General features: G+C 40.4%; 8 protein-coding genes and 1 long non-coding RNA gene across 14 annotated transcripts; 4 read left to right on the top strand and 5 right to left on the bottom strand.

Moving 5' to 3' along the window:
* Positions 1-26,705: 26,705 nt before the first annotated feature.
* LOC311260846 (uncharacterized protein) lies at positions 26,706-33,846 on the bottom strand. Of its 4 annotated transcripts, XM_084359105.1 has the most exons (8): positions 33,723-33,846; positions 33,393-33,419; positions 33,195-33,253; positions 31,157-31,314; positions 31,021-31,068; positions 28,326-28,507; positions 27,562-27,667; positions 26,706-27,285 (listed from the first exon to the last, which is right to left on the bottom strand). In XM_084359105.1, the coding sequence occupies exons 4-8, from the start codon at positions 31,237-31,239 to the stop codon at positions 27,249-27,251; spliced, it is 456 nt and encodes a 151-aa protein (XP_084215231.1). In that variant the 5' UTR covers positions 31,240-31,314; positions 33,195-33,253; positions 33,393-33,419; positions 33,723-33,846; the 3' UTR covers positions 26,706-27,248. The 4 variants fall into 4 exon arrangements, 3 of the variants coding, with proteins under 3 accessions (XP_084215231.1, XP_084215229.1, XP_084215230.1); XR_014623058.1 differs by lacking the exons at positions 26,706-27,285; positions 27,562-27,667; positions 28,326-28,507 and adding an exon at positions 30,692-30,757; XM_084359103.1 differs by lacking the exons at positions 31,021-31,068; positions 31,157-31,314; positions 33,195-33,253; positions 33,393-33,419; positions 33,723-33,846 and having other exon boundaries at positions 28,326-28,907.
* A 14,435-nt stretch (positions 33,847-48,281) lies between these two features.
* On the bottom strand, positions 48,282-51,732 carry LOC311261919 (uncharacterized protein; the record flags this gene model as incomplete). The annotated part of the gene is made up of 5 exons (XM_084360933.1): positions 48,282-48,363; positions 48,458-48,535; positions 51,097-51,186; positions 51,296-51,371; positions 51,588-51,732. The coding sequence occupies 5 exons, from the start codon at positions 51,730-51,732 to the stop codon at positions 48,282-48,284; spliced, it is 471 nt and encodes a 156-aa protein (XP_084217059.1).
* Positions 51,733-54,884: 3,152 nt separating this feature from the next.
* Positions 54,885-62,120, top strand: LOC311261092 (uncharacterized protein). Its single transcript, XM_084359486.1, has 8 exons — positions 54,885-54,951; positions 56,434-56,771; positions 57,309-57,457; positions 57,621-57,717; positions 57,923-58,264; positions 58,686-58,839; positions 58,929-59,056; positions 59,154-62,120. Exons 2-8 carry the CDS (start codon positions 56,439-56,441, stop codon positions 59,484-59,486), a joined length of 1,536 nt encoding a protein of 511 aa, XP_084215612.1. The 5' UTR covers positions 54,885-54,951; positions 56,434-56,438; the 3' UTR covers positions 59,487-62,120.
* Positions 62,121-68,453: 6,333 nt separating this feature from the next.
* On the top strand, positions 68,454-76,932 carry sub1b (SUB1 regulator of transcription b). The gene is made up of 5 exons (XM_084360455.1): positions 68,454-68,559; positions 71,368-71,437; positions 75,180-75,299; positions 76,108-76,216; positions 76,370-76,932. Exons 2-5 carry the CDS (start codon positions 71,369-71,371, stop codon positions 76,447-76,449), a joined length of 378 nt encoding a protein of 125 aa, XP_084216581.1. The 5' UTR covers positions 68,454-68,559; position 71,368; the 3' UTR covers positions 76,450-76,932.
* Positions 76,933-117,376: 40,444 nt separating this feature from the next.
* Positions 117,377-149,613, bottom strand: npr3 (natriuretic peptide receptor 3). Its single transcript, XM_084359872.1, has 8 exons — positions 148,684-149,613; positions 127,255-127,377; positions 126,034-126,209; positions 124,119-124,254; positions 118,655-118,749; positions 118,426-118,543; positions 118,240-118,324; positions 117,377-117,725 (listed from the first exon to the last, which is right to left on the bottom strand). Exons 1-8 carry the CDS (start codon positions 149,345-149,347, stop codon positions 117,614-117,616), a joined length of 1,509 nt encoding a protein of 502 aa, XP_084215998.1. The 5' UTR covers positions 149,348-149,613; the 3' UTR covers positions 117,377-117,613.
* Positions 149,614-155,998: 6,385 nt separating this feature from the next.
* On the bottom strand, positions 155,999-239,772 carry pdzd2 (PDZ domain containing 2). 2 transcript variants are annotated; one of them, XM_084360483.1, is made up of 26 exons: positions 239,342-239,772; positions 208,017-208,245; positions 199,716-200,188; positions 195,326-195,830; positions 185,823-185,968; positions 184,630-184,762; positions 183,872-184,024; positions 183,133-183,232; positions 180,380-180,525; positions 178,242-178,361; positions 177,501-177,615; positions 177,291-177,364; positions 176,708-176,930; positions 175,737-175,854; positions 175,365-175,497; positions 173,472-173,541; positions 173,177-173,280; positions 171,158-171,323; positions 169,989-170,884; positions 169,527-169,683; positions 164,296-166,987; positions 162,727-162,844; positions 161,912-162,013; positions 159,162-159,426; positions 158,654-158,788; positions 155,999-157,424 (listed from the first exon to the last, which is right to left on the bottom strand). In XM_084360483.1, exons 2-26 carry the CDS (start codon positions 208,134-208,136, stop codon positions 157,264-157,266), a joined length of 7,425 nt encoding a protein of 2,474 aa, XP_084216609.1. In that variant the 5' UTR covers positions 208,137-208,245; positions 239,342-239,772; the 3' UTR covers positions 155,999-157,263. The 2 variants fall into 2 exon arrangements, with proteins under 2 accessions (XP_084216609.1, XP_084216610.1); XM_084360484.1 differs by having other exon boundaries at positions 171,158-171,320.
* A 91-nt stretch (positions 239,773-239,863) lies between these two features.
* Positions 239,864-251,304, top strand: golph3a (golgi phosphoprotein 3a). Its single transcript, XM_084360485.1, has 4 exons — positions 239,864-240,616; positions 245,479-245,610; positions 246,350-246,464; positions 247,974-251,304. Exons 1-4 carry the CDS (start codon positions 240,407-240,409, stop codon positions 248,396-248,398), a joined length of 882 nt encoding a protein of 293 aa, XP_084216611.1. The 5' UTR covers positions 239,864-240,406; the 3' UTR covers positions 248,399-251,304.
* Positions 251,305-257,992: 6,688 nt separating this feature from the next.
* Positions 257,993-266,502, bottom strand: LOC311261256 (E3 ubiquitin-protein ligase DTX3L). Its single transcript, XM_084359746.1, has 4 exons — positions 266,483-266,502; positions 262,420-263,412; positions 260,154-260,371; positions 257,993-259,907 (listed from the first exon to the last, which is right to left on the bottom strand). Exons 1-4 carry the CDS (start codon positions 266,486-266,488, stop codon positions 259,838-259,840), a joined length of 1,287 nt encoding a protein of 428 aa, XP_084215872.1. The 5' UTR covers positions 266,489-266,502; the 3' UTR covers positions 257,993-259,837.
* Positions 266,503-267,981: 1,479 nt separating this feature from the next.
* Positions 267,982-272,203, top strand: LOC311260874. 2 transcript variants are annotated; one of them, XR_014623066.1, is made up of 4 exons: positions 267,982-268,024; positions 268,293-268,362; positions 270,146-270,216; positions 270,389-272,203. It is a non-coding gene; the product is annotated as an uncharacterized lncRNA (long non-coding RNA). The 2 variants fall into 2 exon arrangements; XR_014623067.1 differs by having other exon boundaries at positions 267,996-268,077.
* Positions 272,204-288,358: the final 16,155 nt, after the last annotated feature.

The following is a 288,358-nucleotide window of genomic DNA, read 5'->3' as shown; positions in this document are numbered from 1 at the left end:
TGACCATACGGGTGAGGCAATAGCAGAAGGATTAAAGGACGTAAGTAATTAATAAGTACGTAAGTAATTAATAAGTAATGTTATTTAGAATATCTTTTTTATTTTTGTGTTCTTTAAAATGTGGAAAATTTAATGTTTGGTAACTTTTGCCTTATTTTGGATTACAGAACCTTTTCACTGTTTTTGCCATTTGCCTTATAGAAAATCTCTCTTACTTGAAGTACTGTTTGCAATATCCACTTTATTTTTATACATTTTTGCTTTTTTTTGTTGTTTTTTAAAATCAACTTAGCTTTGCTAAGGGACTTCAAAACCCATTCAGGAACACTTATGTTATAATTTTTACACTTAAATATATACCGCTATATATACCGTTACCGTGAAGGGATTCAATTTATACCGTGATATGATTTTAAGGTCATACCGCCCAGCCTTATGCTCAAGTAACTTTCCACAAGAAAGTCTTGATTGAACAGTCACTGTTTTCCTCAGAGCCCTACTCGCATAAGAAACGCAGATTTGATAGTGCTGTGGAATTCAAAAGTGGAGCATTTGGAGTGGGTCAACTGTCCACTGACCTTGATAATCCTCTACACAAACCTGAGAAAAAACTCAAGCATTCCACACAAACTTCAAGCTGAGGTGCTCACCAGCTGGAGTTGTAATGAGGTTAAACTTGAAGCTGGACTAAAAGCTACATATGCCAGCTCTCTAAGATGAAAGTGTGTGCTTGTTACAGTGGTCGCTGTGCAGTATATTGTGCCAACTGTCAACACTGTGGAATCTGATTGAACTAGTCAGCTGAGACAGTTACAGTATAGGCTCTGCATAACTGTAGTCCACCACTCTTTCACAAATGTTCAAATTCATCCAGAATTCTTATGTAACTTCAAAGTAAGTATATACAGTAAGTAACTCAATTTATTATGTTGTGAAATGTAGTTGATGTGTGTTCCCTGTTATAGCCATAGAAACCAGAAGTCAGTGGACGACAGTTGTACACAGAGCCAATTGTCATACCACCAAACTCTGGTGCCCATTTTACGCAACAGTTTATGCCTTTGAATAGGATTTTCATAGATACTTTTTAACATTAATTCTATTTTGTATATATTGTACATGGCACTGTACATAACTTTCATAAATCTGCATTTCATGGCATGGTTTCATCCCTGTCCTTCCTCTAGGGCAGCCATTCTCAACCTTGGGGTCCCGACCCCAATTGGGGTTGCGAGATGATTTCTGGGGGTCGCCAAATCATTTTGGAAAAATATAAATGTGCAAAATTAATGTAGCGTCCAACCGGACATTAGAAGGACGATGAGCGGTTGGTCTCAAACAGGCATTTTATTACTCAAAACCAGTTACTGTCAGCCGTAACTACACCAAAACAACAACAACAACGAACCTGTCCACTAGTCTCATGTCTGCCCTTCTCATTCACACATACAGACACAGCCAGCACCGTAACGTAAACGTGCAGCCAGGAGCACTGAAGCTTCAAGGCGCACGGTGCTCTCTCCCTGACTTGATGGTGAATCCGCGGGCCTGCGCTCTCCCTGTCCTGGCGCTGAAGCTTCAAGGCGCACGGTGGACTCCTCACCTGACGTAACACTGGGGTGTCTCCCTCATCTACAATGTACCCTGTCTGTTGATCACTGTCTTTGCAATCAGGCTGCCCTGTTTCATCCCCGTCAACCTCGCTGTTGCTTTCTACATCCTGGCTGTGTGTGGCTGTCTGGTGGCTATAACATTTCAGAAAAAAGTTGTTAACTATCATGACGGTTAATATTTTTTATTATAGCTTGTATTTTTATTTATGAAACCTATGAGACTACTCACCTGTCATACTGCATCCTTCACGTCTGACGAGATTTACCTTCCAAATAAAGCTGTTATTTTCGGAAGCTTGGGAGTAAATTCATCACATTTTTGTTTATTGTGCCGTTTTTGGGCACCGCTTTGACATCTGTGTTTCATTTTCGTGTCGCTGTCTGTAGTGCTGAAGCTGTCACTGAGCTGTCACTGAGCTGTACTGATTTGAATTTCCCGCCTAAGGTATCAATTGGACCAAAAGTCTCTGATGTATCAAATAAAACTATGGACCTGTAAAGTTTTTATTTTATTTTAAATATTTATTTTATTTTTATGCTCAAAATATAGACAATATCATGACGTGAACCCTACATTGCGGTTAAAAAAAAAACAAAGAAAAAGGAAAAAGAGGGAAAAAAAGGCGCATTGTTGTTTTAGCCACAGCTGCAGCAAGTTTGCTAGCTGGAAAAATGGAGCGATGGCTTAAAAGAAAAAGTGTTCCAGCACAAGACAGTCAGCAGCAGCAGCAGGGGTCCCAAGATCAGCCACCAGAACCACCACCTGAGAAACGTATGGCACTGGGGCCGACACTGGCGGCTGATAAAGGTTCGAGGCTCCGTAAATATCAGCCCGACTTTTTGAAGTATAGCTTTTCCTGCACAACAAAAAACAGCATTGACTACCCACAGTGTGTCATTTGCTCTGAGGTGCTGGCACAAGTGAGCTTGAAGCCAGCAAAACTTAAAAGACATTTAGAGACAAAACACAGCAGCTTAATTGATAAGCCAATTGATTTTTTTCAGCGCAGGGAGCAAGAACTAAAAAGGCAAAAAACAGTGGTGAGTGAATATTCTACAGTCCCTGCTAAGGCCCTGGCAGCTTCATATGAGGTCGCATATCTGGTGGCTCAATCGAAAAAGGCTCACACGATTGCAGAGAGTCTCATCCGTCCCGCAGCTGTAGCAATGACAAGAGCAATGCATGGGGAGAAAATATCTAACACTCTTTTAACCAATCCCCTGTCAAATGACACCGTGGGGCGCCGCATTCAGGACATAGCAAATGACATTAAAGATCAACTCATTGACAGAGTGAGGAAGAGTGGAAGATTTTCCCTGCAAATTGATGAGTGCACAGATGTGTCAGGAGATGCGCAGCTGCTGGCCTTTGTGAGGTACAGCTATGAAGGGAAAATGCACGAGGATATGTTGTTTTGCTCATCAATGGAGGGAACATGCACTGGACGGGACATTTTCAACAAGCTCAACAGTAACATACAAAAAGAGGGACTGAGATGGGAGAGCTGTGTATCTGTGTGCACAGATGGAGCTGGAGCTATGCAGGGGGCAAGAAAAGGTTTGAGGGCCTGCGTGTTGGAGGTAGCCCCCCATGTGAAATTTCTGCACTGTATGATCCACAGGGAAGCACTTGCTGGCAGGTGTCTCGAGCCAGAGCTTCGTGATGTTCTCCAAACATCAGTTAAGATTGTTAATTTCATTAAATCACGGCCACTGCACAGCAGACTCTTTGCCACACTCTGTCATGAAATGGGATCAGAACACGAAGCACTTCTCTTTCACACAGAGGTCAGGTGGCTTTCTCATGGCAAAGTTTAAACGAGGCTCTTTGAACTGCGTGAGGAGGTCCGCATATTTTTATCTGACTGTAGTTCTCCCCTTGCTGACTATCTGACTGACCCAAAGTGGGTCGCAGGCCTCGCATATTTAGCCAGCATTTTTGACAAACTTAACAGCTTAAACTTGTCCCTACAAGGCCCAAACACAAATGTCCTCATTCTCTCTGACAAGGTCACAGCATTTAAGAGAAAGCTGGAGCGGTGGGCTGTGCGAGTGGAAGGGGGAAGTGTTGAAATGTTCCCTGAGCTTGATGACTTCATGGAGAGTTACGACATAACCATTCAAACTATGAAAGGAATTATTGCCTCTCACCTCAGGAGCCTCCTTGAAAGTTTCAAAAAGTACTTCCCAAATGATGACACGCCGGAAAAGTACGACTGGATACGCCAGCCTTTCACCACCTCCACCGCGCATCACCTGCCATCAGAGCTGCAGGACGCCCTGCTAGATCTCTCCTCTGACCGCACATTACAGACTGCTTTCTCGGCATGCGCACTGGAAGAGTTCTGGTTGTCAGGAGCAACAGAGTACGCAGCACTGTCAAAAGCTGCAACCGATGTACTGTTTCCATTTGCATCCACATATCTGTGTGAATAGACCTTTTCTGCGCTGACACACATGAAAAACAAATACAGATCACGACTCCTCAGAGTTGAGAGTGATCTTTGCGTGGCCGTGTCTAACATAAAGCCAAGAATGCAGCTGCTCTGTTCAAACAAGCAGGCCCAGCCATCACATTAAATAGTGGTTGCAGCTATTTGGCTTTGTGAAGAAAAAAAAAAAAGCATTTATAGAGTTAGGAGTTTTTGTTAACAAAAAACATCTCTGCTTTGAAAAGGAAAGGGGCCGAATGAGCAGACTGAGAGTCTTAAGTTGTTTATGACAAAATGTTATGATGTTCTTTTTCATGTTTAAGCTCTCAGCAACATAGGCCTAGATGTTTAAAATGAAACACTGGCTGTTTTTCTCCCCAGTGTGTTTTGTTAAGTCTTCCTAATTAGCACGCGCTGGTTATTGTTTTATTTCATTAAAAAGAAAAATAAAGTTTGCGTTATTTGTTTACATTTTAACCGGCTCAACTACCAGCAATATGATGGGATGTAGCGATCATTGTCGGTCTGTTACTAGCCTCTTGATGCTGCTTTATGTTGTTCAAAAAATCCAAAAGTGTTTCAAAATAAAATGATAAATAAACTAATAGCTGAAGTGTGATCATAAGTGCTTGTCTGATTTGTAAATGCGACGTAGCCTACGGTGTATTGATCCGACGTTGTTTCAGCACCGCGGACAGCGCTTTATCCATCATGCGTTATCCAGCATGATGAAATTATTGCCCGAGAAAATAATAATAAAGCGCGAAAAACAACGTGATTTTCATTGTGTTGCTGCTGTCTGAGTTGCATGTTAGTGATTGAGAGTAAAATATTTTTCAGGTGGATTTTGGTGGATCAGTCATAGAGAAAAAAAAAAAACATCCAATGGCATGATGAATGCTGGTGTGATAAACTCGTGGATCATACACAAGGAGAATGCCATGAAGAGAGGAGACAACCAAATGAAGAGTAGGCAGTATATGCAGGCTTTGGCACTGGCACTCATCAAGCCGTGGGCAGAGCAGAGGCTCCCCTCTTCAAGTCTGTCACGTCAGCTCAGAATCCTCATCTATAGCGCGTGCGACATCCCTGCCTCTGGCACTCCTGCAGGTCCCTTGCCCAAAGATTCCACTGGATGCATGTCCACTGCGTTACGGCTCCGGTACGGTTTTGCTCCGTCATCCGTTGTCCAGCAACCCCCACCAGCTGCGTTTTGAGTCCACCACAGCGCAGCACTGCCGAGCGGCTGGAGTTACGAGGCTGAGGAGTTCCTGCGATAATTACTGCTATAAACACAACAATGTGGGATTTATAAAAGGAAATTGTGCATTGTTGGGTGTACGCCAGGTTTTATAAATCAGAATTTTTTTGACACATGCCTTTTTTGCCTTTTGGGCTCACGTACACTTTTAGTATGGATCCTATGCAATGTTTTATAAATGAGACCCCAGGTCGACATAGAAAACCACTTTACGTAGACACAGTTTCATAATTGTGAAACCTTCATTCTATTTGTGAGAACACGATAGAGGCAGATTTAGATGCTTAAGGGTTCACTCACACTACACAATCTGTACCAAGCCCACGCACGTTTGACCCCCAAAGTCCAGTTTGTTTGACTAGTGTGAGTAATCCGTACCATGCTCAAGCACGGTACACTTTCTTGGCCCTGGCATGTTTGGATGGCTACGCAACACGGTAATGAGTTATAATCAATGTGTGACCATTCCTTTCTATAATCATATAACAACAATGGCGGGAAAGGGTTTGGGTTGGTCCGATGCAGGGGACAAGTGTTTACTGGAAATCTGGGCAGACATGAGTTCTCAGAGTCAACTGGATAAAAATACTCAAAACAAGCCAGAAAGTCTCTAAAGCTACAGTCGTGTTCTCTGTGTTGTTCACCAATGTGCTGCGACCACCCTTCATGTGAAATAAATGACATTTTATGATGACGTAAAGTCGTGTGTGTTGTATTACAACATGATGACGTACATACGAGAGGTAACCGTGCTCAGGCTCTGTTGCGGCTGGAGCAATGTGAGTGCAGGGGGACTGGGGAGGAGGGACAACTGTGCTTCGTTACGGTACGGATCACCTGAGCCAAGTGTGAGTGCGTCCTAAATCCCCCTTTTTCAAATTCACAAATTCAGCACTGACAATAGTCTACGTAAACCGTAGCTGAGGCCCAATCACTTTATATGAATGTAGAATGGAGGCAGATATGTTATGTAAAAAATGATTTCACTTTCTTCTTCTCTCAATTTTTTGGGGGTTACATTTGATAACAGTTTTGCAAACAATAACAATATTAAACATACAACCAAACAACAATAACCAAAATTTAAATATATGATGTTGATTATTAATTACTCATCGAACACAACAGATTATAAGATGTGAAACAAAAAATCAACCCCGCTTACTTGGTTGCTCTTTTTTTCTGGTAAGAGGATAAAGTAAAGATAAGGGGATATAATTTTTTTTATGTTAGCCTATGTAACAATAACTCTTAAGTGATAAAATTACATAAATTAACTCTTCTCTACATCTTCCTTGCCGGCTGTGTGTGGCTGTAGCATTTCAGAAAAACAGTTGTTAACTTACATGCCGGTTAATATTTTTATTATATCTTGTATTTTTATTATTTTATTTAAAAATAATTTTTAAATAAAATGTATGACTCTTGTGTGGCAGGCAGTATGTCTGTAGGCTATAGCGGTTTTTGTACCTAATTATAAAGACAAATTATCCGTAGGTTAGGCTGTATGAAGGCCATGACGTTATATTATTCTGATTATGAAAAAAAACTCGGCATAACTAACTAACTTCACACAATTAGGCTGTTTATCTTGCTAACACTGTCGGTAACTTTAACTGTCTAACAGAAAAAAGACTTTAGCCAGCTTTTTCAAAAGGCAGAGCACCACCACCACCACCAGCAGCAGCAGCAGCACGCTGTCAGAAGAGGAAAGGATCCGAATGGAGCTGACAGTCTACTTACAGACCACAGAGGCTGACAGTGATGCAGACCCTTTAGACTGGTGGAGATGCCATCAGACAAATTTCCCTTGCATAGCCAAGCTAGCTCGGCAGTATTTATGCATCCCTGCCACCAGTGCTCCATCTGAGAGAGACCAGATGCTGTGGACCATCTGGTTTTCCTGGCTCAAAATTTGTAAATGTTGAAATGTGTGATTATTGTTTCTATTATACAGGATAATCCTGTGAGCCAAGTTGCACTTTATATTTCTTTTATATGTTCACTACTGGTTTCGAAGCAATACTTTTGAAGGAAGTAATAACTAATGCAAGTTGCATAATTTTGTTTTACTATTTTATTTGTTTGAATGTGTATAAAGACCTCAAAGCAATGCAAGTTTTCTTTTTAGATTTACTTAAATACATGTGTAATGTACCTATAACTTGAACTAATGCAAGTTGCACACATTTTTGTATTTATTATGTAAGTTGCCTTTGCATGCTGTTCAGTTCTTTGTCTTACTATTTATTTAAATGTGAATATACCTCAAAGCCCATATTAATGCAAATTGTCTCTTCACTAAGTCACACTTGTTTTATATTTCCTTTTTAGATTTACTTGAATACTGTGTAATGTACCTGGGCTTGAACTTGAAGCAAAAGTATAACTATTGCAAGTTGCACTACTTTTTGTATTGGTTTTATAAAAGATGTTTGTGAAATTTGCACAGTAAAAGTTCTGTATTTTGACTGCAGTTGTCTTTGCATTCTGATTCCTCACTTCATTAGAATCATGAGTGGCTCTTCTTTGTAAACAGCATCATTTTCTGGGGCCATGCAAACCTGTATTACTACTAGTGTGGAATTATTCTACAATATTCACTCATCATGACAGTAAAATAGATCATCCTAGTGTAAAGTGTACCCCCCGCAGCCCAGCCCCTACCTGTTCATGAACTCCGACCTATGTCTGAACTGACACAGCATCAGTTCCTTTCGATTTCTCTGTGGGAACAAGACGAAGCACATCCTGCCAGCATGTCCATGTGGGGCCCACCCTAGGCCTCTGGCTTAGGCCTCTGCTCGAAAATGACATGCCCATAATGAATGAATAATTATTTTTATTAAATTATAATTATTAATTATGAATAATCTTGGTATCATAATAAAGGTAACACTTGTGAGATTTCTGAAAAGTTGTAAGCATTCGTATAGATGTTACTGGGTCAGAGTAAATGAAGATGAAACACAGCATAAATGAAAGATTTCATTTCCGCCTAACAAAATTGTACACTTTTAGAGTGAATATCCCCTTTGAATCATGCAGTTGCAGCCCAAAACCTCCAGCAAATAATAGCAAAAAATCTGAACATTACCTGTGCCAAGACTGATGCTAATAAAGTAAAGCAGAGCAAAGTTAGAGAGGTTTTAGTAGAGACATTTTTCAGGCGGAAATTAGCCATTTGGGCACACCCATCTAAAAACTGTTCTAAAAACTGTTTTGGCTTTGTTCTGAAAAATCAACCAGACCTATAAACACTTTCCCATTCAAAGAAAACCATACAAAGGAACTGAAGTTTGACTCCAACTGGAGCAGATTTAATAATATTATTTATATATATATATATATATATATATATAGAACAATAACAGTAACAGTGAAACCAAACTGTAAAAACACAAGTAAAAACAAGAATCACTTTTTAGAAAAACACGCTGCAAGAAACTCTGAACATCAACTATATTTACACTAATAAAACAGGAATCACTTCTAGCTGGCAAGAACTTTGAACATCAAATATATTGACACAAATGTGCGTCATGCCACTGCTGGAAGCAGTTCTTTGATGTGAAGCACAGAGGGACCTGGCATTGCCTGCAGTAAACAGGTGTCTTCACCCTTGGCAAGCCAGCATCCTGGCACAACCTGCAGTACCTCCTGGACTGTGTAGCATTGCTCCAATAGTACATAGGCATGCAGGTGGGTTGTGGTGGTGGTGGTGCTGAGCCTTCAGCAAACTCAAACATCTCTGCGGCAAGCTGCTCCCTGAAAGTCTTCTGGGTGTGTGGCTTCGTCATGTCGGGCTCATTCCTGATCTTGAACAGCTCCTTGTGGAGAAGGAAACTGTTCACCACGGCAGTGTCCACAAAATGGTAAAAGAAAGTCTTGTACCATTTCATGGTTTTGTGGTGGACGCTGTAGTATCCAATCAAAACATCGGACAAATCCACACTGCACATGTTTTGATTGTAGTCGGCTACAGCGTCTGGAACAGGTATGGCCTTGGTCTGCCACACACCAGCCTCTTCACTTTCCGTTTCACCGTCCATCCACTGAAGGCTTCATGCACTGTAGAGCACATGCTCACTTCCCGGGTGTCCATCCACTTCACAAACAGGAGTTTGTCATTCCTAATCCACCGCAGATCTCCCCTCTCAGCCTTTTTGGGTAAGTCATTATCCTCAGCCTGTGGAAAACCAAGACGATTCTTCCTTATGGTCCCACAACAGCCAATGTTTTTTTTGGACAAGGCCCGAAAGAGGGCAGGGCTAGTGTAGAAATTGTCCACATACAGTGTGTAGCCCCCACCGAGCAGACGAAATGGCAGAAGGTCCATCACTGAGGAGTAGCTCAGACCCTGGCCTGTTGTGAACACACTCTTACTCGTACACAAAAAAGTTCCAGGTATAGGCTGTTGCGGAGTCTGCAAGCACAAACAGTTTGTACCCCCACTTTGTCGGCTTGTCTTTCATATACTGCTTCATACTGATGCGGGCCTTGGATGTCACCATCCTTTCATCAATGGAGATGTTCTGGTAAGGCTGGAAATGTGCTTGGCAGGCAGTCGTGATTTCAGTGCACAGGGGTTTAATTTTGAAGAGCCTGTCATATTCAGCCGTGTTCCTCTTCCGCTCATTCTCTTCATCCTCTCTTGGGTTGCTCAGGTGCAGCGACCACAAGATGGCTTCAAAGCGGTCCCGTGTCATTTTCTCCCTGGGGAAGGCAAAGTTATATGGCCATTGCCTTCTCCAGTAGTCCACTCTGTGTATTTTCACAAGCCCCGAGAAAATAATAATGGCCATGAAAACATAAAAATCGCTCATGGTCAGTGCTCTCCAAAGAAACTTTTTTCCAGCCTATAATCTCTTGACAGCGTTGGCATTAGTGTTGTCAATGATGGTACGGACTACAGTGGCGCTAAAAAAAGATCGAAGAGAGGGCGGGACCATGAGGCATTGGTGTGTCAAATGTGGGGCCAGGGATCCTGGCTGGCATGAATCTGAGTGGGTCCGGTCTTTTGTCTTTCTCCTCTCTGTTGTGCCAGCTAATTTCTTTCTCTCTCACTCTTGAAGTGGCAGACCAAACTCGACCACGCTTTGGATTTGCCGATTTGTCTGACAATTTTCCTTTTCTTTTAGGTTGCATTTGTTCAGGTGAGTCCGAGTCGGATGAGGATGGCAATGGCTGAGAAAGGGGAGCTGAAGCACATCGAGTGGAGCGGCCTCGCAGTGGCTGAGAGATGGGTGTAGATGCTGATGGCCCTGGCTGAGGCTGTGGCTGAGGGCCTGGTGCAGATGCCGGTGCAGAAGCACCTGGTGGCTCATAATCATCATCATCATCACTGTGGAAGAAAAACAAATATATTCATTCACTGGCCTAAAATGTAACTCCAAACAGACAACAATATGTTGCGGTAAACAAGCCCTGTACTGTGGATTTCAACAAGCAAGTTTGAACGAGTTTGAGTGTGTGTATTTACTAAATTCATTGCAGGATAATAAGGTAGATAGATCAGTAATTTGACACCAAATCAATAAGTAATCAATAACAAATCAGAGATTACATACCTTTGGGGTGATGGAATTTGGTAATCTGAGTCACTGCTGTGGTCCGGATCCAGTTCTTGCTGCAGTAGGTCCGCCAGGCGCCGCTGTCATTATGGAGTATGCCCAGTACCTACGAAATTGTATACTTTTTTTTGTAATTCCTGTCTGCCATTATTCCGTGTGACGGTGTGTGGAAGAAAACAGAAAAAAACTATATCTAAATAGTTAAATTCGATGTAGAAAGTGAAGTGAAGTGTAGAAACTGTGAGCTCTGTGTTTTGGTGCGTAATGCCGGCGGAGCTGTCAATCACTCACGACAGGTTAGATGTTAGACATTTTGGAAATCCATTGGTCAATTTGGATGATTGACACCTCTATCGAACCGTCAGAGCCAATAGAATCGAGGTGCATTCTCCAAAACCATGACAACAAAAACTATCCGTCAACTGATGGCCCTGGCTGAGGCTGTGGCTGAGGGGGTGGGGCAGATGCCGGTGCAGAGGCAAATGCGCGAAGACAAGGGTCCTACCTACTCCACACTATACCTGTCCTCCTGGAACCAAAACCTTTCCTGAACTGTCAGGAATCATTTCAAAGTGACATAGACACATTGGATTAGTAAAGGAAAAACTGCCCCTTCAGGTGGTTCCAGCACTGGTCCTCATCACAAGACTCTGCTTCGTCCTCACTTGAAAAAACTTGGGTTCTTTTGGATGGCCTACATTCAGGTAAAACATACTTTAGCAAACAATAAAAAACTTGAACATGTAAAGGTTATATACATGTTACTTACACATAGCAATGTCTTGGTAAATACACAGGGACAATATTTGTATTGATTATCAATTACGCATTATTGAAGGAGTGGTCTCATTTTGGATAGTTAATACAGCTTGTAAACATTAGAATTTGGTGGACCCTAAAATGTGTCAGTATTGTCTGTTGGTCCAAGTACTACAGGCATACACATACACGTTTAATAAGCCCTGGCCATATTTTCAGAAAAAATGCCTAAAAAGAGATACCCAAAGTAAATGAAGAATTACTCCACTATAAAAACGTTCATATGCATGTTCTTGGTGTCCTTGGACATCTAGGGACTTCAGAGAATGTATTCCCAGTGTAAAAAATGTTTTGTCTGCCACTATGCCTGAGTAAATTGGAATAAACCAGTGGCGAAATGTGAAATTTCTATCCTCGCTTGATTTTTCCCCCCTATTTGACAGAGGATAAAACTATGCCAACAATGATTCCATGCAGACAGATGCCATTGATTGCCTTCAGCAAATCCTTGACTACATATTTATCAAATTTGATAGAATTTGAGCAAAGGGCTAAGCCTCCACAAAGGTTTTAGTAAGGATACAACCAGGCGGACAATCATTTTGGCACAATTTGGCACACTTTGTGCCAAACTGTGCCAAATGGATTACTTTCCACTTCCCATGGAAACTGGCTGGAAAATACAACTTATGTCCATTAGACTAGTGTAATGCCATCTACTGGAGCTTTTGGATATAACATTTACCTTGTGCTTCATCAATTTGTACCATTGTGCACAATGTATGTATAATTAAAATCAATGAACAACAACAAAATGTATCATTTTGTCTCCACATGGAGTAGTTTTATGAAAACAGTAACAGATATTAGCAGCAATAACCTAATAAAACAACTGTAACAACAATTAGAACAAGAGCAGAGTAAAAAGAAAGTGCAACAAATGCTACTATTTACATGGCCAAGAATGTCAATGTGCAAGAACGTCGATGTGCAAGTAAACAAAACAACAAACAACAATCACAATTAGAGAAAATAATGTACTCTTGAAAACAACAATTGTAACAGCAATTATAACAAACAGCAAGCAACAAACAGAGTAGAAAAGTGCAACAAATGCAACTATTTACAGTGGGCTATAAGGGGGTGGGAGGGATGGCTTGCCAGCAGCAGGCTCATTTTTGAAGTCCCATGACATGGTACTCGAGGAAGCAGTTTCTGTCAGGAACAAGGCAAAGTGACACATTGCACCTTGAGCAGTACATGGGTGTCTTCATGTCCCTGATTTTGTAGCCCGGCATCTGCTTGGCCTTCACCTTCTCCTTGGCTGCACAGACCACACACTTCCTGCGGTCCTGAGTGCCAGTGCTCCCTCTGAACACAGGCATGCAGGTGTTGGTGAGCCTCGGGCAGGGGGTGGCTTCAGCAACCAAAGCTTTAGCCTGCTCAACCATCTCCCCCATCAGAACTTCTTTGAATTGTTTGTGGGACATGGGGTCTGGTTGTGACTGCTGGCCACAGCTTTGTGCAGGATGTAGCTGTTGACTACAGCAATGTCGATGAAATGATAAAAAAACGTCTCGTACCACCGCATTGTCTTGCCATGCACCGAGTAGTAGTGGATGAGGGCGTCTGAGAGGTCCACCCCACCCATGTTGATGTTGTAGTCCCTGCACGCATCAGGCACATCCACAGGAGCCCTGTGCCAGTGTCCATCTGGCCTCTTCACCCTCTTCAGTACAGTGGCTCCGCTGTACGCCTTGTGAAAGGTGCTGCAGGGATTGACCACTTTAGTGTCCATCCACCGTGCAAAGAGAAGGTTGCCCTCATGGATCCACCTCATGTCTCCCCTCTCAGGCTTCTTTGGGAGGTCGTTGTTTGTCGTCCTTGGAAATCCCTCTCTATTTGTCCTAATGATGCCACAAGCTGCCGTGTGATTTTTTAAAAGTTTATTGAAAAGGAGTGGACTGGTGTAAAAGTTATCAACATAAAGATGATATCCTTTTCCAAGGAGGTCAAACCTCATCAGGTCCATGACGGATGTGACACTGAGGCCATCATCCTTCTGTCCCCTCAGTTTGACCTTACGCTTATCTTTACCCTGATAAACAAAAAAATTGGAGGTGTAGCCAGTTTTAGAGTCTGCCAATATAAACAATTTGTAGCCGAATTTTGTTGGCTTATCTTTCATGTACTGCCTGAATCCAATGCGGGCTTTGCTTGCTACCATCCTTTCATCGATTGTGATGTTCTGGTACGGCTGGAAAAGGGAGTTACAGGCATTCACAATCTTGCCATAGAGTGGCTTGATTTTGAATAGCCTGTCGAACTGAGGTGTCCCTTTCTTTCTTTCATTCTCTTCAGCTTCTGTAACATCAGACAGATAATGAGACCAAAATATGGCCTCAAACCAGTCCCTGGACATGCTGCTCTTGGGGAAAAGGTTGAATACATGGCTGGTGTGGCCATCCAGCAGCAGCACATGTTGTCTGAGGTCATCCTTAGGGAGCATTTCCACAAACTGCTTCCCCCACTCCAAAAACCGATCAGTTGTGATCCAACCATTGTCCGACACCTTCAACAATGTGTTGGGGGTAACATTATAAAGCCACTCCAGCTTAAGCCTCTTGGCTTTGAAGATGACCATGAGTGGACCGTAGTCCCCTGCAGCATTAAAGCTGGCCAAAGCTGCGGTTGTCTCCCCTTTCTCACCTGATGTGACCTCATAGCAGGCACTCCCCACCTCTGAAATTACACTGGAAGACAGAAAATGGTCCTGCACACCAGTCTCATCGCAATTCCAAATATGGGAAGGCACATCCTTTATTTCCAACTTGGAGAGTAGGTCTTTATACTCCTGGAACCACTTCTTTATAACAGTAGGGTTAATCGGGCCTCCGGTTTTCTCTGACTGAGGTCAGGATTTCGGCGCATAAAATTTTCAAACCAGACCTGCTCAGCTCTCCTTTTTTTCCACAGAAAATCCGTGCAGGTTGTTTGCCTCTGCATACTGGTATGCAAGCGACTGAATATCCTTCCTGCGTAGAGGGAAACCTCTCCTGGCTAGGGTTTTGATAACATTGGCCAAGTCTGCCTCACTCTCTTCGGAAGGTATAGGTTTGCGACCCGAAGCGTGTTTGTAGCCTTGTACATGACCCTGGACTCGCCGCTGGAGGGTGCTTTTAGGAACATTCCAAGCCCGCGCAAGCATGCGCGGACGAGGAGTCTGTCCTGCATCTACCTGCTCCTGATACTCTAAAATGGCACCTTTCATTCTGTCCTCACTCCATTTATTTATCTGCTTTCCTGCCTTCAGACCTGACCTCTTCTTCTTTCCCTTCTTAACTTTGCTTCTCCCTGATCTGCTCTTTGCTGCCATTGGATTCTGAAATAAGATTAGGCGAGTCATCATTAGCCTACTAGCTAGGCAGCATAGGCTAGCTAAGCATCACGATCATCATTTTCATTGTAGCTAGCTTTTTTTATGCAATTTAAGTAAATTTGTTTGTATATCTAGCTAGCTAGATAACTAAATTTATGAGGGATGAATAAAAGGGAACTTATTTCTACCTTTAGAATGACTTAAATAATTGTCCCAGTTTGCCAATAACACACTGTCCCACTTTACCGGTAAAGTGGGACAGTAGCAAAATACCACTTTAAAAAAAAAGTAAGACTCACATGGATGTGATATTTAAAAATGATGAATCACCATTACACCCCTTAACAAAATATATCACAATTACAAACTATCCACCAATTTTCTTTTTTCTAGAACACTAACATCTTTTACCTAAAAACGCTATGTCATTTTACCTACCATCTTGATACACCACAGAGGTAGTTGAATATGGTTAGCCACGCCTCCGGAAGTGATGTCATCAACACAGAACCAATCTTTTTTAATCTCATACTGTCCTATGATGAGCTCAATGATGATTTTTAGTAATTGAAGTATACTATGTAAAGATAAACATCATTAAGCTTAACTGTCCCAGTTTACCCATTGTCCCACTTTACCCATATTCACCCTATGTGTATATATTTTTGTATACAGTATTTGGGACGACGCACATAATCCAATGTGTGCAAACCACGACCAAAAGAGACAAACGCAGTGAAACATCTACAAAAAAAATAGTATTGAATTGAATTGCCCTGCTTTATACTGTACTGTGTTTACATATAACTGTCACACGGCGGTGAGGAGTGTCCTGTCTTGGGTTTTTTGTCTTGTGAAATTCATGTTTTATTTTGAAAAGTAAACTCTCCTCTCGTTTCAGGTCACTTGCCCTTCCTCTTGTGTCACCGGTCTGGCGTCTCCCCTGATCCCTGATTGTTTCCCCCTGTGTCATCCCTCCTCATGTGTATATAGTCTTTGGCTGTGTCCAAATTCAGGGGCTGCAGCCTTCAGTGGCCTAGCCTTCGCGGTCCACGAGGGCCGGGTCCTTCGGACATGTCTTTGAAGGCCTCGTCCACCGTTGTTAAATGGGACGGTCTAGCCTTCGGAGTATTTCCTGGTTGCCTCACCATATGTTCCCGACCCTTACCCTTACGTCACGATTGTGAATGAAGAGATGCATTAAAGTCTGTTTTGGTTCAAATCTATCAAACGTGTACATTTATTTGTGTGTGTATAAAAATTAACAACAAAATGTGTCAAATCTAAATTGAATTATCAACATTACAAAATAAACATTAACCCATTAGTGAATAACAACTATATTTACCATAGCATCACCAGCGTCACATATTTTAACTGAAAGTTGAAATTTGGAGTTTTTGAAGTTTAACATATCTGGCGTTGGATGTTCAAATGAGTAAAAACCGAGTATAAACCCATTACTTAAATTTAAATGTCATGTCTGCGCCACTTGATGTCGCCATTTTCTCTTGCTTCCTCTTCTGTTTCGGGACTGAGCAGCGGTGCGCAAAGGATCTTGGGATATGGCAGGCCGCGAAGGATAGTTGCGGTGCGTCCTCCGAAAAGAGGGAAGGCCAGGCTGCATTTGTGGGCTGCGTTTGAAGGAGCCTCTGAATTTGGACAGCCTTCGCGCAGTGTTGTGACGTAATTGGCCTTCAAATGCGCACTTCGTGGGCTGCAGCCCCTGAATTTGGACACAGCCTTTGTCTTCCCCTGTCTGCGTTGCCAGAGTATTTTGTTCGTCTCGTCGAGTACATCCAGCCTTGTTCACAGCCTTGATCGTTGCCAAGTTAAGTGTTGCCAAGCTTTGTTTTTTGTTTAGTATTCCTCTGAAGAAGAGTGATTTTTTGTTAATAATAATTTTGGTCAGTCTTTTGTTTCAGTCAGTTAATTTCATAGCGTTTGTTTCTCCCTCCGTTTGGAGCACTTTTCTTTCATAAAGTTTGTAACTCAGAGTAGTTTTATTTTTACAGCCTGTGAGCTTTCCTCGTTGAGTGATTTTCTGTTTGTTAAATTTTCATAGAAATAGATTTTGAGATCAGTGTAGTTGTCCTTTGTGTTGTCATTTTGTGTTGTCTGTTGTTCTGCGCAGGGGCGTCACTAGGTTTTAAGGACAGGGGGGGCTTAGCCCCCAGGAGATGCACAGAATGTCAGCGAACGTTTAATTTCACAAACAGCTAACTTATTGTTACTATCAGCAGTGATGAATACTTACTCTCTTGAAAAAATTTCGTATATCAATTCTTGTTCATGTTCTTCTCCTAATGCTGCTCTAGTCGGTTCTGTGTGCTCCGCTCCCGGTACACACACTGCAGGTACCCAGGTACCGAGTGCAACCTAGGTTGCAGGGAAAACGTGGACTGGATTTCAGTGATGTGGGCGTGCTCTATATGAACAAGTGGAATGGACTGGATAACGACGCACTGACTCTGACTCTCTACCGCTTCCACTATGAAGTGAAGGGAAACTAAGATTTATGATCACATTTAAGTTAATAATAACTGGTTTATTTATTTAAACTCATAGTCTGGCCACATTATATTGAATTTGTCTGCACTTTTTTGTAAAAAAAATAAATTAAAAAAATAAAAAAATGTAATAAATGAACATAAAATTATTTAGGGGGGCTTAAGACCTAATGACGCCACTGGTTCTGCGTCTTGTCCCCTGGACACGTAGATTTTCATAGTCGATTATTTTGTCATTCTGTCTGAAGAGTTGCTAAGCAGAAAAAAAAACCTGTCATTACTGCTACCTATCTGCATCTGAGTCCTCTTTCTCTGCCAAGCCTGACAATAACCTCTTCAGCGTATTCTGTACAGTACAGAGCACAGCCTGTCCAAAAATGACTCTCACTCACTAACATTTTTTTATAATAATAAAATAAAAAAATAAAATATAATATATTTTATAACTTTTGACCACAAAACAGCAAAGGTAAGATGCATTTTACGATTTTGTGAAGTTTATTTTCACTACCCTTTGGCTGCTAGTTCGCCAAGTTTACGTCGCACAGTGAAGGGGGAGAAATCTTTGTCGTTTGTTTGTTTCAGCAATGTCACTGTAATATCTCTTGCCATTGTGGCAAGAAACACTAAATACTAAAAAAAACAACAAAAAAAACGCTTACTACCGACAGAGTTTACACTACAACAACAACAACAGGTGGTGACGCTGGTGACAGAGAGCTGGCGCCACCTTACGTGCACTGTTCGTAATGGCGCACTGCAAGGCATTTTAGCTGTTACCTTTACGCGGGGTTTCAATCTCTGCTGGGTATTGTAGTCCATAGAAGGCTTGGTCTCATTCAATTCAGGTGCTCCTCCCCTTTCTAAGGACTCCAAACATGGTCGCACCACATTGTGTTCTACGATGATGCAAGGCATTTATTTCCTCGGATCACACTTCGTAAATGTCGCAGATTTCACACCAACAAGGTTTGAAATCATCTCTAAATACTAATGTTTTCACTAAAATGCACGTCCGACCTTGTTTTGTGAACATTAGAGTATAAAATTTGATCAACAATTGAAAGTAAACACCGTTGTCCTGTCTTACTACATTTTTTTTACTGTGTTTATTACTGTTGTTTTTTTTCCCGCCCACGGGCCGAGCGGGCTTAAGATGTTAAGGAAGCACAATAAAATTTGAGCCTATAATGGCCTATCACCAGGGCCTGAAATTAATTTTCCAAAAGTGGGGGGAATTCCCCCCCTAAGGGCTTCACAGGGTGGGGGGGGGGGATTTTACATTGTTGGGGGGACTACAGGTAGGGCTGTCAAAATTGCTCGAAAATGACATTCGAATATTCCCTCTAAAAAAAACCATAGGTTCGAACCATTCGAATATCTATATTAGCGCATTATGGGCCGGATCTACTTAGATCCCAAATTGCTTGTACTAATCTGCGTGCGCAATCTAGAAATGTGCGTGTAGGGTTGAACCGCGGTTTGCAGGCGATTTACTGAGAGTGATTGCGTTAATGACAACAGGTGCAAACGTGTTGGAGACACGCCTATTTAAATGAGGGTTTAGCGTGTTTCATGGTTTTCAGCATGGCGAGTTTGAGAGAGTGAAATTCTGAATGCAGACACGCTATTTTGCACCTTTGACAGACCCAACTCTTTTTGCGCACTGTTAGTAAATCAGTTTGTACATTTTTTTGTGTGTGCAAGGAGTTTGCACATGTTTTAATACATGCAAACCTTTAGTAGATCCAGCCCTCAGTCAATAACAGGAGGACAAACTAATACAACGAGACATAACTACTTGTATAGCTATTTTTATTTCAGTTTTAACATGTCTTTAAAAACATACCTACACATTACAAAATAAGTTAATGAGCTAATGGCCTATATGTAACACTTTAAAGACTGAAGACCTCTCTCTCGCTCACCCCCCTCTCTCTCTATGTGCATACTGATTTAAATAAACAATTTGATACCATGTTTCCATCTTTGCTGAGTAAGTGCTGAGCAAGACTTGTGCGAGCAATTAAAGGTCCCGACTCTTCCCGAACTTCTCAAACAGAAGTCTCAAAATAAGATCTAGTAGTCTGTACGGGTAGCATAGAACTAACGTTAGCAAGCTAAGCCATCTACAGAACGTTAGTCCAATTACATCTTAATAAGCTTGCATTTACGTGTAGGACTAGTCTATATCTCGGTTCTAACTTTAAGCATAGGTGGATGTCAGCTAGCATCGGATGGCTAAGCCAGCTTTCGAGTGGCTTGATTAGGTTTACTTTACTGATATTACAACACGATCATTTCAGGGAGGCTCCATGGTAGCTAAATCAAATGAGAATGTTGGGGTTGTGCAGTACATGTTCATTATCTTCTATGAGGTGTTGAGGACACAACTCTCTCCATTGCTCTGCCCTAGATATAAGTGAGTTGCTTCAAATAAAGGAACTCTTGGAGATCCAGTCCAGTAATACAGTTGTCTGAGAATATGCCTAAATTGAATAATGAATAGATTAAAATAACACTTGGGACATTGTGTAGTTCCAATCCAGTTACCAGACACACTTTATGAAGGCTTGAACAGTAGGCTATTTGACTCCAATGGTTCACTTACTTTTCCCACTGGCACTTTGGATGTTTTCAATAAAGACACAAAATACAGTAATTTCTCTTGAACAATTTACTTTTGAACATTGTAGGCACAGTATGTTCAGTGTAAAACAAGCAAACAGATTTATTGGCATGCAAAGGCGTAGTGCAAGGCCACTGCCACAGCCTGCAGTCTTACAAATTTTTCGAACAGTTATATGTATCAGACTGTCTTTCTTAAGTTTGAGGTCCCCTGCCAAACTATCATTAATATAAACGGAGGAGCAGAATGGCTTTGCAAGTTCCTGGAAAGTTTTCGAAATTCTGTTGAACACGCCAAGCATAGCCATGTCCATACTCAGCGTCTCTTCAATAATACCCTGAAGGACTTCAGGTGGTAAGAATGGGGGTCCGCCCGCTATTCCAACATCCCGCTATTCCGACATGTCTCTATTTAGACATGCCGCTATTCCGACATGTCTCCGACAATGACAAAAAACAATGTCGAAATAGTGGGACGCTTGAAAAATAACTTTAATGCCGCTATTCCGACAATTAGAGGTCACTGTCTAAATAGCGGCATGTTGGAATAGCAGCATGTAACCGTAAGAATGGCCGGTCCTCTGTTGTGATGGGTGTGCCTGCTGGTCCTGCTGGACAGCTTCGAGATTGGAAGGTGTGGCTGAGATGGGGAGATGGAGAGAGTGAGATGGGTGTGCCAGCTAGTCCTGCAGGGCTAGAGAGAGAGAGAGCGAGAAAGAAATAAAGAAAGAGAGATCAGTATATTTGCTAACATCTTCATGAGCACCAAATATAAGCAAATAGCAAAATATGGACGCAGTATGTAACACCTTTCAAGCGTAAAGATCTCCAGCAGCTGCCCACACCACCACCTCCTGATAGAGAGCAAGTCCAACTGAAAAGTAAAGTTATGCTTAAAATGTCTTCATAGCCTGATACAAATCCATGTTACAGTACTGTTTACTCATTGATAAGAACTATGGCAGTGTACATTTTTACAGATGTAGCCATCTCCTCCGGTAAGTACAGTACCTGCAGATAAAGTTAGGTGTATGGCCTATTGGTGCATGTTAACTGTAGCCTAGGATGACTAAATTATTAAAAGCCTTATATTTCACGCTACACATCTGATTGAGATTTGAAAGAAGTCACCTCACTGAAAACATGTGGCTTTTGGAGGGTAGCATACATTGCGTGCTGAAATGAACATACAAATGTGTTAGTTGTTCTGCAAACTAGTCATCAATCATCATTTCTGAAAATATTGCATCTCATCATCAGCATAAACACCCCACAGCTGTTGCTCTGATGCTGGTGAGATGCGCCCTGTGGTGGTTAAAGGGGAGTGTGATTTATTATCAATGATTCTTATTATATGATGCCTACTGATATCCACCCTCATTTTGTAGCTTTAATCATACAAAAAGTGCAACACAATGCGCTTTAAACAAGCATTTAGCAGCAACCAGGGTCCATCAGCGTCACATAGGATCTCTTCATCAAATCATAAGGCCTGTCTATGTACCAGTGTATGCTACTCTACTAAATGCAATGAATTGCGCTGCAGCCACACGTTTTACCTCGTCAGCCAAGTAAAATGCCTTCCATGGTCCATTGGACACAGCATGTGCCAGGTTACTGAAAAGATTTGGAAGACATGCAAGTTGCAATTCGTGTCTTTCAAATTTAACATTGAACCCTGTTTAGGAATTGCTGAATCTCTACCATAACTACACATACCCACCTTGAGCCCTAAGAGCATGGTCTAAAAATGGGGCTTAACTACACCTACCTGTGCTAAAAAGTGACCTGGGAGTAGCAGCAACTCCTAGTAGGGACTAATAGAATGTATGGAACACATGAACAGGAGGAACAATAAATGCAGAACAAAACAAGAAAGAAAAAACAAAACAAAAAGGAAGTATTGTCCAAAACAGAACTACCATACTTCCAAAAAACCCAAAACATGATCATATCTAAGTTCTTGTTTCTAGTGAACCAATGAAGAACTTAATTTTAAACAAAACTACTTTAAGGGTGTAAACATAGAAATTGCTTTGAATAGAAAAATAGACTGTTACTGCTGCAAGACCCAGAGTTAGATATGAACATAGGTAACCAGTAATCAGCTTTCTATGAAAAACCTGAAGATTTCTAGGTAGCGGCCATCTCCAAAGGTGTCTTGAATCAAAATATTGCATAATCCTCAGTCTTGGATTGAGAACCTGTTAACAGTTTAATTTCATGGAATGGCAAGATAAGGGTTGGTTAAAGACTTAAAGACAAAATTACAGCTATAGTAAATAGTGCATTTATAAGGCTATATAATATATATAATAATGAATATAACTTTATCCAAAGTGCTTTACAAGTGATTGCTCTCATTCACCCATTCTTTGAGGCTGAAACAAATCAACATTCAAATTCATGTTGAGCATGGCCAAAAACGTTAGTTTCATTGGGAGCTGGGGGTGCATGGTAAGACCCTTCAGCACACAACCCAAAATAGGGGGTAAGGAGAGGTTGGAATTGATCCAGAAAAGGTTGGGTTAGATTCTTAGACCTGAAATCGTAATGCATATCAAAAATGTTGTGATGTACTGCATGAAATGTACCAACAAAGCATGGATGAGGGTTCAATAATAACAGCACAGTATTTCAGATAAAAAAGCCACGTCAAAGTGGGTTTACTCACACACAATGTCCAGTGCCCAGGCTGCCAGGCAGGGAGAAGCACCACGTCTTTAGATGCAAAGTCACACTGAGCAAAACAAAAAGAGTTCAAAGAGGAACTTGAACATGAGGTTAAAGCTGAGACACAAGTTCTGTTACATTACTACTCACAATCATTTTAGCAATGGGAGAAGCCTCATATGGAGGAAGCCAGGTGACCACCACATAGGCATCCACAGCCACGGTTGCAATGCCCTTTATTTGAAAACAGATGCATAACACACACTTTGTGTAGGCAACATAAAAGTATACAGTCAGGAAACATGAATGCACAGATTATGTAAAACGTAATAAATGTAACTTACATTTGCATTTGCAGTCTTGACAATAATGTTGAAACAACAATTTACAATCTAAAAGGAAACAATGATTAGACAATTAATAATCCCATACCATGAGGAAATACAGTTAGAAAACACACTTGGTTCAGATTTACTGTTGCTTCAACATCTTGTTCTAGGCCCAGAGTCCAAAAGTCAGACCTTGTGAGGATCGAGTTGTGGGCTTGGACAATTTCTTCTTCAGGGTCACCCTTACTATCCAGTACATAGTCCAGCTATGGGGAAAGATACAGAACATTATAAATGCATGCATATTTCAAATTTCTAATTCAGGAAAACTAATCTCAAACTTACTAATTCACAGAGTCTTGCGTTTGGTTCTCGTTTCCAATCAGCAACTGTAAAGTTGGGATTAGTACGGTCAACAGCTGAGGAGAGCAACTGTAACCTTGAGCCTAATTCAAAATGAAGAGATGAGACAAAAATGAGAGGAAATGTGTTATTGGACACATATACACAATCAGTAATACAATGCATAAAATATAGAAAATTTCCTTACGTTTAGGAGGTGGTGAAAGATCTGGGTCTGAGCTAAACTCCATTTCTGCTGGCTGAGAGGAGGAGGCAACAACTGGATCTGGGCTAAGCTCTGCTGGCTGAGAGGAGGAGGCAACAACTGGGTCGGGGCTAAGCTCTGTTGGCTGAGAGGCACAGAATTCTGCCTGACCATGCTCATTGAGACACAGCAGAATTTCAAGGGGTCACAAGCTTCTTTAATTCCTCCTTGATCTTCGTGTTCTTCCACTTATTGTAATTGTGAATAACATTACGCATCATGAAAACATGAGCAGATGGCGAGAGCATATTCATGTAATAGTTGTTTTTTTTCATGGTTGAGAAGAGTTGTTCTGCAACCTGGCTGTTAATTCTCCCTGCCAGTTCAGGTACCATCTTTATCCTCCGGAGGATATCTTTCAGGTCTTAAGTGTTTCCCTCATGGAATGTGTCATAGGCTACGTTCACACCGCAGTTACAAGTGACCTGAATCTGATTTTTTCGCTCATATGTGACCCATATCTGATTTGCTTTTGACAGTGTGAACAGCACAAGTCGCATTGAATCTGACATTTTCTAATCAGATTCAGGCCACATTTAAATGTGGTACTGAATCGGATACGTATCGGATTTTTTTGAATGCGACCGCAATCTGAACAGCCAGGTCGCATTTAATGCGACTTTGACGTCATTCTGACCCGCGCTGCACTGTTTTGTAAATGAATGACAAATAAAGTTGATTGAAAAGCGGGCGGGAGCCACGAACATAATCAAAACAAACACGGAGGACAGCAGTGAAGCAGGCGGCCAGTGGAGGGACAGTGAGGTTTTAGACCTCGGTCGGATTACGTGTCCGTTTTATGAAGAGCTGGACCGTATATTAGGCGACAGGCCAAGCGTTCAGCCATTAGAGCTGCTGGATAGCTCTGTGGCTGTAGCTGAAGAAGAGCCTCAAACTCCGGAGAGTGAAACAAGTTCAGCTGGCAGTCATGACACAGACGTCGACACAGGTAAGCTAACAATCTGACACTGACTCACCTAATTATAGACCCAATAATAAATACTGTACTCAGATTGTTGTCAGAAAAGTCTCCTAAATCCTTGTAGCAGACACTGCGCTATGCAAACTTCACGTGACTGTTGTATTTCTGTACTGTTGTGGTATTTCGTCCACTTGAGTTTGATTTCTCATCCACGAGATGATACAGATTTTTAAGTGGGGTTGATGATAATACTTGTGTATGATTGGTAATTTAGAAAATTGTTGTACTGCGCCCATTTCAGTCAAACATTTAACACATTGCAGTATATAGCTATGCACACAGTAGGTATCAAGAGTAAAACAACTACAGAGTTGAAATGACTTAATTTATGTCTGAGCATTTAACTCCCAGCGTATTTGCCCCCAAAATATGTGTGTGAAAATGTTGTATAGGTCTGGAAAAAAAAGATCAATCTCTGACACTGTGGCATTGTAATCTGATCTGTTTTTTGCCCTAGGAGATAACTCTGAATCACTCCCCTCTACATCACGTATGTCTGATGACTTGTCATCACCTCAGCAGAGTGCAGAGGCCTGTGAGAAGACCACAGCAGCCACCAGGTCATCTGGAAGTAAGTAACAATAATAACAGTAATAATGGTTGTGATCAGGTGCTTGTGCTGCGTTTAACACAGTTTGCTACAGGGCTGAAACAAGTTGATAGTAATAGATTATCAGTTGGTGAGTCAGTAATCAAATAGATACTAATTAAATAAATAGAATTGAATTCAGTAATGTGGGTACTGTATTATTTTTTATGGATTGGATCTCTCTCCACCATTGATTTTGTCCTAGAAGCTATGCAGTTAAATGTGTCACAGAAATCTTAACTTTTATCATGCATGTCCTCTACTACTTACCTTTAATTTTTCATTCTACCACAGAAACTAATACAAAACAATTGTTTCTGTTTCTTGCAGCTACATCTTCCAAGAGCAGAAAAAGAAAGACTAAAATGGAGACAGCACTTGAAGTCTTTGCTGAAAAGATTGGGAGTACTTTCAACAACGATGACACTGAGCTTCAGTTGAAGATGCAAGCAGCACAGCATGCACATGAAATCAAGATGTTCACCTTGTTCAGTCAGTTTATGGAAAGGTCACAACACTATCCACATCCACCTAATTACCAGGCACCAGTACAGCCTCCAACAGCACAACCACCACCAGTACAGCCTCCTTCAATGCAGCCACCACACCTCTACAACCAAAGACAACCACCACCTCAACACTCCCACAGCAGTTTTACTCAGGCCCCTCCATTCCACATGGCTTCACCTCAGTCTTTGCCATTTAGCCATGAGACACCAAACCAATCCTTTTCCTTCTTGCAAGAGCTGTCTCAGCCTCTGCCATTCAACCACTCTCCTGCACACACTCCAGATCCTGCTCCACCCTTCACCTCCACCCATCAGGCTTCAGCACACCCACCATTCAGTAGACCTCTAGATGATGAGGTAAACTAAATCACTGGATTTAAACAGATGAGAATGTTGTACAATGTTATAATATTGAAGCCATTAATGTTGATGTTTATGTTTTAATAACATCAACATTTTTTGACAAACTGGGTTCCTTACTTATCTGTATTATTGTTTTGAAGTTGCTATGTCATGTGTTAAATCTCCAGGACTGATTCAGCTAAAGAAAAAAAACAGTCAGCCAGTTTACATTTAGAATTGTACAGACAGCATGTTTATTTTTATGGAAGACTATTTTTGTAGTGTGTAGTGTAGTAGTCAGGATTTTTATTTAATTCTTGCACAGGATAAACCTGACGTGTTATGTTTTGCACTACTCCATATTTGGAGAATTATATTATCAACATTAAACCTCCAGGACTGATTCAGTTACTAATGTCAGTCAATTTTCATTTAGAATTGTACACACAGCATGTTTATTTTTATGGAAGACTGTTGATCCCTTCTAGTGACTTGAGAAATGGACAATTTAAGCAAGTGTAGTATCCAGGTTTTTATTTCATTCTTGCACTTTATGAAACTCAAGGACATTGTCAACAGGAAAATAAAGTTATTATTTTTGACAAAGAGAAGTCACCTGGTTCTTATGTTTTTCAAAAACCATTTAAATGTAAGGCTGAATAGTAAGTGCCGTTATAGTTCAACGCTGGCTGTAGAAGAGTTCTGTCAAGGCCTCCCTGACTCTTGCTGGGTGAGCAGCATCTTGTGCCCCTCCATCTGCTGTTCTTTCATCCTGCGGTGCAGCTTGAGCAGGTTCTTCATATGCTTCACCATGTTTCTCACACATGTTGTGGAGTGTACAGCATGCGCTTATGATGGTGGGGACAGAAGAAATGTCCACATCCAGGCGCTTACCCAGGCACCTCCATCGCCCCTTGAGTCGCCCAAAGGCACATTCAACTGTCATTCTAGCCCTGATGTGTCGCTCGTTAAAATGTCTTTGCTGGTCTGTCAGAGTCCCGGTGTCTGTGTATCCTTTGAGCAGCCAGGTTCGCAGGGGGTATGCAGGATCACCCAGCAGCATTATTGGCACTTGGACGCCATTGATCTCTTCAGTGTCCTAAGATAAGGGAAACATGATATTTATGGAAAAAACTTATTTTGACATTAAAGTTTTAACCTCTCTTTATCTTTTCATCAGCCATAATATTTTGACCAACTGCTTGATTAAATGCAATTCAACAGGATACCCCTTAATAAAATGTAAGTTTAATATATGGTGACAGGAATTCATATTTTTATGGCCCATTATTTGTGATAACAAACTGCAATATTACAATAACATTGTGTCTTGTAACAAAAGGAACAAGTGATGGTGACTGAGGTAAAAACCTACCGCTGAAAAAAGCTCCCCTCTCTCTGCCATTCCATAGATCCTGGAGTTCTTGAGAACCCTGGCGTCGTGAACGCTCCCAGGCCAACCAGTGTAGATGTTAGTGAAACTGATGAGAGAACATGTGATGAGTTGAGCATCCCTTACTTTTTACCATGCAAAAACAATGAAAAGAATTGCCAGGTGGTAGTTACAATGCTAGTGCACTGTAATTAGGGTTAGTTACTGATAGCCTAACCTTTACTCAGGTTACTGTATTTGCATAGCTTTTATATGTATTTACTTGTACATTTCAATTAACTTATAAAAATGTGATTTCACTGGTGATTAGGCTAGATATATTTTCCTGCAGAAAAAAAGTTGTTGAGAGATACATCTAGCAGATGTGCTTGGACACATCTTCAGTGATGTGACCTCACTGAAGATGTGTCCCAGCACATCTGCTAGATGTATCTCTTTTTGAAGTTAATATTACAATGACTTGTTAAGTCATTTTTTCATAATTTATAGTGGTTTTACTTGAACAGAGTGGTGGATTTACTTCCCTTCTTAATGTCCACAATCTGGAGAGATAGTCATCAGCTACATGTGTGAAATGTGTGTGAAACACTTAAGTGCAGTACTTGTGTAAATATAAATTGATATTTTTTCACTGTACACATCCCTTCCATGTAGGTCTCATGATTACAACAACAATGTCTAATGAATATCAATAGTGGGATAAAGACAGGATAAAAAAAACAGACTTTTTTCCAATATTTACTTACCAGAACTGGTGATCAACAACACCCTGTAGAAGCACAGAGTGCCAACCTTTACGGTTGAAATAGTCAACATGACTTTCTTCGGGTGCAATGATGGGGATGTGACTTCCGTCGATCGCCCCAGCACACTGGGGGAAACCCCACCTCTGTCTGAAGCCTTGCAGGACCTCCTGGAGATCGTCTCCCTGGGGTAGTTTAATGTAGTCAGGCATGAGGACATGATGCACAGCTTTGCAGAAGTCATGGACAAAAGCGCAAACGGAGGACTGGTTGGCCAAGGTGCGGTAACCCGCCCCCGTTGCTAACCAGTATAGCCCCACTCCGACTCGCTTTCTCAAGGAGATGGATCTCCTGAACGCCGTGTCTTGTCTCGAAAGTCTCGGGGGGAGTATTGCAAGGAATTTAACTATTTTGAGTTAAATTCAAAATAGGCGTAAAAATATATATTTTTTTTTAGTTACCCTTCTACATTTTCGTTATAGTGTAAGTATTCTTTAATTATCCATTATAATAATTATGGATATGCAATATTGGTTGATGTTTTTCCATAAATCCAGCAATGAACATGTAACAAGGAATGTCATTGAAAAGAAAATAACATAACAGCCATTACCTCATCCATGGTTAAACCAACAACTAATAAAATATCATTGTGAACATTATGAACCCCACCACCACCCGTCCTTGTTGGAGGACGTTGAACAGACAGAATAAAAACAAATAATACTTAAAAGAACTGTTCTTTCTAATGCACAGAGCTCCAAGAACTAAACTTGATCTGTAAATAATATGACATAGTAGCCCATAGCTAACGGTCATTATGCTTCTGGCCTCTACCTGGTCTTTTTACTAAATGTAATGTGTGTCCCCCGGTCTGCTGTCAGCAGGGTCGCCGGCTGCAGCAGCCTCGCGCCCGTGAAGTGGGCTCAAGCCGCGTTCATCCGCGCTCGAGCGGAGTGGGGGAGAGAAACAATGTGTATTTCTTTTACTCTGTGGAAGATCTCCCAACGGAGTGAGGGACAAAGCAAGTGGGACAGATCTGCCCAGTCCCTGAGCAGCGCGCGTTTCAGACAAGCCACAACGCAGCGTGTAAACAACGTCACCTGGTTCAGCAGCACCATGGACAGCTGCGGGGGCGGGGGGGTCGGAACAGCGTTTTTTTGACGCCCCCACCCCGACTCCTGAACGTCACTCACTCACTCATCCGTGCATGTACTGCGGTCTCATGAGGAAACGTAGCTTTTTGATATGATGTTTATCTTGTTCCCGAATACAAATATTTTTTAAAGTATTTGTTCGAAATAAGTATTTGTGAAAAACACGTTATTTGTGCCTTTCCGAATACCGTATTCGGGTTCGGCTCCACCCCTAATATTTACACTTACATTACAATTTCAAAAGAGAGGACCTTGGAAATTAGTTAAAAGGGCACAAACGGTCCACAGTTGGTTAACGGAGTCCACCAGTGTCATGGGTAAGACTTTATCAAAAATATGGTACTCTTTAATCTGCCTAATAGCGCGTTCAAATTGAATTCAAGTCTTGCTATTGCTTGTGTCTTTTGAACTTCGTCTGCACTGAAATGTCCACTTGGGCCTAAAAAAGAGGGATCACAAGGGAGAGAGATGGTCCTTGATGAGAAAACCTTTATCGGCCATGACCTCATCTCCTTCCTCAAGCAGAGAAAGGATACCTGATTTTTTTGTTATCTCTTTGTCAGATATTGAACGTGTATACAAGTCACTGACAAAAGTAACTTCACCTGAGGGCGCAATGCCAATTAGGCCCTTAAATGTGGTGTTACCTTTGTAGTGTGAGTAAATCGCTGAGTTAAGGACCTTGAAGCTAGGTTTCTGTACATGAATTTCTGTACAGTCCAATATAACTCTAGTGCCCAGGTAAGTGCTTTGAAAACAAGCAGGCATGAGCTCATTCACAGTTGTTCTTGAAGGCCAAATTGGAAGTGATCCTAACATGAAGTATAGGAAGTTAGCCCAGGTAACACAGATCCTGCTTACTGTCAACTGTGATATATGAAAATGTGTTGCAAGGTCCTGCTCAGGAAGTCCCTGCCTCAATCTACAAAGTAAGAGGAAAAACTGGTCCATAGTAGACAATTTAGAAGTGCTAAAGCCTTGCCGAATGACCTCTCCACTTGTATGTTTTAGTCGCTGAGCCTGACTCCATCCCACCATAGTGTCTGCAGTAGGTTGCAGGGCCATAAACACAGCTTTAAATGTTGCGTAATCTGGGAACCCTGTATAAAAGGATACCGTCTTATCATCACCATGAAAATTGGAAACCACAAACTGTTTTTTTGTAAGCTCTGCAATCAACATTTCTTGCTCGTTTTTCGGGCTTCCTCAAGTTGATATTCGATTGGGGGAGGAAGTGCAGCATATTCATGGTCTGTGTGCGGAGGGGGCGTCTGTTCACTGGACGTATAAGAGAAACATATTGATGGCCACATTAGGTATTTTACAAGGAAACAAGGGTTTTTATTTGTCACATACATAGAAATACTACTGTAAATCATGTAGTGAAAAAGCATTTGGATGTTCATTTTTTCTGTGCAAGGATCAAAGAAAGAACGATCAAGAAAGAATTTAATAAATAGCATGAGAGAGGAGTAAAAGTGCAATTTTTTCACAGTCCATGAAGTGCTCAATGCATGTAAGCAATGACAGCTTTTACTTACCTCAACACATTCACACCATGTTGATCATCGAGGTCCATAGAAACATTACTGGAAATCATCAACAGAGAAATAATTTCACCACACAGTTAATAAATGCATCATGAACTGTAGCTTCACTCATCTAACTAAATACTACCTTGCAGTTCTCACAACCATCCTCCTCGCTGGCATTGAAGAACTCCATGCAAACACAGTTGGCACAGCACCCTTTTTCAGCATAGTGATGCCAGCCTGGGTTTTCACAAAGCAGTCTGGGAGGAAATGTTCTGAGCATACTTTTGTGTATGCGTGTATCTGCAACAGTAAAGATAATGTAATCATATAACCATTTTTACATTCATAATTTAATATATCAGACTCGATGTGATTCCTATACATGCTAGCGCTAGCTAAGAAGGCAAGTCAACACTGACGTGTGGTAGCTAGGCTAACTGGTGACTAGAAGCTAATGCAACAAGGTCACTCAGAATATACTTATACGAGTGAATCTGTGGAGGTAGATTTAAATAACATACTACTAACATATTAGTCACATCTCTGTTACATACGTTCCACTACTATTATCGTACTGCATTGCTACATACCATCCTTGCCATTGATCATTACTACTGTTATCACTAGTAATCACATTTCCATGTGCATTTCATCATTATTGCTGTAATACATCTTTGTGTACTTTCACTCCTGTCAACCATCGCTTATAATTGAATACATTGTGATCTCGTTGATCTGCTCTGTACATGCGACATCTATTGCACGTCTGTCCGTCCTGGGAGAGGGATCCCTCCTCTGTGGCTCTCCCTGAGGTTTCTTCCGCATTTTTTCCCTGTTAAAAGGGCTTTTTTTGGGGCAAGTTTTTCCTCACTCGAATCGAGGGTCGAAGGACAGAGGGTGTCGTCTCTGTACAGATTGTAAAGCCCTCTGAGGCAAACTGTGATTTGTGAATTTGGGCTATACAAATAAAATTTGATTTGATTTGATTTGATTTAACATTGGTCGGACAAGGCAGTAAATGTCAACAACCTGGCTCTCTGCCTTCATCTACTAAAGCTTGATACAAGCTAGTTATGGAGACGAGCTCACAGCACCACCAGACATATCGGGGAAATTACCTTAAAATGACTCACCTGGCCCATGTATATTCCCTATAGGACCAATGTAGTTAGCCGACATGGGCTCCCCATATGGCACCCATGTGGGGCCCATGTAAATGAAACCACATGGGACCTGCAAAATTTGCCCAGTTCAGGCCCATGCCCACTCAGTACCCACATAGCCCATATTTAACCCTTGTGGGCCCCACATGGATATGCTGACTGGGATCCTGCATACAGTTTCGATATGGGTCAGACCAGTGGCAGCTGTTACCACTGGAGCAGACCTGGGATGGCTGTCCATATCCAGCTAGTAGGACCTCTTTTAGATGGTCAGAGCACCTTACTCCTACTCAGCACCGATAGCGAAGGCCTTTCAAGCATTGCTCTCTGACACCACTCTCTAATAACTAATATTGCCACTTCTAATGGAAAATATTTCTGATAAAAAGTTGCAAATGGCACTGGTGAAGAAGTAGAGACTACATTAAATGGGTGAAATTATGGATAGTGCAACTGCAGTGACAGTCTGTGAAAGGCCAAAAACAAAACAAAACAAGGACCTAATCAGATTAAAAATGGCAAACAAAAAAATGTTCAACAAAAAAGGCTTGGCAGTGGATCTATACCCTCCCTGTCAACCCTCCACAGCAACAAACAAAACACAACCAAACTTCACCAACCAAACCTCAACAAACCTAACACAACCAAACATCAACAAACCAAACACAACAAACAACAAACCAAACACAACCAAACATCAACAAACAAAACACAACCAAACAAAACACAACCAAACATCAACAAACCAAACACAACCAAACATAAACAAACAAAACACAACCAAACATAAACAAACAAAACACAACCGAACATCAACAAACCAAACACAACCAATCTTCAACAAACAAAACACAACCAAACATCAACAAACCAAACACAACCAAACATAAACAAACAAAACACAACCAAACATCAACAAACCAAACACAACCAAACATAAACAAACAAGTTTAAGTTTTGCAGCTATGCTTGCAGTGGCAATGTATACATATACTGTAAACAGGACAAATATTTTACCTTGTCTCCTTTTGGAGTTGCAGATGGTTCCACCGCATTGTCACTGCCAGACTCTGCAACTATATAGCGCATAATGTAAACATACCCACTTACATCAGGGCCTAAACTTTCACAATTTAACTTATAACAGTAAATGGTAAATACGGGCCTATATAGTTATTTTCAAGAATCTGTGAGTAACATTTTTGTTGCACTTACTTTGTAAGTTCTTCTCTGGTACAGGATCTTTGACCATTACAAAGAGAAGAAGTATATCACAAATATGATCAGAAACTTTGTTCAAAGATCACAGCTGAAGCACTCCCCAACCACCTATCCAAAGCAGTTCGCAGAAATTTTAATTAGAGCATTAGCTGCTACTATGGGCAATGACAAGAAGGGGCAGTATCATACTGAGGCAATATTACCTTTGAGCCTAATGGAGTTGCTGAACTCCTCACACAAAGCAAATTAACCATGACAAATTCTTTGTGTGAATGGCATTGTCAGAGGTCAGGGAAAATGAGGGGGGAAAAAATCTGTCTTCACCACTGCACTTTGCTGTTGGTGTAGAGTTGAGTGTCTTGAGCAGATGTTGCTGCAGCTCTATGTTTAGAGCATGCAGTGTTCTATTTTAAGCCTCAACTGCTGCTCTTATCTTCTCCTGCTCCTCCAACCTATAACAGAAGGAATGTGGCATGACTAACTGACATTATAACAAACAAAATTTAGTGAAATATATTAGGGGAAGTTCTAACTACATATAATGGAGACAGGTAGTAGTGCACCTGCACACAGTTTGTCAATATTCAGAAATCATTGAAAAAACAAATCTGGATTGTATGTGGTACTCATGGAACTTAAAGGGGAACTACCGTTTTTTACAACCTGGACCTTATTTCTAGCATAAAATACTCTGATTTACTCACCCAGATAACTTTGGTGTCATTTGGCGTCGTTCGGATGAAATTAGATCCAGTGGAGCGCCGCGTATATCCATATAATGCGAGTGATCCGGGCACCGAAACGCAGCCTCTATGAGCATTATCTGCCACGAAACTAGTTCATTTCACCAATATTTTGTTATGATACGCTAGTGCTATTCCCCTCCGAGTCCGGGCTTGTCTGTTATCAACATCCGGGGTCTGTAGGTTGACCTACTACCTCTGACCTGGAAGATGTCATCTCTGAGCTGCGCGCGCACCTGCGACAGCTGGCTTGTTTACCTGTAGCTGCTACTGCTAGTTTGACCCCGGATGTTGATAACAGACGAGCCCGGACTCAGAGGGGAATAGCACTAGCATATCATGACAAAATATTGGTGAAATGAACTAGTTTCGTGGCAGATAATGAGTTATATAGAGGCTGTGTTTCAGTGCCCTGTCACTCCCATTATATGGATATAGCGGCGCTCAACTGGATCTAATTTCGTCCGAACGCCTCCAAATGACACCAAAGTTATCTGGGTGAGTAAATGATCATATTTTATGCTTGAAAAAAGGTCCAGGTTGTAAAAAACGGTAGTTCCCCTTTAAACAAGTTCTACCCCCGACCGATGCTATTTTAGCATGCAATGTACAAAATATCACACAATGAACTGAAGAACAGTATAAACACAATTACTTTGGAACCATAATGATTCCATGGCCCAATAATCTTTCAGAGGCTAGAATTTTTTTCAGTGGTAACCTGTCATGATACACTACATATCCATCTAGTTTTGCTATGGTGGTATGACAAGCAGGTTAAATCAAACATTGGGCTCAAGATCCATTTTCATTTCAGAACACATTGACAGAAAAGCATAAATCTTGCTTAAGGCTTTTCAAAAATCCCTTACTTTCCTTTTAGTTCTCTGCAGTTGCAGAGACATGTCCATATATTTTTTGTGGTAGAAGCGTTGTTTCCGATTTGCCTACTCAAAAACTGTATGTGGAACAACCCCGCCATCATCATCATCGTCCTCTTCTGAGAAGAGAAGACGACTATCTGTGGGGGCTTTCTTGCAGAAGGGCCAAGAGGTTGACTTTCTTGGCTTCTTCTTCAGCTTTTTTCTGATTTGACTGGAAAAATGGATAAAAGCACAATTAGGAAAAGGCATCACAGTGTAATATAAGACTCACATACATACAAACAAACCAAACAGAGTAATGTCAAATCATTATATGGTTATTTGATAGATTAATACCATGATTGGAGCCTGATATTATCACCTGATAAAGACATTGCAGTACACAAATGGTTTATAGACTACATGTTTTTTCTATATTTGAGCCTTCTGTGTATTGTATGTATGTAGGTGTTGTGATTTGTACAGAGTCTGGACCCAAATGCACGACTCAGACAACAGGTTTAACAATAAATAACAAGTCTTTAATGTTCAATGTGCAAAAACAAGTGCAAGGGGGAGGGGTGGTGCATAGTCCCAGGATCCAAAACGTGGCTCGTGAAGTCACCTGTGAGGGTGAGAGTGAAAGAGTCTTGATGTGGTGTCTGCCATGAGGTAATGGCGGCGCAGTGAGGTCTGTCTCTCGAGCGTACTCACACAGAGGGGAAACACAGGAGAGCAGGCAACAGGCAGGCAGGTCCACAGGCAGGCAGGGCAGAAGCAAATGGGGAAAACACAAGGCAAGCACAGCAATCTGAGGCGAGGTGGGAAGAACACAGAGGTATTAGCTACACAAGCTAACAGCAGGACACAAAGGTAAAAACCACAGAGAAGCCAGGATGCAAACAACCACGTAGACTGATGAAACGATCTGGCGATGAGCAGGAGGGAATCCAGAGGCTTTATAGAAGGGTTGATTACAGAAGTGGATTCACCTGGCGCTGCCTGTGGAAGGAGACCACGCCCACATGCACACACACAGAACGGACAGGGGGAGAGACACAGGAGGATTAACACAGACAGGGAATGACAACACACACATAAAGGGAGAAGGGAGGGCTGCCATGATGAGGATCATGACAGTATGTATGTATGTACAGTACAGACCAAAAGTTTGGACACACCTTCTCATTCAAAGAGTTTTCTTTATTTTCATGACTATGAAAATTGTAGATTCACACTGAAGGCATCAAAACTATGAATTAACACATGTGGAATTATATACTTAACAAAAAAGTGTGAAACAACTGAAAATATGTCTTATATTCTAGGTTCTTCAAAGTAGCCACCTTTTGCTTTGATTACTGCTTCGCACACTCTTGGCATTCTCTTGATGAGCTTCAAGAGGTAGTCACCTGAAATGGTCTTCCAACAGTCTTGAAGGAGTTCCCAGAGATGCTTAGCACTTGTTGGCCCTTTTGCCTTCACTCTGCGGTCCAGCTCACCCCAAACCATCTCGATTGGGTTCAGGTCCGGTGACTGTGGAGGCCAGGTCATCTGGCGCAGCACCCCATCACTCTCCTTCTTGGCCAAATAGCCCTTACACAGCCTGGAGGTGTGTTTGGGGTCATTGTCCTGTTGAAAAATAAATGATGGTCCAACTAAACGCAAACCGGATGGAATAGCATGCCGCTGCAAGATGCTGTGGTAGCCGTGCTGGTTCAGTATGCCTTCAATTTTGAATAAATCCCCAACAGTGTCACCAGCAAAGCACCCCCACACCATCACACCTCCTCCTCCATGCTTCACGGTGGGAACCAGGCATGTAGAGTCCATCCGTTCACCTTTTCTGCGTCGCACAAAGACACGGTGGTTGGAACCAAAGATCTCAAATTTGGACTCATCAGACCAAAGCACAGATTTCCACTGGTCTAATGTCCATTCCTTGTGTTCTTTAGCCCAAACAAGTCTCTTCTGCTTGTTGCCTGTCCTTAGCAGTGGTTTCCTAGCAGCTAGTCTACCATGAAGGCCTGATTCACACAGTCTCCTCTTAACAGTTGTTCTAGAGATGTGTCTGCTGCTAGAACTCTGTGTGGCATTGACCTGGTCTCTAATCTGAGCTGCTGTTAACCTGCGATTTCTGAGGCTGGTGACTCGGATGAACTTATCCTCCGCAGCAGAGGTGACTCTTGGTCTTCCTTTCCTGGGGCGGTCCTCATGTGAGCCAGTTTCTTTGTAGCGCTTGATGGTTTTTGCGACTGCACTTGGGGACACTTTCAAAGTTTTCCCAATTTTTCGGACTGACTGACCTTAATTTCTTAAAGTAATGATGGCCACTCATTTTTCCTTACTTAGCTGCTTTTTTCTTGCCATAATACAAATTCTAACAGTCTATTCAGTAGGACTATCAGCTGTGTATCCACCTGACTTCTGCACAACACAACTGATGGTCCCAACCCCATTTATAAGGCAAGAAATCCCACTTATTAAACCTGACAGGGCACACCTGTGAAGTGAAAACCATTTCAGGTGACTACCTCTTGAAGCTCATCAAGAGAATGCAGAGTGTGTGCAAAGCAGTAATCAGAGCAAAAGGTGGCTACTTTGAAGAAACTAGAATATAAAGCGTATTTTCAGTTGTTTTACACTTTTTTGTTAAGTACATATTTCCACATGTGTTAATTCATAGTTTTGATGCCTTCAGTGTGAATCTACAATGTCAATAGTCATGAAAAGAAAGGAAACTCATTGAATGAGAAGGTGTGTCCAAACTTTTGGTCTGTACTGTATGTATGCTATATTGTAGCCTATATTCTCTATAGCAAAGGTTTTCATAGTGTGAGGCGGGCCTCTCTAGGCGGGCTCCAAACTGGTTCAGGGGAGGCTCAGTGAATGGAAGTGAAAAAATTTTATATTAGTTATTACATTGGTTATCAAAAGGAGATCACATAGAATAGCCTAAATGTGTGTGATTTGGTTAAAGAGATAGTTCAGATACAGTAGCTTTGGGTAATTTTACTGTTATTCCCACTTTCCCAGAGTCAGAAAGTAATAGATGCCTTAGGATAGACCTTTTTTTAAAGTATTTGGTGTAGTCTAAAGTTTCATCAAACAGAAATATTAAGCTAGTGACAAGTAGCAACGTGTAGTCAGGGCTGGCTCTAGCCTGGATTAACTATACCCTCTACAAAGAAAAGTGCTTTTATGGATACTGTACGTACCACTACAAAATTGAGAGCTTGATGTGGTCCTTGATGTTCCTTCACCTTCACCTGTATTCATGCATATTTTATAGCCATACAAGTGGTGTTTAATATAATAAGTGAAATGATCATGAATGTGGTTGAACGTCTTTAAGAAAACAAGCTATTGTATTTTAATACTTGCTAACCTTTTTCTATTGTACTTTAAAGTATGGATGTGGCTTGAATAAATACTGTTAAATAGACTCACCTGATGTGGGCTGTGTGTTCCTGGCCTGTGTGTAACTGGTGCCTGGATTACTACTACTGGATGTCCCTTCTCCTGCAGCTGTATTTAAACACAGAGTTCATCCATGCTGTTTGTTACACAATTGCATTTGGTCATTTCTATCATCCTATCACATAGTTGCATTGTACATATACATTTTATATGACCATGTAACTTGTAGTAGATAAATTACAATTACTACCACCACTACTATTATTACTATTAGGCTGTTAAAAGGTGAAATAATACTACTGATTACAATTAGTAGTGTTAATGTGATTATAAAAGTTATAATTGCTAATAATAATACTAAACAATAACAAAAACAGCAACAATAGTACTAGTTGTACTTACATGAAGGATCAGGTATAAATAAAAAAAATAAATAAAAAATAAACATATATTATATATTAATATATATACATATATATTAGTTTATTCCTGGAGGGAAACTTTACAGAAGTGTGAACAAACACCACTATCACCAAAATGGTTACACCAGATACTGGTCTTATGACATTTACATCTAATGTAGGTCAACAGTGAAGTTATGTTTGCTATGCTAGTAATACGTAGCAAGCTAGCAAAGTAGCAGTAGCTAGCTAGCTATAGCTTAGTGACAGCAATGAAACGTCCAATATTAGGTGAAGCACAATACTACATTTATTTCGTTTGACACTTTAATGGCTGAGAAGAGAAGACTTACCTCTACACTTGGCTTTCTTTTCATCTTCTTCCTTTCTCCGTTTACGACCCTGTGCGCCAGAGGGTTTAGACAGCTTCATCTTCGGACGCAACGTTACGCAACTAGAGCGCATGCGTGTGAACCCCACCCTCACCCCCCGTAATGACTGACGATAATTATCATTTTAATCTAATAACCCGATTGACAAGTAAACGTGTGGCTGAGGGGGCTCCCTTGGATGATGATGTTTAATAAACATAATTCTGATTAATGGGTAAGGGCGACAAAAAGTAAGGGCAACACTAGAGGGCGGCTGCGCCCCCCAGCACATTTGTCGCCCTAGGCAACCGCCTAGTTCGCCTATAGCAATCGCCAGCCCTGCATGTAGTCGCAGAAGAGCGCGAGGTTCCTAGAGACACACTGCTGCCTGTATCATTAATGTTCCTACAATATTATCTGAAGGGGGTGCTCCCACTGGGCCAGCCCACCAGGTGAAAATGAACAAATTGCCTACTGTATGTATATATACTGTAGGCTGTAGTCTGAATGAGCCAATAGGTGTCACAGTTGCGTTGTCTATTGCACAGAGAATTCAGCAATTCCTAACGTTTAGTAGTAGTTTTGAGATATGTTCTGTGTAGGACACCTTGTTGTTCAAACTTTACTTTGCAAGGCCCCATACAGTGGCGAAGATAGCAGCCAACAACAATTTACCAATTTTACTGGTAACGATAGTGGGGGGCAGTGTAGAGTGATTAGTGTGAGCAAGTCACTTATAGCTTTCCCAGTTAATTTGTGTTTGTTGGCAAATGTCATTATGAGAAGAAGGCTCTCTGCAACTGAAATTGGTGCGTCTCTGTAAAGTGGCTGATCTCCATTGTTTGCCGAGTTTTTGAGTCCTGTTCCCTCCTTCAAGTTTACCTCTACACTGTCATCAATTGGTAGGTCATCATCAAAAAATTTGTCATCATTAAATGACAGGTTATCATATAAAGTCTCCTCTACAAATTCAGGTAGGCAATTAACAAATGGATCTGTGTGCTGTTCACTCTGATTCTGCATTATCGTCTGTGTGATGCATCTCTTGCATGTTCATAACATTGGGATAATGTACACAAACTTTTGATTGGAGGATCTTCCTGGTTGGCAGAAACATCAGTTTCCATTGCACAACTGGGTACTTGCTCGGTGCTGCAGTCATTTTGGATAGTTGATCCTAGAAACACAAGACATAATATATGTGCTTAGGCATGGGCCGGTATGAGATTCTGACGGTATGATAACCTTAGGCAAAAATATCACGGTTTCACGGTATTATGATTACAGCTCTAAAATGTGTATTTTGAATGTCTATTTAAAAACAAAAAAAGGAAAAAACATTACATATGTGCTTCTGTTCTTTACCTCATGTTAGCGAAACCAGCTGGTGTTATCCATGTTAGCAATAAAGATTGATGAAAGAAAAAAAGTTATGGATAACTTTTTTGTTTTTTACTGAGGCAGATATGGTAACTAGCATGCTAAGATGGATCTATCTTAGCATGCTAGTTAGCATATCTGCCTGAACACCTGAACGCCTTTGTAGACCAGACTGGGTAATCAGCAGGGAACCACCAGTCGTAGGTCTTTCGCCCCTTTAATCCCTGAACACTGACCAGTGGCTAGGCAGCAGCTGGGAACTTTGACAGTGAGAGACAGACAGACAGTGACAGACAAGAAGCCTTAGGTGTTACTCGGCCCCCAGTCAGTGGACCTAGAGGTCCTGGTTTAGAGATGTGATAAGACACTGCTGTACCTGAAGATCTGTACCTGAACTGTCATTTTCTTTTCAGAGCATGATCGACCCGTTGTCACCAGTGTCCTCTCCCAGAACTCAGGAAGAAAGCACAAAGGTAATTTATATTTATACAGTGATAAATTTAGATGATCCTGGTATGATGATGGTGGGGTGGGTGTGTATCATAGAATAGTCATGTGTGTAACATGTGTATCCATCTTATCTATCTATCTGTCTATCTGTCTATCTATCTATCTCAGAATACTTTAGAAGAGGCCAGCACATCAACAGCCCCAAGCCCTGCCACTTCAAATGCCTCAAACACTGCAGCATCAGCTGGAAGTGCCTCCGACCCACCAACAAGTGGAGCTATTTCAAAGCGGGCATCAGGTCCGCTTCCATCCCCATCTCCCAAAAAAAAGAGAAGAAACCCTGTGCTGGACTACCTAAAGGAGGAGTCTGCAAAGGAACAGCAACGGCATGAGGAGAGTGAGGCAAAAACAGACAGGTTTTAAGCTTATTTGTCAACAAAATTCCTGATAAGCAGTAATCAATACATTCACAAATTCGCCAAGCACAGGCTTCATGCCTGCAGTTTTGTTTAATATGCAGGCTGTTTTTTGTTTTTTTAAACATTGTTTGTTCTAAGTTATTCCTGCTCATATGTGCAAGTACATATTTTTGATAATTTATTTCTAATGTGCACATATTTTTTATTTTTATGTTATATTTGTAGTATCGTATTTCAGGGAATACAGTTGTATATAATTGCACTTTACACTTTCCTGTTCTTGTTTTGTGTGCAATGTTTACATTTAATTTATTTTTAAAAAATGTTAAAAAACAAATTGTGTTTTAAGCCATTTACTGCAGATTTTCTCACTCTCCTCATTTTACTACTGATCTCATTGTACAGTTAATAATTTGTGACATTACCTTACTTTGAGAAACTCCAGGAGAAAAAAACTGTTGTGTAACAAGTTTTATTATAGACATTTTAAAAAGTATTTCAAAGTGAGTAAAACCACACAAGTACAAAACTATTTACAGATATGTGTCAACTCTTCATGCCTAATGGGCTTCCTTCCACAGGACGGAGTGGTGGTGCACTGGAGTGTGTTATATTGAAAAGTGTGCCTAATATAAAACAATAATAAATAATAATAAAATTCTAATAATAAATATTAGAAACAGTTTTCTATATAATGCAGCCCAGTGCACCACCAAAATAATAAAAATAAAGTAGATAGTAGTTAGATTACACGTTAGTTTGTAACATTAGCCAGCTAGCCACGCTAGCTAACGTTAGGCTAAAATACTGACGAAAAAACATTAACATTAGATACCTCCAAAAAATTCACAAGACAACAGTCGTCGATGGCGACTTCTTCTCCGTGTAGTTCTTCGTTTATTCATCAACCGAAGCATGATGAATGATAAAAAACCGATCGCAACCGTTAACTCCATTGCTGCCGGGTTTGTTGTTATGGTGGGACGTATGTGCAAACGTAACTACGTAGTCGCTTACGTGCCCGAACGTAAACCATGCAGTGACGTAGCAAGTGGTGTCCCAATTCCTAGGGAAGATTACAAAGCTCTACCCCTTGTTGCTTCATTTCCAGGGTGTAGTGGTAGTGGGTGAGGGCTAGTGGTAGTGAGTGAGGGGTAGTCGTAGTGAGTAGGGTGAACATTGGGATTCACCCTAACCTGCAGATTCCACTGGATACGGTACGGCTGCGTTACGGCTCCGCCACGGCGGCGGAGCTGATCCGTAGCACTTTAGTCTATGTGTTAACTTCCACCAGGTCCGCTGCGCTGCGTGTCTGCTGCGTGCAAGCTCCGGCAGTCCGCAGCCCTGCGGAGCAGATACGCAGGACTTCTATTCTGGCGGACGCCGCAACACAACGCAGCAATTCAGCCGAATTTAGCACAGAGCAGACAGGAAGTCAGACATGAAACAACAACAAGAAATCCTCAAAAAAGAGACAAATACAAGCTCTTCTTCTAATCCGTCGGTTGGGAACACTTCGTGTTGTTGTGTTCATAACACATACATATAACTGCGTTCGTGTGTGATAATGTAATTATCGCGGGAATTCCTCGGTTTCGTTTCTCCAGCTGATCGGCGGAGCTGCGCCGTAGCGGACTCAAAACGCAACTGGTGGGGGTTGCCAGACGAGGACGACGGAGCACAATCGAACCGGAGCCGTAACGTAGCCATACCGCAGCTGTACCATATCCAGTGGAATCTGCGGGTAACTCTCTCTGCTGTTTCCTCCTCCTCCTTCTTTCCTTTCGCCTTCTACTTAGTTGGTTTATTTATGCCATACAAACATGGCGGCACAAGATGGCGTCACTCTCTAAAACAAGACCCTTGCTATCCACCTTATTCCTGGGGTCGTTGCTGTAGAAACGATTATGGGTGCAACTTCCGGTTCTCACCGGAAGTAGCAGTGAGCGATTGTTTGCTAGCGGTTTTCGTTTCCCGTAGCGGTTTATTTGAAAGTTGTCTCTTACTGTTTTCTTTTCTAAACGATAATCAGCTCCGGTGGCATTTAAAAATGTCCTTGCGCACCTCGGGTTGCGTAGGAGAGTTCATGGCTGTGCCTACCACACAGGACTGGAGGACTATCGCGAAGGAGTTTGAGGAGCGGTGGAACTTCCCTCTTTGCTGTGGTGCGATAGACGGCAAACATGTGGTCATCAAAGCCCCGGAGAACACAGGATCACAGTTTTTCAACTATAAGGGAACGTTTTCAGTCGTTCTCTTGGCTGTTGTTGATGCACGGTATCGCTTCAGGGTGATTGATGTCGGGGGGTTTGGCAGATCCAATGATGCTGGGGTTCTGGCCAACTCTCTTTTTGGTCAGGCACTCTCAACTGGCACCCTCCAACTGCCCGCTGACCAGCTACTACCAGGAGCAGACCACCGAGGACCCCAGCCTCATGTGTTCGTCGCAGACGAGGCCTTTCCACTGCAGCGACACCTGATGAGGCCATTCTCCAGGGAAAGCCTGACCACAGCTGAGCGCCGGACTTTCAACTACTGTTTGTCTCGGGCTCGGCTGGTTTTGGAGAATGCATTTGGCATCCTCTCTTCTCAATGGAGAATCTACAGGCGTGTCATTGAGATTCGTCCAGAGGTTCCTGACATCTGTGTGAAGGCTACTTGTCTCCTCCACAATTACATACAGAGCACAACCCCAACCCAGGCTGGAAGCATCATGCTTGGAGAGGTGGACCCCCTACCAGATTTGAGAAGAGTCGGTGCCAACAACGCTGGGATGGATGCCCTCAGGGTCAGGGAGGCCTTCACAGCCTACTTCTCTGAAGAAGGAAAAGTCCCCTGGCAACACACAGTGTAGCATATATGTGCACACCCTCTAAACGGCTCTTTTAAGAGCCACCCACACAAACCTAACGAGTATAATTCCTACAATATTGTGTGCAGTGCAAATGTACACCAAGATGGCTCTTTTACAACTCCATCCTTATATTTAGTAGGCTATAACTCCAGCAATAATACTATCATGCAACAGCAAAATCAATATATTAATTAACACAATACATACACACAATAAAATCCATACGTAATAAATGCAATACATTAATTAACTTTTTTCTTTTTTTTGTCTCTTTCAGTTGTGATGGCCCTCAGGCTTTACTCTACTGCTGCCTGCCCTGCCTGTGCTCCTCCCTTGCAGGTGCTACTGATTGGTTCCTTCCACCTCGTTGGGGGATTCTCTTCACCTGCGGCCCACCTAGCTTGGTGGTTCCAAAATGGCGCTCTCTCCCTCCTGGATGGCTAGTGCTGTTCAGCCATTTCCCATGGCTTTGTTTGATTTTGGTTGTGTTTGTTTATCTGTTTTGGTCCCTTTCTGACTATACACACACATACCCTGAGCATCCAGCACCCTCGCCTCACTACTGATTACTGATGTACACACAAAGTTGGTCTTCTTTGTTTAACCTTTGTCAAGTGTATTCTAACGCCTGGCTTCCCACACTTGAAAAAGGAAGGACTCTGACACAGGATTTCACTCTCCCTGGTTTATTTAGCCAGTGACAAGCACGTTGGTAATGAAGAAGGTGAAAAACCTTTAAACACAAAAAGAATAATTAGTGTGAATAAATTCAGCATGACTTTAACAAGGTAAGAACATTTTAACACATTTCCAGGTAAGTAAGGTAAGTAAGTGTGAATTTAAACAGAACTTAGTTCTACTTTTTAGAACATTTACTTCTTAAATAAACTCATTTTTAAATACATAAATTAAATCTTTTTACATGGTAATTTAATAAAGCAAAATTTTCTATACTTAAATACCAGTCGATTTATCCTTTAATTTATCAGTTTTCAAATAAGGGTTTAAACAAACTAATTGGCTCTTTATTTTCTTTACAAATTACGTAGACCATTTCATGTTACATAATGAATGATAAAAAACTGAAATAAGCACAAATTAAATGTCAAAATAATACTTTGCCAATGATGATTGAAACACATTCAACACATGAGACATTCAAACTTATACCAAACAATCAATGTTAAATTAAATTTAACATTGACAGGCACTATACTTAATTTGCTCAAATACAGACATCAATGAGCTGTGAGCTTACCGGTAGCCTTTTTTTTGAGCCTTTTTTCCAATGCGTTTGGCGGTGTTGCTGTGATCTTTTTACTTTTCTCTGATGTGAATGTGTCTGCTGCCTCAGCTCCGTTGCATCACACAGAGAGTACTGCCTATTCTTACAAATTTTGGTAAGAGTTTACTTTATGAAAGGCAAAGCTGTACAAGTCAAATTTAAAATGTTCGATTTGTTCAGGCGGTACTCTCTGCAGGAGAGGTTCGAGGGATTGCAGGAAGATCTAAATCTCTGTTGGCTTTGGAGGTGGAGATGGTGCTGCATTGGCCTGACTCTTCAGATCATGGCATCATCATCAGTGGCCTTTCTCTTCTTCCTACCTGTATGAATTGAAAACACCATATGATAGTGAAACTACAACAATATTTAAAGCTATGGTCTACGATTTGAAAGATTTGTCATTATTATTAACATCATTTAGATGGTGGTTATGACCCAATAGTACCACCCACACAATGTGGAGAGTAAAAGGAACCAAAAAAATCCATTCTCTCTAGTGTCTGTAAAACTGAAAAGAAATTGACCAATAGGAACCATCCGGCCCGGATGGCTCCTATTGGATCAATTTTCCGATCCAATCCTCGCTCACTCTCCTGCTCCTGCTCACATCTGGTCCCGACCCGCTTCCGCATTTGAAACTACAAGCGGACAAGAGGTTTGTTTTGCCCTGAGCAGTTCAGCTGCCTCTGCTCGCCCCACCGACAAAGAGTCAAAGAAAGAAAGTCTGTCACTGAAAAGACACAAAGCGAGATGTGAAACAAAGAGGGCTCAAACAGAATAAATATCGGGTCATCATTTGAATGGTGGCGAAAGGTCCGTGAAGATATGGACCCGGTGCTGATACAGCGGCGTTTCTGTTGAGCAGGTAACCTTCGTCTTTATTGTGGATGTTGTGACACAGATAACTTTCATGCTGATGCTGCTTATGACTGTGAAAGCTGCCGTTAGTTTGTTTCTGTGTTATTAGACGGTGTCCGTCTCTGCAGTGTTGTCAACACTTGTTTACTTGTTCGACAGAGACGTTAGCCTCTATGCTAGCATTGTAAGCTAACAACAAGCTAACATTGCTAACATGTTTACACCAGATCAGCCTATTTATTTGCTCGTGGCAGCTAAATGAAGCAGCGAGTAAGATGAATGAAGGGATGGATGGTTTCGGATTTATTTCCGTTTTTTTATCTTATTTGTCCGGATTTATTTCTCCATAACAACCTCTCGCCCGGTCACTGCTCAGCTGTTTTGCTAACCCTCCTCCCGGTCTTGTCCGTTTGTTTTCAACGAAGCCTTTGCTAAATCAATATGATGGATTATCATAAACGCGTTACGATGTGTGTATTTGTGTGTCTTATCTGTCATAAACAAGAGATTACGGTTTACGGACACGTTTGTGTCGCGGTCTGTGTGAGTCTCGGAGCAGCTGTGTGTGTCCCAGCTGCTGTCTGGTGCTACTCAGACAGCAGCTGGGACACACACAGCTGCTCCGAGACTCACACAGGTTTGTTTTTCATCCACAACGTGGAAGCGATCGTTGTGATGAAAGCTGACGGCAGCATCTGTTAGTCTCTTGGCCCTCAATAACTTTTAGAAGTGGCTAACTTAGCTGTTGCAACTTATTACGTAGCTGTAAGGTAACGTAGCTGTAGCATGCTAATGACGTTACGCTAGCTTGGCTGTGGAGCTTAGCTGTGGACATTGTAATGACTTACAAGATTTACGTTAGTTTCAACGTGCATTGTAATAACTTTACCTGTGAATCCGACATCGTTACTCTGCATTCAAAGCTGGGCTGTATTTGGTTTCTGCCGGCTTGTTGCTCTTGGTGCTTGTTGCGGGAGGTATAAAGTTCGTTGAAGAGAAAAAAAGAAAAAAAAAAGCTTGTTGCAGGAGATATAAAGTTCGTTGAAGAGAAAAAAAAAAAAAAGCTTGTAGCCGGAGGGGGTGTGTCGCGGGACTCTGAGGGGAGAGCGATACGAGCTCGGAGGGGAGGGGTTAAGGAGCACAGAGGGGAGGGGTGTGTGGGGGGGGGGATGCTTTTTTCAAACCTTTCTCAGATTGTAGACCAGAGCTTTAAACATCTTGTAGTTGTCCAGTTTGTTCCACATTAATTTGTTTTCTACACAATTGCTGTAGCCCAGTGTGCATACCGGGAGGGTGGAGTGGTCTGCCTGTTGAAGTACTTTCTACTTCCACTGTGTTGTTGCACTTCATCAGTCTCTTTCTCCCTGTATGTAAAGTAAACACCATATTTATACCCGGTGAGTTAGGTTGACAATGTTTGCATTGTTGACAAGAAGACCACAGTTTGTAAGCTATGCTGTGCGTGTGTATTTATTTTGCTTTGTTCCTTTGTGTTGTTATTTCTCTTTTATTGCATGAGTAGTGTGCATGCTGTTACCAAAGACAGTCACTAGATGGCAGGCACCTCAGTGGACTGGTAAAGCAAGTTGTTGTTTTACCTATTGTTTACCTTAAAAATAAATAATTTGAATTTGACAATTTGTGCTTATTGTGGTACATAAAAATCAAATATCGGAGATTACATCAAAATGAACTGAGGATTTGGAAAACTGTGACACCCCTAGACACATACAGTATGTTTTGGCCATCGCTATGTTATAGCTATTGCTGGAACATCATAGGAATACTGGAACACGATAGCTACTGTATGTACTGTATGTAAAAGCTTCTTTTCAAGATTCAACATCTGTGTGTGTGTGATGTGGGGGGTCTCACTGTGGGACTGGCGGTGCTTCGCCCACTGCCGTCGCTAAAGGTATCACTGTGTGAAATTGACAGCACTTTTGTAAAACTTCAGCTACATACTAAACATGTTAACACACATGTATATACACACAAATTAAGCAGGCACATACCTTGAGGGTGGAGGGGTGGGCTGAGGTGGGTAAAAAGCAGTGAGAGAGCTGGAGTACTGGCTCCCACTGTCAGCCATGCTGTTTGAAATGAGCACAGTACTTTTGTGACACATGTATGGGAAGCCATATATATACAGTACGTACATACCAGTGGCGAGCGGTGACCTTTTACTGTGGTCACGCTGAAGTGTCAATACCATGCGCGCCCGTAAGGGGGGTATTTATTTATTACTAAAAAATATAATATGTTTTTTAACTACTACAGTGGAAACCGCTTATAGTGATCACGTTGGTCCAGAGTACATTTGATCACTATAAGCGGTTGATTACTAAAACCGAATTGTTATTATTTCACTTGTTTTTTTATGCAGAACATCATCTAAATGCCAGTTGTATAGTTTTTCAATGAGAAAAATGTAACGAAACGGTCGTCAGCGCAATCCTCTCGTCAGCTCCAAACTCACCCGTCTGCACCTCAACCACAGACCACAGCTGGATTTCCACACAGCATTTACAGTAACTCACGTGACACGTCTCAGATCAGTAGGCGCTGCTGCCGGTGTGTTTTTAAAATGAGCAAACTAGGCTAGTAGCGCCGCAGATTTCTCATTCCCTACCTTGTTTGACTGAGAGTGTTTCGAGATGGTTTTCATGAATAAACAGGCAATATGTCACTGTCAGACCGGATCGTTTGACGGGAGGGGGGGTCGGGCCGTATGAGTTTCACTTCTACCGCGCCGTCCACTTGAAATTATAGTTTTCTTTTCCTCAAAAGTTCTCCGCGAAAACGGCACTGAACGCAAAGACTGAATAGAATTAATATTTTCACTCATTTTGACCAGGCTACACGATGAAATGAACCACTGACAGTTTCCCGCTGAACAATTCAAACAAGTCAGTTTTGCGCATGCGCGTTGGCAGATAAGCTGCTTCACTGACAGCTTTTTTGCCATTCAAAATGCTCATCTACAGTAAACTCAGCCTTTAGCAGTACCTGTACTACTCAGTGTCACAGTGCGCATGCGCGAAACAAGCTGTCAGCTTTCCAGCTTTTCGCAAGCAAAACGGGACAGATTAGGCACGGATCTAAGACCAAAACAGTAGAACTAAGGTATTGTATAATTGAACACTAGGGCTGGGCAAAACGATTATTTTTGTAATCGATTAATCTAGCAATTTTTTTTTCGATGCATCGATTAATCTAACGATTAATTTTTCAATTCGATTCTATTCCGATTCGATTCGATTAGCGATTATTTCCCCATAATTTGACCTATATAGCAATTTACATATGCTAATTTATGTATCTCAATGAAAAAACACAAATTTCTTCATTCCAATACATTTTTATTGCTCTTAATTACCAAATTCCAAAATAAAATTCAAGTAATGAATAGCAAGCGGCCTCATGTCTTTCAGCACTTTGAGGTGCTGGTGCATAGCCATCGTGCTTTTATGATAGGCCATTTCCATTTTACAAAGCTGACAAACAACAGAATTGCTCCCTTTTACTGTAAAATAGTCCCATACCTTCGAAATACGTGTTCTTTTTTTAGCCCCATTCACACTGCCATTTGCATGCGGGGATCCTGCGCCAATTCTCGGCATCCGCCTCTGTGTGAAAGTTTCAGATGCGGCGAGGGGTGAAATTTCCCTCCGCATTAATGGCGAACCGAACCAGTGTGAACAGATAAGCCGGCGGCACGGAGTGAGGGCGTGTCGGTCTGATGGTGTTCACTGTGTGATAACTAAACAGGTCCAATAATACCGCAGTTATTCATGGATAAGTGTCTGTCAGCCTGTCGGTCCGACCGACTCTTCGTCACATTTCTGGCCGAAAAACAGCATCTGTCCCCGGCAAAAAACTTTTAACTCACCAAGTGTGTGTCACAGTGAAAAAAATCACCGGGACGGTCAGCCCTCCACCGAGACTTCAGTGAACTTTCCCCCAGAAAACAGCCTCCCTCCCCGGGAGTGAAAGAGTCAGACAGCGTCCTGTTTACTGATGGTGATTATTTAATTATGTAATTTAGAGAAAAACGTAACTTTGTCACTTTCCAGGATGTTTGGTGGGTCAGGATCTCATCACAGCACATTATAACAGCATCCATATGATGATAAACAGTCAGCAGGTACATGTTTAGATTAACAGGTGGACACCGGGGAAACACGTTGAAAAAAACCACACGTCATCACCATGACGTGTACCGTCACGCCTCTTTTGGAGCCGCGGCGCCGGCTTTCTGTGTGAATTACACTCTGGTTCGTCTTTTACGTCGGAGCTGCTCGGCTCTGTGTAAACAACCAATGGCGGAGAATTGGCGAACCGCCGCTGTGGCGATAATACGGCGTCTGTGTGAAAAGGGCTACTGGCGTTGCTGCTACTCGCTGCCACCATTTTTTGTTTTGGTCGGTTGACGCGTCGACGTACAGTTTTTGCGTCGACGTATTTTTTGCGTCGACGTAATCGATGACGTCGACGCGTCGCCCCAGCCCTATTGAACACACTGCCAGATTAATATTTTCAATTATTTTCATTGAAGGGCTTGGGCATGCACTGCATTTATAGCTTATTATGACTGCTCGCCCATGGTACATACACATACCTATGCACAAACACAAATTATGCATGTACGTACCATGAGGATGGAAGCGTGGTTGGGGGTGGCATCTCTCCATGCACCAGCGAAAAAGAGCCGGAGAAGAGATTTCTTGTTGTTTCCATTATGCTGTATGAAATGGGCACAGTGTTTTTGTGACACTACAGCAATATATAAGGTCTACGCAGTATATGTATGTACACACATCTGTGCACACACTAATTAAGCATTTATGTACCTTGGAGTTGGAGACAGGTTGTGAAATGAGGCAGCAGCAGCAACATCGCCCCTGCTCTCAGACAGTTCTAGCATTTCTGAAAAGAACAGCAAAAAAAATCATATATCTTTATTTTATTTTATTTATTTTTTTTCATTCTATTGGTAATTGATCATTTCACTGTTGCTGCAATATTGGATGCTGTGCTTGCTATAAAAGCTATGCTTTGGATGAGACCACATTATAATACACATTGTGAACACATAAACAACCATTGTCCCAACACAAAACTTTTCCATTGTGTTCAACCAACCAATGTCAACTTCGTTGGTTGCTGCTGCTGCTGCTGCCTCTGGACTCCCGACAGATTCCTCGGCCCTGTCTTCCTCAACCTCCAGCCCCATGTTCCCTGAGGTCTGTCGGGGGTAGTAAAGGGGTCTCAGGAAAGACAGGACCATGGCTTTACTTTTCTCTGCCCTGAGCCACTCTTCCCCTCCTCCTGTCTTTCAGGTTTTTCCATTTTGCTTGAAGTATTTTGACTGTCAAGAAAAAAAACAGCACACATTTCATACTTGTAAAAAAATATTTAGATTGCTATTGTTGCACAATATCTTATATATGAATGGTGTATATTGTTTGTTTGTATATTCTTATTTAAATGACTATTTTTGCTTATTGTGTGTTTCTTTTGAATGTCTAACGTTATCATTAACTGACGTTACTCAACATTAACTGGCGCTAACGTTAACTAACGTTAAAAAAAACAACTTACCATTAACCCCCATCTGTAAGCTGATGTCCCTCCACACAAGTTCCTGTGTGTGAGTTTTTTTGAAGTCATTGATTGTGTGGTCCCACAGGATTCACAGGACCACACAAGGACAATGAGTCTGTCCACGTCCACTGTCATGTCTCTATCCAGTCTTTATCCACAAGTCAGCACGTAAAGCCGGCTTTGCTCTTCCGGACCGGTGGAGTTGTAGTACGTTTCCATGGTTTCAGTAGTTGTCATAGTTACACATAGATTACGGCAGCCAATCAGCGCTGAGCGACAAGCAACTGACGGCCAGAGACTTGGGGTTTCTCATCTCGAGCGACAGAGCGATTGAGTGTTTTTTCGCTCCGTCGCTCGGACGCTGTCGCTCAGAGCCCCAGCGACATTTCGCCTGAGCGATTAACCGCTCAGTCGCTCGTTTGCATTGACTTAATATGTAAACTTGTTGCCAGCGACAAAAATAAAAGGTCCGGTGAACGCACCTTTAGTGAGCATGTTAAGGAGTTCTGTTCTGAATTGACAAATGAGTAAAGAGTTTCACAAAATGTCAAGACACAACTGTTATGGATAATGGCAGGGTGACAGAGACTACTGATGATGAAAAAAGAGCCTTTATTTCTGCAAAAAAACATGCACCAAATGAAATAGTAGTGCACAGGAGAATGGTGCATAAGGGACTGGTTTATACCAGCAAAAGCTATAGACTCCAGAGACGCAGGGAGTGTTTTGCAAAGCTGAGTGATGGTGTTTATGGGGAAATTCAGAATATCATATCCTTTCCTTCAGAAGGGGGTACAGAAATTGCTGTACTTTCAAAATACACATGCCTCCTTTCCTTTATCACAAGGTTATGGGTTTGTGTCACATATTAGACTTGTAAGTGGAAGCATTTCCTCTCCAGTGTGTCTGATTTCAGTAGACAGGTTAGAGCAGAAATGCATTGTTTTTAAAAACAGGTGATCAGACGTACATTTGTGACTTTCCAAATGCACATGAGAGAGATTAGTCTCCACCAGACTCCACTGACAAAAACAGTCATTTTACCTCAGTGGGATTATTGTGACCAATGTTCGGTGATTCGGACTGAAAGCTTGTGTTTATAAGATTGTGGCATCTAACAGAATTGTTTCGGCTGTTAATTTGACTAAGAAGTAGTAGGAGGTATAGCTCCAGAGTTATGAGTAGAAACTTGTGGAAAGTAGAGGACTCGCTGCTCACACACACTCCCAGCTGGAGCTGCAGCATGTAATTTGTTCCACTCTTTTATTGGCTCTATTGCACCTGTGTCAGTCAGGGACATGTTAAACAGCCTGTACACATCCACACCTGGGAGTTCTGAGATGAAGTTTACTCAGTCAAAACAATTTAAGTCACATGTGTGGGTTTGCCATGGGTGTGCAGGACCTTGTATGAAGACAGTGAAATGCTGTTAAAAGCTCAGGAAAGCTAGTAAGTGGACCTATACCTTTTGATTATTCTGTGACAAATACTGATCCCTAAGGTCAAAAGTGAACTTTAATGTTAAAAATATAACCACTTGTTGCTGCCTGAACACCAGCATACTCAGGTGTGAGAAGATTTCTTACTGGGCTACTGGGAAATTAATCCAATTGCTGTCAAACATGCCTCCACAATGTTGGACAGGTTGGGGAGTCTTTCACGGCTCATAAACCTTTTCTTATTTTTCTCCAGTTTGATGATGACTGATGTTATGAGATGCTGATGTGGTTGAATAACGAATAGAGTTGCAAAATGGGAGGAGACACTGGTTCTGGAAGTATTATTATATTTTAAGTATAGGTTTTAAGTTTAAGTATTTTGAAGTTTTTATGCTCACATGGTTGATGTTTAAATTTGTATTAAATATCAGTTTTTCATCTTTTGTACGGATGATTCAGGCAGAAAGGTTCATTCCCCAACTGCCAGTCAGTTAATGTGAACGAATATACTGTAATGCAAGTAATTCCTATGACTGTCGGAAATATATTGTTGTGATGAAACTAATTCCAATGAGATGTTAATGTTCAAGAATATCTTGTTTTTGAGTTTAGTTTCAGTATTTTATATATTGTAAATGCATTTGTATGAAAGTGGAGACAGTGTTATGAGTTTATTATTTCACACCAAGTATTGACGATACATTTATTTACTTCCCTTAAAGAACTCCTTGACATTGCTAGCCTAATTTTTATTTCAGGTCTCTTGTACTGTATTTCAGTTATTTTATACTTACAAGGTTAATTTAATTTACTGGTCATTTACAACACAGGGTTGCACAATGACATTTAAGATATAGTCCTAAAAACAGCTTTTTAGGAAAGAAAACGAAAACTATTATTTATGGTGGGAGTTCAGAAGTCTCACAGCCTGGGGAAAGAAGCTGCTCTGTAGTCTGTGGTACGACAGTGGATGCTTCTGTATCTCCTTCCAGACGGCAGCAGGGTGAACAGACTGTTAATATCCTGTGGGCTCTGCAGACACCTCACCTCACCAATATCACTGATGCTCAGCCCAGCATCATTAATGAGACCTTGCTGGTGGACCAGCATCATTAATGTGACCTTGCTGGTGGACCAGCATCATTAATGAGACCTTGCTGGTGGACCAGCATCATTGATGAGACCTTGCTGGTGCACTCTTAAAAAGAATGTGTTGTTTTCTTACACAATTAATGTGTAGAAAGCCAAATAACACATGTTGCGTCAATTTCTGCAAATAATGTGTTGTATGCTGTAACCTCAACAACACAAAGACATGTGTTAACATCATTGGCCAATCACAACACGGCTACGTCATCGGCCCAGTTACCCCCCCCCGCTCTTCCACCACCATCAACGACATTTCACGTGCAGCAGGCAGCAACGGGCCAACGGCAGGACTGACAGGCGCAGCCGAAGGACAGGTAAATTGAATGATTTTCTGTGTTTTCTATGTTTCAATTATAGGTGTATGAGGCTAGAATTTGCACAATAAAGACTTTCCCCGACTTTTAACGTTAGTTTGCGGTTTGCACCGAGGTTTGCACCGCTTTGTCACGGGTGACGTTAAGCTACCTCAGCCGTTAATTTCTCCAACCGAATGCTTGGATGGCGATAACACGTCTAGTTCACATTCACGGTCGCTTCGAACCGTTGACCAACCATCATAATGACGACGTGACTTAACTGCTGTAACGTTAGTTAGGTAAAATGGTTGGCTGACGAGATGTTTTCATTCAAATTCGAGCTAAGCAGGGAGTGTAACGTTAGGGTTCAAGCGGTCTAATTAACGTCGAAGTCACGTCAGGCGCCAGAAAGCCACAAAGCTAAAGTGGCTAAATGCTAATGTATTAGCGTTAGCTGTGTGAGCACGCCTAATAATTGACTTTAATATAGACTCTATAGACGGGCATGTGGGAGTGAGGCTCTCTTTTTTGGCTAACGTTAATGTACACGTTAACTTAATTAATGTTGGCACCAGCCAGTTTAAGGCCTTTACATAGCTAGCGAAGCTATCAAGCTAATTTTAGCCAAGTCATGGCCAGACATAATGCTACTCAACGTTAATGCACTGGTTATGTTTGCTGCTCCCTGAAGAGCTAGCTAATGTTTAAAATGCTAGTAAAACCAGTAAAGTCTATTACAAAGTCACTGTAATGAATTAAAGCATTTTATTGTCGATTTGTCTTTGGTTTAAGCTAAATAGGACGGCAACGTCTTTTTTTCCCTCATTTTTCTTTTTACGCTGTGCTGGGCCGGTTTGAGCCGGTTTTGAAAAATGAACTTTTTTTTTCCGCCAGAAGTTTCCCCCCCCTAATGTTACAAGAATGATTTTCCACATTACTCGATATGATAACTTCTGTGTTAAATTTAGTAAGTGAGTCACAGAAATTATTCATGTTGTAAAATTTTAATTTGAAAAAAGGCCAGGCGCTTTTGACAATTATTTTATTAGTACAAAGAGGAACATTTTTACTAATTTTTTGGCCAAAACTTTCACTGTATGAGCTCAAATTGCATGATTTTTGGCCAGGAAGTTTAATTTTATGTAAACTTTAATTTGGTTTTGAAATTTCTCAAGTCAACAATACACTATGGGCCAAAAAGGCACCCATTTAGGCACTTGGGGACATAAATGTCTTCTACAAACAACTGCTCTTAATATGTATCTGTTAAAATTTTTTTTTTTTTTTCAGATTTTCTTTGTACAGATCTTTCAGTCAACCTCAGTTTTTTTTTATTTTTTTTTTATCAAAACTACCAAATGTTGTATTTTTTCTGTAGTGTTTAATACTTTTATTTGCAATGTAATTAAGCTTGTGCTGGATTTCTTAATGTTACTATTAAGTTTGTCCTTACATTTGCACTAACCCCCCTCTGTCTTTCTCTTTCTTTCTTCTCTCCAGTCAAAATGGAGCTGCTAGAAAAAGAACCTAGCCAGCCGCCGGACCCTGGACCAACAGTCAAGAAAGTGCTCGTTTCAGTATACAAAGATGGCACTGAAAAATACAAAAAAGTTTTTTCTGTTTACAGTGCGTCACAGCTTTTACAGGCCTGTCACTCAGAGTTTTCTCACCCGGTGGAATTACAAAGATTTCTACACTACAACAGTGACTTCAAAGACTACATTGACTGTGACAGTAGCATAGATATTAAGGATTATGACAGATTCCAAGTATGGGTATCCACAGTGATCCATTTGGAGTTGGTGGAGTGTGCAGCACCACATGCTGACAGTGAAAATGTGAGTATTTTGAGGGATCTCATATGATGGCAAATTTTAGAACATTCCTGTTGACACAACATTCCAGATGAATAGATAGACTTTTTTTTGATGGATATATTTATATAACATGGGGTTAACACAGGTTCAACCAGTGAATATAGTGATGCCAGTAAGCTATCATGCACAATAGCAGCAGTGTTTGGCATGAATGGAACAGAATCTTAATCAGCATCATTAACACTGGTGTTTTATTGTCCAAACAGTATATTGTATAGTATATTGTTGCCCATGTTTGTCACCAATTAGGCCTGTCACAATTAAGTAATTGCCTGATTGTGATTATTTTGCTTGATTGTCAAAATTGTTTACATTCATCTTTTTAAAAGCAGTTGAGTGAAACTAACAGAAATGTCATGTTTTCATCACTTTTTACACATTGTTTCCTACAGTTTGAGGTTTGACTGGTGGCCTTTTAATGACAGCATAACTCCCCATCCCCCCCCAACCACACCCCACCAACTTGCTAAGGGGCATATTTCTTCTTGTGTTTTATAGAAGGACCTGGCTGAACAGCTCAAATCTCTTATCGAAAAGAAGGCTCAAGACATCCTCAAAGAATATGAGCAGACAGGGATGCTGTCCACCAGCACCAGAAGAAAGCTCGTAAACATAAGTGTCAGTGACCTTGTCGAGAAGCATGGATTGTAAGTTATAGATATTCATTCTTTTGATGTAGATTAGTTTCCTGTTTTGTTCTTCTGATTCAGGTGGACGTAAAAACTCCATTGGATCATCTGTACATGAAATATGTAAGTAAATGTCCAGTGGTGATGGGCTTGTCGTTTAATCATTTGTTTTGCTCTACAGTTATCCCTCTGGACCAGAGAAACTGCTTTTGGCAAAATTGTTGACGACACTCTTCCCTTCGCTGAAAGTGATGGTCTTTGGAGAAGGTGAAGGATTTGTAAGTATTGATTTAAAAGTGACAAAGTATAATCTCTCATTTGTTTCCTTTATGGTGGCTTAGGTCAGTCAGTATTAATTTTCTGCTTTGTAACTTCACTACATGACAAACACTTTGGATTTCTTGTTTGTATGAGGGAATAATGAAATCTCACCATAGATGGCCCTGAGTACTCATTCATATTGAAACATACACTTTTTTATAGGAACATTTCTATGACCCTTTGTCACATACGGGATTCATAGAAATGAGGCTACGAAATATCAGACGGAGCCTAGAAGAGGGCCAGCGACGCTACCACAGGAGAAAATGGGCTTGTAGTGCAGCGTTGGCGCAGCCATCCACAGCGCAGCCATTAGACGATAAAGACCTAAGTGAATGGTTGTTCGTCATCAAAAGGATGAAGCCATCACCAGAGAACATGGGGCCAATAAAGACTGCGATGGAAAAAACTTTCAGCCATCGCAGAAATTGGATCAGCACCCAGTCTCCAACTGTTGCAGACATTATCCAAGAGTACCCTCGTTTCATAGACATCCCGAGTCTGGTGAGACATTTTTATTTTTTTTTCCCCTTATCCCGGGTATTCACTGATATGTGCTTGTTTTTTTGTTTTTTCTAAAGTTCTTTCCTTTTCTTGTAAATCAAGCTTGAAAGCAGAATTTTAAGGTGTAACTAACACAGTTCTTGCGATTGGTGCATCAATATTATTCCATGTTGTAAACTGTGTTGTGTGTAAACAACATCTATGTCAAATCTGCCTTTTCTGGGTGAGGGATCTCTCCTCTGTTGCCCACTCTGAGGTTTTTCCTGGTTTTTCCCTGTTAATGGTTTCCTTGGGAGATTTTCCACAGTTGATGTGAGTGTAAGGACAGAGGATGTAATGATACTGTCGAAGACCTCTGAGACAAACTGTTTGAAAAATGCACTATACAATTAAACATGCCTTCTCTTGTTTCCTCTATCAGCTGGATGCAGAGTTTGTTAAAATGTTTGAGGGGAAGGCAGAGCTGTTCATAAGGAGGTGGGAGTCATCATTCATCCCCAAACTGAGGAAGATTGCTGCTCTGGAGAAGGGAGTCGTGTCCTCCTTACTTGATCAGGCTGGAGACCAGAATGATGGTAAACAATTTACATTTTATGAATGCTTTGCTCCTAGTTTTTGTGTAAGCATAATTTGACAAAACCATTTGCTTATGTCCTTCAAATAGATCAAGTATGCTACAGTACATTACAGATTCTGACCCACCTGCTTCCACCAACTGCGTCAGGAAGGGGATCAGCCTCAACCCGTTGCAGTGTGAAGTCGGCCATTTCCTTCCTCATCAACTTCGTGCCGGTATGTTGTATATGTGTGCAACATGAAAGCACATAACAAATAGGCTCCAGCTCAGGATGATGTCTATAATAAATTTGTACATTTTCCTTTTTTACAGCATGGGACCAGCATCTCCTCCCTTTGCAGTTTTGATGAGGGATCTTCAAGGACACAGCCAGAGCTTGTCTGCATCAGCCATCTGACGAACACAGCACGACAGTATGTCATCGTTGCCAGAAACGACAGAGTCACAGTTCCACTGCATGATGACAGCTTAACCTGTGCGTTGGACAAGCTCTTCAAGTTTTACTGGGTATGCAACGTTGCCTATCCTGCTCAGCTTGCATCAGTTTTTCTCTTTTTCGAACACATTTATGACTTACAAGTGTCAAAGACTGTGAGACGGCCCAAAGTGTTGGAGCTCCTGGGAAAACTCCAGACTTTGGCTTAAAAACGTCAGTGTGTATCTTTGCCCTGTATGCAAAAAGCCAGTTCTTGGTGAGACCAGGAAACTTCGCTGGCATCTCCGTGTAGTGCATTCTTTTTCTGACGGTCAGAACTGTACCCTTGTCTGCAGTCAAAATGGCTGCCAGCGTACTTATCATAATCTTAATTCATTCTCAAAGCATCTTTCAAGAGAGCATTCATCTGGGGACACGAGCAGTTTGTCTGACCACACTTCAGATCACAATACAGCCACCAACACTGAAGAAACTGTTCTAATACCAGACACTGCAGTATCTGATGGGGCTACTGATGAAGAGTCAGACATGTCTTCATCTGAGTACAACGGTCCTCCACTAAGTAGCTATGCAGCTACCTTTGTGGCGCAAATGTACTCTGCTTCAAATGCAACTTTAAGTGATGTTCACAGGAGTGTTACTTGCACTAAAGAACTATTGGACAGAACAATAGATAGCCTTCAACAATCTACAACTTCATTGCTGAGAACTTTGTCAGTACCACAAGACAATGAGCATGTTGTCTCATTAATGAAAGACTTTGAAAGTGCTCGAAATGTTTTTGATGATTTGGATAACCCCTATAAAATGACTAAATATTTTGAAAGTGAATTATCACTTGTGAAGCCAACAGAGCTCTTCCTAGGCCATAGAGCTGACACCACTAGAAGAGGTGGGTTAGTCAAACAATCACTAACGGCTAATACTTTTCAGTATATTTCCATATTTGAGACACTGAAATTTATCTTCTGTAATGAGAAAATGCAGACCTTATATTTGGACTCTCATAAGAGTACAGATGGAAAGATGCGTGACTACTGTGATGGTGCTCATTTTGCCGGACATGACTTCTACAAAAAGCATCCAAGTGCCCTTCAGATTCAGCTATATTTTGACGATCTGGAAACCACAAATCCTCTGGGTTCAAAAACCAAAATTCATAAAATGGGTGCCGTTTATTTCTCTTTAAGAAACTTACCACCCAAATTCAATTCAGGCCTGGCTAATATCCATCTCTGCCTTCTTTTCAATTCCATTGACAGAGAAACATATGGTTTTGGGAAGATATTTGAACCACTGTTGGATGATATAAGATTGTTGGAATGTCATGGGATCGAGATTGAGATGAAAGGAGAATTGCATTTGTTGTATGGAACGGTGTGCCTGTTTACAGGTGACAACCTAGCATGTCATTCATTGTGTGGCTATTTGGAAAGCTTTTCTGCTAACAAGTTCTGCCATCTTTGCCTTGTTGATAAAAATATGTCACAAATGGTTTTTGATGAAGGTGAGTTTGAAAGGCGAAACAGAGAGAATTACCAGCAGCATGTTACTTTAAACGATGGATCTATGACAGGAATAAAAGGGGATTCATGTTTGAATACTTTGAAGTATTTTCATGTCACAGAAAATGTGGGTGTTGACATAATGCACGATGTTCTTGAGGGAGTTGCACCTTTAGAGGTAAAACTTTTACTCAGACACTACATTTATGATGAAAAACTGTTGTGCCTGGAACAGTTAAATGAAAGAATAACGAACTTTGACTATGGGTATTTAAACGAAAAAAACAAACCCAGCATCATCCTAAATTTGAGGACATCTGAGACTGCTGTCAGACAGACTGCAGCACAAATGTGGTGTCTGATACAGAACTTGCCTTTTCTTCTTGGAGACTTGGTTAATCCAGAGAGTCTACACTGGCAACTGTTTATATTGTTACGTGAAATATGCAGCATAATTTTTGCTCCTGTTGTAAGCACTGGCCTTGCTGTATATTTAAAACAGCTCATCACAGACCACCATAGGCTGTTCAAAGAACTCTATCCAGGAAAAAAACTCATCCCTAAACACCATTTTATGGTCCACTACCCTAGTATGATGGTCCAATTTGGGCCATTGTCCAGACTTTGGTGCATGAGGTTCGAGGCGAAGCACAACCCACTCAAGAGACAGGCACATGTTGTGTGCAATTTTAAAAATGTGTCGAAGACTCTGGCGTACAAAAACCAGGTTCAACAAATGCATTGGTGGAGGTTTGGCCAACCACTTGGCAACAAAATGTGTGTTCCAAATGCATTTCCAGTTTTTCTGAGATCTTTACCCAAAGGTGAACAACTGATTGATAACCTGAGGTCAGTTCTTGATTGTGACTTTTCAGAGAGTATGTGTGTTTCTCATAGCGTTAGTGTGTGGGGACAGACATACAGGACAGGGACTGTTGTTATAACAGAAAAATATGATGACCCAGTCTTTGGAGAAATTGTTCATCTGTTCCCTCAGGCAGACAAAGGCACACTTCTAGCGTTTGTGAATGTTGTGCATGTTGATTTTTTTGATGACCATTTCTATGCATTTTCTGTGGAAAAAAGTGAGGAGTTCAAAGTGGTGCGAATTCCAGATGATTTGTTGGACTTTCGACCACTTGACTTTCAGAAACCTTTCAAAGGAAACAAAGTCTATGTTAGTCCTCGATACAAAGTTATTTAAGGTTCTCCTGTTAATGAGTGACTAACCATATTTAAAAAAACAAAGTTTGATATTAAGCCTTGATTAAGGTATTTTTTTTACTTTTTTCCAATGCTTTTCCTGTAAATGAGTAACTGACCATATTTTTAACCCACCTGTTGTCCTCCTTTGGGTCGGGGAGGAGGGAGGGAGAGAGAAGGGGGGGAGAGAGGGAGGTGGGAGGGATTGAGGGAAGGATGGAGGAAAGGAGTGAGGAGGGAGAAAGGAAGGATGAACTCAAGAGGTTTAAAAATGTTAATGTTTAAGTTCTGATTAAGGCAACATAAAATGTCAGCATGTTGATACATGTGATGTTGAAAAAATAAAACATGTAAAAGTAAACATCAACTTTGTATTTTCATCTTTTCATATTTAATAACACATGCTTGTGTTGGATAACTGTGTAATTTTGAGCAACACACTAATGTGTAAATACATTTTTTATAATAACACATAACTGTGTTAAAAGTGACACATTAATACACATCCTTGTGTCAATATATTGACACAATTGATGTGTCAATATATTGACACATCAATTGTGTCAAAATTAACACATCTTGTGTTGTCCCAAATAGAACTCATTGATGTGTTAAAATTCAACACAGGTTGTGTTGGTTTTAACACATTCATGTTTAGAGTGTGGACCAGCATCATTAATGTGACCTTGCTGGTGGACCAGCATCATTAATGAGACCTTGCTGGTGGACCAGCATCATTGATGAGACCTTGCTGGTGGACCAGCATCATTAATGAGACCTTGCTGGTGGACCAGCATCATTAATGTGACCTTGCTGGTGGACCAGCATCATTGATGAGACCTTGCTGGTGGACCAGCTTCATCAGCTGCAGCATGATGAAGCTGGTCCACCAGCATAGACCAGCATGGAAATTATGCTGGTCTATGCTGGTTTTTCCAGCAGGGAAACACAACCAAACACAGTTTAGAGTAGGGTGACCAGATGTCCCGCTTTGTGCGGGACTGCACAGCATTTTCATCACTTTTTCCGCGTCCCGCATATTGAGATGATGTCCCGCAATTTGATTGGCAGCTGTAGTTTTTTTATTTACGTCTGGCTTTTATCCAATGGCTGCGTAGAAAACAGAGAAGGCTGTCATTACCGTCATTACGGGGCTGTTTGTTTGATGCTGATGCTGTCAATCAAACTGGGCACACGTTGGGTCAAGTGGAGTTAGCGTGTTGTTGCTACGCACGCGCAACGTTGCTATGCTAAAAACAGTCTCGACTCACTACTCGATCGGAGCACAAACAGGCATGGATTTTGGCGGAAAATGATGGAAACTACAACAAAAAAGAGGAGATGCAGCTACAACAAAGACTGGGAAACTATATATCACTGGGTGAAACCGGTGCAAGGCGATTCACAGCGAGTTTTCTGCGAACTTTGCCAGAGTTATTTTTCTGTTTCACATGGCGGGGAATACGATGTCAAGCGACACAGTATATGTGACACTCACAAGAAACGTGTGGCTCAGAAAGAGAAAACCCGATCTATGGATGTATTCCTGCTGAAACACAAAGACGACTGCTGCCAGACAGATAAGGTAACAGCAGCGGAAATAAGCAACGTTTACCACACCGTGCAGCACTCTCAGTCATACAGATCAGAAGACTGTGGTAATAAGCTAGCACCGGTCATTTTTCCAGACTCAGAGATCGCAAAAAAAATGTCCTGTGGTCGCACAAAAGCGGCGTCCATAGTTACAGATGTGCTTGCACCTGCCTCTGTAGAGACTTGTTTGAGAGAATTAAAAACACCAATAGTTCAGCTCCAAAGTGACAAAAACACACACACGCCATTTTTTTCAGTGGCCTCAGATGCTTCTAATCACGGCACTACGAAACTTTTCCCGCTGTCCCTCAGATATTGGACCCCAGAGTTGGGTTTGAAAAGCAAGATCCTTGACTTTTATGAGGACAGCGATGAGTCATCTGCTACCATACACCGCCAGATTATAAACAAGTTAAAAGAAAACGACCTGCGACTGGACATGATTTCAGCATACACTGCCGATAATGCAAGTGTAAATTACGGCAAAAACAATTCCGTTTACCAGAAGCTGAAAGCAGACAACAGTGGCATCATAAAGGCAAACTGTATGGCTCATGTAGTACACAACTGTGCAAAACATGCTGGAGACAGATTGGACATTGACATTGAGTCCATAGTGAACAAAATATTCAGTCACTTTTCGGTATCCTCAAAACGCACAGAAGAATTAAAGGCAGTGTTTGCATTTGTGGAAGAAGATTATCAGGTTGTACTGAGACACGTACCTACAAGATGGTTAAGTTTGTGGCCTGCTGTCAAGAGGCTACATGACAACTGGGCTGCTATCAAGAGCTATTTCTTGTCACTGGGAGAGGATCAGTGCCCAAAGTCACTGTGGCAGCTATTTAAGAAGGATCAGGATGGTGAAGGGCAACCCCTTGAGCTACAGGTCTACCTGTCCTTCCTCAATAATGTGCTGAAGATCTTCCATGATGCTGTGCTGCTGTTGGAGGCGGAGGATGGGACTGTCTGTGAGCTATATGAGCTCATGTCCACTCTCAAGACAAAGCTCCAACAACGACAGAGGGATTCCTTCTTTGGCATGGAGACCAGTGCTATCCTCCAACAGCTTCCAGACCAAAAGGCAGCAGCAATCAAAGATGATCTTTCCAGTTTCTACCAGGCTGCACTCAACTACCTTGAGAAGTGGTATGACTTCTCAGACAACAACTACCAAAAGAATGTTGCAAGCTTGGCACTGAAGAGCAAGTTCACATTCTCCCATCTCTGTGATGCAGTGGAGGTCCTCCAGATAAGGGAGAAACTGGACATGGATGAACTGTATGAAGAGTACTGTGTGACTTTGCCACGCCAGCAGGAAATTATGGAGAGAAGAGCTTCTGTTCTGGAGAAGTGGTCGATCTTGCTCCAAGGCACAAAGACCCCAAATATGACTGCTGTTGCATCCTTTCTCTTCAGCATCCCCATAACTAATGCTTCTGTAGAAAGAGTATTTTCACTCATGACAGCAGCCTGGACTGACCAACGCAACAGGTGCTCTGTGGAGCTTATCAAGTCTGAAATTCAAGTCAAGAACAACTTTGGATACAGTTGTAAGGACTTTTATGCCTATGCACTCAAGGAGAAGGCCATGTTGGAAGCTGCGCGCTCAAGCAAAAAGTATAAAGTCAAGAAGAGCAAGTAAGGTAAGATGAACTTTCTTTAGAATGTAGAATAGAATATTGTGGGCCTCAAATGTGGAGCTAGATTTTAATAAGGTGCTATTGTTGTGTTCCAGCCGTGCAGCTGTTCTCCGTGGTGCTGAAAGTGCAGTGGGCCTCCCTGCAGTTGTTGCTGTGATGGACAAAACTGAAAAGATTTACTGAAATGTATTTTTGTTCCCTCCTGGCTGGTTTTGATTTGTATTAATATGATTTTATTTTATCAGATATGTTTCATTGTGCCTAATTTTAAGTGAAATGCAGTTGTTGTGTTAGGAGGATGAATTGAAAGGCTTGAAGTAAGCAATGCCTGCTGCTTTGGTTAAGTTTAAGGTTTACCTTAGTATATGGTTCTACTAGAAAAGTCTGAATAAATAGTATGTTGTTTGGAAAGCACAGTCACAGCCATGTGTTCATATTTGTTGTTGAGTAAATATAGGCAGGGTTGCTTTAAGTGTAAGAGCAGATAAAACACTGAGTGAAAACTGTTTATGGATGGACAAAGTGTATATGAACACTTTAAATGCTCCATTAAAGTTCCTTGAACTAAATGTACTGTACCTTTCTTTTTTGGCTGTACTAAGAGCTAAGGGATGTAATAGAAATGTTCATTTTTTAAGTTAGATATACATTATATCAAAATGTTAGACTCCCTCTCAGCATGAGAAGGTAATGGCTGCAGCCTGCGGGAAGGTGGACGGTCCAGCCCCGCCCAGAAGGTCCAGGCCCCCCGAGCACGGAGCATTAGCCCCAGTTAGCACAACAATAGAAGCTGGCTTTTCTCGCTTGTTGTGTCCTTCTGAGCTGGGTCTGCTCCCCGAGCTCTGTACCACCATACCGCTGTACACGCATACAGAGACCGGACAATAAAGAAGAGTGCTTGGAGGAAAGTCAGAGAGGAAGTTGGACTACCTGCTAAATTATGAAAATATGAGTCTCTTACTTGATTACAGCGGTCTGTTGTACTTTGTTAATAGGTATTCCTCATGGTTTGCCCTCTCAAGGGCTGAGTGGAAGTTCTCTGTGTACTAGTAAACAATACCTGTTACTGGACCTGTGTGTGCTTTTATTACCTCCATGACGTCCACTTGAAGATGAAAAGGAGTCATTGTAGTAATAGTGATATAGAGAGCAAGTAGAGAGGCAAATAATGATGTAGGCCTATGTATATTACAAAATGTAAATGCATTTGTCTTTTTTTGGCTGATCTAATTATAGATTTTCCATTTAGTTTTATAGATGACCAGGGGCGGTCCTAGACCATTTGGTGCCCTCGGCAAGCTTTACTGATAGCACCCCATCCCCAGGAGAAAAGACCTCATGTCCATAGAATTGCACATTTATTTAAACAATGATAATCCAAACAATATAACAATATGTGCAAATGAATAAACCTGTTCAATAATAAATACACAAAAAATAAACATATTTTTAACAGTAGTTCAACATCTGAGAACAAAAAGTGCACACTAAAGAATCTAAACAAAAAATAGTGTATGCTGGAAGTGTAAAGAAAAGGCATTTATCATTTTCAAGACTTTATTCAAACAAGTTAGAGATAATGCAAAACAAGGAGTAAATACAGAACAGCAAATAAATAGGTGTTAGGCAGAGTTCAGCACTTGATGTGATTTCTCCAAACATAGTCCTTGATTTCTGGCCTGTAAAGCAACAGATGAGCAACATGATTAGATATTTTTATGGAACAGAGCTCGACTGTCCTCAGCATACTGTGAACATATACACTTTCAATGGTCAATACTTTAGACATTCCTGGACAAAACTTTACAGATGTCCCAGTTGTTATAATATTAAGTACCAGCCCTTTATCTTTCTTTACATGTTACTACTTACTGTGTTTATTGTTATGCACCAAAACACAAATTCAAATGCTGAAAAGCTACTTGGCAAAAAATGTGATTCTGATTATTGTGTGTCCAAGTTACATGCCTGGTCAATATACTGTACAAACACAAATAGTTGTAGGTGGTGTTTATCAGGAAAAAATTATGATGTAGCAGGCCCACCACTAATCTTGATGTTTTGGCTTTGCCACATCTAATGTTACCATAGCCAGCTGCTGCTAGCTAACCAGCACTGAGTTACAACATCAAAACACACTTTAAAAACGATGTCTGAATGCTAACAAAGCTTGCTTGACAGCTATCAGTGATAGCAATGGCTATGTTGGTTGTTTCCGTTTAATATGATAATATTAGGTGTTTACTTACAGGTGAATGAGACATGAGGTAGCTACTTGTCATTAGATGTTGTGATGAAAACGATGCACTGGTACTCTCCTCCTCACTGCTTGTGAGGACTCGAACTCCGTCAGTGGTATTCGGCAGTTGTCGGACGTGCGCGTTCATGGTTTGCGGGGAGCGGATTTGGAGAGAGGCCTGAGCTGAGTTTACTGGCTGGATACTTTCAAATCTGGCCTGGGCTTGACAGTTTTTCCAACTTACAGACCCCAGCTTTAAGTTAAATTTATTTTTTATGTCAAAGTATTGTTGTAGATATAGGGATGGCAAAAACTGTTGAAAAATAAATAGACATTATAATTTATTTTTTCTAAAATTACGAAGTCCTACAGTTCGCAGGTGTCGTAAATGCAGCAAGTTTCATACAAGTCCGAAATCCCCACTGTCCTGAACGAAGCACGATTAAGATACTGGATGTGGGCGGGGCTGGACCCAATGTGGGCGGGGCTGGACCGTCCAACCCGTGTCGCAGCCGTTAGTACTTGCTCAGCATAGGTAATGTGTCCCACATTGTCCCACACAAACATACTCTTTGTCCCACATTTGGTTTGTTGGGATCTGGTCACCCTAGTTTAGAGGTCTGCTAACTAAAAGGAGTAAATCTGAATTATCTAAACAGTCCAATTGTTTTGCCAATTTCTGTTTTTATTTTTTAATTAAAATTTTCAATGGAACTCATTGAGCCTAATGCAACGAAATGTCGTTCTGATCTGCACTGTGAGGTGTACTTCTGAATGACAATAAAGAAAAGTCTAAGTCTAAGTTATGATTTCAAATCTGAAACCTGAAAAGTGTGACAGGAGGGCAATCTTTCAAGCCTTTTCAATTTAATGGATGTAATATTTTGCTAATATAATAATTCAATGAATTACAAACATTTCATCTGGGAGGAAGTTGGACCCACAGCCACAAGCACTTGAATGTGTCCGGAGTGGGAGTGTTTAAGGAGCGGTTTGGAACCGGTCCAGTGTAGTCGGCAGGGAGGAGGCAGAACACACACCGGAAACACCGCTACATTCCGCTTCCTGTCAAGAGATCCGCTCTACTACATCATATCATGTAAGCATTAACAGATCGAAAAGAACATGCCAGAACGTCTTTGTGAAGAATTTTGGTTTAATAGAACAGATCGGTGTTTTACTGCGCAGCTGTGTTCTGAGAATGAACTGGCTACACGAGTTAATTCTTTATGTTAACGAGCCAGTATACATGTGCGACGGGGCTCCATCCCTGCTAATGTTAGCTACTGTGGCTAACTACCCAGATAGCATTAAACAAAGCCAGCTAGCTAACATCTGTGCTTGTATACAAACACAATCTTATATCATTACAGTGCAACAACAACGCGTCCTTTGGTCCTTCACCTCTATGACAGCGTCTTGAATTTCAGGGTGACACTTCCTGAAGTCGTACGCAGTATGTGGTGCAGTCTGAAGCGCTGAACGCCCCAACACATTAGGCTCGTTTAAAAAGAGCTGCTGCTCGTGTGGAAGACCAGCACCGACTGTGCGAGTGTCTCCACCGAGTCCAGTAGTAGGTCGAGCCCGAGTAAGCCGTTGTGTTGCGCACATGGTCCCCCCATTAAGTGTTGTGTAGTGAGACACTGTGACAGCAGCTTGGCTCACAGTTTTTATTCCTTGTGACGACTAAAAATTGATTTTTTTCCAAGCTAATAGGTGTCTGTAGCAGCTAATAGCGACAATCTGCTACTTTTATAAACTACTAGAATGACTGCCCCCGCCCCCCCAAACACACACACACACACACACACACACCAGCACACAACAACCCCTCACTGTAACAGCATAATAGGGAGACTGAATTAGTAGGATGCATATACAATTTTAATATAGCTAGTATAATACAACTTTATTAAGCTAGTTGATGATGACAGTGATGTTTTGATTTTTTCACAGAACATCATTGTCTGTTACTGAACCAGCGCCTGTAATTTGCCAGTGGCTTGATCCTCTGTACAGAACTGGCACATTTTATTGCAGAAGCATGACAGTTGTGTGACCTACCTGCTGTCCTGTCCAAATTATATATTTTTCTGGTCTATCTTAATTGGTCGCTGTAATCATTCCTCCTTCCATACTAACTGTGAAAAGATCCATTCAGAGAACAGCTGTATATCTTTTATCACATTTGTTGTGTGCACACAAGCATTTTGTAATGTTTTCTGTTACAGGTCTTGTTGAGTACTATTGCATAAGTGAAAAAAGTATTTTGTGGCTCAAGTTGAAGCTTCATGTAATCTGATGATTAGCAGTGATGTCACACAGTGACTGAGATGCATTGTGGATAATTCTCCTACGGCCCAATGTCGTGTGAGGTCAGCGTTTTACTGCTCGCTTCATCTGGCGTGAAAAAACGACTCATAGCAACCTAATGTTAGCATGTGGCTAGCTAACCTCACTACGAGTAACCTGTCTATCCAAAGTACAGGTCTATAGTGATCTTGGTGTTTTTTCATCCCTAACTTCGTTGAAATACTTTTTTCACAGTTCACTTTGTATTTGATGTTAATGCTTTACAAATTGTTTTTCTATATAGTGTTTTTAAAACTTTGGATCCACGCTATATACAAAAACAAATGGAAAACTATTAACAATATATACAAAGCAAATTGTGAAAAGTAGGGATGTAACAGTCGGCCGAATTCCACAACATCGCTTTGATAAAGCCGCAATATCGTGGTGCTGTGACAACATCTAGCAAAACATACCACATGGTTATTTTGCTCGTAAAGTTCGGGGGTCTAACAAGGGAAACAGTATAAATGCATTCTACTGTCCTTCCTTGTCATAGTGTTGTTCTGTTTGAACAGCAGAGGGCACAATCATACTGCTCAAGAAGACAGACTCCCTGTATAATGGGTCCCAGTGAGTTCTCATAAGACACGCCCTACTCCACCTCTGATTGGTTGGCTTCGTTGGTTGTGTTCTTTTAGTTTTATCAAACTGTCAGCCTACACGCCTTGGTAATGTCTGTTATCAGCGGTGTTTGAGCTGTGGTAACTCTGTGACCTCGTCACAGACACACCAACCTCATCGGCCTCTGCCCTGATCTTCTGCTGCTCGTGTCAGGGTCACTCCTCTTCCAGAGCCACTCTTCGCTGCAAGATTGTCTCGAGGCTCATTAGGTGGAGCTAGCAGGACGGCCCTGCAACTGCTTTGCCACCCGGGTTGTCTGCTTCACCCACTGAGCCCAGAGACACTGCAGCTGTAACAGTCAAAGTGTCTGTGTGTTTGCTGGTGGGGAAACTACGGCTCACAATCTGGTGCATCAGCTCCACTGCTGGCTGTTTGTTTTGATAAACCAACCGCTAGAAAAACACAAGCACAACCCATTAACGCTAGACAACCTCTGAACATACAGTTAGGGAATAAAAACGTGTCAGTTACACTGACAGAGATTTTTGTAGCCCTGGTAGTCTGCTGGACAACAACTCGGCTGTCCCAAAGACATGTCCTGTAGAGTTGACACCCAAAGAAAAAGGGCATGCAGTTCATAAAGTGAATATACGTCACACTACATTGTGCAAGTGGAGAATGTAGGTCAGGTTTTGAAAAGCACTCGATCCTATAGCACTGTTGGACTCTTAATGGACAGTTTAAAAACAAATGATTGAAATCAATCCAGCAGAACCAGAGATATCGGCATTTTTATTCCGCGCTTTCCTCTTCCTAATCAAAACGTATAGCCTGCATTAACAACATGCAGCTTAGCTACTGAATAACATCACTGGAGGTAATTTATCGGATCACCGCCTGCCCATGTGCATGTCTCTCTGAATGTTTTTTTTAAATGATCTCTGATTTTGCAGTAAAGTAAAGGTCTGACATTTGATCCCTGTCTCAACAGAATGCCAAAATCAAAGGAAGTGCTGTCTTCCACATCCGGAAGTGACTCCGACAGTGAAGTGGAGACCAAGGTTTGTGCTCTGATGCCAACTTCTGATTTGACATTACCCATGTTATATATATGTATATGTATATATATGTGTGTGTGTGTATATATATATATATATATATATATATATATATATATAGGTCAGCCTAATACCTGCACTCTATTACTATGAAGTCACACTGTTGTAACGCGCAGAATGTGGCTCGGCATTGTCTTGCTGGAATAAGCAGGGACGTCTCTGAAAAGCACAGTAAAATGGCAGTAAATGTTGCTCAAAATCCTGTATGTCCCTTTCCACCTTCCAGTGGCCAGATAGCATTTTTCACAGCGTTGGCGGTGCACTTGGGAGTGTTGGTATGAAGCTCTTGTGTGATGAGAGAAAAAATGCTGCAAGTTGGTTTTGGTTGACAAACATCTGCTAATGCTGTGGTAACAGAGGGCTGACCACATAGCAAGCTTACAGTGGGTAGGGTGATAAAAGCACAACACTCACCAGCAACATTCAGTTAATTAATCAATCAATCATTCAATTATTTATTTGTATATTGCCAATTAACGATAAAAGTCATCTCATGACACTTTACAAATTGAGCAGGTCTTGACCATACTCCTTGATTAATTCAGTGTGCAATGTGCTCCCACAAATGGCTTTTGTGTCTCTGTAAATGATTATTGCTATCTGATAAAGATAGAATAAAGATAGACAGACACAGCCAGAACAAGCTTGTCCTAGAATTTCTGAATTACCAGGGCACTGGGTGACGAGGCCTGATCAATGCATTATATTATTTGTGGGCTGAGAGAGCGACGGTAACGACCCCAGCGCCTTTCTGAAAAGTTGAGATTTTTCAACTAAAAGCTCTTTGAGTGGCTGCACAAAAAAGAGCCCTCTGAAAAAAGACACTGGGAGCAGTGCTTTTTCTCTAGGCGGCAGCTTACAGCTCCTCATTAGAAACCACTGGAAAAAAGACGCTGGCCCTCAACTGTTATGTGAACACAGGCTCTAATGGTGCCTTCACAGATGCAAGGTTTCCACAAGAAAAGTTGTTGGGCCCGGCAGCCAAGTGATGACAATAAGTGGGTCCAGTGTATAGCTTTTGGAGTATTAAGCAGCATCTAGCGGTGAGGTTCTAGATTGAAACACAGCTACGGTGGCCCTCATGGACGAGAAACTAATTTTCTAAGGACTTGTCCACAACAGCATAGAATATTTCTACTAATTAAAGTGATGAGATGAAGATGTATTCAGCTATTTAGTCAGTAAAACTATAGATTATAACTAAAAACAAAAAACTGGGATCATACAAAGAAATGATGGTGCACTGAAAAATCTTCACAGAATTTATTGACTGGGCGGACTTCTCCTCAGTTTATCTGTCACAGCCCTTAATATCTTATTTAGTTATCACTCCATGTGTTGTCTCACTGCTGCAGATAAGGAATATATCTAAATAAATCTTGCTAACACTATGTTACCACCAGCTCTCTAAGAGGCACAAACTGAGGCTACGGTGTGCTAATATTTAACATTCAGCGTTATACGTGGCGGCATGCACTGGCGGCATGCACTGGCGGCGTGCCGTCGATGGACCTGCTCCAGAGTAGGGCCAGGCTGGGCCCGTACCGCCTGCGAGTGGGCCGCAGTGACGACTCGTGACTGTGACCATCTCGTAACAAGCACCTGTCTCCCCCTCAAATCTGTATTCTATGTTTTTTCCATACCTATACCCCAAAAGCCCAGTCTGCTCTGATTGGTTAGCTCACACACGCCTTCTTCAGCCGGCACCGCTAACAGTGTCTCTTGTCAGCTCTTAGCTCCCAGTTAGCTTCATGTCTATCATGAATATCACCACAAGAACCACTTCTAAACCAAACACTTCATCACCGCACCACAGTGGAAAAATCTGCTCATCTTTGAGCTGGTAAAATACCTGAGCCGTTCACAAATATAACACACACACACACACACACAATTAAATGTTTTTCCAGCCATCGTGAGGCCATGTCTGACATAATTCCATCCAAAATAGAGTTAATCCACTCGGCCCTGACATCCTCAGATTGGAGTAGGTGTAGATGTTTGTGCTGATTCTTGCAGCCAACAACAGAGCAGCTCCCGTGCTTGGCCTTGTACTGGCCCTGGACCTATGAAAAATACAGTGTGGCTTCACGCTTAAAAATGTTGAAACACTATGGTACCCCATTTAAAATATGCTGAATTAATTCTTACATGCCAAACTATCCTTAGACATCAATGTGGTGTTATGTGACTTTGGTGGCGTAGTGTGATGTCACATAATTAAAGGCAGGACTACTATATTGACGAGGCGTTTCAGGCACTTCAGGAGCCGTGTTTTCTGTTGGAGAGAAGAGCTTGGCTCGGACTATGGCCTTTTTAGCTTTTAAGACCTTTTCCATGCACGAGAACTTGTATAACAAACTGAGGGAAAGGAGAAAAATAAAAAGCATAATATGTCTCCTTTTTATATAACATCTTCAACTACATTTTAAAAACTAACACAATGGCCTGGCAGGGAATCAGCATTGGACCAGCTGCCGGTCTTGCAATACACTGACGGAAACACTGCAGATGTGCAAGTTATCTATGTCATGAACCCTCATGCACCCCGATTCCATCACAGATGCTGGCTTTGGAAACTTGGCACTGCTCACAACCTGGATGGTCCTTTTCCTCTTTAGCATGGAGGACACGATGTCCAAAATTTGAAATGCAGTGATATCCCTGCATCTCTGACGCATTAAAATCCAAAAGGACACAGTGAACACAACCTTCCATGCATCCAGGGGATGCTCCATATTTTATCCCTGATAATACTACATTGTGAACAACAAATCCGTAATAAAATAATAACAGGAAACATGCTATCAAGACAAAAAAATAAATGTTCAATAAAAAGATTAAACCATTTGTCTTTTTAAGTTTAGCTCCACACTAAAATGTTAACCAGCCTACATGAGTATGTTTTACCTGCAGCTTTGGACTCGCGTTTAAACGCCTTTCTTCCTCATCTGTGATGTGAAAACATCACACAAGAGAGAAAGTAAAAGTGTGCATCCTGCCCATAGTTCAGCTATAAAATCACACCTCACCACGGAGCGCCTCGCTTGCCAGCTGCTGATAGCGCTGTGGGAGCAGGGCCGGCACTACACATTTTGGGGCTCAAGGGGAGATTAGGTTTTGGTGCCTCTAAATTGCAGCTTCTCTCATCTGTTAAAGGTTTTTTTTTTAACTAAAGCAGCAGCTAATATAAAAGTATATTTATAGTTCCTTTTATGTATTATTCCTCAGTGAGATGTAAGACCTGTGCATTTTTGTAAACTTCTGTGTTTTATCCTGTTTTTGTAATCTACACCGACTGACTGGCTCATCAACTTTCAGGGGGCAGCCCTAGATGTGCCAGTGTTTTGTTTTTTCAGATTAGGGATTTTATTTGTTTATGTTTTCATCAAACATATAACCATGATTAGATCCATATAATATCAACACAACAATTTGTCAGAAATCGCAAATTATATTTGACACCCACTAAATTTCCCTGGGTCAAAGTCTGTGGCCTTTCTGGATATTGTTTATGTGTGGTTTTCACGTTGCATGTAGAGTCTTAACTTGCATTTGTAGATGCAGGCCAAACATTTTTAAGGTCCTGGGTTTGAATCCCAGCTATCTGGAGTCAGGGTTGTGCCATCTCTTTTAAGGACATGATGAGGAGCCAGAATTTGAAAAGTAGCTGTCTGTTTTTTAGGCAAAGAGAAAGAAGTCAAGTGCACCAGAGAAACCAGCCAAGAAACCAAAGAGTGGAGAGAGTTCCAAGCCAGGTGGCTCATCCAAGGCCAGCGGTAATGGTGACGACAACATGTTCCAGGTAGGTATCACAGCTATAATGTAGTTTCACTTCAGAAAAAATAAACTCCACAGAAATAGCATTATGTTTCAAGTCTTTGCAGCCATTTTGCACTTCTAACAATTTTTTATTTAACAGATACATTTTATATGTAAGTGCTAGGTATGAGTATGTTTTTTTGTTTTTTTTCAAATTTGTTAAAAAATGGGACCATCAGTACAAGCTGGAGGTTGACAAGTAGTTACATCTGCTAACACTGTTTGGAAAGTAAATGAAAGAGAAAAACACATTGTTCAAAGACAGTGGATCATTTTGTCCAGAAAACAAACTAGATTTGATTAAAGTAGTATGTTAAGTATGTCTTTGCTTTGTCTATGTATATGTGCTTTCACACATATTTAGTCTTAAGACTACAAAGGCAATTCATCTTCTGACACCTTGGCACAACTGGCACTGTTTGATACATAAGAGCTAGGATAAATACCAGTGGATGATGATTATTCGATTTTCAAACTAGTAGTAGCTGTTCTAGTGTCTTATTATTGGTGAGCCTAATTTATCTAGCAGCTCAGCTGCAGGGTGCTGTGTCTACTTTTTGTGTTGCATGTTATCAGTTTTAAATTTGTGTAATGAAATAATAGAATAATACTAATAAAGACTAGAAGGATATTTCAGTTCTGTTTTAATTCACTATTCCACAAACTCCTCATATAAATATGCACAGCACAATGTGCACAGTGTTAGTTAGGCTAGTGCAGTATTTAACCATTGCAAAGACATTTTTTGGTTGATACCTTCAGTGTATTGACAGTGAGTTTGCTTCCCACAGATTGGGAAGATGAGATACGTCAGCGTCAGGGACTTCAAAGGTAAAGTCCTCATTGACATCAGAGAGTACTGGATGAACCAAGATGGAGAGATGAAACCGGGGAAAAAAGGTAATCACATCTGAAGTTGTGGTGATGTACATATGGAACACATTTATCTGCAAAACTACAGCAGGACCTGGAGAAAGGAATGTTTGATGTTTTGGATAGTTTGCAGCTGTGCTGTAAGACGCACTTCAATGGTCTGTCTCAAATTTCTTGTAGGCATCTCCCTGAATCCTGAACAATGGAACCAACTGAAGGACCAGATTTCAGAAATCGATGATGCCATTAAAAGAATATAAGCATTCCTTTAATGTTATTTGTTGAACTCATTGAACATGTTGGCTTATCATTTTGTAAAAAGCCTGGGATTGTTTTCTAATGGACTTTAGTTTGTAGTTGTATCGATCTAGTATTGTCTGCATTCTCTGGGTTTCGGTGTAACTTGTTTTTGAGCTGTTGTAGTAATGGTATGGGGATGAATAGGTGGTTGATAATTATGGTTGGTGGGTGGGGTGCATCAATACAGGGATGTTTGTATTGAATAATAAAAATGAGGCACTAGCTTAATATTGTTGTTCAGTTGCGGTGTAAGTTCATGTTCACAGTTTGACTAGCATGTAAATATAGCTCATAAGTCTTTGTTTCATCTGACCTTTGTAATACTGTATGTAGCACCAACATCAGTGCTGGGCCCAGTCCTTCATGTACCTGCAGGTGGTTATATTCATTGGTAGAACCATGACAAAGGGTTTGAGAATAAATGATACTATTAACCAAATTGATACACATATTACATTAATGAAAGCATTGTATTAGATTTGCATCACCTAACTAGGTAGTGGTGGTAACCATGAACCAGTTCTGTCAGTCATGAAGAATGTGAGTTGTGAACCAGTGAACATGAGGCTTGTGTGGTGTGTAAGGCCAAAAGCTGTTGACCTTTCATGCAATTTTCACAAAACTTGGCGGATAGATATTAGTGGAGTATACCAAAGTCCCTCAGTCCTGACTCAATATAAGTCCTGCCCATGTATAAATACAGTACATATTGTTCAGGCCTATGTATGTTTTATTTTTTTTATTTTTTTAACTAGATATGCCCCATTGAGGTCAGACACCTCTATTACAATGGAGACCTGATGAATAAACCTGCAGATAAAACTACAGAATCAGTTAAAGTGTTGCACAAAGCAAGGCTAGAGCACCCATCAATGCAAAGACCCTATTGTGACGCAAAGGCCCTATTGTAATGCAAGGGATTTGTATTTTTCTCTCAAATGAATCACATTTTTGAGGCCCTGAAGGTGCTGGAAAACTCAAAACTTTGCACAGGCATCAGAAGTGATGGAAAATAGATTCTGTGAACAAGTGTGTCAAAATGACTCAACACTCCCTAAAGAGCAGCCTAGTGGCAAGTTTCACATAAATGGGTCATTCCATACCAACTCACCTAGGGCTTTCCAGTTCACATCATGGATTGTCTTGATAGAAATTCTTGTTCAAATGTCTAACATTCATTGGACCTTGCAAAATCCTATAGCTGTACTCTAAATACTTCTTAAATTAGGAATTTTTGAAGTTTGGGCATTGAGCATTTTTGTGATTCTTTGAATGTGTATTCTGAACCTCACCAATCACGTATTTTTCACTGGATTGGGTTGAAATTTGTCCTGAACCTCCAGGAGACCCTGAGGATACTTGGCAACAATCATTCATATAAGTAGTTGTTGCTGAATCGTTACAGTAATCAAAATAATAACAGGAAGTCATTTCATCCATTTTATCTTTGCTTGTTTTTACTTTCTTGCAACCAAATGTTGGTTCTATGTAGTACATATATAGTTCTATCACATCTAAACGTTATTTGGTCCACAGATCTTGCTAAATATCTTTGGAGCTTTACGGGGGGGGGGGGTTATTTTGACTGTAGATTTCCCCAAGAAGGATTATTTGAAAGTGTTAATATTCATTGCATATATATAAAAAGTTAAAAAATGTTACATTACCAGCTTACCTGCTTAGCTTAGCCAGGTAGCTTCCTGCCTGTGCCAAGTCGCCAACCCCGATTTCCACCTTCCCTGTATCCTTAAAGCTGACAAACTGTGAGGAGCTACTCTAACATCCAGCTGTCACTTTTTGAGGGAAGTCACCTGGCCATTTTAATGAGGTCCCATGGAGATCACAGAAGATGATGTGGTCGTCATGGCTACTGACACCATTGACATTCTGAGCTGTCCAGCTCACTGATGCCAAACATCTCAGGTCCTGCTGCCTCGCACCGAGGGGGTCCAGCACTCCCAGTTAATCTCCCCAGTGCCCGAGTGGGATAGAGATGTAAATAAGCCTATAGTTAATTGGTACAGCTAAGAAACTGTGCCTGATCCCTGACAAATAAATATTAAGAGACAATCTAAGAATATGTCATGAAGCCATCTACAAAAAATGGTTTTGTAACTGATAAATGACGATTTTAAAAATGCTTAAAAGTTTGACACAGATAACTCGCAGTGAAAATATGATTTGGATTTTTGTTTTAGTTTTGGGATGTGAACAAGTTTGTTAATGATTTGCATATACATAGATCCTTATAATAATGTGAAGGTGGTTATAGATATTTATGTATGATGAATAGTACACTTCAGTTTAAGTGTGTGCAAAATTGTCAAGTGTTCAGTAATACATTTACATCACATATCATTTATAAAAGGTGATCTTCACTGATAATTGCCCTTAAAAATTATGAGTAGTTTACTTTCAGAATAGCTGCTGTATAAAGCTCAGTTGTGTCAGTAAACATCAATATTTATTACTCTAGGTGAAACTATGCAAGTTTTTAAATCATTGTGTACAAATTGGCATTTTGTGCTATTTGGCCCACCACTGTCAGACAAATACAAATCCCAGGTCTGTAACTGTTTGTCAGACGTAATGTAGGTGCTTACTACAAACAAAACTCATAACAATGTTATGTGTTGAAAACTCATATGTTGAAGTAAACATGAATGCAACGCTGTGATCCTCCCCTCTCACTGAAGCTAATGGTGCAGAAACAAGTGATGGGGGGAGCAGTGGCCGAGACAGAAGCCCTTTTTTCAGACTGAGATTCTGCGATATCGCCACAACGGAGGCTCGCCTCTACACCACCTTTGTTTGTTCACACTGAACCAAGCAGCGCAGGCATGAAGCCGCTCCAGTGTGTCATTTCATGCAGCATGCCTGTGCTGCAAGAGCATAAGGTGTGTAGGTACATGTCATCACGTTGAGATCTATGTGGTTTTTTTAACGTGTTTCTGCCTGTAAATGTATGTATCCACTGTCTGTTTATAATCTCATGGATGCTGTTATAATGTGATGTTATGCAGATCGTGATGCACAATGCACCTTGGAAAGTGACGTACATTTTTTGCTCTAAATTACATAATTACATAACCACCATCAGTCAATAGCGGACCCTGTCTGGCTCTCACTCATGGAGAGGGAGCTGCTTTCTGGGAGAATGTTCACGCAAGACTTGGTCAGGAGGGCTGATCGTGGCAGTGACAACAACGAAGTGAGTGTTGAAGTATTTTGCTCGAAATCCATCACATAATCACTGCCAGTCAACTTACCCTTACACACAGACGTCGTCTAGCCTCTGTTGCGGCTCTGTTACTACCTCCAAAACTGTCCCCCCATTCCGCCTCTGTAACGTTCATACAGGGGGCGAGGCGGAATATAGCCGACCTGAAAAGGCAGTGTGAATGTGGCTGGAGTATGGGGCACCGATTGTAAAGTTGCACATGCTAAAATAAACAGCAACTTTTTGCCACATTTAGCAACAAACCACGCTTAAAAAATGAATGTGATTTTTTATTTGTGAAATGTTACTTTTGACCAGTTTTACAGCAATATTTGTGAACTTTGTGATATTTACTAAATGTTAAATCTAAATGTTAAATCTAATGATCAAATTAGATTAGATTTAACATTTAGATTTAGATTTTTTATTTAGATTAAACATTGACATATCTTTACAAAAGAAGTAAATATTACAAAGTTCACAAATATTGCTGTAAATCTGGTCAAAAGTAATCTAAAAAAATTCACATATGTTTTTTAAATGTGGTTTGTTGCTAAATGTGGTGAAAAGTTGCTGTTTATTTTAGCATGCGCAACTTTACGATTAGCGCCCCATACTACTACATTCACCCAATAACAAGACACTGTACCATCAAAATTATTTAAAAGCTGTTACTTTAAGGTAAAAAGTTACATAATGTTACTGTAAGTATAAACCTCTTCTAAGATGAGTTTACTGGCCAATGCATGTTGCCCATTTAAGAATCAGAAAAAATTTATTGCAAGCAATAGAAATTTGATGGGACTCATGTAGGCACACATGAAGGTAAAGTGTATAATAACATGTAGCAGAAATAGCAGAATATACATAGTGCTAAATAATATGCATTTATACACAGTTAAGGTCAGTCTGGATGTCAAGTGCAAATATGTGCATGTGTTAGAGTAGGATTTCCTTCATAGCTTTATTATTTGTCAATGGCAGTTGCTATGAATGAATTTCTTTTTTAATATACTGTATTTGTCCTAGTCAGAGGGATTTCTATGGGAGGAATGAGTTGTGGAGGGAGTGTGAATCGTCCTGTGTAATGAGGGTTGCTTTTCATCTCACTGCCTGAGGTAGATATCTAATAGCAAGGATTGTGAGGAGCCTGTTATTGGTCCCAGAAAGTTTAGATTTTTTTTTAATCAGAAAGTAAGTTGTACTGAGATGTGGCACTGAAAGTGAGGACTGACATAATGATTAATTTGTAGACTGTTGTTCTGCTGCTCTTGAGTTCCCTCAACAGAAGGAGGCACTGATGTGCTTTCTTTAACAAGGAGTCACTGTGCTCAGAAAAGGACATGGTTCTGTTCATTTCTGTGCTTAAAAATTGTGGACCCAGGTGCAGCTGAAAGACTTGGGTCGTGACATCCCACAATTGAGTGGCACATTCATTTATTTATTTTTATAATACTGATTTCTTTTCTTGATTTTTTATTACAGAAGAAGTACATACACACCAAAGTTTAAAAAAAACAAAAACAAACCGAAACAGTCAGTTGCTGTGACATATTCAGTGGTTCATTCTCTTATCATGATGTTGACGTGCAACCATCATCCATTCCTCCAACATTGTTCCTCTATGAGTTAACTGTTCCATATCCATATATTTCAGTCACAATTGTAAGCCATTAATATTGTGGTGGTGTTTCAGCCTTGTACTATCTCTTTGTAATGACCTTTTTGCAGGCTGCCAACAAGATTTTCAACAAATGTGTCTTCTTTTAACATAGTATATCCTGTAAAATAACCTATGTACAGTACTACACATGAGTTAGTCATATCATAGCCCAGAATCTTTACAACAGCCATATGAACATCTCCCCAAAACTGCACAATTTCAGGACAAAGACAAAATATACATGGATGGTCTAGATTTATTGCCCCACATTTTCTCCAACATGGTCATGCTATAGAGAATTATCTGCTTTAATGTTGGGTGTAATAAAGAATCTTATCACATTCTTCCAACAGTGTTCTCTACAGGCACGTGAGGACGTCGTGGACTGCTGTGTTCTTCGGATATGCATCCATTCATCTTCTGAAATGTTCACACCTACCTACCTCTTTTTCTCATTTCTGCTTTACATATAATGTTGTATTCCCTCTTCTCGCCATTAGGTGTTGATATAATATGGAGATTTTATATATTTATATATATTTGAATTGTAAACACCAATTGTGGTTCTAATTATTCATTTATTATCTAAATCTACATTGTGCTTTATTTCTGTTAAAAAAGTCCTTTAATTGCAAATATCTGAAGTGGTCCTGGTTGTTTAATTTATAATTTTGTTCAGTTCTTGAAAACTCATGACCTTTCCATCCTTTATTACTGTGCATTATGCTGTTATACTTTGTTTGAACCTCAGTGGTCAAGAATGCCAGGGAGTAGATGGTCTTTGCTTTATTTTACATTACAGTTTTCTTGTAACATGTCACTAATAAACCTCTAAGAATGTCTAATAATATGCTAACAATCTTATAATTAGCTATGAATTATCCTATAATAAAGTGAAACTATGTTAATGAAGCCCAAATAAATGCATCATCCTGTGAGCTCTGTTCTTTCACCATTATTAATATGGCACTACATTCATCAAATTACAGCCTGTGTGGTCTAATTAAGCCATCTTAGGTCCATGTTAGTAGCATTAAGTATAGTATCTGCAGTATTATCTGGTAGTTAGGGTCCAATGAATATGTTTTGGATCTAATATGGCATTGCATTTGTTTTCTTATTGCATAATCTTGTATGCAATAGTGTATGAGGATCTCCTATTTGGTTTCAAATGAGAATATAATTTGGTACAGTAGTGTAAGTATATACATTTTAGGTCTCATAATGCATTACATGTGGTTTCTGATATCATGATTAGGTGTATGGTATATAACTAGGGTATAACTTTGTTTACTCTTATTTCCAGTTTTTGTCTTGAAGTTTGCCTCGTTACGTCTTATTGGTTAGGACAAATTCGGCCCAATCCAGTGAAATATGAGCGATTGGTGAGGTTTAGAATTCACATACAAAAAAAATTAAAATACACATCAAAAATTTACAGATACACCCCAACTTAAAATTAAGATGTGATAGTACAAATAAACGATCACTGTATCATGTTTTAATGAAGAAATTAGGCAGCAAAAGATATGAGAGATATTATATATACATATATATATATATATATATATATATATGTATATACTGTTAGGCGACAGTGCTAACGCTGAATCTTCGTGCCCAACTTAAAATTAAGATGTGATAGTACAAATAAACGATCACTGTATCATGTTTTAATGAAGAAATGAGGCAGCAAAAGATATGAGAGATATTATATATACATATATATACATATATATATATATACTGTTAGGCGACAGTGCTAACGCTGAATCTTCGTGCTGTAGATTTAAAATGATTTAATAATCAGTCAATAATCCTGAGATCCTGTGCCCATGCATCATGGACAGTGGCAAAGTGTTTAGCTTTAAATAACATTACATAACCACCATCAGTAAACAGCAGACCCTGCCTGGCTCTCACTTGTGGAGAGGGATGCTGTTTTCTGTCAGGAGGGCTGACCATCCCTGGGACTTTTCCACATTAAATTAGGTGATTTCATTTTCGATACAAGTTGCCAAAGTGAATGGGGCTAGTAAAATTATCCATAAGGTGACTGAAGCTCGGAAGAAATATTTTACCTGCAACAGGCCACAAAAAAAAATGTTAGCAAGTAGCAATTAGCAGGGTAATAAGCTAACGTTAGCAAGGCAGCTTGACTAGTGTTATGTTTTCAATAACCAACAACACTGACTTCAGCTGACAGCTAACAGGAATCTGAAAAAGTTAACCAAGCATGTAGACATACTTACATGAGTCCACACGCACAAGCCTACACCCACTTGATGTAAGGCATCCTGGCATAAGTCCTGGCCTCTTTTGAACTGACTCGGGCAATTCTCTCCTGATGTCACCAACTGAATATGCAGAGTTAACTTGAACAAGTACTGTGCATTTTACTTGGTTTTAAGTTCTACCGCCAATACAAGACTTTAGTAAATCGTTCTTGCTTCTATGGTTAAAATTTACATATCAAAATGACAATTCAAAATAACATACAATCACTATGAAACACATTAAATAAAAGGTGATATAGTAAAAGTAAAAGCACCAAAGTAGTAATTTCTTGTAGAATTTAAACATTAAAACATGGTAATATTCACAGGGCCAAAGAATCATTTTGATCAGTGCATAAAGAGACAGAACCCCTACAAAGCAGACGGGCCTGATTGTGTCTCTCCATCTACTTTGAAGCACTGTGCCGATCAGCTGACTCCGGTGTGCCATCAGTTGACTCTCCAGAGACATCATCATCCTCGTCCCCAAAAAACCAAGGACCACAGGACTTAATGACTACAGATCCATCGCCCTGACCTCTGTGGTGATGAAGTCCTTTGAGCGCCTTGTTCTGTCCCACCTCAAAACCATCACTGACCCACTACTTGACCCCCTGCAGTTCGCCTACAGAGCCAACAGGTCTGTAGACGATGCTGTGAACAAAGCCCTCCACTACATCCTCCAGCATCCGGACTCCCCAGGAACCTACGCCAGGATCCCGTTTGTGGATGAGCTGTCTGAGGACAAGCTCTCCCAGCTGAGCTTGCACGACTCCACCTACAGGTGGATCACAGACTTCCTGTCTGAGAGGAGGCAGCACGTGAAGCTGGGAAAACATGTCTCTGACTTATGGACCACCACCACTTGATCCCCCCAAAGAACTGTGTTCTTTCTCCTCTGCTTTTCTCCCTGTACACCAACAGCTGCACCTCCAGTCACAAGTCTGGCGGACGACACCACAGATGAGTCAGCCTACAGGTGGGAGACTGACCATCTGGTGACTTGGTGCAGTTTATTATTTTGGGATAATCCTGATGCCTTTGGGAAAATTTGGATAGTCCAGAGTTTTAGCCACTATTGATTAATCTCTTTAAAAGATGGCTGTGTCATCCCCAGATTGACGTCGGGTTCTCAAAATAAAAAGTTTCGGGGAGATAGGGCATCCCTGTCAAATACCCCATAACACGTTGAATCTCAGGCTCACTCCAGGGTTCAGAGAAACAGAACTACTTACATCACTACAGAACATCTTAATAATGCAACAGAATTATACACCCTAAAGCCAAGACATCTAATTCTTTCAGTAAAAAAGGGTGTTCAATGCTGTAAAACGCCTTAAAAAATGTAAGGTTATGTATATTTCTACCCTTTAGAAAAGCTGAGCATTCATCTACTAATTATGTTAAACCCTCATCTAGACGGTTTGAATACAGATGAGCTAACAGTTTATTATCATTGCATAATAATGGTATTGGCCTCTTATTGTCCTGTGAAGGTTTAACTTTACTGGGCTTTGGGATTGATAAGACCCTGTTTCACAGTAGGAGACATGCATTCTAAGAAGACATTGTAAATCATCTCTCTTGTGTCTTTCAAAAAAAAGGTGTAAAATTCCACAGTTGGGCCATCAAGTCCTGGTGACTGCCCCTTAGACATCCGCTTGGATCCTCACTAACCAATGAATGTGAAGGGTGGCTAACGTTTACCCATGAAGTACTGCTGGTGTCAAGTAATGTACACATCCACTTCACTCATGGTTAAAACTATAAATCATCACAAAAAATGACAATAACTAATATAAACCCACCAAGTTCTGAAGAGACACAAGTGCCAGTCGTGTCCAATCCATGTCCAGTGTGCACTGGATTGTTTTTGTCAACACCACACTTCATGTAACTAATAACTTACTGCTTAGAAATATTTCACAATACATTCATACTACAGTCATACTACTTTACAGTTTCTACCCTTATGCACTGTCAGCACTGACAGGACAAAGGGCTAGATAAACTTCTTATTATAGATTTCTTTCCAGCTGTTTATAATAATAGTATTCTACAACATTCAAGCAAATATTTCATTGTCCTGCTATAAGACTGCTTTGTTGTACATGAGCTCCTCTCATGTTGCCCCAATGGATTTTCTCTTTATTTGAGCCTAAATCAGCCTTTCTCACGGAGAATTCATTGCAGGCACAACATTTCTGAAGCATTATGGTGGTCTCTGTAAAGTTCCTCTCATCTTGATGCCTGGTGAGGAGAAAGGAATGATGGTAACTGTTTGAACAAAATTTACTGTTGACTGCTGACCTTTCATGACCCTGTGAGGACATGGAAGCGGAGTATTTTGTTGACATTTCCCAGGCACTTGCTTCTGTGTGGACATGTGTTTCCAACAAAGAGTGACACTTAACAAAGCCAGGCTGACAAAACATGCTCTTCAGATGTTAAATATCCTTGACTCATGCCTGCACTGTTCACTTCACTTGCTCTTTTGGTCAAAATGACTCAAGAAGTTGACAATGTTGGAAGCTTACAGAACTTGCTTGCTGCCACACAAGAAAAAAAAAGCCCACTGATCGGGCAGGCCAGGTCATAGGACTGAAACTTTTCACGTTATTACAATAAAATTGTCACATTAAAACATGATAGTGTTTTTTTGTTTTTTCCTTGTTTGGCAGCATTACTAGCTAGCTAGAGCTCAACGATAAAAAAACATTGACATTCTTTGTTCTGACTTTGGAGATTCTGTGGAAATGAAATAACTGCAGTTAGTTTGTTAGCTAACTACGATTGCTATCACAATGTTATTCTCACAAATGAGTTATGTTCATATTTATGTACGCTGCTATCCTATATTAGGCTGTTATGAAGCTTGCTATGCAATAATGTTTGCATCATTTAATGTAGCTAACTGTAGTCAATTAGGTGGATTAGTACAAATAGATGTGTTACTGTACAGCTTTCCTCCATTGTTGTTCATGAATGTCTGGACACTAGCGACACAGCGTCACATAAAAATCTTGCTTGAGTTTTATATTTTAAACTTATTGCATCATTTGCGCCACCGGGCGCAAATAGATCTTTTCATCAACTTTACATGTAATCCAGACATGCGAATAATCCACTACGTGTTTGGTCTGAACACACCATAATGCCATGGCATTTCTGCCACAGGAGCCCCAATAAAACAGAATGGGTTGAAGTTCACCCCAGAAAATGGACAAGACATTTCCTGGCAAAAGACTAAGGAAAGCAATCTTTTAGATGATAATGATAATGAGAAGCATGATTAGATTCTTTAATATCACAGTACTTGTTACCAGTTGTCATTAACCACTAACTACTTACTTATGGTTATATGGTTATATTACACTACAGTACGCATGTACAGTATATATAATTTACTTTCACTTTACTGAAGTACATTATATTATTATTATATTGCCAGAAAATGTCTTGATACTTAAGCACATTTAATATCAAATACTTAAAGGCTACTATTAGAAGCACTATTTGTATGGGTGACTTTCACTTTTACCAATGAATAATCTTAATAATTAATAAAGCATGGTATGGTTACTTTTACTTGACAGCACTGAAAGAACCGTCATGGTGTGAGTTATTGGTTTAATTGTTTCCTGTTTTATTTTGTAGTTCTCATGTTTCATGTTTTGCTTTTAACGTCCTCCCTTTTTCCTTCTCTTGCCTTTTTTCTTGTCTGTCTATTTAAGCCTGTATTTTTCTTCTTAGTCTTTGTCAGTTTGTCTTCTTCAGTTTGTTTTCGTCATTTTCCTCCTGAGTTCCTGTTCTGTTTCCTCACGTCAGCTCTGCGTGTCCTGTCTCTACCTTGTGTTCCTTTCTGTACTCCCACTACATGGTTTGCACTATTTCTCCAGTATGCCCAAGCCTATGCCACCTGTTTTTATCTTGCATTTTTGACTTTTGGATTTTGTATTGTTTGAGTGTGGACTTTGGATTTTCATTTTTATGTTACTAAAGCTCACTTTTTTTTCTGTCACCTGCCTCCTCTGCATTTGGGTCTCTTTTTGTTTAACTGTGACACAAATATATGGCAAATTTGAGGTACTAAAACTACCACATAATACAGAGAGGATATGTCTCAATATCTGCTCTGGTCTTAGTACTAAGTGGTCACTTGAGTGACATTTCCGTGAACTTGCCAAAGTGTATTGTATGTTTTGTCAACACACATCCAGAAGCACTTGGCAAAGGAAGTCGTTATCAGTTGTGGCAGCAGTTACTGATATTCACGGCCCATTAATGACATATAGAGGACACATTTTTTTATAAATAAATGTGAATTAAAAGCCCTGTTAATGATTGAAAAAGAACACAAGACTAACCCTCAATCAGGACAAGCATGGATATCCGTGAGCACCAAGTATCCCACAGTAGGGAAAACTTGTCTCCTACAAAAGCCCACAAGTTGACTGTGCATTCTCTCTTCACTGTGCTTTACAAGATAATAATAATATGGACCTCCATGGTGTCATACTGTTAATTATATGATGTGTGCATTAGGTGACTGTTGTGCTGTTGTTCAAAAAATGTTTTTGGGCTCATGTCAGATCGAGAAGTTGCAATTACAATGTTTGATTAGTATAAACTTGGCTTCTAAGCCTTGCACCGTTTCTAGCTTGCAAAGAAGCACCACAACTGATTCAGAGCTCAACTCAAGTTGACAGTAGAGTATCAGGACATCCATTCACTCCCTCACACCCACTGCATTACGTCAACAAGGCCCTCTGTAAGGGAAATTGTCCTTGTTGAGGTAGAGAGTTGCTAATACTCTGAAGAATTACAAACTGGGCATGATGAATCAGATCTCTTTAATACATGCAGCATGGAGAGAAGACCCACAGTGTTCTCTGCAGTCTTCCAAATTGTCTTGACTTACATACAACAGAACAGTGGTTACATACTTTATGACAGCTGTTAATCACTCCTTCTCCAAAACAATGACCCTCTGGTGTTTGTGTTGATCATGCGTTCCCCAGGGCAGTGACCCTTTGATGATTTACTGGACAGTAACCGTCGTCCTCTCTACCTTCCTGTTAACACCTCAGGCAAAGAGAATTGGCCCTGATATAACTTCCTGCCCTGTTCTAACACTGACAACTCCCCACACCTGAGGTGAATGGGATCTCCCCTCCTCTCACATCCTGATATGTTCTCTACCATACATTGATTTCTGAATCCAAAACTGTTTAATTCCCACATTCCTCCCTTTTGACACAAAGTGTCAACACAACATATTTGGGAATAACATCTAACCAATGCCACGTCTCCCCTCTGTGTCTTCTTGCGCCTTCGACAATAACAGGGACAGCTCTCATCTTGCTGCTAAGCTGAAGACCAGGATTGGACTACAATGGTTTGGTGACCAACCTGATGACGGAACTGTAGCCACGATCCTCCACCAGAAGTCCTCCTCACTTCCCCATGAGTTAGGTTGTCTCCCTCTCAGAAGAGGGATCACTGGGGATGCCTGGATCTGGATTCACACCTCCCGCTCAGCTATCCAGACACAGTTTGACTCATCAACAGGTCTCCAGGCTAGATATGGCACTAGGCTCAGGAAGGGCAGCTTTTACCTTAGGAAAGACAGGCTTCAAGACATAGTTTAGCTCACAACAATATCTTAACACTTTCATCATCCATCCCTGTCAAAGTTAGGAGGTCAAGTTGATGGGTTAAGGACAGTTCAGCACTTCAGAACGACATGAGACATGGTTAGTAGACCATTTGTCAGTGCTGTGGTCAGGTGAGAAGTTTTTGCCTGAAGGTTAAGGAAGTAGACAGCATGCAGAACATGAACAATAAGAGGACACAAAATTAATTAACTGTGGCTAAAACTGCTTTGGTAGCGGCTGCTACAGCTCTTAGACATCATACCATAGCTCTCTCTGTGGTGGAAAGTCATTTTGATTAATGACCTATTAGTCAGTGTTTGTATGGCTGTTGACATAGACCATCACATTCAAAAAGAGATGATTTGTTTTTTATTATTGCTTTATTTTTAATCTTTAAGGGTTTTTTAAGATATGGGAGGCCTAAACAAAAAAAAATCAGTAGAGGCTGGTCAAATGTTTTCCCCCCATGTGTGTCGCTTACAGGGGTTGGGAGATCTCTGCAAAATTATGAATGCGTGGATATCAGTTGCCTGCTAAATCCAATAAGACAATGGTTTGTTTTCCTCGTTCGCAGTTTTAGAACATCCAATATTGTCTGGATGTGGTCCGGACCCAATTCGCGACCCTTTGGAGTGATTATATGGCCAAATTATCGCATTGATTGTAAAATGAGTTGCAACTTGTCCTTCAAAACAAAGTGGAGACACTGTCTCAGTTTGACAATGCCCTTGTGTAGGAGACCACACATAAAAAAAAACTGTCAACATACTGAACAAGTGCACTTCCACACAATGGCCGCCAATGCAACAAGTTGGACTGGAGAAGAGACCTTGTGGCATTCTCATCCAACAATAAAGCTTACCATTGAAAGAGAAAGCAACCCAGAACTGTGAGTCGGGATGGACAGGAATGCTAAAATATGCTGTTGCTGAATCAATAACAGAAAACCAGCCGGAGTCTGAAAGAAACTGTGACATTAGTGTTACAACATCTGCTGGATGCTGAACAGCTTCATTTATTACCCTCAGGTTTTTTACTGGTCTCCACCCCCCATTTTGTTTCTTTACAGGCACGATGGGGGAGTTACATGGTGAATTAGAGCATTCAACTATGGCACCTTGATTTATGATAGACAGAATAATATGAGCAATGCCTTAAACAGCTTTGGGGTTGAGTGGATATTGTCTTTTACATGGTCTCAAGCTATCAGGTACTGTTAGAAGCAATGGTTAGTCTTTAGCATGCAGCGAGTGTTACTTTGTGTATCCATAGCCTTCACATCTACAGCATCAAGTAGGCTGCTCTTTTGGTCAGTGCTGTTGCACTCTCCTTGCAGCATCGGATGTGGACCCAGTCTCCTTCTCTCCTTGCTGTTCTGGTGAGACTGCCATCTTCGTCCAGGATTCTGTTGCACACCTACCTCCAGTCATTTGGGTGTCAACCTGCAATCTCCTTTAATTCATTCAGCTGACATGGCCTGTGTAAAAACACTTCTGGATCTCAATGGGAGTCTGCTTCCCTGTTTGCTTTAGCAGGGGGTTTGGAACCGTCATCATGGGCATCTGGTACACATCCACTCTGCCCCCTTGGCTTCACAGCCAATAGCCAAAAGAAGCTGCTAGTGGAGGAAGAGGCTTCATTGGGGAAGCAAGGTTAGTCTGTCTTTTTTGGGAGTCAGAGAGTGGACCGGTCAGGGTACACTGGTTTCCTCTCCCCTCCCTTTCAGAGTCTTTCTGGAATTTGTTAGCTGCAGGGTTGTATCCACCTCACGTGACCTCATGTGGAAAAGGTGTCCTCAGTAGAGGAGGAGCTGCAGGTATGGAGACAGAATATGGAGGATGTAGAGCCCTATATCTGGCTCTACATTTTTGTTTCTTCTTCTTCCTCTTACTATTTAATCATCTATTTAATACATACAGCATGGAGAGAAGAACCACAGTCTTCTCTCCATGCTGCATGTATTAAAGAGATCTGATTCATCACACAGAGCTAGAAATTCTTCAGAGAATTAGCAACTCTCAAACAGAAAGAAGGAGAATTTCCCTTAGACCACCCACTCATTCACACAATGAGATCAAGAGACCATATCTGTCTCTCTCACTCTCTCACGCACAGAGACACACATTACATTTCTCCTGCACTTCTAAATTTATAAACTGTCAAAAATCGATTTTGTAAATGTTAATCAATAACATGATGTTGACGAGAGAAAGATGGCGGAACTAAACTGCGTGGGAGTGCAGCACCCGGACAATAACAGCACATGCTGAAGTTGTTTGTAGTTTATCTATACATTTGTTTTAAAAATGGGCAGCGGCTGCAAGCATATAATGACTTATAATGAATAATTATCTTTGTGAAGCAAACATTATTATCATTTATATTACACACACTGCAGCACCGAGAGAGCGCTCAAGTGAGTGACTCGTGCAACCCGTCAACCCTTCGGCTCAGGGCAGGGAGAGCAAATACTGAGTGAGTGACTCATGCATTTTCAGTCAGTCATCAGGGCAGTGAGTGGGCTAAGAGAGCGAGAACTCATTAAAACAAGCCCCAAGATGGTTTCTTTTCTCACAGAGCTAGGTTGATACAGTAATTAACCACAAATACAGTTAATATAAGATTAGCAGCATATTATGAGTGACACATGGTCTCACATTGCCTTCATAATTAACACTAGCTTGTAGCAGGTTAAAGGGGTGAGTCAGTGAATGAGTTAATGGAGATAAGGACTTGTCACTCTGAAGTCAACTAGGGTTTTGAGCGATTGACTCGTGAGTCTCACATCACTACAAAGAAATCCAGGCCTCTGTCTCCACCCACCCCTCAGCTGCCTACGTCTTCAACTCTGCTCATCAAAAGCACAAACCTCATCTAATTCAGCAGCTTAGCTATCTGACAAACTGTGTTGAGTCACGTACACCATAACCATCTTTGTCAACACCCCAAGCTATTTTGCAACTGTGATGATGTTTCCCCTTCCCTAGTTAATAATCAATGAATAACAGAAAAGAACAGCTAAAACAGACAACCCAATTTTTCTCTTTAAGTTTGCTTAACATTTTTTAGATCTCACTATTTCTATGACTTCCATTATTTCTCCTTTTGCAACTTAGCAAAAAAAGGTACACATCTCCGCCATGGTTTTGAAAAAAGTGCTTAGTTTGTAAAATATCACTACATAGCTGCCTGGCTTGTCTTCTGATATCCCTCATTTCACTGTAGCAGCCCCCCTCAAGTTGAAGACATTGGTTCTTCAGGTATATGGCATGTTAAACCCTGGCTGTCTGAATGTTTCTGAGACTGTCATTGGCTGAGCATTTCAAAGGTGGAGGGCCCACTGCCCCACAATTGAGCACAGCATTGCAGACTATTAACACTTGGTCGCAGTGCTCGAAAAGGAGCTTGCAGTGCTCAACTGGTTTTCAGGAACGCTTAAACTAAATTGACATAAAGTAGCTATTTTGTTAATTCTGAGGAAGGTCTTTACAGAGGGACACACTGTTAAGCACTGTGTGAGATATAAACATTTTCCTTGTATAAATACAGGAAATGACTGTTGTCTGCTGTCCCAGAAATGTGTTTATTTACAAACAGCTCTTCATTTATTAGGGCCCGAGCACAAATCTCGTGGGAGGACCTATTGTATATGTAAGGATTTTTTGTTTTCTTTTTTTTCTTTTTCTTTTTCCTTCCATTCGACTGCATATTTGGCAGCCTGAACATACCCCAAAACTCACCAAACTCGGAACATACGTCACATTGGTGTGCTGCTATTAGGATTCAAAATGATTGGGGGTGGGTGTGGCCAGGGGACTCCATAGCGCCACCTAACGTCGAGTCATGTGACCAAAAGAGTTCTCTGATCGTCATGAAATTCGCAGGACTCATAGGTCTCATTGATTTAGCCAGTAGTTATTTTTGTTGGAATTTTTACCATAACCATCTTACCGGCCATCTTGAATGGTGTGCGGCAATTTTCATTTTTCCGATACTGTTTCCGGGACTTTAGGATGGTTTCAGACTCACCAGATTTGGCACATTGCTTTTAACCCATCAGTACGTTAATTCGATACCATCACTGGCCTCAGGTGTGGCACAACAGCTCAGTAGCGCTCCCTAATGGCTTTTCCCATTTCGTACATACAGACAAACACCTACAGGATGTTCTGGGTGGTTTTAATCACCAGCTGTATAGCCTTCCAGTTTGTCAGTTTGTGATGTTTCCAGTCAGGATGCTTTCTGGTTTCTGGTGCTCCTCAGAAAATTTAGCCTTCCTAAGTTTTCATTGGAGGTAGAGCCTTTTCTGTGCTTTTTTAACCAGGGTGATGATGTGTGATGAACAAGATAGGTTCTCAGAGATGGTCATTCCAAGGAACCTACATGTCTGGGCCGGTAGTCATTAATATTACAGCAGACTTTTTAGTTATAGGGAGGACGGTGGCTGTCTTGAGCCAGGAGGGAACAGTCTCCTGTGAAAGTGAGATGTTAAATATGTAACTCATAACATCAGCTAGCTGACTGGCATGTTTTTAGAACATGGCCAATTATCTGGACCAGCAGCCTTATTTAATTTCCCTCTAAGCAGGATTTTTAGTCTTTGTTGGAATCACATTGAACATAAAATGTGTTCAGCTTATCCGGCAGCATGGCCTCACACATGATGGGGGCGCTCCTACTTTTGTAGCCTGTGGCATTTTGAATTCCTTGCCATGTATCTTTAGTGCTGTTGGTGTTGAGGTCTCTCTCCAGTCTCTGTTGGTGTCTCTTCTTTGCCACCTTGATACCAGCTTTCAGTCTTGTTTCCTTGTCTCCTGACTGAAAGGCAGCTTTTTGGCTGTGGATAGAGCCCTCACCTCTCCATTCATCCAGGCCTTCTCGACTGGGGAATGATCTTACTGTCTATGTGATCACCATGTCATCAACACATTTGCTGATAAATGATGTCACTGAAGATGTATATTCTTCAAGACTGAGGTTGTTATCCTGAGTGGCAGCATTTCTGTGCACTGACAACATTCCTGTAGGGCTGCTGTAGCTGAATCTGTCCACACTTTTAACTGATGGTTTGACCCTCTTTATCTACTAGGAGTAAGTAGGCAGAAGAAGCAGAGAAATATGATCTGTTATGCCAAAATGAGGATGTGGGAAGGCTTTGTAGCTGCCAGGAATATCTGTACACACAAGGTCCAGGATATTTCTTCCTTTGCTGGGGATTAATCATTGGTTACTCTTTTTGTGTACCTTCAAGTAAAGTGAAATATTATACTGAGAAATTACTAGTCTCTCATTACTTAATGAGAGTATTTCCTGGGAGTTCACAATTAGCCTTTAATAGCAGATCAGGGACAGTAATAGTCTTATATTAAAAGTTACATTGCATTTCATTTCCATGCACAAAACTTTATTTTAAATTTAAATATATTTAATTGATGAGTAACAGGTATATATCAAAAGTTAAATTGTATTTAATTCCCATGAAATTAGATTTTAATTAAAAGTTTTCAATTATGTTTTAAACATCCATCCCTCATATCCAAGACAGGCTCTGTCCCAGTCCCCAGAACAAAAGCTTTGCAACTTTATTTTTTTTTGTATCAAAATATTGCCTATGCTTTTAAAATATGTGCACGTCAATAGAATGTATGCCCTTACAGTGGTTAAACATATGGCTATTTGAAATCATTAGTTACAGTTAAAGCAAAAGCTAAAATAATCAGTGAGTAAATTTTACTGTATACCCAATGAAGCTTTTAACATGTTGCCTAAATATCACCATCTCTTCAAAATAAAAAACAAAAGGCCTCTTATTATATGCACTTCTTACACAAATTTAACACCATAACATACCTATAAAAGAGTAGCAGAGGGCACAGTTAAGACACACAGTGACATGGGGAGATTCTTCTTGCTGCTGCTCAGGGCAGATGCCTTTCGATCTCTGTCTACTCATTTTAGTTTTTGCTTTTACTGTAACTACTTGTTTCAAATAGCCAACATATATTTAACCACTGTAAGGTCATACATTCTTTTGATGTACGCATATTTTATAAGAAGTTGCCTATTTTGTTATCCATAGGCAACGTTATGATACAAAAAAACAAAAGTTGCATAGCTTTTCTTCTGGGGACTGGGACAGAGCCTGTCTGGGTATGAGGGATTTTGTGTTTTGTTATGCATATGCTATAATTTTATACAACAAGAAAAAAAGTTTTTGTTCTGTGGACAGAGACAGAGCCTGTCCGGAGAGCACAGACCCCTGAAGGAGGAGGAGCAGACATACGGTCCAAATCAGTGGCAGCAGGGAAGTCAATCCAGTTTGGGAGCCAAGCCCTTGGCAGCACTGGAAACAGTAGAGCTGAAATAAAAAATGCCATTTTTACCATTTTAGATCACATATACTTTCACGCTGTGCACCTGTTTGACAATATATCATATTGAATCACTCCCCAACATCTATTTATTTGAATTTTAATGAGCAGATGGCTTTACTTGTTGCTAAAGTAACTGCTGAGAACAGCTAACTGCAACTTGAAGTGAACACAGTCGTTGTCGGGAATGAACTCAGAGACCCACTGCAGCCAGTTTGATGACAGGGAATCCAGTTCTGTGGCTCACAAAGTTTAGCTGCCTTTAGGCAGTTACTGCTTGCTGGTGTAGTCATGCAACTACCGTTAGTGGTCCTATTAGCTGACTTACATTAGGCCACAGGTTGCCAGGAGCCAAACATGGCAAGAAAACCAGCTTAGTACTGTCGTCCCTTTTGTTAAAAGGGCAACTGTCGGTCTTGGATGCTGCCATGTGCAGACATGTTTGGCGAGTCCTCTAATCACTTAACTAGCCATTGTCCCTGGGAGGTGGCTACTTCTACACTGCTTACAAAAATTAAGCCTTATCCTTGGAGGGTCACACAGACATCTATCTCATAGCCAATGGTACCCTGACTGCTGTTGGGTACCGGGAGGAAATCCTCAATACATTCTGCGCCGATTGTATTGATGGAAATCAGGTCCCTCCCTACCTGACCATTTTTACAGGAAACACGTGAATATGCAGAAGCAAAAACACCCTGGCCTTCAGATTTCACAGGGACTTTAAATGAACAAAGTGAGAAAATGTATCCAGATCTGCACCAAAAGTTAATGGAGTCTACTCTGGGCTGAGACCTATCATTCCTTTCAAGTTTCATGGGAATCTTTTCAGCAGTTTTTGTGTAATCCAGCTGACAAACCAACCAACCAACAGACACTTGCAAAAACATAACCTCCCATGGAGAATGGCCTGTATCAAGGGTATGTTTTCAACATCCTTATTGCATTTGGTAAGAAAGACTTTTCTAGACTACACATCTTTCGATATTAGTGTTTTTGAATAGTCGGCTGACCTGCTGACCTATCTGATTACAAGATAATTAATTAGAAATAACTGACCAGGGGTTAGCGTGTGCTGTACATCTATTACACCACGTAAGTATATACAGCTCCACATTTCTTTTCAGAATCTCCTGAAGGCTTCATATTTAAATTTCCAATTAGTTGTGGTGGACATTAAGAAGTCGAGTGGACTGAATTTCCAAAACACAAAAGAGACTGAATTGTGTTTTTCCTCAACAGAGACATCTACAAAGACAAAAAAACTGCCACTGTGTCTAAAAGAAGACATAGGGGATAGAAGAAGAACACAACCCTCCTGTTTCACAATGTGAATTTTTCTCTACATCCCTGTGTTAACTCAACTGCCATCTTACAATGTCAGTTGAAAATCAGTATTAATCTCACCTTTGTGTGTACACTACAGATTTCTTTTTTCTTTTTTTTTTTGACAGTAATGAAGAGGCACACCGGAAGCATGAGTACAATTAAAACAGGCAGGAGAAAACAACCCCTAAGAAAATCATGTAGCTGAAAGCTCTGTTTTGATTACACTAAGGAATGGATCAACAAAAGATGACATAATGGGGATCAAGAACAAGTAATATGAATTTTAAAACAAGTTTTGACATTTGAATACTGAATATCACATTGCAAACAATGACATATTCTGCAGGTAACACATTGAGAAAAAAAAAAAAACAACCATGTTGACATGCCATAGCATCAAGTGGAATGCATGAATGGAGGGCAGTTCAACTGTGTTAATGAGAAACCATGTTGATTTATAGAAACAGTTACTGCTTTTAGTTATTGCGGCTACAATCACCCTTACAAGAAATGAGGTGGGCAAACAAAAGCTGCTCAAGCGTTTTCTTTGTGAGCACAGCTAATTGACATTCCTGTTGTCAAAGTAACAAGTCAAGAGGAAGCTGCTAAGCTAGTAAGCATAATACACTGTTTCCTTGGTAACATTTGTGTGAAGACAGCTGTAGGCATTTCTCAACAATAGCCATGTGACAACTCTCTTCAACTGGCTACTGAGACAACAGCACTTCCAAAACAATTTAGTGAATCAGAAAAAAAGGTCAAGCATAGCCTCCCCAACATAAAATCTAACAGATGTAATTTTCTTATGTGTTTAGAGAGCTTGACTTTGTGTGAGTGTGTGTGTGTGTGTGTGTGTGTGTGTGTGAGAGAGAGAGAGAGAGAGAGAGAGAGAAAGAAAGAGAGAGAGAGAGAGAGAGAGAAAAGAGTCTAGAGATATAAGAAAGGTGATGAAGGTGATGAATTGCACATACTACTGTATAGATTTCTTGATATCTCCCCTGATTGTTGTTATAGCTCCTATTTAGGCATGGATAATGGATACATTTTATCAAGATTAAAAATAGATAGAATGTTAGAGATTGATTAAGCTGTATGCAAGACTTCCTTAGTTGAATTCATACATCAATTTCTGCTTCACACACACTTTGGGTTAGAAGTGTTGATGTCCTGCTACCTTTAGCAGCCTAGACAGTCCTGAATCTATATGGGTAGGTACATATGTATTACCTTTGCAAAGCTTTCCAAGTTGTTTGTAATTGCCATTTTCAAATGCAACATATTCAGGACATAAGTGTAGGGTTAGGGTGTAGCTTTGGCTTTATATTTGGGGTTGTTACTTGAAAAAAACTTCCTCTTGTGGACTGCAGCTCACAAGCTGGCTTGCTGCAGACAATCACCCCAAAGATGCTCATCATTCTTCTTGCTGATGTTTGACTCATACTAATCATAGAGTTCATTGGTTTGTTGTAGGGTTGCATCCAACAATTATGATAATTATCTATTTAGACTTGTTTTATAATTAATAATTTAATAACTAATATAAAATAGTAGATGGTAGTTTACAGAACCAAATGTGATGGCAGAAAGGAAATTATCACATACAAATTTTGTTGTTGATTCATTTTCTGATGGTCAACGAATCAGTTAATCCAAAGTCTCATCAGACCAGAGAACCTTATACTTTTGATTGTGTACTCTGCCACATGCCTTTTGGCAAATGCTATCCCTGTTTTTTCAACAGCCATTCAAATGTGTGCTGAAGCACCTGGGCAGCAGTTGTATTTACACAGTCTGCTGTCCCATCCATGGAAACCTCTATCTCTGGGGTATTCAATTAAAATTGAGGTCCAGAAAATTTCCTCAAGCAAAGGTCTGGAACATCATATTGTCTAACTATTAATTTGTATTTTGAAATAGCCAAATAGTTGTATCAACGGCCATATGTGCTACAGTACTATATTTCAACAGCATTTTTGTCAGTTTTCACATTGCATTGAAGGGATAGTGAATAAGTACTCTGATAATAAATAATTGTTCTTTTATCATTTCAAGTACAGCAGGTTTCGAAAAATGTGCCTCCTGAAATAGATTTCTTTTTTTCTTAACTCCACTTTAAAACAGTCGCATCCAACTGTATAATAAACAATCTATGACCTAAGATATGGCCAGAGTTTGGGGTTTAAAATGTAAAAAAAATAACATGAACAGCAGAATGTAAAGAAACAACAGTGTTGATGTTATGTCAGAAACATCTAAGTACTGTATTGTACTGTATTACTGAAGTTAGCATGCTCACAGTCTTCATCACCTGGTAAGTGTTTGAGTGAGAGTCTACATGGATCCGAAATAGTATAGTAGTGTGTGTTTAACATTATGACACTCTGAACTGTGAGTAATTACCTCAGGCATAGTCTGCAGAAACATGGACTTAAGGAAAGTGGCCTTAAAGAGCTCAGAAAATCCTTGAGGGAGCCCTCTACTCTTAAAGACTTGACAGAGGGACAACCATAAACCCTCACAGAACTATCAGGAATGTGCCTAAAAGTCTGTGAATGTGGTCACGGGGATTGGGCCTCACCTCTGTGTGTGTCATCGCGTGGCCGTGGCTCTCTCCTGGCTCTCCTGGCTCAGCTTACTGTGCATACCAAGCACCAATCTATGGGTCTGACAATTGAAGCTAATGCAGAAGTACCAAAAATAGTTCCAGTTTCTTGAATGGCCACTTGAGGCTGGCTCCAAAAGTGAGTTAATCCCCATACAAGTACCATACACTTTGAGGTTCATTCTGCTCTAACCTGAATTCTGCCAGGATCACCATTCACAGCCCAATGTCTGCCAGCCAGCCATTCCCCTTCTGCCATGCTCTCTCATTCTCCCCCACTTACACCAGCCTCATGAATGAATACATTTAACAATCAATACACATGTACAGTAGTAGGGGTGGAGCCGAACCCGAATACGGTATTCGGAAAGGCACAAATAACGTGTTTTTTACAAATACTTATTTCGAACAAATACTTAAAAAAATATTTGTATTCGGGAACAAGAAAAACATCATATCAAAAAGCTACGTTTCCTCATGAGACCGCAGTACATGCCCGGATGAGTGAGTGAGTGACGTTCAGGAGTTGGGGGTGGGGGCGTCAAAACACCGCTGTTCCGACGCCCACTTCACGGGCGCAAGGCTGCTGCAGCCGGCGACCCTGCTGACAGCAGACCGGGGGAGAAAAAACATTCTTTGCTCGGTGCTTTGGTTGGGTTTTAGGCAATGAAGGAAGGAGTTGGTCATTATGCTTCTGGCCTCTACCTGGTCTTTTTACTAAACTTAACCGTTAGCTATAGGCTACTATGTCATATTATTTACAGATCAAGTTTAGTTCTTGGAATTCTGTGCATTAGAAAGAACAGTTCTTTTAAGTATTATTTGTTTTTATTCTGTCTGTTCAACGTCCTCCAACAAGGACGGGTGGTGGTGGGGTTCATAATGTTCGAAATGATATTTTATTAGTTGTTGGATTAACCATGGATGAGGTAATGGCTGTTATGTTATTTTCTTTTCAATGACATTCCTTGTTACATGTTCATTGCTGGATTTATGGAAAAATATCAACCAATATTGCATATCCATAATTATTATAATGGATGATTAAAGAATACTTACACTATAACGAAAATTAGAAGTGTTACTCAAAAAAATATATATTTTTATGCCTATTTTGAATTTTACTCGAATACAAATACAAATACAAATACAAATATTGGCTGCTCTGCACACCCCTATACAGTAGTAAGTATATAAAACATATGTATACGTACATGTAGTACACTTAAGTTTAATACGCATATACATATTCAACTGAAGATTGCATTATTGGAAGTGTGAGTCAATATTTAAATTCATTTACAAAATTACAACAACATTGCTGTCCTGAACATAAGCACCAATACTGATCTGTTTCTTTCTTCCTGATAAAAGTCCTGAATGCTGGTTACTATAGCTTTAATAATCTAATCTAAGTAGAATCTCAGGGCTCCTAATGGCATGCCCACTGCCAGCTTCCTTTTGTGTTCAGTTTGTTGAAAATGTCCAGGACCCCCTTGCTTGACAGGGAGCTAAAGCAGTTTGCCCAAGAAAGCCCATGGTCATTGCTGGATGTTACGGCTCCGGCCATCTGTTGGGAGCAAAAGGGAAGGCCTAATGAGAGGAAGGAAATTCTGCCTCATGTTTGTGCTCACTGATTTTGACATGAACCCATGACTGCTTATCAGGAGGCAACTGGCTAAACTGAGGGACCAAATTAAGGAGATAGTGTAAGACATCATCTTTCTCCAGGCAATCCTTTTCTTTCTCTTCTAATTATTTAGCCAACTTAAAATATAAGCCTACTAGAGCACGTTGAGCATCTGCCCGCCTTATCAGTTATTTGTTTTCTCCCACACGAATGTTCCCCTGGTTGTGTGCGAGCATTAATAAGAACTCAAAATCTTCTTTTAGTTCCACTCCATGCCCAAAACACCTGTTCTTGCACTATGTATCATGGGTTGAGCGGGTATCTTCTCTTGCAAGACGTGTTATGCTTAATGGCTCTACGTCACACACCACCAACTGGGTCTTCAGCTAAGTTTGTGAATATATGTCTTTAAAGGAATAGTTCACTCTAAAACAAAATTCAGTCATTATCGTCTCACCCACATGCTGATGAGAAGTCCGGTGTAGTTTCTTATGCGTCAAAGTGCAGCTGGAGACCTGCTGGGGTACCCTCCTGCAACAATAATCCATATAACGAGCGTAAGTGGCGCCCGAGACGAAAAGGTCCATAAAACTACACAAAAACTGTGTAATATTCCTCCATACTGCTCGTCCGCTGAAATCCAAGTGTCCTGAAGTGGTGACATCCAGAGTTTGCACTACGGAAGCCGTGCTGGACAAGATGAACGAGACTCGCGATAGATACACACCGGCATTTACTTCCTGAAAAAAAACATATTGGAACTTCCGTATATTCATGTGATCTTGCAAAATCCCATAGCTGTACTCAAAATACTTTTTAAGTTATGATTTTTTATGACCTATGAGGAAGTTGATATTTTTAAAGTTCGGCTGAGTTGTTGATGTCAGAATTTAGCTCAGAGAGTTTGAAACTGTGAAATAATATATGTGTATTGGGCTAATTAACTAAGATTAATATTTTTTCCAGACATACAGTCCAGGATGACATCACCAATGTGCAACAAACCAAACCATTTCAAGCCTTAACTTGCTTTCTAGACCTCCTCCCACTGAAAAGACCCCAGTGCCAGCCAAGACTCTGCGCGGCCATAAGCAATCCAGGAGATCTGATGCGCCTCAACCAAAACACCTCCTTCTGCCGCTTCTGCCACCCCAGTCCCGTTTCATCCACGCCATCCACACCAACTCAGGATGTCTCTCTAGCCCCCAGCCAGTCCAGCCTCCCCTCTCAGCCCGCCGCATGCACACCCAAGGCCTCTCATCGCTCCCTGGCTTCTGCTGTCCCTGCACCCCTGTTAGGTAGGCTCTACAGCAACCATTTCCCCCCGGTTAAGAGCAAAACTTCTGCAAGGCAAGGACATCAGTCTGGTTACGCTCATTCTCCCCTCCCCAGAATGTGATAAAAAAGGTTTCCACAAGCAACACAATGCCAGGTTTGACATTTACTGAGATGTAATTGCTCTGTCTATCCTGACAGAAGGGTCGAGCTTGACACCTATCTCACCTGATAGGCATTTATAGACATTCCAAAAAAGTCCAAGCCTTGGCGGTAGAATTGTCAGTCCATCCAGACTCCATGTTCACCAATAACCTGCTCACTGGCCCCTTTCAGGGTTTCCATGTAGGGGTTATTTCATCTCCAGACTCTACTTATGTGGCAAGCGACTGTGTTACAGTTACTGGAGAAAGAACTAAATAAAGGTTACTTAATCAGCCTCTTTGACTCCTCTCTTTGTCCAGTGTTTTGCACTAGTCCTGTCAGCTTTGCTCCCAGAAAGTACAGAAAAGGGAGGAAAAGATACATTTTTGGTACATCAGTTTCTTGGTCCGGCCCTGTTAATAGCTTTATCAGTCTCATCCCTCCCATGCCCTCCGCCCTACCTACGCCACATTCGATAAACTGACTGATAAAACTGGCAGGTCATAGCGCATGGCACATTTAAGATCATTCCCATTCATCTGTCTCACTGGCCTATCTTTGGCATAAGGTGGGGTTCCATGCCGTATGACTCACTTTTGTCTGCCAAAGCAGTCCGTGCATATTTGACATGGTGTCAGAAGACTCCCATCAGTGCTGCATCTCCTTGAGGATTTTTTTCTTATCGACCCAAAACTTAAAGCTGGAGTGTGTAAGTTATTTCTGGTGTCATTTGGTCAAAAATCAATAATAACCTTGGAGCATTTTGTAATTCATAGTGTTATGATAGAACACTGCACATCTGTGTCTCCTCTTGTCTCTGTATTCAGGCTTTAAAAAATCAGTGCCGTGACGGCAGTGTTCAGCCAATGATAGTTCATTTTACATAGCAAGCTGTTTTGGCCGTTCCTATTGGTTGCTTGACCAAAGTCGATGCGCGTTCACCTTCCATCGGTGGTGAAGATGCAATGGCGGACGTCCCGGCAGGAAAAGCCACTATCCCGGCATTATCAACAAAGGCATACACGGCTAAGCAGGCCAAAAAAAGGAAGACTGATGTAGAGAAACGAGGGTCTAGGAGGGAGAGTGACAATAGACGGAATATATCGCGTGTAAACATTAGACAAGCATATCCAAGGTGGAGCTGAGCGATAGCATCGGGCTGAAGTAGGATACTGAGTTTGCTGTTCTTCCCCTGGACAGGTGAGCCTCCAATACACGTAGCTAATAATCTAAATGTGTGGTCGTAATTGGTGTAGTTGAAATGACCGTGAATCTAATAAAGCGGGCGGTTTGTGGTCACACTTGACGAGTAATGTTGTGAGTTGATTAGCTTTATGCTAACCGTAGCCAAAGGCTCACGACAGCTACAAGCAAGTCAGAGCCAAAGTCAACGTCAAATGTATTGTCAGTAGCGTTGTATATACACGACATACAGAGGACGTATGTCGTGTAGATATGGATGTGACAGTTATTATTTATTTTCAGGTTGCGGTGAAAAGAAAGAAGTGTCTGAATAAAGTGGTTGTCTCCGATAGTCCGTGCATGTGGGGGTAATTGTTTACTTTAGCGTTATATGTTTTATTATTCTTAGCATTCACACCTCTTTCCCATGATATATAAGTGTTGCTGTTGTCATTAGATTATGCTACATAAGTATCACGTCAGTATGACAAATATCGTAGCTTTATTAGTGCCAGACAGGTAGGCTATGTCATGCTGAGACGTTAGCAAGAAGTAATTGTCGTCGGTCTCTAAACGATGCAAAAGTAATGTTTGTTTGTTCGTGCGTTCAATTTGTTCACGAGAGAAAGGTAAAGTACTTTCTTACCTGTAATTCGGCAACGGCAAGTGTATGACAGAAAAGCTCCGACGTGAATATTCCTAGCGCTAGCGCGCGTCCATGAAAGCGGAAAGTGAAAGTGTGGAGCTACGGAGTTGAAACAGGGAGGGGAGGGGGGAGTGCAGTTGTTTCCATCCCAGTCTCATGCGTTTTTCACACATTCTACAAACTCCGGCTTTAAACTCAGTTCAGTTCAGTTCTGCTCTCTGAAGAATAAACCATCAGTTTGTTGAGATGAAAGCACCTCTCTCCAATGAGAAACTGCAGAGAATCCACCAAATAGCACAGTCTTTCACATCAGCCCAAACTATTTCCAAGCAGCAGGTACTGTCTCTCCTTTGCCACATCCCTGACCATATCCCTGCTTATAGTTTAACATTTTCCCCTACTATTGTTTTTTGCATTTCCCTGCTCTGTCGCTTAGCCTCACCCCTGCATTAGGGTTCATATTTCCCCTGCATTCATGGCCATTTCCCTGTTTCATCATTTAGCTTTACACCTGCATTAGCATTCATGGCCATTTCCCTTGCATTTGCGGCAATTTCCCCTGCAGTCATGGCCATTTCCCATGCAAACAGCCTGTTTATCCAAAACACTGGCATCTGTCCCTACGCTTTGGTCTGTTATGGGGCATTTGGACCAAACACAAGGCGGATTATTCACGTGTCTAGATTACATACAGTATAAAGTCAATGAAAAGCGTGAATTTGCATTCATTTGTGCCAGGCCACCCGAATGATGCAAACACGTGAAATTTGCGTCATCAATCGCATTAGTTGGAAATATTGAACTCAAGCCAACATTTGTCAAAAGCCTATCGGCTTTCAATTCAATCTGACGTCGCTTATTTCCTGACATTCATGAACAGCAATGGAGGAGAGGATAACAATCACTTATTGTGGCTGTTTGCGGACACCCAGAGCTGTACGATAGCACAAATCCTCTACTGAGACAGGACAAAATGGGAGTTTGCGTGGAGGAAAGTCAGCAAGGACGTCGGACTACCTGGTAAATCATGGGAATATGTTTCAGCACAGCATATCTCTGATCAGTCCAAACTCCATGGCTTTGATTCAGATTCAAATTGATGTGGTAAGACAAATGATTAATTCAGTCAATGTCTACTGCTGGTTACAGTTACAATTTATTGATTTTGACACACCTATTAAAAAACTGCTACTCACCGGAAACAGATGGACAGCGCTCCACAGCTGAGACAGAATGCTTGTAGTGGGTATCTTGCCAGGCCCCAATTCGAGTCAACAGGTCATCAAACTGGGCTAAGGTAGCACTGGAAGTGACGATCATCCAGACGCAGCTCCCAAAAGACTGAAATTTACCAAACTTGGTGCGCAAGTTATGCAAATAAAAGTCAATAATCCTGCAATCAAATATCACCAACATTCACTTGCATTATGCGTCTGAATGCACAATTAGTCCAATTAACCACACAGCAAGCCATATTATTTAGCCAATATTTGCATGAGTGAAGCCGAGCCGACAGCTTGCAGCTAGCCGTCACAAAACGTGCACGCCCTTCATTATGCAAAACTTTAAACCTTAATATAATTTAACATTCGTCATGAGTAGTGAAAGCCTGTGACAATATTGTTTCAATTTCACAATAAACAGGTGGGATTTATTATACAGGTGGTTGTGGTCACTTATAATTAACCCCACCTGTGTATACTGACAGTGAATTGCGAGGATACACACTGAAGCGTACTTGAAGTATTGAAAAGTCAAATTTGATTATTGTCCTCTTCTTTCCTTAAGATCTAATTGTGATTTTAGCGCAATAATTTGTTTAACAGTTGTGTTGTGAAAGCATAGTGTGATTTGGCGAGCCTGACGATGTGTCTTATTATAATTTGTTGTTGACTGAATGGCAAACATAATTAATTCTAACCAACTTCAAAGAATGATAAAAGCATGTCAATATGATCTGTGTCTGTCAACTATGTTAAATCAGAGGTGGCCTATTGTCGTCTGTGTAAATGCTTGTTTAATACTCTTTGTTTTACACTTTTTATATGTTATGAATTATCTTCAACTGAGCCAACTGCCTGTTTACCCCACAATACATGTTACCAGGCAGTGTCCAGGTATTTTGACATAGTTGTGTCATTTTGAACATTTGGCATTTTTGGACATTTGGCAGGTATAATATACAGTACTGTAGCTTATTCTGCAGACCTACACTACATATAATCAGATGTTTGATTCTCTCATATTAATGTATAGCCTATATGATGTGATTTAAGAAACACATATTAAGTTTAATCCTGGACAGAAGATGAAGGGTAAAATATGTTATTCAGTTCTCTCTCTCTCTCTCTCTCTCTCATAGAGGTATCCACTGTACATTCATTGTACCCCCTGCAGAAATGTAGTATTGGGGTTTGATGAGGTTCTCGGCGTGAACATTGACATGCCAATATTCTGTTTTAGTCATAGCGCCACCTATTGGCAACAGGAAACAAGATTTTTCTATACTTCTATGTACGCTTCCTAACCACTTCCTTGTTGCTTGCCCCGTGCATCATACAGCATATCTTTGGAACTGTATGCAAACTGTGAGCGTGAATTACATATGCTATGTTTAATAACAAAGTCATGATCATGGTCTACTTATCTATTATTCACACAGAGGACTTTGATACAAACTGTCTTTTCTGTTGCATATTGTGACAAAGAATTATATTTTGCTAAAATTAAGTAAAACAGCACTGTATGCACAAGGGAAGTAAGACAACCATAAAGCGTGTACGGGACTAATGAGAAAGGGAGCATAAAGTAAAGAAGGAAGGAAGCAATTTCTTCCAAAGCTGAGAGGGAATGCATTCCACTGCAAATTGTCAACTTGGCCATGTAGAGTGTGAGAATTCTATCTGATAAAAGGTTTTTGACGTCATCCAAGTCAGCACATGATGGCCCGATGGATAATGTCTAAATGGGAATCATAGACCTTCTGATAAGGATAATGGGGAAATGAGCTTTCTTTGTTGAGGCTAACGCTGAGTGGTTCCCTCTGTGATGTTTACAACATTGATGCCAATCAAACCTTCAGGCATCACACCAAACATCCCGCCTGGATGCCACTGCTCTCTAGCCTCGCATGCAACTACATTATGTCAACCCAGTTTTATCTTTTCCTGCAAAATTTAAACACCATGTGCACTCAGGAAATGACCGACACTGATCACAGAGAAATGTTAGATTGATCATAAATCATAATTTTGACTGATCTAATCATTCCATGATTTCTGATGAGGAATTCAATCTGAGGTGATTCAGTACTGTTACATTCTTGGAGTCTGGGGTTCTTAAGAAGATGCATCTAGTGATTAAACTCATAACAACATAACATAACAGTACATGCAGTCCTCATTGGGAGAAAACAGAGGAATACAATAAAAACAATGGGGACGGCTGTTATTTGAGCAGGTTGCAGTTCTAAAATCAAAAAAAGATTGTGCTGACATTTGGTAAAATTATCATGAATGAGACAGACCCTGAATCAGTAGAGTAATTGGAATATTATTTTTAGGACCCAAAACCTAAGACAACCAGCATGCAGGATTTTTCTCACATCCGCTGTGGTTACTGACAGTGGCCAGTCCTGTGGAGGTGGAGTAGACTTTACAGCTGACTCTTTGGTGAAGAGATCATAGCGAGCATAAAATCTTGCTTTATGTTCTAATCCAAATTTAGAACATAAAGCCTGTGTTACAAACTGAAAGGTGTGGCGTTTGTAAGATGTGGGTGTTAACTAGGCAGTGGGGGTCTAATGAAAGGTGTCATTGGTTGCATCTTGGCTATCGTAGGATTCAATGGTTTTGGATGATGATCCATAATAGGAAATAAAAGTCACAATAGCTCTGCCTCTGCTGCTTTGAGTTTGTTCATCATTTAAAAATCTGTCTGTTGCAAGTTCCTCAATTTTATGAAAGTGAAATGCTTGAGTGTCCCTTTAAAAACAACCAAAATTAAAAAAGAAAAAAAAACGAAAAAGCAAGAACAGGAAATCAGTTGGGTCTTGGCTAAAACACTCAGAGATCCTGGATTTAAATGTGATGACATATAGAAGACTAACTGGGGTTAGAGGACTCTTGGCATGATCGGCTGCAGAGAAAGAAACAAGATTCAGACCTTTATTCCACCTTAAGAGCTGCTTTTGAAACAAAGTTCAGTTCTTGATTTGAATGTATTATTAATTGTTAAATTATTGTTAATTTAATGTACTACCTGTGTCCTCTCGAAAAGAATGCTAATGGCCTGAAACTTAGTTTAGGGTAGAAGACTTGTTAAGACTCGAGACCTCTTTGTAATTCACAAGACAAGGCAAGTATCCCACCTTACACAACACTCACATACAATAATACAATGTACAATGTAGTGAAACTGGTTCTCTGCTTTAATCCAATTCCGGAGGAGCAGTGGGTTGCCATTCACCTATGACACATGTTTTTATGGTGGGGGAAACCGGAGCACTTGGAGGAAGCGGTGGATTGTGAAGGGGTGGGCAGGCTATGAACAAACAAGTAAATTGTGTGATACACTCACCCCACAGAGGAAACATCCATCACAAAGGATACAGATATGCGCCTTGCTTCTGGTTTTGTCAGATCTTGAGCCCAGCTATTGTGCAATATGGTCTTTTTGCTGTTTCCCTGCAAATAAGTGTCTCCAAAACACTGCATGTTAAACACTTTTTAAAGGCAGACATGCATGATTACTTTGACAATTAACAAAACAACATCACTGCTTGTTATAAAAAAAAATTATTGGTCGAAGGTGAAAGGTCAGTGTATGCATATAGATACATACATACAGTACAGACCAAAAGTTTGGACACACCTTCTCATTCAATGAGTTTCCTTTCTTTTCATGACTATTGACATTGTAGATTCACACTGAAGGCATCAAAACTATGAATTAACACATGTGGAAATATGTACTTAACAAAAAAGTGTAAAACAACTGAAAATACGCCTTATATTCTAGTTTCTTCAAAGTAGCCACCTTTTGCTCTGATTACTGCTTTGCACACACTCTGCATTCTCTTGATGAGCTTCAAGAGGTAGTCACCTGAAATGGTTTTCACTTCACAGGTGTGCCCTGTCAGGTTTAATAAGTGGGATTTCTTGCCTTATAAATGGGGTTGGGACCATCAGTTGTGTTGTGCAGAAGTCAGGTGGATACACAGCTGATAGTCCTACTGAATAGACTGTTAGAATTTGTATTATGGCAAGAAAAAAGCAGCTAAGTAAAGAAAAACGAGTGGCCATCGTTACTTTAAGAAATGAAGGTCAGTCAGTCCGAAAAATTGGGAAAACTTTGAAAGTGTCCCCAAGTGCAGTCGCAAAAACCATCAAGCGCTACAAAGAAACTGGCTCACATGAGGACCGCCCCAGGAAAGGAAGACCAAGAGTCACCTCTGCTGCGGAGGATAAGTTCATCCGAGTCACCAGCCTCAGAAATCGCAGGTTAACAGCAGCTCAGATTAGAGACCAGGTCAATGCCACACAGAGTTCTAGCAGCAGACACATCTCTAGAACAACTGTTAAGAGGAGACTGTGTGAATCAGGCCTTCATGGTAGAATAGCTGCTAGGAAACCACTGCTAAGGACAGGCAACAAGCAGAAGAGACTTGTTTGGGCTAAAGAACACAAGGAATGGACATTAGACCAGTGGAAATCTGTGCTTTGGTCTGATGAGTCCAAATTTGAGATCTTTGGTTCCAACCACCGTGTCTTTGTGCGACGCAGAAAAGGTGAACGGATGGATTCTACATGCCTGGTTCCCACCGTGAAGCATGGAGGAGGAGGTGTGATGGTGTGGGGGTGCTTTGCTGGTGACACTGTTGGGGATTTATTCAAAATTGAAGGCATACTGAACCAGCATGGCTACCACAGCATCTTGCAGCGGCATGCTATTCCATCCGGTTTGCGTTTAGTTGGACCATCATTTATTTTTCAACAGGACAATGACCCCAAACACACCTCCAGGCTGTGTAAGGGCTATTTGACCAAGAGGAGAGTGATGGGGTGCTGCGCCAGATGACCTGGCCTCCACAGTCACCGGACCTGAACCCAATCGAGATGGTTTGGGGTGAGCTGGACCGCAGAGTGAAGGCAAAAGGGCCAACAAGTGCTAAGCATCTCTGGGAACTCCTTCAAGACTGTTGGAAGACCATTTCAGGTGACTACCTCTTGAAGCTCATCAAGAGAATGCCAAGAGTGTGCGAAGCAGTAATCAAAGCAAAAGGTGGCTACTTTGAAGAACCTAGAATATAAGACATATTTTCAGTTGTTTCACACTTTTTTGTTAAGTATATAATTCTACATGTGTTAATTCATAGTTTTGATGCCTTCAGTGTGAATCTACAATTTTCATAGTCATGAAAATAAAGAAAACTCTTTGAATGAGAAGGTGTGTCCAAACTTTTGGTCTGTACTGTACATGGATATATTAAAGTTGTAGGTCTGTAAAAGACAAAAAGCTGAGCGGAACTAGAAGACAGAAATTCAAAGTTGTTATAGGGATCAGCACTCATCCAGCAGCACATGGATGCCCAGGTAAGGCCACAAAATTCTGCCGCCTCTTGAGACAACAGCCAGATGTTTTCTTCTTATGTGCTTTACTACTTTACTTTTAGAGAATATATGTTCAGAAATGTAACATTGTTGTAAGTGTGTCCTTTCTTAAGCACTCGCACCTCTATTTGTACTGTTTTTGTTGGTTCTCCAAGTGTTCCCTCCTCTGGCTCACAGGTTTCCCATTTATGTCTTTAACAATCTGTCCATTCTGCTACAACTACACATTCAGATTCATTTGTCATCATACAAAGCCAGGGTTGCACAATGAAACACCAGCTGTAGTCCCTTTATGCTTCACAAGTAAAAAATATATTTAATGGGATGAGTTAAGGAGTCTCACAGCCTGAGGAAAGAAGCTGCTCTGTAGTTATGTGGTACGACAGCAGATACTTCTGTATCTTTTTCCAGACATCTCACCTCACAGATATCATTGATACTTGGGAGCAATGTTGTTCTGGGCGGTTTTAATCACCCACCACAGAGCCTTCCTGTCCCAAGCCATACAAACCATGCAAATTCAGAATGTTTACAGTCTGGATGGCTTATATCACTATCTATCAAGGCATTCTATCGATTAAATGTCATGTTACATTGTTAAAACTTAAATATGTGTAATGGCAGTGAGAGAATGATAAGGATAATGGTTAGCATTGGTGCACACTTGCTGATAGTCTTATGGGGACCATAAAGACCATGAAGTCTGCAGGAACAGCTCTGGTTGTGAGATGACTTTGACATAGTGGCCACACTGTATGACAGTAGCACGTGACATAAACTGGATTAAAAAGCCTTTTCCCCATACAGAATCATTAGAAGAAAAGCAGCCGTAAAATTAATAAGTTTAATACGTTTTTCTAAATGAACATTTCCATTTGGTCCAATGAAAAAGTTAACCGGAGGAGGTCTTTAATGTGATTCAGTCAGCTTGGCTTGAGAATAACGTGTTCCATGGGTCAAAAATGTGGAAGTCTCAAAAAGTTTTTGTCTCCTGTGGCTGATTTAACATCTAACAACAATTAAAAATGTGTCTGTTGACTAACACTGGCACCTTCATGTCATGCTGATCCATGTGCATTGAATAATGTGCAGAAAATAAACATGGCCACTGAACAACCGTTTGAAATGGGGCACCATCTTGGAACACAGTTTTCAGTTTCTCTTCATAATGTTTTTGTTACATTGTACATCGGTGTGCAAAACCTACATAAGAACAGTAAATAGAGTGGGTAACGTCAGGATGCATCGCCTGGGAGGAGTTTTGCAGTTCAACTTTTGTAAATTCAATTTTTTTGATCATATGAGTTGGTTTGAAGTGATTTTATGCCTTTGTTTGGTGTGGTTGCTGTGGTTTGTCTCTTAATGCCAAAATATACATCCCCCCACTGAAAATCATTGATTGATCCTCACCTGTAGAGCGTCCTCAATCAGAATGCAACACCCAAAAGAGAGGGACGAGGAAGACAGACGCGAAATCCAACATCTGCTAGGTGGGTGAGGCACTGACAAAGGCACTAACCCAAGAGTCTATAAGGCAGGTGCTACTCCTGTCTCATATTCTATATTTTAGAAGTTCCTCACTTTGGTCTTCTCTCCAGGTCAGAGACCTTGTTCCTATCCAATGCTGGGGATGGCATAGGAGGAGGTATTAATGCCAGTCACAGCCCTCGACTTACCTGGAGGAGGAGTCCCGGAGCTAAAAGCGCATTTTCATTTAATGTTTACTTATTAATGTGCCAGTTGTGCATAGCATGGAGACATTACACTGCACCTTTCATGTAATATATCACCAATTTCTGAACAAAACCAGGGATTATTCCTGTTTTTGAATTTGAATTTCTTAAAAGGTGCATGCTTGTCTGCAATAGAATTAAATGTTTTAATAAAAAAGTCTAGGGCCAAGGATCAGGAATCGCCATTGTAAACCCAACTGTAGAAAATAAAAGACAAAAATATTTGTTCAGAGAAGTGTTTGAAATTCCTTTTGACAGTGATGCATGGTTTGGATCATTGCAACTTTGTGGCACAGATGCATGCTATTTGACAGTGGTCGCTGAAGTGAAGAGGAAAAGCACCGCTAGATTTATAATGCTGAGGTGTATTGGTTAAAATGATATCCATGAATGTGGAAATTTGCATTTCATTAGTGTACAGAGAAAACAAAACAGGTTAACCTACACAGTCTGGTGTGCTACTGTTTTCAGAAAACTGTGTCAGAGGTAATACCCCTGCTCCTCGCTCTCTGTGATCAATCATTTGGAAAATGTCTGCATACAATTAAAAGTTAAACTAAAATCTAGAAGTAAAAGTCTGGTGTAACTCTGTGACTGCTGTAGATGTTTACCAGCAGTATTCATGGTTGTGTTTTTTTTCTTGTTCTGAGTACGTTTTGTGTTTGGCGTTGAATACAGTTTGATTGCCCTTCTTTTTATTTCTATTCCTGCAATTGTTATACATTTCATGCTACACTGTATATGTACGCACATTTATTCACTTGTTTATTTCATGTATGTCCAAATGTAGATCTCTGCAGCAATCAGGGACTGGACTCAAATGTATCTGCTGGAACTGTAATGGTCTGAATTAGCCTATCAAACGTAGCAAAGCGCTTCATCATCTTCAACAATTAGGAGCCTGTATTGTTTTCCTTCAAGAGATTCATTTAGAAACGTCCAGTCACATTAAACTAAAGAGGATATGGGTTGGTCAGGTATTTCATTCTGCATTCTAGGGAAAATCCAAGGTTGTAGCAGTTCTGATTCACAAATCTGTTACCTTTGTGTGCTGCAGTGTTATCTCTGATCCAAATGGGAGGTTTGTTTTTATGTAACAGGACAGCTTTATGCTAGTCCAGTCATTTTTGCTAATGTATACAGTCCTAAGTGGGACAATGACAGTTTTTTCTGATGAATTTTGACATGGTTGACATGTCGACATGTTATCATGGGGGGAGATCTCAACTGTTGGCTTGATTCTGTGTTGGATCGCTTATCTACTAGAACTGGTGTGCCTTTGAGGTCTTCCAAGATTATTTTTATCCTATGTATATATGTTAGGTAAATATACACACACACACATGCAAAATCATATAGTCCCTATATAGCCCTACACTAATGTTATATAGGACCACAAATGAGGAAAATACCATGAACTCACTGCTGAATAACAGAAGTGTTGGTGTAATTTGAAAAAGAAATGATTATATGAAGAAATGTTCAATAAAATCACTATAAATTCAATAATTTAAGCAGATCAAGGTCACCATGCATCACTATGTCCTACCAGATATCAGAAGTTATTATGGTAGTACTACACAGAGCTTTAAATAAGAAAAAAGTGAATGTGGTGCGTTAAAGTTAATCCTCCAATATTTTTCCTAACTCACAAACTGAGGGAAGGTTTTTTACAAGTTCACTGTCTTTATTTTGTATTTAGAAAAAAACAAACAAAAAACAAATAAAAACAGCTTTTCATTAAATATAGCATGAATAATGAAACCAAAATGACAGAGGTTTGCTAAAAAACTAAAGGTCACTGTGGGGCGTGTAATACCTTTTTTCATGCAGTCACTACTGTTCACAGAAAGCATTTCACACTGCCTTTATAACACAGAAATATAATTATCTATCATGAATATCACAATTATGTTTTGTGACAAGGAATATTTTCAAGAGGTTTATATTTTGGAACTTATATCTTTGGTAATGTCATTTATCAACAAATGTGTCAATAATAAGCCATTAATAAAAGCAACTTCTGTGTTCACGCTCCTTCAACAGGAAACTTTCTACCAAGAAACTATCGTTTTATCAACAAAAAAGAGAATAAAGGATAAGTATTTTTCATTAACTGGAGACCATCCTGCAATGGGATCACACCAGCTGCGGTGCCTCTCAATGTGTTCACGCTCCATTAACACATTACTGCATGAGATCTGACCTTTCTCCAAACTTAGCCTTCATTTTCATCTGAACTACACACCTTTAAATATTCATACTGCATCTTACACAGTTGTGATGCTAGAAAAAAATCTAGACAGACAGACAAAAAGTCAGACAGACAAGGTGAAAACTATAACAGCTGTACTAAAGTGGATGGAAATAACTGGAACTGGGTTTCAGAGATCTGCAACTACAACAAATATGGTCCAGGGACTTAAGAGTGGGGGGCCAATGGCGCCTTTCCAACTTTCTCCCCGCCTAGCTGGTGATGCTTTCACAATGACAGAAATCTGTCCACTGAGTCAGACAAACAGACAGACATGGCAAAATCACCTCTGTGTTAGTTCACTTTACAATAGGTATCTCCGGTACCACATTTTGCCATCATGACAAACGCACACCGACTCACAAACTGAAAACATTACCAGCCGATGCTGCTGTGGCTGGTAATTAATAGGTTATGCTAACATTGTACACACCTAAGTAATTGGTAAGATCCCACAAAACAGTTATTTTGCGAAAAAAAGAAAATAAAGGTACAACAGGGCGACAAACGTGAGGCCTCAGAAAATCAGACAGGTCGGATGATCATTACTGACAGAACCAAAGGCCAGATCTGTGAAAATCAAACCCACATTGTAATAAAAAGTAGTTCAATTAATTGAAAGGAGGGTTGACACAATGCAACTCAAGCTGTTCTTATTGCTGGCTTATTACGGATTTATAAAGCATTAGTAAGTAGTTTATTAAGCATTAACAAAGCGTGCTTTGTAAAAATATTCCTTATCGGAAAGTAGTACCATAATTTATTATGCAGATAGCAACTGCGTTTATCAAACTGACTAATTTAAAAAAGAAATACTGTAAATGAGGCAATCTAAAGGCGTCACAGAGATGAACATTCAGGTTATGTGACTCAGTGTTTCTCATTTTAGGAACAATATGCTCAGTCAGGAATTAGGATATTTGTATGGCAGCTGGTTAGCTGACAAACCTTACAATATCAGTAGCTTAATATCAGTAGCTTATAGCCAATAGATATAGATTTAGTAGTCTGGGTGATTTTTGATAAAAGCATGAAACCTGGTATAGTCTAGGGCCCTGAACATTTTCAGAGATAGAGCCATCACATAAACACCTCATGGCAGCCACTATTGTCATGGAGGTGGCTGCCTAATCGTGTGAACAGTTAATGCTGAATGCAATGACACTGTGAGAGGGAAACTAAAGACCATCTAGCAATCTGAACACACCAGCCACGATGCCAATTAACATGTTGACCTGTGAGCACTCAGTAATCATGGGTCAGACCACAACCATCTTCAAACTTGACCTTGATTTTGATCCCAACTACACACCTGTAAAGTTTCATGACTGCATCTTGCACAGTTGTAATGCTATCACATTGACATAATGTATTCACAGACAGACATATCCCCTGGCAAAGTACTCAAAACAGCTTCTGTGGCTGGTTCCTACAACAGCAGGTGTCACCAAGACCACATTTTGCCCTGATGACACACACAGATGCACACGTACACACGGACTCCCAAAGTGAAAACATAACCAGCCACACTGTCATGTAATCACAGTATCTGGGAACCTTGGCCAGACTTTATAATTATATAGTGAATTAACCTTTAAATTAAACTATAAATCTAACATTCAATTCAATATCCAATACAGTATGAACTTGGCAACTTAGCTGAAAGCAACTATAAAACCTCTTGGTCTGGGTAGAACCAATGAATATTTTCAACAGGTCTGTAAATATAATAGATAACTCATTAACTCTACAACTGAACAATTTATGATGTAGTTTACAGTATCATTGTAATCCTTGACCATCAACACATAGAGGTAGACATAATCTTTTCTGTGTTATCGTGTTTGATTCATGAAATATGACACAAAATACATAACTCAGTTATGGTGGGAAGTAAAATGGCCACCATGGCTGCCATGAGGTGTTGTTGTGATGGCTCTATCTCTGAAAATTTTCAGGGCCCCAAACTGTACAGCTGTACCAAGTGTCATGCTTCTATGAAAAAACGTGAACAATTCTCCTCAAATGTGGCCCATACCATCTGAACTATACGAAGCTATGTCCTTTTTTACTCAGTTAGCTCTAGTTGAATCATTTCCTGCAAGTTTTACTCTGGTATGATTGTTTATCATCCAACATAAGGCCTCTATCTGTCCTGACAAATGCAATGAAAAAGTTGACCTCACCCACCCTACTAGTGCAGCCAAATAGTGTTAGATACACTGTCTGTTCTGATTAATTCACAGAATTACTGAAAAATTTAAGGAAATCTTTGAAAAAAAAAAAAAAAAAGAAACCCTAGAAGAATTTAATGGCCAAGTTTTCAGTACACCAATACAATCACATACCTTTTTAAAGAGGAAAATCCAAGTAAGTGGTGCTTTGTGACGGTTAGAACTGTCCTGAGTTACAATAAATCAAGAAAACTTACAGGGTACAAACACAAAATGTCTCAACAGCTTGGCTCCACTGACAACCATTGCAAAGTCTTTGGTCACATTAAGATGTGACGGGACTGCTGCTGCTGCCACTTATGCTGCTGAGAGGTTTGACCGTATGGAGTCCTCTCGTAACTGACGGTGCTTCCCAGTGTCATGCTCTTCACTTTGGGTGCGACGCTCAATGGTAATCCTGTAGTTTTTCCTGTAGAGGAAAGAATCACATTGAGGAAGAAAAATCTTGTTTTTCTTCACATGTATTGCTTTTTCACAAAATCTTGCTCTTTAAAATCATTGAGAGTTATGGCAGCTGTAGCTATTGCAGAGCTTTATTACTTATTTGTTAGAGAAAATCATTACTTTTTAGTGTTAAATGACTATGAAAATAAGACCTGAAATTGTAAAGTCACTGACTTTTACAGTCAATCATGTCAAAGTTGTTTTCAAACTTAAAGTTTAAAGCAACATTATGTAACTTTTTCTAACCCTAAAATATCAGCTTCAAAATCATTTTGATGGTACAGCTGCTTGTAATGGGTGAATGGTGTCTCTGTCACGGCCACTCTGCACCTCTGTCACTCAGAGTCTCTAAGCCTTTGAGTAGGAGGGCAGGCAGACCTGTTTAATTGACAGCTGAGCCAGCCAATAGTACTTGACAGACAGCACTTGAATGTGACAATATCAGTATATATGAGAAGATAAATATCACTTATTGTTACCTGAAAAAGTAGAATGCTATAAGCATTGCAGATCCCAGAACAGCCCCCACTATGACTCCAGTTAAAGCTGATACTCCTAGTCCACCTGTTTGAAAGAGCAGTCATTGGTTGAAACATGTACTCCACCATACATAATGCAGATAACATAGAAATTAAAAATTTCAGTGGACATCAGTGTTAATTTACATGACTTGGCCGGTTTCTCTGCATGTGTTTTAAATCTTCCCCTCAGAGTGAAATGGTCCGTGCTGAAGGCAGGCAGCAGCTGAAAAGTTCCATTTGCACCAAAGTAGTTGGCCACCACCTGTAAGTTCATGTACCATATTATCATTCTGTTGAATTTCGACAAGCACATTTATCATCTTCTGCCTGTAGTGATAGCTCATCTTAATGTCGGAACTATGGTTTCACTTACCTCATACGTTCCTGCCTCAACATTTGTCATAGCCATCAAAGAGAAATCTCCATTCCTGTCGCCATTGACATCCATGGATACCTGGCCAGCGATGCCTGTCCACCACCACGAAAACAATGAAAATATCAATTAGGAATCACTTTTTGTCCAGCTGAAAGTAAACTCTGGGGGAGGAGCTCATTGCTCTACACACAAGCTGGTAAAAAATAGAGATGTGTACTTATTTATATATGAAATGTATATATGAGCAACACACAATGTCTATATGCAAGTCAAATTGTTTCTGTAAATTGCAAAAAAAAAGTACAATAACGCAACGGTGCAAAGTGCTGGCATGAATATTGAATGGTTAATGTAACAGATTATTTTAAATATTCAGGGAATGTCTATCAAGTAAATGCTAGCTGAGCCAGCGCTGCTGTAACGTTACAAAAACTAATTGCGCACAGCTCTGTTAACAGAGAGACACACTTATATAATTTCTTAGAGTGCAGGTAATGTGATGCTTTCTTCATTTATCACCCAACAGCAGCCCATCTGATATTAATCACAGGAACCATTTCAACTGGCAGAATGCTTTTATACATTGATTCATTGTATTCAGTGATATTCTGATTGTGAAATCATTATTCAAATACCCAGAATGTGATTATGGTGTCTTCTGGACACTGGAAACTATCTTCAGACTAAATGTTTCAGGGAAAACCAAATTCAGTCTCACGTGTTTGAAACAGATCATGAAAAGAAAAATGTTTCCAATAAATGTAGAAAGTTGTTTGTGGTCCTTTAGTTCTCCTGCAGTCAGGCTGCCACATCTTAACTCGCTGGTGAATCAGAAATCTTGATGCTGATACACTTGAGTTGAATCTGTTATCTGTCTTCACTCCGGTATGAAACTCCAGTCATGTTGTGATGCATCATATCAGTCTGATCTGCTGCAGCGTCCAATCAGTAACTCATCGCCCCTTAGAGATCGATCCTCGGAGCACAAATAACCACCACCACCACTGGATGTTGATAAAGCGTCATCACTTCGCACGGCAGGAAATACATCAGAATTTCACTTGGTCACACAGGTCTTACGTTTAGATCAAAGCTGAGCCAAGCCGAGGTGATAGAAACCTGTGTCTACTTCAGAGTCCATCGACCCGGGTGTAAATGCAAAGTGTACAATTGCACACAAAAGCCCAATCTTAGTGAGTTTAAGCGGGATTTCTGACAAGTGGAAAAGGGGGAGTAGAAAAACATCCAAATATAGAAAAATGCAAAATCAAAAGCAAACAAACCTAAAAATGCACGCAACAGTAAACATGCACATTCAGTTACACAACGGAAGTGCTCCAGGCCTCTAGAGGGAGCACTCTGCGCCGACTGCAAGAAAACGGACTGTATTCTGTTAACAGAACACATGTTGTGTGGCTGATGGTGATGCAGCTGCTCACTGGTTAATAATGGCTAACTAGCTCTCCTCTTGCAGATCTCAATACAAATTTTCAGTGCCCTCTAGGTTTAACACAGACTCAGTGCTGTTGACTATGGTAATGGTGAGCTGTGCTCTAAGTGCTTCTCTTTAAGTCCACTGTCATCTCCACAGTGTTAAATGTGTTTAGCATCAGGTTGAGCACACCAAACTACCGTTTATATGCAGACTCATTGCCATCCCAGATGACCATTGTGTCATAAAGTCCTTGCTTAAGAGTGAATTAGGAAACTTCTCAGAGCAACACTGAGCAAGGAAGAGACAGAAACATTTATCTCAGTGAGGACGTGTGGCTGACCCTGTTGCTAGGTGTGACACATTCTTTTAAAAGCTGTGATTGGTTGATTAAAATAAGAAACACAAATGCACTCTTACTAATAATGGACAGTCAATTGGCCCCATCACATAATTTGGTCTCTATTGACACATGGTGTAATAATGAATAATATTTGATGTAACTTCTCTGTAGGATCATTTGTAAGCCAGACGAAATGTTTGAAAACACAGACCTACATGCAGAGTAACCTGTTTACATGTTGATAGTTTTTTATTCTTTTACATATATCAACCATGCCGATAATTTTAGTAGGCCTGCTCAATCTTGTTTGTGTGAACATACTTTTGATGGAAGATTGCGATATAGAAAAAGTTGTGTGTAATTTCTGGCATTATTGCGTTATTGTTTTGGGTTGGAGAGATGATGAGATATGATATGATATGATATGAGATGGACCACAAACATTCTCCATGCACAATCTAAACTGTAGTGTTTCATTAACTCAATGTCATTCAGTGTTTGGACAATAGTTCTCCTTCCTCTTTGTTTTCCACCATTTTCTCTTCTGCTTAAGAAACTCACAAGGCTCTTGAAAATATAAAAACTTCATTAATGTAAGAATTTTTTTTCTTGCTGCTTGTCCGGGTGCTGAATGTAATTTTTCCCAAGCCTCACCAGGTGCCTCCTGTCGGTCAGGAAGATTGTGATTCACTGTCAGGTGGGATTGCACAATGAACTGGCTCAATTAATCTGAATTGATTGGTTGAATTGGTTGAAGTCCACAAACAGCACCCCAGGCATATGTTTCTAGAGAGTCGAGGTGTTGCAGGATGTACAGCAGTCCTGTGTTGACTTGTCCACTGACCTGTTTTCCCAGTAGGAAAACTGCAGTGGGTCCATCCTGTGATATCCTTCAAGCAGGCCAACACCAGTGTCTCAAGGGATTCATGACCGCAGATGTCAGGGCGACGGGCCTGGAGTCATGAGCCACTTATAAACAGCCTGCTTACGGAAGGCATGCTGTGCTGTTATTCTTCCTCCCCATTGTATATAAAATGTACAAACATGGAATGGAGGTATAGTTGTTCCACCATTAAGCCAGCAGTGTAGTAACAGAGCCAAATCAACTTCTGTTTAATGACTGATGATAATGTGCAATGTGTATGCTGACAGGATAGGACCACCACAGTTACACATGTTGTTGTGTTACACATCACGCCTCTTTTACTTCTGGAATGCCAACATGCTAGAGTCCTGCGCTTACACATGGCTGTTACACATTATGATTGGTAAAACAACAAAAAAAAGCTAATCCAGGTGTGGCAGGAGGAACGGGTCATCCACTAATCGGAAGGTTCAATCTCTGCATGTCAAAGTGTCTTCGGACAAGATCCTGAACGCCAAATTGCTCCACATGGCTGTTCCATTGATGTGTGAGTGTGTGTGAACGGTTGACCATAGAAATATTGTGGGGTGATTTGGATATGAAGCACTGTATCGCTCCTCATGAACAGGTCGGCACTTTGCATGGCAGCCTCCAACATCAGTGTATGAATGTGTGTGTGAATGGGTGAATGTGATGTGTGTAAAGCACTCAGAGGTTGGTAGACAAAAAAGTGCTATATAAATAAAAGTCAATCAACCATTGCCATTTACCAATGACAGGTCTTCTTTATGACAGTCTTACTGTGTGTTTGAGAGTGCTTGAAGCAGGAGGACTGCAATGATACTCCATGGGTAAAGATTGGAGCCAGCAGGTCAGAGCAGGCTTTCAGGCAGGAGGTGGCATGCCATCTGGATGTGGTGCCTTCCTTATCTTCTGTCTCTGAAAGAGCTGTCACACACCCTCTTCACAGACCCTGGGTGAAGGTGGGGGGTCAACGTGGAGGGGTGAGGGGGAGAAATTTGTGCTGTGATGTCTGAGTCCCAGTGGGTGAGGGTTGCAAATGGTTAGGTCTTCACAGTGACAGTGTGGGGGGATGGTTTTCTGTAGCTGGTGATGTCCAGCAGGCCACTCTACACTAAAGCAGAGTTGTTGGCTGAAAACGTAGTTTCCAGCTTTTAAGTGTAGCTTCTCTTTGCAACTGTAATCTTAGGCCCCATAAAGACAGAAGCACGGCGGCGAAAAAGGTGCAACAGATACAACTTTGGAGAATCGCAACACGACGTCACATGCTGCCAGTAGCGTAAGCGGTTGGAGTGTAACGTAATGATTCAAGTGTATCCCACAGATCAGAGGCAGAGTAGGGCGGGTCAGCCGCGGGCAAACTAGTACAATGGCAAAATGCAACAGGAGGAACACAATGGACATTTATTTGTGTAATGTTATGTTTCACTGATATTCGCTCATTTGGTTTTGTGCACCAGTTTGAATACCACTGTAATGATATGCCTTGCATCCTGGTTGTTTATGATTAGTTTTAATGCGTTGATGTGGACAAACAATCAGTAGTAGTACAGGCTGGCTGTAGCAAACTACCTTGAGGTGCATTAACAGTTTAGGGGGATACATCGTTAAATCGTTTTGTTAATTTGTCTGTTTTAAGTGTGTTTATTGTTCATATTGCCGACTTTGTTGGGCTGGAGATCCCGAGTTGGCACAGGGTGTTTCATTTTGACAATGGACCAGATGCACTATACCATTCCGCTGTCTGACTTCCTGTCTAGCTCGATCTGTTCTGTGCAGATTGACACGACTGCAGTCCACCTTCATCAAAAACTGTGTGTGTATTCTCTGTGGAGCAGAGTGGAGAGCCACTTCTGTGACGCTGCTGAAACATGCTGTGGCACAGCTGGTGGAAACACAAGCATTGTCTAGAACGGCCGCCATCTGCTCTGGGAACTATATCGTGCCCATAAAGCGCCCGAGACGGGCCCGATGGAATCTGGGGGTTTAGGTTGACAATATTGCGTATTATTTTCATGAAATTTGAAAAACCAGGCTTGGGGAGTGACAGAATACATGTAACAGGATTACGTGACTAGGATACAAAAAAAACTAACTACATTCTGGTAAAGTTACAGAAAAAAAATGTAATTCGATTACATGTACATTCAGTAAAAAAAGGGATTACTAAAAGGATTCCAATTTTAAAACAAGGAACGATATACTAGTCTGTAACCATGCACATGCGGTCGGGGCTGCATACTCTTCTTTGGTCTACGGGTAGTTCTTGTGGGTAGTTCTTGTATGTGTGGGGGGGTTGGTTTGACTGTTCTCATTTTGTAAAGCAAAATTTGTGTAACTCTGATGTATGAAAAGTGCTATACAAATAAAGATTGATTGATTGATTGATTGATTCAGTCAGTGATCAATCAACACAACAGATCACACAACAACACACTTGTGTTGAGTGAAACTGAATACACAAGTGTGTTTTCTTACAGAACACACTCATTTAAGATTAAGATCATCATATTGATATTTCTTTTCTCTAGTCTTTATTTGCATATGCTTGGTATTGAGGTAATCCAAAAGTAACAGAAAGTAATCAAGTTACATTACTTTAATATTGTTATACTTGGATTACGTTACTGACTACATTTTCAAACAGATACTTAGTAACTGTATCTGAAAACTGTATCTTAAAATAACCCTCCCAACCCTGGAAATAACTACTTCACCACTCTAGCAACACTGATTGTAATGGTGTGGCAGTCATCACTGAGTCAGTGTAAGCAGTGAGCAGCTTCAAAAGCAGAGTTACCTTCAAAAGTTCGGTTCCACATACGTGAGGTGATCTCCGTTCCATTCTTCTTTCTGTATCCATTTTTCATTGCTTCATGCAAGGCGATGGCATACAGCAAAATGGCATCATGGAAACCCTCAACAAACATGTTGACCTGAAAAGGAACATATAGTCATAAAGAGGAAGTGATTGTACGGTAGCTGCCACCTTATCACTGAAACTACACTGCATAATTGTAACATGCATATTATTAGCAGTAGTAGTAGTAATCGTACTAGTAGTAGTGGTAGTCATACTAGTAGTATTAGTAGTGGTAGTTGTAGTGGTAGTATTAGTAGTAGTAGAAGTGGCAGTGGCAGTAGTACTAGTAGTGGTACCAGTGATAGATGTGGTAGTGAAAGTAGTTACTAGTAGTAGGTGGGTCACTTTTCACTGTTCAACAATATCCACTCTGCTCCTGTTTTTAGCTGTTGCCACGTGTTGCTTTCAGTAGTTTTCACTAGTCATTAACAGCAGGTTACATGAGCTGTAGATAATGAGCATAGTTCCACTATTTGACAACAGGCCAAAAAATAAATTCCCTGTTGTCTGCTGCTTGTGTCCATACTCAGCCAAGGAACCTTTCTGAGGTACATGAAACATCACTCTGGCAGATCTTCAGTCTGTTTTTTGTAGTCTAACAAGTATTACAAATTTGTTTTATTTTGAAAATCGATCGGATTCTCTCATTGTTGCTTTGTTTGACTTCCTGTCCAGCCTGACACATTCGGCCGCGGCACGCGAAAAAAATAGACCAGACACCGAAACGATTGCTGCACGGCGCGCGCCAGCAGCGGAGCAGAGCGCCACGGCGCTACCTATGTGAACGACACAATTGGTTATAACATGGGTGCCAAATCGAAAATGGCTCCGCTCCTCGGCGCTTCGCAGCTAATCGCGGTGCTTCAGCGTCCTGTCTGAACCTGGCGTCAGGGGTATTACAGGCTACAAGATCTAATGATTCCATCAGATCGACGTCGGGCAAACTCCTAACTGACCCTGAGTAGAAAAAAAAACATATTCAGAGAGCTTTGTAGGGAACTCTACACTTCTCAATGCAATGCCACCCGTTCAACTTGAATTATTTTTTTGACCCCCTTACAATACAGAAACTTAGCCACACTGCTAGGGATTGGAGGATGGAATTGGATGGAAATTGGCTGTGAAAAAAAACTCTTTCAGGATGATATCTTCGGGGCGGACGGCACCGAAGGTGGCGTTTCCTCAATCCTCGGTGCCATGCCATGTCTCCCTATTGTCAGTACTGAGATTGTGCAGGTGTGTGTGTGTATGTATGTATGTATGTATGTATGTGCGTATGTGTGTGTGTGTGTGTGTGTGTGTGTGTGTGTGTGTGTGTGTGTGTGTGTGTGTGTAGTATGGAGGGTGGGAGGGAGGGGCTTTCTTTGAAGTTGTTTTGTCTTTTATGTGTAAAGCACTTTGTGCTGCACAGCGAAGTGTATGAAAAGTGCTATATAAATAAAGTTTGATTGATTGATTGATTGATATCTGGCTGTAAGAGACAAAACTTGCCCAACACACTGTGTGATAGACACTGTATGATACACTAATATCTTCAAATACTTTAAATATTATGTCTATGAAATTAATTTAAATTACTTAATTACAAAGCTTGTATCATCATTTTATTTAGAGCTGGGTTTTTTTCACAAAAATGTGCATTATAATTATAATGAGCATGATTTTTATAGGAATAAAGATTATTTTCCTGTATTATTGGAGTGGGAATACCTTCAGGTATGAACAGCACTATATAAGGGCATCATTTACTTTGTACGTTAGATTGCCCCATCCACATTGTCAATTCTTCTTAAGCCCATAATAAGATGTATACATGGTGGAGAAAATAATAGAGATAAACAGACATACGTACACTTTCGCAGTCTTCGCAGTCATGTAACCCAGCTTTTTTGATGGCCTTTTTCATTTCCATGGAGAAGTTTTCAAACTCAGGCTTGACTGTCCTGAGCAGTGTCACAGTGTTCAGAGAAGCGTAGGCTTGTCTCGCCTCGCTGTCATATTCATCCCCTCTCTTCCACGAGCCATTGCCTGAAATTCAATTTTAGAGGGACAGAACATGGTAGAATTTGCAAATATTGTAGTTAAACATTAGCGTTTGATCAAAATGTATTTTCTAAATACTAATCCTTAAAGCTACACTAAATACTGGTGTATTTACAGTAAAGCATGACTGCTGAGCTAATGCGCAGCTTACAGAAAAAAGGCCTTTAGAACAACAGCAAACGTAAAAAAGTCATAGATAAAATGGCAAAGCAGCAAACAAAACCAGAGGCATTAGTGGGTTGGGAAGGTCAATGTGTATGTAGAATGTGACTTTCATGCCAGATTGTAATACAGAACATGTTAGAAAACAGTTGTTCCACAGCAGATGTAGAGCAACAATACCATTCATTTGGAGTCTTGTTTATATCTGCCTCATATGTTCAAATTCACTCTACTCTTAACTCTGGTTTGATCTCCAACTCTTGAGAGAAATATCTTTTACAATGATGATTGAAAAAACTAAAAGATGAGATGCTGTGTAAAAAATAAATGAAAACAGAATGCAATCATTTGCAAAATAAGTGTGTTACTGACAACAGTGTTATGTGTTGAGTGTTTCTGATCCCATATAGTAATCTCCTTGATACAATCATGTGCTTGACAGAGTGGTGAGAGAGCACTTACAACTACTTACTAGGTGCCAAAATAATACAAATTGATTTTATTTATATATCTCAATATAATAATATAATATAATAATGTAATATTATCAATGATATAATAATATCTTGTATTTTGAACTGGGTAGCATTTGCACATTGATTAAACTTGGTTTAACTTTACATTAATAAACCTTGCTTTACTAAGCAGGGATACAATTTTAATGACGCAACAGAGTTCTGTTTAATTTTAAATCTGGATTTGTTCATTTTAATCCTAGTTTTACTAAACTCTGATTAGAGCTAATCTTAGATTAAATTCATCCTTGTTGGTGCAACCCAGCCTTTGATTTTCATCATTATTTCATCATCAATTACTTCGTAAAAAACAACAAAAAACAAATTTAAAAGTAATGTGACATTAATGTTACCATAAGAAGTGGCATTGAAGAGTTCAACATTAAAGAACATATAATTGCCGTTGGTCAGCCGTCGTCTGTGTGCAGCCAGCATGATCTCTCGTATGTTGTCTGCTCCCATGCACATGATCACCACTGCAGGAAAATGACAGAAAAAAATGCAGTTTTAGGCATCAGAGCCAGCATTTTGTATAAATGAAAGAAATTACACAATCTTTATTCTGTCTCGTTGGCATAAACAATGTCATAATCACATTAATCTTGTTAATCTTGTCATCTTGTTGAAGAATGTAGAATGAAAGTGGCACTGTCAAGGAAAGCATGAATACAGGGGTTTGTTTGATTTTAGAAAGGATATATGTGAACATGCTTCAAGCTAATAAAGTGACCAAAACTTTATTGAAATGTTATAGCCTCAATGATGAAAGACCAGAATGTAATGACAACAACAAACTACAGTTTCAGTATGTTTCTACCAACCAGGTTGCAGTTTAAATTGATGTCTGTCCAGACTCATGTAGTGAAGACTTTGAAGGAATTTAATAAGGAGGTATTAAGTGTGTTTTTTGGCAAAATAGAAGTTCTTACTATATTGATATTATAACAATAATAATAGTACATTTTATTTATAAGCACCTTTCAAGTCTCCCAAGGACACTTTACATTTCAGCTAAAAACAGTCAAAACATAAAGAAAGAAAAAAACAGTACAAAACAATAATACAAGAAAGCAAACATCATCAATATATACACTACAGATAAAACACAATCATTATATACACATTACATATTACATTTACATATTGGAGATGTAAAAGACAGGTAGGGAGGTGCCAGGCCATTTAGAAACGTATTGACCAAAAGAAGAACCTTAAATATTATGCAGTATTTAACTTGAAGCCAGTGCAGCCGTTGAAGGGTAGGTGTGATATGCTCCTAGGATCGTGAGTGGCAGAGAACTCTGCAGCTACGTTCTTGACATACTGTAGTTTTTTTAGGCCCCAGGTAGGTAAACCATGGAGTCTGGATGTGATAAATGCATGGATAAGAGACTCAAGAGCAGAGTGGGAAAGAGAAGGGCATAGTCTGAAAATGTTCTTCTGTTTTGTGAAAAACAAAAGAACGGGAGAAATGGGAGATTTTGCAAAATGCGGCTGAGGAGGTAATGAGGATAGTCTCGGTTTTATCCCGATTAAGCTTGAGGTAATTGTAAGCCCTCCAAGTGTTAATTTCATGTAAGAAGTCACTCAGATTTGATGGTGGTAGAGTGTTTGATGGTTTGGTACGTATGTATAGTTGTGTGCAATCAGTATAACAATAGAAATTCAGACTGTAGAGGATATTAACAATGAAGTAAAGGCCCAAAAAATTGAGGCCTGGGGGACACTGTGGGAGAGGGAAGACGTGTGAGACCTGAAGTTTCTAATTGAAACAAACTGTTGTCTTTCTATATGTAGGATTTTGTTAAAGACCATGAGAGACTGTAAGAAAAGCTGAGGCAAGATCAAGGAGAATAAGTATTTTGAGGTTCCCAGAGTCAGCAGCTAGGAGCAGGTCATCTGCCTCTATACTGTGTTTTCCCTGAAACCTGATTGAAACTCCTCCCATAAGTTGTTAGTTGACATATGGGCCTGGAGCTGGCTGGCAACAGCTCACTCAAGACGTTTTTACAAGGAATGGGAGATTGGAGATTGGTCGGAAATTGTTGTAATCCTCTAAGTCAGTTCCAGATTTTTTTTAGAGCTAGGGTAATGGCAGCTATTTTTAGACTGAATGGAACAAAACCAGATGAGAGAGATGAATTTGTTATCTTTGTCAGCAGGTTGCAGAGCACAGGTTGACAATTTTGATATGAGGAGTGGGCATGGGGTTAAGATGGCATGTGGTGGTCCTGGATTTGAAGTGACTAATTGACTAAGAAACTGCTCATCAATAGGGGAGAAAGCAGAGAAACAGCTAAGTGTAGTAGTTGGGAGGTGATGAAAATATTAAGTTGAGTGGAAATACTATTCTGCAGCTGTCGTGGATCAAGCTAATTTTGCCTACAAAGAAGTCCATGTCGCATCACAGTTCATTAGAAGCAGTCAGGTGAAATTGTTTAGCTAGCTGAAGTAGCTGATTTATGATGAGAAAAGGGGCTCTGGGGTTTCCTTGAACGTTCATAATGATTAGAGAGTAGTAGGTGGCCTTTCCCTTGTTCAGGGCTTCCTTATATGTTTTAAGATGGTCTTTGTAGGCTAGTGCGTGAACAGTTTAAGCAGATTTCCTGCTGATACACACAAGTTGGTAGATCACCAGGAGTAAGAGAGCCAGCGTGAGCCAGCAAATTTTAGAGCAAGACATTCAAAAGAGGATTGTTGTTGTAGAGGAACAGTAATGATTTCATATGTTCAGCTGTGAAGCACTGCAAGCCCACCTCCCCATCCGGTTGTGCGTGGCTTGTCGATGTATGCGAACCCTGAGGGGGTAACTTCATTCACTGTTATGTATTTGTTAGGTAGCTGCCAAGTTTCAGTTAAACATGGAAAGTCAATGCAGTGCTCTGAAATCATACATTGATAAAGAGTGCTTTGTTATTTAAAGATCTCATGTTAAGCAGAGGAAATTTCACATCAGCTGTGTCTCTGTGATTAGATGACTTTGTTGCATTGCATTTACAATAATTACATTTTGTGGGATTACACCTGTAGTCCTTTTCCAGGGCCAAGTACATTTAAGATGGCCCGCTTTTCTGGTTGGGAGGGAGAATAAAGTCATTCAGATTGGTTAAACAGACAGGAGTATAAGATAAATTACGTGTAGAATGTGGTTTTAACAGCAGGTAAGCTCCATGCTGATGCATACTGCAAATTAGCAGATAACATTTGACTGCAACATTTGTTTGGGTGGATCCCATTACTTCCGTAAAGAGAGCGATGATCCCAAAACAGGTTAAAATTTTCTATGCAGCCTATGTTGTGTAACCTGCTGGCAGACTGGAGCCAGGTGTGATGGCTGAGGAGTCTGCTAAAATGGCACCACTCCACATCCACGGGTTATGAAAATAGACTTGCCAGTATTCTTTTTAAAAGTCTAAAAGCAGGTTAAGCAACTATTGGTGTGCTCAATTTCATGTTCACATTCATCCCACAATGGACTACGATACGTTTGACAGAAGACAGGTGTGAGGGCAGTAGGTCCATAAATGTATCCAAGGTGTTGTGGACTGTGGCTCCGGGTAGACAGAGTGCAATTGCATTAGCGAAGCCATGTTCATCATTATAGAGTCACCAATGATTAAAATAGTGTGTGGAAAGGGGGCGGGGAGAGGGTGCGTATGAACTGCGGGACATGACAGGGGATGCTCAGTTTCATCCTCAGGTGGAAAGTGGTAAAGGAGACGGCCTCAGACTTGGAGAGGAATTTGTTGCCTGAGGCTCGGCTCAAGGAAGACCTCCTCCATGCCTACTTGCAGCCTCCTTTTCCATCCTACCTCGGTCCAGACCTGCACGACTAGCCATCCGTCCAACGCTGGCCACACGTAGAGAAGTGCGCAGTGGCGGCAGCAGGAGCCACAGTGGGGTCATCACCCGGTGCAGCCAGGGCAGCAGGGGCCTCAACGGGATGGACCAGAGAGCCATCCACCAGGACCGAGTAGTGGCTGAAGAGAGTTATTAGTTGAGGAGACACCTCATTCAACTGAATAATGCAGCCAGGGCATACCACCTCAGTCCAGGACAGCTGGGTCCATGGGTTGGCTTGATATGGGGTGGAGGTGTCTACTGGACCCTTGGCTCTGGTTCCAGTGGGAGCCCCTGGATGATCAGGTGGAATCAGGATGACCCTTCAGTGGAGTAGTGGCATCCAGGTCCAATATAGCAGTGGTGGTGCCCGCTGCCCGAACAACCGTAACCAGCTCACGCTCGGAGAGTTGGCCACTCTCCTCCTCGGCGGCTAGTAGAAGTAAAAGTATCCAAAAGGAAAATATGGAGAGAGAGTTCTTGCCCATCTCTTACAAAGTAAAATGTTTGTTTGAGAAACTTTTCATTTTATTTAACGACTCAGGTGAGGTCAACCATGGTGAATATCCCAAAATAACTGTTCAGAAACAGCATTCCTTTGAAGTTTGAAGAGTAGTTAGGTAGGCTAAAGATAGTTTAGCATTTTAAAGCCCTGATTCATGGTAAGTGCATAGAGACTACCACAACTGTTTCCAGGCAATCATTATGCTACTTGATGTTTGGTTAAAACTCATCATGAAATCAATAGCAATAAGTATATTTTAGCATGTTGCAGCCCAGATTCAGGGTCATAGAGACTACCATAAGACAAACAGCCAAAATAAATAAATGGCTTAGTAAATAAATCAATGTCCCATTAAATGCACCAAAAATATTTTTGAACAAAAAAGTAGAAATTCATTTATAAAATATATTGATATTTCTGCTTTAATTTGCCTCTGTATTTAAATACCTTTATAGTTCAACTTATTTCTACTAACTGACTTTGCCATTTAATCTTCCATTTTATTAATTAATTTATTCATTTTTAAACTCATTTATTTATTTACTTATTTATATCAATATTTTTCTCCCCCCATTTATCTCCATTTTTTCCCACAAATGTATTTATTTTTGTATTTTCCTTATGCATTTCTTTGTGCTTCATTACAGAATGAGGGGGGCTGTCAATCAGAGTGTGTTATTTGGATGAGTTGTGTGATGACCCTGTCCAGTTTGTTGTGTGTTAGCCTATTTCTGTGCAGGTGATTGAGGTGTGTCAGGAGGAGATGCCTCACCTGAAACTGATCCACATCAGGGCTCCTGCTCCCTATATAACCTGGCTATCAAGTCATCTCGGTCTCTCTCTCCTTCCCAGCATGCAGGGCTTTTGTTTGGTTATGTTTGGTTAGATTTATGTGCTACACTGCACTACACTTAAACACACACACCCAAACACTTCAAACACCACTGATAATACTGACCTACATACTTTATTTTATTTTTTGTATATAGTTGTTTAGTTGGTACAATAAACTCTTTTGTTAATCAAGTGAAATCTCAGTGTGGTCTCCCATATTTTGTCTGAACCCAGAGCTGGTTCATGACAAAGTGGGGGCTCGTCAGCTAAATGGACTAGTGGCTTTTGGCTTGGTCAATTTCAGTGGGGGACTCACACAGATATTTGTCCTGCTGTTTTGTAAGGAGAGTTTGCATCAGTCCATTGTAACCTTCAAACATTTTGTTTTTCATCAATGCTGGTCATTTATATGGCATTTTGTTTTGGAGTTATGTTCCCCTGGTAGGTTAAGACGGTGGGTTCTGTTAAAGGATAACTACCGTTTTTTACAACTGGACCTTATTTCTAGCAAAATATATGATCATTTACTCACCCAGATAACTTTGGTGTCATTTGGCGTCGTTCGGACGAAATTAGATCCAGTGTAGCGCCGATATATCCATATAATGCGAGTGACGGGGCAGCGACACACAGCCTCTATATAACACATTATCTGCCACGAAACTAGTTCATTTCACCAATATTTTGTCATGATACGCTCGTGCTATTCCCCTCTGAGTCCGGGCTCGTCTGTTGTCAACATCCGGGGTCAAACTAGCAGTAGCAGCTACAGGTAAACAAGCCGGGCTGTCGCGGGTGCGCGCGCAGCTCAGAGACGACATCCTCCAGGTCAGAGGTAGTAGATCAACCTACAGACCCCGGATGTTGACAACGGACAAGCCCGGACTCAGAGGGGAATAGCACTAGCGCATCATAACAAAATATTGGTGAAATGAACTAGTTTCGTGGCAGATAATGCTCATAGAGGCTGCGCTTCGGTGCCCACTTCACTCGCATTATATGGATATACGCGGCGCTACACTGGATAGAATTTCGTCCGAACGACGCCAAATGAACAACCCATGTGGCTAATCTATAGATTTTTACAGGCTAACGGCCTCCAGGGGGCGCTCTAGCAGGAAGCGCAAGAGCGAGACAGAGAGGTGGAAGAGATAATGCGCCGAGGCATGCACACACCATAGACATGTATGGCACACACCCTCATCATAGAAAACACACGAAGAAATGCATAAGCACAAGTACAAATTCGCCTCGAGACGAAAGTGACATTGAGAGCGACAACGAAAGAGAGACTGAGAAAGTGTGTGACGAAGTCATTCTGAGGCTGTTCAACTCCGACACGGAAGAAGACGACTTCAGTGGTTTTGGTGCGCAGGAGGAAGATGAAGATAGCGATCAATGACTTTTCTGGTAGGCTGGTTATTTTTTTAACCAGCCGTGTTACTGCTGTGTTACTGCCATGTAACTGCTGTGTTACTGCCGTGTTACAGGCACTGTTTGGAAAAAAGCATCTATTTAATTAAAAATTTAAAAAATCTTTTTGTGTACCATATTTCTGTGTAAATATCTCATGTTACAACGTGGACACCTGCTGCTTATAGACAAGTGCGGCCTATATATGTACACTTTTCTTTTTCATAGTTGGTGCGGCTTATATTCAGGTGCGCTCAATAGTCTGGAAATTACGGTAAATGATCATATATTTTGCTAGAAATAAGGTCCAGGTTGTAAAAAACGGTAGTTATCCCTTCAGGGAACTTGCTGTGTTCTCATCGATAGTGTGGTGGTGAAAGTGAGCAGAGCTGATTCATATAATGCTTTCAGCTCAGGAAGACCTCAGTGGCTTCTGGAGGGTCACTGGTTTAACCAGTTGCTTTTCTACCCACTGATTTAGAGTCTATAATAACCACTCGCAAGTAACCACTCGAAGACTAGGGTTGAGGTAGTTAGTTTGGGTGAGATAGTTGGGGGATTGAACTCAGTTTTTTTTGTGTGCCATTTTTTTATTTGAAGTTGGACCATGCACTGTTGACTGTCCTCTAATTTTGGCTAAGTGAACAAAATGGGATCTTTAGAAGAGTGATTCTAGTCAGAGATGTAATTACTGCCAGCAGCCAGGACACTGGAAAAATGAATGTCCTGCTCTTAAAGCAAAAGCTAGGTTCTCAGGTAGGGCACAAGTAAAACCTGTTGCATTGGCTGCCCCTGTGACTTCTGTAGCACAGTTAGCATTTAAAATTGAGTGCCACTTTGATAGTTTGGGTCCTGCTGTAAGTGAATTTGAGGAAAAATGGTTGGTCAGTTGGTCGGATTGGTGGTTGGTTGGTTTGTTGATGGTTGGTTGGTTTGATGATGGTTGGTTGGTTGGTTGGTTTGTTGATGTTTGGTTGGTTTGATGATGGTTGGTTGGTTTGATGATGGTTAGTCAGCAGGATTACACAAAGACTAAACAGGTTGCCTCTACACTTGGGTCGGGGATGGGTCTCGGCCCAGTGTGGACCTCATTGACTTTTGGTGCTGATCTAGAGAAAGAGGCCCTGGCTTTAATTTCGGGGTTACAACATTGTGGTGTTTACATCGGTACACTGATTACAATCCCCTTACTTTTTTGCGCTTATTGCAAAATCCAAACCAACGGTTAATGAGGTGACCGTTATTTTTGCAACCATACAATCTGGATATTCGCCATATAAAAGGCTCTGAAAATGTAATGGCTGACGGTTTATCTCATGCGTTCTAGTCAGTTATCACATTACTGTACTTGCCTATTTTTGCCTTCATCCATCTGTCTTGGTTTGTCGTGCTCTCTTTAAATTCTTCTATAGGTATCAAGTTGCTGAGGGGTTGAGATGAGGAACTTGGAGGGATTAGTATAGGGTATGTAGAATAAAAATGGGTAATCAGTACATGTAATATGATTCGTCTTCCACAACAGAAAAGTAAACATATCGTAGTATTTATGGCGTAGTACCTGGTGGGTCTCCACTCTTATGGGGGGGGGGGTTTCGTTGTTTGGTTATGTTTGGTTAGATTTATTTGCTACACTGCACTACACTTACACACACACACACACACACACACACACACACACACACACACACACACACACACACACACACACACACACACACACACACACACACACACACACACACACACACACACACTTCAAACACCACTGATAATACTGACCTACATACTTTATTTTATTTTTGTTTATAGTTATTTATAGTTATTTAGTACAATAAACTCCTCTGTTAATCAATTGAAATCTCAGTGTGGTCTCCCATACTTTGTCTGAACCCAGATCTGGTTCATGACAGTTGCAACCTTTACAATTACTTAATAAATGTTTTATGAACCATGTTGTTGTTTCTTGCATCTATCTATCTATCTATCTATCTATCTATCTATCTATCTATCTATCTATGTTATTTTTAGCATATAGTTAAGTTTAAATAAGTTTCATAAATGTAAATAAAAATTGGCCACATTTGTGACTTATCTTCTTTATTTTCATCTATGTGCTGGTGCTGATTATTGGTCCTTTCAAAATGCAGAGAAATGTATAGATTTATACTCCAGTCTTTAAAATGTTCTCGATGTATGGGTGGGGGTGGGGGGGCAGGACTTCAGTATTTCTAAAATCCTGGCTACAGCCCCAGAGCGGATTGTCTCTGGATCTTTATTCACTGATGTTGGTGAAACTGGATCACACTGTATAGAGAAAATAACTTTTAGATTTACCTACAGAGTTTCCTGATGGACAGACAGCTTTAGCATTCTGTGTTGTTAGCTGTGCAGCGTTTATGACATATCAGTTGACCCTGCTTGGACTCAGAGCAACAGGAGTGTTGGTGTTTGGATACACTTCTAGCACAAGAGATTAATACAGCTGGGAGAAGGAGGGTTTTAGGCCCGTTACGGGGGGAGCCAGCAGGAAGAGTCACCTGATAAAACTGCTATGAACTAATGGCAGCTAACACTACCGTTATCAGCAGCTAGCTGTAACTTTAACAACATCAGTCACAGTTCAGTCAGAGCAGCAGAAGGACATTAGAAGCCAGATCAACTAAATATTTTCTCCACTTAATACGCTGCCGATCAACATCGTGGCCATGACAACTGTAAGCCTCCTCAGTGATCCCGAGACTGTCTCTGATAGCATCACTTCTTTTAACCCAGGGCTGTTTCGCCTACTTCCGCCCTACTGTGCCGTGATTGGCTTTGAAAGCCTAATTTGCATAATATAAATTAAATCCACAAAGAAATGTAAAAGGAAACCTATAATACCTCATTATCAAAAGATAATTATTCCATTGATGTAACCAAATTATTGTTTTATTGCAAATATTGTATTTTTTGCAGGTTACCATAATGTTACCAAAATATTACTATTCTATTACTGAAAAGTTTCGCCCCGTTGCCATCTTTAAATATCTGCCTATTATTACCCTTTGTTTTTGGCCCATTGTTACGTAATGTAAGTGTAATAGTAGATAGACCCATTGTTAACCCATAACAAACTTGTACCTGATTAATTCCTCACAGGATATCACTTTATTATAAACTCTTTATTATCAAACTATTATCCCACTACTGTCTTGTTATAACTGAGCTGTAATTTAAAGTGCTACCAGAACTTCCAGTGTCTTTACTAGTACACTGTTTTTATAGAGGATACACATTTGCATATTCCTTTACACATTCACAAATTTCAGTATGCATTTAGAGATTCTTTTACACATTTACACATGTGATTACACACACAAGGATTAAGATACAGTTACACAACTCTCCACACACATTTTAAATTTGTTTCACAACAATAATGGCTCAATAACTATGGACCGACCAAGGATCCACAAACAGCATTTCCACGAGCCATGGCTGCTGCCAGCGCGGAGGCATAACAATATGACAGACTTCCATAGTGAAATGTTGAAACTGAACTGTAGATGGTCAGTTTATACATTTCTACACAGTTCCATTTAATTCTGTTGCAGTATATCTGCCTGCTACGTTCTCACATTTATGGGCTACGCAGACAAAAACAATGAAGCGAGTCAGTGCTGTTGCTCCTTCTCCCTTATGGTCACTAATACCCTCCATAATTGGAAATCTCTCTTTATCTATCCACATGCTTCCAGGTCTTAGGCACTTTGAGGAGTATAGTGAACACTGCCAGACATGTTAACCGTGACAGAAATCCAGTAGAGCGGCTAGTGCTCCTCATTTGGAGCTGTATTTGTTGTAAACTAAACTTTCCATCATTGAAAGTACTGAAGTGAGCTAAGTGTTTGCCAAAAAATATCAAATGTAAGAATATCCCCTACTGGTTTGATATAAACTTTTCCTATGGTGTCCCAGTGATTAAAAATAAATAAACCAACCAACAAGTAGCTACACAAACAAGGATTGCAACTGAAAACACAGTAACCCCAGCGTCCCTGTTAATAAAGAAGATTCAGAGCCTTGCTGGAACATTCCTCACAACTCTGTCACTTAAACACACCTCCTGAAATATCCCTTGAGTCAGTGGGACAAACTTCACCTCAGTCCTGCCAGCACTATAGCACCCTTTAATTACACTGGGCTCTACACACACTACTAGCCCTGTGTATGCTCTGCAAGCCATTCCATGGGGTAACGTTTGCAGCCAGCAATATTTCAAAACTTCTGGATTTTCCTTTTTGCTAGGGCACTGATGCTAGTTACAAATGAACTCAAGACTGGGGCAGCACATGGTGCTGCTGTGAGTGCCCACAGTGTATTTCAAGTGTCCTGCATTGGCCATAAACCTTTAAGTTGGAGCATATGCAAACATGGGACTGAAAAATTGTAATGCCATTACTCCAAGAACAGGGATTTATGTAGTTGGATCTGTCTGTCAGAGAGGTGAACAGGAAAAAGAAAAGAGAGTGAGGTGGAGCGAGCTCCTTTAAAGGTGAATGTGTCTCAGTGTGATGATGCCAGACCTTGACATACATGGATACATACATAATTGATTATCAAGCTGAATCAGTGCTGGATACGCTGACTGGTGATTTTCATGTTTGTTGTTCTTAACAGTATTGTTGGTTACATATTGCTGTCCTTGCCCTTTTAGGCTGGACCTTTGTGGACATTTGTGGTCATACAGTAAAGGCGAGTCATTGCCTTACAACTATGCAAAAGTCCAAGGGGAGTTCTCTCCAAACACAAAGACTTCATACAGACTCAGGATGGGAGTGCATGTCTCAGGAGGATTAGCATCAGAAATGGACCAATCACAGGAGAGGTGCTTTATTTTCCCCCCTAAGTGCTTGTTACATGTTGCAATATTGTGCAGTTAATGGTACAAAAATCTGTCGCAAATTGATGAGGGTTTTTTTTTTTTATCTTATTTTTTTTACCATCAACAAGTGTTAGTAAATGACTAAAAGAGTATTTACAAGTATGAATTTTGTGTCAGCTGTGTTGGCTGAAAATGTTAGTGTATGTCCTTCTGAAATGTGAATGAACAGACAGGTAATGTGTAATGCTTTCACTTCAAACATCTTTTTATGTCTCTGCAAATTATTACTAAAAAAAGCATCAAAACATGGCGGTATACCAGAAGAGGAGGAATACTAAATGGATCTGAATTTTAGTGAACATGACGTGTCATATCTGGAGCAGACATTTCAAGACAAGGAGATACTTGAGCTTGAAACCAATGGTCACAATGTATTTATAAGGACATCAATACAAGTGGTATCAATCACTCTCTGAAAATAGGGTTGATGCTAGACTCTCACTTATTAAAAATAACAAACTTATGGATAATGTATTCTTCACCTCCGTCTTGTCTGCTACTTTCATATAAGAACACCTTGTGCATTATTGCTTGTATAAAAGTGGATAAAGGTGGCTGTGTAACAATAAAATATGAAATCAACGATATTAGCTCCACTTATTCCCTCTTAAGTACTGTGTCCCCTGGCATGTCATACCAAAAGCTGTTGTAATATCACTACAGCAACCCTGACATGATTATATTGCTCCCCAAGCCTGCTTTAATTGTTGAATGTTTAACATGCAAAATAACACTAAAAGCTAAATGAAGGCAACCTTAACTAGACCACATCCTGTCAGTAAAACTGTGCATCAAGAAATGCAACCACAGTTATTACTTAAGAAATGTAAGTAGGTTGAGTCTCTCCACAGGCCAAAATAATGTCATAATTTATTGTCCACTAAAAAATGCATTTTACGATAAAAAATAATAATTGTTTCTTTTTCAACCACAGTCCAGTTTAACTGAAACTGATTCTGCTCTATTACATCTTGTTGCTCATCTCAGTCACAGGGCTACCTGTGATGCAATTATAAATGCACAGCCTCAGGCACTACCTTCGCCAGACCTGTTGGACAGAAGCTGATGATGTACTAACAACTGTCTTTGGTAGCCAGTATTTTCCACTGAAGATACAGAGAGAGGAGCAGGCGGTGTCGATGATGGTTACTGCTGTAAGGAAAGGAGAGCTCTTTCATCCATCTGTGTTTTTTTTTCCTTAAAGCTTATTTTTGCATTTTTCACTCAGTTAATTATAGAAATCCTTGTGAGGCCACAAACAAACCAAAAAAAGTCTGGCAGGTCAAGAAACAAGAGCAGTAAGATGATTACACAGCTTGGAAATAAACCAAAAGTTTATCAGGAATATCAAAATATTTCATTTGGAGCTCAAACCAAAGTTAAGCACACAAGAAATACTATATATGTATTTATCTGCCTATACTGTACATATATATATACATACTGACAGACATATATATACATATGTATACATATTTACGTTCATATCTATAATAGATTACCATCTTGATGGTGTAACTCTGTGATCCTCCCCTCTCACCGACGTTACAGAGGGCAGAAACAACCGATGGGGGGCAGAGTGGCTGAGACAAAGATACCATTCACCCTATTACAAGACACACTACCATCAACATGATATTGAAGCTGATATTTTAAGGTGAAACAGTTACATAATGTTACTTTAAAGTGTGTTTGCTGATGATTTAGGTTCTTACATGAGTCAACAAATTATTTTTCAATTGGCATCCCTCCAAAGCCCCTGGGTCCCCAAATCACACCTGCTGAATGTGCAGAGACTAAGCAACTGACAGATAAGAGGAACATTCTGACACTAAGCTCTTCATCTGACTTCGTTCATCTGATATTTTGTAGATCTTGTGAGTAGTAAGTGGTGGGTTCCAATAATCAATCCAATTGGCCTTCATGGAGGAAATACAGAAAATGATGCAGCAGGCAAATCAAAGGTAATAAGCCATCCACTAACGAACACAGACCTAGTTTTATCATGGATGTCTCCTAGAACACGCATACCTTTATAAAAAAAACATGTATTAATACATGGCTTTTCACAAACAAAAGTCACAAAGTGCTTTACATGCTTTACAGTAAGAAAACAAGAGATGAAGTTACCACCTGTGCCACAAACATACTGTAATGATGATATTAACTAGAGAGGGCAAGTTCTGAAGAACTTGAGGTTGTGAATGCTGGCTGTGAAAAGCTGAAACCAAATGTGCATTGCTGGCTGTAAGAACGTTGAATAATGCCAAGAATATATGAAAAATTTGGAATATTTTAAGAATTGTTGAACTGAACTGGTGGTTTTAATTTATTCGAAGTGATAGAAACTACGAGAGTCTAATGAGCACTTTTTATGTGCGAGTGAACAGTTAAGAAAAGTGTGTGTGTTTGCATGCCTCCAGATATTTGCACAGCAATACAGCAGCTGATCACCACCCCTGTCATTTAAAAGCCCACCAAGCCAAAAGTGATTGCTTACAGAGCCACATGGTTCTGACCAGCACACATTTTACTACAAGCTGATGTTTAAATTATGTAGGTGACGTGAACATTGTGGGAATAGGAGCCAGTTAAGACAAGGTTTTTACAATGTTGAGCTGAGTCCTCCACTCAGGCTGTCAACATTCTGCCCCAGACACACCAATGTTAAAATCTGACAATGGCTGAAAAATGATGAATTTTTGAATTGTGACTCTATGAAAAGTATGAATGATGGAAAAGTCCTAATCTTTGTGAATGTTTCAAAGTTTGAATGGAGTTTCTATGTGAATGTATGAAGACTGGCAAGAGTTTGAAAATGAGTGGGTTTGAAGGGATTTATAACTAAGCCTCACAGATAGTTGAATATTTTGAAAGGTTTTAATGGGATTTGAAAGATAAATAGTCCCTTTAATGTACACAAGATGTGAAATATTTAAACGTTTCAATGGTGTTTCTAGCTGAAAGCATGAATGAGCAGTTAAGAGTTGAAAATGCCTGACAACGTGTGAAAATGTGGGATTTTTTAACATTCATTCATTTTATGGGATTTTTTTTCCGCAGAAAACATTAAATATTTTGGTTTGAAAGATATCATGAAAAGATATGTTGTAATTAAGCTGAATATTTGAATATTTGAATGAAGTTTCTATGTTGAAAAATGTCGTTTCATTTCATTTTTCCCCAATGCTTATTTCCATTACCATTAACAATTCAATCTTTACAAATGCTTTCAGTTTGAACATTTCCATTTCAGCTTTTGGATTTTAAATTTAGGTCAGATTATCATTTTACATTTTAACTTTGTTTTTTCAATTTACTCTTTCTTTTTAAGTTTATTTATGACATGAATACTCCTAGTTGTGAAAAAATATTCTCTTTTTAATGCATTTGTTTTACTTTTAATTTCTATTTGGACTATTTGGAAAAATATCTTCCATATAGAGGATGCTCTATCATATTTATATCTAAACAATCAGCGGACTAATGGTTACTTCTAATCATTGAACCATGTTTGTTTAGTTAACTCCGTGACATACCTGAGGTGGATGAGGAAACAAGACTTGAACTCTGAGCTTCACAATCATTGAAAATCCAGCACTGAGCTTCCCACTGAATTGTTTTTTTGTTTTTTGTTTTGCTTTAAAAATGTAACTGCTGCGTCAATATCAGAAAATAACTATTTATTTCTCGAAGTAATTTATTTTTAGCAACACCACCGCTCACTCTCTTCACTCCATTGCTGCTCTGTCTCTCTCTGTCTCCCTCGTTGAGGTGTGGAGTCGGTGGCAACTCCTAATAGTGTTTTAATAAAAAGTGGACTCCAAATACTGCACAGTATGCCTCTAAATCAGAGTTCAATAATGATTAAAGCATCATCTTCAACCCTTTCACTGTCAGAGGACATCAGTGTGTGGGGAGGGGAGGCCATCAACACAGTGACCTATGTGCATTTGCTTACAGCTGAGTGTCAAAACCCGGAAGAAACTAAACATTTGCGAGGATCAATTTTGAAAGTCCAACGGCCAATGTGCAAACAGCACTGGACTGCCTTGACCCACCAACCACCCACACACCAGGTGTGAACCAGGTTAAGAGAGGTCTTAGTACAAATGACTTAATATAATGTTTATAAAAGGGGAAGAGTGACCCCTTGATGATTTATGACAATGTAGTTGCTTCTCTCCCCAAATGAATTTATAAACTAGGGAATGAATCTTTTCCTTATATATGGAGGGTGAAGTTAAAGAAATTGACACAATATCAATTTTCAGTATCGGGTCATTCCAAACCACCTCCTTTAGGCACATCCAGTTCAATTCATGGAATCTCTTGAAAAAAAAAAAATGTAAAAACCTCTTATAAAACCTATTATATTCAGCGGACCTTGCAAACTCATTTAGCTGTACTACCATTGCTTGAAGTTTAGCCCTTAGAGCTAAAATTGATCATTTTTGTGATTCTTAGTATGTGTATTCTCACATTATGCCTTATAAGCCTCAGTAACTGCTCATTTTTGCTGTATTGGGTTGATTTGTCCTGAACATTCTAGAAATACTAAGGATGATATGCAAAACATATTCATTTAAATTGTTGTTTCAGAAAGTTTGCAGTAATCAAAAGTCAGCAGCTAGCCCGTGGACCATCCTGCTAGTTCACCAAACTTTACAAACACAGCCAAGCAATAAGCAAACGCCTCAATTTAAGTGTGTAGCCATGCCATCCATAAAAAGCATAGATTCTCGTAATTCTATTAATGCAAACTATTTCAAGATAACACATCAGCAAACTACAATTACCAAACAAACAAACTAGCATGTACAAAGTTTTTCAATAAAAACCATCTTCTCTCATTTCCAAAAGGCCAGTAGATCCATTTCAGTAATACATTTAGTCCAAAACACAGTATTCCCTCATTAAACGGTGACAAAATGTAAAAAAATGCGATCACAGATGCTTTTTCATGCTCTTATAAAGCTCCCCTCATTTCACAGCAGACTCAAGTAGTAGTAATAGTAGTAGAAGTAGTAGTAGTAGTAGTAGTAGTAGTAGTAGTAGTAGTAGCAGTAGTAGTAGTAGTAGTAGTAGTAGTAGTAGTAGTAGGTGCAGTTACAGATCATCTGCAGGCTTTTTTTTTTTTTTGCATTAAAAAATTAAAGCAAGAAAACTAAATAAATAATTCAGTGTGTTCAAACTCCTATATATTAATGCCAGAAGTACCTACAGAACTTTTCAGCTGATAACCTATCAAAAGAGCCAATAACCATGCCTGTACTGCAAATGGTTCAACAAGTTTGAATTTACTTTGGGCTAGACTGGGATAGATGTTTTAGGATAATTTTACATGAAGGTTAATAACAATAAATCATTGTTCACCCAAGCATAGAATTGCTCATTTTCCAATATTAACATCTCCACTAGTTTTCACTTAACTGCAACCAAATTTTGATTCTGTTTGGTGTTAATATAGTTCTACCACATCTAGTAATTTGGTCCTGTGTAAAAAAAAATGCACATATTTTCCTAAAGATTATCTTAACTTCCTTCAAACATTTTTTTTTATGTCAAAGTGTTAATTTTCATTGTATTCTGTATAAATAATAAGTTACAAGATTTTATATTACTCCATTATTACTTTTTCATACTTTTCACTGGATGTAATATTACATTCAGCGGTTTTATTTAATGGGCAGATATTTGTTCTGTGTCAACTTGAGCCTGTTCTTCATTGGGTTCAGGTTTGTTGCATACTAGATGTCGTCATGTCTTTGTCTGTGACAAAACGTTAAACTTCGTACCTTCAATCAATACACGCATTACTTAGGATATACATACTGTATATATATATATATATATATATATACAGTATAACACCATGGGCCCAATGCATGAACAAAACAAAGAAACAAACCAATCAATCTAGCTTTTTAAGTTTGACGTAAAGAAAGCACTTAACTGCCTTAACTGTGTCTGTCTCCCCGCAAATAAATCACCTCTTCTAGGGTCATGAAGGTCTGAGTTTGAATCCCCGTGTGTCCAAGTCATGATTTGCTCATGATTGTTTCCAAGCGCTTCTTGTCAATGGAATAAGAAACAAGCATTTGGATGCTTGCAATTAGATTTGATCCTGATTGTTGACATTTGCTGCTATATTTAGTGGGAATAGATATATAAATCTAATCATTATTTCCATTCCATGTTTCCATTTTTTGGCACCCTTCACCCAACAGAAACTATTCAATTATCAAAATGTTCAGCTCTTTTAGGTCTGCTTGTATTCAACTATTTATACCTCTTGTACTGTAAATATTAAGCTTTTTTCAACTAAATTTAACCACAGAGAATGAATGGGAGGCACATGATCACAAGGTTGACGGTTTTGAATCTCACCTCTGGCTACTATTATAACCCTTACTATGACTAGTATAACTACTACCATCGCTACTCCTACTACAGCCTTTATACTAGTACTACTTGTACTACTTGTACTACTGCTACTGTATTACTGCTAAACTACTGCTACAACTGCTGCTGGGTGACACTTTCCAAAATGCTGACTGCAAAATAACAACACAATAAGTGAAATTGGCAAAGAACCTAAAGAACAATGTTTTACTCTAAAGCAAAGAGGACCAGATTTGATAATGTGAAATACCTGAGGCCCGAACCACTTCCTGTCATACTGTACATTTGGACCATGATAAGTCATATTAAGGCACTGCATTATAACCGTTATTCTGGGTGCATTAACAATTGTAAGTTTGTTATTCTGGACCTGCCTTTGTTCAACAGGTACATACAGGTACATGATGACATGGCTTTTTCACATGTTAACAATCAGACACGTGTTGGCGTGCATGTGCCCCAGAAACTGGTTCAGTTCCATCTACCTCAGTATGTCTTACACACAGGAACCATCAGGCAGACACAGCAGCTGTTGGTTTGTCACAGTAGACACTCACAGTGTCTCTACAGTGCATCTGTGCACACTCTGCGAGAGCCTCACCTTCATCTGCAGCCCTCCTGAGAGGGGCTTCTCCAAGCTCTTTCATCATCTTGATGTGTCTGAGTGCCTTGAATCATTCAGTTTCTAACATGCTAGATGGCAGATGCTGCATCTAGCATGTATTATTTCTAATTAGATACTACAGCTGGAGACATGACAGAAAATGGGGAGAGAGAGGGAACGACACATGGCTCAGAACTGAACCCGGGTTGCTGCAAACGACTTTTGTACATGGGGCACGCGCTCTCCCAGATGACCGGGGCACCACGCATCTGGCACTTTTACGCACATGCCAAACTGTCATCTCTAATCCCATCATTATGGATTAGTGGGCTGCCTGGGGGACCATTACAGTTCGTAATCACTGTCCCACCCTTCAGCAGTGGCTGTGCTGTGTGGAGGGAGTGTAATGTCAGTTGGCTACTTTTTTCAACACGATGCCTTGTCCTACCTTAGAATGCCTCACTGGGGTTGTGAGCCCTGGTGTCACAGTGGGTATTGACTACATCAGCTTCGCCCTTAACCCGTTGCGACAGTTCTAGAGGGTGAGTCTGGAGTTACGTATCTATAGGTGTAGACATAGCCCTCTAAGACCCAGGCCCTGAGCTCCACCGGCATTAGCTGAAGAAAATGCTGTATTTCAGGAGCAGAGCTCAGGTGACTGAGTGATTTTATACTGTAGGAGCAGATCTGAGGGGGCTGCTGCAGGGGCACAAGGGCAAGAAAGAAAATCTTCATGACTGCACATGCACGCAGGGATAAACCCCATAGTGACAGCTCTTAGAGGGCTACACTTTAGACTCAAGTTGGAACACTTAACTAATGTTGTGAGATTGAACCCTGTTAATGACGGCACTGAGTAGAGTTGAAGGTCAAAGTAAAACAGACACACACAAGTGCTCCAAATCTCCTGGCTGAGGCTGCAAAACACAGTTCTGATAAACCCCTCTTTCTTTCTCTGGTTTAACTGTTAGCCACCTCAAGGCTTCATTCACAATTAAAAACTGCATGTATCTCACAAACAAACAAGCAATCATACAAAAACAACACTTCAGGTGAGTGTAAGTCACCTCACCTGAGGATACAAAGGTCCTGATTCACACAATATTGGTTTAAAGGACACTATATAATTGAGCCTGGCTGGGAGATGTGGTTGAGGCCACACCCACAGGAGGGACTTCACTATTTGTTCAATGATACACATCTGAATTAACTTGATGCCTCTGAACCTGATGAAGTGCCAACCGGGAGATGAAATGTTGCACTCCTGCTAAATGAACTACGGAAAAACTAAACTGAAAAGGAGCATTCTATAGTATTTGAGTTCTTGTGGAACAGATAGTAACTGAACACACAGGTGAATTATGCCCCAATATAGCAGGTGCTGAAGGAAACTAATGATGGCCTGTCTCTCTCTGCTAATACTGCTCAGCTTCTACTGAAAGGCTTTACAATCTCTTCTGACACCTTCAAACCTCTCAGTTAAGCGCCTGACATGCCTGGAATACTAATTTCTTGCCATCAGGTGCACTTTGCAGCTCTGCAGCACTTAGCATGTATAATATATGCTAATTTATACAACAGCCACTGCTGTTATATGAGGTGATGTAATCAGGAGCTGCTATGACCAGAAGACCGTAGCCAACAAGCTGCTTATCAGGACTGACGAACCAACCTAGAAGCAGCCCTGGCAAACATTCGTTCTCATTTGGTTTCAATTTCAAAAGGAAGAGAAGTGTCACCAAATCACCAGTGTAGTGTAGAAGTCATGTACATGTGCACATTCTCATAAGACTAGAGCGTAGTTTTATACTGTACACTTAGTCCAACTATTGCTATTAAAATATGTTGCATGATAATAGGTTTTAAATTAGTTGATTATGTAAAAATCATTATTGTTAGCCGAGGTCTCACTTTGTCTCCCAAAAGAAGTTGTTCTGAATGTCATCAGGATACACTGCACTTTCTGTATGTCTGGGAAAGCTAATGGAACATTTTACAGTGGCTTATTTTCTGCTCAAGAACATTTTAAATCTAGGTCCACATAGATGTCCCTCCAGCCCTTCTGACAGACTGCCATCCGTCCTAAATATAGCACAGATTGAGAATATGACAGTGTTGAATGTATGTATGTAATCATCACTCACAGCTTTAGGCCACATATGGAGAGAGTGCATCCCACTTTGCTAATTTGCTCTTTGACTGCCAATTTTTCCAAACAATTTCAAGCATCTGACCCATGTGCTCCAGCATGCAGGACGTTACATAAGACTGTCTGAGTGATGAAGGGTGCGGGTGGAGTGAGGACAAACAAAAGCACAGATGCCCATCACCAGTTTTGTTCCTCAGTGCCAGCTCCGGCTGCAGGAGCAGTCCACTGAAGCTGCTGCCGCTAACAAATGTTATCAGTCTATTAATATGTATATTTTTTCAATTATTAATTGAGTCTTTGCTCTGACAGATGCCCGACTATTAACACTGCCCAAAGTGAGATCTTCACAGTGCTTACTTTGAGCAAAACAAACATTCAGTTGATTCATCCATTTTTTTAACTGACAAAAAATCTATCAGAAAATATTCTGGCAGCCAATTCATTATTTTTCAAGCAAGTACAACAAGGTCACAGGATAGAGTGTGTGAACTTGAGAAGTTATTCTCGCCCACTGGGACTGAAGAGATTCTACAGTGGAAGTGACCGGATAAAATCCATGTGATGTGTTTCAGGGGACAGTGCATTCAGAAGTGAAGCTGAAGCTCCTGCGAGGCTTCAGCAGTCTGAGTCAGAAACATCAAGTGATTATCTTCCAGAGTTGGTCTGTTAATGCAACATCCTCTGTGTCCACCTGCAGCGGTGACAGGTCCGGGAAGCAAAAAGGGAACTTGCTACTTTTGGAAGATATGCAGTTGATTTGTGTAACTCAGTCTGCTGAAGCTTCATATAAGAACAAAAACTGCCATACTTACAACTCTTTAAATGGAGGCTACGCAGAGACAAGTGAGTATTAGTATAGGACACTTTGTGTTTATCCTTTAATTGTTAGGTTTTGCAGTTGTTCTTGTCTTCTGTGCTCCTCAGAGAAGTCTTTGGGGTTTGAAGACGTCAGCTTATGAATTTGTGATGGACATTTTTCTCTGGTTTCTGACATGTCCTACACCAAACACTGTCAACAACTGTCACAATATCGACCACGAACCCAAACCAACCCCCTGACACACGACATGATGAACCATCTGACTGGTCTACACTGAAACAGTCTTACCTTCGATGTCATAAATGTTGAGGAGGATGTCTTCAGTGTCCAGGCGACCCCCCTGAGAAAAAGCATATGTTTTAATGTTAAAGTCAGCCATCAGGTGATAGACTCCCTCCAGAGTGAAGTAACAGTTCCGCTCCTCCTTGTCGTCTTCGTAGACCAGCAGCGCGCTCTTCCAGGTGAAGTGCTCGAACATCGCGGTGAAGGTCTCTGCCATTTTCACGTAGGACGGAGCGATGCGGGTCAGGTGGGAGTACTCGGTGTTCTTGTTGCTGAAGCCGGCGGCCAGGGCACCTGCTGAGATCACCGGGATGTTCCAGTGGGATGCCAGCCTTACCACCGCCGCCGCCTCGTACTCGCACACCGGACCCAGAATCAGATCGGGCTTATCGAGCCCGCAATACCTGTCCGCCAACAGAAACAGAGCATCATTAGCACAGCTGGAGTTTTCAAACTGGATGTTGAAGCGGAGCCCGGAGTACTGTCCTCCGTCTGTCTTCAGCCTCTGCTGCGCGTAACGGATCGCTGGTGCGACTCTTGTGTATGAAAAAAGGTAAGAGTTATTTTGTGGCACGAATACCAACACGTCTATCTCCTCGGTGATGGTGTTTGTCATGACTGGGCTCAGGACCGTCAGAAAGTACACACACAGTGTGCTGAAATATGGCATGCTGCGACTTTTCCAAAGCCCACTTCAGATAAATCAAAGTGTTGGAGAGATGTTCTTCAAATGTTTCTTTCCCCAAGTTGGCTCCACTTGGTAGTGCACATGCAGCTGCCGGCAGAAAGCGCTCCGCTGTGGGTGAGTGGCTTAATGGTAAATAATTGTTTTTATCTTTTAAAGAAGCGAATCTGCCAAAAGGTGTGTGTTTTATTCTGCATGGAGAGTTTCTTTCGAAGACTCCTAAACCTGCTCAAAATATTCTCTCAACAGTTGATCCTGCCAAGCTCGACGATTCCTCCAGCTCAGCTCAGCCAGCAGCCACCACACACGCTGGCTCCGGCCTGGAGTTTTGAAGCATCTTTTCAGGATTATTCCTGCGTCATCGGAGCGGTGCCCACCTCCTTCTTAAAGCTACACTGCTGATGGTTTCACAATGAGCCACTTCAACGCAGCACGACTGTATGCAGTTAGCGGGAATTATGGTTCTGTAGGCTTGAAACAACCACCAGAATACACGACCTCCCTGTGTGGCTTTCAAAGAATCATTTATTCAAGACGCACATCTGCCAGACACTCTGAGCACCACCGTGAGAGAGCCTGCCACATGCACACTGTAGACACTGAATGGCTAATGCACAAACATGGATTAGGTATATTAAAAAATGTTTTGAATTTGTAAAATAATTATGATTATGGCCAATTTGTCCCTATCAATTTATAAAAGCATCATGTGTCTAACCCTAACCCCTGTTAAATCGGACACGCTGAAGACTTTTTCTTCCCCGAGTCCTCATGTCCCCACAGCTTTTCAACACAAAGTGACGCTCTTGGATATGTGCTTCTATTTTTTGCCATGTGAACACTTGAACAGGGACAGTTCAACAAATAACCTCCTTGGCAGAAGAAAAGTGCTTACAAGGTATTAAATATGCGCTGTTGAATTTTGTCTCCACACAAGAACTACAGTGGTGATGGTGTCTACATACATTCTACTCCAGTTTTTTTGCAACAGAAATAACATCCATAATGTGTGGACTGTGATATAATGTAAGGAGTGTGGCTAATGTGATGAAAAGACAATCATTCAGAGCTGATGGAGGACTATTTTATATTCAAAACATAGATGTGTGATGGCAGATCTCTTGGAGGGTTAGATTTACTCTAAATTCCAGAATTGTCTCCACAGATTGATGTTGATGTTTTGAAACTCAACAGCTCACTTTTGATTTCGAGTGTGTAGAATTAACCTGCAAACATTTTGACACTGAGTTTACTGTTTATTCCTGAACACAAACTCCAAATGTTATTATGATTCTACTGAAGATGTAAAAATATGAAAAGTCCGTACACTAATAATCAACCTCTTATATTGTCTGGAGGAGTAGGTATTCAGATTCTATACTTGCCTCTAAAAGCAGCAATACAACAATGTGCACTGTATCTAATCATATTGTGTCAACAATGCATCAAATGATGGTGGTTGTGTCCAAAATCACACATTGACTTCTTCCTACTCATTACCTGGGGACTTCTATAGCTGACTATAAAGTGAGCTCATTTATGACCACTGAGGTCCCCCTCCAGCATGTGTGATGGTATATAATGCTTGGTTAGTGACCATCAGTTGTATACTACCTTTCAGGATACATTGTGGGATACTTTGAGTCAACTGTAAAGGGTATAAATTATTTCACTATACATTCGGACGGCACTACAAAATGATGATCTGACTATGTATTCCACTATATAGTGGTCTGTGTGTAATGTGAGAGGGACCAATCCACAGAAATGATTAGCAGCACGCAGTTCTCCTGATCTCTGCCAACCAACTGGTATCCAGCAGCAGCAGCAGTTGAATTCAGTAGAAAAAAAGCTCTGATTAACTCTCTGTGCACCACCTACTCAGAACAACACAGCAGGTAGACACAGTTCTAAACTATCTGGAGAACATTTAGCAGCTGAAGAGATATTTTCCTCAGGAGTTGGTGGACACCAAACCAGAGCTAAAAGGACAGTGAGTATTAGACTTGGAGTCATAAACATGACTCCAAATGAATGATATTGTTGTTCTCCGACCACTGGCTGTTGGCTCACATGTTCACCATGACAACAACTTGTCATGCTGCCCCCAAGTGGCCAAAGAATTCAATCAATGCAGCTTCATAAAGTCAAAATCTAGAAGAAGTGAATGAGAGCATCTTTATTGTTCAGGAACAGTTGATTGTATTTAAGAGGTTGTTTTGTGTGTTAAATCTGAGTCTTCGAATTGGCTGGAAAATATAGCTGTTAATTAAATGTAGTGGAGTGAAAATATAAAGAAACATTAAATGATACAATGAAAATATGACAGAACTGCACTTGTATTCAGTGTAATAACTTATATTCTACCACTGGTCTTGTACCAGCAGTATCCATTCTAACTTTTTGTGAAATAATGTTGAGAGGACTTCTGTGGAGAACAAAACAAGAAAACAATGTTTCTATACACAGAGGTTCTGTCTGACAGAGGCAGGCTTCTGTGCAGGTCCAAAATAAAAAATAACATAAACCTCAGCTCACATCCTGTACTCTAAAAGCAGCCCTGCACTTATCATGTCTCATTAACATGTGTCACTAATGACTCACCTACCAAGTCTCTCAGAAGACACATTTTGTTTGCTGGCAAGTGGTGTGGAATTTGCTGACGTATATACCAATGTTTCCACAGCTCTCATTACACTTAAAATCATTAAACCATTGCATGAAAAGGTAAAGTGTTACACGAATGTGAAGCACAATTCTGTCCTTATCTAAAATGTCCAAATTACCCCAATGAGCACAACTTGGAGATATTCTGCAATTATGGTCATTAAGCTGAACTCCACACCTTGTTGTGTAATGACATCTTATAGCTGTGGATTTAGTTTCAGTGGCTGCTCAGACTCATCAGTGCTGGAGAACTTTCCTGGACACAAGACAACATCCTGCTGCACAATCTGTAGACTATGTTTTGCTTGCCTTTATTCATTTTCTTTTCTAGCAGACTGCACCTAATATTAAAACCATTTTAATAGTTAGTGCAATCTGCATCACTATATGAACTACAAGTATCAAGATTTCCAGTTTGGTGTGGAAGAACTTGACTGGCCCTGCCCCCAACCCCATCCACCACCTTTGGGATGAACTGGAACGCTGACTGTGATCCAGACCTTATCCCCCAACATCACCTCACTAATGCTCAGGTGTCTGAATGGGAGCACATCCATGGTGTGAGAATCACATGCTCAACTATCACAAACTGTATGGCTGCAATGTCTGCATACTTTAAACCATGTGGTAAAGCTGAGCTCAATCCTTTGCTTTGTTTAGTGCTTTAAAAATCTAATTTGAATTCATCATTGAGCTGAAATAAGTTGTCAGTTAATTCATTAACTTAGAAAAATAACTACATTGATTTTGATAATTGATCAATATTTTGGTGAGACTGCACTCCTTTTACCATTTCTTCTCTTTGTTAATTGAATGCCTTTAGTAGTTTGACTGTCAGTCAAATAATTGTGAGAAATTCTTGCATCAAAGATGACTTGTGATGCTCACTGTCATAGAGAGAGACATACTTTGCACACTCTTTGTTTAATTAATGCACCGATAATACTTATAAATAATTAAAACCCTCTCTTGTGGTTTTAATCCACACAGTGTCCTTTTATAAAGAAATGTTGCAAAATGGGAGAACAGTTTTTTTCTTTAACTTTACTTTCCTCATATCTTTTTAAACCATGTATACATATGAGATTGTCCTTAGTTTGAAAAGGACAAACTCAGTTATTGGAGAGGTGCTTAGTGCAAAAGGTGGGTGAAGTGATTCTGGAGAAAGTTAGTTTGATTGTTGAGCGTCATTCCCAGGTTGTCAAATATCAGAGTAGTGGGTGGATGGCTCAACAACCTAACAACCCAACACTGTGATGACCCAGGAATGTCTCTCAACATTTAAGCAATAAGCAACTAGACTTGAATTTATATAGCGCTTCTCAAACTGCTGTCCAGCACTTGTCACATTCACGCACTCTTCAAAGATTCTGATGGCAGAGGTTGCAATGCTCATCAGAGAGCAATACAGCACTTCCTATCCAAAGCATCCCATTCACTCAGCCACTCACAAACATAGCCATCGACTCTGATGGTGTCAGAAGTTAATCATTTAGTAAAGTTTGTTGCCTTAATCTATGTGCTCTAGTATACCTCGGCTATATTTCTGATACTAGAATGCACCGGACAGGTTGTCAGCTCCATGTGAAGTGATTAAAGCAGTTTAACTCCTTCGTCCACCACTGGGAGCAGTTTGGGTTTAGATCTTGCCCAACAACACTTTGATGCATAGAGATCCAGGGATCAACACACTGACCTTGTGATTGGTGGAGGACCTGCTCTACCTCCTGAGCCACAGCCTAAAAATGGTCCACATCACCAAAGTTTATTAGTTTACCTTTTGAGAGTTCATCCTCCGGATCTGCTGAATTGTATGTTACAAAGGCTGCTTCAGTCCCGTTTTGCCCATTCAGACTCTCTGTCCCTCCCCTCAGCCTCTTCCCACTTCCCCAGGTCCATGCATTTCTAAGGAACTCTCCATCCACCTGCTCACCTGTTCCTCAGTCAGGTGCAGCCTACAGTATTTATACCAGGTCATCTCTAGCTACATATGGCTAGTTTGTCTATAAACTAATGAATTTCATTTCAGGTCAGCATGATCACTTACCCAGAACATTAATGCATGGAATGGAGTAAGTGTATATGCCGATCAGTCAAGGGTAGTACGCATTAATAATCATCATCTTATCACTGATAAGTGTCTGCTTGAAGCAATAACTGTGAAACTGATCCGTATGGGTCTTTAACAGTTACTTTTGCTGTCTGTGTCATCAGTGTATGTCAGGAATCAAGGGCTGCCTCTTAAAGTAAATAACAATGCACAAGTCTATTTCATTGAAAAGAACTGCAAGAACAATGCAGGAACAGCAACACACTGACTGCATTTGACATTCACAAGTTTGGGCTCTCAACTGTTTGTGTGCTTTTACTGACATCTGGTGTACATTTCATTTATTCTAATAATGTAGCTGGAGGCTAGGGGAAATAAGAGTGTAAATCACTGCCAGTTCAATGTGTGCTTATGAGAGAGAGCATAGCATTGATCCAATGTAAGACAAATTCTCTAATGAAAAAGCCTAACTTTCAGTGAACTGGTGCACTGAGTGGGTAAAGTTAGAAAAGGAATGTCCTTTTTTTAACCTATCACAGTTTTCTCATAGCAGTATGGGAAGGTTAATATCTGCATCCTTTTATTGCTCATTCAAAGGAGGTTTGGAGTCACATTGATAAAGCTGTGGGTACCTCAAAGTATTACATACTGTTGTATCTGCTGACAAGAAACTGGTGAACTGGAAAGACCTGCTGGATTCTATTGGTGATATTTAAAATTTCTACTTTGAATAAAAGATAGTAGAAATTATGTTTACAACACAGATGTATTTAATAAGGTGGACAACCATATTCAATTATTTTAGTGAAAAGTAATTTAAATATAATGAAGCATTACTGGCTCTGAGTGTGGTGCGATGAAGGTATCAGGCCTGAAAAACAAGGAAACTTCGATTCTACATCTAAAAGAGGAGGCATGTGTTTGAACTGAAGGTTATGAAAGTTACCTATGGACACACAGTCTGATTGAAGACAATCATCAGAGTCAAACACAAATGCATAACGAAGTAGAATGGCACTCGGAGTGCATACCTCTGCCAAGACCCAAGGGTCCTCTTCAATTTAAGAAAGCCTAATCCAATACCTCGTAAAACATGTTTTTAGACAATCTGCTAGATCAAGATTTTTATTTGGGTCCTCATCCAAATCCATTGTACTCCATTTTATTTCATTAAGATGCATTATTCCCTGAGAGATTAACAAAAAAAAAAAAAAATCCTGGATCTGTCCCTACGTCTCAATTCACACCAAAAGTTAATGGGGTCTGTTCTGGGCTGAGATTCGTCCTGCATTCAAGTTTTGTGGAAATCCATTCAGGGGTTTCTGTGTAATGTGTAAAATACTGCCTTACTTAAAAAGCCTCCGGCACTACTTGGTGTGGGATTATGTTGAATGGAGAGAGACTTCACATGCCGATTCATTTGCAGATCTTCTTCCTTTGACCGGTCATGATTTCACACAACTGTCTATTGAACTGCTCCAATGGGAGTCCATTGTGTTATAGAAAAAAAATGTTAGTCTGTTTACAGCCAAAGAGTTCATTTTGACCGTAAGATGAAGTGCTTGCTAACTGGAAGAGACAGCAATGGTGTGGACAGCACTCGGTAACAGTTCAAGACAGCTGGAGTCTGCTGACATCTTGAATCTGTGTTCCCTGATTTTATTCATTCTGTATAAATCTTGCATAGGTATTATTTAACAAGGTGAAATTGCATGGTTGAAGGATAGGTTGACATAACTCAAATCTTTGAAATCTATTTTCATTCAGAGCAAGGACTCTTTTGTTTCCATCCCAATAACAGTTTTTTGTTACAATAAATACTTCAAATCAATTTATATTGAAGGCCTGTATGTAATAAGGATCAGTGTCGTGATACTAAATTCTAAAGCTGTATGTATGCATGTATGTATGTATGTATACATACAGGTTCACATATTGCGATCATAAGTAAGAGACATACTCATGGGAAAAACAAAGTGAAGAAACCAAACTGTATTCTCTCCGGCTCAGCTAAAAGTTACTCATTCAAGAGCCATTTTAATTCCATTGACCATTGTATTATTTTATTAATACAATTATCCCATTTTTCACACCAGTTTGCTGGGCAATTTGTGCAATTGCTGCAAATATTTTCACTCAATAAAACCCTCCAGTAGTGTATTATTGCATTTTGTACAACAATAGATACTGAGCTTATGTAAACAAAATATATAAAACAAACAAAAATTAGTACAAATGTAAAATGTGAAGAACACAGAACAACTCAAATGAAAAAATGTCAAAAATACAAATCTCAAAAGAAAAGGACAGATCATTGTGAGAAAAATATAAATTAAGACTTATGTCATTCCTAAAATTTTGATGCAGTAAAGACCAAACTTTCAGTCTGAGTTACTTGATATATACCAGCCCTGACCCAAAATGTGTTTCACAAGGCTGAGAGAGACTACTTAGATCTTTTTAAGTATTAGAAATATTATCACACGGACTAGAGACCCACGGCAGACTCTATTTGGGCCCTGTACCAGTAACAGCAACTTCGTAAAGCGAAGAAGAGTTTTAATGTAAACTTCAGTTAACATTGAATTAATGCACTGATGAATTAGAAAAACCTCATAATTCCAAAATCGTGATATGTTGTAACACTAATGTAGACAGAGACAGAGTAAAAGTTTTGAAATGCTGGTGAAGACTGAAGTTTCTGCAGGACAGTTCACTTTCCAAAGCTCACAGTGAACAGATGTTGAGCCTGAACTGTCTTCAGCTACTTTTTTCCCATTTGTGGTCATTATCAGTTGTTGTCTCACAAGTTAGCATGAATGCTATAATTACAATCAGCCATATATTTTTTTACATACTAACTTTATTTAAAAAAAAAGCTGACAACCACAATGTTTTGTTAAGAGTTATTTCAAAATAAATCTATTGTAAACAAACTGCACTTCTCACCTGAATCATAATTCATGGTTGTAGATATCAATAGTAAGTGGTCCACCTAGTTTGACCTATTTATAAATACAAACACATTTAACAAGGTAAAACACAAAATCTTAAAAGAAGTCTCTCAGAAAATTTTTGTTGGAAAATTCTTGTCTTCTTTTTTACTGCTTGTCCATACCCTGTATCAGAGGGCTGTTTCACACCGGCCCTTCTCAGGAAGTTTCTATGTCCTTGTTCATTTCAGTCATGTACTGGGCTTGCGGATTAGGAGGTGGTTGGGCCCATTGTTGGTGGATTTGATGATTTTGCAGGCATCATGGTGCATGAGGCCCTCCAGAGAACATCCGTTGATAGACAGGACCTCATCGCCAACTTCAATAAGCCCAGACATTTCTGCAGCACCTCCTGTTGTAGGGGAATACAGCAATTCAGTCTTATTAAAAGACGCATTCTCTGATTCACAAAAATCCTTATCAGCTTGCTATTGATACTTTGGGAGTGCTTGCCCCAACCAAGCAGATAAACGAGCAACACTGCGGGGAACAAGTGGAGCAATGGAGCAAAGTCTGTTCAACCTGTCATATGCACAACAGTTACAGTGAAGAAGATCTCAGGCCCCCTCAAACAGTGTTCTTACAGATATGTATAAAAGTATGTAGACTTACGAATGTATAAAAGGAAAAATATGTATGTGGAACAAAATCTAATTTGAATAAATACATAAATAAATGTGTGTGTGTGTGTAATTATGTATTTTCCAATACATATACATATTTATATATACACACACACGTCAATCCTTTTTTTATATAGATTTTTTTTTTTTTACATTTTAAATGGATTTATTGATAGGACAGCTTAGAGCAATGACAGGAAAGATGACATGCAGCAAATGTGTGTCCATCCTTGTGCTGCTTTATCTTAGTGCGGCTTTTGATACCACAGACCACACCATCAGTCGCTTTGAAATAATATTGGTCTCTCTGGTACAGTGCTAAGCTGGGTCAAATCGTTGTTAACAGTCAGACAGTTCTTTGGTAGCATAGGAGAGTACACCTCTGAAAAATATGATATGCTGTATGGTGTACCACAGGGCTCTATACTTGCTTCTTTGCTATTTTCAAAGTTCATGCTGCCACTTGGTGCAAAACACATAAAATCAATTTCTATGGTTCTGTGGATGACATCCAGTTAGATGTTTCCCTTAAGGCCGATGACTTACACAGGCTAAGACCACTAACCAGCTCTCTGACCAGTTTCATAACATGGATGAGCGAAAATAACCCTAAGGGAGAAATAATGTAATGTAATCTAGGTAATCTTGCCACACAAGTCAAGCCAGCAGCTAATATTCTAGGGAGGTTACTCTCTGGCCTTAGTTTCAATAAATACATTTCCATTTTTACGATTACGGCCTATTTTCATTTCATCACTTTACCATTACTACCTTTGAAAAGTCAATACTATCAAATGGCAAGTTTATACAGAAGAACTTGGCATTTTAAATCATGGGAGGACCACAGGTACGCTGCAGTCCATTTTAAGTAGGCCTGTCAGAACACAGGTCACCTTATCAGGTTCTAAATTAACATTAAACTTAAACATATACATTCTGAGGGACAAAAAAGGGTCACCTTTAAAGATGTGTTTGACAATAAGAGGCCTGTCTCCGTGGCTTGAGGACTTTCCCCCCTCCAGACTGAAGCCCAGGCCAGCAGAGGATTTTTGAAGCTCCACTGTTAAAGCCCCGTCCGGAGCCACATCCACTCCTGAGAAAGTGAAATTTTAACATAGTTTTTATGACAAGTTGCGACTGCTTTCCATTGGAGCCAAGTTAACTCGCTGCCAGCGGATGACGGCTAACATTGCAACAGGAAGGACTGATTGTAATGGGCTCTCTATGTAATGCTTGCAAAAGTGAAATGATCTACAGGAGATGGACTGGTGGACTAACAGGACAAGTAGATCAGAGTTTTTGAAATGAGTTTAATTGGTGAGAAGTATAAAAGCGGAGTTACTTAACAGGTTCAGGTAAATGAGGTTAAACATAGTAACTGAGGAAGCTCTGTACTGTAAGTACTTCACCCTCATGCAGACAAGCAGGTTTGCCTATATTGTCACAGATGTAAGCCTAGGCCTTACCTGCGACGGAAGACTTCTTCCTGACAGAAAACATCCTCTTTGGCTGACTAGCCGAGTCCTGTCTGCCAGAGACACTTAGTTCACTGTCCTTGTCTCTCCAAATGACTACCAAGGCTTGACTGGACAGCCTAGCTTGATGGAGGCAAGACACAGCCTCGCCATGGGTTTTACCCTCCAGATTTGTGCCATTTATGGATACAATTCCGTCACCTTTCTGGATTGTGCCTTCATGGCTAGCTGCACCTTTGGTGAAGACTCGATGAACCTGGACACAAAGGTACAAGTGACACCATTAACCCACTGGCAAGAACTATTAAAAATGGCCAGCCTTGTCTCCACATTCTGTTTTCACCTTGATATTTACGTCAGTCATTCATCATTGATATTTAATTCTAAATTCATTGTTTTATCAAGCAGGTGGATCTCCTGTAGCATTATAGCATCAAACCCCTTTCAGATGGCAGTTTTAAATCAAAACTTTTCAACACAGCAGAATTCTACATTGAATGTTGTCAGATAAATGAAAGACCACAGCAGCAAAAGAGGGAGATGTGTACACATTTTCAGACATTACTGCAATAAATTTAGTATCTCAATCGTTATCTATTATGCACAAAATTAGGTTAATAAACTAGGAAACACTGGAAACACAAGAGTTCTTATATCAGAGCAGTCTACAAAAACATTTCCCCCACTTGTGATGCTACCTGAGCAGAGGAGGTTTAATAAACTGATAAATAGACGAGCGGACTGTGAGAAGAGGGAATGAACATTCCTCCCCCTCATGAAGGTCAAGATTCAACAGCAAAATACGTTTTTAATCCAACAATTATGAAGACTGTAAATGAACAAACAGTAGTCTTTGCTATCTTAACATTTTAACCAAATAACTCTCCCTTTCTTCTTCCTCTTGCACACCAGGTGCCAAAATTCTCTTTCTTTAAATGTCCTGTCAGGGCTTAATGAAGCTGTTAGGATGTTAATGTAAAAGGCATTTTACTTCTGGCGAGGTGTCTGTACTCATACTGTTTGCTTTGTTCAATGGTCACTGGAGGATGATGAGGGTTTTTTAACAGTAAATTACACACAGTTACAAAGTTTGTCAGAGAAACTTATATGATTACATCTATCTGCTGCTATTTCAGTCATAATCCTGCTGTTGTGAATGGTTACATAAAATCAAAAGATAAACATGAGCTGCAGAATTTTTAGGGAATTTTAATTTTGAATACCAAGTTATAACAGACCAGTACAATGTGTATAAAGGTGTGTGGTTATTCTGTAGCAGCCTAGTGTCACTCCCATTATATTTAATCAAGGCAAACGCAGTGGACAGGTGTGGGTAGTGTCACTATGTGTGGCACTCTGATGAACATACAGTATGTCTCCTGCTGCCTTCAGATTGCTGCAGGAATTTAATGAACATATCAGTTAATATTTTCATACATTTTCATATAGCACACAGTGATTAGTACGATATTAACAGGGTTGGCTCCCACACTGGCAAGCAACTACAAGCAAGAAAATTTTGCATTTTCTGAAAAGAAATGAGTGGGATTGCTGCATCTGCTACCGTCAATCGCAGTGCATGATGTGTACAATGATCCATGTCTTTTTTGTCACAAAAAACTGCGCTCATACAGCTTTGCTACCATAGCCAGTTAAATTTGACTTGACTCTAATGCCACCTAAGGGTGAAAGACATCACATTTGACAGCAGTTTTGGTGATTGGTCACTGATGGTCCAACCCAAAATTTGTGCAAATTGAATAATGCATTCAAGAGATACCTTGGCATTTATCAGTTTCTTTTAAACTGCAGACAAAAAAAAGCCAAATTAGATATTTCCTGTCATTTTTTCCCGTGATAACTATTTCAAACAAGACTTACCTTTGAAATCAAACATGATTCTAACAAAAGGAAACACAATAAAATTAAAAAGTGCAAATATGTGTTGTCATGTCCAACTTACACAAGAACATATAGAACAATCCCACAATAATAATGTGATTGTGGCAGCTGTCTGAGATCCCATAGCTAGAAACATATAACCGGTTTTTCTTATCTGCATTAACTGGCATTGAGATTTATTTCCCTTTCTCTACACACTGTTCTCTATTTCCACTAACTGAAACAGCTCAAATCTTCCATAGAGGTCCCGTGTTTACTAGCTACCTTATTAGCATCTACTGGGTGTTTCCAGTCAGTACATCAAATTAATGTGTGTTTATCTGGGTATTGGGCATCTCTCTTAGATCACAAGTTAGATCATAAGTACATTTTGTGATGTAACCATTATGTACTGACGCTATGGATCTTGGGAGTAACAGACATCCTGTTCAAACATATTCAGTGGGCAAGGCCTGCTTTATTTTAGCTCAAAATCCAGTCTATGATTTGAGTGCTCCAACAAAACTTGCAGGAGTCAAGAGAGGAGTTGTTCACAACAAAATGTATATTTAAAGCCAAATAGCAATGACATTTAACAAATGCTACCAGAAAGTGCTTTAAAGACAGTTACAGCAACCAGTAGAAACAGCAGAAATTAACATGTCAAAATATCTATTATGAAAATGTAATTGATCTAATGTACAGCATTTTCTAAGGAGGCTTTTATATGGTAAGTTGCAAGTTAAAGCTGCTACAGTATGTATACCCCACAATGGTTGTATCAAAAAAATATAATGCACATCATTATTCAGCTCTGAAATATGTCCAGCACTGCATCTGAACAGTCTCTATATACTTACAGTTATTGACTTTTGCTCAAGGTCGACTCCACCAGCTATACTGAAACCAAGTCCTGAGCCTTCTTCTTTACCCAGGACAACAAGGTGAGTATTAACATCAACCTGCAGACAATCAATGAAAAATTCATACAGAAAGTCTACAGAATGTGTTAGATATTAAATTACATGTGCAATTGGTTTTACAAATGTACACCGATCAGCCAAAATGTTCATAGGACTAACAGGTGAAGTGAATAACATTCAATAAAATCATCTTGTTATAATACAATGTTCCTCTGGAAACCTTGGGTCCTACATTCATGTGGATGGCACTTGACATGCACCACCCATCCAGTCACCCGCCAGTAGTCGCCCCCAGAAGGACATTGGGGTGACAATTCGTCCTACAACACTTCGCGTCGACCTGGCCTTCAAAATTCCCCTGATCACCATCAGATCTATCATCTGTGGAATGTGTCAGACAAGTCTGATCCATGAAGGCCCTGCCATGAATCAGTCTGTGCTCTGACCTGTTGAGGCATGGACACAGGACCTCTGGGGGTGTCCTGTGGTGTCTGGTACCAGGGTGATGGCGGGAGATCTTGGAAGTCCTGTAGCTTACAAGGTGGACACTTGGAGCTCTTTGTCACATGCCTTGGGTCATTCCACAGCAGTTTTTGCAGTTGCAGCGGGGTTAGGGTAGGTGGTACATGTCAAGTAGCATCCACGGACCAGGACCCACGGTTTCCCCGAAGAACATTGTATTGTAACAAGAGATCAATGTTATTCACTTCACATGTGGCTGGTTGATGTTCATATCAGCAGTATAGCATTACCTCTGAGAGAGCCTTGGCCTCCTGAAGCAGGGCCGACGTGTATGATTTAAAGGTCAGGGAGGACAGCAGTGTTTGCAGTTTACACTGACTCACCGGAGAAGTAGTCAGCTCTTTTAAACTGCAGACAAAAAAAAGCCAAATTAGATATTTCCTGTCATTTTTTCCCGTGATAACTATTTCAAACAAGACTTACCTTTGAAATCAAACATGATTCTAACAAAAGGAAACTAATAAAATTAAAAAGTGCAAATATGTGTTGTCATGTCCAACTTACACAAGAACATATACTCTCAGTCCTGAACGTTCTCAGGAACTGCTAACATGGCCAAGACAACGCAAAAAATCCATTTAACAACATTTCTATAGTCGCATATTTCTTACAAATGCTGCATTATAAGATCCATTGGATTCGTCACCACTAAGAAAAGGGAACCAAACAAACCACTGCCATCAGGGAGCACCATTGCCATGGGGGGGGTGTAGACACTATCATTTTTATGTGTCAAAACCAGAAATGTGGAGAAAGTTATATGTTAAGTTATAAGTTATTTGAAGTTATACTTAACTAAAGCGTTAATAGAATCAGAAAAAAGTTGATGGTCCATCACTAAGCAATGGCAATTTGTCTTGACATGGCACACTTAGTTATTCATTTGATTATTGTAACCATTCTGCAACAACTATTTAAATGAACACTTCTCCTTAGTGGTTCTTGAATGGTCAGGAAATTTAAACCAAAAATATCACAAAAAATATGACATTTAGTTCTGAGGGCCAAACTTCAAAATGCATAACTTAAAAGTATTTGGAATGAAGCTATATAATTTTTCAAGGTACCATTAATTTAAAAGAATTTAATAGATTTTTCTTCAAGAACATCCATGACATGAACTGGGAAAACTTTTGAGATCTGGGTGAGTTGTGTTGGAATGACCAGAGTATGTGCAAGATTAAGAGTGCTAATTCCTACATAACTTTTATTGTCATGCTAATGGCTGTTGGTATGAAAGAACTTTTTCTTCTGGCTCTGGCCGGGTGATGGGAGGAGTTGGATTGAGTTGTGAAGGCTCCTTTGTAATGAGGGTTGCGTTACATCTAACTGATGGTCTGGTATTTTACTTGTGTGCTTGATAATCCAAGAAGGAGGATATCAGAGGAGGTTATTGGCCTGCCTAACTACAGTTTGGAACACACAGGACTACTGTGGCTTTACTTGTACCTTATTTGTAAGTCACTTTGGACAAAAGTTTCTGACTAATGGATAAATGTAGATGAGTTTTAATCACCTTCATTGTCACTATATTATGCCTTTGTTCTTTGTACTCTTAATATGACTTTGTTTAGTAAAACCACAAGATTATAAACATATTATGAGTTAACTCTCAGATTTTCTGCCACCCAAGAGTACCTGAATTTACCTACTTCAACTTCATTGCAGGCTGCCACAGTGCCATGATATGACCACTGGGGGTGTTGAGATTGGATACTTTTAATTTCTACACATAGCTGCTTCGATGTGCTGCGAACATAAAGAAATTAAAATGAGCAAGTTTTAATTGAACTACCCACCTGATGGACCAGCCAGGCTGTTGTCCATGAGTCTCTGGGGTTCCGTGAGGAGTCTCTTCAGTGGATCCAAGATTGCCTTTGCTCACTCTGTTCACATCCACTTTTGTCGGTGTTGCAGATGATGGAACGGTCTCTGTGATTGAAGCCTTCTGAAGTCTAGTGGGATGGATGTCAGGCTCGGTTTTGTCTGCAGCTGCACCTTGTCCTCTGGTAAAGTCCTCTCTGTATAGTTTTTCCAACTCAGGCATACTTAGAGCCCTGAGATGCCGCAACTTGTTGCGGGAAAGTTTGCTGTGTTTCCTCCACAATACCTGTGAGGTCTGTTGTGTAATCCCATCAGTCTTAGCCTCAGGATTGTCCTCAGTCAGGGGAGTTGTGTTACAGCTTGAATGTGGAAGCTCAAGGTTTATCAGTGCAATGCTTGGCGGAGATTTACCAAGAGGAGATGGGCAAGGTGTGGTAGGGATTAGAGTCTCTGTAAAGGAACTAAAACTCTTTTGCTGTGCCTGGCAGTCAATAGAATTAACCAAGCTCATATAACCAGCAATCCTTTGGTTAAGTGAGGCTCTGTATGCCAGAGCATAGGACTGAACATCACTGTTTTTAGTCACAGGTTTGTCAAAGTTAGCCAAGTTTTCAAATGACTTTATCTTATGCTGGACAGAGAAGGCATGGTAGTTTGCAGACAAGGCAGTGTCTGTGGCGAAGCTTCGCCTTTCCATTGTCTTTATGTACACTCTGGATGTGCTGGACTGTAGCGCCTCACTTGTCTCCACAGTAGTACGAGGTTTCAAGTCAGAACTTGTGGTTGAATGAGTTGCTTGAGTAGAACACAGTGAACTACCTACTGCGTTACTGAACATGCCATTTGTTTTTTCTATTGTGGAGCTGGCAGGAAAAGGCATTGGTGCTAATCTTGTATCCGTGCCTCTTTGAGTAGGTTTAGAGGCTTTTGAATTAACTGTTTTATTAAGTGCTAAATTTGGCGACGATGATGCAGATAAACAAGACAGTCGAACTTCTATAAAAGTTCTCTCAGTGGCAGGTGGGTGTGATTGGCCCTGTGACTTGGCTGTTGCTTTGGAGCCTAAAGTGATGTCCTTCTCTTTGGCCAGTTGAGCAGTTTTAAATGTGCTACATGAAGGTCCAGGCTCAGATGTGACCTGCTTTATGTCACTTACTTTGGGCAAGGCAAGACAGCTGTTCACACTAGGCTGGTTCTCTAAACAGTGTGATATGCTTACCATTGGTGGTAATTTAGTTGGCTGGCTCATGGAAGCATTGTGTATGCTTGTGTATGAAGGAACGGTACTCCCACTCTCGGTAGGTGTTTGAAGAGGATCCTCCTGTGGTTTGTTCTTGCTCTTAATACTTAGGCCCTTCAGTTTGGGAGCACTAATGTTTGGTCTGTTTTGAGTTGCAAGCTGAAGTTTAAAATTATTACATGGCACACCGTCTGAATCATCAAGAAGTTTAAGGCCAGAGGTCTTCTTTAACAAGGAGGTAGAATGGGAACTTAAATGATTACTGCACTCCAAGACTTTTTCTTTGAGAGATGGTGACTCTCTTTTATCTGATCTGCCAAAACTCAAACCTGAGTTCTTTGATTCAACTGATGACGAATTAGGTGTTTGTGTATTCAAATGCTTCAATAAATTGAGGGTCAGTGAGGCATCTGCATTCAAATTTGCAGTGGAACCCTGAGTGACACTGTGGGTACCTGGTGGGGAAGGGCTACTGTAAATGCTTAGACTTCCAGGATTAAATGCCACACATTCTTTAACTTTGTCACATGATTCAATGACACTATCAATTTGATTCTCCGCAGGGGAAACGGGTATTTTACAGTTGGAAGACTGGCACAGTTGCTCTGCAGAGAAGACCCCTAATGAGTGAGAAAGTCCTGAGCATTGGGTAGTTGTAACAGAGTTTACTATGTTTGGCAGTGAGACATCAGAGAAGACCTGTAACACATCAAAGGTCTGATCCAGGTTTGTATTTTGGCTGCTGGCATGTTGAAAATGTGAAGACCCATTTGATGATTGGTCTAACTGAGAGTGTCCGCCAGCATTAGGCTGCTGAGCATCACAGTAACAGAACTCCACTTCCTCATCATCTGAGGACGGCTCAGGGAGACTACCACCGCCAGCCATCTTACTGACCATTACACTGCTGTCAGTGATGGAGTCACTGTTTGAATCACTTTCATCTCCGAAGGGGTACATACATTTAGAACCAACATCAGGGCTGTCCAGACTTGATCCATTGACAGAAGCAGAGCTGTTTTCCCTTAGTTGGTTTACATGTGTTGTTTCCACAGGGAGGATGGCATCTCTTTCATTTCCTGCATCCAAGATGGAACAGTCAAGGGGACTTGACTGTGTTATGACTTGAATACTTGCCTTCTCAGACACGGTTAAAGTATTTTGGCTTGAACAGCAGGTTATGGGTTCATTACAGGATGTTTTATAGGAGGATCTAGTGTGTGTGTTTTTATCATCGTAGAAGTTTTCTTCTGATAAGATGTCATCTATATTGGTGATGGGTATTTGAAAGTCGTGGTCTGTTTGGGTTGTGTGTGTGGAAATCCCTGATTTTGCATTTAGTACTTGTCCTTCCTCAGACGTTGCCTGAGCTGATCTGGCTGGGTTCAGTCTGGTGGAAACTGTCAAACTGGAGAGTCGATCTACAGCTGGGACCAGAAATGAAAAGTGGACAGTTTAGTCAGGACTGAATAAGAGAAACACACAAAGGCTGGGTTAATCTTTTGACATGAAACTAGAATTTGGGGATTATTGACCCAGTGGTTTGTAATGAGATATCGAAAATAGGATTTTGAGAAAATTGAGGACATTTTTTTTTGCAAAATTTGACATCTTTCGAGCAGAAGACCAGGACCCTCTTTTATAAAACAGACTTCAAAGCAAGTGGTTATTTAGAAAACCTTACTTTGACGTGGAAATTGTGTCTAAGCAAAATCTAGACTTGAGGTAGGTTTTGTTTTTATACAGTTGCTACGTTACAAGGCTTGACTATAGACATTGCCGTGGTCCAAGATGCCAACGGAGTAGATCTTTTATTGCTGTCTCTTGTATTATAGTTTAAGGTGGGGAAGACAAACAAACAAAAAAAAAAAAATAGATTTTCACAGGAGTCTTCAATGTGGAAAAGTCAGAGGAGTAATAAATTATTAGTTAATATTTTACCATACCTATTTGTTTAGTATTTTTTGTTGTTTTTTTCTGTTTAAATTCTTTTTTATTATTATTTCCATTCAACCCCACAGACACCCATACCTATTTGAAATTGGATTCCAATTAAATTAAATGCAACCCTCCACTAGCAAGTAGTAACTAGTAGATGTTGAAATTCAGGAAAAACCCCATTTGAAGATCCCAAAACAATGACATGGGAACTCTTCTCTTTTGGTGACCAAGAAACAGCGATCCACAGCATGTCTATGTCTATACTGTACTATATAATTATCAATTACTACATTGAGACAAACAAAGCATGCAGGGAGTTAAGCTACAAGGTATATCTAGTATTGGTTAACTAAAGGTAAAATAAACTGTGAGATAGTCACCATGGATAGGAAGCCAGATGCTTGCAAGTTGCTTTGGGAAGAGTGAGGGAGGGTGGACCCTACATCTTAGGTCGGCGTAAAAGGGAAAGACATGGTGGTCTATTTAAAGGGGTACTGAGTAGCATTCTGCAACTACTGGCTGGTAAACGCAAGTTAAAAGAAGCATAATGATAGAGATGTACAGCCCCAATCCCTAAAAAGTTGAGATGCTGTGTAAAACATAAATAAATAATTGCTAATCCTTTTTGACATACTGCACATACAGTTAAAACCAGTACAAAGACTAGAGAGACACTTGGTAGATTGCATACCTCCACCCAGGCAAAACATTCCCCTTTTGTACTCACTCACAGATACCAGCCAGGCAGACACGATCCATGTATTACTCCAGAGAAATTAGAGCAAATGTAAAAAAAAAAAAAAGAAAAAAAAAAGAAAACAGCTTTTCTTGCACTGTTAAAGAAAGTGAGAAAAAAATTCCAAGATCTGTTCCTTTATCCAGATCCACACAAAAAATTAATGGGGACTATTCTGGGCCAAGACCCATCCTCCATCCAATTTTAGTGGAAATCTGTTAACCAAACAACCAACCAACCAACCAACATGGCTGAAAACATAAATAAACAAAACATAATCCTTACATAATAAATTACATGTAAATATGCTTATTCTGAATATGATAGCATCAAAAAGTTTCAAACAAGTTGGGACAGGGGCAACAAAAGACTGGGAAAGTTGTGGAATGCTCCAAAAACACCTGTTTTCTATGAGACGTGACCCTCTGCTCTGCTTATAGATAGAACAGTGTGTTTATTTTTAGGCAATATAGAGTTGCCAAATAACCTAACTACATGTCTCTGGACAAAGATTTTTTTATCACAGTTAAAATAAATAAATTACAATTACGAAGGAAAAATTATTTCACTCGATAGTAATTATTCAAATCAGTCACGGACAAGGAGCCGGATCAATTGAAAATGGAAAGAGAAGGTAGGTAGAAATTCATCAGGAACTTCTTATAAGACAATGAGACCCTGCTCTCCTGTGCAAACTGCGGAGAGAGTGACCTGCTGAAAATCTACGTGTCAGTTTTCCAAATGGAAAGAAAAAGCAACTTCAACATGTAAAATGCTATTTTATGAGACAGACTGCAATATGTGTGACACATTAGCAATCGACACTTCCAAACGGTAATATATTTTCCTTGACCTACCATGATCTAACATTACAATGTTAGCTGACTAACAACTTGCCCCTGCCGTAGATTTGTATGCCATTAGCCAGGATGGTTATTCCAGGCTGCTACTTCCTGTGTTACCTTTTGCTGTGACTCAGAGAAAAGCGCTTGAAATCATTCACGTTTCCTCAAAGCTCTCTAGTCATAATAGTCACATTTATGGGGAATACAGTTGAGAAATACACTGTCATTTTCCTTTAATTGTGTATTTGTATGTGCTGCTGCATTTCCTGACTACATCGTATTACATAGCAGGAAAACTTACGTCAGACAGAACAGTTTTTACTGCGTAGTTTCTGCATCAGGACTCATTATAATGAATGTCTTAACAATAATCACAAGAAGGACTACATAACAGTCTACTTAAAACATAAAATGAATAACTTGATGCTAAATCCAAAGCCTTACCTGAAAATGGTCTCTTAACTTCCAAAGACAGTGTCATAGGAAGGTTGAGCATGAGCTCCCAGATTTCCTGGTAGCGTGAGGAGCACACCAGTTTTTCTCCAATTTTTACAATCTCATCTCCAGGACACAACTTGCTTGTAGATTCCTGGAGGTGTGACTAAACAAGAGATTAAATTTAGCTTTTCAGTGAGCAGAAGAATCAACAGTGCTCGAGCCACAGATACCACTCAATGTCAAATGATTTCAAATTCCTTAAAGCAACATTATGTATCGTTTTTTACCTTGAAATGCCAGCGTCAACATCATGTTGATGGTACAGCATCTTGTAATAGGGTGAATTGTGAGGATGGCAATTTCTACATAATGTTGCTTTAAATGATTCACACTGACTGGTTTGATAAGGTCTGAAGTATCCATTCACTTATGTTGGACTGAAATGAGGCTGAAACCCAGCAGACATACCCTTTCTGCTGCACCTCCCGGCTTTAATCCAGTGATGACAACTTTCAGAGGGGATGACATGATCTCCAGGTCAAGCCCAAATGACTCATCCTCACTTCTCCACAGGGTTACAGCATGGATGGTACAGTCACCCACAGGCTCACTGGCATCTCCCTTCTTACAGTGCTGATGGGGTACCAACCCCCCAGCAGTCTTGGGGTTTCTCCCACATTGTGCTGCATCAGATGGGAGCTGTGATGGGGCCGAGCCTGCAGACGGTTCATCAATTTTGGACTTTTGCTGCTGCAGCAGGTTTGGTGCTTCAATGCTCATCATACTTTTGACCCGTGTCACAGCTTTATGCTCGAGCTTGGGGGAGCGCTTTGACTCAAACTGTCCATCGTCTTGGTTTGTATAGTTTGCACTACTGATGGTCAAATTATTCAACCCAGATCTCACTCCCACTTTCTGGTCAAAGGGGCAGTGGATAGGTGTGATTGGTGACTCAGAACCAAGTGACTCAGATTTACTTGTACTACCTTCTTCACATTGTGACAAACTATCATTGAGTGGTGTTACTACATCATTGCTTCCACACCTTTGCAAATCCCCACCATCTTCACTGTCTCCATCTACATCTAAGGATGATGTTGCAATTACAACTGCTGAATCAGTTTTAGAAATAACGGAGTCAGATTTTGTTGGCTTGTGGAAGAGCCCAGTGTTTCCAGCGTGGTCAGAGTCATCATCACTAAGCTCTTCATCAAAGCGCATCATCCGCCGCTGACGGAGAAGCGGGCTGCGCACGGTGGTGGGACTAGAGACAGCAACGGGCTGGCACACTGCCTCTACATGGTGATTAAGATGGACAGCAACCTGGTCTTGTGATGTACTGCACACGGGGCCACTCTCTGCTTCTGTTAGAGATTAAAATGCAGGTAATGTGGCTTATTTGAATAGGAAACAACAATTAAAATGTTGACAACATAAAATCTTTGGTCATCATTTTTCCTGTAGTAATTTCTTTCAGGATCTCTAATGAGTTCATTCCAGACTGACCAAATTCATATCCAACAATGACAATTTTCTGTTAATCTGGCTTCAAAGACACTTTACTATAGAGCTAGGTTTAATTCCTGCACAGGGAACCATTTCGATGTTTCATGGTATTTAAATGGGTAAAACTTTACCATGTGGCTGTGATGTGTTGTCTTCCATGGAGGTACTGCAGCTCTGCTGTTGGAGTGTCTCATCACTGTTTGAGCCCATCAGCATGGATTCAGACAGGAAAGAGTGACTAGAAACGTCTGGGGTGAAGAACTGTGATAATTCTGTCTCTGAGCTCAAAGAACCCTGCTGGAGAAATGTGAAAATGGAAGAAGACCAAATCAACTGAAAGGGAGATAAAAACCACAACTACACATTTTTGAAGGTTCTCCACCACATGCTATGCAACTGTAAATTTGGCAGCACTTTATTTGAAGGGGTGCACATAACACTGACATGACACAGTCAGAACATGAAGGAGTCTTTATGCATGTTTGACTGTTGCCATTGTGTGTGCAACTGGGGTATATATAGTTAAATATTTCAGGAATAATCAAAAAAGAGTTGAAATAATAGATTTTAGTTTCTTAATTAAATTTTCTTAGATCACCACTCTTAAAGATGGGAAAATGATGCCAATTAATGAAATCAGTCTCATAAATGAGCAATCATGATTTTGTTGTGTTTTAATTAATAATTAAAATTGTCAATAATCAAGTAAAAACTAACATAGGCATTACTGCTCAAATGTAGTTATGGTTTTAATTCAACCAGGTTCTAAAACAGACACAATGAAAGGCAAAAGGGCTGGGGTGAGATGGTATATGTGTTAAAGGGAGAAGACAAACAACTGAGAGCACTAGGCTGAAGAATCTCTACATTGAGTAGCTGGTTAAGTAGTTTGCAATGAAGTAGAGATAAAGACTACGCTGCTGAGATGTGTTAGGACCTAATCCAGCACAGGCTGAAAAAAGGAGGAGGGAGCAGTCAATTATTATTAGAAAAGATACACAGATTTTCAAGTCTAGGCTAGAAAAATAAGGAGGAGCCAAGGAACTAGATGTGTACGTGGTACTCAGTAATAAAGCATAAACAATAAACTACAATTAAAAGATTAAAGAACCACAATACTAGGGAGATGATAATTGACAAACACAGCCTCCCTTGATTTAGACTCTAATCTAGCACTAGGCTGTAATAGTGGCATAAGGGCAAGGTAATTCTAAATGAAAGCAGAAATAACACTTCATATAGTAAATATAATAGTAAAATACCTAAAGATAGCAATAACTACATGGAAATACACAAAATCAAACACTAAAATCTGATATGAACAGCTGTTAGAGCAGGTTTATGTAGATTGATTGGTTTCTAGATTATCAATGAAAGGATTAAATAACTCATAGGCCTATATGGCACAAATATCACCCCTGAAATGCATCAATACACAGTATCAAACCTTGTCCCAATAGCTTGTGACAAGAGGTTGGCTACAAAAAATTAATCTGAAGTTCATGTCAGACTAAGCTCTTTGTTTAATCCTGATGGTTTGACAATATTCAGTTTACTGATCCAGAAAGCCTAACTACGTAGCAATCTATTGATAATTATATATATATATATATATATATATATATATATATATATATATATATATATATATATACACACACACACACACACACACATATAAAACACGAGTAGAGTTCCAATTGATGAAAGATGTTATATTTTTTACCTATAGGGGTGAAAAAGGTGTTAAGTGTCTCTTGAATTAGAGCAGTGAACACAATAACCGCATCTATAGATCCCTGGAGGTGGGTTTGGTAACCAAGTTGATGGAGGAGAAGGGGACTGGGTCATACTGTGCAATAATCTGTTTCTGTTGGAGCGAGACCCTTTAAAGAGAAAGTTCTGAACTAATATTTATCATATCTGGGTCTGATTTCAAAACGTCCTTAAAGTTATCAACACTGACTGTGATCCTAACATGATCTTAGTTGGCTGTGATATGCAAAGCCTTTCCACCTGTATTCTCTAAGATCGCCCTGTGGCCAAGGTTTATTGATTATATATTCATGGTATGGAATATAACCTTACATGAGCTTGATGCTCATAAGAAGAGTGAAGCAATAACACATGGATATTAAATGAATTCTTACTCTACTGGCAGGCTCAAGGAATCTCTTCATGGTCCAGCTGAGAGCAGGGGAGCCATCTCCTGGTCTGTCCTTCATTGTTGGGTAGGGGCTCTTACAGGATGGACCTGCAGATTACAACCATGGCAGTTAAACCCAGATGAGATCAGCTATGCAGATTAGAAAACTATTTGGGTATTTGCACATTGCTGTTGACATTCCATTAATACTTGGTTGATCTATAGTGCTCACATTGTGACATGGACAAATTGATAATGTTAAAGCTAACGTTAGGAAGGTTAAATGTAAATGTAATCACCTCTGGTTTTGCTCATTTTGTCCTTGAGGGTAGATCGAGCAATGATGTGATCCATCTCCTGCTCTGACACCTAAGAGAAGACAATGATGCAGTTTCCTCACTACCACATCAACTACTAGAAATAAACACAACAGTAATGAAGGCATTCAACATTGTATTGTATGTAAAGCTGAATTGGGAAATTAATGGTTGCATATTTGGAGAACATTCTACAACATCCTCAAATAATTGGAGAAAACACTGTTGTAAGAATGTAATTAGATTCCTTATTACAGCTAAAAATAAAAGAAAATATGTCTGTAGCTCAACCATGTTTGAGACCATGTACAGTTTTGGGGAAATATTCATATGGCTATTATCAAAATTCTGGGCAATGATATAACTATAGGTATAGTACTGTACTTTAGTCATTTTGGAGAAATGGGAGAAATAGATGATGTTAACATGTCAACGACTAGATATGAGAATGAACCACTAAATATGTCACAGGAGGCTTTTTTTCTTTTGTTAATGTGGGACTTTCTATATTAGAAACGCAATAAAAAAATTAAGTATTAAAAATTAGTAGTGAAGGCATCATATGAAAATATCAAATAGAAATGTATAAAAAAAATCTGAATAATAAAAGGTACTTAAAGTATAAAATCTGTGAATCATTCGTTCTTTTAATATTAAATTGGGAAACCAAAATCGAACAATGAAAAAATTATTTGTTATTCGTTTATGAATCTGATACCAAAAAACAAATCACTTTTGTTTTTTCATACTTTGATTTTATGCTCAGATCAAAAAAAGGGAAATGAAAAACGGGTCAGGGGCTGAACTTGATTTTGATATTTAGTTTGTCTGATTTGTGTGACACAGAAGTTATTGACTTCTTCGTGTGTTGCACTTGATAAGCGTGCAGCAAATCCACCCACCAACAGTTCAGTGTGAAAGAAAGCATGAATAACCAGAATCACGCAGTGATTGTAAGTCAGTGAATTGACACCATGGCCACACTGGAACCATACACAAATATAATAAAAGACTTATTTGAAACTGAAAGACTGAGACTTTAAGATACTGAGCAGGTACAACGACAGCAAACAGGTAGGAATAGAAATAAGACTGAAAAGCAGTTTACCATGAGCAAGGACAACAAGAAAAAAGATGCTAGAGTTAAACTGATAAAAACTTTGGATCGTAAATCAATTACAGACTGTGTCACTGTATAATTCATTGTCATTTCATCTTCCCCATATTTATTAGGTTGTTCAGTCCATGAACTGACTTGAAATTGACTGAACAACGCCACCTATAGGCAGAATGCACAAAAAACAGAGTTAACAGGTTTAATGGTAACAGATGATAGCATCATGATTGGGTATGAACGGGGCATCCTGGAAAGGCTCAGTCATTCACCAGCAAGGGTGGGGGGAGGTTCACTACTTTTTCAAACACATGAATGTATAAAAGGATGTTACTAACACTTCAGAACACTGCTGTCAGTTTGTTTGCAAATGCTTTCACTCTGTTCTTTATTTAAGTTTTACACAGCATACAAACTTTTTCTGAATTGAGGTTGTATGAGTACAAACCTTACACATATATATAAAACTAATTTTCACATAACCACTTCTGTGACTTTTGATGTGAAAAAGTGAGTGAGAGATCAAGTCTGTAATGTATTATTTTTTTATTTATTCATTTATTTATTTATTTTTCAGTAAACCAACAAGACTATGGATTCCTTTGACATGCTGCATGTACCTTTAGGGACACTTCCTGGTGAGCTTTTGAATTCAACCTGCAAGAGTTCAGGTTGTTGACAGATTATTCGGCTCTTATACAGTACAAGATAGATTTTGAATATCTTTTAGTCAATATAAAAAACGACAGACATCCTCTTACCTTGGGATTAGGGTGCCTGCTTATAATGAGACTGACTGGTCCAGGGCCACATTCACTGAGGATGGCATAGGCCTCACTGAGAGCAGCATGACGAAGACTGACTGAATCCACCTCTAGTATCTGATCTCCTCGACTTCACAGAGAAGCACAGGTGTCAGCACAGCACTATCAAAAGACCTCTCTTTGTACACACCCCAACATAAATGCACACATATACGCTTGTATGTTAACATGATTTGACTCATAAATGATTAACACACATTTCAATCAGCGAGCTCATACTTCTGTATGCTGCTCATTTGGTAATTTCATTCAGAACAAGTACATATTAACGATCAGTGTCAAGGTCAAAGATGAGCCTGAAATTTTTACCTTAGCCTGCCATCCATCTTTGCCACAGATCCCAATGCCAGACTATGGATGTAGATGCCAGGAGCAGAGTTCTCCAGGGTCAGAAAGCAAACGCCGATCCCCAAACCAACACCAGGCTCTGAAAAAGTCAACATGCATCAGAAAAGCAGTGTTCTCCAAAAGTAAATTAGCCATCACTGCAAAAATAGTACATGAACCTCTTCTAAAGTATGACAGACAAATATGTAATTCGGGGGGGGGGGGGGGGGTGTTATTACAGCCACAGAAAACAGTTAATCATATACTGTTGATGAAGGTTCTCAGTCATCCAGGTCATGGTAAATCTAAGTGCTGTATCGTAGGCAAATGGACTTGTTTCAGTTTCTTGAACACGTCTCACCTCTCATCCAAGAGGCTTCTTCAGTTCAAACTAATCAGAGGACACAGGTGAAATGTCTTCAAGACACTGAAACAAATCCAGTTGCCTATGACACAGCCTACTTAGATTTAAGCATATACTATATACCAAATACTGTATATACCCAAGTACGAGGATATATACGCCATATATATTTGGTACGAGTCTGTGTTTCTTGCTTTGGGACCCTTAGAAATTCCTTCAGCCAGCTTCCAACATTTGATGGAAAACCTTTGAGAGAAGGATGTTATAGCAGGAGATTAATGCCCATGGTGTCATATTTCTGGAATATTTGGGTGTCAATATATTTTGTGCAGAGTTGTGCACCTTTTTCACAGCTGATCACACATGTCTGTGATCAATTTTATCTGTTTGCATCCTGGAACCTTGTTATACCATTTGTTGGCTTGACCTGTGTATGTTAAATAAAAGTCCTGTAAAATTTCAATTATGTTTCTTGCTGCTTGTTTTAATACTTTTAATGAAGAGCGCACCTCAAATTTCCTCTTTCCTTGGTGCCAGGAAGAGACACCTGAGGACATCTCCAAACAGTCAAATCATGAAGTCAGCTAACCTTTGTTAAGCGTGACCTCCATAATGATGCAGTCTTTTGGACCAGGACCAGGGCCCCGGCGGCTATCAGCCTCTTCATACCCTGAGGGGACAGGTGTGCCTCCACTGGTATTAGAGTTGGGTGAGTTGGAGCGGCTGAGCAGGGTGGGGGTCGGACAAGGTGTCAGGCTGGGACTGCGCAGACGAGTTCGAATCGTCAGTGTCACAACACCTTTTTTCAGTTGCTGTTGGAAAAATATAAATCAGTGTTAACAGTTTCAATGTTAAGGAAGTAGAGATGAAAATAGCTTCAGCTTTTACTTGTTGAGCTTAGAATGATTTTTCCTAAAACAACTAAAAAAGTGCTTGGTTTCTTTACCAAAATATGTGATCAAGTCAGTTCACTTGTGGGCACGCAGCACTTTGAGCATTAATAGACACATACTAGTCAAACACATTTTGAAATATGTCAAAGCGTATTTCATCTCAATCATTTGAAGTTTGACATTCTGTATGCTACAGCCTATTTTCTCCAGCTTTCCGTGTAAGATTTAACAGTTTTTAATAACACAGTTAGACAGGACATATTGTGAACAGTAGTCCACCTTGAAGGTCTGGATGGCCTGTTGGTGTGTGAGTCCTTGAAGGGACTCTCCGTTCACTTCCAGAATCTCATCTCCTACACAGGGAAGCATACATTTAGACTGAGATGGGTGTTCAGCAAAAGTGTCAATATACTGAAGATGACTGTTTCTCTTATACTAGACATTTTACTTTCCTTTACTCAGTAAAACAGAATGAAAAGGAATGGTTACCCTCTTTCAGTCGTCCATCGGCTGCTGCAGCTCCATGAGGGAAAATGGTTTTGACAAAAATCCCCATCTGACCTCGTGCCGAGTCCTGCCCACCAACAATACTGAATCCTAGGCCCTATAAAAGTTACATCACAAATAATGTCAGACAGGACTAGCCTGTGGAGTCTGTTTGCATTGATTATGTGTTTTGCTTGATGTTAATGGCTGTGAAACACGACAGAACAGGATACCATCCTAACTGCCAAAGGAAAGGAGCTTTTTTTTCATCTTTTTCTTTCTTTCCTTTCCATTTCAGTATATTTTCGGTTGGACCACGAAAGCGGGTCCAGCCCTAAAAACACGTTTGTCTGTGTCTGAGTGAATGGTCTGTTGGTCCAGGCATTCGAGTCTTAGTGTTTCATTGGCCAGTGCCCTTGAAAAATTATTACGTTATTATGTCACCAGGGGTGCATACAACACTAGAGTCTCCCTATTTTTGGCCGGACTGCAACAGCAGGGGTCAGCGTTCCCTCTCAGATTTCGACACATCTATTCACTGTTTTTATTTGGGTGCTGTTGTATTTGCTGTATTTTCGCTACCTTTATCCCATTAGAGAGATCTGACTTTGTCATGTGGGCTGTCAACTGTGCACTGTAGCTGTACAAACACACACGCATCTGTTATTGTGTGCTTATGAACACATATTCAGAGTATTTTCTCTGAGCTTTATTCATACATACATGTCAAAGGAGGGCACTCACCTTGCCCTGGCCTTTCATCAGGACTATACTGGAGATAATGGATGGCTGTGCCAGTCGCCATGGAGACTCAACTTGAATGGTACTCAGGGAGCGGGCAGATTTCTTAATTATGTGATATTCCTAAAAGAGAGATGAAATAAAAAGCAATAAACAGTCGGACACATTACTTTGTAAAAACAACATAGTTATTCATACAGCGATAATTGTTTTGTATGAGTTGCAGATTTTCGGAGGTATCAGCTGCAGGGATGTCTTGAATATAAAACTACCGTTAGAAGACAATTGGCATGTGGCACTTAAAGCACAAAGTTCAAACCAAAGACAGACTAAATATATTTGAAAAATGAAACAGCAATGTCTTTGTTTCAGAAATCATGACCTGATTATTCAGGATAATTCACAGACCTTTTTGTGAGCCGCTCTGTGTAGGGACTGTTTTCTTTCTGCCAAACTACACTCGCCAGCCAACTGACTAAGCTATCTAACGATACAGTACATCTTAGCTGAGGTTGATGCTATTTATGTTTACATCCTGCGCTGTCATGAGCACCAGCCTCTCTGTATCTCTGAATCACCCACACAGCCAGTGGCTGGGCTTCTGAGTGCTGTCCCCCTCTATTTTATTTCCTTTGCACAATTAACCTCTTATTAATACAGTAATTAGTGAGGCTCTCCTTGACACTGTTGTCATGACAGTCAGGGCAGAGTGAGTGACAAGGCTTTGATCAGGTTTTGTGTGTGTGTGTGTGTGTGTGTGTGTGTGTGTGTGTGTGTGTGTGTGTGTGTGTGTGTGTGTATAGAGGTATACACACACACACCACATGCCACATGCATCTATGTCAGTACGTGTAGCCTTCTTTTAGGATATGCGCATGCATTCAGATTAGGAGTTTGGTTGTTTGTTTCCTACACAGAGCAAAAGCTATACTATAATATGCACTGTTACCTATCACCCTATAATACATCACCAGTGATTTGAGATCAAGTATTAGACTACTCTTGGTTCCTTCTTGGTTCAATCGTTTATATTTTTGTTATTCATTTCTCTTAATGTTCTCACAAATTATTAACTGTGAATCATTCGATCCCTGAAAATACCCTAGAGGAGAGTGATTATTGATCTCAATTCACAATGTTGCAGTGCTGATCATTGTAAAAGCTTAGCACAGACTTTTTACAGTACACAATAAAGTAAGAGCTTAAAGCAAATTTGGAGATGAGTAGTTACACAACATCATCAAATTTGCTAAGGTCATAACCCCATGAGGCCTCATTCAAATACAGCCTTATACAGGCCACAGTGTTGCATTTTATAACAGAGAGCTTCAGACTGAAGAACTGGAATAGATAACGTAGATAAAAACGCAACTTTGTGAATTTATAGAACATAATGGTCATGTGACAATCCTCAAACATTAGGGGAAGCAGCACAATGTTTTATTAAAGGAGCACACCTATGACTACTCTGAAGGAGTTAAAGGCTTCAGCAGCTGAGCTGGGAGAGACTCTGCATACAACTGTTGCCTGGGTTCTTCACCAGTCAAAGCTTTATGGGAGAGTGGGCAAGAGAGAGCCACTGTTGAAGAAAGCTCATTAGATCTGGACTAGAGTGTATCCAAAAGCATGTGGGAGACTCCAGGGTCAACTGGAAGAAGGTTCTTTGGTCTGATGAAACCAAAATGGAGCCTTTTGGCCACCAGACTAGACGCTATGTTTGGCGGATACAAACACTGCACATCACCACACAACACACTATCCCCACTGTGAAGCATGGAGGTGACAGCATCATGCTGCGGGGATGCTTCTCCGCAGCAGGCCCTGGAAGGCTTGTAAAGGTAGAGGGTAAAATGAATGCAGCAATATATAGGGAAATCCTGGAGGACAACCTGATTCAGTCTGCAAGAGAACTACGACTTGGGAGAAGATTTATTGTCCCGCAAGACAATGGCGCTAAGCATACAGCGAAAGCTACACACAAATGGTATAAAAGACGACGGTGAATGTTCAAGTTTGAATCCGAAGCTCATCTTTTTTTCCATATTTTATTAGAAAATATCTAATTCAGGGTACAATATATGTTCTTTATGTACATCTTTAATTTTGAGTTGCGTTAAGAACAAAGTGAGGCATTCACTAACCTGTCTCACTCCAGTAGTATCCAGTTGTTGAGGTAAGGAGTGTTTGCGTCGGCCAGGGGGAGGCTTCTCCATCACACAGCTGCTTACACCATTCTCCACAAACAGCTCATCATCCTCGCCCACTGATTCCAGGCGACTATTCTCCCCTGAGACAGGAAAAACATTCTTCTGAACAAAGGCGGTGATTTCAGTTTTTCGTTGTTCCAAATAACTTATATCAGATATTACAAGGTACAAGGCAATTTATTCGTCATTATATAACACAGGGTTGCATGAAGTAATAAAAGTTCATTAACTCGTTCATGTTCCACAAATTACAGAAATAAAATACAGTTATTTAAATACAAATGTATATAAACACATAGTAGATCTTTTAAATCTGTGTCAGGGTGTATGTGGCTAAACAGCAGCAATATGGTGGTGATAATATGGTCGACATCTTCATATCAAAAGTTCGATATCTGGGAAACACTGTCCAACTTTGAGAGAGTCCACCTATCCTCATCCTGCTGCAGTCAGCTCAGAACATGGTCCACCCTATTGAGTGCAAAAGCTTGATCTGAGATGTTGTAGTGGAGACAGGTCTCTGTGGGCACACAACAATCTCTGATTTCATGTTGTTTCACCAGCCAGAGTCCCAATTTGTCCATTTCCTTTTACTGCGACCAGACCTTAGCCAGGAGCAGCCTTAACCCTTGTTCTTTATATGACAATTGTAGTTACCTCCTATTTTTTACATTTTATTTGTAGGTATATTTATCTATCCTATTACAATATTTATTTGCGCTTACCCATTTGCTCCTTTGTCTTTGTGCTGCTACAGCACTTGAATTTCCCCTCTGGGGATCACTAAAGGATTATTTTATCTTATCTTATCTTATCTTATCTTAAACCAAGCTGGATAAGCATGGCTCTTATTCCGACTCTTTTATTCCTGGGATGGTCCAGCCCATCAGGATAATATCACATATAGTGTTACATCCATAAACTTTTACTTCAATGCACGTTGTACTGTGAAGATAACTTGCAGAATACTAGGGTCCAAATTGAACGTTGGGAACACACCTTGTACTTGTTGGAGCACCCCTACAGAAATATTTATTGCTTCCATCACAATGTCAGCCATCATCTGTGCTGCCATTTGCACCTCTGCAGGTAACTAATAACATGGTTACCTCCCCTTCTCTCAGAAAATCCATAAATTCAAGGGACAGTACCACCCTTCACCTCATCCCTACCCAACACCTTTATGACACTGGATGGCATTGCATCACAACCCCACCTGCCTCTGCCCCTGCTATAAACCATGCAGTTTTAATTTCAATCTATCCGGTGTGTTCAGCCTCTTACAGTGGCACACAGCCTGTCTTTGCTAGTTTTAGACTGTTGCATTTTCATGCCAAGTGCCTAGATTGTGTAAATAGCAAATGTACCTGTGCGTCCCTGGGTGTGTTGGTCTTTAAATGAGGTGTGGTCAGGTGCACTGATGGCACATTGCTATCTTTAGGCAGCAGAAAGTGGCTGCCCCATGGACCAAAAAAGGCAGGTTTAAAGTCAATGGTGCAGTGTTTTTCAGACAGTAAGACGCACCTACACAGGCAGATTCACAACACTTGTACACTCTAATCCTATGATTAGAGAGGCTGCTATCAGTTATTTCAAATGTTTCCATGCATGCAGTAATGTCACTGTCACAAATATCATTGCGCATTTAAGCAGCAAAACTAAAAGCTATAGTTATAAAGTTGGAAGGACAGAGGAAACACTCCAAAGGAAACAGAATGAAACTTTTAGCTTCTGAAATAAATATTTTCAGACAGGATCTCAGAATTTATCAGGAGAATGGCTGCTTCACACCAAACTATTTTACTGTATGAATCTGAACTGTGTGTGTGTGACCTTTTGATGTGTAGAAGAGCACAGAACACTTATGAACGTGAAATACTAACCGAGCCTGTCGGCAAGTCAGGAGGTTTTTATTAATTAAGTTTATTCTGTTTATTCTCATGTGCAAAATGCAAACGTTAAGGGAGAGATAGCCACACATATCATTTTTGCAGCTGAGGATCACTGCAGGCAATATAATTAATATTACCAGGTCCTGCTGCACCTGGCTTTTAAAGGGAATGGGAGATAACACTAAGATTGGCTTAATTTAAGTTACACCCAAAACAAAACCATAACTAATTAGGAGACTGAACTCAACAACTTTCGCCGTGCACCTTAGCAAAAGGGAGTTGGACACGCCCTAAACTTACTTGCACCATGCCCTTAAGACCATGCACCATAGATTGTTTAAACAGGGCCCAGAGTCATGTTCTTCAACTTCTCCAGTGCTTTAAACACCATCCAGTCCTGCCTTCTAAGGGATACGCTTCTGACAATGCAACTGTACCCTGACACTGCATCCTGGATCTTGGACTACCTCACAGGCTGGCCACAGTATGTCTGAGAGTCTGGAGGCAGGGACAAAGAGGACGATATATCAAAACCATCCTAGGTAACTCCTCTCACCCCCTTTACGATGAGCTGTGGCAGCTCATTCAGCTGCTGGTTCATTTTACCCCACTTCAGACGCTACCTTGTAACTGCTGCCATCAGACTGTACAACAATAATGATAATATAATAATAACAAAAACAGCAAACTATAACAACACTTGGAGTACCTAGCTTAGAGATACTGTCGAAGCATTTTTTCTATTCTAAAAACACTTTGGTGTTGGTGAATAATCTGTTTCCGGGAAGTACCAACCTTGGGATCTGTTGCAAAGCTTTACAGGTGTGGGACTGCAGCAGGATCCCTTGGGTGCCTCTCCCTGACTTTGTTCTTCTAGTTTCTCCAGGTTAGTCAGCTATAAGGACAAAAACACACAGACAATATTTATTTCATTAATTTTCATGAATAGATTGCCTTTCATTTGATAACATTTAACTTCTACTAGTACAGGACTTATTTCAGGCCATGATCTACTTTTAGCAAGGACCGTCTTTACATGTTGACACTGAACGTACAGTATAGACCTTGGTGTATGAGCCCTGTACTATCACCAGATGAACAGATGTTGCTGCTCTGTTATACTGAAAGCAGGCAGTTGTGATCAGAATGCATCCTGACGCCTCCATCTGGAGCTAATCTGGACATATAGACCAGGACAGACCCAGAACCCACTGCAAGCATTTCAAATCAGAATCAGAAATACTTTATTATCCCTTAGGGGAAATTGTTTGTGTTACAGCTGCTCCCATTCAAATTCAGAGTATGCAGAAATAATAATATTCTGAATTCTGAAATCCAGGAGGAGCTGAAGATAGTGCTTGGCTGGCTGTAACCATGACCTCTGCCCAAATGACTAACTACCCTCCAGTTGGTTACTAATTCTAAGACAGACTGCTGCTATTGATAGGAGCAGTTTAAAATGTAAGTGCTACAGTGAAACACTCACACACAAAAACAGGCACATGAACATATTGTACATATTATCTATGCGTACCAGGTGAGGGTTATGCAGGCTGGTGCTGCAGTTGGAGGTCTGGGGTGAAGGAGGGGGAGCAGTCTGAGACAGAAAGGACGAGGAATTGCAGGTGCTGACTAGGTCTGGCAGGCTGGTGGATGGGAAGCGCTCGAAACCCACGTCCGATTCCTCCTGCAGGAACAGAAGGAACATTATGAGTGTGAGTGTGTGTGTGTGAAAAAAAAAGAGAGAGAGAGAGAGAAAGAGAGTGAGAGTGAGAGTGAGAGTGAGAGAGAGAGACGGTATGTCTTGAGCGAGTCAATGAAAAAGCAAGTCAATGTAATTTCCCCAAACTCCAAACTCCCCGACCTGAAACTTGGCCAAAGTTCTCTGTTTTATGGTTCTTCTCTTTCAGTGAACTCAGTGGCTATCCACAAAAACCCAAACCAAAGTGAGTCAGATTTCTTTCCACAGTAAAGGAAGTAGCAAGTTGCTGTTCCTGAGCTATGGTGATAAATAATATTATAATGTCACAGTGTCAAAGTTTTTATCTTATGGATACAAAATGTCATCACTTCATCATTTTATCCTATTAGACTTTTGTGTCTTTTGTGTTTTTTGGAATCATCATATGACTTGTGTTATGTGCGAAATTTGTTTTGTGCCGTCACATTGACCTTCACCTCTGACAACAAAATTCTCATCAGTTCATCCTTGAGTCCAACTGGACTTTTGTGCCAAATTTGAAGAAATGTGTTTCTGGGGTATGGCCTCCACATTCCCCAGTGTACACTTACCCTGCTGGCCACCACTAGCTGGACCAGACCAGTAGTGGAGCGAAGGATAGTAACAGCCTCCTGATGAGTAAGACCCACCAGAGACTGACCATTAATCATCAGCAACTCATCACCAGCCTGAAGACGACCGTCCCTGAAACACACATATATTCAAGCACAAGCATTTACATATACTGACCACTTATACACACACACACACACACACACGTGAAAATTCTGCCAGAGTGCTCTGTACTAAAATCTCTCTAATTTTGTTCTGATTTGCTTTATTAGCATACTAGTTAGCAGAGGTAATGTTCAGATGTTTTGCTGTGGTTTGCTAGAGATTGGGAGCTGCAGTTGCATCATTCCTCAGGGATATTCATTTTAAAATTGTAATTTTCTTAAAAAATCTTTAATTCACGCTGTATGCCAACTTAATTTACTCGGAACCAGCAACATATATACTACATATATACATAAATACATCTTAACAAATAGTTCCCTTTATTATGATACCTTGATTATTCAAATGTCCCTGTAGCTGAAAAAAAAAAATATCGAGCAGAGACACAAACTAGAGGCTAGTTCTTAACAGGTTAAGTAGTAAAAATATTGCACACATCAATAACCGAAAACCTAATTATATTATGATCTGTTAATACATTTTATTATTTATCATAATTTCGCTATCCAGATAAGCAAGACAAACTAACAAACAAGACTGAAAACATAAGCTTCTTGGTGAGGGGAAAAAAAATAATCAGGCCCATGAAATTAGCAAAATAGCAAATGTAGGCCTTAATTTCTTTATTTGTGCTAAGCACAGTACAGTTTATAAAAAGTATAACAGTCACTGCAATGCAACTAAATGTGAACAGCTGGTTTTGTCAGTTAAAGACAGAAAAACATTTGTAGTTGTGGTAAATACAGTATGTTGTTGTGTGGGTGAGTGTCTACAAACCATTGAATTCCTAAAAAAAATGTGTCAGTACTCAGCAAATTATTCCTTTCATAAATAAATGTTTGACACATAATATCAGTTACACACAAGAAAAAAACTTTATATTTAATTTCGAAATACTTGATAAGTCAACCAGGAACAGATTATTATTGTGCTGTATTGATGTTTAAACATGCTCTGTGGAGTTCAGGTAGAGATATTGGAGTATCAGCTGCACCTGATTTTTTTATGGACATCATTAGGACTGTACCTGTGAATGGCGCCCCCCTCCTCTACATGAGCAATGATGATGCCGTGAGGAGAGCGCTTGGAGCCCCGCCCCCCTGTTATCTGTATGCCTAACCCCTCCTGGCCCTTCACCATATGCATCTTCCAGATGTAGTTGCCCTCTCTGGCCTACAAAAAAGAGCACAAACAAACAAAATGTATTAGACAGGGTTGAGTTACAGTCAAATATAATATATAATACACATGATCAAAAAGCTCAAATAAAAACAACCACTTGATGAGTTTTATACAGAGCACTTGTCCTTATTGCACTGTATGCCCTGATGAAGACTCCTCTGGGTCAAAATGTGTTGGTTTATACATGATACAATGAAGAACTTTTATAATCATTATCACATTGCATCGGATTCCTTGTCAGACTGCCAACTAACTCGATGGACTTTTGGTGCTGCCAAAATAAGGGTGACCGACACCCAATACTGTGACTGAATGCATCCTGTGTAGGCAATGATGTAGGGGTGAAGCTGCAATGGCTGCTTTGCTCATCACCCATCCTACACCCAGTGTAAACATGAAGTAAAAACCAGAGCTTGTGGTGTAGACCAGATCTTATGTGGTGCTGACAGAGAAAAAAAATGCTACCTGCTCCAGGAAATAGTTTCTGTTAAGTTACCTCTTAACTGAAAAATGTGTTGCTGCAAGGAATCCATTAATCAATTAAGCCAGAAATCCAACATTTACCTCATCAGTTTATACATTTTCAGTCACACAGCCACTTTAACTATAATCCACTATTGCCATTAAATGATCCCAGAAGTATTGTAATTATTGTTGAGGTGTGCTTAAAAAACTCTATTATGTGGTAAATACTAATGAAACAGAAATGTTGTGACACTAAAGATGTCTGTATCAGTTTGCTACCACTGAGCCTACATTGGAGATATATATATATATATATATATATATATATATATAGGCTCAATTCTGCCCAGTGGAGTAGATATGACAATAGCCCTTTTAACACAAAGATCCCACAATACTGCCACAACAAGCATCCACTGAACCACACACTGAACTAAACAAAGCCAGCATAATGCTGCCTCAGAGTCTGATTTCAAATAGAATGCCGGCATTCTGGAAGGGTAAGAGGTGTGTTGTGTACACACACAACAGTGCGTGAAACAGTGTCCCGTCCTGCCATCTAAGGCGTAATGGGGCTAATGTGATGTCGTCTTTTAAGTGCCCAACACTAAAATGACCAGGAAGGCATCTCAACCGCTACTGGATGCCATTAAATCTGATACAGATGTATAAAGTCCCCGCAGACTGAATCCTACTGATTTTGGTAATCCAATGTCTGGATGTTATGTTGGGATTTTACTGTAAATGTTATCACTTTGGTGACCCCCAAACTTTTGGTGACTTTTCCGGTAGTGCCACCAGTAGGACAATGTTTTTACTCTGCGAAATATCTACTAGATCAACTGGGACAAAGTTTTGTACAGATGAATCCTTTTAAACCGGGTGATCCCCTGACTCAAGCGTCATCATTAGGTTAGTAGTTTTGCTTTAGAGAGAAAAGTAAGCCAAAAATATTTTTATCTAGCTTGACCAACAGGTCAAACATTTAATTCAGCCAATATTTATCTATATAACCAAATACCTGCAAGACTAATAACATTCCCATTAAATGTTAAAGGGTTATTTGACTGTCAGGGTAGTAAGACGGGATGAGATTAAGGCCCTTTAAGCTACATAAGAGAAACAAAAAAAACAAAAAACTATTCTATAGAGTGGAGTATGGAGGATGAATTGAGGAGTCTCACAGCCTGAGGACAGAAGCTGCTCTGTAGTCTGGTGGTATGGCAGCAGATACTTCTGTATCTTTTGCCAGATGGCAGCAGGGTAGGCAGATTGTGGTGGGTGTTGTCTTTTAGTATCATGTTGTCTTTTAGTATATTAAGTATATCAAGGCTCAGCTGTACTTTATTTTTTGCTAATTAGCAGAACATCAGCATTTTAGTCACTGTGAGCCTCACAGAGCCACTAGCATGGCAAGATCTACCACGCTGTGCTGGCCGTTGTGCTTGTGCAATTAAAATAGGGCCCTAATTCTTGAACTTCTGCACTGCCACTACTCACAGCTTAATCAGCCATTTTAATGACTTGTGAGCCTAGAAGGATTTATATAACAGTGGACATCTTCATCTAGGGCACAAACATGCTAGCTACAGACATTAATCTTCATTTACAATCCCTGTGATGTGCTGGGACAATACACCAGCTGTCTGTCTCAATCCCCTGACCCACATGCCAAACCACTATCCCATTACTCTCTCTGGTTTCCTCATACCAGTTGTTGCAGGGTGATGATCCTATTTATCCTCTAAAACATCTCTACACAAATCTAACTGCTGAACACCGGGCTGCTACACCTGCACCAGGACACTGTAATGTAAAATATTTGTAAAGTCTTGCAGGTGTTCCCATTTTCGTGACAGATTGGTATAACAACTGTATGTCAATTTATCTCATTGTTTACTTTTTATTTCACCAGATGTCATTCTGTTTCTAGAGCTATATAATAATCTTTACTGAAACATTATTTAGGTTTAATTAATGTGATATCTACGGTGGCCCTGAAGTGCAAATCACAACGGCAAATCAGAAAACACAACAACAAATCAGAAAACACAATGGCAAATCAGAAATCACAACGGCAAATCAGAAAACACAACAACAAAACAGAAAGCACAACAGCAAATCAGAAAACACAACAACAAAACAGAAAACACAACAACAAATCAGAAAACACAACGGCAAATCAGAAATCACAACGGCAAATCAGAAAACACAACAAAACAGAAAGCACAACAGCAAATCAGAAAACACAACAACAAAACAGAAAACACAACAACAAATCAGAAAACACAACAACAAATCAGAAAGCACAACAGCAAATCAGAAAACACAACAACAAAACAGAAAACACAACAACAAATCAGAAAACACAACAACAAATCAAAAAACACAACGGCAAATCAGAAAACACAACGGCAAATCAGCAAACACAACGGCAAATCATAAAACACAACAACAAAACAGAAAACACAACAAAACAGAAAACACAACAACAAAACAGAAAGCACAACAGCAAATCAGAAAACACAACAACAAAACAGAAAACACAACAACAAATCAGAAAACACAACAACAAATCAAAAAACACAACAACAAAACAGAAAACACAACAACAAATCAGAAAACACAACAACAAATCAAAAAACACAACAACAAAACAGAAAGCACAACAGCAAATCAGAAAACACAACAACAAAACAGAAAACACAACAACAAATCAGAAAACACAACAAATCAAAAAACACAACAACAAAACAGAAAACAACAACAAATCAGAAAACACAACAACAAATCAAAAAACACAACGACATTAACCAAACCGGAAAAGGTAGGTACCCTCGGGCGACATGAATCGTGGCTGATTGGTCCGTCCTTTGAACCTGAAGGACAGGGTTTACATGTTTTCAAAACAAGAGCGCTGCCAGTGACGACATACACACTGCTATTAAAGAATATTTTGATGCAGGACATGTATATGGGTCCGTGTATCATCTGATCATGCCATTATATTTAATGTGGCAAACGAAAAACTAAAATACGAGTCAATAGCCTATTCCGTTTTTCTGTGTTTGTGTTTGCACCAAACATTGAAAACTGGTGTTTGTTTTCCTATTTTCAGCCCAAAATGGAAAATATAATCAACAAGGAAACCAAAACGAAATAATAAATCTAATTTACATTTTCCGTTATTGTTATACCATTTCCCACGGTACATTTCTGCTGTGTGGCCACGCTTTGCACATGCGCAATGTGTAGGGACTCGCTCGGTATCCATGGTGAGCAACAACACACCGGTCTGAGCGTCCCACGGTCCAGTCCATTGACTGTGTACAGTCTATGGTCCAGTCCCAGTAGACTACTGGAGTCCCACGTTCTAATGGCCTCACTCGAGACATACATGTCTCTAATTAATGACATGTTTATGAATGGAGTGACATATCATGAGATCTTAGAAAAGCTTGTCCAGCGGGGAAGCTCTGAAATCACACAGAGACGCCGCATTATCGCCGCAGCGGTTCGCCAATTCTCCGCCGTTGGTTGCTCACACAGAACCAAGCAGCTCCGGCGTAAAAGACGAACCAGAGTATAGGCTAATTCACACAGAAAGCCGGCGCTGCGGCTCTAAAGGAGGCGTGACGTACACTTCATGATGATGACGTATGTGTTTTTTTCAAGGTGTTTCCCGGTGTCCTCCTGATCTGAACATGTACCAGCTGACTGTTTATAATCATATGGATGCCGTTATAATGTGTTGTGATTGAGATCCCGACCCACCAAACATCCTGGAAAGTGACAAAGTTAAATTTTTCAGTCTAAATTACATATTACATAATCAGCATCAGTCAACAGGACGCTGTCTGAATATTTCACTTGCGGGGAGAGAGGCTGTTTTCTGGGGGGAAAGTTCACTGAGTCTCGGTCAGGAGGGCTGACAGTTGCGGTGATTTGGTCTCGTCATCAAAGTATTCTTTAATAGCAGCATGTATGTCGTCACTGGCAGCGCTCTTGTTTTGAAAACATGTAAACCCTGTCCTTCCGGTTCAAAGGACGGACCAATCAGCGACGATTCATGTCGCCCGAGGGTACCTACCTTTTCCGGTTTGGTTAATGTCGTTGTGTTTTCTGATTTGTTGTTGTGTTTTCTGTTTTGCTGTTGTGTTTTCTGATTTGTTGTTGTGTTTTCAGTTTTGTTGTTGTGTTTTCTGTTTTGTTGTTGCGTTTTCTGTTTTGTTGTTGTGTTTTCTGATTTGCCGTTGTGTTTTCTGTTTTGTTGTTGTGTTTTCTGATTTGCCGTTGTGTTTTCTGATTTGTTGTTGTGTTTTCTGTTTTGTTGTGTTTTCTGTTTTGTTGTTGTGTTTTCTGTTTTGTTGTTGTGTTTTCTGATTTGCCGTTGTGTTTTCTGTTTTGTTGTTGTGTTTTCTGATTTGTTGTTGTGTTTTCTGTTTGGTTGTTGTGTTTTCTGTTTTGTTGTTGTGTTTTCTGTTTTGTTGTTGTGTTTTCTGATTTGCCGCTGTGTTTTCTGTTTTGCTGTTGTGTTTTCTGATTTGTTGTTGTGTTTTCTGTTTTGCTGTTGTGTTTTCTGATTTGCTGTTGTGTTTTCTGATTTGCTGTTGTGTTTTCTGATTTGTTGTTGTGTTTTCTGTTTTGCTGTTGTGTTTTCTGATTTGTTGTTGTGTTTTCTGTTTTGCTGTTGTGTTTTCTGATTTGCTGTTGTGCTTTGTGATTTGCTGTTGTGTTTTCTGTTTTGCTGTTGTGTTTTCTGATTTGCCGTTGTGTTTTCTGATTTGTTGTTGTGTTTTCTGATTTGTTGTTGTGTTTTCTGTTTTGCTGTTGTGCTTTGTGATTTGCTGTTGTGTTTTCTGTTTTGCTGTTGTGCTTTCTGATTTGCCGTTGTGTTTTCTGATTTGCTGTTGTGATTTGCACTTCAGGGCCACCGTAGGGATATCCATCATCCACGACACAAGCTTGACATACCTTAACAAAAACTAAAACCCCTTTCAAAAAGCAGTAGATCATTAGTGAACGTAGACAGCATAATGGAGTATGTGATCCAAGTTCAATAATGATCATATAAAAGTCAAATTTTGTCTTCTATACCATGGGTGTATTTACTTAGCTGGATGTGGCCAGTAATCCTTGCTGCTAATTTTCCCCAGAGACCAACTGCAGAACCATAGATCGACTTAATTAAAGAGATGTGTAAAACACTTCATAGGACATTTCAAACTGCATTTATTGCAATTACTTCAAACCACTAAGATTTAATAATTGTAGTGAAACCCAGCTCAGCAAAATTACAGGTACACCCAAACAAACATGATTCCTCCCCACTTAGCAGCTACAAACATATCAGTATGATGCAATCCAGAAGGGATAGCTTTCCCACTCCCACGGAAGGACGAGCTTAACGCCTCAAGATGATTTATAATAAAGTTTTGGTGAGAATATCTGGGGCCAATCTTTTATTGGTATTGACTGTTTGTTTAATGTCTTTGGACCCTAACATCAAACAGATTGTAAGTAACACCTCAGTGTGAAGTCCCTTTTTGGTAACAGCCCCGAGACAAACACATAGGACTTTGAAGACCCCCTTTTCTTTACAGTGGAGCCGTTAATCTTCCTGCATACCAAACTGACTGAACATTAAATGCTTCTACCTTTGCAGCACCCTTTAAAATCAGTACGAAGTACCCTTTTTTCATTAATTTCTCATTTCGTGTCTTTGTTTCCTTCTCTTTTTGTTTATGAACTCCCAGTTCACATATTGCTTGTTTTTGATATTTTGGTTTGGTCATGGTGGATGACATATATGTGTTTCCAGCATGTTAATCTCAGTGTTTTAATAATTAAACGTTTCAGGGGTTACCATCTCAAACAATAAAAGGAGAAGACTTCTGATTGGTTGACCGACCGTTTACACACCCGTTACCTCCAAAAACATAAATCAAACAAGAAACAGAGATCAATTCACAAGCGCCACCAAGAAAACCTCTATGCCAAGGCAAAAAAGGAAGGCGAGAAAGGTTGAACAGTTGGTGCACCAACATAAACTCCGAAAGAGCTGGAGGAAGGCAACACAAAGCAGGAAAGAAGGCCTCAAAGTGCTACGGGAGGAGATCGAACAGAGACTTGCCAATCTGCAGAGGGCGGAGAGCATCCGAAGTGCAGGAAGAGGAGGGAGAAGGAACAGGCCAACTTCTTCAAGAACCCCTTCCAGTATGCCAGAAAGCTGCTGGAGGAAGCAAAGAACGGGGGGCTGGAGATAAACAGAGAACTGGAAGTAGACATCAGTATAGTCCAACCCCACCCTTGTCTCAGTTGAACACCCTCCCACTCCAAGCTCAGCAAAGTCAGAGAGGTTGTGAAAAAAGGCCAGAGCCTCAGCAGCCCTGGGTCCATACAGGATACCCTACAAGTTCTACAAGAACTGTCCAGTAGTACTAAAGACATGCATGTCATCTGGCTTGACCTAGCCAACACGGCAGCTATGCCACATAGTTCTTCTACATTCCTGACATCAGCAGCAGCCTGGTCTTCAACTACTTCAAGGACCTACAGATAGGCTTCATCCTCCAAGGCTTCACAACCAGTTGGCAGCAGTTGGAGGTCGGCATCGCCATGGGATGCTCAATGCCCCTCATCCTCTTTGTGGCTGCCTTTGAGGTAATACTCTCTGGAACAAGACAGATGGCGGGAGGAATCAGATTGCCATCAGGCCAGAAGCTGAAAACTGGTCTCTTCAAAAAGAACATCCTACGGCTGCCGCTACATTCAATAGGCATGGGCTACAAGTAGTAAAAATCCAGGCTAGTGCTGGAGATGAGGGAGTCCCCTGACCAGTCAGTAAGGAAATCAGACGTCCAGGTTCACACTGGTGGAAAGCCCAAGCTGAAGTTGACCTGTTGATTATGAGACTGCAACACAAAGAGATCACCCGTAGAGCCCAGGCTGGAAGGTGTCAGTGACACCAAGACTGTGCCAACGGTCCCTAGGGTGGAGGGCATAGAGGCTGCCGCAGAGAGGAAAAGGCTGAAGTACTCCAATCTCACCACAGAGTACGAGGAAGCTGGCTGGAGAACCATCATTTACTCGGTAGAGGAACGATGCCGTGGTTTTGTTGGAACATTGGTTGTTCACCTCATAACACTTATGAGGACTAGCTGCGTGGGATGGCAGGGAGACAGCCTTGTCACTGACATGCCACTAAGTTTAAAGGGGGTACCGGAGGAGGTGTGTCAGGCAATAATGCATAGCAGATAACACCTATCTGTATATTCAATATTTGAAATAGGGGTGCCAGGTTAGGAATGCTGGTTAGTTGCATGCAACACTCTGAGTCTATATGAACTTAGCTCAACCAACATCAACTGAGCGGCGTATCAAAGTCAACTACCAATAAACTGACCACACACAGGTCACATTAACACTCAAACAGTCCAGTATAGATTTAACACATGCATTTTGTTAACACTTAACAAAAATATGAACACTACTGTGTTTAGCCGTGCTATATCATGCTGTATGCTATCTAGGCATATTTCACATTACCAGTCCTTGAGGACAAAGATGCTGGCGGTTCCTTAGCTGATGAGCCAGGCTGAGAAAGGTTGTGTTTTCAATGATGTCCTGCTGTGCAGTGTCCTTTGAGAAGTTGGAGGAAACTGGCCACTCCCATAGGTCCTTGCAAAGTTAGTAGCTCTGTACTCACTTGTTTTGTGTTCCCCTTGCTTGCAGAGTTAGCTGCCAGATCTTTGTATCATACCTGCTGGCTAACTAGACTTCTAGACAGGACCTTGTGGTGCTGCCATAGAGATAAGTTCTGTGTGCTTGCCAGAGCTGCAGTAGACAGCTCTCAGCAGCTGTTGAATCTTACCTGCTTAAAAGGTGCATCTTAAACTAATGACACGCTTTTCTCGCTCCTCTCAGTACTATTGAAGAATCACAACTAATAGAGTGGCTTACGTGGTTACAAACACGTTTCATATACCCTAACAATAAAAGCCCCCCATTATTTGGTCATTTAAAAGCTTTTGTAATGAAGCAGCATTACAGGAAATTTTGTGTTTTCAGCAGCAGTAACTAAACATGACTCCTATTACACTGTTACAGGTGAAAGCGAACATGATGAAACAGTAAAACACAGCAAATGTTTTAGTACAAACAGGATGAGAGAAACTAAAGAGATTCAGTCAGAAGCTACAAAAGTAATGAGAGCTGAACACACTGACTTTTAAAAATGTCTTTCTCGAAGGTTTCTTGCACAGACATGAGTTGAGTATCAATTTGCAAAACAACTGTTTGAGGGGGAGACGGGTGCTTGTTACGGGTTGGCTGCAGTATTGAGACGTCACTGCAGCCCACTAGGAGGTGGGGTGTGCGCGGCTTGGCTCAACTTGGAGCAAATCAACATGACATTGACTCAATACTGCCAAAAGTGCTGGTGGAACAATGCCAAAACAGCTCAAGTCATCGACCTGACCTTCAAAACCCCGAGATGCCAATCCAATTAAGCATCCATGGGACATGCCAGATCAAGTCCAATCCATGGATGCCTCTGCCATGACAGGTGGTACTTGGTCTGCAACAGTGTTTGTGTGGATGGTGCGAGCCAAGCAGCCTCCACACGTATACCAGAACTGAAGGTTTCCCAACAGAACATTGTATTGTAATGAGATGATCAACAGTATTCACTTCACCTGTTAGTTGCTGTATGAAAGTATTGTGATGCTGCCCATATACGTAAACCATTACTCTCAATACAGAATACAGTCCCTTGTCTTCAGAAAAGAGGTGGAAAATAGAAAGTGAGTAGTATAACCTCTCACTTGTCCTAGTGTAATTCTGCATTAAATCAGAGCCCTTTGTGTCAACAGTGTGTCTTACCTGGCTTAAGGGTTCACTGCTGAAAGAATCGATTTTGCTTTCTAACAGCTGACTATGACACCTTGCAGGCAGGGTGGCAGTGCCTCCACTGTGTAGACTTGTTCCCATCTGAGAAAAGGTTCCTGGGCTTTCCTTTGTGGGTGTAAGTGTGGAGAGGATGCAGCCTGAGTCTTCACCTTGAGTACTGATTTCTGCATCAGTGGAAATAGAGGAGTTGTCACCATTATAATAGCTCTGGAGTTCTGAGTCAGCACTGTCCCTGTTGTCTTGATTAAAGGGCGAACGTGATATGACACCAAACTTGCGTGTGCGTTTGCAGTTTGCTGAGCTGTCAGAGCACTCAGAGGCAGCTCTGTCCTGCAGCTGGTCTTCACAGCTCTCACTGCTGACAGGACTATTGACACTGCCATTGACATTATGGGGAGGGGGAGGAGCCTTTCGCTTGACTCGTCGCAGCATGATCAGGTAGATACAGCCTCCACTCCAGCACTGGTCAGCCAGGTAACTATAAGAAAAGCATTGAAGGGAGAATGCTGTGATTACACATCGGGTCAAATATCATAATAAAACTACAGTCCTTACCATCCATAGGTTAACATTTCCTAACATTTCCACCTCAGTGGGTGAGGTAATCTTGACATACAATATTGTACTACTACACAGTAAAAAACTGAGACTGGGGTTAAATAAAATGTAATAAGTAAATGTAAATGTAAAGTAAATGATAGTCCTTGGAATCCCATTGAGCTGATTTTAAAAAAATTAAATGTTTAATCAATATCTTGAATCAAGTCGTATTTGTGTAACTTTCATATATAAGACTGATTTATTTGATGTGATTATCTTGCCTCATTAATTAATCAATAGATTAATTGATCAATAGAGGTGGAGCCCCTTCTAACGAGTGCTTAATAATATGTCATATATGTGGTGAGAACGCTGTGTTATTTGGTGCCCCACGTGAGGTGATTAGTAAACCACCATCTCTGAAATAAAGGAAAAAGCATTTAATATTTGGAACTGTCCATTACAGGATACCTGTCACAAAATCAAAATTTTCACTCCCCAGATGAAGAAAATGAGTCTGTTGCTGACTGTATGTCCATCCATCCATCCATCCATCCATCCATCCATCAATCAATCATATCCCGCTTATCCGGGGTTGGGTCGCAGAGGCAGCAGGCTTAGAAGGGTATTCCAGACCTCCTTCTCCCCATCAATGCCTTCCAGTTCCTCCTTGAGTATCCTGAGGCGTTCCCCGACCAGATGGGACATATAGTCCCTCCAGTGAGTTCTGAGTCTTCCCTGGGGTCTCCTCCCAGTTGGTTGCGCTTGGTACACCTCCCAAGGAAGGCGTCCAGGAGGCATCCTAATAAGATGCCCGAACCACCTCAGCTGGCTCCTTTCGGTGTGAAGGAGCAGTGGCTCTACTCCGAGCTACCATGAATGACTGAACTCCTCACCCTATCTCTAAGGCTGACTCCAGCAACCCTACGGAGGAAACTCATTTCTGCCACTTGTATCCGCGATCTCGCTCTTTCGGTCACTACCCACAGCTCGTGGCCATAGGTGAGGGTCAGAACATGGATAGACTGGTAAATTGAGAGCTTCGCCTCCTGGCTCAGCTCCCTCTTCACCACGACAGTCTGGAGCAGCACCCACAGTACTGCTGATGCCGCACCAAACCTCCATCTCACACTCCATTTTCCCATCACTCATGAACAAGACCCCGAGATACTTAAACTCTTTCGCCTGGGGCAGGAGCTCTCCCCCCAACCAGAGGGCATCCTGACCACTTCACAGTCGGCTGCAAACCGCCCCAGTGCCTGCTGGAGGTCACGGCCCAAAGAAACTAACAAAACCACGTCATCTGCATAGAGCAGCAATGCAATTTTAAGGTTTCAAAACCGGACAGTTTCCTCCCCATGGCTGCACCTTGAGATCCTGTCATTGAAAATCACAAACAAGATTGGAGACAAGGGACAACCCTGGCGGAGTCCAACGCCCACTAGAAACAGGCTTGACTTAGTGCCGAGTATACGGACACAGCTCTCACTTTGGTCATACAGGGACTGGATAGCCCATAGCAAAGGGCCCGGTAACTCATACTCTTGCAGTACCCCCCACAGTACTCCCCGGGGGGAACCCAGTAGCAGGCATCCTCAAAAAACATGGAAATTGTTTGCACAAACTCCCATGACCCCCCCAGCAAGACCAAAAGTTGTCTGGTCAATGATCCATTGTTCCACGACCAGGACTGCATTGTTCCCCTTGAATCCAATGTTTCGACAATTGGCCGCAGCTTACTTTCCAGCACCCTGGAGTAAACTTTCCCAGGGAGGCTGAGCATTAATTGGTGCACACCCTCTGGTCCCCTTTCTTAAAGATGGGAACCACCGCCCCAGTCTGCCACTCCATAGGTACTGTTCCAGACCTCCACGCCACACTGACGAGGCGTGTCAACCAAGACAGCCCAACAATGTCCAGAGCCTTCAGCATCTCAGGGAGAATCTCGTCCACCCCTGGCACCTTGCCACTGGGGAGCTTCTTGACTACCGCAGCAACCTCTGCCAGTGATATGGATGAGTATTTCCTCGAGTCTTCAGACTCTGCCTCCACCTCAGAGGACGTGTTAGTTGGATTCAGGAACTCCTCAAAGTGCTCTTTCCACCGCCCGACAATATCCCCAGTCCTGATCAAAAGTTCTCCTCCCCTACTGAACACAGCCTGGGCTAAGCCCTGCTTTCCCTTCCTGAGTCACCGGATGGTTTGCCAGAACTTCCTTGAGGCTGACCAAAAGTCCTCCTCCATAGCCTCCCTGAACTCCTCCCACACCCGGGTTTTTGCTTCAGGAACCGCTGAGGCTGCAGCCCTTCTGGCCCATCTGCTGCTTCAGAAGACCCCTAGGCCAACTGAGCCCGAAAGGCCTCCTTCTTCAGCTTGACGGCCTCCCTCACCACCAGTGTCCACCAACGGGTTCTTGGGTTACAACAGAGGCTTTAAACATAGTCCACTCGGATTCCACGTCCCCAACCTCCCCCGGAATGCGCAAAAAGTACTTCCGGAGATGGGAGTTGAAGACCCAATGGACCAGGGCCTCCACCAGACATTCCCAGTTCACCCTCACAACTCGTTTGGGGTTACCCGGCCTGTCCGGCAGCCTCCCTCAACATCTGATCCAACTCACCACCAAGTGGTGATCAGTTGACAGCTCTGCTCCTCTCTTCACCTGAGTGTCCAAGACATACGGCCGCAGATCAGATGATGCGACCACAAAGTCGATCATTGACCTTTGTCTTAAGGTGGCCTGGTACCAAGTACACTTATGGACCACCTTATGCTTGAAAATGGTGTTCATTATGGCCAGTTCGTGACTACAACAGTGCATAGAACATTGTGCATAAGCACAAAGGACAGTCAGAGCCTTCCCCCCAGCGACTTTCAGACACACAGAGGCAACCCTCTTGTTCCCCAGGGAGAACTCCAACACTGCGGCGCTCAGCCGGGGGCTTGTGTGAACCTTGCTCAAGGGTACTTCGACATGGAGTCAGGGAGCTGGGAATTTGAACCAGGGACCTTCCGATTAGCTGTGGCATGATGGCTTTGAGCATGAAACTGTGTTGAGCAATGGTCTGAAACCACTGAAAGATGATTTTGCATGTTAAAGAGTAAGTAGCATGGCTGTTACCTTGACCGTGCAACACAAATTCGAAAATCCGTCTTGGCTCTTTTTATATAATATATATATATATATATTTTTTTTATTTCTTTCTCTCTGTCTTCTTTCATTTTATGTCTGATAGGAAGACACAGGAAAACGCAGCAAACTGACTCTGTCCCTTATAGACCTAAGGCTAGAAATAAGGATTAATTGAAACCATTTTTTTTTAAAAAAACTATACATGATAAAAACCCTGATGTATATATCTCAATAGAATAAACTCAACCTGTCTTTTTCTCTAGTATGTGGCACAACAGGAAAATTAGTTCTCCAACAAATGTTAGTGAAAGAGTTTTTATTAATGAGAAATTAATTGGAATTAATGTAAATACTTTGAAATAACATAATGCAAAAAGAAAGTAAAATTGTATGAAAGCTCATATGTGATGTAACCGATTTTCCCCCAGAAGTACCTGTAAACAAACATTGTGATTTGGGCTATAGAATCGGATTGTGCAAATTATATTTCTTTGTAAGCTATCGCCCGGTGCCGGGCCAGATTCTCCTGCGGGCCTCGAGTCTGAATCATGTGATTTACAGGACTGTGATGAAGTACAATGATTTGTCAAGTTTTCAATTTACAGGCTTTTTTGAAAATTGCATTGTGCTTACATTATATAAAGTAGTTTATCATTGCAAAAATTTCTGTTTTCATTGAAGTACTCTTACCTGGCTCCACTGACATCTACTCCCACCATCAGCTGCCCATTCAGTGACAGCAGTTCATCTCTCAACTTGATCCCCCCACAGCGGGCTGCAGGGCTCCTCTTCTTCACCTCTGTCACCCAGATGCATCCTACATCCATGATGGGGCCCTGGTCCCTCCTCCTCCTAGGGCCTCCCTTCTTTCTTCTGCCAGGGTCCCCAAAAATAGGGATGTTCCCAAAGCTGAGGCCAAACTCAGTGGTATCTCCCTCATCTTTATTGAGGGAAACGGCATGAACCTCGACATCTAACCCCTCTTTGCAGGAGGACAGGCTGGCTAATGGAGTTGTGTCACCCTCCATGAAGTTGAACTTAATGTATTCCACCAACTTCTGAATGGCAGCCAGACACAGGGACATGTCCTCAACATTAAGACTGTTAAAACTGCTTCTACTGCACACACTATCCCTTTCTCCATTCTGGCTAGAGTCCACAAGCTGGAGAAAGAAGAAGAAGAAGAAGAATGACAAATCACTGAACAAACCGGGATAATAACATCAGATAATAAGGCTTTAACAACTATGCTTGCATATTTGTTTTAACATTTTGAAACATTGCATGGTTTTCCATTCATGGTTTGATTTTTACCAGAATACTCACTTGATTTTAAACATTTATATTCAAGACTTATGCAGGGTGTGTTCCTGCAACACATTTAAGTAACATTTTTCAATCGCCTGACACTCATTGGCTGACATAGGGGGTGTTGTTTTCCTTTTAACCAATACAGCTATCTACATTGACAGTTACATATGTTGAACATTTGTTTGAACTGTACTTTTTGCAATTTCACAAAGTTAGGCATTGTCGCCAACAAGACTTAAGAGAGACAAACGGAGTGACATAAATGTATATTGTGGAAATACTTGAAGGATAAGGCAGGCAACAGTCTATGTTTTTGCCACCACAAATCCTATGAAAACACCTAAACCAACAATGTGTTGTTCTGTTTCTCAATCACAGCCTGACTGATACTTGCGTTTTGGGGCCCATGCTGATACTGCTATTAATTAATCAATAATCCCTCAAATGTGGTCATCAATCACTTGTGACAAAGTGACACAGATTTAACAATTTATTGCAACAAATGGAAAAACAGTTACAGTATTCAGTGCAGATGGCTCCATTCTTAAGATGCTACCAGGTTTAGCTAGCATGCCAAGCCAAAATAGTGAATGCGATGCAGAAAATCCCCAAAACAACGGACTGTCACGCCAAGCTTAGTATAAAGACCATGCTAACCATCAGCCAGACTATGGAAAAATATCTATGTGTAGCAGCAAGCCTGCCACAGTCTTAAAAACTCATATAATATTATAATATTATTATTATAATGCTAATATTAAGAATAAAGATGCAAGAATGGAGTCCCTCTTAAAAAAGGTAATTCTACCGTCATGTGAATTATCTAAGTGAAGCACAAGCCTACTGCGGACCTCGGCTATCGCGCTAATAATAAACATGGTGCATTTGAAGTGGTTGGCCAGTATGACCTCACTTGGGATACAAACAAGAAGCAGTCATGATGAGGATTATTGTCTGTTTGTAACCATCAGTGCTCGTAGCATTTTGAGTTGACTTTACTTAATTTACTCCCCGCAAATGTAACATCTGTCACATGGGAGCAGAGGATTCTAAATTCCTGGAATTTAAATCAGGACAGGGAGTCTGCAACTTCATTATTCAGGCTGTGTAAGTGCACTATTTGGAAAGTGAAATTACACGTCTCAGATGACCACATTAGATTAACAATTCTATCAATAAATGAGATAGAAGCGCATCCTTTATTAATGATATTAACAGTTGCCTTATTGTTACAGAACACTATGATTTGTTGCCTAGACCATAGGTTGCCCCAGAGAATGCATGCATCAGCAATTTACTTTACTTCTAAGAGTGCAGTAGATTGTAAATCTGAGGGAAGAGCAAGCAATTCTTCTGGCCAAATGTCAACAAATCATTGATCTTTGTAGATACATCAAAACCAGTAGAAAGAGTTTTAGAGAGGTCTAACAAATCTACACTGAAATGATGCACCTTGGGAAGGATCTGCCTCTCACTGCAAGGATAAGGTGGCCAAATTAAGACATCTGTTGTGTTTAGTTATAGGCACTGCATGAAACACACCTTAAGGGCTTCTTGAATACAAATCAACTTCTCAAAAGGGAGTGATACTTCAGTGTTTACTACAGAATGGCTGTGTATTTGTGGCAGGGCATCAGTATTTGATGACCTGAGAATGAGACTCAAAAATCAACTATCTTTCCTCAGAACCGATTTAAAGAGTTTTCCTACATTACACAGCGTTGCTTTAATTGTCTAACTTGTGCACGCACACTTGCTTGCCTAGCCTTTCTGATTTTTCTCTCCCTTCTTTTTTTCTCTCTACGAGCAACTGTATCTGCTCTCTCCATCAGCAGGGTTAAAAAGTTGCCCAAAAATTATTAGCATTAGCAGAAGTTAAGTCTGAAGGTAAGTCTGACCCAAAAAATACTTTATGTTGCCCTTTGACGGTGAAGAGGTGTCTCTGCGAGGAATAAAAGAAGATGAAGATGATAGATGACAGCGTATGAGGCTTATAATACTGACTACTTAATATTTCTGAGTTGCTTTGTCAATAGGATTTATGCAAAATTCCGGCCCCGATCATCAAGCCCTTCTCAACCTTTTTAGCCAATAACTTATCAACTATTTCTGTTTCTGTTAAAGCAGACTGGAGGCTATTACAGTCATTGGACACTTTTGAAAGAAAACTTAAGCCCGCAAGAAAACATTGAATTAAACCAGTCATTGAAATTTATTGACAAAACAACAATTTGATGCTTTTACCAAGCTCTGAGAAGCTGACAGGTGTGGAATAACTTAATAACTTATTCACAAGCTGAGTGTGGTGGGGACACAGACCTGGGGTGGCTGTCTCTGCAATAACTGCAAGCATGTATCAATCTACAATTAGAGAATTTACATATATATTTCTCATTAAAATTAACACACAGATCATTCTGAAGAATTGAATCTGAAGTCCCCTTTTCACTGCTCAATATTTCATTTTTTAGAGAGACGTGGGGAGACTGTCTAGGCTGAGATTGCCTCTAAGTTTTTGGCAGAGGCTCACTGTAGAAGGCCTGATGCCCTGTCAAGTGTCTGCTTGAGAGTGAGATCAACAATGGACCTGTCCAATCATTGAATTCATTTTTGGATGTACAATGCTGCCTTTGTTGAGAATGATTTGTGGTACTAGAAAAAATGAGAGCAACCATAAGACATTGGGAAAAAGAACATGTGCTCAGTTCACATCTACAGTCTGGAAAGTCTTCACATAAAGCAATGTCAAACTTAGCCACAGTCAGATTTTTAGACTAGACTTAGTCTGGGATCACTTAACAACAGTTAACAAAACACGAGATACTTAAGCTAAAGTATCAGTATAGTTTCTCGAGCTAAAGAAAATAATGCAGTTACAAATACTATAACACTAACGTCTTTGTGATAGAAACTATAGATGTATGATAACATTGTCCTCAGAGGGCTACTGTGGATGACAGCAGATGAGAGGAGGAGAGAGGGTATAAAGCACAAGAGTGTCTGCTCTAATTGGCTACAGCTCATCCCTGGCTCCCTGACCCTTTTGTGACTCAACCAGATATTTTGCCTGCTAGATATCCAGCGAGCACTGGCAAAGCATCAGTTCCTGGATCGCATCTTTGAACAATTCACACATACCGATAGTCGTTCACTGAAGTGCGCGCCGAACTGCCTCTGATCTGGGTTTTTTTGTCAGCGATCTCCAAAAGAGGGCGATGACTTACTACACTGCTAAAATCCTCACAAAATGTACTTAAACATATGCTGCTTGGTTGACTCTTGACCATCCTGATCAATTTTCTCTCAGCAGCAGGTGATAGTTTGTGTTTTCTGCCTGATCATGGCAGTGATGATATATTTTTGCATATTTATCATGCATTATTTCAACCAGGTCCTCAACTTGAGGTACCTCCGTCTTCAGCCATATTTTTTAGTTATAGTTTTCTTACCTGCAAGTGACATTCCCCTTAACATATATTTGTCTCCAAAGCCTGTGAGTCTAATATTCATTTTCTCCAAGTGTAACACTTGTGAGAAATGTGAGTGGGAATTTTACCCCGATATTTTCTCCATACAATTTATTAGCTCTTGCAAGAAAAGGCTAATAGAGCAACAGCCCCAAAAAACAGGGAAGTGCCCCTACCGACTTAACACATGCCTTTAAACATGGCATGATTTTGGACAGAGCTGAATTCTGTGGTTCTGAATTTGGTGTCTGTGTGACTGCATCATGCATGTCTGACAGCTTGGAGATTGAGTTAACTCCAACTATACAGCATGTTCATCAGAGCGTGTGCATGTATGTGTGTGGGTGTGTGTCTAGGTTAACAGAGAGGAGAGGCACTGGTGGTGATTAGAGTGTGTCCATCTACCTCATTAACCCAACTCGTTTCTTCAGTGTGGATGAATAAGGTTGCCGCTAGTGTCCTATCAGCCGGTTAATGATGGCTGTTCTCGGCATTGTAGCAGAGGAGGAAGCAGAGTCAATGTTAGTGAAGAAAGCTGGGTGAGGAAAGCCGGGTGAAGAAAGCCGGGCTCGGTGGCGGTCCGTTTCTCTCTGAAGGAAATTTCTCACTTCTGCAGGGATGAAGGCTGGGTTGCGTAGCGTCTCCTCTGGATTCGGAACGTGTTTAGTAAACACAAAGCAGTCTGTGGCTCATCCAGCCAGGTTGGAGACTGGGGCCTAGGTGAAGGTAACTGCTGCTCAGGAGAAAGCTGGCCCTTTCAGCAATGTGTTACGATGGAACTGTGGTGGTCGTAGGTGTGTAGCTGTACTTAAACTCTCCTAACATTATGACTGCTCTGCTGGAAATATGGTGCGTTCAGGTGCACTTTCATCCAATGGGAGAAGACTGTTTTGTATCTGGAGAAACGTAACACCCGGGTTTTGACTTACTTGACTGTAGTGTTTATGCACACTTTTCTTTGTTTCAGGATTTGTTTGTGCGTGGAGGCCACATGTTAGGCTTTTAGTTTTACATGCAGGCTTCTATATTGTTAGGACCATATGGTGAGGTACAAACAACAAATTTCAACATAGCTGAGTAAGAGGGATTCCACAGATTAACAGATTGTATTTGTGCAATTTAAAGGATAACTACAGTTTTTTACAACCTGGACCTTTTTTCTAGCAAAATATATAGTCATTTACTCACCCAGATAACTTTGGTGTCATTTGAAGTTGTTCAGACGAAATTAGATCCAGTGTAGCGTCGATATATCCATATAATGCGAGTAACGGGGCATCGACACACAGCCTCTATATAACACATTATCTGCCACGAAACTAGTTCATTTCACCAATATTTTGTTACGATATGCTAGCGCTATTCCCCTCCAAATGACACCAAAGTTATCTGGGTGAGTAAATGACCATATATTTTGCTAGAAAAAAGGTCCAGGTTGTAAAAAACGGTAGTTATCCTTTAATAAAAGCTCTTAAAACAAGGGAGAGCTAACCTTCCTTTAGCTTAGTTGGGTAACTGCAAGGTTCTGCATCTAGTCCTTGGTCTTCTCCCTTGTGTAGCATAAACTTAAGAAGGCCTACAAGTATTGTAATTAGGGCACCAGATATAACATTAATTATATCAAATTTATAAAAGATACCTCAGGATTTTTGGCCTCAATAAGTGGACACACCACAAAAGGTCCAAAGAATAGGGTTAAATAATAATCAAAAGAATGTCCACTTCCAGTTTAAATTTCAGTAATTATTAATCAAATCAAAATTTCAGGACAAAATAAATTAGACTCTTATTAACATAATCAACATACTTCAGCACAGTTCATAATCGGTCCTGGGTCATATAAGAAAGCATATCAGAAATAACATAAATCAATTAATCCAAATTAAATATCCTTCTTGTGCTTTAAAGTCATTAGAACAGTGTCAATTGGTAAATGTCCAGCAATGTAGGGTGAATCGGAATGTGTGTGTGTGTGTGTGTGTGTTCAGTCCATGTGGTATGACTGGGACAGGAGGGGGAAGGGAGAGTCTAAACTGGGAGATGTGATGATTTCCCAGGTTTGTGAAAGAGTAAGGGGATGTGGACTAGTGTGAAATGGGGAGCAGTGGTGAATTCAAGGAAGGCAGTCTCTGGGCAAAAAGGAAATACTAAGTCTCCAAATGAAGAGCAATAATCCACTGATAAAAACTCACAGTCAGGAGCTGTAGTTCACACATGCCTCAGCAGCAAAAAAGGTAAAACTTCTCAAACCCGCTCTGATGATAGGTGAACCTTGGTCCTGATACTTGGTCTCTCCAGTGGTTTTCTCCAAACACTCCTTCCTTTCCAGACCCTCTTCCTCTGCTTATGCTCCTAGTCTCTGCTTGTCCTCACACACACACTCTCCTGTTTTTTTTCACCCACAGGTGTGCACTCACTTTATCACTTTTGCCACACCCACTCTTTCACAGCCCCTCCTCTCCCTCACAGCAATCTCTGCTGTGAGGGAGAGGAAAGGAGCGGTCCAGTCTGCTACACTTGCCAGATATATCTCGAAATCATTCTGTCCCATTCGATAACATCTTTGGCTGTTACTGCCACTGGCAGGGTCTGGAAAAGATAGAAATAATCTTGGAAGAAAAATGATTTTAATCCCCTCCATTTTTGAGGCAATATTTATTAAAGGATTTAGATTCCATCTTCCAGTATCAGATTTTATTCTAGAGAGTAAGGGATCATAACTAATGGATTTTAGTTGACCTAAGTCCTTTGATAGATTGACTCCAAGATTATTTATTGACAATTCCTTGACGATTTCATATCTTTTCCTGATTACTTGGTCTGGGGTATTATTAAAAAGGTAAGAACCTGTGTTTCATGTATTCATTCAATATGTAGCCCAACAATCAAACTTACTCTGTAAGAGTTGACATGAGTTCAAGGAAGGATAAAGAAGGTCTGGACATGTCAAGACATCATTCGTCAAAAGCACTATCTTCTGCACTCCTCCCTCCATTTCCATACATTTTATATTTTCATCCCGTTTTATCCATAGGCTCAGAGGTTCCAAATATTATCCCATTTATTTTGATTCTAGCTGTTGGTTTGTTACATATGTACAGCCTGTATGGTGCTGATAAACATCTTATGGAAATGAAACTGCTCCAACAACCTTTGAAAAAAAGTCATGCCAGACAGAGTCGAAAGTCTTGTCAGGTTTGGTGAAGGTAGAGTTTGCATCCACAGAGGATACAATTTGTCTTCTTCACCAAAAGCATAAACTAAAGGACCACTGTAGTTACTGAAAAGTAAATCTACATTTAACCAAATCACACACTGATCGAGTTGAACTTTAAAACACTGCTAAGGGAAATCCCCTCCGGTAAAAATGACTTTATCACGGGAAGTGGTCAGCTTACAAGAAGGGAGACTATGCAAAGATGGACTGAAATGAGAAATGACTGAGGCAACCACATACGCATAAGCACATGATGGGTTGTTTAAATGAGCCAGGGAGGACGCACACATGGGATCTGTCAGTTAAGTTATTGGCTGTTTGTGTGTCACTCGTGGCACGCTGCAGTATTAAGGGGTATGACAGGCTTTTTATGTCATAGGCATTATGTGCATTCCAATGGTTTGCATTTAATGCATACAGGTGAAACTATCCAGCATTTCATCAAACTATTTTCTTATAGCTATCGATGACATGTCTATTGCCAATACATATTGCAATCATCTTAGATTTAAATCTCCACTTATCAGAATGTGGAAGTGCCTAATAATGTCATTAAAGGGGAAAACATGGACCAGCAGCGATAAGGGTATTGTAATGCTTGCTCTCTCTGTCTCTCTCTGTGTCTCTCTCTCTGTGTCTCTCTGTGTCTCTCTCTCTGTGTCTCTCTCTGTGTCTCTCTCTCTGTGTCTCTCTCTGTGTCTCTCTCTGTGTCTCTCTCTCTGTCTCTCTCTCTGTGTCTCTCTCTGTGTCTCTCTCTGTGTCTCTCTCTCTGTGTCTCTCTCTGTGTCTCTCTCTCTGTGTCTCTCTCTCTGTCTCTCTCTCTGTCATGAAGTACTAGGCTACAATTGAGCCAATAACAATTATAATAGCTCATAGTAATTTTCAGTGTTCCAACAAAAATTAAGTTAGGAAAATACTTACTTTTAGCCGTTACATTTTTAAGGTTGGGCCATTTAATATTTAAGTAGAAACATGGGGGTGAACTGGATTAAGTACCTTATTACCACAATCGTCCTTGTTCAGGTCGTTGTCCTGCTGTGATCTCGTTGTCTGAGCCCCGGGCCAGTCCTCCAGTAGCTGAAGGATGCTGAGGGCGTTTTCCTGAGTGATAGGCATTCTGGCATTCTGGTGCTGTTGGGGGTCCCTCACCAACAGCCACTCTGATGCTTCCAACAGTCAGTACAGTTACAGGCACGAATGTGGGCCGATAGCCCCAAATCCATCTCTGTAAGAGAAATTATAGAACGTAAGATAAAAAGTAAAGGAAAATAAAAAAGGACTAGTTGTTATTATTATACATTGCCAATCTGAGCTTCATAGCTATGTTAACTGATAATGTATTATATTCAAAGCCTTTTTAAGTTTAACAGGGAACTCAGCAGGGTTGCTCTTTGAGCCCCCTTTTTTTGATTTTGGCATTTGAGCTTTTATTTTCATAGCGTTTAGTAGCCAAGAGATATCAGGTGTGCTGAGACACAGGACTGAGCATAAGTGGGGCTTTTCCATACACGTGTTGACTCTGATGACTTGGATTGACTCAGCTTGTCAGCCCAGCGTGGCAGGAATTTGCTGTTTTCTCCCTCCCTGCAGTATTATAAAACATTGCTCTGCTAATGCAATAATAAACACATCTAATTTCCCAGAAATTCTTCATAATCAAAGTCCCCTGGTAATAGGTCATACAGTTTAAAAGCTTTTATTATGAAGCAGCAAAACCAGGAAAATTCACCAGCAGTAACTGAATATTTCTGACACAACAAGACTCTGGTTGAAACAGTAAAATAAAGCAGGTATCTAAAAAGGACAAACCTTCAGACAACAGATTCAAAGGCTAAAAAAGTACAGAGAGCTGAACGCACAGATACTTTCAAAATGTTTTTCTCTCTCTCGAGCCTCCTGCACAGACATGGGTCTCCGTTTTTAAAAATCATTTTAGCATGTTTTTGGAAAGATTTAAGACACCATGTTCCCCCGTTCTCTCTTAATCATCTGAAAAATGATAACCATCAAAATTACAACACTTCCAAACTATCTTTACCTCATTCAGTGTCCTCTTGTGTTCATCCACATTACCTTTTTAAACCTCTAGACTATAATATTCTCATATATTCGGAATAATGACTGACATCCACTGATTTCCACTTTTATTATGGGGCTGTAACATATGCCTCATGTTGTTTTGGAGGCAGGACCACCTTGAGTCTAACCCTCTGTCTTGAGTAGGTATGGAGGTTAAATCCTGTGAATTATCTTCTTTCCCTGCTTTTCTGAGACCTGTACTTCTCTAGTTTCGGTTAGGGAGAAGTTTGGTATTCTCTTTTTCATTATTAAAGCCGACTGCTTTTACCCTTTCTTTATGATATGCATTTTGGTAGGTAAGGGTAGGTAGTAGGGTAGGGAGATCGTGTGACTGCGCTGGCCACTCTCTTATAGACAGAATACCAGCTGACTGCTTGTTCCCTAAATAGTTCTTCCATACTTTGGAGCTATGCCTTGGGTCTTTATCCTGTTGTAGGGTGAAGTTGGCTCCAATCAAGCACTGTCCACAGGACAGACCATGGTGTTGCAAAATGGAGTGATATACTTCCTAAAGATCCCTTTAACCCTGTACAAATCTCCAACTTTATCAGCAACAAAGCACCCCAGACCATCACATGTTCTCCACCATGCTTGACAGATGACATCAAGCACTCCTTTGGCATTTTTTCATTGTTCTGCATCTCACAAATGTTCTTCTGTGATCACAGACTTTGTCTGTCCATAACACGTTTTCCAGTCTTCCTCTGTCCAGTGTGTTCCTATGCCCATCTAATCTTTTCTTTTACTGGTCAATGTCAGATTTGGCTTTTTCTTTGGTATCCTGGAATCACCTCTACACTGTTGATTTTGAGACTGGTGTTATGAAGCTGCCATTTGGGGAATTGTGAGGTGCCTGTTTTTCAGACTACAGACTCTGATGTGCTTCCTCTTGCTCAGTTGTGCACCAGGGCCTTCCACTTCTCTATCTATTCTGGTCAGAGCCAGTTCACTCTGTTCTTTGAAGAGAGTAGTACACACTGTTGTATGAAATCTTTAGTTTCTTGGCAAAGTCTCACATTGAATAACCTCAGTTTCTGAGATTGAGAATAGACTGATGAGTGACAAACTTAGATTAGCTAACACAATGTGCTTATGGACTACAGGTGTGATGGTTGCTGAAAATGGTCTCTGTACACCTATGGAGACATTTCATTAAAAATCTGCCTTTTCCAGCTAAAATAGTATTTTACCACATTAGTAATGTATTGGCCAAAGTGGGGCCCATGGGCGATGGTTGGCCCGCCATAATGGTTTACAGTATTTGGCCCACCAGATGTATCTACTGAAAAAAACAATTCAATTAATTTATATAAAATAGTATACATCACAGTTTTTATTTTTTGTGAGGTAAAAATGCTCTTCATACATGTAGGATCCTTAATTCTATGTATTTTTTTCTTTTAAATCTAAGGGAACAATTTTGCATCTTAACAATATAAAAGGTGTGTAGTTTTGGCCTGTCGCCCACCATTAAAATTCAGTTTCAACCCTCCAAGGGGAAAAGGTTTGGGCACCTCTGGTCTAGACTGTATTTCTGATCAATTAAATGTCATTTTATCTAAAAGATTTTGCTTTTCTTTCAAAAACAAGGACATTTATTAGTGACCCCAAACTCTTGAGTGGTAGTGTATATCTTTCACAAATTCAATCTGGGATGTAATTCTAAGAATTGTACTCAAGATGTTTGTTTTGTATATTGTTGCCCTTTGATCTTTTGATCTCTTGTTGTCAATTTAAACTTATTCAGGAAAAATATAATAAAAAAGATTTGCAGAGTAATCTAGCTTAACAAAAATGTCATTGGATAAGTCACAGCTTCAAAACAACATGTATTTTTTTAGTATAATGTTTTGAGAGCAATACAGAAACTGTTGCAGACAGGGACATAGAACCAACTGGGTTTCAGGTGAGAGAGATATGTACAAATGAATGTTGTTATGTATGTGGCATGATTATAATATATTTAGTCTCTGACATGATCAAAACATCAACTGCAGGTAATTTGACTAACTACTTCTGATTTACCACAAAACCTTTCGTAGTTAGTCATACGTGGTCATAAGTATACGTGTGAGTCAAAGTTGTTGTTATTCTGCAGTTTCTATTGTAATTCAACATGCATATTGGAGACTACGGTTGGGTGATAATTTGTATTGCAATATTGTCCAAATGTAGTTACTTGAGATGACCAACTGACAATCCGATCACCATAGGGCAGTGAGATCAGGGGGGCAGGAGAGTTACATCACAGCACATCCAAGAAAATCTTGTATGGATGACTTGAGCTCAGCCACCTCACAAATGGTTAAAACTACAAACAAGCACAATTAGGACAATAACCAACATAAACCACCATGTTCTGAACAAACAATAACAATTAGAAGTTACACCTGTGAAACACAGTTGAGACACATGATGTCATGAAGTCATGGAATTAAAAGGTGGGATAACTGATGAGGCTTCCCAAGTACTTCAGAACAGTGTTTTCTGTGGGAGAGAGGCGCTCCTGTTGCTGCAGACTTTGGGCTTTCTAGCTTCAAGACCTGAAGTAAATAAAAAAAAACTGAGCGAAGCATAAAACACTATGCCCCCTTCACGGAGCACAGACCTTTTGGTGAGAAGGGCACATGGAGAACTGAGATGCCGGGTGTCAGACCAAAGGAAAAGAGACAGCAAACTAGTTTGTAAATAAGGATTTAAAATTCACTCATCACTCAAGCTGATTAACTGGCCTCAGTGGGCGGACATGCCCAATTCTCTAAGAAGGGCTCCTCTCTGAAGTGAGGAATCTGGTTTAACCCTTCATCTACACCCTTAACTACAGACAGAGAGCGAAGTGCAGCCACATCTGTGGCAGATATAGACAAAAACGCAGGCTACCATGAGACCACACTTTAATGACTATGCAGAGCTTGGGCTTCAAATAAACTGTTGGGCTTTGTGGTACCATATGGCTCTACTATTCCTGTAGATTCTAACCAAAGGAAAACAGGGCCTGCCCTGTGCTGGCCCGAGCTGAACCATGGGCTGGAAGAGGAGGTGTCAGTTTACAAGTAAGTAGTGGAGGTGAGAAGTTGAATCTCAGGAGGATGAAGCTCTTGTAAATGTAATATCGGGAGGTAAGGACAGCATTTCAATCCCATAATAGATGAATAAAGGGAGAGTGTCTGGGAGATGAATTAGAGCTTTTCTGGGCTTAACGAAACATGCAATTCTCAACTGATTTTCGACTTAAGTTCAGTTTTCTCAGTATGGTTAGCAATCCTTAGCCTGTTAGCACATTTACACTGAAACTAGCATGTGAAAAGGGTTTTTAAAATGTGAGTTAACCCGCTAAACATAGGTGATTAGGGTTGGGTACCGTTCACATTTGAACCAATACCAGTTCCGATACCCCTACCTGGAATTCAATACCGGTACCGAGCAGTACCTTTTTTTGGTACTTTAATCTGTACCAACAACAACAACAATAAAAAGGTTTTTCTGTTCTAACCAGCTAAATCATTCACTTGTAGAGTCAATATATCATGAGCCATTTTTCTAGTAGCAATGCACATCACATCACATCAGTCAGTCGTAAGTTTTATTTCAGTGGCGTCTTGCTATATTGCATATGAATCTGTAAAATAAAATACTTTTTGAAGTTAATTGCTACATTTAGCTGTTCCTGCTCATCAACCTAGTGATATAATGAACAAATGTAATAGAAAACACCAAGATGTATATGTGCTGCTCTCTACTGGTGGCTGTATTTCAAACCGAATGGGGATTTTGAGTTTGTGTTTTGACCCCTTGGGCGTCCTGTAGTAGAGGTTTTGACGCTACAGCAGCAGATTGAGTTAATTATGTGAAATCTGCAGTTATAATTTAGTTTCCAAAGCATATTAAATACTGTATATGCCTGTGCATATGAGCACACGTATGGTTTTATTTTACGCATGTGAATTAAAACATTGTTTGTAAATATCCTTTAATTATGGTAGTGATGCTATCCCCCATTAGCGCGTTAGTGGGAATTCTTATCATGTGTTAGCATCAAGCTAGCGGGCTGACTGCTTGTTATATAATATCGTTTCAGGAATCAAAGAAAGCATGCTGTAATAATTCCTCGTATACTGTATGCAGTTGACATACTGTTGGTTTCATAACCAGGTTTTGAATATACTAATAATCATACTGTTTTAGTCAACTAAACTTTTTTTTGAGTTTTGGGGAGACGTCTCACTCTGCATCCCTCTCTATAACTTTACTGTAAAGATGCGACTCAGGTACTGAAATTTGGCACCGATTGATTTCATGTGAATTGCTACTTGGTAGTACTGACATAATTTGGTCGGTACAGGAGTCCGGTAGTACAGGAGTCCAGTACCCAACCCTATAGGTGATTAACTCACACACCAGGGAACAGTAGAAAGCAGCAGATCATATACCTCATTGTAATACATCCAGAAGAGGTTAAACTTGTTTTAATTATTAAACAAAGTACCGATCAGGCAGCTGTCAGGCACTGAAGCCAATCCAGTGGACAGTTTGCTAATATTTTTCACTTCAGTCTCTCTTTCAAGTATGAACAAGCAAGTGGCCTTTAATTCATCACATGTCAAAGCATCGTGCTTGAAGAGTGGCGAATTTTACTTGTTCACCCAGCTGTTGTGTTCACATTACAGCTGATCTGAGGTGGAGACATGAATACCCATGACTACTGCAGAGTCAATTGACCCGCGTGTGAATGCCGATTGTACACATTCACATTGAAGACAAAAGCCAGATGACAGTGGGTATTAGTGGGTTTTTGGACTAGTGTAAAAGGGGTATTTGTGGCTCTACAAGAGCTTTGTTAAGTCTGAGAAAATGACTCTGATGATGTAATCTGACAGAGATGCTAAAAAGATGCTTTAAGGAAGATTTAGGATCCAGTGTAAATGTGTCTCTCAAAAGGTCCCCAAGCTTCACCCTTTGTAGAAGTGCAATACTAAAGACTACATGGAATAGCCCTGTAAAATAGTTACAGCTAATCGTGTCTATTGTCTCACTGTTCAGAATCTTCTCCAACACTCCTCGGCATCTTGACTGCATGAGCCAAGGAAATTTTGTAGTACACATGCACATGAATCTTTTACTTAACAAAAGGGGCGAGAACAGATAAACTACTATTAACCAATCACATAGTTCAGAAAACTGAAAACTGTTTGTGCCAGCTGCACTGGGACTGGCAATCCTAATGTGGGTGTGTGCAGAAAATTCAGCTGACTATTCAGCTTTGTGCATCACCACAGAACGCAGGCAAACTATTCTCCTATGCTTTATTTAGAGAACCACTGGGAAGGGACACAGACTGAGTTGGCAAAAAAAACTGGACTAAAAGCCAAGAGGATATAATATACAATCAAGAGTGCCTATAAAATTACTAAACATTAAAAACATATGTACAAATACATAGTAAATACTAGCCTGATCCCAAAAAAGTTTGGATGCTGTATTAAACCTGGATACAACATAATGTGTCAATTTGCTAATGCTTTTTGTTGTATGCATTTGAAAACAATAAAAAGTGCCTGCAAACTAAGTTTGATGCTACATCTACAAATACAAGCTGTGGCTCTACCATAAAAGCAAAAGCCATTTATCAACTAGGGTGCCGCTGTGAAAAAAATACCCCACCACCTAATTCACTTGTGACAACACTGGTAATACCCAGTACACAGGTTTTTTACAAGACAAAGGCATTTTACTTCGTGAAACACGAGTTGACTTTCATAATGATGGAGGCTAGTCACAGGAAATGCTATGTACATATCACACCCACAGAGTTTAAAAGCCTGCAACCCCCCTCCAGTTAGTTAGAACTGAAGAAGCATCTTGGATGAGAGGTGAAACGTCTTCCAGAAACTGAAACAAGTCCAGTTGCCTACGATACAGCACTTAGATTAACCATGACCTGGATGACTGAGAACCTTCATTAACCTAACGTTAATGGAAAACGCAGGAACTGTTAGATGAAGTAACCAATTCCTTTTCCCTCGTTAACATTATCAGATTCCCTATTAGCACCAGGTTTAAATCCAAAATATTGCCAAATAGGCGCTTTTGCTTTTCAATTGGAAAACAAATCCTCTGCCATTATCTTGTCAATCAACTGTCCTTGCATGATAAGTGAAATGTCACTGAAATGCTACTCTGTGCAGCGACGCTGCTGATGGTGCTGCTGCACAGAGTAGACCCTGTTCAGTTGTAGCATCGATTTTCCAACTAAGTATTGACTTTTAAAGAAGCAAAACCACGGTTGGTGCGGTTTGCGAGTAATGTAAACAGTCTATGCCCGACCACCATGTGACCGTTTTAAGTCTAATATCATCAAATGACTTCTCTGGTCCTGGGCCCATCTGAGATGAACTGACTCAATCTGGAAATGTGTGCTGTGGCCTGATGAGTCCACATTTCAAATTGTTTTTGGAATCATGGACATCATGTCCTCGAGGTAAAGAGGAAAAGGACCATCCAGATTTTTACCAGAACAAAGCTCAAATGGTATGGTCTGTGTTAGTGCCCATAGCATGGGTAACTTGCAATTACGCCCATACACAATACACCTGAAACCATCAGAATGATGTGCGACTTTTTCAGAATTTCCTCATTTTTAGTTCAAACAGACAAAAATACCACAGTTTTTTTTTTACATTTGATGTCATTCTATCTACTTGTGAGAAGGTATGTGAAAAACCACATATCCCCAGGGGCAAAATCAGTAAGTCACCTTCTCTGGGAATACAAAGATCAGATCCCCAGGGTTCCAAGCCCTGCTTGCCAACAATGTGTTAATTCATGCACGTGGTGTGTTTTCAAGTGCAGCTTGTAAATTATGGTAAAAAAATATTCAAATGCCTGCATTGCATATTTTTTTAATGTCCAATCATAAAAAATCTTAGTACATATCTTCAGTAGAGACGTGGAAATGTCTTAATTATAAGATGCATTGTGTTGTCGGCGTGGAAGATTCTGCATTCATGCAGAGACAGAGCACAATCAGGAGATTGCAGCCTATGTTGACTGTTGATTTTCCAGCCTCGACTGGAGGCAAAACTTCGCTGTCATGCTTTGAATTGTTGGCAGACATTAGGCAAACGTCACTTAGGCCTTTGTTAGGAGATATGTCGGAGGGAGGCAGAGATCAGCAGCGTATGATAAAAAGACCCTCCCAGTATTTTGAAAGCAGACATATTGGGGCATTTGTCAGGGATTACAAACTTGTTGGGAAGGGCCAACTAAACGGAACACACGCTTTTGTGCTTCACAACAATTCCCCTAAAAAATACAAGTGTTGTCACCAAATCTGCAGTAGAGTCATGTGTGATGTTTGCCACATTCAATGAGTGCCCTGTCTAAGAGCTGCGATGTGAAAATGATATTTTTGTAGATTACAGCAAACTTGTAATGCAATGTAGACTGATTTATGTTTTGATTTGGTAATTTTTATGTACTGAGGTGGGTCACACAAAGACTGGTATTGAAAAGATGCAGTTTTTATAACATTGTAGACTTTTGTAGTCAGATTACTGAAAGGAAATTCTGTATAAAGAGGGAATTTAGATTTATCTTACTACTTGTATTAAACGACGTAAAAGTAGGCCATGTCAGTAATATAGAAAAATAAATGATGTGTGTTCAAATCTTTGACGGGCAACTCGTGATTGAATCGAATAGTGAGGCCAGTGAAGAGTCACTCCCTTAATCTTGTTTAGGAATAGGCCTCCCAAAGCATTTTGACCCCAATCAGTAGGGGACGTCACAAACGTGAAAAGTTTATGTGGGCTGCATGGATTTGTGCAACCTAGGGACATGAATTTTGGTAGCGACTGATTAAAGTGGGCGTGACTTATTACAACAGATCTAAATGTGATGTATGTCACATCCCAAAAGGTCAATTTTTTTTTTTTATTCAGAATTCTGTCACTTTAGCGCGTGTGCAAATCCATTTTGCTAGTTAAATAATCTGGATAATCTGGGCGCAAAGTGCGGCGCACGGCGCAAGGAGGTGGTATTTAGACTCTTAATTAGTCATGGGTGTGTTTTGGGTGGAACATAAATGAAAACAAAAATGAAGTGTCGTCTCCCATTCCCTTGAAGAGCTAGGTGCGCCAGGGCCTGGAGCATATTAAACAGTATCACTTGTCTTCAGTGAGGGACAGGGATGTGATCCTCGACGCTCTGCCCCAGCATTTCACAATCATCTGTCCCATCAACAACTCTGTCTGACTGCATATGAAAAAATACACTGATATTAAACTGAAGAGGATGAGCGCTGCTGCCCGCCCCTCTCTGTGTGTGCGCAGATCTCAGTTTGTGGATCAGACGGGACGGGTCATATAAGTATCATCCTGATCAATAACAGTGGGATGAGATGGTGAAATATGTCCTTAATGAGAAAATATGAATGACATTACCTGCATCGATCCTCCAGCAGCAGAAACCATATGGGTATCTCTACATTAACATGTGATTTGTGCACAAGGAACAGCTGATAAAATTAATTGATAGGAGAGTTTGTAACTAGAGCTTTTAGTTTTGCTGTTTAAATGTTACATTACGTTACATTTCCATGAACGTGAAATGTTTAAAATAACTGAAAGCAGCCTCTCAAATCCATAAAATCAGAGTGTATGAAGTGTGTGAACCCGCCTGTGTAGGCGCATCTAATGCATCCTTTAATTATCAGGAAACAGACTGCACCTTTGACTTCAGACCAGCTTTTTATTGGTCTAAGACGCTGTCGCTTTCTGCTGCCTCAAGATAGCAATCCTCCATCAGTGCACCTGACCACACCTCTCTTTAAGACCAACACGCCCAGGGGTGCACAGGTGGGCACAAGTACATTTGCTATTCATAGGTGGGAGCTGGGTGTGAAAATGATAACTGCCCCCTGAAACTGTTGCTGCTGTGTTGCTGCACCCCCCTCAGCACAACAAATGAAGTAGTGTTCTTTACCTGGTTATGTTTATATAGCCTGGATTAAAGAACGGAGTAAAAACGAATTCATCAAAGATTTGCATTTAGTATTACATCTTCAGAACATTGTAGTTTCACCATGGCAGACCGACATCAATAACATCAGCCAACACATAATTACGTAGCCCAGAGTTGGATTCCTGAAGTCCTTATGAAATGCCCTTCACATCTTTCCTTGACCTGATGTTTTCCATCGTGGTTAAGAAAATGTGGGTAGGAAAGGACATAGGAAGTGCCTACATCACCTTACATCTCCCCAATAAACTGCTTCTATTCGAGAACGACTTATTTCTTTTGGCCAAAATTATGCTCAGTAATTCTTGAAAGTGTAATCAAAAGATACTGGAAAATCCAATGCTGAGTCATGCTTCATCCCACCTGCAGAGGAAGAGCTGATTCTATCCCTGAGAAGTGAGCTGAATGTGAGAGAAAACCACCAGCCACTGTCCAGAGAAAGTCGCCTTTCACTGGCAGGGGAACCTATTACCAGCTTCATAGTTTGTCAACAAGTGGTGGGAGTTGAGTTCAGTGAATCCAATGCCTTTTTGTTTTTCCCCAGTGATTTTGGTCCAGTTCAAATCAACCTTGTGTGTTTACGTACAACCTCATGGATGATTACAGAGATGCTTTTTCTCAGACTCAAAGGTCCTCTGACAGACTTAGGGCTCCATCTGGCACTAAGAGCGCAAGTGTCACTGTGAGTTTCAGACTGACACAGTTGTCATTTTCACACCCAGCCCATATTGTGTAAATAGCAAACGTGTTTGTGCTCACCTGTGTACCCCTGGGCATGATGGTCTCAAAATGAGATGTGGTCAGGTGCATTGATGGCGCAATGCTATCTTTAGGCAGCAGTGACTGCGCCCTAGAGCAACAGAAAGCTAGTCAAAAGTCAATGGTACAGTATTTTTCCTGCTCTTTAAAGAGTGCATTGTTCAGATAGTAAGATGCACCTACACAGGCAGGTTCACAACACGTGTACACTCTTCAATGATTTTATGATTAGAAAGGTTGCTTTCAGTCATTTTAAACATTTCCATGGGCAGAGTGATGTCATTTTAACAAACACATTTAAAAAGCAAGCAGGTGTGAACGGTTGTTAAGCTGTCTGGGGAGGGAAGACAACTAAACAACCATTCACACCTGGGCTCACCTAGCCCTTACAACCCACTAGTCGCCCTAACGACTCTGAAACTCAGAGCTCACACATGTCCTTAACAGCTCTGTAAGGACACTCCCACACAGAGTTTAAAAGCCTGCAGCTCCTCCAGTTAGTTAGAACTGAAGAAGCCTCTTGGATGCGAAATGTCTTCAAGAAACTGAAACAAGTCCAGCTGCCTATGATATAGCACTTAGAACAACAGTTTTTAGTTTTGATTTTTAAATGTGTTTTAAAAAGAATTACCATGACCTGGATGACTGAGAACCTTCAACAAAACTAAAAGCTGTCGTTGAAAAGTTGAAAGGACAGAGGAAAATCTGAAGCCTCTGAAATAAATATTTTAATAGTGCTGTCAAAAGAGTTAATTTAGATTAATTAATTATAGAAAGAATGATGCGTGAAAAAATAACAGAGATTAATCACACTCTATGAAGCTCCTTGACTGTACTTCACTGAACACTGTCAATAGCAACTTTGCAAACATAATGGAGGCAATAACTAAATGCTGCTGAGCATACTGAATGGAAAAGTCCCACTGCAGCCAGTGTTTCTAACTGTCAAACATTTAACATTCTTTCTCAAACTGAGAATGGGCTGTGGTTAATAGTCAGACATTAATCCATCGCTACCACCGACTGTCGCTCTCCACTCACTCTCTACAAACTGCCCTGTTCCTAAAAGGAGCCATGCCACTCTTAAACAACAGAATCCAAGCTTGGTGGATGACACAAAAGTCCCAGATTCTACAGTAGTCCATTCCATTTTAGCAACAGCTTAATATTAATAGTTTCAGCACAAATTATTTGTCAAAAATGATGAAACATTGTCAGGAAAGATCATAAAAATACCAAAACACACTGAAGTGGGGCTTCAGAAAACGCCCAGATGGAACTGTTGACAGGAGCACTGTTCTGTGCAACTTATGCAGTAAGGAATTTTCTAACCATCTTAGTATCACAAGCTCAAAATATCACCTCCTTTTAAAGTTTAGAATGTCCATTTATTCATTGATTCTACCAAAATACATTTGCATTTAAATATTTTAAAATGCTTACAGCAAATATTGGCATAATGTGACTAATTTCGATTGATTAATCAAAATGTTTGTAATGAATTGATCAATGAGAGCTTGACAGCCCTAATTTTTAGACTGCTCTGATGGCGCTCAGGAGGACGGATGCAAACAATTTCCCTGTACAAATCTGGACTTTATGTGAATTTTCATATGTAGAAGAACGAAGAACATTAATTAACATGAAATCCTGACCGATCCCCTCGACATCTCCGGAGATTAACGTTATCAGTGAATTTAAGCTGTTGCACCTCTTGCATAATGTGCAGCATGGCTCATTTAATGGAGAGATGCACTTATTGTTTAATCTGCTGGAGGATTGCTGCAATTAATGTAATTAATATTTTCCTCATGCAAGATGTGTTTAACCCACCCAGATCCCACCTGCTATTAATCAGAATGATCATTTTTATGACTCATCATGCCTGATTCAAGTATCACTATTACACACACAGACGTGCAGCAGTGCTCAGCTAAATATCAATGTATTTGTTCATATGCAGTCAAATTTAGCTGTTAATTGGACAGACGATTGGGAAGCTGGAGAAGCAGAGGGTCCCATGGCCACAGACCACATACCTGTCTCAGAGAAGACGAGTGCCTCTATTTAAATTTCAATGCACCTGGTCCTGGCACACCTGGCTCATTAAAAGGGACTAGCAGATGGCACTCTGATTGGTTTAATTTTAGGTACGCCCAAAACACACCCATGACATATACCCATTAGGAGTCTAAATACTACCCCTTAGCACAGTGCACCTCACTTTGTGCCTAGATTATCTGCTGTTTAACTAGCAAATGGGAGTTGGACGCGCCCTAAACGCACTTGAGCCATGGACCATGTGCCACAGATCGTTTAAATAGGGCACAGAAAAACATGTCATGTTCACCATATTAATTAATTACCAAGCCATAACCATCTGTCTGCATCAGTTTTTTCACATTCTTTTGATAATGTTGGTTTATTTTCTAAAAAAGTACAATTCTGTCCGTATCTCACAAATTCCCCTTTTAAGTAAACACTACAGCTCGTATCCTGAATTTGGAATGGGGGTCGGTTTGCAAAACTTTCTCGATACTGTGGCACTGCTAAAATTGAGCTAAGTAAGTTACAGTATAATGTAAACTTATCGACAAATGCCACACGTAAAGATTATAAAACAGCAGTCTTATTTTGACCGGCTGTCGGAGGTTCAGCAGTTTGGTCGACTTTTGCGTATTTTGGCTCTGCTGTCAGTCATTAGTTGACATTACCAGGATTATTACGCATGTCTAACTGTAGCAATGACTGTTAGATACTGTATACACTCAGTAAATCATGAAATTCTTGCAGCAGGTATGAACAAGGAGCCGCTTCAGCTTCTACCCCATGAAGAAACAACCAGGGCCTGCAGAGCTGGATCCTGCTGCATCAAGCGTTGGACCGAAAAAACTATGACAAGTAAGTCTAAAATGGCTGAAGAGCTCACTTATTGTACTTGTTGTATTATAAACCGTGTGTCCTGTGAAAACCAAGTGGCTGTCTGATGAACACGTTTTTCTCAGCGCTCCATGTTTCCGCTATGTGACAATATAAAATAGTTAGTGTAGTACACAACTGTTCTTTACTTTCTTCCTGAAAGAGGACACTAGGCACTGTGGATTCCAGAATTCCAGTCCAGCCACCCCCAGTGATGAATGACCAACCTGCCCTTTATTCTCACCTGCAGCTGGTCTCATCAACAAGCCCCCCCAGTGGATGTCTGTCTCTGTACATTACATCAGCTCACACCTTTCTCCATCATCCCATGACATATATTCTCTACACTGTGAACCTTTGCACATCCCATGATGCAGGGCTTTGCACAAAACTGTATAACTTTGTGAGTCTAATACATACATGCTTGCTATAGTATTTGTTAAAGTATTTTCTTATATTTTTATTGTAGTTTTTGTATTCTGTATTCATGTTCTTTATGGTTTCAGTAATTAGCCTTCATTTTGAAAGCAGCTTTTGTAGAGGGGCATTTTAGTGTTCACTATTGCAATGATATTTGTGTCAATTTTGCAAACGTTGTAATACATTTCAAAACATTTAAGGTTTTTTGTGTTGACACTGAGACTGAAATGAAACATTCCAACCTGCTGGAAAGGCTTTTGTCCCAGCTTAACTCAAATGTGGATTATAATGGTTTAGTATGCTTGCTTACACAGACCTGTGTTTGTTACAACAACAGAATGAGCTGTTGCAACAGTGCAGCTGAGGGTGAATGTATGGGTGAATAGACACATAAATAGACACATAAATAGTTGTAATTATATTGGTCTTTACAATTTTAAGAACTTGCAACATGAATTTGCATAGAAACAAATTAAATATATAAAATAAATTACAAAACTGGTTTGAACTAAACATTGAGAACAAGGGAAATACTGTCCTCTATTTTTGAAGCAGGTGGCTGAGAATTACAAAAAGCTCCTTTAAAGTGCTAGAGAAAAGCTGACTTTAACCTTATTTCTAAAACTAGTTAAATAGATTTTAGTTCTTTTCAGAATTTAGTTCTTTTTAAAGGCCTAAGAGAAAAAAACTAAACAACTGTTCCTAAAGGTGTGATATTTTACTCATCGTACCAGAGAGAGGCTTAGGAGAATCAACCTTCAACGAAGACAACGCGCAATCTCAGAGGCTTTGGAACATGTCCTCTACTTAAAAAAGTTTGTATTTGTTGACGGAAAAAACCTTGTAATTATTGGTAATGTTCACACTGCTGTTCTACACTAGCCAAGAAAATACACACTCAACTGTCATGTTAAAACCTTGTTATATTTATCTTTTAATAAAAGTTAAAGTTTTACGCCCTCCATGTTGGGTTGAGTTCCAGAGGTGACCAACATCGTATTGAAGTATCAATATTTGTCAAGGTACTGTATCAAAGTTACAAATTCCAGTATTGTGATAACACTACAAGCCAGTGGCCTTAAAGGATAACTACCGTTTTTTACAACCTGGACCTTATTTCTAGCAAAATATATGGTCATTTACTCACCCAGATAACTTTGGTGTCATTTGGAGTCGTTCGGACTAAATTAGATCCAGCGTAGCGCCGATATATCCATATAATGCGAGTGACGGGGCAGCGACACACAGCCTCTATATAACGCATTATCTGCCACGAAACTAGTTCATTCCATTAATATTTTGTCATGATACGCTCGTGCTATTCCCCTCTGAGTCCGGGCTCGTCCGTTATCAACATCCGGGGTCAAACTAGCAGTAGCAGCTACAGGTAAACAAGCCGGGCTGTCGTGGGTGCGCGCGCAGCTCAGAGACGACATCCTCCAGGTCAGAGGTAGTAGGTCAACCTACAGACCCCGGATGTTGACAATAGACGAGCCCGGACTCAGAGGGGAATAGCGCTAGCGTATCATAACAAAATATTGGTGGAATGAACTAGTTTCGTGGCAGATAATGCTCATAAAGGCTGCGCTTCGGTGCCCCGTCACTCGCATTATATGGATATATCAGCGCTACACTGGATCTAATTTCGTCCGAACAACTTCAAATGACACCAAAGTTATCTGGGTGAGTAAATGACCATATATTTTGCTAGAAATAAGGTCCAGGTTGTAAAAAACGGTAGTTATCCTTTAACTTCAACACACGTCATATCATTGCGCCTGACAAGGGGAGATCAACGTGTTCACCTAGGTGTTGTGTTTTATCACAGCTGTTGGTGGAGGCGGATAAATACCCGTAACTATTTCAGAGTCAATTGATGCAGGAGTAAATGGCAATTTAAATTCAAGACGAAGGCCTGATATTAGCAGGTGTTAGTCAAGATTTACACCCCTTTCACACTGGACAGAAAAGACACTGTCTCCTTCAATAGCCTTTAATGGGCAACATTAAAGGCAAACATGCAGTAAACAATCAGCCTATGATCATGGGGGTTTGTAAAAAAGAAATGCCCTGTACACAATCCAGTCATCAACCCAATAAGTTTTTGAACTTTGCAGATGACACAACCCTCTCTGGTGGGAATGAGTCTGCCTAAAATTAAGAGACCATCTGCTGACCTGGGGTGAACTGAACAACTTGCAGCTCATTGCTCTGACAGTGGACAGTAGACAGTGGAGATAGTTACGGATTTCAGGAAGAGCCAAACCCCACTGAGTCCATCACCTTGTGTGACTCCTCAGTTGAAGAAGACAAACTATGTTTCCAACTGTGAGGCCCACTGTAACTTAAGTTTTAAAACATTTTAAAAGTTAAGCTTGGACTGTAGGGCTGTAGCTATCGATTCTTTTTGGAATCGATTAATCTAGCACTTTATCGATCGATTAATCGATTAATCGTATATATATATTTTTTGCATTTTTAAACAACCAAAACAAATAATGCATGACGAAAATGATGTGGCTGTAAAATGATCAACCATTTGGCTTTTATTTCTTTAAAAAACAGAGGTATTTCTTACAACTCCAACATTTGGCTCCAAAACTTTATTGCAATTTACCCATTTAGTGCAAGTGCAAACAATTAAATAACAATACAGTTTCAACTTACTGTAAAACATGTATAACATGTAACACTATGAATCAATACAAACTTAAATAGTAACGGCCATTTTGCCTTAGTGTTGTCTTATACAACATTACAAAAAGGGATTGCACCTTCTAACCACCTACTAACAAATAATATATAATCTCTGGGATAGGTCTATTTGCTATGGTAACCTAGCAACCTGTGTGTGTGCACGCATGCTGTGTTATATATAATTTTATGTTATACACAGCACCAAATCACAACAGAAGTCATTTAAGGTCACTTTTCCTATAGAACCGGTCCGGACCGTGTTCATTTAATTAATAATTTCTTCATCGTCGCGCATCTACAATTCTCCTCCGCTCTGTTTTACGAAGGGAGGAGCTCCGGACCGACGTAAACAAACACACGTGCACACACACTTACAGACAGACAGAGAGAGAGAACATGTCACGTCGGTCTCAACTGTCTGTAAAGCAGATATCATATCTACGTTTTTTAAACGCGCACAAACTGATTCTGCTCTGGCATGTCATCTCGAGCCTTCGCAGTTCTCCGTCGTGGTGGCGGATACGCAATGCAATCTCCTGCTGGAGAACCAGCGTGAGGACGTGAGTTTAGAGGACCAATCACAGCCCTTGCCGTCTCCGTTTCCCCGCGACGGAGTGCCGGACACTCCGCGCCCGGAGAGTACGAGAGGCTCTCCGGCTCTCCGGCGATGGAGAGGGCTCTCCGTGTCCGTGTACGGCACTTTACGCAGTAGTATTAACAACGGTCCGTGTGGAACATTCAAGATCCCTGCGCGTCATAGGAATTTAACGACGCTTCGAGGCAGAGTTTTTGCCTCGACCAATTTTTGTAATCGAGTAACTCGAGTAACTCGATGAATCGTTACAGCCCTATTGGACTGATATGCTTACTTCCAAATTCAATACTATCAAAATAAATAGCAGCTGTCCTCATCTTAATCAGTAAGGACCAGGGCTGGGTATTGTTAAGAACCTCACGATTCGATTCGATTACGATTCTTTAGGTCGCAATTTGATTCAATTTCAATTCGATTCAATATTCACTTAAATGGAATCTTAAATTATAAATCTTTCCTCTAGGAAATTCTAGTTCGAATTGAAATGTAAACAAAGGTACTCGATGTGTTTAGTTATAAAATAGTGCAACCATAGTTAAGCTGAGTAAGTGCTATTGTTTCTGGGACTGCATGGTACATTTTTGTCTGACAAAAACATAGACATAACCGCGGTCCCTCCACCCTCCGGCTAGACTCGAGGGGGTAAAACGTTGACACTGAACCCCCCTCTCTCCCCGCAGGAGAGTGCTACCCGCGGGCGCATGGTGCAGCGGCCATGGTGAGACCAGCTGTGCTGAGAGTTTACAGTCTCCGAAAGAGTGGTGCGTCAGACATCGGCTACCCGCCTCTGCAGCTCCGACGGTGTTTCCGCGGCGCATCACCCTCCGACCCTCGAGCGAGGTCGCGGGTGAGGCGCTTCCAGCTGCTGGAGGCGGCGACCGAGAGGTGTCCGGCGAGGAACAGCACGTGGTCGGGGGCCGCTGCTTGCCTGAATCGATTCAGAGGATTTTATGAATCGAAATTGAATTGGGAAAAAATATATTGCAATGCATTGATAAATCGATATTTTTACCCATCCCTAGTAAGGACAGCCACTTTTGGAAGTGAGCCTCCTACCTCAGCACACAGAACTTTATATCTTTATCTATCTGATTTAGTCCTAATCAGTACCTGGTGCTCTTTTAAATGTAGCTCCTACTGTATTTTTATGTTAATGTGTTTTAATGTTTCTTGTTTTGACTGTGATGTTTGTGTTAAATGTAATTTTTTGCACATGCAAGCAAAGACAAATGTCTGCCATTTGCACACAAAAAGGTAGACAGTGTAGTATTAACTATTACTATTTCTATACCGATTCAGAATCTAATTTTAAAACCGATTATCAATTGAATGCTCTATTCTACTCTTTTGCTCCAGGATATTGTCCATTGCTCCAAACCACTCACAACCAAAGTCCACTGAAATACAATGTGAAACATAACTGTCAGATAAGATTAAGTGAATTTAACAGTCTCTTGCCTGTTTTAGAACAAAATAAGCAGGAGGGTGAGTGGCCAATCATATAGTTGTGATGTCATAGCTTTACAGAAGGCATTATTCCCGGTACATCATCATTAATATTGCTTCAGGACAGCAACAAAGAACAGTCAGAAGCAAGCCGTTGTGGCTGATTGCATCAGCTTTTTGTCACTTGAAAACTAAAATGCTACGTTTTTAATTTCACTGCTTTGTCCTGGATTGACAGTTACCTGTCCAGGGGAAGGCAAAGAGTGTACTTTAACTACAGCGTTTCTGATAGCAAAGAATTACGATGTGCAGTTCCACAGGGTAGTTGCTTAGGACCTCTACTATCTCTACTACTATCCTTACCAGCAATCTCTAGTATCTCTAGTAGTATTAGATAAAGCAAGAATAGGTAGGTATATGCTACAACAATGTATATTGCAGCATTAACATATCAAGAATTAATTGATGTGCTCAGTACTAAGTTCAAAACAGCAGCTGAGTGGGTAAAGAAAACAAAATTTATGGTACTTGGATGTAGACATACTGTATGGTCGTAAGGTAAATCCTCAATAAAGCTTTTAATTTGGTGAAAAGCCAGTAGAAATGGCTATGTTGGAAGGCAGACTTAGGTGGACTGAACACATTGATAATATTACAACTATAATGGTAAAAAGCACTGCCATAACCAGGACATGTTATCGGTATGCAACATCTAGCCCTATGAACCAAGCGGTCCAGTCTTTAGTGTTTGTACATCTTGAGTACTGTCCAGTCATTTGGCCATCTGCACGCAGCTAAGAAAGACCTTAAAAAAAACCTGCCAGATTAGCTTAGTGCATGCAAATGTCCCTCAAATGCATAAAACTGTCCCATGACTTGCTGGGGAGAACAGCTTAAAAAAGCTAGTCTTCTGATTTTCTTCAGGAATGTCAATCATCTAGGTAGGTAGGTAGGTAAGTAGGTAGGTAGGGAGGTAGAGAGGTAGGGAGGTAGAGATTTAGGTAGGTAGAACATAGTACCCATTCACTGCAAAAGGAAGATGTTGACACATGCAGTCATATAGAGTCATGAAGAGCATGCAATGCAAGCCAAACTTTTATCTCACTCATAATCTACTACAATAACGCATCAATGTGTTTGTGTTAAGTGATGGGTAGTTGTTGGGTAGCTAGCAATACCGTTATTGTTGTAACCTAACTCCTAGGAGAGATCACATCACAATCAGTGAATTTACAAGAGAGATGTAATACTCTCTCTGTTTCTCTGCAGAGCATGTGGCAGCAGGTGGGACCCCTGGAGTGAGGGGAGATTGTCCACAAGTTAATAGGTCGCTAATGGCTTCATTCTCACGGATAGATAAAAGACATTGAGAAAAAAATGCTTAAACACGTTGCCACATATACTTGGGCAGCCATTAATATATCAGTCTATGTGTGGTAAACACTTCTAATTGTGACATCTGGACTTCAGGAGTTGAACTTTCAATGATAGTGAGTGTATGTAAGTGAGGTCTTTTCATATAAGCTTTAAATTACAATCTTCAGACACAGACAGAGAAGAAGGAACGGCAAACAGATTTAGTGCATCAACAGTAAAATAACAACAGTATTATGATGACATTTCCAGTAATGACCTAAATCCCTCTAAATGGAGCCCTTCCCCCTCTGCACATAATCTCTGGCTCACTGCTTGTAACAGATTTAAAGACCTACAGACCTACACGCTTTGGGGCAGCAGTAGCTCACTGGCAGTAATGAGGATTTGGCTTTGGAACAGCACAGACCATAGCACGGGGTGTGGACTGGAAGCTTGAGAGGTTCCAGTTAACCTCCCGGGCACTGTAAGGTTGCCAGTGACCCTTGAGCAAGGGACAAAGCAAACTAGACGGGGCACCTAACTATATGGCAGCCCCATCACTGTTATATTTCTCTCAGTAAATGCATGTCTATAGGTCCAGTGTGACTTGGATTTCGGACCAGTGTGTGAACAGACTACATTTCCACCAAGGGGAAAGATAAAGTAATTCCTGTTCTTCTTCAGTCTATGTTCATACAGACTTACAGCAAAGAAATAAAAAGCTGATTACCCCAATATGTATATACACACATACACATATACATATATATATACACATACATATACATATATACACACATACATATACATATATATATATAAATATATATATACACACACACACACACACACACACACACACATACACATACATATACATATATATATATATATATATATATATATATATACAGTACAGACCAAAAGTTTGGACACACCTTCTCATTCAATGAGTTTCCTTTCTTTTCATGACTATTGACATTGTAGATTCACACTGAAGGCATCAAAACTATGAATTAACACATGTGGAAATATGTACTTAACAAAAAAGTGTAAAACAACTGAAAATACGCCTTATATTCTAGTTTCTTCAAAGTAGCCACCTTTTGCTCTGATTACTGCTTTGCACACACTCTGCATTCTCTTGATGAGCTTCAAGAGGTAGTCACCTGAAATGGTTTTCACTTCACAGGTGTGCCCTGTCAGGTTTAATAAGTGGGATTTCTTGCCTTATAAATGGGGTTGGGACCATCAGTTGTGTTGTGCAGAAGTCAGGTGGATACACAGCTGATAGTCCTACTGAATAGACTGTTAGAATTTGTATTATGGCAAGAAAAAAGCAGCTAAGTAAAGAAAAACGAGTGGCCATCATTACTTTAAGAAATGAAGGTCAGTCAGTCCGAAAAATTGGGAAAACTTTGAAAGTGTCCCCAAGTGCAGTCGCAAAAACCATCAAGCGCTACAAAGAAACTGGCTCACATGAGGACCGCCCCAGGAAAGGAAGACCAAGTGTCACCTCTGCTGCGGAGGATAAGTTCATCCGAGTCACCAGCCTCAGAAATCGCAGGTTAACAGCAGCTCAGATAAGAAACCAGGTCAATGCCACACAGAGTTCTAGCAGCAGACACATCTCTAGAACAACTGTTAAGAGGAGACTGTGTGAATCAGGCCTTCGTGGTAGAATAGCTGCTAGGAAACCACTGCTAAGGACAGGCAACAAGCAGAAGAGACTTGTTTGGGCTAAAGAACACAAGGAATGGACATTAGACCAGTGGAAATCTGTGCTTTGGTCTGATAAGTCCAAATTTGAGATCTTTGGTTCCAACCACCGTGTCTTTGTGCGACGCAGAAAAGGTGAACGGATGGACTCTACATGCCTGGTTCCCACCGTGAAGCATGGAGGAGGAGGTGTGATGGTGTGGGGGTGCTTTGCTGGTGACACTGTTGGGGATTTATTCAAAATTGAAGGCATACTGAACCAGCATGGCTACCACAGCATCTTGCAGCGGCATGCTATTCCATCCGGTTTGCGTTTAGTTGGACCATCATTTATTTTTCAACAGGACAATGACCCCAAACACACCTCCAGGCTGTGTAAGGGCTATTTGACCAAGAAGGAGAGTGGTGGGGTGCTGCGCCAGATGACCTGGCCTCCACAGTCACCGGACCTGAACCCAATCGAGATGGTTTGGGGTGAGCTGGACCGCAGAGTGAAGGCAAAAGGGCCAACAAGTGCTAAGCATCTCTGGGAACTCCTTCAAGACTGTTGGAAGACCATTTCAGGTGACTACCTCTTGAAGCTCATCAAGAGAATGCCAAGAGTGTGCGAAGCAGTAATCAAAGCAAAAGGTGGCTACTTTGAAGAACCTAGAATATAAGACATATTTTCAGTTGTTTCACACTTTTTTGTTAAGTATATAATTCCACATGTGTTAATTCATAGTTTTGATGCCTTCAGTGTGAATCTACAATTTTCATAGTCATGAAAATAAAGAAAACTCTTTGAATGAGAAGGTGTGTCCAAACTTTTGGTCTGTACTGTATATATATATATATATATATATATATATATATATATATATACATATATATATATATACACACACACACACACACACATATATATATATATATATATATATATATATATATATATATATATATACATATATATACACACATATATAGGAAGAGGGAGGGGACATTTTGGAATAAATACATTTAGGGAGTAGTAGGATGTGATGAGGTAGTAGTTTCCAGAATTTAGTCAATTTATTTGAGCATTCTTGTTCACCTCAGGGACAATTTTAAGATGTGAATATATGGATTTCTCTGTTGGGTTGAAAGTAGAAGCATAAACTATTCTTCCTGTCTGATCATTAAGTAACATTGCAGATGATTTTGAATAATTAACTTTGTATCCAGATATTGTATTGAACATTGTATTGCAGTGACGCTATTATTGTCATTGATATGTAAAAAAAAAAGTAGTGATTGCTTGGGCTGAATTTTCTATTCGTACACATGCTCTTAATTACGTTTCACAGCTCACATATATATATTTTTAGTTGCAAATGCAAGTAAAATGCTTGCACTGTCTAGCCCTGCACTCAGCCAGACCAAATGCTACCACAAGTGGTGTGAGCTCCCCTGGAAGACAGGGAGGGCCAGCTTAACTAACCCAGCCAGAGAGACGCGTAGTTGGCCCACCTTAACTAAATGCCTGCTCTGTTTACATGAAAAATACCAATGTAAACTAATTTTCTGCAATTAGTAAAACATAATGTTTTGTGATTTTCTTTTTATGCATTGCGGCCCACCATGCAAAAATGGCACATTACTGTATGTAATGTAATGTATGTATTGTTAGCTGGAATGAAGTGTATATCTTCAGCCATCCCTAACAAGTCTTCAGTGAACTTCCCCTCCGGAAAACAGCATCACTCTCTGGGAGTGAGAGCCAGACAGGGTTCGCTATATACTGATGGTGATTGATGTGATTTCGAAAAACAAACAGAAAAAAATAACTTAACAGGATCTCAATCACAACACAATATAACAGCATCCATAAGATTATAAAGAGTCTGTGGAGTGAATTTAAGATTTCCAAATGCAAACTAGGCGGAAACATGCAAAAGAAAACAAAAAAAACCAAGGACAACTTCAAGTATCTACCATTCGAATGACACCAAAGTTATCTGGGTGAGTAAATGATAATATATTTTGCTAGAAATAAGGTCCAGGTTGTAAAAAACGGTAGTTATCCTTTAAAGTTCATTCTTGTTCTATAACTCCGTAGACTGTATATAACTACTCCCTAACATATTTGAAGTTGATCCACTGTCACCAAAGGCCAAAAATGACAATTGTTTTGCTCTGTAGACACATTTTTGATGAATGTCAGCTAAACTCACTGAACACATTGCATTTCTTGTGACTAGCTTACTTCAAAATAAAATGTTTCACTGGTTAAATGCTTCTAATGTGAAGGTGGTTCTGTAGGAAATGTTCGGTTTGCATAAACAAGTTAATTAATACAGCGCTCTGCAGATAGTGTCTTTTCCTGTCAAACACAGGTGTACCAGGTATTACTGGTGTTATCACAATCTTATTCGTTGGTGGGAAAACATCAGACTAAAGAATTGCAGAAACCTTACTGTCTACACGTCTAGTTGGTCTTGGAAAATATTTTTTATACGTTTTTCAATCTGACCTGCCGAATATCAGCCACACTGGTGTGACCAATGAAAATGTTTGGTCGACTGTAGATTTCTGATGGCATGTGTGACCAAAGTTGCACCCTGCAGCCCTGGAGGACAAGTTTACTGAGATTCATCTTTGGATATAGCAATTAGATTTTGATCTGATGCCTTGACATTAAAGTGTGTTTATTCAGACTAAAAATGTAATCACACAGTGCTGCCTTGGTGTGGGAATGCTGCTATAGGTAGCTGTAGGTAGAATGTATTACACACTTGTTCACACAAATGTTCTATCTTACAGTTAGAAGGACAGGGATTAGTCCCCCACTCTTTGTTCCATGTTTCCAGCTGACCTACACTACCTACATCCCTCCCCTCCCCCTCTAAAGTACTCTTCTTCTAAGCGCCATATGGCCAAAGATTAGAAAAGGCCCCATTTCAGTACATCCGAAATGTCACACTGTTACAGAATAAAAAGGAGGAAACAATACTTATGTGGTCCACTGTATGCTTCAATCAGCTGGTAACACTGACTTTCCAAACATGTTTTAAAACATTTTAAATGAACCATAATTGTACCACCGATCTCCCTGCCTCTTGTTGTCCAACAGACTACCAGGGCCACGAAAATCTCTTCAGTGTGACTGACATGTTATTATTTCCTAAATATATGTTCAGTGGTTGCCTGATTATAATAGGCTGACTTTGTGTTTTTCCCACGGTTGGTTTGTAAAAACAAACAGCCAGTGGCAGAGCAGATACCGGGGGATTGTGAGCCATAGTTTCCCTACCGGTAAACACACCACATGGCTGTCTCTTGCAGCGAACAGCAGCTCCGGAGAATGAATAAAGAGGTTGGTGTGTGGGTGTGAAGAGGTTGGAAAACAGACATTAACGGAGCGTCTGTGTGAGCTAAAATTTTTAGTCAAGCATTGAGAACATAACCAAGGTAGCCAACCAATCAGAGGTGGAGTAGGGCGCCCTCTACTGTTCAAACAAGGACAAGGAGAGAAAGTAGAACGCATTCATACCAATTTCCCTCGTTATATCCATGAGCTTCACCAGAGAAAAGAAAAACATACGACAGGTTGGGCTAAGTATCGTCACAGACCCAATATGATATCATAGCATATTTTTATCGCAATGTCGCAAAACTTGGGATATTGTTACATTCCTAATGTAAAGCACCAAAAATGTTCAAAATATATTATACACTTAAACGTATATATATATTTTTAGCTGTGCCTTCTTTTAGGTGGCTAAAATACATCTTGCTGTTGGTGCAGTAGCAGTAACAGTACACTGCTCTGCTCTGCTTCCCTGTCAGTGCTACACACTGCTTCTCCACACAGAGGGAGAACTGACGATCATCTACTGTAGGTAATACACTGACTAGGGAGAGGTACCTCACACAACCCCAAATCAAAAGACCCGAAATATCTTTTTAAGGTGGACAGTTAAAGCAACGGTATGTAACGTTAATGTGCCATGCTCATTGAAGTGATTCTAAAGAAGGATAGTTGATTTTGATTCTAAAGGATGGTAGATCTTTGAGTCTCATTCTTTCTATTTCTATTTCTTAAAAAACAGACACATGCACGGTCCCCCCCAAATCCCAGGTGGCGATTCAACACATCCTTACTGAAAAATAAACATTTTGATTTATACTTCAAGGACGAATGGAAAGTCTGCATGGAAAGAAATTATTCATCAGACATTTCACCAACATTCATCCGGGAAACAGCTACAACAATACTGAAGGACATTACTTGGATAAGTTGACTGACTTGTACTTGGCTGTGGTTTAGTAAGAGTTTGTAAAGTTGTTTCTTACCCAAATGTTTTCCTCAAAAGAGCTGTTGTTTAAGCGGCTAATCATCGCCCAGATGACATTCACGTTTTGCCTTGTTGCCTACTTTATAAAGTGGTGCAGAGTTTTCCATGGAAGGCTGCAGCTAGGTTACCTTTTAGGTTCCTTGAGCTGATTTTGGGCAGTGTTGTGGTGAACGTGGTTGAAGCATTTGCTTGGGAGCATGTCTGTGGGTTCAGCAGGGTTGCTGGCTCACTAGTCACTCTCCTGACCTTGTGGTCTTTAATGCGTAAATACCCACCACAACTAGCTGCGTGAGGACTGGGGGGAAGCTTAGTTAGTGCGGTTGTAGGTAGATAGCAGGGAAACTCCAAACTCCAAAGATGATTACTCCTCTTTTATGTGCAGATGAAAATGTGTTTGTGGGTTGTGTGTATGTAGTGTATATGCTCGGTAGGTCATAATAAATATTTGAAATGTCTGATGTGGAGGCATTCATTTCCACTCCATCTCAGGAGGCCCTGGATGCACGTACTAAAGAGCTGCTGCTCATTATTCACTAGAGGTTGTTGGAGACAGGCTTGATCAAGCTAGGCATGTTGAGTAAAAGTAGTTCTAAAGGGAGAACAGGGAGCTTTCTACACATACAGATTTGCAACCAAAGTCAGCCAAATTTGATCTGTACTGTACCGCGACCTATACCTGAATGACATCACATTTTACAGCAGCGTTGGTGATTGATGTCTGACGGCACTGCCCAAAATGTTGTGTTTCAATCGTATTAAGAAGATAACAGCGGCATTTTATTAATGGCCACAAGGTGGCCACAAGGTTTGCAGCTGCATTTTGAAAAATAGCTGACCAGTTTCGTACTTTGTATTCTAACCGCAATGCTTGATTCAACCTAAAAATGTTACTAACGTTATCATTTTATGTGCCCCAGTAGATGACCACACCACCTTCTCTGCCGACTATTGCTAGCTTCCAAACTTGCAATATGGAGCTAACTAGCTAGCAGGTCTACTGGCTTCCAAATTGATAAACTGCTTCTATCAACCACACAGCCACTGTGGATTTTCAAGTCTACTTTATTTAACAACATAGCCGTAGCCATGAAGATCCGGTTTCTTCATGCTGACGCTTCTAACTGTACTCTGTCCCATTTTCCATGCTTAATAAACTCATGGAATTGTTAGCTGAAATTAAAATACCTGCTGTTGATTGGTGGTTCCAGGGCATAAACATGGACTTCGCATATGGAGATCTGGTTAAGTATGTGCCAGGGTTATGCAGGAAAGTTACCCAAGCAAATGATCCACAGCAATTTCAGTAACATTATGCATGCAACAGGTGGTGCTGCCTGTAAAGCAATTTTCATGTTAAGTCTCATAAGTTCATAGTTGTAAATTTGTCGATATACATCTCCTACTCTGCTCACCCAGGCAGTAGAGTTATGCTCAGGATCACAGGCTTCTGTGTGTGCCGAGGTTCCTTTTCCCCTCCCTACATCATATCTCAGCTATAGTGGAAGGGAGGAACGGTTGTATCAAGCAGCTGGGGCAATAAGGTGTGCTGTCTCCCAGACAATCAAGGTAACATTCTTATTACTCTAGCATCTAATCATCACTTTATCTCATACGAGACACATTGGCTTCAGGACAAACCAATTTCCATATTCTCTCATTAATTACAACGTGACATAGGTAAGCCAGTTTCCACAGTATTCTGTAGCGGCTATGATATACTTGGGGTTTAGCATAACCTCGTATGGTAATTCTTTGTCAGGGTCAATAGACACTGACCAGGAAGTGTCCTTCAGGACTTGCATGGCATTATGCTGTGTTCAGACCAAACGCGCCACAAATTATTCACGCAACTGGATTACATACAAAGTCAAGGAATAATGATCACAAGTGATAATCGCGAGTTGAAAATATTGAACTCAAGTGAAATTTTCGCATGACGCTGTGTTGCGAAAGTCTATCGCTGTTGATGTTCACGCTGACGTCACAACGTTCACGTCGCTGATGTCCAGAATTGAACATGAACCACAATGGAGGAGAGGACAATAATCACTAATCGTGGCTGTTTGCGGACACCCAGAGCTGTACGAAAACACATCTATTTGTACCAAGACAATATAAATATGGAGCTGCAGTGGAGGGAAGTGAGCAAGACTGTCAGACTACCTGGTAAGTTTTGAAAATACGTCTCAGTACAGCATAGCTCTGATTGATCCGAACTCCATTCAGGGAACAAGCATTTTAAAAATTGTTTTGCTTGTCATCTAGCTGATAGACCTGGCGAAGCATGAATTCAGGCTTTTTACAAGGCGTCATTATGATGCTATTATCCTTTTGATCCATTTATTGCAGTCAGATCACAGAGAAATCTCTTCATTTTGGGTTCAAACCAAATCGCTTTGCGGTTATTTTTAATCGCTCGAGTAACGCAATGCCAATATTTTCTTCGTGATTGGTCTGAACACAGCATTACATTGTGTAACTACATGTACTGTTGAGCCCATTCTCCTTGATCAAGCTTCATTAAATGCTTCAGTGTAAGGCATCACATCTCGCAAATCTCCTTTCTCATCTGGGTTGACCAGCTGAACGAAAATTCATCAACACTGTCCACCCACTCCGTATCTCGGGGATCCGATGGCCGCTCTTCTAAACTAACTTAAGTTTGTACATGACTCACTCTTTTCCTCAGTAACTCGAAAATGTAAGCCATTGTATTTCTGGGAATCTCCTCAAAATAACTTTCAGCTTAGTCTTCAGCCATATTAGGCTAAATTCACATTCACTGACTACCGTTTTCCTGTTCCAGCTTTCTAGCTAACCATCCTCATGACATAGCCAGTGATGCAACACTTATGCTCATATTAGATCTGGACTACAGTTCATCCAAAGGCATGTGGGAGACTCCAAGGTCAACTGTAAGAAGGTTCTTTGGTCTGATGAGCTTTTTGGCCATCAGGCTAGATGCTATGTTTGGCGGTCACCAAACACTGCACATCACCACAAATACACCATCCCCACCCTGAAGCATGGTGGTAGAAGCATCATGCTGTGGGGATGCTTCTCACCAGCAGGCCCTGGAAGGCTTGTAACCTGGAAGACAACCTGATTCAGTCTGCAAGAGAACTACCACTTGGGAGAAGATTTATTTTCCAGCAAGACAATGACCCGAAGCCTACAGCAAAACCTACACAGTAATGGTTTAAAGGTGCTATTTGTAAGGAAAGTTGATTTTTTAGTCTTATTCCCAACTTGTCAAATACTGACACATTGGGATTGTAGGTCGGACCAGCTGCCATCCCAATGCGTCAGTTTTTGAAGAGTTGGGAAACCCCTAGTGTCAGAATTTGAGGAGTTGGGAATGAGACTCAAAATCAACTTTTCTTATAAATAGGTCCTTTAAAGACAACAAGATGAATGTTCTGTAGTGGCCGAGCCAAAGCCCAGACCTCAATCCAAGAGAATTTGTGGCTGGACTTAAAAGGGCTGTTTTGCAAAGAAGAATGGAGTAAAATTGCAGTGTCCAGATGTGGAAGCCTGATTGAGACCTATCCACACAGACTCGGTGCTGTAATTGCTACCAAAGGTGCATTTACTAAATACTGACTTAAAGGGGGTTAATACTTATGTGCTTTTTTTTGTGTGGATTATACTTAAGAAGAAAAGATAGTTACTAATAGAGGTTGAAAGTGAAAATGATTTGACCCGATATATTTAAATAAATATTTTACAACATTTGCTGTTGCTAAGGACTGGAATAATACCATTATCATACTATTATGATACTATTTCTATGGTAGATAGTGGTTCCAAAAGAGAGTGATATTTAATGTATTTCTTTTGACTGATGTAAAAATAACAGTCTGATTCCATCTCCAAACCTGGGCATAGAAACCACAAGAGGTAATTAATAAGATGTGTTTTTTTGTCATTTAAATTGCCTTAACCTTAAAACTTTACCATTGCCTCAATTTTCCATTTAATCAGCAGTGTTGGATGGCAGTCTTCATTTTTTACTTAATTTCCTATTCAAGTGCTCAAATCACTTTATCACCAGAGATAATGGAAAGATATGTGTCAAAGACTTACATCACAAATGTATGATTCTCTGTAAATGTGCTCAATCTAGGCATTAATGTTTTCATGTACATAATGTTAAGTGATGTCCTGTTTACTAAGAACTCTCTGGATGTAAAAAGCTATTAAATGATTTCATAGTGAAGTTATTTTGAAGCTGTAGCCAGAGGAGGATGAGAAAAAACACTAACAGGAGTAACAGAGAGCAGATATGTCCTCAGCTGGAAAGCAGCCGTTATACCAATCTAGAGGCAATTCATCTCATCTGAATGACTGTGACAAAAAGGCCTGACAGACAGATCATGGACAGTCAGGAGGATGGAGGAAAAATAAAACGATATATCTGATGTGCATTCCACTTTTAAATGTCTGTGAAATTGGTGCAAGTATGCTATTCAATTTTATTTATAGAATAAAAAAAACTATGCCAACACAAGAGATTAGAAATAGAAAGCTTCTCATATGAAAGCATGACTCGCCACAGGGCTGTTGGGTGCATTTTAAATGAATCAAGATGTGATCAGAAGGAAGTCCAGGCAAATACATCACAAGTTGTTTTAGTGTAAATAGCTTTTTAAATATTTAATTCGCGCGTTTAAATTTGAACACATTTTAATGTGTGGTCAGGAAAAGAGCCACCCGTTCTGAAACTGACTGGAAGCAGACAGACTCCGTTTTGGGTCGATGGGCGAGTTGATTCGTGTCTTTTGCGTCGTGACCATAGTAAGTTTCTATCCCAGTGTTGTCCATGGTGTCTCCATGTGAAGACACACTGATGGGACAACTGTCGGCTGCATTAGCTTATCACTGTTGTCCTGTATCCCGAGCGGTCTGTATGTTTCAGAAAGTGCCAGATTGTAACTTAATTTCCACTGAACTATAGAGCAGAGCAGGCTTCACTGTAACGTTAGTTAACTTACCTTTGGGTTACAGGATCATGGAGTTCGGAGGCGTTCAAAACGTTAGTATAAGTCCGTGTTTGTTTGGTTTTTTTACGAAAGAGCCGATACTGACGTTAGTCCTCCAAAGTTGCAAATTCACAATTTATCAAAGCGTAAATCCGTGTAAAAAATCAAAGTAGCGCAAGGCTACATTTACGCTCAGCCTGGAAAAAGTGTCTTCAGACTTCGAAAGTCAATTCAACAGATATCCACTGCAGGAAACCCGAGCAGAGAACAACATGTTGTTCAACTGTAGTCGCTAATGTACGGCGGTGTTTTTCTCCAAAGGTGAGGATGGCAGCCTTGGCTTTGGGGAGTTGATTGAGTTGATGAGCTTTCATTCGGCTGCCTGCTGTAGTCTGCGGGCTGCGGGCTGAGGGCGGAGTCAACATGTCCACAGTTTGTTGAGACGGCTGTTTTGCCTGACCCCGCCCCCAGGCTCTGCTGCTGCCACACTCCCGTACACGGCCATGTGACGTTGTGGACCAAAGCATCCGATCAAATGCGCGATCTACAATGAATCCTTCACTCAATGAAGCTAAAATGTCATTTCTAGATCGTGTGTAGTTCGTTTTGCTTGTTGAAGTTACTGGTTATTTGATGATGAAAAGGAGGCAGGCTATCGCTGTTATTCAGTAGATCCTTATTAAATGTGAGTGCACCGATGGGTAACACGATGGCTTCAGTTTAACAGTAAGAGTGTCGTTGTGTTTATGAAATTAGCTGATGTGGCAGTCAACCGAACCGAAGTTACTTTGATATTGTTTGTTGGTATTCAGGTTAACTCGGCCTCTACCTGCTGGATAAGTTCGGTACCACATTCACCACACGGCGCCATATTAGATAGACATTACGTTGCTGCGGACGAAGTGGAGGAAAGCTAACAGTTCTGTAGATGACAAGGGTACTCAGGCTGCCTTACTCAAGCCTCAAAGCACTCGTTGTAACCGCTATATGGTTGACAAGTAACTGAGTCAAACATCTCGGGCAGTGCAGTCCGAGGCGTGTTGTTTTCGTCGTTGTTTAGCTAAGTTGCCTGCAGACATGACTTCCCTGACTGTGCGGAGTTCGGGCCTCGTGCAGAGGCGGACCGAAGCCTCGCGCAACGCCGCTGACAAAGACCGTCCATCCGGCCAGGAGGACCTCGAGCCCCGGCGGGGAGACGAACTGGACGATGACGATACCGGAGATTCCAAAGAAACACGTCTCACCTTGATGGAAGAGGTGCTGTTGTTAGGGCTGAAGGACCGAGAGGTAATGGCAGACATATTATTGTCTTCAACGCTGTAAAATTAAGGTAATACTTAACACTATGGGCTGTAAGCTATGCTAACGTTAGCTATATTTTCCTACCCGACATAGCTTTAGTTCACGGTAGCATCCTTGATTGCTGTAAGGCTAGCTAAAGCTAACAACAAAGGTGGGCCTCACCTGCTGCACGCCGAGCTGATTAATGTGTAATTGGTGACAAACGGTTATGTTCGGACGCGATCTGTTACATTATGTTTGCAGTGGACTTCAGAGAATAAGATGTTGTCTTGTAACATTTGTCTCTGTCTGGACACTACTAACGTCAAGCTAACAGAACACAGAAAACGTTTTCTAACGATGATGGGTTGATGATTTGTAGTCATATTTTAGTTTCCAGGAATAATGTTGGAACTATTAATCTGCTGCTAAAGGGTCATTCTGCAACGTGACCCTGATTGATCAGTAGACTCCTGTCAGAGAGGTACAGGGTCACTTCATATCAACTCAACTGGGGCCTCACAGTTCACATCATTGGATTTTCTTGAAAAGAATCCTGTTGAAACTTCTATTAAATTCATGGGACCTTGCAAAAATCCTGCAGCTGTATTCCAAATAGGATACAAGATATGATTTTTTAAAGTTAATGTCATTATTTTTCATTCTGTGTATGTGTATCCTAAACCTCAACAATCACTTATTTTTCCCACTGGATTGGATTGAAATTTGTTCTGAGCATCCACGAAAAGCTGAGGAAACTTGACAACATGTGTCGTCTAAGTAGTTGTTGCTATATGGGTACAGTGATTTACCAGAGCGAAGAATTTTCATTTTCAAAAAATCATATCTCCACTAGTTTTTACTTTCAACCACTTTTTGTTTCTGTGTAGTATTTAAGTAGTCCTGTCACTTCTAGAGGTTATTTGGTCGTGCATAATTAATGTTATAATGGTAAATATAGCTTTGGAGCTGAAAAAATGACTTATTGGGTTATTTTGACTGTAGATTTTCCCAACAAGGATTATTCTTAAAAAATAAATAAATAAATAAATATTTGACAGTACTGCATCGTATGTTGTTTTGGTTGTTTACAGTTTTTGAAATGATTTGAACCAACCACTTAATTGTTATATACATAGTTATTATCAGTTAAACATCAAGGATATCAGTCTGTCTGTTTAGGAAGCACAAGGGATTGTGAATCAGTTTCACCTGCTTTGGTGCAAATGAAAGTGACAACAGGTGAAATGGAGAGACAAAAGCAAGACAACTCCCCAAAAGGGAATGGTTTTGTATGTGGTGGCCACATATATTTGCTCTCCTGATCCTTCCTGACTGATTCTTCTCTAGTTGTATGTTCTGCTAGTGTCCTTATTACTACTGGTAGCATGAGGTGGTACCTGCAACCCAATCAGGTTGCACAGGTAGTCCAGCTCCTCCAGGATGGCACATCCATACATGCGGTTGCAAAAAGGTTTGCTGTGTCTCCCAGCACAGTCTCAATAGCATGAAGGAGATGGACAATACTGGTATTTGCTCCTTTGTTAGAGGAGGAACAGGAGGAGCACTGCCAGAGCATGAGGGCCCAACATCCTCTTGTGGGACCTGTGCTCACCGCCCAGCACCATGCAGCTCGATTGGCATTCGCGAGAGAACACCAGAATTGGCAGGTCCGTCATTGGCGTTCCTGTTCTCTTCACAGATGAGAGCAGGTTCACACTGAGCTCATGTGACAGGTGTGAAAGAGTCTGGAGTTGCTGTGGTGAACGTTATGCTGCCTGTAACATCATCCAGCATGACTGGTTTGGCAGTGGGTCAGTGATGGTTTGGGGAGGCATATCCTTGAAGGGTCGCACAGACCTCCATGTCAAAGCCAACAGTACCCTGACTGCTGTTAGGTACTGGGATGAAATCCTTAGACTGTCAGACCTCCATGACAAGTTTTTCCTCACTCGAATCGAGGGCCTAAGGACAGAGGATGTTGTTCACTGTATAGATTGTAAAGCCCATTGAGGCAATGTGATTGTGATTTTGGGCTATATAAATAAAATGTATTTGATTTGAGACCTTACACTGGTGCAGTGGGCCCTGGGTTCCTCCTGGTGCAGGATAGTGACCGGCCTCATGTGGCCAGAGTGTGTAGGCAGTTCCTGGATGACGGAGGCATTGATGCCATTGACTGGCCGTCTCGTTCCCCTGACCTAAATCTTATTAAGCACCTATGGGATGTTATGTATCGGTGCATGTATCGCCACAGACTGTCTAGGAGCTCACTGATGCCCCAATCCAGGTCTGTGAGAAGATCCCCCAGGACACCATCCGCCCGACACATCAGGAGCATGCCCAGACGTTGTCTGGAGTGCATATGGGCTGTGTGTGTGTGGAAGTTTGAACAATTAAGTGGCTGGTTGAATTCATTCATAAAAAATGTGTGACAAGTTTACTGGAACTCCCTAATAGGGATTATGGCTGCCTTAATTGTGAAATTTTAGTGGCTGACCGATTGTTATACAAATTATGTCAAATTAAATCGATCCATGTTGTTAATTTCAGTGGCTGCTTTTTGAAATGACGTGGTCATTGTCAGAGGAGTGTGGTTAAACAGTTTCTTAACAGTTTCTCAGCTCTGGCTCTACTACACCTATTTTTTTAAATAGATTGTTGTAAAACTGGTGTGTAGGCTCACCAGATGTGATGAAAAAGTCTCTTTAAGAGTTTATGTAGAAGGATACTTAGGTTTATATTAAAAAGTTAATATGCAACAATCATGCTTCCATCCAAGCAGATGTTAATTACTCTAAATGCTGGTGCACTTAACATATAGTACACAAGCCTTATTTTATTTATCTTTTGATTTAAAAATAATTGCACCCAAAGTTGTGACAATTTTGCCCCAACCGTGGTATTGTCTATTGATATTTTTCAAGATATTTGTAGCGAAGGTAGAAATTCCAGTATCATCACAAAACTAATCCACATTGATTTTAGGAAGTCTCAACAGCAGAAAACCACATTAAATGTGATTTTAGCAAATCGGAAACAAACTACATTTGGAGGTGGCTTGAAATTTGATTCAAACCGGATTTCTACAGATTCAATAGCAGTGTGACACACAACAAAGATGTGAAATACAGAGAGACGGACGTTCATGTGTGCGGCTGAGAAGAATCCAGGCTGCTACTAGCAGACAACACAGAGAAACAGTCTGTGGAGTCATGCTGAAATAAATTGTCTGCTTCGTAACTTGACTATGTGATCGTTTGGAGAGCAAGAAGATTGATCATGATTGCATGTTGGAAAGCTGCATCACCAGAGTATGGAGAAACTGTGCAGCCACTCAACCCCTGAAAATATTTTTATTAATCATTCATTTAATGTACTTTTTCTGTACTGAATTTTGACTGACACATTTCAAGCGTACAACACACACAGATACAGGGCTTCAGAGAGATACAGGCTACTCTTCATGACGATGTATACCTGAGTACACCTAACCAGCATTTTTGCATTCTCCGCTAAGAAGTATCAACCCCTTCACCTACAAACTGACCCAGTAAGGTGATAAAACAGGTGTTGCCTGTTATTTCATTCCTAAACCCACACAGAACACGCACAGCACGGCATGATCACAGCATTGCTGGTTGTTTTAAGTAGTGAAGTGCAGCTCACATTAATATTATTAGGGTAATGATGGCTACAGTCTAGGTTGCTTTCCTGTTGGGCAAGGCAAGATATTGAAAATGACATCATTATATGACACTATATATCAGGTTACATGTTGGATATTGTTATTAGGAGTCGACCAATGTATTTGTTTTTTTTAGGACCGATACGGATTATTAATTATCAAGGAAACGGATAACTGATATTTGGAACCAATATGCATTTACAGTAGAGTTGGGCGGTATCCAAATTTTGATACCGTCAAACCTCCTCCCTATTTTACCAGGGTATACGGTATTACCGTGACTAATTAAAAATTATGGCGTAATACTCAGACGGTGTCACCAAACTTTTGGCTTGTGCCTACACCGTTCAGAAACTGATTACCAAACACTAATAGCCTACTGAAACAATAACAACACAACATGCACAATATTAACAACTTTTATTAGCAACAAATAGCAGCTTATAAAAAAGTGCAAATACAACAGAACAAACAGAATTAAATTAACATAAACATCCAGAACAGTTTTCGCGCACACAAATCATTTAAATTAAATCACAGCCCAAACAACTTTTAACAACAACAAAGAGCAGCACCTTTTCCGGCTTTAACAGGGCGCTTTACCTGCGGTGCTGAAAATCCGCTCCGATGGTGCACAGTATTGGCGAACCGAACCAGTGTGAACGGATAAGCCGGCGGCGCGGAGCTGGGGTGTGTCGGTCTGATTGTGTTCACTGTTTGATAACTGTACAGGTCCTTCACTCAACAAAATATAGAGAAATGTCCCACAAAGCAACGTTACAGGACCAAACAACAGTAATGTAGTAAACGATCGTGTCTTTGGCAACTTATATGAGGAAAAAAATACCGCAGTTATACGTGGAGAAGTGTCTGTCAGCCTGTCGGTCCAATTACAATATTTGCCTTTTATAATGTAGTGAATAGAAGTATAAAGTAGACAAAGCAGCCCCTCCATCTACCAGCAGTAGGACACCTGCAGACACCTGAGCAGAGGGAGGAGGACGGACTGGATTCTTCTAGTATCACGAGTTTGGCATGAGTCTGAAGAAAAGGAAACAATTAAAAGATGGCACCGTTAACTTACTGGTGCCATGCCTTAGTACATTATATATGAGACTGTTGTAATTGCACGCTTGCTTCTTGACAAACTGAAAAACTGTTATGTATTTCCATGATGTAGGGCTACACCTCGTTCTGGAATGACTGCATTTCATCGGGCCTGCGGGGGTGCATGCTGATTGAACTGGCCCTGCGAGGACGCCTTCAGCTTGAGGCTTGCGGCATGAGGAGGAAAGGTCTGCTGGCCAGGAAGGTATGATATACATTTCTTCATATGCTTTTACTACATAAATAGTCCAGAGAAGCTTTTTTGCACCTGTCTCACCCTGCTGGTATTATTATTTAACTAATATTGGAGGGGGCATGGGCTTGTAGCATCAACTTGTACAGTAACTGCACAGCTATTTGCAAAAGGCAGGCCCACCTCCCACCAACCTCATAATGCCTTTACACAGGTAAACTCTTAAATGGTCATTCATCATTACAGCCGACATACAAGTGAAGTGCCAAATATAAGTGAATGTGGGCATTGTCTTTGGGGTAAAGTAGTTTTCTGTTTATTTTAACGTCCACTGATAAACAGAAAATGAATAAATGTTTTTCTATTTAAATCAAGCATCAGAAGCCCTGCAACCTCATGTTGTAGCTTCTGCAATACGAGGATTCTTTTTTCTCTTCTATGTCATTGTAAACTAAATTGGGTTATGGACAGTGGGTAGGATAAAACAAAACATTTAAAATGGGATTCTAGTTTTATAACAATTAACCAATTATATTCAAACAATTAACCAGAAAAAGTCATCTCCAAAACACACAATATCCAAATTAACTGTCAGCACTTTCAGTGTTTGATGTAATAGTGAACACTGGTCAGTGATGTCAGCAGAGGCTTGATGATTTTTTTAAAGGTCATTTCTGTATCTATTTTAGTGACTGTACTCTGGTAACTACACCTTGTAACCGGCTGCTATCATTCTAAATTAAATTTGCAGGTGATTTGTAAGTCAGATGCCCCAACAGGTGACGTGCTTCTGGATGAAGCCCTAAAACACATCAAAGACACCCAACCACCAGAGACTGTGCAGAGCTGGATCGAACTTCTCAGTGGTAAGTTCAACTACTTCATTGACCCACCCATTGCCACCACTGGTGGTGTATGTGTACAAGGGGTGGCGAGGGTCTTGCTCAAGTAAGTAGGGGAAATCCTCACCAGCTGACCAGTGTATCAACACTACACTACTTTTACCACCCAGCTGAGAAGTCTTACTGTCACCAGCAAGTTCCAAAATTAGCACCTGCCACTCACCAAATGCAAGGAAAAATCTCTCTCTCGTCACTGCAGCACCAAGATGACTGACCATATTTTGTTTTGCATCAACTCTGCAACCTGGTGGTGACATGTAACGTATGAACGTCAGTAAATGTATAGCATATTTTGATGGCCACTCATTGTTAGCTTGGGTATATGAACTTTATAAGGTATACAGATATATTTATAATGCCATATAGAATGAGACCATACTGTTTGTACCGATATAGTTTGACGTTTCTTCCATCATGCCATGCATCTCTGCGGGGATTATATTTTTCCAAGGATGGGGGTCGTGTGTGACCCCTATCATTCACTAGGTGACCATTCTGCAAGAATGATAATCATGATTCCGTGAACAGCACAGTGTTGGCATCTACCCGATGCTTGCTGTTCTAATCATCGAGCTGACATATTCCAGTAAACACAAAAGTTCCTCATTTGTATGCTTTACTCGTGTGTGTGTGTGTGTGTGAATTGGTCTAGATATGAAGCGTCAGTAGTGAGGAAAAATACAACTTAAGTTACAAGATGGAGTCCTCTTTGTTTCTGTTTACTGACAAGTGTGTGACAGTGCAAAATAATATCACGTTAGTTTTTAAAGTTGCAAGGAGCCCTCCACTTATATGCTTTATTGCTGGTGTGTTAATTGGCCAAGATATCTCCTCCTCCTCTCCTCTCCTCTCCTAGGCCTATATGTTGCACATTCTATACAAATATATTGTCTGCCATGAATGATGATATTGCAGTAGCACACACGCAATACAGCTTTGCGTTTAGTTAGACGGAGCCGCTTGTTTGTGTAAGGTGAGGGTTTATTTGTGAGGTGAATCAATAACGGATCACTATTCTACTAGTCTCGCATTCTGACACATTCGGTGTGCACGTGGGGCGTCGAAACCTGGCACTAAAATGGCGAAATCCCCCCCAAAAGGAAAGGTTACGGCTTGTTTCCGTGCATGCCGTGGTACGGGTAGAGTCGGACTTACCCTGTGACCGGAGTGACAATGCCAGAACCCTTTTTACGGTTAGTTATTTCTGCTTTAGTAAAAAACCTCATTGCAGTTTCTTTTGACGTCCCATCTTTAACACGTCAGGAAACTCTTAGATCACAGGGAAAATCTTCCATGAAGAAATTATGCCAATGGATACCAACTGTAGGGGACATGTAAATCTGGCCTATGGCTAGTGTGTGAAGTGTCTTAGATGATACTGACATGGTTCTTTCTGTTGTTATAGATGTAGATGAGCATGTCCCTTTTTTGTGACCACATTAATCGTCTTTTGTTTTACTGCCTTGTCTTTAGGAGAGACGTGGAACCCCCTGAAGCTTCATTATCAACTGCGGAACGTCCGTGAACGGCTGGCAAAAAACCTGGTTGAAAAAGGCGTCCTTACCACTGAGAAGCAGAACTTTCTGCTGTTTGATATGACCACACACCCTCTGACTAACAACAACATCAAGCAGCGCCTTATCAAGAAGGTCCAGGAGGCCGTACTGGACAAGTGGGTAAATGACCCTCATCGAATGGACAAGCGCCTGCTTGCACTCATCTTCTTAGCCCATTCCTCTGATGTCCTGGAAAATGCCTTTGCCCCACTGCTAGATGACCAATACGACCTGGCCATGAAGCGAGTGCGGCAGCTGCTGGAACTGGAGCCTGAGGGGGAGAGCATGAAGGCTAATGCCAACGAGCTGTTATGGGCTGTGGTTGCCGCCTTCACCAAATGAGAAGACCATAAAGAGGACAGAAAGCAATTGTGGCATTCAAGTGGCATTGTACGTTGAGGTAGGAATCAGAGTACTGACCCCAACACAGAGACTTGACTGAAATACAGTTTCGCCCTACCTGGACTTTTGGAATGGGCTGTCTTTTTTTCCTCCCCTCTCTCCCTCATTTTCTTTACTTCCAGATAAGTGTTCCTTCGTGGCCCTGCTTCCCCCCCATGTGTTATTCATGTGTTCACTTTTGCTAAAAAATTATAACTCTCATGGAACTTTGAATGATGTGGTTAATGACGATATGGGTGAGGCTGAAATCAAGATTTTAATTCGTATCCTCTTTCGTTTGTATTGGGTATGTCTTCGAAACTGCTTCTACCAAAACCGAGGCACAGCATGGCACAGGTTACTCAAGGTACCATCCTGATACACCAGAGTATACAACAACCAACGATGATGTACATGGACAAATCCATGTACAAGGCAGTGACATGAAGGGTTATTTGGTCATTCCGGCAAGTCCTTAAATGGATGGATCTTCTACGATATGTGGTTGAAGTGTATGAATATGATGTATTTTTGTGTCATGACATTCTTTCACTTTCATATCTACTACTGAAAGACAAGAAATGTGGTCAGATCAGAAAGTCCACTACCTAGTACTGAATTCTGTCAACACTAAGAACTCATCTCCAAAGTTGTCGCCTCTTAACCCACCTCATTCATCTATTATCTATATACCTGCTGCTGTGCAGGGACACAGGGGGCTGGAGACTGTCCCAGCTCACACTGGCCAGGGGGAGGGGAACACCCTGGACATGTCACCAGTATACCACATGGCTGACACAAAGGGACAGAAATCATTCACACCTGCAGATGAGTTAGAGTTTCCTGTTCACGTGACCTGCATGTCTTTGGACTGTGGGAGAAAAGGCTTGCAGGCACTTGGAGAAAATGCAAACTCCACACAGAAAGGCCCCCAAATGCCTGGTGGATTCAAACTGAGGATTCCCTGGCTGTGAATTGAAGGCACTAACTACTGAGCCACCTTGCAGCCTGACATCCTGACATCCCATCCCTTCTGGCCTAAAGTTGTGTGGAAGTTCATTCTTTGCTTTGACATGCATTGAAGCTATATACAGCCCCTGGACAATAGTGCTGACTTGTATGACTTATCAGTAACTTCAACCTCAGCCCCATTGAACATGCTAAATATTAATGAGCCTTTCTGAAATGAGTGAAGAAAGGTCATACTGTTTTTAGATATCATCTGACCAGTAGATTTGTTATTTGTTATGAAACATGAATTTTGGTTAAGGACTCAGACTGGGATTTTATTTCATTCAGATGCACTGTCAACATGTGTGCATGTCTAATATGAACCAGTTTAAATTCAGGATTCCAGTCTGTAATATCTGAACGGTAACAGGTGAGTGCAAACATATCAGTCTGGGTTCAGTGTCATTATTTCCCATTTTTGCTTGATAACAAATGGCTCTTAAAAATGTGTAATTTAGGCTGTAACAGAAATTCTGCTGGCTGTGGCAAAACACCTGTTGAGGATCAGACTGAAATCTTTAAGTGGTGGGAAGAAACTCAGGAAAGCACACCTAGTCAATGCCAGCTATCTATGTTTGTAAAATTTGACTAGACATAGTTTTTTCTTAGTAGTGAATTTAAATATAATCCCAATTTAAGTCATCCATGATGCTTAATGCAGAATCAGTGCATTTATGATGATTGTCTTCACAGCTTTAAAGTACACGTCTGCCACCTGGACTTGATTTAGAAAAAGTAAAGACCTTCTTGTCATTTAGTCAAGACATTTAGTGAAATACACCTATGGGAAGTCTTCACCAGTGAATGGACAGATTTGGGTTGTTTAAAGCCCATTTAAGACTGAATCTGACATAAAATGCCACCAAAGCTCCCTCAAACATGAAAAAAGTCATTTAATATGATACGTTGTCTATATTTAAACAAACAGTAACAGAAACTCATGAGGCTATCGATCATATTCCAGACTTCTTCCACTGCAGTGGATTCATAGATTTAAAATCGATAATAATCTTTAATGCGAGCGTGCAGCAAATGCATGTGCGGACAGCCTTACTTTGCAGTTTCTTGTGAGTGCTCTCAAAATGGATCCATTGTATTTACAAGACTTTAAAAAATAATCTGATGGATCTAACAAGCTCTCCAAAGTGTTACCAGCAGAATGAAAAGCTGGGCTCATATTCCAGATGTATACCACGAAGATCAGGCATCATGTTCCTACACTTTGTCAAACTTCTCCTGTCAGTTATGTTTCAGCTGCAGTCTTACAACACTCTGGACATTGTGCTCTAAAACGTTCAACAAATCCTGTTCACAATGAACTACACCTTCCCCTTAATGTCATTTTCACATTTGTTTAACTGTTCCTTTTTTTAACACAACTACTCCACCTCCAACAACACGTTGCCAGTATGCTCCTGGCAATTTAGAGTTTCCAGTTCACCTTACCTGCAAGTTTTTGGACTGTGTGAGAAAATCGTGGCAGGCGCTGCGGGGATATAAAAACTTGACAGAGAAAGGCCCCCAGCTGCCTGCTTGATTCACAGAGGATACTCATGTGACAGCACTTTCACTGAGCCACCGTGCCAGCCGACAGTCCATCCCTTCTGGCAAAGTCTTGTTAAACTTGTTGAATTTTTCTTCTGTTATAACACATTTTGCTATTCAACCTCATGAATCTTGTGAAAGACATTGCTTTGTTCCAGAGAGCCTCCTTATGATACAGTATGTAGCAAAGGGCTGAGAGTGATTAGTCTGTGATGATTGGAGAAGAGAGGAGGTGACTGAGGAGTTTTCACCTCAAACTGTGGAGTGAATATGAGAGATTATGTTGTCTAAATAAAGGGACCTCTAGTCTGTGTACTTTCCTTGACCCTGGAAAATAAACCAAGAGCTTGTAAGTGCCTAATCATACAACTGATTTTAATGTTTTACATTTGATGCTTTTGATGACGATTTATTTTTCCCATGTGAGGTCATAGACTATAGTCTATGTGCAGTTGTGTAAGTAGTTTCCTGAGTTTCAGTAGCAACTTTTTTACCAGCTGGACACGTTCATTTCATTGGGGGTTAAAAATGAACTAGGCTGTAGTCTACTGAGAATAATTCGACCCTGAACAGCCACACTCACCCTGCCATATGATGACTCTCCATAAGTTTTAATTCTGCTTTTGTGTAACACACTGAATCCCATTGAATGTAGAAATTATGGAAACAAATCAAGTCATTTAGATATATACACCAGGGGCCAAATGCATACAACTGTATATACAGGTGTAGAAAAATGTGTACACAAAACGGGAAACTTTTCGTCAGAATGATAAAACCCTGTGCACGTCTGTTCCCATGCGCCTTTTCCTCATACTTACTCATACCTCATCCTCAAATCATACACGCGCACAAGCCATCTGACCATCTCCAGGAGTTTAAAAGGTGGTCCGATTTCAAGCGAGGGGCCAAGAAGCACATCTCTGCACAGTGACGGTCCCTGAAAACTCACTCTCGCCTTAATTGTGCACCTGCAGTGTCCTCTAGCAACAGCAAAGCAGCTATCATGTCATTTGGCACAGCCATTATGCACAGCTACAGCCATTATAGTATATAGTGCCATTTAAAAGGACCTGATCACACCTGAAGTTATTCTTACTCCCCAATAAAACAGGAACATAATCTGTATTTATATAAATAAAGTGCTACACCTATGATAAATATGGTTATTTACATAAAGATCATGTCATATCATTATAAATATAATGCATACTGGCAAAAATCACTGTAATCATAGTGAAGGTATTTTAAATAAAATGTCCTTTCCTTTTATGCCAACTCGCAACATCATACTAATCAAACTGAAAAGACTGTGCATGGTGTTAAAGATGTGTACCAGCACACACAGCCTCACCCACTGTGGAGTTGTGTACATTTGGAAATTTGTGTGTAAAGTGGTGTAAGTGCACTTCATGTGTAGGCATGGTTTATACATTTGGCCCCAGGTCGTTGGGCAATTACGCTGTAGACTAAAAAATTATAGCAAAGTAAACCTAAACATTCCAAACAGTTGTGACACTTGTTCAGTCCCAGCAGACAGTACAGTAAGGAGAAATAAAGGAAGCGGCAGTAAATCTGCCTGCATTTGGCTGGTGGGGTGAATAATTGCAAAAGAAACTCAGAACTCGCATTACACAAAAACATTTTCTGTACCCGAGTGGAGTCAACAGTTTTCATAGTTTTTACTGTTAGAGGGACTGTTACTGGAATGACAGGTACCTGTTGATTCTTTGGATGTCATTCGTCAGTGCTGTTAGCAGCACAAACTAGATTTGCATGAGTTTAGAGCAAAACAAATCATTGTTGACAAATATCTCCAAATATGGAAAAATTCAACCAATACTATCTGCATGGATGGATGCCATCAGAGGGAAGAGAGAAGAAATGATTTTATAACTGACCCATTAACTTCAGTCGTCATCCTTGCACACTGAGTAGCATAGTATAAACACACACACACACACACACACTTAATTTCAGATGGGGGTACAACCAGCAAACAGATGAAGGCTGTGTGGTGTCAGTCATGCCCTGGCTCTTTCTACTCACTGTACCGGGTACAGGAGGTGTGTTATCCATATGTCCACCTAAAACCAACTCTTAACACCATGACACAATTTGATCCAATCAATGACAAAAACCTGCAAGAAATAAAACAACATTTGAAATCTTCCTCCTGCTGCCTGGATATTTTACCAGCAGGGTTCTTCAAAAAAGTTTCAGACTGCATGACTCCAGATCTGCTACAGATTGTCAACATGTCTCTTCTCTCAGGCGTCTTCCCGCTAGCCATGAAAACTGCAGTCATTAAACCACTCCTGAAGAAGAACTATCTAAACACATCAGTAATGAATAATTATAGGCCCATATCAAACCTCCCTATTTTAAGTAAAAATCAGTGAAAAAGCTATTTTTCAACAGCTGAACAATTACTTAATAATAAATGGCTTTTTTGATGTCTTCCAATGGGGATTTCGACCACATCACAGCACTGAGACTGCTCCAGTCAAGGTCCTCAATGACATTCATTTAATCACAGACAATGGCAAAATTTCAGTCTTAGTATTACTGGATCTCAGTGCTGTGTTTGACACAGTCGACCACAATATACTACAGGACCGACTGGAAAACTGGGTGGGACTCTCTGGTACAGCACTAAATTGATTTAAATCCTACCTAAATGATAGAGACTACTTTGTGTCTATAGGTAATTACAGATCTGAGCGGATGAAACTGACAAGCGGAGGGCTCCATTCTGGGGCCTCTACTATTCAACATTTACATGCTTCCTCTGGCTCAGATAATGGAAAACAACAAAATATGTTACCATAGTTATGCAGATGACACACAAATTCACATAACCATATCACCAGGACTATAATCCCATACAAGCACTGAGTAGATGTGTTGAACAAATCAATAATTGGATGTGTCAGAGTTTTCTTCAGCTAAACACAGATAAGACTGAAATAATTGTTTTTGGAGCTAAGGAAGAACGACTCACAGTCTCTGCTCAGCTTCAATCTGTAATGTTGAAAACTACAAACCGAGCCAGAAACCTCGGTGTAATCATGGACTCAGACCTGAATTTCAGCAGCCACATTAAGTCAATTACAAAGTCAGCCTACCATCACCTTAAGAATATATCCAGGATAAAAGGACTCATGTCTTGGCAGGATTTGAAAAAACTTATCCATGCATTTATCTTCAGCAGACTCGACTACTGTAACGGTGTCTTTACAGGACTCTCTAAAAAATCCATCAGACAGCTGCAGCTGATTCAGAACGCTGCTGCTCGAGTCCTAACAAGGACCCAAAAAGTAGATCACATCACTCCAGTTCTCAGATCTTTACACTGGCTTCCTGTCAGTCAAAGAATAGATTTCAAAATCCTGCTGTTGGTTCATAAAGCACTGAATGGTTTTGGGCCAAAATACATTTCTGATCTGCTGCCACGTTACGAACCATCCAGACCTCTGAGGTCGTCAGGTACAGGTCTGATCTCAGTCCCTAGAGTCAAAACTAAACATGGAGAAGCAGCGTTCAGTTATTATGCTCCACATATCTGGAACAAACTCCCTGAAAACTGCAGGTCTGCTCCAACTCTCACCTCTTTTAAATCAAGGCTGAAGACCTTTCTGTTTGCCACTGCTTTTCACTGAAGCAATTTTAAGGATTTGAACTGCACTGTGACTTTTATTTTCTATTCTTGTCTCTTTTAAACCTATTCTATTTTAGCCTACTTTCCTATTTCTTAACTTGTTTTAATGTTTTGTTTTTAATGTATTTTAAATGCAATTTTTAATTTCTTTTAATGTCATTTTTATGCCCCTGTAAAGCACTTTGAGTTTCCTTGTGTCTGAATTGTGCTATACAAATAAACTTGCCTTGCTTGCCTTACTCATTCTACACATCTCAGCTTTCACCTTCACTGTAGTGGGTAATAACCACAATACTGTAGAAGTACGTCATTTTTTAAAATGTTGTCATTAACTCTCTGGTAACTCAGCCATTAGCTTTGCAAAGTTGATGCTGTTTTCTAATCATGTGGATGGTGTTATAAAGTGTGATTCTCACTTTCCACGATCCATGGCGGGTCAGGTCTTTTGCTCTAAATCACATAATCACATTATCACCATCAGTAAATAGCAGACCCTGTCTGGCTCTCACTCCCAGAGAGGTACGCTGTTTACTGGGAGGAAGTTCACTTAAGTCTTTGTCAGGAGGGCTGACCATCGGGGGACTTTTCCTCATTAAATTTGGTGATTTTCTTCTACATAAGCTGCCACGGACAGTAACTACAACAACACAATAGTGGAAGTCGACAAAGACATGGTGAGTGGAAGTGTATTGCTCTAAATCGCATCACATAATTGCCGCCATTCAACCGGGCTCTCACATGTCTTTTCATGTAGTTAGATTTTTAAAAAGTAGGATGCTAATGCTAGGTAACATTAGGCATTGTGTCTTATGAGCTGGTTGATTCTACAAGACAGCTATGCTGCCATGAACAGTAAATACTTTCTGCATGTAGCTCCTAGTTATTGAAATCGTTATGCTGAGGTTAGCAAGCATTAGAGAACAAGAACTACCACTCACAACTCACATTACCAGCTGCCTCTAGACGGTGGACTTGTCCTGATGATATTGTGCATATTTATAATAGTAGCCTACTGCAAGTTTACTTTTTTTTGTCTTTTACCATGAAATGTAATTGTATAGGCTACAATAAAATAAGTGTATAATTTTCTGTCATGGAGTAAATCACTTCACTGCTAAAAGAGAGACAGGAGCAGCGAGACAAGAGCAGAGAGACGGGAGAGACAAAAGCAGGGAGACAAGAGCAGAGAGACAAAAGCAGGGAGACAGGGGAGACAAAAGCAGGGAGACAAGAGCAGGGAGACGGGAGACAAAAGCAGGGAGAAAAGAGCAGGGAGACAGGAGAGACAAAAGCAGGGAGACAAGAGCAGAGAGACAGGAGAGACAAAAGCAGGGAGACAAGCGCAGAGAGACAGGAGAGACAAAAGCAGGGAGACAAGAGCAGGGAGACAAAAGCAGGGAGACAGGAGAGACAAGAGCAGGGAGACAGGAGCAGAGAGACAGGAGCAGAGACAGGAGCAGGGAGACAAGAGCAGAGAGACAGGAGCAGAGAGACAGGAGCAGAGACAGGAGCAGAGAGACAGGAGCAGGGAGACCAGAAAGCAGATGTTTTAAAAAGTGTCTAGCTGCCAGGCCAGTGAGAGCTCTGTAAACCATCACAGATCTTATTAGTGGGTAAGTAATAGTGTGACTGTCTATCTTTTAAAGAATTACTGAGACTTGGGATGTTATTAAAGATTAGTGTGGTCAATCTCTTGAATAAAGTGCACTTTAATGACTGGATCATTTGTTTTTTCAGATCACCATCAAAATCCTGGAGGCCCAAGAACAAACCAAGAGATCACCATGGCCACAAGGAGACAGTTTTAAACCTTCTATTATGTTCTTAATAAACTTTGTTTTATTAGTTTAAACTATGTTTCATTCTTTTGTCTTTAATTATATACATGCAACCACCAAACCAAATGCCCTGTATGTTCAAATACACTGTACAGTACTTGGCCAATACAGGTGTTCTGATTCTGAACACTATGTTCCTTACTGATGTTCTTAAGTGTAAACTTGGGTCACACTTTAATTACAGTTTGTAGGTTTAATTAGCTGGAGTCAGTCTGACCCAAACATATAAGAAAAATGTTTATTGTGTTGACCTCTGCAAAAACATGTCCCACGAAGAAAAGTGCTCATTCTGTTGAAAATGAAAATGTTCTTGTTTAAAAAAAACACAAGTGTAACATTTTTACATATGTTTGTTTATAACTGTATAATTTATGATTATGTGTCAGCCCAGTACCCACAAAACCAAAACAAGATTTAAACATTTCAAAAACTGTGAAAAAATCATGTAAAATGTATCATACATACTCCTGATAAAAGAGTAGAATGTAAAACAGCAAAAGCAGTGACTCTTCAACAATATTTATTCTTATTTTGTGGTTGGTCAAAATGTGTGTCAAGTTTTTGTCAACCCCGTCAAATATTAATGAAAAAGCAATACATTCAGACACCCAGATGGTCAACTATATTCCTCATATATTCTCTAATTTTTACATATTGATTGCTGTGTCTACTGTCACAACCATGACATGTCAACACTGCCTCTTTAGTATAGAAAGGAATATTTTAAATTATGACATTAACGTATGCATTTTAAAGAGAAGCCAGCACTGTCAGATATGCTGTCTCAAATCATCTCTAAATGGAGCTTTGAATATCATTTAGGATTACAATAAACAGTAATATGGCCTGTAATGTTTAATTTTAACCTATTTATTTATATTATACATGATTTCTTCTTTATTTCCTCCACAAACAGGCCTGCGTACCCTACCATGAACGTGACCCCCAATAACGAACACTATAAATGACTGTAGCTACACCATTTCACGACCTTTTCACGAACATTTTTACCAAACTTTACCAAATTAAACGTAATTAACTTCATAGTCACTATTTGAATGGTAATTCCCTTAAATTCTGACTTTTCATTTGTTTATTTTAGGTAGTTACGATGAGACAGCGGCTGTCTGTAGAGGGGTGATGTAAAAGAAGAAGAGAATACCAAAAAAAGCAAAACTTTTCTAAAGATCAAAGCTTTGAAGAATAAACTTTAGGGGATAGTAATAGAGATAAACAAACTGAAATGCATTGGCAAAAAGAGCAAATTAGAAATAAAACTGGAGCCCATCTTCTGACAGGGTCACATCAGCAGCACCGTCAGCTCCATGTCATCAATGTCAGCTCCATGTCAGCACCGTCAGATGGAAGGTTTTTGGTTTTAAATTAATTTGTTCAATCTCTTCTGCCGGTGTAGTCGATTTAAATTATTAAAGTAATTCTCCCTTTAAAATTAAAAATGTTTTAATGTCCAAAATTCTTATTTTGTATATTAAATGCTAATGAAAAAAGTTAGATGACGAAGTGTCTAAAGGAGAACATGTGAAAGTGCAAAAAATAAACAAAAGTGAATATTCCACATTTAATAGAATATACAGTACGTGTACTTTTGGTATAGACATAATGGTTTGTAAGCTCTGAATCTATGTAAGCCTAAATAAATAGGAATAATTCGTTTTTAATGGTGTCTGACGGTGTTGACAAAAACCTAACAATGAGAGGAAAAAAGTGTATTTAATGAAAAAAGTACAAACTCAGGAGGTTGTATCAAAATATTGCATGATGGCTGAGACATCAACATATAACTTTAGATTGAATCCTGTTTTATTCAAACTCTCTAGAATCAGTGAGAGGATGCAGTAATAGGGATGAGGGCCTGTTTTTCATCAGTAACTCACACAGTCTTTGCTTATTTACTTTTCAATACACTGTTTTTAAGAAACACTTTAATAAATATATTTGATTAAAGTATTGTACATTTTTAAATAATTGCTGTCTCCTTAAAGATTTGTTTGAATTAACTTAATATTTTAATATTTCATTACATAAAGATTTCAAGGAATTGGCGACTTTTTGAATACTTGTTGAATTAACTTTCAATTGGCCCATTTTTAAAATCCATGCACTGATTGCAAACTTCTCAACTTAAAATAAATGTTCTCACCATATACAGTATATGAGATATTATTAAGCACTGGATAGAATGGGCACTATTCCACTGATTAATTGATCTATTTATTAATTAATAAGGAAATCAATCACATCAAATGAATCAGTCTTATACCTGAAAGTTGTAAATTCTGATTACATTGACCTATATCTCTGTCATAAAGGAAAAGACAAATACAATGACTTAATAGATACTGTATACTGTACTGTACTATACTGTATATACAACTCAAGTGGAGGAATGATAAGGCATGAAGGAACTGTAAATGTAGTCAAACTATTGCCATGATGGTCATTTCCTACTTTTTTTTCCTCAGATAGGCCTTGTCCAAGCCTATCTGAGGCCACAGAGTCTGGATGCATTCAGCCAAAAAGTCTTCAAAAGTGAAAATCCATAAAAAAAGTAGGTTTACAAAATAAATGATTATTCATATAGCAAACAGCAGGCTTTGCTTGTGGCATTGAGGAATCTGTGCATATATATATATATATATATGCATACATACATATACATACATATATATACACACACACACACATATATTTACACATTCAAGTAGATAGTTCTGAATAAAAGGAGAAGAAAGACAGAGGAAACAACTGTAGTGAGGAATGTGGTATATGGACGATGTCCATGTTTTGGACTGAGAAGAGCTGGACATGTACAGAAAGCTGTTAATAACCCATTTCACAACAGTTCCGTTAAATATCTTCAATCACACAAAAAAACCCTAAAAGGTTGTCACAGTTTGTCATTTTTGCATGGTTGCCATGCTTCAAGTAGATGACTGACTTCAAACAAGGTCATTTCAAACACGAATGACACAAAATAAATCAAGCAACAATAATTGGAATTACAAATGAAAAACCTTATATTGTTCCCTAATGTGAGTTTGTATTAGAAAAAGAAGGACAGAATATGTACTGAGAGTGCTAACCACTGTACCACCATGCTACATGTCCATATTATTCATTTGTACATTAAAAAAACATGAACGATCCCTCTTGATTTGTGGTCCTATGTGCCATAAATCATACAGTACATCTTTTTATAGCACAAGTCGTAAGTGGCGGTGGCCAACAATCGAATCATGGGGGTCAAGTAGTGTTGCATGTGTGTTGTGCGAATTGTCATCTTAGCTCTGCACACTACACAGTTGACTAACTCATTTGACCGACTCATTTAATTCCTTTGACTGTCAGTTCATCTCGAACTCGGCTGAGATAATCAGGATCTGGGTATCCATAGCTGCAAACACAAGGACAGAAATTCAGTGACTTCACATGGACAGTTTCATAGTCACAATGAAAATCCATATCACACATCCTGCTGAATGGTTTAGTGGCATAATGGTTTATGTCTGTGACTTGAACACAATCATAATTATAGTTTCTAATGTGGATATGATTACCTGATGGAAACTGGAGCAGGGACATTCTAATGGTATGTAATGCACATCAGTACAGTTAAATTTGACCAAATAAAAGTCCTTACTGTGTTGGCCCTCCATGTGTCGAAGTTTTGTGATGAATATCATTCCATGTCACAATATTGTTCCTGCCACTGGTGGTGGACCGACCAACAGTGAAGATGAGTCTCTGCTCAAAGGCTTGCTTCAGCAGTTTCAGGATGCTTCTGCCCTCTGGGGACTCAGGGAGATATGCTGTACGGGATGCACCTTCATATGGCTGACCAGGGTTCGGATGCTCCTCCTGCAGACACACAGTCGAGGTTTCCCTGCTTAATGTGCCCATTTTCAAGTGACTGGGGGTCCACAGCTTTTGGGCAACAGTAGCTTTTTTGTGACAAATTATTTATTACATTCTTTAAAAGGACATCACATAACATACACAGACGCACACTCACACAAAAGCCAGAAAAAAATGATGATGTCAATCCTGATGAGGCAGGAAAGTCGTGCTGCTATAATTCCTTCTACATAAAGCAAAGATATCGCTTCTGAGAACAGATTCAGTTCAGAAAATCTAATTATTTTCCACAGAATCCTGAGTTAAAACTTTAATATCTCCCTCTACAAAAAGAGCACTGCCGGGAAGCACCAGACCACAAGGAATCATTTTGAATGAATTTTGGGTGTAATTGATGTTTGGGTGTAGCTGACAAGAGAGCTATATTCCTCCAAATCATGTGCCAATTGAGACCTACATTAGGAGACTAAATATCTAGACTACAGTAGAACAGGGTAGTATATTTTAAAGTGAACAACTTAAAGGGACAATTCACTCCAAAACATGCTGGCCTCTTGTTTCAGGTAAACTGGTGAACTTGGCCCATAATACAGCAGCAGTATGTGAATGATCTGGTCTTAACAGAATCTTCCACTTGCACTGCTCCATATCGCCATGCAGGGCGTGTTATTTATTTCCGTTATTTCTGTTCAGCAAAAATAAAGGAATCGGTCTTGCTGTTTCAATAGTTTTGGAGGGGACTATATATATATATGAGAGACATGCTTTTTAGTTGCATTTTTCTGCTATACTAATAATGTATTCTTCTATTTGTTTGGGTCTTTATGACTTGTAATATAGTGACTCATTTGGAGGTACCTGTACAAATCATTTGATGGGAGCATAAATTGTTCCTGAAGTTGGGAAAAGGATTTGATTTTGTTCTGTCAAATAATTGGTTAATTGTGCTAAAACCTTTGTCGGCCCATCTAAACCAACTGTCCCAGGTAGAAAGAGGAAATCTTATATTGCCTACAATTGGCATAGCTCTTGAAATTGACTCCAGTCCCCTGAGCATTTTTTTCCAACTGTCGTCCAAACCTTCAGAGTATGTTTTATCTATTCATTTTCAAATGTATTTCTATTGACAGACTTAATAATATAATGAAAGGCAATACTGATACTGGTCTGTCTGGGTCCACCCTATTTCCTCATCATTTCTTATCCATGCCAGTAATAGCCCAATAATAGTATTTAAATTTGGCAAGCCCAGGCCTCCCTTATCTTTCAACAGAAAAAGAGTCTTAAGTCTTATCCTGGGGCTCTTTTTCTGTCAGATAAATATAGAAACTAGTGTATTTAATATATTTGAGATTGTAACTCTTATAGGTAGGGACTGAAATGAAAAAGTGAAGTCGAGGAAGCAGATTAATTTTTTATCCTCAACTGTACAGAATAGAGACGTAACTTGTCACCAAGAAGGTGGGATAGAGAGGGCCCTAATGTTCAGTTCAACAGTTCTAAGAAGGTGTTACATTTAAAAGAAGAAATAAAAACATTTAAAATATGAATATAGATGACTATGTTGTACTTATCCAGCTTTCATATATGTAATATAAAAAATATGTTTCTTAATATCGGCCGATTAATCGGTGATCAGCTTTTTCCTTCTCCCAACTATCGTTATTATATTGGCCTTAAAAGCACACTATCGGTCGACCTCTGGTCTGAGTGATCAGATCTCAAATGCATCTGTAATGCGTCTCGGGGATGTTCACCCCTGTACTTAGAGCTGTCCACTTATTATCAGCTCACTCAGGAAGGATGGTAATACCAGGCTTGAACAGGGATCTAATGCGACTGTTGATCCCAGTAGATCCCTGATGTCCCTCTGTCATCATGCAACCAAAGGTCCTAACATGCCTAAAGACTGTCAGCAAAGCTTGAGTTGGACTGTCAGCAAACCTTGAGTTGGACTGTCAGCAAACCTTGAGTTGGATTATTTTGTCAAATACTGTTTGCAAAAGTCAAAGTGACATTGGAATTGTTGAGTGTCATATCTTCAGTCTTACCTTTTGGATGCCACTTGGAATATCATAATGGATGATTATTGTTCCATAGTTCTCATATCCAGGCAAAGATGAAGAAGTCTTGGTGACATTCATTTTACCTCCATCAGGTTGTGTACCTTTCACAATGCCATATAACTTTCCACATGTTGGGCATACTGGCTTGTAGTCAAACGCTTGTTTCAGACAGTCTCTGCAGAATGAATGCTTGCACTGTAGAGTCTTTTTCTCTGTTTTTAATATGGGTTCCATACAGATTGGACATGCTTCTTCTTCAGGATCGTTGCTCTGTGAAGGACCAGATGTGCTGTTTGGAGTGTCTGCCAGATATTTGCTGGGACGCTTGCTTGAGCTTTTTGTATTTTGTAAAAGAAACTCTTTCAACTTAACAATGTGCACAAAAGGCCCGGTCACTGTTTCTTCATATCTGTTGCTGCTGGGTTTAAAAAGGAGATGTGGAAATCTCCTCTGCAGGTCTTTGTGGTCATGTGGACTTACAGAGACAGATGTAACCTGCAGGTCGGAAGCAGTTCTCTGGTAGAACGTGATGAATTGCTGTCTGACAAAGTCAGCACGGACAGGGTGTATAGACACATGCCGTGGTCTGAAAATCACCTGTACTGTGCTACTTGGGTTATTGTGCACTGTTCCAAGGCCAGGCTGTGTTTCAATGAAAAAAGTGTTCCCACAAATTTTGTCAAGCTGTTCTGCACACCTTTGCTCAATGTAGAGCATAACAACAGCAGATACATCCACAGATCTGACAGCAGTTAAAGCCTGTTCATCCCGATGACTGATTTGTGCATGTTTGGCAGGAATGTTTTGACGCCTCATTGGTGACAGAAGGATATAAAGGTTCTCCAGTTCTTCATAGGTTCCTCTCACTTTGTAGCAGGAACCTTTTGTCTTTGGACCATGTGAATGAAGAATCTTTGATAATCTGCCAGGGTCTTTGAAATTAGCTTCATCAATGGTGATGGTGATGTCTTTCAAAAACTGCAACAAGACATGACAGCTGAAGTTAGCTATTAGCCACATACCTACAGTACATCTCAATGCAATATTCCACACATTTCTATTTAGAAATTTGGATGAAATCTTTTCTCTGGTAGTAATGCAGCAATGTGATTTTTAGCGCTAGTACATTATAATGGGGATTAGGCTGTGTTGAGTTTCTGAGTTGGAAATGAAGAAAAACTGAGCGGGGGGAGTGTCAATTTTATCAGATTTTTTGCAGCATTTTGGTATGTAGCAGCCTGAACCCAGTGTTGTCAGAATCGAATGACACCAAATAGCCCAATCAGAACTACAAGCCCAGCTATTCTCTATAAGAGCCCAATTGTTCTGTGAACTAAGTTAAATGAACTAAAGATGTGTAACATTAAGTTACTGTTTGTCCTTGCATAAGCCTGTGAGTAAAACATACAGTCTGAAGTATATATTTATGCACAGCTCGAAGGCAGTGTGGAGATCGCTGTTAATTAGCTGTTGCAGAGTGTAACTTTAACCAGAGGTGCAGGTATACGGCATAGAATACATATTTTTTAGTCGGCATTGCGTATAACCACTTCTAAATCCCCTCTGATGTGCATCTTCGCTACATTGTTTGAGGGAACTATAGGTTACTGCATACTTGTGGACCTTTTGATTTATTGGAATGAAGAATTATTTGGGATAATTTGGGATACTGTGATTGTTGCAATATATATTTGTCAATTTCTTTCATTTTTATTGCTGTCTTAACAACTAACTGATGAAAAAACTACTAAGAGGTCATTTGAATGTGTATAAGTGGGCCCTACATGTTTTGTAAATGCAATTTTAAGTTCATCAATATCCATGTTATCCATCAATATTCATTTTCCTAAGCTGCTGACACAGTTGCGCAGCGCATTCTTGGTGCCGCTGTTTACATTGTTATTGTTATAGCCTGGTTATTGATCTTGGTGTGGACGGCCGTGTACAGTCGGTTGTCCGCAGATCGCAGCGCTGGCTCCTCCAAACGTAGCCTTCTTTATTCAGTGCCTTGTTAGATAAGTCAGCCACGAACACAGTTATTACTGTTATTGTCTGTATTTTCATGTCTCTACTGTACCTGCTATTCAAGCTCACCACAGAGGAATGGTTAAAAAAAAAAAAAATAACAAAACAAATTTGTAGTGTTATAAAGGCTCTTGAAAGCAACGTTACAGGACCAAACAACAGTACTGTGTTAACTGGTAGTGTCTGGCAACTTATGAGGAAAAAAAATACTGAATTGATACGTGGAAAACTGTCCATCATCCTGTCTGTCCTACCGACTCAGCAGAGCCAGAGCCTGCAGTTGAATGGCGGTGATTATGGGACGCGATTCAGAGCAAAAAACTTTAACTCACAATTTCCCTGTCACTTTTCACTATTGTGCCATTGTAGTTACTGTCTCTGGAAACGTATATATTGAAAAAAAAACACCAAATTTAATGAGCAAAAATCACCGCGACGATCAGCCCTCCTGACCGAGTCTTCAGTGAACTTCCCTCAGAAAACAACCTCCCTCTCAGCGAGTGAGAGCCAGACAGGGTCTGCTGTTTACTGATGGTGGTTATGTAATGTAATTTAAAGCTAAAAACTTCTCTTTGTTACTTTCTATGACGCATGGTTGGTCAGGATCTCAATTACAACACTTTATAACAGCATCCATCTAATTATAAACAGTTGGAGGATACGTGTTTAGATTTACAGGTGGAAACCGGGACAACACGTTCAAGAACAACCAAGCAGATCTCAGCGCTATGATGTGTACCATCACGCCACTTTTGGTTCTGCAACGTGGGCATGCTGCGTTAAATGACACACTGCAGTGGCGGTGGGCCATTCATGTGGCGCTAGTGTGTCATCTCTGTGTGAAAAGGGCGATACAAACACTGCCAAACATGTGTGTGCCAACAAGCCAACACACACATTTTCTCACTTTTCCAACCATTCAAACTATATTATCTGCTCATCCATTGTTAAAGCCAGACACTCTGTTTAAATATTAATGTTGCCCATCTTTAAATCATTATGAAACGTATTCAACTTTTCAGTCCCGTTCACAGTAATTGACTCTTTCCCACTGTTACTCCTTCAGCGGCTTCTCAATGCAAATTCAAGCCAACAATGTAGGTTAGCTTCCAGCCAAGAGTATATTTCAAATCCTTCATTCTCAGCCCACTATTATAACTCCTCATACTCTTATATACTACTTCAGATATGTTAATGCCGCCAATTCAGTTTGCCTCAGCTTTTCAACAAACCTTTTCATATATTATTACCATTACTCAAAGTTTGCCTTCTCTGGTTATTTTTTGTCGTTCTCTTCGTCCATTTCAGGTATCTCCATCCCCCCCACAACCCACACACACACACACACACACACACACACACACACACAATTGTACTGTTTGCACGTACTGTCTGTCTCCCACATCGTGTTTTTCTGTTAAGTCTCTCACTTTTTGTGCTGCATCACTTGATAAAAAAAGAAACTCTCTCTGATGTATTTGTTTGGAACAGCAAGCTTTTATTTTGAAGTTTTGAGGTTAAGGCACCCAAACCGGAGGTTTTATTGAATACTTGTCTGCTCTCTGTCCAAACTCAAAGATGTTTATGTATTTTGCTTTTGTGAATTAATCGATCGAGACTAAATCGAAACTCTTTCCTCCGTCTTTTTCAACTAAACGACACGAACAGCTGTAAAGCATGCAGAGTGTAATGTCTGCTGCTGGAGTCTCTTCATCACAGACATGGGAGATGTTGTCTTCATTGTTAAACAGCCGATGAGAATCTACTTGACTCGGGCAGAAATGTTAAGGGCTGATGTGTTAACGCGCTCTTTGTGTACTTCCTCATTCTGATCCGACCAAACTCACCATGCACCTGAATAAAACGAGCCTACGGATGTCTCACTGTTGGAAACACTTGGGATAATGTAAGAACACCACTCAACGAAATCTAAAACTAAAACCTAGTCCTTCTTTAATGGATCACAATCCTTCAGCCTTAATAAGCTTATTATGTTTCCAATGTGAATATATGTGGGACCTACCTCCATTCTGCAGTCCTGGTCTGTCCGCTCTCTAGTTTCACTTTCGGGTTCACGTTGTCTTCAGTGTTCACTCCGTGTCTTTTAGCGACCCCTGTCGGTGACCCACTAAATAACAGCCAACATTTTTCATTTTCAATAAAAAAAACCTTTATTTAACATCTTCAAATAACAAGCTTGAGTTACAACTGTTGAACACAGCTCGTAGATATTCCAAGCAGCAAGAGGAATAATGACAAAGACATAGACAAACACAACAGACAAAACATCTGAAAAAAGTAAATGAACTTTAAGAGGGTTTAAATCAATATGTAACTCAAGTCATTTAGAAAGTCTATAGCTTTTGATTGAATTTTTTAAATGCCAAAAAACATGGAGCAACTTCAGAAATCTACATTTGTGAGTATAAAGTGACATATAATTGAAATATAATGACACGTCTGGCTTTTGCGTCAAAACATTCAAAGCAGGAATCACATTGTGTGTAACTAACCACTCATGCACTCCGTCCCAAAAAAGCTTCACAGTATTTTAGATGTAGAAAAGATGTAGGGGAATTATAATTCAGATTATGGGGAAATATTAATATTGGTAAACCATCAATAAAAGTTATGAACACAGCTGCTTTTAATCATGAGACCAGCAATTTCATTTCATAGTCTAAATTATAGCATCAATAAAAGCTCTTGCTGATCAGGCAGGTGAGGGTCCAGCATACATATTAAATTAACTGCGGAAATAATTTGGGTTAAGCAAAGCAGAGCTGGAATGTGATGAGAGAATGAATGTAACTTTATGGACAAACATTTATTAATGAATGTACTGATAAGTGGGGTCAGTCACAGAGTGGTGGAGGCCTCATGTGTCATGTGTGGTTGCCCCGACAGAAGCCTCCTTGTTTAGCATGAGACGTTTAATGTCCCCGACAATTTCTGTGCTCTCATTTAGACACTTGTTAGCAACAACCGTTTTTAAGACACATACGCTCTTTATGATTCAGTTGTGGGACATTAAGTGATGTATTTTATGTCATAGACTAAAAAGTTTTAATATCTTAAGCATGTGGAAACCACAGACCTTATTTTAGGCATAACCGAAAAAACTCTGTGACTTTGAGACGAGGGAACCAGAAGTGCAAAAATGCTAACTGATTTCCTGGACTCATTACTAAATCACTTTATAACATCTAATAACTGCAGCACTCTATGCACTAGTTTGTTGGAAAACCAAAGAAGTGGAAATACATCATCACTGTGAGAGTCCAAGGAACCTAAGAAAGAAGGAAAGGTCATTACATCTCTGATTCTTGCTTTGGTTCCAGACTGTGGTCACAACAGTATTGAAGCCAATGGGAGATGCATGGAGAAACACTTAATCAGGTATGGCTTCTGATTGTGGTGGGGTATACTCCCCTAGCAAAGAGCAAGGTGTAGTGCTGGTGAATGCAGCCTGGACTCAACTCCTCCTAGCTATAAGGCACCTGTGAGCCATTGTTCTGCTCTGCTTCCTGCGGCTGGCAGTGTTTGCTGTCCCAGCGGCATCCATGTGAGGAATCCCTGTTTGCTCAGAGCATTTTCTCTTTGTCTGGTGCATGAGTGGTGCGTAGGCTTAGTTTTAAAATGTATTTTAACATGCAGTGAACTAAGCTAATTTTAGTTTCCCCTTTTTCAGGTTCACCTGCAAAATGACACTGCTGTTTTGGCCACAGTTGTGCCTTTAGTTTTGTGTTTTAAACCAACTGGGTTACCTTACTTTACTTTGTTGTTTGCTACATTCTTTATGTGATTATTTGTTTTTCTGACCATTTGTTTAGTTTTCCTAAGCAGAGTGCCATATTGTTGGGAGGCTCGGCACCCGTGGTGAGGTCCCTTCACGTTTTGTATGTGAGTAAACACACAGGTATACACTATTGACTGCACTGTTTGCTGTGCTGCACTGAAGGTGAGTAGTGGTAGCACCCCTGGACACTGCCCGTGTAGTCTGCCGCTCCACATATGGCCTCAGCTTAGTTTTCCTTTTTTTATAGTTGTTGGGCTGAATTTTGATACAAGTACACTGATTCTTAATATTTTGTATTGAGGCCTTTTTAAAAAAAATATTTGTAATAAAATAATTTCATACACTTTACTGATTTTAAGAGTTTTCCCTTTACTCATTAACCTGGCTCCAGGAAATGAAAGACCCCATGTCAGATTAGGTTGACTTTTTTTAATTTTTATTTTATTGACACATTGTTTGTTCCTTGAATTTGTGTAGGAGAGGCTTCTGTTCGTGCTGCTGCAGTCTCATCGGTGGAAATCGGCGTTAAGGTTCAGGCAACCAGCTAATTCAGGCTGGTTTGGTTTAAAGCAGACTTTTGTTGGACACAGTTGTGTATTTTCAGGGGGTTGTTGGCAAATTCTCATTCAAAGCTGCCGTTTCTTCAGAATTTACTTGAGGATCTTCCAAAGGGATTTAAGAGTTTTTAATAACGGTTGGGTAACACAATATCAAGCGTTATCTCCATCCACACAATAAATGCTTGTTGGATTTATATATTTTTTACCTTCAAGATTCTATGTGTTTGAGTAACTCTCTAAAATTACACAAAACAAAAGGAGCGTATCCATGCTGACACATTAGAACTGCATTTTCAAAACAAGAATTGAATCTGCCTTTATTTTATCCTATTTTTGGCTTTATTGAACAAATGTACACAGGAGATGGGCAATGCCAATATTCTCGCCATTGATAATCATGAGTTTACACCATCCACCCGTGGTTTGGGTAAATCCCCACAGCTTCAGTTTTCTGAGCCAGGAACTGCATCTGCTCTCCACCGACTGTAAAAGCATGATGGGAAATGCCTGGCTCAGACTTTGGATTAACAAAGCGTTTCTCTACTTGCTTCAGTTTTGCTTAATTTGAGACATTTTGATTTATTTAGTCTGGTTAAGCACGGTTTTCCGTTATCAGAATAAATGTGGTGTGGGTGGTGGTGACTTTAATCCGGCAGAGAGGGTGAATACATTCGTATTACAGATCGCTCTCATTGGTGTGCATACATTGTGATCAGTTGAGTCTACAACATGACAGTGATTGTTAGGCTGAAGATGTGAAGAGTCTTTAAAGAACCTCTGATGTTCAGCCCAGACAGTCTAAATATCTGACAGCTCAATGATGCAAACTAAGGGGGGAAAAAAATGTAGCAGGACTGTAAACATTATTTTTAGTTTTTTAAACGCATACAATCTCTGTAGTTTGACCATTTTAATTCGTTTTCAGCAGTCTAGGCTGAAACTGAATGGATAGCATGCCTTATATGGGAATTCTAGTTTATTTTCATGTAAAATAATTGCTACGGACCTTAAACCATGACGATCACAGAACGCCTTTATGGTAGTTTTTATCCACTCTGTCTTAACAGAGTAGCATCATTAAAAAAATTGTTTAAATCATGACCGAAATGTGACAGGTATGAATAACTATAACTATGGAAATAGCCAATATTCTTGCTGTTGGTCTTGTTTGCTCATGGGGTCATAGAGGGGAGTCAGTATTAAACAGACTGTTTCACAGGCAGCTGAAATGTCCTTGTTGTACGTTAAGCAAAATATCTGCACAGCCTCGTTCCACTGCTGGTTCTGCAAATACTCACCAGTTTCCTAATGTTTCCTTTCACCCCAGCTACGAGTTTTGAGTTTATTGGAAACGTACAGATTAATCAAAACAACCTTTCACAAAGAACAGCTGGAATGGTATGTTCAACCTCTGTTCACTTTATTTTCCAGAAAGCAAGTCAAGAAGATTTCTGTCATCTGCACATGAAATCCACATATTATATCAATGATGTTAAAGAAATGCTGACTTATTTTTATTTTTTTTTGCATGAAAATCAACTTCAAAGTTTCTCAAACCTGGTCTCTGCAGATGAAGCTCGGGAAGAGCACGTGAAGGCAGCAGTGTGTCCAGCAGAGGTCAGTGACGCTCCACACATGAACGCTCTCGGTTCGTCAGTGCAGCCTCAGCTGTGATGCTGCTGGACATCATGTGACCTCCCTGATAAGAACAGCTGGGGTTTCTATCAGCACGTTGTGTTTACTGAACTGTGCGTCTTCCTGTATTGTCGTTAATTTGCCTCTCAGCTGGCAGAGCCGGCTGTACAGGGAGCTCATTGGGTCTTGAGAGGCGGCTGTCCTGTTGCTGTCTCTGCGCCGACTTTTCATCAGTGATCGGAGGTGAAGTCGGTCCAGCCGGTACAGACTGTCAGCCGTCCCGACCTACATAGGCTACAGTACGGACAGAGAGCAGCAGGCACATACAGTATAAACAGATGATTGGATCAAGAAGTGAAGCTTTGAGATCGTTATAATTTGCCTCTCATGCCGTTTACTACGCTGTTCTGTTCAACCTGTTCTGTTCAACCTGTTCTGTGCCTGTCGACTCTTGAACAGTATTTGCCGACCTGGTGTTCTGTTTAAACCCAGTCCGCAGCGTTTGGACCGGCTGGATGTGTGAAGTGAAAATATCTCTGTGAACAGCGGAAGATCATAAATAAGCCATAAAACAGAGCGAGAGGAAAAAAAGATATAGAATATAATATGAGAAGATGGTGAACACGTGCTGTTGTATTTCTTTTGTTTTGTGCTAAATTATTACGGACAAGAGAAACATCTGTGCGACAAATAAGCGCATCGCATCACCAGCAACGTGTTCAGGAGGCTAAAACAAAAGGTATCGCAATTTGTTACAAAATTATTAAATTATGAATTAATTATTAAAATTGGTCAATTATTAATTTTATTTAAAAATATTAATCAGAATTTTCCTTTTATTCGTAAGGCCTATTTAAATGAATATTCTAACAGTGTTTCATATAGGCCTTTAAAGGAGGGGGAGGGGGGGATGTTTGCTATGACCCGAATTTGTGGGTCTCGTGTATCAACATGTTGTCGCCCTCAGTCTGTAGATAACATCCTCACTGAGCTTTAACAGCAGTCAGAGCATCACGCGGCTCAGATTGACAAGGTTTAGACATCTGTCAAATTCGCCCAATAGAATATACTTTAGTAATATTGAAAATCGCTCTGTGAGAGAGGATTATATCCAGTTTCTAATCTGATCAGAGAAGTCAGATGGAAGCAAAACACCGCCTGCAAAGCGCCATGGATAGCACGCAGAGATCAATATGTGACAGTTTTTCATCGCCGTGCTTTAAGGAGCAGGCCTGCAGCAGGACGGACACAATCTTCTGTCATTTTGTTGAATCAATTCTGAATGGAAATGTATTGAATGTGTTGAATCGCGGCGCAGTAAATGGCCTGTATATCAGCGGTGCAGTCGGTGGGTGATGCCGTGTCAGAGGTGCCTGTCAAACAGCATCATCCTCCGGGCTGAAGGTCGGCTGCGTGTCGCTGCTGTCCGGTGGAAGCTGCAGGTGTCTCCTCACTGCTGCCTGTGTCCTGCTACCTGTCCGCTTCATCATCCTCTGTGAGCGCGCAGAAAAATGACATACAGCCAGCGAGCTTTAAACAAAACCATATTCTTACTCCCTGAAAAATATTGTTCTGTGAACTTCTCTTGTTCATTTCAGCAGCTGAGCTGTGGATCTAACGCTGCTGTGGGCTGCAATACGTGTATGAGGGCAAAATGTCATTTATTGTTTAACATTTGTGTACAGTTGTACTGCCTGTGACGGATGTAAGATATATGGATCATAGTTAAATAAATGATACGTTTCATCAAGGTGAATATATTTCTTTGTAAAACACAAGCACCATTTGACTAACACGAGTTTAGCGTTTTTTACGTGCTCTGGTCTATGTTCGCTTTCTGTAAATGAAGAGCTGTAATGCACTGGACATGATTGTAATATTCATGTTATTTATTTTGCTCACCAGCTGTGCTGTCATTTCTGTTAACTTTGGTCTGGAGCTGCAAATTACGTTCTGCAGTAGTTTACAATATCGATTTAGTATTTACTCTTTCCATCCTCCTTATAATAATTTAGGTGGTTGTTGAGCCTAATTCAAATATATTTAAGCCATTGTACGTGTATTGGCTAAATCCTCCGCTTTGAATTTGTGGCTGCAAGCAGCAGCCATTATTCTGAAGTGTGGCTGTGCTCTTTCTCTCAGAGTTGCTCATTAACTCATACTCATAGAGTACTAATTGATGTTGTATGGGTGTTTGTTTGCAGTGTGGGCCACATGAGTGCTTGTACATGTTTTTCAAACTTCGTGCCCTCCCACCAAATCACATGGCCATGCTAGAATCACAAATCAGACAGAGGCTGATTCCAGATCTGCTGAGTGACATGAAGCCCATCACTTCCTGGACTGAAGCACTGATAGGCCTGTGCAATATGCTTTGTTTATGGTATTTACTGAGTTAAATTCCAACTGAAATTTATTTTTTGTCACAAATGTTAACCTTTCACTGTTATTAAAAGGAAAAAAATGTATTATGGTGTGACACAAATGCTCTTTTTGCTCTCTGTGGCTTTAGGGGCGTATCACTGTCTGTGTTTGATTGAGAGCAGCTGGAAGGCTGGGCCCCAGCAGGGGAACCAGAGACAAAGTAAACAAGGAGCGATATAGATTATGAGCCATGGGCAGACGGTGTGTTGTTGGCAGGGGTGGGATTATCATTTTTTTCTTTATAATTCAGATGCATTAAAATGTATTTAATTTCTAATACTAGTGCTTTAGTTTATGGGTAAGGATGTAAATAACATATACAGAACTACCATTATTAGTATTATTTATGTTACACGAGCACATGCGGCATCTTTTATTTAAAGTCGAGGTTCATCCCCCCCTTGTTCACGTAGGGATATTTTTTTTCTCTCCTTTCTCCCTCCTCCACCACAGCCAGTGCAATGCAGCAGTTATGCAGTAGAAATACTTAAGAAGAATTATAACATCTATGATAGTAAATACTACTAGCACTAACACTACTACTACTACTGCTACTGATGATAACAAAAAGAACAATTAAAAACATCACCAAAACTGAGCACAAAATTAAAACTGGCCAGCTTCCTGTTGGGTTTAGGTCACCAGAGACTTTCTTGTACGTTCCAGTGGTGATGAACATGTGTACTACATCTCACACATGTATGTGAAAGCATTCCTGGGCTGGGCTGCATTTTAGGGAGAGCTACCATGCAATTTTTTTCCCTGCCCATCGCTGAAACCCATAAAATATGTAAATTCCCACCCCGATTGAATTTTGTGCAAAGTTTCAAGTTTGTGATAAGGCCCTCAAAATAGCAATTTATTTTAGGGAAAGAAAGAATAATTCCTTGCATTTTAAAAGGGTCTTTGCACCGCTTGGTGCTCGAGCCCGAACTAAAACTGCAAGCAGTGTTGAATAGGCCCTCGCCTCCCTGTGCGCCAGCTGCGGGCCAGCAGCCAGACATGCCATGGACATGTCATGTGTTTCTGACACTGTGTGACATCCTGTGTCCACTGTGCGGCACTAGAGAACACTTAGTAATTACATGTTAGGTCGAAGTATATCAAGACAAGACAGCACTATGAAGATTTTATGTTAATCAAAGAATTATTGTCACAGAAGGCTTATTTCCTGTTGATAGTAGGTGGCGCAATGACTATACCTCCTAATTTTCATGTAGAGGTGTTATGAGTGGGAATCTGATCAAACAAAATTTGGTAAAGATTGGACCATGTACACAGAAGTCATAACAACGTCTTGATTCATGGAAAATAATGCCTTGCAACTGCATCAGAATCCACCTAGAACCCACAATCTTTACCGTATAGCAGCATTAAGGTGTTATGGATTTTCTGACAAAATTCGAGGTGGATTTTGGTCAACCTTCTAGCAGGAGTACATGGAAGTAGAGAAACATCTCAATTCCTGTTGCCACTAGGGGGCGCTATGACTAACGTGTGTTCAGGTGTGAAGTTTGGAGCGGATTTGAACATGTTCAGTGGAGTTGTATTTTGTATATCGCGATGACACATTGTCTTTCGCGGCCCCGCCATGGCAACACCCTTCAATGAAAACTCACAATCTTCACATCCCTAGGAGGGGGACCTCAGTGTTTAAAAATGACATTTTCTGCTGTCACGCGCTATGACTGTAACTGAATTTTGCATAATGTGTTCAGACCGGGACTTTTATCAAACGTGTGAAGTTGGGTGCGAAATTCACACATGTAAGTGAAAGTAGTCCCAGGGGCTGAGGTTTAGGGGGTACCAGCGAGCCATTTTCCCCCATCCATTGCCAAAACCCATTATACACTTACATTTCCACCACATTTGAATTTTGTGTTTCATGATTTTTTGAATTCTGCCAATTCTGCCACTCTGCTGATGTTGATTTCCTCCCGATATGAACTCTCATCGTTGTTAACAATGAGGCTCGATAAATGTGTTGTCAGTAGAGTTCTCTTGATATCTGGGAGTGCAGACATGGGTGTGACCACATGGCGCTGGGGGGCTCTGGTGTAGAGCACTAATCTAAAAGAGGTGTGACTGCCAATCCAAACTCTTTGGGGTCTGCTTGTGAGGAAGTCCAATATCCAGTTGCAGAGTGTGTTACTCTTGAGTGTTTAGTTTTCCTGTTTAGCATCATGGTGAGATTGTGTTGAGTCCTGAGTTGAAGTCAACAAACAGCATCCTGATGTAGCTGTTCTTATTCTCCAGGTGTGTGAAGAGTGAAAGGCAGTAGATAAGGCATCTTCTGTGGATCTGTTGGTTCTGAAAGCATACAGGTGAGGGTCCAGGCCGGCCGGGATGTTGTCTTCGAGGCGCACAGGGCAGTCATCAAGACTAGACACAGCAGACTTTTTAGGTACAGGAACAATGATGGCTGTCTTGAGGCAGGAGGGAACAAATGTCAGTGATAACATCAGCTAGCTGACTGGAACATGTTTTAGTACACAGTCAAACATATTATCTGGACCAGCAGCCTAATTTATATTCACTCTCAGCAGGATTTTTCTCACATCCGCTGTGGTTATTGACAGTGTCCGGTCCTCTGGAGCCAGAGTAGACTTCACAGCTGAGTCTTTGTGGAGGAAATCAAATGCATAAAATGTGGCTGCCACATATCTTTTGTGCTCTTGGTGTTGAGGTCCTTCTCCACTCTCTGCCAGGAATATTTGTATATTGAATATTTGTCATGCTATGCGGGGTCAAGGTGAAGTCTGAACAAGTGAGTCTTGAGTCTTTTGCGAAAGATGGCGAGTGACTCTGCTGTCCTGACATTGGTCCACCACTGAGGTGCCAGAACAGAGAAGAGTGGGGGCGGTCTTTGTTTGCTCTCAGTGATGGTGGTACCAGCCGGCCAGCTGATGTAGTAGAGCGAAGTGCTCGCGCAGGGGTGTGTGGTCTGATCAGTTTTTGGAGGTAGATGGGTGCAGTTCGGTTGACGGCCTTGAAGGCCAACACCATGGTCTTGAATCTGATGCGGGCTGCAACAGGAAGCCAGTGGAGGTCACGGAGGAGGGGGGTCACATGGGAGAATTTGGGTCGATTGAAAACGAGGCGCGCTGCAGCGTTCTGGATACGTTGCAACGGTTTAGTCGCAGAGGTTGGAAATCCAGCCAAGAGCGAGTTGCAGTAGTCGAGGCGGGAGATGACTAGCGATTGAACCAGGAGTTGCGTCGCTTCCTTTGTTAGGAAAGACCGGATCCTGCGGATGTTGTAAAGGGCAAATCTGCAGGATCGGGCCACCGCAGTGATGTTGGGGGTGCAGGATAGTCTGTCGTCGAGGATTACACCCAGGTTCCTCACAGTCGATGAAGGCAACACCGTGACGTCCTCGACAGTGACTGACTGAGGTTGAGCTTGAGATGATGCGCAGTTGTCCAAGCGGCGATGTCTGCCAGACATTCAGAGATGCGCGTGGCAACGTGGGTGTTGGAGGATGGGGGGAAAGGAGAGGAACAGCTGGGTGTCGTCTGCATAGCAGTGGTAAGAGAATCCATGTGATGTGATTGCAGTGCCTAGTGATCTAGTGTATAGTGAAAACAGAAGCGGTCCAAGAACTGAGCCTTGAGGGACACCCGTTTCCAGGGAGCAGGGTTTGGACAAGGAGCCATTTCACATGACCTGAAAGGTGCGTTCTGTCAGGTATGATGCGAACCAGGTTAGAGCAGAGTCAGCAATGCTAACTTTGGCCAGATTGGAGAGGAGGATTTGGTGGTTGACTGTGTGAAATGCAGAGGATAAGTCGAGGAGGATGAGGACTGACGAGTGGGACGAGGCTCTGGCGGCTCAGTGATTAGGGTCAAGGAGGTCGTTTTGCGAAAGGTAGGAAGACAGTTGGTTGCTCATATTAATCATATCGTGTGTATAGAGAAGAGGCTATTTATTACAATGAAAACAAATGTGTTAGGGAGTATCAGGTGTGTAGATAAGTGTTGTGCTGTGTATGTCAATCACAGAGTAATGGGGATTAGCAGCTTTCTAGAAGTGATGTATCCAGGTCATGGTAATTCTAAGTGCTGTATGTAGGCAGCTGGACATGTTTCAGTTTCTTGAAGATGTTTCACTTGTCATCCAAGAGGCATCTTCAGTTCTAACTAACTGGAGGAGTAAAAGAATCCATCTATGTCAAACTGGAACGACCGTATTTGAACAGAGCAGGTGGCCTACGACATTACTTATCACCCTCCTACAATGCTGTACTGAGTTCCCTCCCCAGACAGCTTAACAACCATTCACACCTGGGCTCACCTAGCACTAACAACACATGAAGGCCAGTTGGATCAGTGACCCACTAGTGGCCCTAACGACTCTGAAACTCAGAGCTCACACGTGTCCTTAACGTTTTTGTAAGGACACTCCCACATAGAGGTTAAAAGCCTGCAACTCCCCTCCAGATAATTAGAACTGAGGAAGCCTCTTGGATGAGAGGTGAAACATCTTCAAGAACCTGAAACAAGTCAAGTTGCTACGATATAGCACTTAGAATTGGTGTCGGACAAATTTACATTTTTATTAACGTGACATTTATTAATTAATTTATTTTAAATTTTTTGCTGAAATACGTATTGCCTGTGGCAGAAATGAATTCATCAGCTTTGGGGAAGAAACAGAGGTTTTGGATTAAGAACTGCATATTTTGAGACAACCACTGCCACCTCTGACCTGACCAGCCCCATGAAGATCAGGAAAGGAAATGAAAAATGAATTGGACATTATGGGACTCAGAGACTGTTGTGCCCACATCTTTACAGAACACACCATCCTAAATCAAGCTGTTGCACTTAAAGCTGGGGTTGGTAATTCTTTTCAGAAGCATTTTTTATTATATTTGTAGAGAATCTCTTAACATCCAGACAGCAATCAAAATATAAAACCATCTGGAAACAAAAGGAAAAAAATCCATGGTCTGTGGCAGCGACAGTGCTGTAATAACCTCATCAAATCAATTTTAGCGGCCCTGGAGATATTGTAAGGACAGCCTACCTACCTTACTGTCAATCTGTCCTTACCTGCCCACCCTGCGCTGACTCCGCCCATCACTCATTGCGCGTGGCCGGAGTCTACATAAGAGGGCCCCTCCTGTCTTCATTTAATTGTTTTTCCCATAGGCTGCAAGCAATGTCAAAGCCATTTCATTGTGCTTTCAAATACCAATATCATCATACAACAGAGATTGATTGAAGCACTAGTGCTTGTTATAAGACATGAAAGTAAGCCTACTACTGCTGTGAATCACTTTTTGATATATATTTTTTATTTGCCTCCAAGTCCGTTTGACACCACCGGGGTTAGAATACACAAATATAACAATAGTCAGATGTGTTTGTGCCCTAATTTTGGAGCAGTGATGCTATAAGCCTATTAAAATTCTCATTCTTTGTGGTGGGTAGTAACACACTACATTTGGATACAATGGCATTACTAATGCTGCTACTTTTATTTGTTATTTTATGCATTCATGCACATTCCGTTACAAAGAAGGTGGTCAGCTGGTCCCATGTCTGCTGGTGCTCTGTTTATCAATCCTACCTCAGCCACAACTTTCAAATTGCGCTAACTGCTAATACTTATGGATGAATTAACAGCGCACAGCGCAGTGGGCTGCAGTTGTATGAAGTCAGTGGAACAACAGAGAACCACTGGTCATGCTTATTGGTGTAACCTGATGAAAAGACGAATTACTTTAAACATGTGGACATGACTGACATACTGTTTTAACCTCAGGGGGTCTTCTTGTGTAGTTTTATTGTCATACAAGATACTTTGTTTATAATAGTGTATAATAATGTAATATTTTGTGATCATACTTGAGAGATACAGACTGGGAATATTGTCCTTTTTTATTTTCTGTTACGTACCACTCAGGTAACTATTATTTTGTCATTATTATTGTTATTGTTATTGTTATTGTTATTATTATTAATATTAATATTATTATTTTAATGACTAACTTTAGTTCTACTCGAGTAACTGTTGATGAAAAGTAACCATACTCTTATTTGAGATGAAAGCCTCATACGTAATAAAGATGTTGCTGTCTATCTCAGTGCAATCTAAAAGTCCACAGGATAATCCACAACTCAAACTGCATGGTCCACAACACGGTTGCAAAAGTGCCCTTAAGTGTCCTTAAGTGTCAACAGTCTGTCCTAAAGGGACTAGTGTATGTCTAAGGGTAACAGATAAATACAATTAAAAATAGTAAATAAAAATAGAAAGACACATAAGTAAATATCAACCTGTAAATAATGGAAAATAATATTTGACCTCAAATTGAATGTGGTTCTTACAGGTATTGCACATAACACAGTTGCCAGTTGGTTTGTTGATACTCAGGACTTTGTGCCTGACATGTGATCTGTAGGAGCCTTTTAGTCAACCAAATGTGTTCAACTTGTCAATTCAAATCCAATGAATTTGTCTTATTGTGACATGACATTTTGAGTATGATGGGTATGAATGACAACAGAACTACAGAAATAAAACCCATGTTTACTTCTTTGATTTTACTTTATGCATATACTATATCATGCACAATCTAAGTTTTACTTAGCTTTCAGACTCCATCTAGTTTTGACACTGAACAGACTTCTCATCACTTACGCCAGGGTTTCCCCCAGCCTGAAGAGAAGTCATCCTTCATTTGAACTAAGCCTCTGTCTGAGGAAACTTAAAGTCATCACTTAAAGGTGGCAAAATGACAATCTGACAGATGCCATGTTTAGACTACTGGCCTGTATGCACTGATGCACATACATTTCCTTAACAGGCAGAAGATACAGTTACTAATGGACCTCTGTCAGGTAACTGCTTTAGCAAAGACCAAGGAGATAGTTACCATGGAAACAGAAATAAATTAAGCCCCTTAAACGAGCAGGGGGCTGTACTTGTCCTTTATGCTCTTCTTGTTTCCCCTCTAAAAGGCACAAAATTTATGAAGGTCTAACAGAGGAAGTAACTTTTCAAACAACATTTGACGTTTTGGGCTCAGATAGTGTATAAAGATGCCAAGATTGACAAATTGAAAAACAGCCAGTGCAGACCTTGAGGAAGACCTCAAACATGGCACAGCACTCTCTGCCATTTTTCATCTCAACAAACACTGAGAGTTCAAGAGCCCTTTAGAAACTGCAACAGATAAAATCGGAAGTTTTGAGAACAGTATAAATAGCTCTCATTATCATGTCCATGCTCACTACCAAAAGGGCAAATAGTGTTTTGTGTGAGAGAACATTGTTTACATGAAAGCTGTCAGCTGCTGGTGTTAATCATCTCTCTGTAGGCAGCAGGTGAGGCATATGAATGCGGGAATGTGCCGTGGTGTTTCTTACAATGTCAAGATGGAGTGAAATCTCTTCACAAATATACATCTGCTTATTAAACAAAGTTATTATATACCTGAGATCTCACTGGATTTGTGAGATCACAGGTACATAATCTTGCAAATCCATATTGCCAGGCTTCAAGTTATACGATTGTGGCCGGTCAAAAAATGATTGGACCAGTCAGCCTCCTTTGAGGAAACAGAGGCGGTAGCTATGGGCGAGAAGCAACTGCTGGCTTGTAAACAATGGCGGCCCCCTCAGAGGTTAGTGTGGCTGCTGCTATGGCAGCAATTTATTCAGAACTGGACAAAATGTCTTCATTAAAAGAAGAGCAAAGAAGAGTACTGAAGGCTTTTCTTGATAGAAAAGACGTTTTTGCTCTTCTCCCCACTGGCACTGGATAGAGTAGCAAAAAATTGTACTGTGCATAAAAGTACTGTTACTTTTCATAACAGTTACTGGAGTCTAACTAAAGGTAGTCATTAAAATAACTACTTGAGTATGTACAAAAGTACTAACTAAAAAAGTTACCTGAGTAGTCAGTAACTTAAAAAATAGGGACACTTCTGTCTTTTCCCTCCAAGTCTGATCTGTTATGGATCTGACTGGAATCCTTTCAACCACAGATTCATCAGGTAAAGAAGTGAACAGACACCTGTTTTTATTTGTGACACAATAAAATCATCATCTCCGATAATCTGCCACATTTACACCAGGACAATATTCCGTCTGTATCTCTCAAATATGATCACATAATATTACATTATTATACACTATTATAAAACAATTTGACAAATAGATCAGCAAATCTTGTGTATAATAGACTGTCCGTTATGTCAAAAAGTAAATATAGTGTTCACATGTTACGGTGTCCTTAAAGTTCAATGATTCCAGTACAGGTGTCTCAATGCCCATCACAGCCCCCCATATCCAGGTCTGTCCAATAACATGAAGACAGTAAGACTACAGAAGTGGTTAAAGGGACCTGTTTAGGTGAATTAGGAGATAATGCTGTGCCTGTGATCTTTCATCATTATATGTCTTTTCACCTCTTTACTTAGACCTGAACAAAACCGCCTTTGGTTAAAACATTATATCAGTCATGTCCACATTAAAAAAAGTAGTTCATCACCTTGGTTACACCAATAGGCAAATGCATGGCACCCAGCGCCAACACACCGTTAGCTTGAATATTTATATTTGGGCAGAACAGGAACAGTAGCAATAGCAATAGCAGAATGATGATGAAGTCCATTCATTCCAGATAATGGACACCTCAAAGGGCCTTATCCCGCTTATACCATGGTCACTTGCCAAAAAAAAAAAACATTAAGACAATTTGCGTATGTTTTCATGTGTTTTGCAATCAAAGTAAAAATTTGGAGGGTTTGACTAATAGCTAGCTGAAACAGTCATTACAAACAATCCCATAAGGTTCTTATATAATGGAAATGTTCCCTACTCCAGTAAATAGGGCTTCGATACGACTTAGCAGTGGGAGATAAACTAGTCTGTCTCGGCTGTAAGCCAGATAGCTAACGTAATGCTAGCAAGATTCAAAGTAAATAACATTGCGTACGGTCGATGAACAGTTAGTATAATTTCACAGCATGCTAAACAAGACTAGCTAGCTAACCAGCCACATTTCATGAAGAAATGAGCGGCCAGCTGCTGCCTGACGTAGTGAGTTAAATAGCGAATAGGATGTGTGAGAGGCTCTTGATACAGTGCGTTCAGAGGGACAGTGTAGCAGCTGCAGTGAGGAGTAAACTCACATAGAGTCAAAAAGGGTTACTCACCTCTTTATGTGTTGTTCATTACTTGTTATGGACAGTTCGGCCAGCAGACACTTAGGTTACCAACTCCTTAATTTACTACAGCACTCAGTACAGGCTTCATGTTACAGCTTGTGTGTTACAAGTGCCACCCTGTGGTGTTCAGAGGATGATGCACTGAAGGATTACTCTTCCTGTTGTAAATAAGATGTTCAGATTTTTCTTTTTTATTTAATTTATTTCAATCATTGAGGTGTCTGCAGCCAGCTGATGCTGATGCCACTCATTTTAGATACAGGCGTATACATTTAGAAAAGTAAACAGGCGGTTTCACTGGCTCACATTGGCTCAGTGGGCGTTGGAGTCTGTACAGTGAGCGACATCCTCTGTCCTTAGACCCTTGATTCAAGTGAGGCAACCAGGGCTACTTTTTGATGCCTTGGTGCCAGGGGTACCGTTGTGTACTTATCGTAACTGTGGGGACATGCCTATGGATTGGGAGAGGAAATGCTGTGGCCAAGATCTTGGAAACTTTGGGAGTCAACTACCACACATGTCCCTCTATTGCAGTTTTTCTACACATTCGCAGGCAGTGCAAGGGCATGGTACGGTATTCAGGAAGCCTGGGGATGACAAATGGGACTATACTGTTCTGCAGCTTAAAGGCGTTTTATTTATCGGCAGCATGGCTCTTTAGGGAAACCATCTTGTCATCCCAGCTGCTGTTTGGAGGCACGGGACAAACTTCCCTGATCCCCAAGGACAGAACAAAGCGTTCATACCTGGACTCTGAGTTTCCTACCTCGCCCTCTGGCATCCTCATACAGTAGGCTACAGAGCTACAAGTGCTAACAGAGCTGAATATACATCATCAAAGCATCGAACTTAATGCTAGGGCTGGCAATATAGCTAAAAAAAAGTAGCAAAATAACATTTTCATTTCTGTTGATAGTCATAATTATTGATCATGTTTAATAGGGTATAAGAAAATATTGATACACTTGAATAGGGCTGGCCGATGTGGACAAAATCAAGTATCAAGATATTTTTTACCAAATTCCTCAATATCGATATTGCTGTACTGTTGGAACGACTATTGGTGCTTTTACAAAATATGAACATAATGAAAATTTTTATTAATAATCATCACTTATGTGGATATAATGACAAAGTGGTTAAAGGCAGATATTGGAACAATACATTAGAACAGAAAATTACACAACTTTACTGTAATTCAACCTCAGAAAACATTACACAATAAAACAACATCCAAAATCTAAGATGATATCTTATCTCATATCATAATCATCATCATCATAATGTTGAATTATACACCAGCCACATCTAATGGTATTTATCCATTTGTGATACTTTTTTAATCAAACTTGTTCTTCTTAATATTTACTCCTTTTATACATTTGCTTTACAATTATTTTTTTTCTAAAGATATAAAAATTCAGTCTATTATTTATATTTGTTCAATTGAGTTTGAATTGTGAATTGAAAAGTACAATAATAAATCAATAAAAAACATCAACAGGTTTATTGGCACATACACATGTATTTACACAATAAGTCTGACAGTACTTCTTTACAGTTTCAGTACATTTTCATTATCATTTCAGGTTGTGCTAACATATTTCCATTACAGGGGACAACTGTGTAACTATCCAAGTTTATCTGAAAAAAAAGAAAACGACCATGGTGATACTTGCAATATAAATAGGTTGTATTTTACAGTAAAAGCAGATGCAGTATTTATTCTTCAGACAAATATTTCAACATCTTATTCTGTTTTCATCAAAGTTGACATGGATTAAGATAGAATAAACTGTAAAAAAAGAAAAAAAGAAAAAAAAGAAATAAAATCTGTGTGCCAGCCTCTCTGGGTTCATCTGGCCAAAGGTTCCACCTTTGAGGCATCCCCACTCCATCTGACTGTCTGCTCTTCACAATCCTTTCTTGCAATTCAGGGATGTATGCGTAGGGTTTTTTGTGAAATTTCAGGGCATTCATGCTGTATCTTCTGGCGATCTTCTTGTCCAGCCTCCTGAAGCTGTAATTACACAGATTTCGGCCATTCACTTTTGATTATTCAAAAGCACCAACTCTCTTGGAAATGTGTGGAAATATTTCAAGTGTAAAATATACATCTCTTTCCCCCCAGTTTTCATTGTTGGTCTGTTCAATGGAAGTTGTACAGCAAGCAAAACTCTAGCCTCACAAACTAGGGGACAGAAAGCATAGTAAGGTAAAAAAAAAAAAACCCATAAATTATGGGTCATTATATGGGTTAGTTGCAGCAACCTGGCTGTTTGGGGCACCACCCATGCCGAATAATTGTAAAATGAATGTGGACTGCAACAAAACTACCTAAATGACTAAATGCTCTAGCTTTTCAAACTTTTTATACACAGATATGGTCATAATGATGGTCAACAATGTGGAGAATGTATACTAAACACAACACATGTAATGTTAAGGAGTTATGACAACTGAACTGTTATCTTTGTTGAAGGCCCTGAATTTCTGTGGCTTCTGCCATGACATCCAGATGTTCATCACTGTAAAGACTAACCACAGCATGTTCTATAAATCACACAATGAAGAAACAACAGAAAAACATAAACTTTTATCAGCAACTTTTTGTTGGAATACTAATAAAACATTGAAAAAGCAGCATCACAATTATTGCTTGTGTTTGCCATGTTCTAAAGCTATCAAACGAAAAATGTATTGGTAGTCTAAATTGCCTGTGCAGCAGAAACCATGCAACTTTGGCATCACTCTGAAAACCTTTGTCCCTCACAGGGTTGGGGGGGTTGTCACGGTGCCTGCTGTCGAAGTCAGGGATTTTGTTTGTTTTTGTCTGTTTCCCTCCTCCGTTCTCCTTCACCTGCTCCTGCCCTGTGTGTGTCTGTGTCCGTGGGCGTGGCGACCACTTCCCGCTTCTCGCTGCAGCAGAGATACGCAGTGAAATTTGTCACTATGTTTTCTAGTGTTTTTGCTACAGTGTTTTTCCTGAGACTGTACCACAGCTCATGCTTGTTTTTTTCTCCTCCTCCATGTTCATATTCTCCAGCGTCTCTCTGCTCGGCTCTCAGCATCTCTGGCCTGCCTGGAAATTCTCTTCATCGCCTCCAGTCCATGCCGCGCAGCCTGCCTGCCCTCCTCACTCATTGCTTACTACAGTCTGTTAAATAAACCCCCTTGGACTGATTCTCTGCCTCTAGTCTCTGCATTCTGGATCCAAACAAAAACCCCCACCGTAACAAGGGTTACTGTAAAAATGTATTCCAATACTAATTACCTGTTAAAAAATGTGTAAAGAAATCCAAGTATCACAATATTAGTAATATAATATAAAATAGTGATAAATATATAAGTAATGTAACTTGATTACTTTCTGTTACTTTTGGATTATCTCAACACTGAACATATGCAAATAAAGACGAGGATATATATATCAATAGGATGACTTTTATTTGTGTATTTGATTTCACTCAAAACCAGAGTGAGATTGTGTGAGACTTGTTAAGTGTTGCCATGTGTGAGCATGTGCATGGTTACGGAATGGTGTATTTTAAAATCATAATCCTGTTAGTAATCCCCTTTTTTACTGAATGTATCTGTAATCTAATTGCAAACATTTTTTTCCGTGACTTTACCTTACAGTAACAGTTACCATTTCTTTTTGTATCGTGATTACGTAATCCTGCTACATGTATTCCGTTACTCCCCAAGCCTAGTACCTCAACAGCAATTTCCATTTGGGAAAATCCACATTAATGTTTATCCTTGTTGTCTGTCGTCACCTGTCCCTGATCTGTTTTGCTTCTTCATGTTTTTGTTTAATTGATGATGGCAATTGCTTTTTTGGCAAATGCTTTTTCTTGTGCTAATGCATAATCCTCCATTTATCGAAAATTCGGGTGAGAAAACTTGGCGGTGCAACATGGCAAACTCCATGGAAGAGGACCCGCTCCCCATGTAGATATAAAAGGCTCATTCTAAGGTAACACAAACACGTGTTTTTTAATATAAGATGATCACACACTTATGATCAGTATTGTGCATGAATGCACGAAAAAGGTTGTTTAATTAAACACGCTCAAATTTTAGTGAACAGTGACAAGAATGTAACCTTTTGTAACAAATGAACTTGAACGTGATTGTCGTTAATGATGATCATAAGTTCAAGCAGGTATTAATAAAATGCCATCAATAATGTTTCATATGGAGTAAGATGTACCTTTATTGATCCCCCATTGGAGAAATTCAATTGAGTAATCAAAGCACCAAAGCTCATGTTTATTGCAATTGATTACAAATCCAGTGATAGGCGATATTGTATAGCTCAGAGCCCTCGAGACTCAGCTTACAACCACAATAACTGTTTTCAACAGGGAAAATGTATTAATAATCACAGATGACATTGTACCTTCGATTTATCATTGTGGATTTATTTAACAAAATCTCCAAAAAGGCGGGATTAAAAAGCGTGATACAATCGCCTCGTTAGCACAGCGGTATACGCATAAAAGCTAAGTCTGTAACATGCAGCATTCTACGGATACTTAATGTTGTATATGACATACTTGATTTTGCTTTTGCTGACAGAGTAAATGTGATAATTTCACAGAAAAGCTTTTAGTGAAAAATGGAAGAAATTAACATGAACTAGTTAATTTTTTGGACCGTCAACTCCAATCAAGGTTCAAAATGATGACCCATGATTGTGAACTTAATCTGCACAGGCTGAACTTTAAACTTGCTCTTGTGAAGCGTGAACTTGCACAACATTGCTCTTTATAACATAGTTATATTACATTTTTGCCAAAATATCCTTGTAATTTCTACAGACTGGACCTTTCCAATCACCAGAATAAAAGTTTTTTCTGCAAAGCCACAGATAAGTTAAACTTTAGGTTTCTTTATGTTGCAGGTTTACACTTCTTTAAGTTCAGGGTTCTATTTCTCTCTTGTCACAATGCTGCGCTTATGCTCTGGTTAGGTTTAGGCACAAGAAACACTTGGTTAAGGTTAGGTAAACATTATGTTTTGGCTCAGGGCCATTTCTAATTATTTGTGGGCTGTATGCAAAATGTTGTTTGGGGCGCCCTATTTTGTGATACTGCAAGGAGGGGATTCCAAACCCTTTTTTGTCCATAGTGAAATGGGTGTTTGTTGACAGACATGTAGGGTATGTAAATTAAGAGGCAATTTCCAAACTAATTTAAAATTCAATCAATAGCGTAACTAGTATCATAAGATGCATATAGCTTTTTATCTAATCGATGCAGCATATAGCATACAGATGCAGCATATACAGCATATAGCAGTCCTTCTCTGCTAACTGTCTTTAAAGATGCTCGCTGTTTGATTTGGCAGTTTGTATTGCTCACATACAAATTCCAGATGAGAACAGAGTGAATGCCAGCGGATGTGACCTAGTGGTGAAGCATTATCTTTTTAATCGTCTAAAAAATGTCAGGCTACTTCTCAGTGTCCTTTGTCAGCATTTCCATGTAATTAAGATGAGAAGAGAATCTTAAACTGTGAAAACAATATCACAGCGTCTACCAGAAGCTCTGTATCTCTTCTGGAAAAACCAGCAGAGGTGACCAAGACTCCTTAAAAATGGAACATACTGCATTATTGGTCAGCTTTGGTTGTTGCATAGTACTATATGTTATTTTAGTTTGTAATCAAGGCCATTAACCAAATCGTCTTCTTTTCAACTGTTGAACAAATTTGTAATTTGTGATATATATATATATATATATATATATATATACTGTATATGTCATAATTTCCTCATTACTATGTTCCAAGTATTTATTTTGTTTGTTGTCGAGAAGTAGATATATACTTCTGTATGGTCTGATATGTCGCTAACCACTATATCATAGTCTATAATGGCTGTAGTGACAAGCTGTCATTAGCAAGGGGATGCTAACCTCGACCACGCTCAGCTCCCCCCAATGAACATGGCTGGACACCAGACTAGAACTGTACACTGCCAATGTGACTCAGAACGACTTTTCCTGCGGTCACCTCCTAATTCCCTTTCTCAACCACGTTTCCTTAACAGATTGAAAACATTATGAGGTCAAGGAAAGGAGAAAGGAAAATCCAAAAATATTTAGGAAAAGACAACTGCTACTGCTGCTGTGCACTTACACTAGGCTACATAATTAAGTCATGCAACGGCAGATGACGTGGATCTGCTATGTTGAAATCTGAAGATGGACTGCTCTAAGCACATCTTTAACAAATCGCCCCATACGTTCTTATTGTGCTGTTTAATTGAGGCTATATGAACATGACAACCAG

Source organism: Pagrus pagrus, assembly GCF_965226575.1.
Source record: "Pagrus pagrus genome assembly, chromosome: 8".
Lineage (NCBI taxonomy): Eukaryota > Metazoa > Chordata > Actinopteri > Spariformes > Sparidae > Pagrus > Pagrus pagrus.
This window is presented reverse-complemented; position numbering and strand designations above follow the sequence as displayed.

What these genes read in the sequence shown, in the direction of transcription:
- LOC311260846 (XM_084359103.1), bottom strand. Translation starts at nt 28,534, where the DNA reads ATGCCTGACTACATTAAACTACCCCAGGGAGACGATCTCCAGGAGGTC. An exon ending in GTTGTTGATCACCAGTTCTG is followed by an intron (nt 27,668 to 28,325) that starts GTAAGTAAATAT and finishes TTCTCTCATCAG; the next exon opens with TTTCACTAACATCTACACTG. An exon ending in GAGGGGAGCTTTTTTCAGCG is followed by an intron (nt 27,286 to 27,561) that starts GTAGGTTTTTAC and finishes CCCTTATCTTAG; the next exon opens with GACACTGAAGAGATCAATGG.
- LOC311261092 (XM_084359486.1), top strand. Translation starts at nt 56,439, where the DNA reads ATGGAGCTGCTAGAAAAAGAACCTAGCCAGCCGCCGGACCCTGGACCA. An exon ending in TTGGAGAAGGTGAAGGATTT is followed by an intron (nt 57,718 to 57,922) that starts GTAAGTATTGAT and finishes ACTTTTTTATAG; the next exon opens with GAACATTTCTATGACCCTTT. An exon ending in TCATAGACATCCCGAGTCTG is followed by an intron (nt 58,265 to 58,685) that starts GTGAGACATTTT and finishes TTCCTCTATCAG; the next exon opens with CTGGATGCAGAGTTTGTTAA.
- sub1b (XM_084360455.1), top strand. Translation starts at nt 71,369, where the DNA reads ATGCCAAAATCAAAGGAAGTGCTGTCTTCCACATCCGGAAGTGACTCC. An exon ending in GTGACGACAACATGTTCCAG is followed by an intron (nt 75,300 to 76,107) that starts GTAGGTATCACA and finishes TGCTTCCCACAG; the next exon opens with ATTGGGAAGATGAGATACGT. An exon ending in GATGAAACCGGGGAAAAAAG is followed by an intron (nt 76,217 to 76,369) that starts GTAATCACATCT and finishes AATTTCTTGTAG; the next exon opens with GCATCTCCCTGAATCCTGAA.
- npr3 (XM_084359872.1), bottom strand. Translation starts at nt 149,347, where the DNA reads ATGCCATATTTCAGCACACTGTGTGTGTACTTTCTGACGGTCCTGAGC. An exon ending in CTTCAATGCCACTTCTTATG is followed by an intron (nt 126,210 to 127,254) that starts GTAACATTAATG and finishes ATTGAATTTCAG; the next exon opens with GCAATGGCTCGTGGAAGAGA. An exon ending in GTGGAACCGAACTTTTGAAG is followed by an intron (nt 118,750 to 124,118) that starts GTAACTCTGCTT and finishes GGTGGTGGACAG; the next exon opens with GCATCGCTGGCCAGGTATCC.
- pdzd2 (XM_084360483.1), bottom strand. Translation starts at nt 208,136, where the DNA reads ATGCCTATCACTCAGGAAAACGCCCTCAGCATCCTTCAGCTACTGGAG. An exon ending in GCAGGCACCCTAATCCCAAG is followed by an intron (nt 173,542 to 175,364) that starts GTAAGAGGATGT and finishes GTCTTCTCTTAG; the next exon opens with GTGTCAGAGCAGGAGATGGA. An exon ending in CAACACATCACAGCCACATG is followed by an intron (nt 170,885 to 171,157) that starts GTAAAGTTTTAC and finishes AATCTCTAACAG; the next exon opens with AAGCAGAGAGTGGCCCCGTG.
- golph3a (XM_084360485.1), top strand. Translation starts at nt 240,407, where the DNA reads ATGACTTCCCTGACTGTGCGGAGTTCGGGCCTCGTGCAGAGGCGGACC. An exon ending in TAGGGCTGAAGGACCGAGAG is followed by an intron (nt 240,617 to 245,478) that starts GTAATGGCAGAC and finishes TCCATGATGTAG; the next exon opens with GGCTACACCTCGTTCTGGAA. An exon ending in AAGGTCTGCTGGCCAGGAAG is followed by an intron (nt 245,611 to 246,349) that starts GTATGATATACA and finishes TTAAATTTGCAG; the next exon opens with GTGATTTGTAAGTCAGATGC.
- LOC311261256 (XM_084359746.1), bottom strand. An exon ending in TTCCAAGTGGCATCCAAAAG is followed by an intron (nt 260,372 to 262,419) that starts GTAAGACTGAAG and finishes GTGTGTCTGCAG; the next exon opens with GAGGAGCATCCGAACCCTGG. An exon ending in ACACATGGAGGGCCAACACA is followed by an intron (nt 259,908 to 260,153) that starts GTAAGGACTTTT and finishes TTGTGTTTGCAG; the next exon opens with CTATGGATACCCAGATCCTG.